Source organism: Doryrhamphus excisus, chromosome 2 (assembly GCF_030265055.1).
Source record: "Doryrhamphus excisus isolate RoL2022-K1 chromosome 2, RoL_Dexc_1.0, whole genome shotgun sequence".
Taxonomy (NCBI): Eukaryota; Metazoa; Chordata; class Actinopteri; order Syngnathiformes; family Syngnathidae; genus Doryrhamphus; species Doryrhamphus excisus.
The window spans coordinates 26,787,797-27,031,589 of record NC_080467.1 but is presented as its reverse complement, the minus strand read 5'-3'; the positions used below and the strand labels follow the sequence as shown (position 1 = coordinate 27,031,589).

General features: G+C 40.3%; 6 protein-coding genes and 2 long non-coding RNA genes across 10 annotated transcripts; 6 read left to right on the top strand and 2 right to left on the bottom strand.

The window, feature by feature from the left end:
* The first annotated feature begins 216 nt into the window (after window positions 1-216).
* Window positions 217-163,392, top strand: fstl5 (follistatin-like 5). 3 transcript variants are annotated; one of them, XM_058049613.1, is made up of 16 exons: window positions 217-540; window positions 21,679-21,820; window positions 30,513-30,543; window positions 54,600-54,848; window positions 90,076-90,272; window positions 96,329-96,449; window positions 110,679-110,845; window positions 124,345-124,465; window positions 130,554-130,715; window positions 132,531-132,665; window positions 143,507-143,533; window positions 143,758-143,876; window positions 146,979-147,128; window positions 152,185-152,292; window positions 152,365-152,489; window positions 161,581-163,392. In XM_058049613.1, exons 2-16 carry the CDS (start codon window positions 21,689-21,691, stop codon window positions 162,281-162,283), a joined length of 2,547 nt encoding a protein of 848 aa, XP_057905596.1. In that variant the 5' UTR covers window positions 217-540; window positions 21,679-21,688; the 3' UTR covers window positions 162,284-163,392. The 3 variants fall into 3 exon arrangements, with proteins under 3 accessions (XP_057905596.1, XP_057905589.1, XP_057905604.1); XM_058049606.1 differs by having other exon boundaries at window positions 21,644-21,820; XM_058049621.1 differs by lacking the exons at window positions 217-540; window positions 21,679-21,820; window positions 30,513-30,543 and adding an exon at window positions 53,726-54,519.
* Window positions 146,056-151,321, bottom strand: LOC131103396 (uncharacterized). Its single transcript, XR_009119603.1, has 3 exons — window positions 151,209-151,321; window positions 150,561-151,002; window positions 146,056-149,844 (listed from the first exon to the last, which is right to left on the bottom strand). It is a non-coding gene; the product is annotated as an uncharacterized LOC131103396 (long non-coding RNA).
* Window positions 163,393-196,717: 33,325 nt separating the features above from the next.
* On the bottom strand, window positions 196,718-198,711 carry LOC131116385 (uncharacterized). The gene is made up of 3 exons (XR_009123640.1): window positions 198,602-198,711; window positions 197,600-197,748; window positions 196,718-197,023 (listed from the first exon to the last, which is right to left on the bottom strand). It is a non-coding gene; the product is annotated as an uncharacterized LOC131116385 (long non-coding RNA).
* Window positions 198,712-200,966: 2,255 nt separating this feature from the next.
* Window positions 200,967-205,177, top strand: LOC131105439 (class I histocompatibility antigen, F10 alpha chain-like). Its single transcript, XM_058053561.1, has 8 exons — window positions 200,967-201,130; window positions 201,782-202,048; window positions 202,245-202,523; window positions 202,696-203,004; window positions 203,268-203,366; window positions 203,440-203,457; window positions 203,609-203,692; window positions 204,195-205,177. Exons 1-7 carry the CDS (start codon window positions 201,076-201,078, stop codon window positions 203,659-203,661), a joined length of 1,080 nt encoding a protein of 359 aa, XP_057909544.1. The 5' UTR covers window positions 200,967-201,075; the 3' UTR covers window positions 203,662-203,692; window positions 204,195-205,177.
* A 4,202-nt stretch (window positions 205,178-209,379) lies between these two features.
* Window positions 209,380-213,771, top strand: LOC131118109 (class I histocompatibility antigen, F10 alpha chain-like). The gene is made up of 8 exons (XM_058064611.1): window positions 209,380-209,546; window positions 210,196-210,462; window positions 210,659-210,937; window positions 211,110-211,418; window positions 211,682-211,780; window positions 211,854-211,871; window positions 212,025-212,108; window positions 212,789-213,771. The coding sequence occupies exons 1-7, from the start codon at window positions 209,492-209,494 to the stop codon at window positions 212,075-212,077; spliced, it is 1,080 nt and encodes a 359-aa protein (XP_057920594.1). The 5' UTR covers window positions 209,380-209,491; the 3' UTR covers window positions 212,078-212,108; window positions 212,789-213,771.
* A 2,007-nt stretch (window positions 213,772-215,778) lies between these two features.
* LOC131118125 (class I histocompatibility antigen, F10 alpha chain-like) lies at window positions 215,779-220,146 on the top strand. The gene is made up of 8 exons (XM_058064612.1): window positions 215,779-215,933; window positions 216,566-216,832; window positions 217,041-217,319; window positions 217,492-217,800; window positions 218,064-218,162; window positions 218,236-218,253; window positions 218,405-218,488; window positions 219,164-220,146. The coding sequence occupies exons 1-7, from the start codon at window positions 215,879-215,881 to the stop codon at window positions 218,455-218,457; spliced, it is 1,080 nt and encodes a 359-aa protein (XP_057920595.1). The 5' UTR covers window positions 215,779-215,878; the 3' UTR covers window positions 218,458-218,488; window positions 219,164-220,146.
* Window positions 220,147-223,894: 3,748 nt separating this feature from the next.
* On the top strand, window positions 223,895-228,286 carry LOC131105636 (class I histocompatibility antigen, F10 alpha chain-like). The gene is made up of 8 exons (XM_058053992.1): window positions 223,895-224,061; window positions 224,711-224,977; window positions 225,174-225,452; window positions 225,625-225,933; window positions 226,197-226,295; window positions 226,369-226,386; window positions 226,540-226,623; window positions 227,304-228,286. The coding sequence occupies exons 1-7, from the start codon at window positions 224,007-224,009 to the stop codon at window positions 226,590-226,592; spliced, it is 1,080 nt and encodes a 359-aa protein (XP_057909975.1). The 5' UTR covers window positions 223,895-224,006; the 3' UTR covers window positions 226,593-226,623; window positions 227,304-228,286.
* A 2,320-nt stretch (window positions 228,287-230,606) lies between these two features.
* On the top strand, window positions 230,607-234,583 carry LOC131104869 (class I histocompatibility antigen, F10 alpha chain-like). Its single transcript, XM_058052483.1, has 8 exons — window positions 230,607-230,769; window positions 231,421-231,687; window positions 231,881-232,159; window positions 232,332-232,640; window positions 232,904-233,002; window positions 233,076-233,093; window positions 233,245-233,328; window positions 234,005-234,583. The coding sequence occupies exons 1-7, from the start codon at window positions 230,715-230,717 to the stop codon at window positions 233,295-233,297; spliced, it is 1,080 nt and encodes a 359-aa protein (XP_057908466.1). The 5' UTR covers window positions 230,607-230,714; the 3' UTR covers window positions 233,298-233,328; window positions 234,005-234,583.
* The last annotated feature ends 9,210 nt before the right edge of the window (window positions 234,584-243,793 follow it).

The following is a 243,793-nucleotide window of genomic DNA, read 5'->3' as shown; positions in this document are numbered from 1 at the left end:
TTGTAGTAGTCATCTTCGTTCAAGTAAAAAGTATTAGTGTTGTTGATATGGGCCGTGTATTTATTTGGTATCGATTGTAGTAACATTGTAGTATCATCCACCTCTTCTGTTTTTCCGATTGGCTCCGCTCTCTGTCGCTCTCTCTCTCTCTCTCTCTCTCGCTCTCGCTCTCTCTCTCGCGACTGTAGGGAAATCTCGCGGGGACGCGCGTGGAGGTGAGTTGTGCGTTCCTCCCTCACAAGCGAGCCGAGCGCGGCCGAGGTGAGATCGCTGCTACTCGGAGGGAGCTGTCCACTCCGCCGTGGTGCTCGACTCCACTTCTTCTTCCTCCTTCTTTTTTTCTCTTCTTCTGTCCTCCACGCGTGACGCTTCCAGCGCGGATTAACCGTCTCCATTTGGCCGCAAACTTCCACTCCCGCGGACGCGCCTCCGTTGTTAAACTAAAAGGGAGATTATCACTCGGATTGCCTTTCTTGCACTTTGCACACAAAACGCGTGTGGATTATTTCTTCTCTGGAACCCCCACGCGTGGACGTAAAGGTACGGAGACAAATGTTTGTTGTTTTTGTTGGCTGTGTGCAAAGTCTGCGGGGAGTTTGGAGCTCAGAAATGATCTTTTAATCTCGGTCGTTAATCCATCTGCTTCCTAGGGAGTGAAATAATCTGGTGATGTTTGTGGCAATTGCGCCACTTGTCTTTGCAGCACGACGCCACCTCAGCCTTAAATTATCAACACTACTTTGTGTGTGTGTGTGTGAGTGTGCGTGTTGCCGTGCACGCTAATCCTTGAGTGACACCGTTTTTTTCTAGTACAGGGATTAGACTTTGGTTTTTATCCTCCTCGTTTTTGTAGGCTTCTGGTCCAAGTGAGGATGTGTTGCACGGTCACTTTAATTGTGTTGTTTTACTGGTGGGATTTATTATTTTTTTTTGGGTGGGTGGGTGGGGGGGTACTTTTAATTTAATAGTTGCAGCAGATGGAGTTGGACCCTGGACCTATAAAGCAGATTAACTTCTGCTAAGGATACGACTCAGGGAGAATATCATCCCCAAGCAAGAGCACGGGAAATAGACCTAAATGCATATTTATGCACTCTGACAGTTTTCAAATTATTATTATTATTATTTAATCATCCCCTGGCAAAAACCAGTGCACACAATCTATTTCCTGTTGCTCTGCCAATGAGAATCCGTTATTCTTCTTCCCGGGCTGCACTCATTAATGGATTTTCCATTTGGAGCAGCAACTAGGCTGGCTGCCGACTGTATGCATTGACTGGCCACTCCATTAGGTACACCTGTGCACTCTAATGAGATCCCGTAGAAAAGAGTTGAGCCCTGTACAATACAACTCAAATAACACACATTCATCAATGAGCATCATATCATATTCAATGGCATTGAAAGATATAAAAAGTGTGCATCAGTGTGAGTGTTTTCTCGTTTTTTTGTCCGCCCTTGTGCATGTTTTTTTAAACACTCTCCCGACCAGATAGACAAGACGACTCCGACAACTTTACTGCAACCCTGACAGCCTCCCTCGCCGCGTTGACAACGATAAGTTGCTTTCAACACGCTCCGCCGCGCAACTTTGCTCAGGGAACTTGACCTGATTCGGAGGTCACACACTCAATGCTGTTGATTTAAAACCATGGATGGAAAGCCAAAGCATTATTGAGCCGCAGGTTGTAGTATGGCCTCCATGGGCCGGTATGCGCTCCCTCTGGCAGCTTTTGCTACAAATGAGACTATAGATTGTATGGATGATGCATTCAGGTGACAGTAAAGTGCTCAGTAACTTATAGTGCAGTGTTGCTCATCCCTTCATACCATAAATAATTATGATATAGTATAGTATAGTATAGTATAGTATAGTCTGGCCCAGTCCATAAGTTCACTTCAAAACTAGGAAGTAACATTTGCAGTAGGTCCTCCATTACAGCATATAAAGGATCTTTGACAAATGTTTTTATAATTGGTTCTTAAAGAACAACATGAACTTCCTGAAGTTGTCTAATGAACATCTCATACACTATCGTCCATTAAACTTGGGCAATTTGGGGCATTTTTGCATGCAGTAGGTCCTTAAAAAGAGCATAAGAAGGATCTTTGACTAGCGTTTTTACAGTAGGTCTTTAAAAAATACCACATGAAAGATCTTTGATTAGCATTTTTGCATGTAGTACGGCCTTAAAAACAGCATATGGAGGATGTTTGACCAACATTTTTGCAGTCGATCCTTAACAATAACAACAACTGGGAGATCTTTGACCAACATTTTTGCAGTAGCTCCTTAAAAGCAGCGTATCGATCTTTGACTAGCGTTTTTGCAGTAGGTCCTTAAAAGCAGCATATGGACAATCTTTCACTACCGCTTGCAGTAGGCCCTTTAAAACAGCATATAGAGGATCTTTGACCCTTACTTTTGCACTAGGTTCTTAAAAACAGCATAAGGAGGATCCTTGACCAGTACTTTTGCAGTATGTTCTTAAAAACAGAATAAGGAGGATCGTTGACTAACATTTTTGCATGCGGTACGTCATTAAAAACAGCATATAGAGGATCTTTGACCAACATTTTTGCAGTAGATCCTTAACAATAACAACTCGGAGTTCTTTGACCAACATTTTTGCTGTAGCTCCTTAAAAACAGTGTATGGAGGATCTTTGACTAGGGTTTTTTGCAGTAGGTCCTTAAAAGCAGCATATTTAGGATCTTTGACCAGTACTTTTGCAGTAGGTTCTTAAAAACAGAATAAGGAGGGTTTTTCACGATCATTTTTGCAGTAGGTCTTTAAAAACAGCATGTGGAGGATCTTTGACAAGCATTTTTGTAGGAGCTCTTTAAAAATAGAATATAGAGGATCTTTGATTTGCGTTTTTGCCTTAACAATAGCAACTGGGAGATCTTTGACCAACATTTTTACTGTAGCTCTTTAAAAACAGCGTATGGAGGATCTTTGACTAGCGTTTTTGCAGTAGGTCCTTAAAAGCAGCATATTGAGGTTCTTTGACCAGTACTTTTGCAGTAGGTTCTTAAAAACAGAACAAGGAGGATCTTTCACAATCATTTTTGCAGTAGGTCTTTAAAAACAGCATGTGGAGGATCTTTGACAAGCATTTTGGTAGTAGCTCTTGAAAAATAGAATATAGAGGATCTTTGATTCGCGTTTATGCAGTTAATCCTTAAACACAGCAGAGCGCTCCTGTAATATAGAGGATCTTTGACTTGTGTTAACATGTGCTTTAATTTATGACTGTGTTTTTGATTGGATTGTGGAAGTTTCTTCTACTTTTGGATCAGATGTTTTAGAAGTTTTAAATGATATTTTCAAGTTCTAGGTGAGAAGTAGGCGACATCTTGCTTGTGGATATTTGTTGGTCCACAGTTTTCTTTACTTTTTCTGCGCACTGCCCGCCTCAGGTGGTTGAAACAAATGTCATCATTCTGACCGACCTCCTGTGGGCTTTCTTGCCCTATAATGGGACATTATACTTTTTTGTCATTGACCCTACATAAATCCTCACCATATTTGCCGGCGCTTCCTGTCTTTGCGGGGCGACGCGCTCGTTACAGCGCAAAAGACTCTAGCGGTGCAACTTGGTGCTGTTTTAATGGGCCCCTCTGTTCCATTTATACACTATTTACTTCTACAAACGTCCCCTGAGAGCTCTTACCTGGCCAGCTTGAGCTCTCCAGCAGCTCAGTGGGGTCACCTGTGAACATTAAATGTGTTTAATTGTCTAATTAGCATGTAAATATGATATAATGTTATGCTACCTCTCTGGGTACCAGAGCCCTATAGCTGAAATATACCTGTGTATTTTTTGGTGGGGTTGGTTTTCTCTCCAGCGGCCTTGATATGATGGAGGGTGACTTCTCTTGTGGTGAGCTGGGCCGCTGCGCTGTGTCGCATTTTACACTTTTTCCCAGTACTGCTGGAGGCAAACAAACAAGGCAGACATTAGCATGTTTAATTTGTGTCTCTCCTTCTGCAATAAAGCAACATTTTAGCTCCCTCTCCGTTTAGCGGATCAGTCCGCTGCCGCAGTCTCAGAGTCTTTGTCTTCAAACGGATTTGTGAAGCATGACCTTCTTCACTCCGCATCAAGATGGAACTCTGAGTGGATTGTCGGACTGTTATTGCCGAAAAGTCGTTTAATAGAGACGAGCTGAACAAGGCACTTTTCAAGTCAAGGCTGGGTGGACTCCAAAGGCGGCTTTTTTTTTTTGGCAGATGGAGGGCGGCCTAAATGGGAGGACGCGGGTCTTCAGTGTTCGCTGTTGGAATGTTAAAACATGTGCCATCAAATTCCAGATGTGTCGGTGAATAGCTGCCAAAATGACCTTTTGTTTTAAGGAAGGAGGAAGAAAGACCAACAACACAAGTCAGACTCAGTCAGCATGAAGGACAAAAACACCGCGGCTGCACCAAAAAATGGGAAGAAAACCTGCAATCATGATTCACGCCGCATGCCATCTAATTTCTAAATAGTGATGATTAAAAAAAAATGGCATAACGAGCTTTCCAGCCAAACCCCCCCCCCTCTCCTTGCCAGCCAGGGCGATTTGGCTCCGTAGGCTTGGCTGGCAAGGCATACTGCTTATCATTCATCAGCTTGTGGGAGAAGTGATTGCTTACCTGAGTTTCCTATTCACTTGTTTTCATTTCATACCATGATGAATATATAGTGGGTTGATTTTGACTTGGTGGATTATTTTTTCACTCATTTATTCATTCCTCCTCCATCAACTGTCTTTCCAGGACCTCCCGTGAAGAATAGCAGGAAGACCTTTACAATTGTCAATCGTTTCATAGCCTTATTTCAATAAAGTTGGGCTGTGGAGAGAGGTGAAAAAGATAGCTTATGTACATTTATGTACTCTGTGGTGGACATAAGGACTACCACATTGCAACCTCAGTTAGCATCCATCCTGGTGATGTTTTTTTTCCATTAACATTGAACATTTACACCACATTTTACCTTGGTTTGCGTTCATTCTCCGGTTAACGTATACGTACAATATGGCGCATATCTAGTGTTTTTAGTACACTGCATGAGTCCAGCTGGGTATTTCCTATCACAAAACATCCCTTCCTTGTTAGCATCCTATTAGCTAGCTCACAATGGCAACCTTAATATATTTGCGATCACAAAATGTCCCCTCCTTGTTAACATTCTACGAGCTAGCTCACAAAATGGCAATCTTAATGTATTTCCGATCACAAAATGTCCCTTCCTTGTTAGAATCCTACGAGCTTGCTCACAAAATCGCAACCTTAATGTATTTCTGATCACAAAATGTCCCTTCCTTGTTAGCATCCTATTAGCTAGCTCACAAATTGGCAACCTTAATGTATTTTCTATCACAAAATGTCCCCTCCTTGTTAGCATCCTATTAGCTAGCTCACAAAATGGCAACCTTAATGTATTTTCTATCACAAAATGTCCCCTCCTTGTTAGCATCCTACTAGCTAGCTCACAAATGGCAACCTTAATGTATTTCCGATCACAAAATGTACCCTCCTTGTTAGCATCCTACTAGCTAGCTCACAAAATGACAACCTTAATGTATTTGCTATCACGAAATGTCCCTTCCTTGTTAGCATCCTACTAAATAGCTCACATAATGGCAACCTTAATGTATTTCTGATCACAAAACATCTCTTCCTTGTTAGCATCCTACTAGCTAGCTCACATAATGTCAACCGTCAATGATTTAACCAGTGGTGGACTTTAAAAATGTTAACTCAAAACTTGGTTTTATAGTTTTACATACATGTAACAATTGTATATGCACTGTTTCCAAAGACACAATGTTGCAGTAAGATCAACCACCTCCCTGTTTCCCGTCACGGCAACAATCACGTCTTCAGTGAAGGTAAAAACAACCAGTTATCCCTTTCATTCATCATTGTATGTATTTATAGGCATTTCATTTTTATAGGCAATTGTTTTCTGCATGTCAAAATTGAATTTTAAAACTATAAAAACATGTTTTGTGTTAACATTTTTGGCTAAATGGATTCATTGGATTTACATACATGGTTTGTGTTGCCTGACACACAAAGATAATAGGTCTGCTTTAATGGATGACTAAGGAAATGAAAACACATTAGATTAATGGAATATCAAAATAGTTGTTTCCTAATTTGATAATGGATTAATTGTGGCAACTCTCCGTACAGGGCTACTAAATGGATGTACAATACTTGAGACAGTGTACAAAATTATACAAAAACTGGGATGTACAAAAACCGCTGCAACAGAACCAATGTTGTAACAACAACAAAAAGCAAAGTGCGCTGATTGGTTCATTGCAAACAACAGTAGGACAGTTTCACACTCACGGTGAGCAGTAACATTTTAAAGTGCATGCAGAGGTAGATAACCATGAAACTTCAATTGCAGCTACCGCCATCTTGTGGGGGGAAGAGGGAGGCTACCTACAGCTGCAGCTGTTCCAGCTGTTTGGACCTGTGTTGACTACTTTGTGGTCTTTTGATATTTAAGGATGGATTGTTGCATTTTCCATTCCGCCAGTGACGCTTTTTAATTAAACCTGCTTCCAGTTTTTCGGGATTATTGTAATTGATATGTGAGCCAATAAGCTGGAGTGGTCCCGTCAGCAATGGACTGGTTTTATTTTCCTCCGTCCTTCATGGAGCCAAGTGCCAGTTTCTTCTAATTAAAACATGTGAAATGTCATTTTCATTTGATGAAATGGCAGTCCAGCGTTTATTTTCGGTGAGGCACAGATCCCGGCGTAGTGGAATTAAAAGCACGGCTGAGATAATAGCGCCGGTATTTGCCATCTGTGTGGCGGGGAACGCAGTGGAAGGTGAGCGTAGAGGCGGTCCGGCCATGCGTTGCATCTTAATGGCGGTGGTGGCGGCCCGGTTGTCGGACACCCTCGTGGCCGAGTGTGACAACATTGTGGAGGGCACAGTGCAGCACATCACATCCGTCACGTTACATAATGATCGTTAGCCTTGTGCCGCTGCCAGGAATTTCCCCCCCCCCCCCTTGCAGAGTGTACTTACAATGCATTTGGAGCGCTCCATAAATTAAAGAGGAAAAGCCAACGCTCCAGCTTGCAGGGAGAGTCGTAAACGGTTGTAGGGTGGACCGTATAGATGCCAACTTGCCTTTGTCACATGTTGACTTATCTTGTTAACACAGCACAAACGTCACAATTCTGCTGTATGGAACAACTAGAAGAATACAGGAAGTCCTTGGATTACCTACAAGTTCCATTCCTATGTCAGTTACTACTTATCCTCACAAGGGTCGCAGGGGTGCTGGAGCCTATCCCAGCTCTCTTCAGGCAAGAGGCTGCGTACTCCTGTTTGTTACTGTGTGTTCTTTGATTTTTCTTTTCTATCCCCTCCTGCTCCGGGAGCCCGGCAGCTCCAAAACAACACAACATTCATTCATTTTCTACCTCTTATCCTCATGAGGGCCGTAGGGGGTGCTGGAGCCTATCCCAGCTGTCTTCGGGTGAGAGGCAGTGTACACCCTGGACTGGTGGCCAGCCAATCACAGGGCACATATAGACAAACAACCATTCACACTCACATTCATACCTATGGACAATTTGGAGTCATCTAAAATCATCTCTGAACACAACTTGCACTCTGGCAACTGTACAAAAAGTTAAGCACTAATAATTCTGCTGCTTTCCCGCAAATCCTGACTGATGGTCCGTGCCAATCTCAAAGCAATCAAACCTAACGGAGTTGTGCTAAATAATGTAAATCAGGGATCTCAAACTCAACTTAACGTAGTCTGGAATGACATTTCAACCATGCGATGACGTCAACGTAACAGCCTCTTATAACCATCATAGACATTTGGGAATGTAATCCTGTTTGTTTTTGTGTGTTCTTTGTTTTTCTTTTCTATCCCCTCCTGCCCCGGGAGCCCAGCAGCTCCAAAACAACAAAACATTCATTCATTTTCCATCATTCATCCTCACGGGCGGTGCTGGAGCCTATCCCAGTTGTCTTCGGGCGAGTGGCGGGGTACACCCTGGACTGGTGGCCAGCCAATCACAGGGCACATATAGACAAACAACCATTCACACTCACATTCATACCTATGGACAATTTGGAGTCATCTAAAATCATCTTTGAACACAACATGCACTCTGCAACTGATTTAGTAGGCAACTGTACAAAAAGTTAAGCACTATTTTGTTGAATAACTGTGCTCCTTTCCCGCAAATCCTGACTGATGGTCCGTGCCAATCTCAAAGCAATCAAACCTAACAGAGTTGTGCTAAATAATGTAAATCAGGGATCTCAAACTCAACTTAACGTAATGTAACGTAGTCTGGAATGACATTTCAACCATGCGATTAACTTGTCAACGTAACAGCCTCTTATAACCATCATAGACATTTGGTAATGTACTCCTGTTTGTTTTTGTGTGTTCTTTGGTTTTTCTTTTCTATCCCCTCCTGCTCCAAAACAACAAAACATTCATTCATTCATTCATTTTCTACCGCTTATCCTCACAAGGGTCGCGGGGGTGCTGGAGCCTATCCCAGCTGTCTTCGGGCGAGAGGCGGGGTACACCCTGGACTGGTGGCCAGCCAATCACAGGGCACATATAGACAAACAACCATTCACACTCACATTCATACCTATGGACAATTTGGAGTCGCTAATTAACCTAGCATGTTTTTGGAATGTGGGAGGAAACCGGAGTACCCGGAGAAAAGAAAATTAGAGGCCTAGCAAACCATGTTGTGAACAAAACACTGCAAGATGTGTTAAGGGTATTCCAGTATTTTGTCCATCTTATGTATCAATAAGAAAATTTTTCATCATTTTTTTTTTTTACCAAGTTGTGTTGCCGTTTCAGGTCGCTGTAGCAGATATGTAGCATTGTTGACACTGTACGTCTTCTACTGTGCAGGTGTACCTAATATTGTGTCCAGTGAGCATCCCGTTGCTGATTTCCTCCTGTAATTATGATTCAGGGTTGCAATTAAAGCTGATTAGTCACAATGTGCTGCTAGTGCATCCGGCATTGTTACGCAATGTCACTCAAATGACGCCCTGAGAAGACCCACGGGCGCTCTACAAGCCCGCTGAAACCACCATGCTTTTTACCATCTGAATTTTAAATGTTAAGAAAAAAAAAATCCCAGCTAAAGACAATTTTCAGGGATCAGAATTCACAGTTCGAATCCCAGCAGGAGCTCTGCGGGCGTTCCTGAGTGAACGCTGACAGTCCAGCATGCACACGCTAATGCCCTGCTGAGAACAAAGCAGCCTGTCCACTCGGAAAATTCATCGGAGGCTCATTAGCGCTCCACTTATTGAGCGCATGAACTCTCCTTACGCAGCCCACGTTCTCATTTACACCAGCAGACTTTTGCTAGTAAAACTCAACCATGACACTTTGGACCCAGGAGGAAGTCTCGGGACACATCATCTTAGTTGTCCCTGCGTCTTCATCTTCATCTTCGCCAGGCACGGCTTATTCGGATTGGAGTGAGGAGTAACATAACAAGCCCCGTCGTGGAGCACCTTTGGGATGCACCGCAACAGCAAATCCACCATCAGTGACCTCGGTTTCACCGCACTCTGACAGATGATGTCACTTCCCCAGCTCGGCAGACGCTTACACGGGCGAGGGGAAAACTCATTTAAGTAGGAAGAAGTGGACTAACTGACGGAGACACGCATGGGGGGCACAAACACGTGCGCAGGAGTCTCGCCCGCTCTGGAACTACGGCACGGTGGATTTAGTTCAAAGCAAAACAAGTCACCAAGTGAGGAAGAGATTTAAAAAAAAAAAAAAAGGATGATAATCAATCAGTTCCCGGCTCCGCTATCGTGTTAGCACAGCGACGCTGCGCTCTGTTGTCCGTGTCCTCCTGTCCAAACATGTCACCGCACATCACAGCCGGATGATGCAACATTTGTACACCTCTGGCTTTTCTCCTCCACTCGGATGAGCAATGAAAGCACTCGGTTAGGAAACTGGCACTTTTGTCACATTAGGTTAAATACAGCACCTGGGATGTCCAAAGTGTGGCCTGGGGGCCATTTGTGGTCTGTAACTCTTTCTTTATTGGCCCCAAAAATACAATTTATAAAAATATATTATTGTTTTGGTCCATCATGGCCAGGGGTGTCCAAAGTGTGGTCTGGGGGCCATTTGTGATCTGTAAGTCTTTCTTTATTGGCCTCAAAAATATTCATTCATTCATTCATTTATTTTCTACCGCTTTTTCCTCACGAGGGTCGCGGGGGGTGCTGGAGCCTATCCCAGCTGTCTTCGGGCGAGAGGCGGGGTACACCTTGGACTGGTCGCCAGCCAATCACAGGGTGCCTCAAAAATATAATTTATATTATTATATAACTGTTTTGGTCCATCTAGGGCAGAGATGTCCAAAGTGTGGCCCGGGGGCTATTTGTGGTCTGTAACTCTGTCTTTAATGGCCCCAAAAATATGAATTTATATTATCATATTACTGTTTTGGTCCATCTAGGGCAGGGGTGTCCAAAGTGTGGTCTGGGGGCCATTTGTGGTCTGTAACTCTGTAATTATTGGCCCCAAAAAATATAATTTATATTATTATATTACTGATTTGGTCCATCTAGGGCAGTGGTGTCCAAAGTGTGGCCTGGGGGCCATTTGTGGTCTGTAACGCTTTCTTTATTGGCCCAACAAATATAATTTATATTATTATATTACTGTTTTGGTCCATCTAGGGCAGGGGTGTCCAAAGTGTGGCCTGTGGGCCATTTGTGGTCTGTAACACTTTCTTCATTGGCCCAACAAATATAATTTATATTATTATATTACTGTTTTGGTCCATCTAGGGCAGGGGTGTCCAAAGTGTGGCCTGGGGGCCATTTGTGGTTTGTAATTCTTTCTTTATTGGCCCCCCAAAAATAATTTATTTTATTATATTACTGTTTTGGTCCATCTCGGGCAAGGGTGTCCAAAGTGTGACGCAGGGGCCTTTTGTGTTTTTTTTTAATTTATTGCCACATTTTAAAAATATAATTAACAAGAACCCCAACAACAACAGCAAAAATGAAAAAATCAGTCGTGTTACAAAAATGAAGTCAAAGAGACAACATTTGTAATCTAACAAGAAAAAGTTGTAATTTTTTTTAGAGGGATTCAAGTCAAAATAGGTGTATCTCAATGACGGTATTGTAAGCTAGCTGAAATAAACAAATTTTCTCATGTTATGATGCACAGAAAAGGGAAAGAAATATGTGTTCATGTTTCACCTCAGGATTTTCAATGATGGGCAAAATTCCCAAGAAGGTCAAGTTCCCCTCTCAGGCACCCCTCTGATAGTTCCCTGCGACCCCCCAGGGGCCCCGCTCCACTATTGGAGAGGCACCAGATTAGAGTCAAAATATTAGAGAGAAAAAGTCATAATATTATGAAAAGAAAATTTACAAAAATTCTATAAGAACATCCTAACAATTTTTTCACAAAGCTGAGATGCAGTAAAAAAAAACTTCCGTTGAATTGAGTACAAAAATACTAGCAAGTTGCAGCCTTATACAGCTCATTTAAATGTTTGGGCCGTTATTGGGTCTATTTTTTCTCCTAATGGCATTCATGTCGTGCTCCATTAATGCTCAACAAGAAGAAATCACAAAACAAAACAATTTACACCCAAAATCGAAGAAGAATAAGCTCCATCACAAATATGGGGCAGGAAATTGCTATTTAGCAGCTCTTGCTAAGTGTTACAGATGTGACAGATCATTGACTATTCCAGGAAGGAAGCCGTGAGTGTCGAACCTCCTTCCCCGCCCGCGTTTGTGACTGGTGGAGCACTGAAAAGCGTCATTATAGTGTCTTTCCTGGGGAGACGGCGCCGCAAGTAGAGAGAGATATCACAAGAAGTCATTTCAAGTGTAAAGTTGCTGGATGGACAAATTCCTCTCATTGTTCTGTTTTAAAACCACATCGTTGTTTCACCGTGACAGCAACTTTTTTTTTTTTTTTTTTGGAGTCTTCACAAAATGATGTGCTGAGTGTTCATTTCCTGCTTCAAAACCCCATCAGACGGTGAGATTCACATCAGAAAGTGCCCCTCACGCCTCGCTATAAAACAATAAAGGGATGTTTTATGTCTCCCAGCCTATCGGTAAAAGAACATAATGATGACAGTGATTTTTTACTTTAAAATACGACATAATCCAATGTGCTATTAGGATATAAAAGAGTAGACTATAATGGCGGTAGTAAACATGGGCTTGGTGAAAGGGACAGTGTGTCATTTCCGCTGATGTCTATGACGTCCAAGGCTTTAAAGCTTTATTACATTACACTTCCCTAATACTGCACTTGGTACAGTCCATGCAGTAGGCTTATCTAGCCGTGGATTTACTGCTCCTATCCTCTGGTTGACCCAGACAGGCCGCTCTTTCCACGGAGTTACGGAAAAATTCATATGCTTGGGAGCCATTCTTCATGGAACACACCAAAAGCAATCCGATTTGTTAATATTTCCGCCACTAAATTGCATTTTTGAGGGTTGAAAAATACCCAAACTTACCAAACCGCAACCCTCCAAAACACATAATGGGTCATGTGATCGTCACCAAAATTTGCAAGACTGTAGGATGCTCAAATCACACCGCTTCAGCCAGAAAAGTGAAGTGAAATTACCACGCTGAGAAAAATGGATAAACATTGGCTATGCCCTGTCCAAGCCGCTCAAATCAAAGGATTAAGATAGTATCCTTGAACATATGAAAGGATCTGCTCCTATGAAATGAACAGTGATAACTCGGCAGTGTAGCAGTCTCGTTATAAGGATCATGGAACATAGTACATAGGAATCACAATGTCACTTTTGTTCTTTTTAGTTAACCTGATCATCATGGAGGGTGCAGATTATATCCTTGAACATATGAAAGGATCTGCTTCTATGAAATGGACTGTGATAAAGCAGTGTAGCTGTCTCGTTATAAGGACCATGGGCCATACATAGTTTAGTGTCGATACACCGAGGAAACACAATGAGCATACCCTTGAACATATGAAAGGATCTGTTCCTATGAAATGAACACTGATAACTAGGCAGTGTAGCTGTCTCGTTATAAGGATCATGGACCATACATAGGAAGCACAATGTCACTTTAGTTCTTTTTAGTTAACTTGACCATCATGGAGGGTGCAGATTATATCCTTGAACATATGAAAGGATCTGCTTCTATGAAATGGACTGTGATAAAGCAGTGTAGCTGTCTCGTTATAAGGATCATGGACCATACATAGTTTAGTGTCGATACACAGAAGAAGCACAATGAACATACCCTTGAACATATGAAAGGATCTGCTCCTATGAAATGAACTAGGCAGTGTAGCTGTCTCGTTATAAGGATCATGGACCATACATAGTCTTATGCCGATACACTTAGGAAGCACAATGTCCCTTTAAGTTAACTTAACCATCATGAAGGGTGTATATTATATCCTTGAACGTATGAAAGGATCTGCTCCTATACAGTGATAACTAGGCAGTGTAGCTGTCTCGTTATAAGGATCATGGACCATACATAGTCTTGTGTCGATACAGTGAGGGAGCACAATGAACATATCCTTGAACATATGAAAGGATCTGCTCCTATGAAATGAACACTGATAACTAGGCAGTGTAGCTGTCTCGTTATAAGGATCATGGACCATACATAGTCCTATGTTGATACACTTGGAAAGCACAATGTCACTTTAGTTCTTTTTAGTTAACTTAACCATCATGGGGGGTGCATATTATATCCTTGAACGTATGAAAAGATCTGCTCCTATGAAATGGACAGTGATAACTAGGCAGTGTACATACAGTGAGGAAGCACAATGACCATACCCTTGAACATATGAAAGGATCTGCGCCTATGAAATGAACAGTGATAACTAGGCACTGTAGCTGTCTCGTTATAAGGACCATACATAGTTTAGTGTCGATACACACAGGAAGCACAATGAACATACCCTTGAACATATGAAAGGATCTGCTCCTATGAAAAGAACAGTGATAACGAGGCACTGTAGCCGTCTCGTTATAAGGATCATGGACCATACATAGTTTAGTGTCGATACACCGAGGAAGCACAATGAACATATCCTTGAACATATGAAAGGATCTGTTCCTATGAAATGAACAGTAATAACTAGGCAGTGTAGCTGTCTCGTTATAAGGATCATGGAACATACATAGTCTTATGTTGATACACTTAGAAAGCACAATGTCACTTTAGTTATTTTTAGTTAACTTAACCATCAAGAAGGGTGCATATTATATCCTTGAACATATTAAAGGATCTGCTTCTATGAAATGGACAGTGATAACTAGGCACTGTAGCCGTCTCGTTATAAGGACCATGGACCATACATAGTTTAGTGTCGATACACCGAGGAAGCACAATGAACATATCCTTGAACATATGAAAGGATCTGTTCCTATGAAATGAACAGTGATAACTAGGCAGTGTAGCCGTCTCGTTACAAGGATCATGGACCATACATAGTCTTCTGTCGATACACTTAGGTAGCACAATGTCATTTTAGTTATTTTTAGTTAACTTAACCATCATGAAGGGTGCATATTATATCCTTGAACGTATGAAAGGATCTGCTCCTATGAAATGGACAGTGATAACTAGGCAGTGTACCTATCTCGTTATAAGGACCATGGACCATACATAGTCTTGTGTTGATACAGTGAGCAAGCACAATGAACATACCCTTGAACATATGAAAGGATCTGCTCCTATGAAATGAACAGTGATAACTCGGCAGTGTAGTGGTCTTATTATGTAGTCATGCGTCGATACACTAAGGAAGCATAGAGTCCCTTTTGTGTTTCTTAGTTAACCTTTTCTCCCTTTGAAATGGACATGATACGTAGCTGGGGATAAGCTTATAGGGTCTTATAGCTTAGCTTAAAGTGTTGTCTTGGCAGGGCTGATGTATACTTTTAGTTATATTGCAATCAATACAAGACTCTTAGAAAATCAAGTGTTTTGGAGGCGGGGATCAATGTGTTTGGACCTCCTCCTTGAGTGCACAGTTAAAAATCAGACTGTGTGAAAAGCTTTACAGCTAATATAAAGTTTAATGCTGTGCCTTAAAGTCCTTATGCAGCACCTACACACTGTAAAAAATCAATCAAATATCAAATATCAGAGTTTTTTTTTTTTTTTGCTAAATATAACTAGACTTGACTTCATGGCCCAAGCAGCACTTTGTGAAGGCGACTTCAAACACCAAAGATGTTCTCTCTAACTCACTTTCACCACCCGAGGCCACGTCTGTGTTGGCTTTTATGATTATTAACTCCAACCTTTATGCAAATCAGCCAACATCCGCCCGCCTTTTTTATTTTTATATTCCTCTTTGACCCTCACGTTTGTGTTTTAAAATCATAACAAAACATTTAAGAGTTTGAATAGTGAGGAAATGAAAAAGGCAAAAGTATGGAAGGAAGTGGCAATTGCTCTCCACGTGAAAAAGGTCATGTGACACGTTTTAAATGTTAGCATTGTCACAATTACGCTGTGAACTTTCCTTCTAAAGGTCACGAGGACCCGCTTGTCTTTCTGACAGATTTTTAAATGGAGTCTTCTTGTGTTTTTCTTGTTTCTTTTTTTTTTTTTAACGGTGCATCCATAAGAATTTCATTTCACGGCAGAGTGAGCAGAAAATGTGCAGAGGAAAAATGTTGCTGTTGGACCATATTTCTTCTCGTGACTCATACGTCTTTCAGCGAGCACTTGCACAGCTTGGAAGTACCAGCCGGAGGTAAACAACATCTTTTGTTTTGGTAATAACATACACACATTAAAAACCTTTGCTGGACTGACAGGGGGGGCAAGCAGGAACTGATGTCCGACGTTAGCAAGCGTAGCTAACTTGGTTAGTAGGTAAACAATCTTCCAGGATCTGCACCTATTCCAGCTGTATTTCCTTGAGTTTACAAAACGGTCTGTTTTAATTTATTCCACGCATGGCCCGCCCCCTACTGACATTAGTCATACTCCCAAGGGCTCCCGAGGACTTCCACACTACTGCCGGAACCCACTTCCTAATTTTGTTAGTATAGGAGTTGATAATAAATGAATAGAGCTACTTGAAAAGAAGGTTAGGAGCTACTGGTGGTCCGTGAACTACTGGTTGGAGACCGCTGATTTACCGGGTATGAACTCAAAAAGCGGTAATGTAGGTCCACATTTGCTGTGTGCAGATAATCTTGGCACAGCATCACTAGCGGTAATGTGATCATTACATGCTTTTTGCGGGACTATCCGTCTTCCAGACATTGGTGAGCTTATAATTTGAATGCATGCAAAATCCAATATGGATATTGATATAGATCAATATTAATATTGATATTCATATTGCTATTGCTAAAAAAAACTATTATGTTTGCCTGCATCTAAAAGATCTCATATCAATATGAATATCAATTTGACTTTTATTCAGAAGTGTGCACATGGAAGCCATTTACTCGGGGTGTCCCCATCCGATATTGATATTGATATCGAGAAATATTAATATAGAGTTTTATATGGGCTATTGGGAAAAAATACAACCTAACCAATAATATCGGCCTACCGGTAAATTCTGTGACATCGATATCCATACAGGACAAATAGCTGATATTAATAGTGATAAATCGCGATTAATATTGCTATCAATATTGAGCAATATTTATCTTGATATTGATATCTGCTATTGGTCTCCGATATCAACACTCCGATACAAGCAGTCCATTCCAAATGCCACATCAACACTTCTATCCCTTCACATGTATGACGATCCCACATATATCCCGATCTGTTGCTGATATCGATACTGATCAATATTAGTATAAAAATTTATTATATCGACCTGCAGGTAGAAAAAAACAAACAAATAATATTGGTCTACCGATAAATTCTTGATATCGATATCCATACAGGATAAATAGCTGATATTAATTGTGATAAATCGTGATTAATATTGCTAATCAATATTGAGCAATATTTATCTTGATATTGATATCTACTATTGGTCTCCGATATCAACAATCCGATACAAGCAATCCATTCCAAATGCCACACCAACACTTCTATCCCACATGTATGCCGATCCCACATATATCCCGATCTGTTGGCTGATATCGATACTGATCAATATTAACATAAAAAACTATTATATGGACCTGCAGGTATTGTCTGCAATATAGATAATAATACTGGACGAGTAACCAATATCAATAGTGATATCAATAGCGATATTAACATCAGTATTGATCTTGATATTGATATCGGCTGTCGGACCAATATTTGGAAAAAATAAAAGAGGATTATCTCCAATATCAGACAGATTGGATACATAGATTTAATAATAACATAGTAACATGGTGGCACAAAACCAGGGAAGTTTAACACCACCAACCCTGTGACGCAGCCAAAAAAACCCCAAAAAAGCGTAAGCATCCTTCAATCTTCAATCTCAACCAGCTCAACTTAAGAGGATCCATTATTTGAGTGTGTGTGTGTGTGTGTGTGTGTGTGTGTTTGTGGTGTGTGTGCGTTGAGCACGGTACACTTGAGGCTCCATTAATAAGTCATTTAACACAAAGAGATTGATTGGGTCGGCGCCAGGAGAAGATAACATAGAAAAGTAATCCAGCTGCTTTATCGCGCACCGACGCTCCAGTGAGGCGGAGAACCAGCAGCTGCTGCTGCCGCATTCCGGGCCGGGATGCACCGGATGTGCCGTGGGATGGGGCACGGCCCCGTTGATAAGGTGCGAGCTAGTCGGCAGCGGTTCATAACCTTTTTGTATAACCAGCACTCCTAGGAAACCTTGGCTTGTACTGTTGCTCCGGCTCATTAATAAATAAAGAAGGCGCTAATTATATAATTATACATCTACTTAAATAATTAATAAGGCCACGGTGCTGTATATATAGTAATTCCAGCATAAAGTAAATCATTAAAATATGATTTAATTCTGCCAAATAAATGAAAATGCACTTGCATGAATTAACATACAGTTTACATACATACATGTTTTGTTTTTAGACATTTTGCTAACGAGGATAAGCAGTTTAGAAAATTAATGAATGATTTTAATATAATTAACAAACAAATAAAATAATACAAATATAAATTATTGGAAAATACATTAATAATATAAATAATAATAAATCATTTATTCATTTTAATGAAATAATTCATATTTGAGTATTATTTTGGCTTTATGATTGTTGTTTTTTTCTCAGTCAAGGATGTATTCGGCCTCACACCCCAGGTCAGCTGGGATAGGCTCCAGCCGTGTGTCTGCTAATGAGGACAAGTAGTTTAGAAAATGAATGAATGATTTTAATATAATTAACAAACATAAAATAATTAAATATATTGGAAAAATACATTAATAATATAAATATTAATAATAAATAAATGATTTTTTTAGGCGGCACGGCGGTCTGGTGGTTAGTGCGCAGACCTCACAGCTAGGAGACCAGGGTTCGGTCCCCGCCCTCGGCCATCTCTGTGTGGAGTTTGCATGTTCTCCCCGTGCATGCGTGGGTTTTCTCCGGGTACTCCGGTTTCCTCCCACATTCCAAAAACATGCTAGGTTAATTGGCCACTCCAAATTGTCCATAGGTATGAATGTGAGTGTGAATGGTTGTTTGTCTATATGTGCCCTGTGATTGGCTGGCGACCAGTCCAGGGTGTACCCCGCCTCTCGCCCGAAGACAGCTGGGATAGGCTCCAGCACCCCCCGCGACCCTCGTGAGGAAAAAAGGGGTAGAAAATGAATGAATGAATGAATGATTTTTTTCATTTTAATGAAATAATTCATGCTTGAGTATTATTTTGGCTTTATAATTGTTGTTTTTTTCTTTGTTTTTTTTCTCAGTCAAGGGTGTATTCCGCCTCACACCCCAGGTCAGCTGGGATAGGCTCCAGCCGTGTGTCTGCTCATGAGGATGAGTAGTTTAGAAAATGAATGAATGATTTTAATATAATTAACAAACAAATAAAATAATAAAAATAATTGGAAAAATACATTAATAATATAAATAATAATAAATCATTTTTTTCATTTTAATGAAATAATTAATATTTGAGTATTATTTTGACTTTATAATTGTTGTTTTTTTCTTTGTTTTTTTTCTCAGTCAAGGATGTATTCCGCCTCAAACCCCAGGTTAGCTGGGATAGGCTCCAGCCGTGTGTCTGCTAATGAGGACAAGTAGTTTAGAAAATTAATGAATGATTTTAATATATTTAACAAACAAATAAAATAATAAAAATAATTGGAAAAATACATGAATCATTATGTATATTAATAATAAATAAATATTTTTTTCATTTGAATGAAATAATTCATATTTGAGTATTATTTTGGCTTAATAATTGTTGTAGTGCTACACTTGGCCTGCAGGGGGTTCTTATTTGTAAGCAAACGTTTTGATTTTTTTTGCATCAGTTGTGTACATTAAAACCATCATCCAGCCACTTTCAACACCCCCCCCCAACCTACCCCCCCACCTCCCCAGAGATGTCCTCATGACTGCGCATTGAAGGCTTCTATGACTCAAAGCAGCAATATTTAGCTAGCATCATTTATTAACTTAATTGCTTTTTTTGAAGTTGTTTCCTTTCCATATTCCGCAGTAATTACCAGAGGAATTTTTGCAAGGATGCAACTCCGCAGTCGGATGGATGACTTGATTGAGGCGCTGGGGGACGTCCAGCGAGGAGGAGATCTAATCTGGCTTGTTTTAAGAGGCTGACGAAGGGCGTAATTGCTTAATTGCTAATGGGAAGTCTGCTAATGAGATGCTTTAATCTGACGGACGATTATCAAGACGTTCAAATGGAAATTGTAATTACGCAAGTGTTAATCTTTGTCGGCTGAAGTGATGACGATAACGTGTTCATCCTCGTTTGGTTTGTGCTGGCGTGAACTTTGACCTCAACTGTGAGCTCAACGGTTAAAGCTGCATTTAGAAATCCCGCAAATTCATTGGAAAGATCGGAATGAAACCCAAGTACAAGTTTTTCATTGATAGAATTTCTACATTAATTAATAAAAATATATGATAATATATTTGGTCAGATACTAAAGTGTTTTTATTGCATTTGGAATATTTCATAAATATTTATATTTTATTATTTTCTTTAATAATGATACAAATAATAATACAAATCCTGAAATATTTTAAAGATGTAAATGAAGACTAAGATGTAATGTTTTATCCTAATTTATATATGAATTATTAAAAATATATTAAAATCTATTCAGTGACACATTTTCATGAATATTTTATGATTTCTTTCTATGTTTGTATATTTTCAATGGCAATATTAATATTTTTAAATATTCACTTTTAAAATAATCAAAAAATATGCCTTAAAATATCTTAAAAAAATACAAGCAATTGATAAAACAATTCCTGAAATATTGTAAAAATATAAGTGAAGAAGAGATAAATATCATTTTCTATTCATATAATTTCTAATTATAATTTTGGCATTACTAAAATCTGGATTTTAATTTTTTATTTATATGATTTTATTATTGGAAATATTATTTTTAAATTTTTTTCCATTTTATTGCTGTTTTTAAATATTAGATCTTTTAAATGGAATTATTCTAATTATAAGAAATACAAATAATTAATAGCATAATTCCTGAATTATTATTAAGACCAAACTGAAGACCAAAGATACGAACAAATTATTAAAAATATATTAAAATAAATTTATTCAGTAAGTAACATTTACTGTATTGTCAATTTTTCGTAAATTAAAATGTTATCATTAGTTTTTATTATTTTTGTCCTATTTTTAACACTAATTTTTAGTTTTTCTGCATAGTACAACTTTTTTCTAAATATTTTGACTATTCTTGTAAAATGAATGTGTTTTTTTATTTACAATTTCTGTTGTTTTGTTTTTAATTTTTTCTTGTAAATTCTAGTATTTTTTTAAATATTGGATCTAAAAAATACAAATACATATAAAATAAATTCCTGAAATATTTTAAAATATTTTAATAATTGTTTAATTAATTACAATTAATTAAATGAATGATAATAAAATAGAGCATAATTTAAGTTGTTTATTGCAAGGTACACTGCAAGTAGCTCGGAGACTAGACATCCTTTTCATTGTTCGACGGTACTAACAAAATGGACGACATTTTGCGTGATGCTTTCCTGTTCTTAGATGCACCCGTAAAGATAAATGTCTCCTGTCACGGTGCATCACATCAGGTTTGTACTGCATGCATGTTTCATCCTGCGTTGTTGCCATTAGGGCTATTTTGTTTGTTTTGTTTGGTTTGCCGTGCGAGGTTATTTTTACTGGCGTAGATGAATAATTGAGTCATCGTGCGAGGACAAGTTGAAAGTGAATTCTGCGACTGCGGGTATGAATAAACATGTTTTGTTGGCGAGATGTCTTGAGCGAGAGCCTAATTAAGTTGTAGGCTTGACTTTAATTGTCTTAATACGCCGTCTCTTTGTCTCCCGGTGACGTCTATCGCCTCTTAATTGATTCCCAAGCAGATCTAATCTTCAGGCTGGATTGATGGCCTCACTTTAAGCTGGCGACGCTAATTACAACTTGATCTACTTTCACCAGATCTATCGTCACCATCGCCGTTTGTGTTTGGACAGGACAGCAGCGATGGCGGCGGGAAGATGGTGTTACGCGGCTTTCCTGCTGGCGGCGGTGACGGCGCTCGGCGCTGACGGGAAGCCCGGCGAGGAGGGAGTGGCGTCGCCGCCCTATCGACCCGTCTTGAGGTTCAGACACAAGGTAATGTTTGCATTTTATGCAGCCATTTATTCGAGAGGAGTCGATCATGAGCTGTGAAATGACTCGCAACAAATTTCCAGACGATTATTACTCGACTCATCACACAGCAACTAACACTCAAACGTTATACATCACAAATAGACAAACGTATCAATACGCGTTTCATTTGGGGGAAAAAAAAACAATATTTTAAATTGTTCCCATACTGCATTTTGCATTTCATTGAAAGATAACATAGGGAAGCTGATGTCATTGCAGCACACAATGAACGAATTGCTCAGATGAATGCCTTTAATTAAAAGAAATATATATATTGGGACATGTTTGTATATTTCTATATAGACCTTTTGAGGGTTAAGTTGCTGTGTGATGACTTTAGTACTTGTTGTGAGTACACTGATAGCTGGTGAGAAAGAAAGCTACCAAAAAAAGTGTTAGTATTCGCTCACTTACTGTTGAGGCATGGCTTAAAATAATAAAAACGTAGCGTCTTATACACTGGAATTAGCGCTAACGTACGATAAAGACTCAATAATGATAAATGAATGAAATCCGGATAAATGATATCAGACAGTAAGAGTATGGTTCTGTCCAGCATTCATACGCTCATATTAGTTTTATTATGATGAGCCCGGCGCTCATTCTTCATGCCACCTGTCAAACCAGACTGAGGGGAAATTACAAGCGTTTGGTGAAAAATGGCCACATTTGACTTTTTTCCATCGCTGAGAGAATTTCCTCCGTGGGCCTGCGGCGGCGTTTCGGTCGCGGCGTCCGTCAGCACAGATGAAGAATGAGAGCAGATGCATCACATCTGAGCATGCTGATCATTTTTAACAATAACTTGGAAGTTTCCTACGAGGCATTGACTGAACGTTGCTGAGAGACAAAGCGTTCGGGCTCGCGCTATTGTGCGCACAAACAAACAACAACTGTTTTTTTTTTTTTCTCCCTCCCCCATCGTGTGTAATAGCGGTGCCATCGCTCATCGGGTTCCAAATCAATCAAAGGCAAAAAGCATCCAGCTTGGAGAAGACGGCCGTGTCATTACTTTTCTCAGCTCAAACAATCTTCACAAGCTAAATATTACACTTCTTTTCTTCTGCAACAGTAAAAGTAGGATCATGGAAGATTTTATTTTAATTATTTATTGTTTTTTATACATTTATGTACTCATTTTCTATTTCTGTTGTGGAAGAAAAAGGTACAATAAATGACGTGCCGTGTTGTTAGTATCGCTTACAGATTGTCTGATATCATGTCTCAGTGTTTGTGATGGACAATGAGGTAAAATATTAATATTTATTATAATGTATTATTATAATATTTATTATAATAATAATAATAAAATATATATAATTATATATAATTATTATATTAATATAAATAGCATGAAATGCTCAGGAAAGTGTGCTTTTTTTGCCTTCAATTCTTTTTTGAATCCAAAGGCTAATTTTTTATTGGTTGGTGGCATATTCTAAAAGTATAATTTCACAAGAAAATGAAGAAAAATCATTTTAGAAGACAAAAATGTAAAAAAAAATAATGTAAAAATTTAAAATATAATATAATATATATAATATAAAAAATGTAATATGAGTAAAAATAATGTGAATTTAAGTTGTGAAGTTGTTATATAATATATATATAATATAAAATAAAATATATAATATTATGGCACACAAAAAAGAAGAGTTGTCATTTTTGTAAAAATACGTTGTGGCAGAAGCTATAATGTAATAAAAAATGGCGGAATAATGTCGGAATATTATGGGAATAATGTCATTATTATGAGAAAAAAGGTTTAGCATAAACATATTAGTGTCTGTGTGCTGCAGTGTTCCATATAGTAGGATCATGGAAGATTTTATTTTAATTATTTATTGTTTTTATACATTTATGTACTCATTTTCTATTTCTGTTGATGCTTGGAGTATTGTGGAGGAAAAAGGCACAATAGATGACGTGCCGTGTTGTTAGTATCGCTTACAGATTGTCTGATATCATATCTCAGTGTTCGTGATGGACAATGAGGTAAAATATTAATATAAATAGCATGAAATGCTCATGAAAGTGTGCTTTTTTTGCACAAACTTTCTTTTTAGACTGAATAATTTAATGCAAAGGCTATTTGCGACCCGTGGCTGATTTTGTATTGGTTGGTGGCATATTCTAAAAGTATAATTTCACAAGAAAATGAAGAAAAAATAATTTTAGAAGACAAAATGTTATATAAGAAGAAAAAATTATGTAAAATGTAATATAATAATATAATATAATAACAAACAAAAAGATTTGAAGTTTTAACAAAATCATCACACAGCAACTTAACACTGAAATGTTGTACCTCAGAAATTTAGAATATGGATCAATATGAGTTTAATACAAGCTGCACGGCGGTCGAGTGGTTAATGCGCAGACCTTGCAGTTAGGAGACCAGGGTTCAATTTCACCCTCGGCCATCTCTATGTGGTGTTTGCATGTTCTCCCTGTGCATCCCACATTCCAAAAACATGCTAGGTTAATTAGCGACTCCAAATTGTCCATAGGTATGAATGTGAGTGTGAATGGTTGTTTGTCTATATGTGCCCTGTGATTGGCTGGCCACCAGTCCAGGGTGTACCCCGCCTCTCGCCCGAAGACAGCTGGGATAGGCAGCACCCCCCGTGACCCTCGTGAGGAAAAAGCGGTAGAAAATGAATGAATGAATAATATAATATAATATAATATAATATAAAATGTAATACGAGTAAAAAATAATGTAATTTTAGAACAATAAAGTTGTTTGTAATATTATGGCACACAAAAAAGAAGAGTTGTCATTTTTGTAAAAATACGTTGTGACAGAAGCTATAATGTAAAAAATAAAAAATGGCGGAATAATGTCAGAATATTATGGGAATAATGTCATTATTATGAGAAAAAAAGTTTAGCATAAACATATTCTGTCTGTGTGGTGCAGTGTTCCATATAGTAGGTGTTATTTTTTTGTTGCACCGTGAGTGGAGGAGGCATTGTTGTGATTATTGATCATTTTGGGGTGATATGATAGAGTATATTTGTAGTTAATGGATAGAGTGAGAAGAATGTTGTGATGGGTGTGCACTGACTCTCTCTGCAGCGGGGAGGGATGCGGTTACGTAAGGAGTCGCGACCTTGAAGTTTTCCCTCAATCACCAGAAGGCACTCAGCCATAAATAGCTTGTCACGTCATCTTGAACCCCTCGTGAAGTCTTGGAAGACGTTCTTAACTCTTTGTGTCACTTTGAAATTAGCCATGATCCCTGTTGACGGACACTGGCAGAGAGGCGTTCGTGTAAACGTGTGTTTATTAGCGTCAATGTAGCATGGTGACACAAAGTGGAGACTTCTAGCAGCCCACCAGTTTATAAATGATGAAAGTCGGTTGCGTAAAAATTGGATTTATGATCAATAATGTTCACTATTTTTGCGTTATTTCGTATTTTTAAGCTTTGTCGACTATCGAAAGCTCGTCATCAACTAGTCAAAGCATGAACAGCCGTTTGGCTGCAGCCGGAGAGGGGGGAATGGTAAGCCAACAGTGCCATCAAGAGGTCAAATGATGCATACACGCACACAGACCCAACTTAAAGGACAAAAAATTACGTAGTTTAGTAGAAAATCTGCAGGGAACAAAACATACTATGACGTCAACACAAACAAAATGGAGGCCAAAGGGGACTGACATCTAAAGCCCCGACCGTCCGACTCGCACTGGGCTGAGCTACATGGCAAATCCAGATTAACGGGGGCTGAGTGGGGAGGGATTGTGATGACATGCAGCGAGAGAAACACGACTGGAATTATAAAATAGTCCAAAAGCTGCACTTCAAACTCCTACTGCCATCCTATCCTTGACGCTTTGCCATCGTATCACTGTTCCACGTTTGCCGTCAACGACATATTTATTATTATTATTATTATTATTTATTACTCACTGTCCGCATCAAGCATACGTAAACAACATTAGACCAAAAAGCAACAAAGTCACAGCAGTTCAGGAAGACCATATTGTGGTTCAAATATCACTATGCTGTTTTTTTAAAACAATAATTAATAAATGATTGCTCACAGCTAGGAGACCAGGGTTCAATTCCATCCTCGGCCATATCTGTGTGGAGTTTGCATGTTCTCCCCGTGCATGCGTGGGTTTTCTCTGGGTGCTCCGGTTTCCTCCCACATTCCAAAAACATGCTAGGTTAATTAGCGACTCTAAATTGTCCATAGGTATGAATGTGAGTGTGAATGGTTACTCAACCAAACAAAAAATTGATCTCTGTGGCTTCGGCATAATATTGGTATCAGCAGTTCGAAATCAGATATTGGGATTAAATGGGAACATTAAAAAAACTTTTTAATCAATCAAACAAACAAAAAGTTTCAACAAAATCATCACACAGCAACTTAACACTCAACTGCTGTACCTCAGAAATTTAGAATATGGATCAATATGAGTTTAATACGAGCTGCATGGCGGTCGAGTGGTTAATGCGATGACCTCACAGCAAGGAGACTCGGGTTCAATTCCACCCTCAACCATCTCTGTGTGGAATTTGCATGTTCTCCCCGTGCATGCGTGGGTTTTCTCCGGGTACTCCGGTTTCCTCCCACATTCCAAAAACATGCTAGGTTAATTAGCGACTCCAAATTGTCCATAGGTATGAATGTGAGTGTGAATGGTTGTTTGTCTATATGTGCCCTGTGATTGGCTGGCCACCAGTCCAGGTTGTACCGCGCCTCTTGCCTGAAGACAGCTGGGATAGGCTCCAGCACCGCCCGTGAGGATAAGTGATAGAAAATGAATGAATGTTTTGTTGTTTTGGAGCTGCCGGGCTCCCGGAGCAGGAGGGGATAGAAAAGAAAAACAAAGAACACACAAAAACAAACAGGAGTACCAAATGTCCAAATTACCAAATGTCTATGATGGTTATAAGAAGCTGTTACGTGAGTGTGAATGGTTGTTTGTCTATATGTGCCCTGTGATTGGCTGGCCACCAGTTAAGGGTGTACTCTGCCTCTCGCCCGAAGACAGCTGGGATAGGCTCCAGCACCCCCGCAACCCTCGTGAGGATAAGCAGTAGAAAATGAATGAATGCTGACTTTGGTCTATTATTGGTCAAAAACATTGAAAGACTAGTTTTATGTCGTGTTCTATTGTTGAGCGTTACCTTCAAAGTTTGTTGCTATGCCACGCCCACACCCTATGGCGAAGGCGAAAATGCTTTGGAATTGATCATGGCACATATGTCTAGTGTCCGTCATCTTAATTTGGGCTAATTAGGTCAAAATCCTTACGAGATGTTTGTTAAAATATGTCCCCTGATTTTGGGCTAAACTGGCCAGTCCAAACCAAAATGGCCAACTTCCTGTTTGTTTGCGAATGCGAGTTCATGACAGATCATTGAAGTTGCTGGCATGGGATAATATTTCAAAATAAAAATAATTGTGGCCACTAGTTTATGGTTCTGTTCAGAAGATACTATCCACAATTAAGCATCTACATGAGCTTTATTTCTCCAACTTGAAGGGCTCTTGGACTTTGAGGATGTGGAGGCTGTGTAATCAGAAGCTGTGGCGTCGACGGAGCGAGTGGGTTTGAAACCGATAAATCCTGAGCGCGCCCAAGAGAGCTGTGGGCCGTCAGCCAAGGGGAGAAGGTTCCGCAGAATGACGCCCCCCTACGACTGGGGGATACTTGCTGCTTCACTCGTCCCCCACAAAGTGTCCCCTGGGGGGGCGGGCGACTCGGGGGAAATCAGTCTGTTCAAACAAATGGGAGTGCGAGTTGTGTGGACATATGCAAATAAGCTCATGGTAATATCTCCCAGCTACCTGTGGCGCTTTGCTAAATGTCAGGCGCGCTACAGGAATAGCACACAGCCACAGGTGGTGGCGGCGGCAGTGGCGGCGGCGATGGCTCTGAGCTTGTTTTTGCGTCGACACGCCGCTTTTCATTTAACTTTACAGTCAAATCTTAGAATCCAAAATGGAACTTGCTCAGAACGATATGAGCAATAGAAGCGTCTTTTTAAGGTCATTCAGAGGTGGACTTCCTGCTGTGTTTTGGATCATTGTCCTGCTGCAGAACCCAAATTGTTTTGGTAGACAGCAGAATTCATGGTTCCATTTATCACAGCAAGTCTTCTGGGTACCGAAGCAGCAAAACAGCCCCAGACCATCACACTACCACCACCATATTTTACTGTTGCTTGAAAGAACTGATGTTCTTAACCTTTGTTAAGTTAACTAATGTTCTTTTGGTTTTCGTCTTAGACTGAACACATGAACACCGACCTTAACTGAGGCAAAGTGAGGCCTGCAGTTTGTTGGGGTCTTGTTCTTGTGGGGTCTTTTGTGACCTCTTGAATGAGTCGTTGCTGTGCTCTTGGGGTAATTGTGGTTGGCCGGCCACTCCTGGGAGGGTTCACTACTGTTCCATGTTTTCACAGATTGTGGATAATGGCTCTCGCTGTGGTTTGCTGGAGTCCTAAAGCTTTAGAAATGACTTTATAACCTTTTGTTATAAAGGGCAATCTATTTTTCACACAAGGCCAACATGCAAAAAAAAAACCTTTTTTTACACCACTATACTGTATACATAATAATATATCAATATATCATATGTATATATCATATATAATAATTATATATTACATATATAATTATTCTATAATTAATATTCAATACAATACAATATAAAATTATTATATATGCATATTGCATTTATTATATTATATTTTTATATTACATATATAATTATTCTATAATATAATGATATATTAATAATTAATAATAATAATAATATAATATATTTAATATATAATTATTATATATGCAATATATTTGTACTTGCAATTGTATTTATTTAGCTCTTATTAATTTTTCTAAATTGCAAAAGTGTATGTACTGTATATATGTTTCAAAAAAGTCATGTTTCCACATATTTAACTTTCATAATGATTTGGATTGCATGAGAAAGTTGAAAGTAAAACATAGCAATCTTTAACCGCATGGTCATCCAAGAACCAATGCTGTAACAGCGGTATGAAGCAAACTGCTTAATCAGCATTAATAGTGTTGCACATAGACAGCCCAGCAGAGCCATTTTAAAGCGCATGCAGAGCTAGATGAACCTGCTGGGTGACGACCACTCACGATGCTTCAAATGTGCTCCATCTATCAACATCAAAAAGTTCCAAAAAGTGCGACATCCAGTGTTTATTTATCAGGTAAAAAATGCTTAATGTTGCTATTTTCAGCAAGCAGCCAGATCGCCTTGTTGCTTATTGACCTGTTGCATAATGCATCATCTTCACAACACCTCCTTGCTGAATCTGGGCGAGAGCAAGGAGAAAGCGTGTGCAGGAACAAGAAGGACTGTGGCGACTCACAGAAATCAAATATTGATGGCAGCATTTTTCATATTCATGCATGGTGGACAGCGGCCATGTTAAAAACACTCTTTTTTCCCGTGCAGCAAATGCACCGCCCTCACCCACTCGTCCGCGTCCTCGTTTGGCTATTTCTTTCTTGGAAAATAATCAGGTGTGCTTTGACACGAAATAGGCACGGGGGTCGGGGGGAAATTACGGCCCGGAGAGTTGTTTAGATGTTCGCACACGGAAAAAAGGAATGATGGACGAAAGGAAGGCGAAGTAGATGAGGAAATGCAAGGCTATGTTCACACACATGCACTTTGTAAAATAACTATACCTTTACTTTTCTATGCAATTGGGAATTTCTACACACACATTAAAAAAAATGTGAATATGAATTTTAAAAATACATTTTTGAATATGACACAGACACATTAAAAAAATAGCTATGGGCTATCCATTGCTTTGAATTTTTTATAAATTGAAAAAAAACCCCAGTAATTTTTACAAAAATAAACTCAAAATATTACAAGAAAAAAGTAATCTAACGAGGAAAAAAAAGTCATAATTTTAGGAGTATAATGAGAAAAATAATATGATTTTCATAGTTAAATATTATCACAAAGAATAAATCAATAAGAACGGGATAAAGAATAAAGTCATAATTTATTAAAGTTAGGCTGTGGAAAACATTATAATGTAATGGAATAAAGTTAGCATATTATGGGAATAAAGTCATAATCAGGAAAAGAATAAATAATCAGTCAAATAATCCAAATATTATGTAAATTACAGTACAAATTGAAATAAAAATACATGTAATTTTTGACAAATTCCAAATGTAATGTAGAAAATGTTATGAGAATGAAGTCGTAAAATATTTTGAGAAGAAAATATACAAGAAATACTAAAAAGAAAACAGCTATAATTGTACGAGAATAAAGTCAAAATATGAAGAAAAAAAAGTCATATTCTAATGAGAAAGAATACATTTGAAATAAGCTTGTGATATGATGATGAAAAATAATGTTGTTTTAGTACTTCTGAGTTGAAGAGTTTCATGAAAAACAACTAAAATAAAATAAAGTTGTTTCAAAAATAAAGTGGTATAATATTGAACATTTTCCACTATGTTGGCTCCCGCTGGTGTAAACATTCCAGGATCATGGAATCAATGGAATATGAGGACCTTAGCATTGCATCAGTGTCGTGTTTATTCCTCTAAAATGGAAAGAAAAAAAGGTTCTCTGTCACCCCAGCTTGGCTTAATTTAACTCTCTCTCTTTATCTCGCAGGATGGAATCCCTGGCAGCTTAAGGATGAAGGGTAAGTTGCTTTTTTTTCCCCATTTCTGATTCCAATGACATGTGTGGGGGGGAACTGTGCATGGACGGCAGAAACATGGCGGCTGTCAGCAGCTTTCATGTCCTTTGGCTTTTAGTGAACATCTAATTAAGACGGTTCTATTTGGGGGGGGGGGGGGGGGGGGCTAAGGAAGCCTTCTCGCATGCAGAAGAAACCTGATTGGAGTCGGATTCAGAGTGTGTGGCAGGTGAAAAATGCCCGTCATTATCACAGTGATGACAAAAATGAATGTGTGATGATAACCCCAGAACGTTGCATACGACAGTGGAACCTCTGTTCTCCTTATTGGTTCCAATAGTCAGATGAGAACTGAAATGTACAAAACCGAGGTAATCCCTCATTTATCACGGTTAGTCGGTGCTAGACCTAACCGTAATTAGTGAATTTTTCCAAAGTAGGATTCTTTATGACCTTCTAAATACATTTTTAACATTATTAGAGCCCTCTATACATAAAATAACAGCCCTATAGTCACTTTTACATTCCTATTCACCAATATAGTCGACATAATAAGAGAAGGCATAACATAGACTCACACATATTAGCATTGGGGGAGTTGTTTTTGTTCTTTAAAAAAAATCCTGTTCGATAAATATCATATCCATCCATTCAGTTTCTATACCGCTTATCCTCACAAGGGTCGCGGGCCAGCCAATCACAGGGCACATATAGACAAACAACCATTCACACTCACATTCATACCTATGGACAATTTGGAGTCGCTAATTAACCTGGCATGTTTTTGGAATGTGGGAGGAAACCGGAGTACCCGGAGAAAACCCACACATGCACGGGGAGAACATGCAAACTCCACACAGAGATGGCCGAGGGTGGAATTGAACTTGAGTCTCCTAGCTGTGAGGTCAGCGTATTAACCACTAGACCGCCGTGCAGCTCATATTAAACTCATATTGATCCATATTCTAAATTTCTGACGTACAACATTTGAGTGTTAAGTTGCTGTGTGATGATTTTGTTAAAACGTCAAATCTTTTTGGTTTTAGGTTTTTTAATGTTCCCATTCAATCCCAATATCTGATTTTGAACTGCTGATACCAATATTATGGCGAAGTCACAGAGATCCATTTTTTGTTTGGTTGAGTAACCATTCACACTCACATTCATACCTATGGACAATTTGGAGTCGCTAATTAACCTAGCATGTTTTTGGAATGTGGGAGGAAACCGGAGTACCCGGAGAAAATGGAATGGAATTCAATAGTGTCCCTCACCTTCTTTATGAATTTGTTGGGACTCGCAACTTTTTTTTTGGCCCCATGGCAGGTTATTTAGCAATTGCACTCAATACAAACGGACTAGCTCGTGTAATATTGTACCAAAATCAAGGCAAAATTGAACAAATCTGACCAATCCAGTGCTAATTTGATGTATCTGTTATCGACTACACAGTTTCTGGTTCAATACCAGTGTGAATGCTAAGCAAACCACAACAGGAATCTTTCTTTCCACTTTTTTGGTCTGCATCCTATTCCCAGTCGTAGCGGAATGTTGTGCACCGGTCAAGGCAAGAGTCAATGCATGTGTTTGTGCACAATGGGAAACAAAACAAAAACATATATAAAACATTTATCTTGGTCCAGAGTGTGGGCCGGGGGTCCGGGGGGTCTGAAAAAGCAGGCGAGAGAGATGACCTCAACATGGTTTTTACATGAAGCCTCCAAGGACGCACACCGAGCTCGAATTTCCTCTCTCCGGCGTTGGCGTTTTTTTTTGTTTTTTTTTTACGCAGACAGGAAGGTTGGAATACTAATGAGCGGGAAGCGCACGGACGTCACGTTATGCGCCTTCACAAGTTATTTCGGAGCTGGCGGTCCCGTCGCTTGGCTAAACGGCGCTGATCAAAGCGGAGGACAGTCCCATCGATGAAGGGAAAATCCCACATTCGTGACGGCGTTGAGCTTAGAAGTGCTTCAATTTATTTTCCTCCAGCAACATTTTTTTTTTTTTTTTAGCTCTTTTATTGTGGACTTCTTTGCTGGCAGCTTGACGGCCGACTCGGCCGGCACAAAAGGCTGGCTTCTGCTTTTTTATTCGTCCTGGTTTCCTTCTCTTTGTGCGCCAATCAAATCAGGTTACACAAGCTAACGGGCGGCAACGTTGCACATTTAGACACATTTAGTTGCAACGTCGGGTTTCAAACTCAAAGACTTGGACGCGGCGGCGGCGGGCGTGGATGCTCATGTAACGAGAGAGCAATTAAAATAGCTGCATTTGGACTCCGCCGCTCTCCGATGCTTTCATGTCAGACTTTTAATTAGCAGAATAATGATATATGCCGGACGCTAATTAGGCGGGGTCAGGGCTATGCTTCCTGGTCAGTGGTGGTTCCTTCGACAGGAAGTCGAAGTCGCAATTCCAAGTTGAGTGACTAATGTGGAGTTTGGTGAGACACCCGACCACCAAAACAACAGCCTTTTATTGCAGGTTTGAATGATCTCACAACAATCCCTAATAATCCCTATTTATGTCTTATATGTCTTATTTTTTGTCATTAAATCTCTTATATTGGGTAATAAGAATTTAAAGATAACTATAGGGGTGTTATTTCATGTCTACAGGGCTCTAATAATGGAAAAAATGTATTCAGAAGGTCATAAAATAGGTTTTCTATGTTCTAACCACAGAAATATTCTATTTGGGTAATAAGAATTTAAAGATGACTATAGGGGTGTTATTTCATGTCGAGAGGGCTCTAATAATGGTAAAGAAAATGTATTCTGAAGGTCATAAAACAGGTTTTCTATGCTCTAACCACAGAAATATTCTATTTGGGTAATAAGAATTTAAAGATGACTATAGGGGTGTTATTTCATGTCTAGAGGGCTCTAATAATGGTAAAACATTATGTATTCAGAAGGTCATAAAACAGGTTTTCTATGTTCTAACCACAGAAATATTCTATTTGGGTAATAAGAATTTAAAGATGACTATAGGGGTGTTATTTCATGTCGAGAGGGCTCTAATAATGGTAAAGAAAATGTATTCAGAAGGTCATAAAACAGGTTTTCTATGCTCTAACCACAGAAATATTCTATTTGGGTAATAAGAATTAAATATGACTATAGGGGTGTTATTTCATGTCGAGAGGGCTCTAATGATGGTAAAAAAAATTTATTGAGAAGGTCATAAAACATGTTTTCTATGCTCTAAGTACAGAAATATTCTATTTGGGTAATAAGAATTTAAAGATGACTATAGGGGTGTTATTTCATGTCTAGAGGGCTCTAATAATGGTAAAGAAAATGTATTGAGAAAGTCATAAAACAGTTTTTCTATGCTCTAACCACAGAAATATTCTATTTGGGTAATAGGAATTTAAAGATGACTATGGGGGGCTATTTCATGTCTAGAGGGCTCTAATCATGGTAAAAAAAATTATACAGAAGGTCATAAAACAGGTTTTCTATGTTCTAACCACAGAAATATTCTATTTGTGTAATAAGAATTTAAAGATGACTATAAAATATATATATATATATATTATATATATATATATATAATATATATATATAAAATAGTCTAAAGGTGACTATAGGGGTGCTATTTCATGTCTAGAGGGCTCTAATAATGATAAAAAATAATGTATTCAGAAGGTCATAAAACATGTTTTCTATGCTTTAACCACAGAAATATTCTATTTACATAGAAGGAATCCGATGTTTACATCGTCCTTTTACACTTTTATGACAGTTACAAACTTTAAAAATGTTATTTATAAGTATTAATTATGTAATTAATACTACAAAAATGTTATGTGATGTAATTTTATCTCAAACCAGACTTTAATAACTCATATGATGAATGCCCCCACCCCCCCGACAATGCAAGATTCACCGCTTATCCTCACAAGGGTCGCAGTAGTGCTGGAGCCTATCCCAGTTTTGTCTGCCCCACATGGGCGACAAAGGCAAGGAACTTCCTCTCTCTGACTGAGTATTGATTGATGTCATCCACCATCATGGCTCATCCTCATTCCACGCTAATGGAGGACACTTCATCAGGTTTATTTATTTTATTTTATCAGGATTGATTAGCCGATTGCTAATTGATTCCTTTGAATATAAGCCACCTTTCGTCATTTCCTAAAAAGTGTAAACGGGCGCTTCAGCTCCTCCAAACAAGAGCCGTTGTCGTGTAAACGAGGCTTTTGTGGCCCCGAGCTAAGCGTCGGAGACCGGACACCACCACGCTTCTCTGCGGTGCGGAAGGTCAAAGCGGTAATTGCGGAGGGGGCATTAGCATAACGAGAGCCCCCCCACCGCAATCTTCCCTCCCTGCGCCTGTCTGCTGCGATTCGCTTCAACGACTTCTTCTTCGTCAATAAATCGAGAGAGGAGGTCTCTCTCTCTCTTTCTCGACTATTTCCAGCGAACCCATTTGACGAGGAGGAGCCGGGGCGGCGTCTCGGAGAAAGTCATAAATAATTCACACGGCGGAGGCTTCCGCTGATGGTTACGCAAGCCAGGTCAATTTAGCCTTAATGCCTCACTTTTACGAGCCACGTCAACCTCCGAGGGATGACGGGATGACACCGCCGCTGCTGATTGGGTGATGGAGTTCATGCGGACGCCAAAAGTAAAAAAAAAAAAAATAGCATTACAAAGTCTACTCCTTAAAAAACTCCAGGATTTAAAAAGTATATATATATAGTGGTACCTCACTTTTTTGTTATTAATTTGTTCCAAAACTGAAACGTACAAAAAAACGTTAGTATTTTCATTGAAAGGGCGGACGGCGTGAAGTGGACATGGACGCCATTTTCATACTTTTTTTTTAAGTTTCATAGTATTTCTCAGATATTTTTAGTGCTGGCCCTCACAACCTTCTTTGGCCCCGTGGTAGGTTGTTTAGCAGTTGCATTAAAAATCAGCAACATGTTTGTGTTGGGTGCTCGATTCCGCAGTACAGTACGGTTTACAATATGATTTGTTCTACCTCTAAAAAAAAAAAAATTGTTGCCCGAGTTCCTTGATTTATTTTAATATACATAGTGAAGTCGCTAAAACGTGTATATAGCATACACTAAATGAACACATTTATATCTTTAGCGAAGAATTGTTGGCAAAATGCGTCGAGGAGTATAGAGGGAGCACGAGAGGGGACGGATTCTCACCTTCCTCACCAAATTGATGGCAGTCTTAATTTCCTTTGGCCCCATGGCGGGTTGTTTTAATAGTAACGCTCAATATGAGGCAACAATCGCCGCGTTTACATGAGAAGTTTTTCTCTTTCCGAATGGAATCTTTCCGAAAGCAATGATATACATGGAAAGGAATATTCCAATTGCGTGTCTACATGCGTTGCTATAATCAACCAGAATAGTCAATGGGGCATGCCCAGTAAAACGTAAACATCAACATCACGTGATACCGACTTCCTCGAGTTTTTCTTTCACTTGTTGGAATAATCTCAGCATTCGCTGAAAGAACGCACCCATGAACAGGAAAAGATAAAGTTCAATCTTGCTAATATTTTATAATTAAGCTCGGTACATGTTTTATATAGATATGTATTTTCTTTTTTAATAAAACTGGACTTGTGAATGGCGTATAGAAGGGTTTAGATTCTGTTCCACAGATGGCGCTAATGCACACCAAAGCTGCTTGCCAACCGCCAATAAACAACAGAAGAAGAAAAACACCACGAAGAAGAACACAGTCTGACAACTTTCCGATTGAGCGGGTACAAGATACCTCAATCGGATTGGGAAAAGGAATATTCCACCCCTGGGAATCCGATTATATGTTCATTCGGATTGGCACTTTTCTTTGGGAATGAGGTGTATACAAAGGTTACATTCTTTCTGTTTGAGCAAATAACCAGAATGGAATTGGAATATTTGGGTCCATGTATACGTGGCTATCGCGTAGGCTGCCGTTATAGGTATGATACACTACAGGCTAATGGGTGGTCTCCTAGCTGTGAGGTCTGCGCGCTAATCACTCGACCACCGTGCCGCCATTCCAAAAACATGCTAGGTTAATTAGCGACTCCAAATTGTCCATAGTTATGAATGTGAGTGTGAATGGTTGTTTGTCTATATGTGCCCTGTGATTGGCTGGCCACCAGTCCAGGGTGTACCCCGCCTCTTGCCTGAAGTCAGCTGGGATAGGCTCCAGCATATTCCCCGCGACCCTAATGAGGATAAGCGGTATATAAAATAGATTTGATGGAGTCTAAAGGTGACTATAGGGGTGCTATTTCATGTCTAGAGGGCTCTAATAATGTTCATTCATTCATTCATTTTCTACCGCTTTTTCCTCACGAGGGTCACGGGGGTGCTGGAGCCTATCCCAGCTTTTGTCGGGCGAGAGGCAAGGTACACCCTGGACTGGTCGCCAGCCAATCACAGGGCACATATAGACAAACAACCATTCACACTCACATTCATACCTATGGACAATTTGGAGTCGCTAATTAACCTAGCATGTTTTTGGAATGTGGGAGGAAACCGGAGTACCCGGAGAAAACCCACGCATGCACGGGGAGAACATGCAAACTCCACACAGAGATGCCTGAGGATGGAATTGAACCCTGGTCTCCTAGCTGTGTAGTCTGCACGCTAACCACTAGACCACCGTGCCGCCACTCTAATAATGTTAATGTTAAAAATGTGAGTTTATGACACGGAATATTGACATGATATGACTTAGTCCTTGTATGAGCACATGCTACCCGTGTAAAACGTCATTACTAAGTCACTTTTACATAAGAGGCAGCCTCTAATAAGACAGATTGCGTTGGTCCTTAGTGGTTCCATTGTGTTTTGGTCTTAATGAAGCAGCCGCCAATCGGAGCTAAAATTGGACGTCGTCTTCAAGCAATGTGCGTTTCAGCTGCAAGCTAGCAAGGAGGTGAAGAAGGCTTTCATAAGCTGGCGTCTGATAGCAAGTCGTCATTTTAAATGAAAGAAACCACAATTACGTGTCACAAAGCGGTCCCTTCGTAATTGGAAATTGCATTCAACGTGAGAATGTTTGTCATCAAATGCAGCCTATTGCACGCTTGAGTGTGGGTATGGGGGGGGGGGGGGGGTCCAATCAATGGCACTGCAACTAATATGTCGCGTGTTCAAAGACACTCGCGAGGCTTAATCACATCTCTTCAAAGCGGGGGGATGCGTCAGATTGTGTCGCTTCATCAAGACCATCTTTGCGCGTGTCAGTCTGGCGACCTCCAGCAACAAGTCTGAACCCCCGTCGGGGGGGCGTCGTCGCACGTCTTTGCGTTTGCGTTTGCGATGCTCTCATCTGTCAGCCTCCATCCCCGTCATACATAACGTAAGATCTTCATCAGTATGCCAGCATCCCCAGGACGCCACCAGGTTCATAAGCAAGAGGTGCATTTGAATAATTTAGCAGCTGCCAGATCTAAAACGACACTACACCCCCCGCCCCCCCACCCTCCCCTTCCTCGGGCCGCCGGGCCACACCTTGAATAAGTCATCCCATCTGCGCGTCGGCGACTCCCTGTTGTTTCAGCGCTGTCACGCCTCAATTTCACGCGCAATGGCTTTCAAAACCGTACGTCTCCATCCAGTTAGAGGAGATCCACCCAGCAGGATCTGTCTTTTTTTTTTGGCAGTGGGGGGGCGGCAATGCTTGCAAGGGCACTGACGGGTTTAGTCGCCTGTGTCGGACTCGCCTTTGGGAATCATACTGGAGCTGTGGTGTTTTCATGTGGAAAAAATGATGGGGCGTACACAGCAGGGGAAAATAAAACAGGGTTTTTTTTTTTTTTTAAAAAGGAGTCGTTCAGCAGCAAATAGACTTTGGACATTTTGGATACTTTTGAATGAGGCTTGGGTGCGATTCGCCCTCCTTTGGGCCGTGTCCAATCACGTCACTTCACATTATTCTGCTGGATTACTGCAATTAGGTGTCAGTAAAGTTACATTAATGAGACAGAAGTACAGGAAGTACTGTGCGGAACAAGGCGTTCATCCTCCCACATTCCAAAAACATGCTAGGTTAATTAGCGACTCCAAATTGTCCATAGGTATAAATGTGAGTGTGAATGGTTGTTTGTCTATATGTGCCCTGTGATTGGCTGGCCACCAGTCCAGGGTGTACCCTGTGCCCGAAGACAGCTGGGATAGGCTCCAGCATACCCCCCGCGACCCTAATGACGATAAGCGGCATATAAATTAGATGGATGGAGTCTAAAGGTGACTATAGGGGTGCTATTTCATGTCCAGAGGGCTCTAATAATTCATTCATTCATTCATTCATTTTCTACCGCTTTTCCTCACGAGGGTCGTGGGGGTGCTGGAGCCTATCCCAACTGTCTTCGGGCGAGAGGCGGGGTACACCCTGGACTGGTGGCCAGCCAATCACAGGGTACATATAGACAAACAACCATTCACACTCACATTCATACCTATGGACAATTTGGAGTCTCCAATTAACCTAGCATGTTTTTGGAATGTGGGAGGAAACCGGAGTACCCGGAGAAAACCCACGCATGCACGGGGAGAACATGCAAACTCCACACAGAGATGGCCGAGGGTGGAATTGAACCCTGGTCTCCTAGCTGTGAGGTCTGCGCGCTAATCACTCGACCGCCGTGCCGCCATTCCAAAAACATGCTAGTTTGTCCATAGGTATGAATGTGAGTGTGAATGGTTGTTTGTCTATATGTGCCCTGTGATTGGCTGGCCACCAGTCCAGGGTGTACCCCGCCTCTCACCTGAAGTCAGCTGGGATAGGCTCCAGCGTACCCCCTGTGACCCTAATGAGGATAAGCAGCATATAAAATGGATGGATGGAGTCAAAAGGTGACATGGGGGTACTATTTCATGTCTAGAGGGCTCTAATAAATATATATAAATAGGTTTTCTATGGACTGCACATTGGTCTAGTGGTTAGTGGCGCAGACCTCACAGCTAGGAGACCCGAGTTCAATTCCACCCTCGGCCATCTCTGTGTGGAGTTTGCATGTTCTCCCCGTGCATGCGTGGGTTTTCCCGGGTACTCCGGTTTCCTCCCACATTCCAAAAAACATGCTATGAATATGAATTGAATATGATTGTTTGTCGATATGTACCCTGTGTGCGAAGTCAGCTGGGATAGGCTCCAACCTGTGACCCCAATGAAGATAAGCGGCATATAAAATGAATGGATGGAGTCAAGAGGTGACATAGGGGTGCTATTTCATGTCTAGAGGATTCTAATAATGTTTAAAAAATGGTCGTAAATATGTTTTCTATGCTCTAAGTATGAAAACATTTCATTTCTACTGTGGATAAGGAATCCTACTCTGTAGAAATTAACTCATCACAGTCAGGTCTGGATGCAGTTAACCGTGATTAACCAGGGATTAGTTTCATATAAAGTTGTAAATGTGCTTTATCGCCACCCTCAGGACTGTCGTGGTACTTCTGCTGCCACAACATAGGAGTGTTAAAAATGTTGAGTACTGCAGTATCCGCTGGCGTTATTGTCTGTCCTTGATTGGAGGGCTGAGAAGTGACAAAGCCAAGGCCAAACGCTATTGTTGTGTTTTGCAGCCAGCATCTAAGCTGAGACCCCGCTAGCAACGAGACAAAAAGCGCGTTGAAGAAGACAAGTGTTCTGTCACTCCTTTTTTTTTCATCACTTGGAATTCACACAGCAGCCACAAAGGATCATCTGGGATCCAACGCTAAGACCTCAGCGTCTTTGGCTTTAAGGCGCCTTAAATTTACTGTCTCAGAATTAGGCTCATTGCCGCGGCTTGCGGGCCCGATCAGTGTCAAGCTACGTCTTCAGCGAGACGTGCGAGAGAAGCTGGAAAAAATGGATGCTCGGCTAAAACGCAACGTTTACGTTCATCGGACGCCACCGTGAACGGACTGACCTTGAGACATAAAAAAAAAATAACACCCGTCGCCAACCTCCCCTCGTTAGACGATTTAAGCACCTCGCTAAATCTCAATAAGATTTTTTTCTAACTCTACTTAATTTGGGGCTGTTATAATGCTAATGTTGCTCTCCGTCTGTCTTGCTAACTTCCTGTGTGTTATTGTTATCATTCCCCCATAAGCCGCTTCACGATTGCGATTCAGCTCAGGAAAATCGATGGCGTGTCATCATAAGAGTGCAGCCTTGGCAAGTCAATCAGTCAACGTTTATTGCGCGTTAATAACTCTCGCTACAAACGATGATGACAAAATGATGGAAAGGCACCGAGAAGGTTTCTTCCTGGAAATACCTACTCATTTTTTACCCGGCTAATAAGGAGCAGGAGCTCACGGGTGACAAAAGAGGAGAACATTGAGGGATTAGCTAGCTCAGCTCGTATTGCTGGTCACGTTTCCAGGAGGTGGAAGCATGCGAGGGGCGGAGTTAAAAGTAGCCATGAAGTATGCAATGTTTATGCCTGAAAAATTTGTGCTGATTGTTTTCTTTAAAAAGTAGCAAAACTACCTTTACAATCGACCGTAAGATCGTGAACGACTTTTGTGTACATTAAAACACCAGAAACAAGTTAATGTGAGCTAGCTAACAATGAACGCCATTGGGACATACCTATTTCGACGACAAAGCCCTCGAAAAAAAAACAACCTAACTTATTTCCTCGCACATTGATTTCACATCGAGCATTTACCTGACGTTACTGCCGTCAATAACGGCATAAAAACAGCGACAACACTTATGATATCCGCTCTCCTTGGGATGGCCGTGTCTTCCAGCACAAGATTTTTGCTGCGGTACTCAGATAAAAAAACGCTGACCAGAAAATTAGAATCTTGTTTAGTCTTCCTAGCGTAATTGACAGCTAGGTATCTGTGAATGACGACGTCACGAATGGCTCGTGAAGCGTCCGCTAGATACATTTTCCGTGTTAGCTGCTACAACGACACTATCGCTGTAGTTAGGTTAATATAAAAATTATATAAATTGTGTTATATAAATGATGTAAATGGAACATTGTTGCCATTTTTGAGGGTTTTTTGTGAGGGCTTTAGCATCACAATAGGTATTTCCCATGATGTTCGTTGTTAGCTAGCTCATATTAAGTCGTGTACTCGCGCTAGAATGCACAGAAAAGTGAATGATGGGCAAAATTTCCCAAAAGGTGCAATTCCCTTTTAATGCTCATGAGCTGTGTTTGTCTCCCGATGTCTCCAAGAAGCGCTATTGCGTACTTTATCCATTTTTAGCACTTGTCCAATATAATAGATGCCATAAATCACATATAACGTAACATTAACTCATTCACTACCAGCCATTTTTCAAAAGACATCCCCTCCAGTTTGACTGATCTTTCAAGGCACACAGAATATTGTGTTCTTCAGCTATATAAACATGGATCATACCAAGAGAAAGATCCGACTCTTGTCTTTCATTAGAAAAAAAAAGTTTGTTTCTACCGTTTTCCGTGCTTTAGTAATCAGCAGTAGAACATAGCTAAGTTTCATCAAAACATCACTTCCAAAAAAAGGGACACTGTTTTATAACGTCTGACCTGAACATTCCAACACGTATACTGTATGTATCACCAACCCACACGTCTCTACTTCCTTCAATAGTTCTGCGGCTGGTGGTGGTGGTGGTGGGAGCGGAACGAGGATGGAAAAAAACAAAAACAAAAAAAAACTAAACTGTGCATATAGGGATAGTTGTGGCAGAATGTACAGCACTTAAATATAGTAAAAATGGTCATATTTCAGACATAGTTTGCGCATGGTGATTAATCTTAATTACTTAAGTCAGCCATGACAGTGAAAAAAATGTATCCTCCAATTCCGTGTGGAAGTGGTAATTTTTTAGATTTGTCTTGAGTCCCTGCAGTGCAAGAGTTCAGCAATGTGTTGTAAACAACGACTAACAGGAGTGTACAGGCGTTTATGTGGGTGTTATTTCATGTCTACGGGGGCTTTGCTATTGTTCGATACTGCATTCAGAAAGTCAAACAGGTTTTGTGTGCTCGAAATACGAATATGTTCCATTTATCAACATTGAATGCTATATCGCAGAAATACATTCATAACTACGATGGACAAGGGACAACTGTAATTAAAAAGTCACATTTGCATAATTTGCATAATCTTGCATAATACATTTGGACGGATAGAGAGGGGTGCCAGGAAAGTCCATATTTGCACTTTTAATGAAAACCATGCCTAGTAAGCTTCACAGTTTTTTTTACAGGTGTTTTATATATATATATATATATATATATATATATATATATATATATATATATATATATATATATATTTGGTGTACCTATAATAATAATAATTATTATTATATATTATTATTATTACTATTATAGAATAATAATAATATCTATAATTATTCAAATATTATGCACACTTGAGAACATCTTAAATTTTGTATTGTCTACGTATTATGTCTTATTTTCTCTTATTATGTCTACTATATTGGGTAATAGATATGTAAAGGTGACTATAGGGGTGTTATTTTAAGGTATGTAGGGCTCTAATAATGTTAAAAAAATGTATTAAGCAGGTCTTCTATGCTTTGACTATTCTATTAATAAATAAGGAATCCTACTATACGGAAATTCACTCATCACTGATCAAGCTAGGAACTGATTAACCTCAATAAAGGAGGGATTACTCCAGTAAAAGCATTTGTTATTATTGCCAATCCTGTTGCTATTATTGATAGCTCTTGGATGGTCTATGTAGAAGTAATATTGGTTCTAGCATAGAGACTTGAGGGACCCCGATTGACCTGAAATAGTTATCATCTTCCAATGTGTTACAAGAATGTAAACTTTATATTGATCAAGCGATGCCTCACTGCTACAACGCTGTCTAAATCCCAAATAAAAGTCCTCCAATCGTGGCACTTTTGTCGAGAAAAACACAACTTCAGCCCACTAAGTTAGCCAAGCATGTGACTGGAATGTGAAGTAGTAATTAGTTGGCACGGTGATAGATGTTTTGATCTCTGCCTCATCCTTTATGAGGACAGAATGAGAAAAGAGGAAGGCTCATGCTCGGTCGTTTGGCGCAGCGATGAAATGAGACGGAAAGTGGCTGCCAGGTGCTCCCATTTTTCTATGGACGTGCACAAACACACACACACACACACACACACACACACACACACACACACACACACACACACACACACACACACACACACACACTGCAACAATACAAATAATATATCTTTGTGTTAATAGAAGCATACTATGCTGCTAGCAATACAAATATTTTCATGGAATGAAATGACCGAACAACTTAATCATGCAAAAAAAAAAAAAGACGCCACCCCATAGGTGGTGCCCCCTATGGGTGGTGGTCAAAATACTTTGCATAGTACAGTAAACCTCGGATATATCGGATTCAATTGTTCCCACTGGTTTTGTCCGATATAAGCGAAATCCGTTATATGCGTATACCGGAAAATGTCCGTTTTACGCATATATCGGATTTATATCCGGTATATGCGTAAATCGGATTTTATCCGTTATAAAAAGGCACTTCCTTGACTATGTTTCCAATGTACCTGGACGCGCAGGCAACGCTGCAAACGCTGCAAATGACGTCGTATAGCGGCCTGTCACGATTCGGCGAATCGGAGCGCCACAATGCGGCCATCCGATATATGCGAGGGAAATTTAATGGAAATGCATTGGAACGGGACTGGAGATTTTGTCCGAAATAGGCGAAATCCGTTATAAAAAATCCGATATATGCAATGAATTTTTATTGGAAATGCATTACAGAAAAATTGGTTCTTTTTTATCTGTCCATTGTGAGCGAATTTCCGATATATCCGAGTCCGATATATCCGAGGTTTACTGTATATATATACTCTGCATAGTTACCCCCAATGTTGCATAATTATTACACATTGCTCTATGACCTTTGGAGAGTTATTTGCCAAGCTATGTCAATACCCTTGCAAATATGGCAGCCATGTCTTTCAACCATTCATTCATTTTCTACCGCTTTTTCCTCATGAGGGTCGCGGGGGGTGCTGGAGCCTATCCCAGCTGTCTTCGGGCCAGAGACGGGGTACACCCTGGACTGGTGACTTGGCCAGCCAATCACAGGGCACATATAGACAAACAACCATTCACACTCACATTCATACCTATGGACAATTTGGAGTCGCTAATTAACCTAGCATGTTTTTGGAATGTGGGAGGAAACCGGAGTACCCGGAGAAAACCCACGCATGCACGGGGAGAACATGCAAACTCCACACAGAGATGGCCGAGGGTGGAATTGAACCCTGGTCTCCTAGCTGTGAGGTCTGCGCGCTAACCACTAACCACTTTCAACCAATGTTCTTCAAATTTGACACAACTTGTCAATAACCTCAAGATGTGTACCAAATTTTGTGGTGACACGGCTAAACACCCTGAATTTATAGAAAATGTTTAATAGCTCACATTTGTCATGCCTTTATTTTGTAGTCACTTCCTTTGTGGTTCTGTTCTACCTTTAGTTTCTGGTTGCTGCTATACAGCTGCAATTATTATAAAAAAATACATTTTTACCTGCATTTGAGTCCTGCTGTCTGCATCCTGGGCTCGCAACGCAACGCCGACAAGCTTGGCCGTGACGGAATGCTCCAGCAAGTAGAGAAGCGCAGCACCTGAATTAAATAAACAGAAGATAAGCGTCAGGTGTGTGTAACCACTAACTAAAAGTCACAAAGCAACAACAAAAGGAAGTGACTATAAAATAAGAGCGTGAAAGGAAACTAAACAAACACTCGCTTCGTGACACCGCTCACCTCTCTTAGACATTTTGAGTCAAACTTTGGGGTTTAGTAACAGCACCACTATGTGATGTATTGGTGCTAAAAATAATAGCGCAAGTAACACCACAGGGGTCCGTGTTCTGACCACACTCTTTTGTGAGAAGAGGTTAAGAAATGGAAGTTGTTGTTGTTGTATTTCTCTGAAAAATAATAGCACGGGTTGCACAGCGCCGGTGAGTGTTTTGACCAATTTTCACTCTTTTATGTGCAGCGGTTCCGGACTAGAAGAGTGAACATAAACACATACTGTTAAGTCTGTGGTGTAACTTAGAGGTTTAATTACGGCGCCACCATGTGGTGTATTTGTCATGAAAACAATAGCACAAGCGACACAGTAGGGGTGCATGTTTTGACAAATTTCCATCCTTTTGTGTGCATCCGTTAAGGAGTAGAAGACTTAGCTTTCACAAATACGTACAATTATGTTGAAGTCCACTTCAGGGGTCAAACTTTGGTGTTTAATAACAGTGCCAGTGTGTTGTGTATTTGTCAGAACAACAGTAGGGGTGCATGTTTTGAGAAATGTTCACCCTTTTGTGTGCAACTGAGAAGGAGAAGCTTATGGTGCATCTTTATGGTGTTGAAATTGGTCTCATCTGAATGATTTGCATTTTAGGCCAGCATGCATATTTGCATGATACAGTATTTTTCAGGATAATCTACTCAAACATTTTTTTTGGGGGGGGGGGGGGGGTATTATTTGAGCCACAAAAGCAATTAGTCTAATTAGAACAAATAGTCATCATGCACGATCAGCATGGGAGAGATAAATGGGGCTGATTGTTGAGTGTTTGCATACATTAAATATTATTTTCTGGCACTAATGGAAAAAACGTGCAAATTGATACTTTTAACTTCAGTGTTAAATATTTTCCCTCCTTGTTGATTTAGCCAGTCTCTCCGAAACTGGATGTTCCATCACGTAAATTTGTCTTTAATAACTTCCTGAGCAGAGAAGAAGTCTAATAATAATAATAATAATACGGCGAGCTGAGCAACTTAGCTCGTCATATTAGCCACGTTTACATGAGGAGTTTTTCCTCTTTTTAATAATCTTTCCAAATGACTTTTCCGAAGACAATGATATACATGGAAAGGAATATTCAATATAATCTACATGTGTTGCAATAATCAAACAGAATATTCAATGGGGCATGTGCAGTAAAACGTAAACATCAACATCACGTGATACCGACTTCCTAGAGTTTTTCTTTCACTTGTTGGAATAACTCCGAGTTTTTGGTTTGTCCAGTTTTGAAATTTAGTTTGGATAAAAAAAAAAAAACTTTCCGCAGCAGTCCAGTGCCGATTGCTCGCCTCCATTTTTAAAACCAAAGAACATCTCGAGTTGCGTGTTACGTCACATCTGAGCATGCGCTGAAAAAAACGCAAATTTAAACTGGAAAAGATCAAATTCAATCTTGCTAATATTTTATCCTTAAACTTGAGACATGTTTTATATAGATTCATTCATTCATTTTCTACCGCTTTTTCCTCACGAGGGTCGCGGGGGTGCTGGAGCCTATCCCAGCTGTCTTCGGGCGAGAGGCAGGGTATACCCTGGACTGGTGGCCAGCCAATCACAGGGCACATACGTATAGTGTTTTATATAGATTCGGATTGGCACTTTTATTTCGGAATGAGGTGTATGCAAAGGTTACATTTTTCCGTTTGAGCAAATAAACCGAATGCAATTGGAATATTTGGGTCCATGGACACGTGGATAATGACTCTTGTCCTGGTTGCTTTGATGCAAATATGCACACCAAGGGTAGTATCAATCATTCATTCATTTTCTACCGCTTTTTCCTCATGGTCACGGGGGGTGCTGGAGCCTATCCCATCTGTCTTCGGGCGAGAGGCGGGGTATACCCTGGACTGGTGGCCAGCCAATCACAGGGCACATATAGACAAACAACCATTCACACTCACATTCATACCTATGGACAATTTGGAGTCGCTAATTAACCTAGCATGTTTTTGGAATGTGGGAGGAAACCGGAGTACCCGGAGAAAACCCACGCATGCACGGGGAGAACATGCAAACTCCACACAGAGATGCCCGAGGGTGGAATCGAACCCTGGTCTCCTACCTGTGAGGTCTGCGCGCTAACCACTAGACCGCCGTGCCGCCATTCCAAAAACATGCTAGGTTAATTGGCCACTCCAAATTTTCCATAGGTATGAATGTGAGTGTGAATGGTTGTTTGTCTATATGTGCCCTGTGATTGGCTGGCCACCAGTCCAGTGTGTACCCCGCCTCTCACCCGAAGTCAGCTGGGATTGGCTCCAACATGCTCTCCGCGACCCTAATGAGGATAAGCGGCATGTAAAATGGATGGATGGAGTCTAAAGGTGACTATAGGGGTGCTATTTCATGTCTCGAGGGCTCTATTAATGTTAAAAATTTTACATAAATAAGTTTTCTAGTTTTCAATGGGCTGCACATCGGTCTAGTGGTTAGTGCGCAGACCACTAGACCGCCGTGCCGCCCAGGGTAGTATCAGTATCACATTATTATTAAAGTAATGAAACTGATATTTTCCAGTTCTTTTCCATGTATTTTTTCACAAATATTTGAGTTTTTGGTTGTGTTGTTCTATTTGATTTTATCCACAAACGATTGATCCGAGCGTCTCTATCAGTATCGGTATTGCCGATACTCGCTCCTTAATTGCTTGGTATCAAATAGATAAGAAAATATGCAGTATCGCCCCACTCTTGCTTAATTAAGAGATGCAAATTAAGATTGACCTGGCTTCACTTGAACATGCTGACTTTTAAATCCAAATATTCTATTTTTCCATATGAAGGCCGAATATCATAGATGAAGACCTTAGACGTGTGCAAGGACAAGATGCATTATGAAAGACGTGTATTCAATTAAAATGTGTCTTTTGTGTGCACAGAATAACAAAACAAGCTAGCTCGGGTGCCAGATTGCTAATTGCTGGAGACAATATTTGCATAGCATGACGGTGCAAACTCCCTAAACTCAACCCAGTGAAGAGTTTTAGCTCTCACTGTGCAAACCTCACAGGAACATGGCTGAAAGCTCGACTTCCCTCGGCGAGCTCTTTGCATCTCCGCCACTCGCAGACTCACTGAGGTGGAAGTCATCAATGTTTTAAAGCCAGCGAGTTAGCAGCGCTCCAAAGGGATGAAAAAGCTCTTATGCCTCAAATAGCTCCTCATAAAATGTTTACCACTTGTTTATGCCAGCAGGAGCTCAAAGTGTTGCCGCCGTGCAGCAATTAGCATAGGTGGGGATGCGTTTCAGCAGGCGATAACGCCGCAACGTGACAGATAAGACCGAGACCCGAGTCAAAAATGGCAACAGGCTTAAGAAGCATCTTCTTTTTGTTCCACGAATCAATGCTCATGCCGAGACGACGCTAATGTTCCCGCTTTGCTTCAGTCACGGCGGCGGGAGAAAAAGATGGCGGCTTTAATGGAATCAGAGCTTTGTACGAGTGAGTGCTTGTCTTTGCGTGGCAACAGGTGGCCTGCAAAAGACGTCATCTGTGGCTTCCTGTTCAACGTCTGCAGCCAAAGCGCCAATGCAAACACGGTATACTGATGACGCCATTTTGTTTTTAGGTTAGAATTAGTTACCTTTTAGACCCCACCTTCCACAACGGGAAGAAATATCGTCATTATGTCAACTCATTCGCTATTTATACGCTTTTTTCACCCCCACGGCTCGTTCCCAAAGATATATAAATATATACGTCTTTTACATAGAGGTGATGATGCAACCACACAATAGACAAGACCATGTTTGGTGCAGTTTTAAGCCAAAAAAATGGCCACAAGGGGGCAGAAGTGCATTTTATAAGAGCTCTGCATGCATGCCTCCCATTGGAAGCCATTGCTCTGCAGCAACCAGGAAGTGAAAAAGCATCTCGGAATAGGAGGTTACGCATTGAAGGCGCCATTGAGCCATTTTTTCATGCACACAAGTGTTTAAAAAAGCTGTACAAATATAAAATATGTTGACTTGATGCCTCTTTCACACAGAAAAATGGCATAAAACTGAACCGTAACAGCAGATGACATGTTTATACCCTTTTATACAGGTACTGTTCTGCCTCTTTTACAGCTCTGATGCCAACTCGGAAGCCAATAGCCCTGTAGCTTTTGTCATTTCAGCGTGAGCGGTTATTTCATGCACACGATTATCTAAAAAGCTGTGACTTTCACACAGAAACGCAGCACATGTGGCAACAATCCAAGCCATAGCAGCAGATCATGCATTTTCTGTTAGAAAGAACCCCAAAAGTGGAATATTGCAGGGATTTCTACACAGCGACATAGTATCCCACAATCAGATAATTACATAATTCGAATTATTACAGGTTTTATGTCACTTCAGAAGCCGAAAAACATGATTGTTGACTTTTTGCATTCTGTGTTGTGTTGCCTTTCATACAGAACAGTGACAAAGCATGGAAAAAGATTCATTCATTCATTTTCTTCCGCTTATCCTCACAAGGGTCGCGGGGGTGCTGGAGCCTATCCCAGCTGTCTTTGGGCAAGAGGCGGGGTACACCCTGGACTGGTAGCCAGCCAATCACAGGGCACATATAGACAAACAACCATTCACACTCACATTCATACCTATGGACAATTTGGAGTCGCTAATTAACCTAGCATGTTTTTGGAATGTGGGAGGAAACCGGAGGAAACCGGAGTACCCGGAGAAAACCCACGCATGCACGGGGAGAACATGCAAACTCCACACAGAGATGGCCGAGGGTGGAATTGAACCCTGGTCTCCTAGCTGTGAGGTATGTGCGCTAACCACTCGACCGCCGTGCTGCTATGAAAGATGAGTACAGAATATTTAGCCTCTTTCACACAGAAACGCAGCACAAGTGGCAACAATCCAAGCCATAGCAGCAGATCATGCATTTTCTGTTAGAAAGAAACCCAAAAGTGGAATATTGCAGGGATTTCTACACAGCGACATAGTATCCCACAATCAGATAATTACATAATTTGAATTATTATGGTTTTAAGTCACTTCAGAAGCCGGAAAACGTGATGACTTTATGCCTGCATTCTGTGTTGTGTTGCCTTTCATACAGAACAGTGACAAAGCCTGGAAAAAGAGGCTATAAAAGATGAGCTTTGTGTTGTTATTACGTTCGCGTACAAGTTAGCGGTCAAAAGTTTGGAGACAGTTCCCCATATTGTTGAATGAGGTAGTGTCTCCGCTATCGGGGGTGCTGGAGCCTATCCCAGCTGTCTTTGGGTGAGAGGCGGGGTACACCCTGCTGGACTGGTGGCCAGCCAATCACAGGGCACATATAGACAAACAACCATTCACACTCACATATAATATATACAGTAAACCTCGGATATATCGGACTCGGATATATCGGAAATTCGCTCACAACGGACAGATAAAAAAGAACCAAATTTTCTGTAATGCATTTCTAATAAAAATTCATTGCATATATCAGATTTTTTATAACGGATTTCGCCTATTTCGGACAAAATCTCCAGTCCCGTTCCAATGCATTTCCATTAAATTTCCCTCGCATATATCGGATGGCCGCATCGTGGCGCTCCGATTCGCCGAATCGTGACAGGCTGCTATACGACGTCATTTGCAGCGTTTGCAGCGTTGCCTGCGCGTCCAGGTACATTGGAAACATAGTCAAGGAAGTGCCTTTTTATAACGGATAAAATCCGATTTACGCATATACCGGATATAAATCCGATATATGCGTAAAACGGACATTTTCCGGTATACGCATATAACGGATTTCGCTTATATCGGACAAAACCAGCGGGAACAATTGAATCCGATATATCCGAGGTTTACTGTAAAATAAAAAAAAAGCTTTGTGTTATTACGTTCGCGTACAAGCTAGCGGTCAAAAGTTTGGAGACAGTTCCCCATATTGTTGAATGAGGTAGTGTCTCCAAACTTTTGACTTGTACACCATGTCCGATTAAACCTCTCAAAGTCTTTCTTTAGGCTACAGGAAATGGAAATATACCATGAGACAGCAATTATTGTTAGCTTTCCCAGGATTGGCGCCCCCGGTGGTCAACGGTCTCCATCCCCGGCCTACCTCCCACCAACTTTGGTTGTTGTTTACCACGGTGCGCTCGCTCCCTCAGGATGGAGAGCCGCTGTAATGGAAAACATCACATGTAGAGCAGACAAACACGCTCGGTTCAGGAGGAAGAAGGAATAAAAAAAAAAAAAAAAAACGAGAACAGGACCCAGTTTTTTTTTTTTAGGAGGGAGAGTGTGGATAGTAACGGTAAAGTGCTTGAAGACATCAGGGCACGTCGCTTGGTGTGGATGTTAGCATTTAGATTCAGTGCAGGCACCCCAAAAGGGCCCGGGGTTTGTTGTGGAGTCTACTTATGCATTACTGCGATATTGAGGCTTAGCTCGGGCCGCTGTCCTCGTACATCTGCAATCCCTTTTGCAGCGTGTGCTACCATATTCCCTTCACACACACACACACACGGAAAGAACACATTACTTAAAAATCTGTTCCAGAATCCGTAATAATAGTTTTCCATGTGAATAAATGACATAGATATGGAAACTCGAGATTAGAATTAGAAAAAAAAATGTTTTTAAAAAACTGAATCCGGTAAGCTAAGCGTCATGACTAAACAAACAACTCCCGACCGGCAAGCGTTGCCTCCTGATAACAAATGAGCGCGCCCTTCAACGACCCCGCCGGTGGCAGAGGATGTTCGCCCCGTGTCGCGGCAATTGGCGGAATAATCATTACCGCTGGGAATGAAAAGACTAGCAAATTGTCTATCTGCGGGTCGCAGCGTGAACCCCCAGTGTGACGTCACACGGCTGAATTAGCTTTAATGTTCTCACTTTGTTTACCCGCCATGCACACGCCGGGGTCGCCTAATCTGCTGGATTGGGCGTCACGAAATGATGCGGCTGCTGGATGCCGACGCCGTGCATCATCATGTATCTCCGACCCGATGACCTCAGGCTATCAGCGTCTAACCCGTCCTTTAATGTTGGATCATGCACATTTATTTTTCTAGCGATAGCCTGCAGGTCCACATGCTACGAAAGCTTTGTGCTTGGCAACAAATATTGATGGATGCTTCCATTGCTGCGACAACACGTCCTTTCACCTCGTTTTGGCTGTAGAAATATGAAAATCTATTAGAAATATCGATTTATTATTCACAGGAAAATATAGGAAACAAATATGAATGCTAAATACATCCTCCGATAAAGGAAACTTAACTGTATATCTTCAGGATTGCGTATAAAACATTACAAATATTCTGAAAAAAAAGTTTAGCAAATAAGATAGATATACAAAAATATGATTACCAATTGATTACAGTTATCGGAAATTGAAAATTGGAAAATCTTGGTTTTCCTCAAAAACATCAGACATCTATATGAATATAACAGCAAAGTCAATTATTTTTACCATTCAAATGTACATAAAAAAGAATAACAATATAATATCAAAAACAAATCAATACAAGAATATAGTATAATATATATAAAATATAATATATAAAATTCATTCATTCATTTTCTATTGCTATCGGGGGTGCTGGAGCCTATCCCAGCTTTCTTTGAGTGAGAGGCAGGGTACACCCTGGACTGGTGGCCAGCCAATCACAGGGCACATATAGTCAAACAACCATTCACACTCACATATAATATATAAAATAAAAATAAATAAATAAATAAATAAAATAAAAATAAAAAAAGCGTGACCTCCCATGCGCTACACAGTGAGATGCCTTTCCACTTCCTGGTTGCTGCAGATCATAGATATCAGTGGGAGAGATGCATGCCAAGCTCTAATAAAATGCACTGCACCAAACATGATCTCCTCTATTGTGTAGTTGCATCATCACCTCATTGTGCCTCAAAAAAAGTTTGTCTTTGGAAGCGAACCGTCAGGTCTTTGGTGTGGCAAATGAGTTCATAAAACGACAATAGGGTTTTTTTTTCGTTGTGGAAGATCTAGGTCTAAAGGGTCTAAGGTCTAAAGAGGCGACTAATGGAGATACTGGTCTGAACAACGAGGCCACAACGTAAACAACACAGCAAAATGGTTGTTGGACATTCATTTTGTACCACTTATCCTCACAAGGGTTGCGGGGGTGCTGGAGCCTATCCCAGCTGTCTTCGAACACAAGGCGGGGTACACCCTGGACTGGTGGCCAGCCAATCACAGGGCACATATAGACAAACAACCATTCACACTCACATTCATACCTATGGACAATTTGGAGTCGCTAATTAACCTAGCATGTTTTTGGAATGGGGGAGGAAAATTCCATGCAAAACGCCACACAGACATGGCCGAGGGTGGAATTAAACTTGGGTCTCCTAGCTGTGAGGCCTGCATGCTAACCACTCATCCACCGTGCAGCCCGTGAAAATAAGCATTTATTTACAAATATAACATCATGTACTATTTCACATTTGGAACTGAACTGTGTATGTGTACTGTATGTGTACGCTACACCCCTCCATGCTTTTCCACTTCCTGTTATTATTACATGGGAAAGATTTTTTCATCTTAAATCTGACCTGAACATGATCTCATCTCTTGTGCACTTGCATCATCACCTCTTTTACTTCTGGCGCCATAAAACGGACGTGGCGTTCGGGTTCGGTAGTAAATGAGTTAAATGGGACCCATCCTGTTTATTTTAATGGCTTTTAAAATGCTAGTTTGTTTGAATGCAGTACTTTATTTCTATCAAAATGGTGGCATTCCTCTGTTGGCCTTGTGTTGCCACTAGTCGGGTTGTTTAGGGTGTGGCTGGACTCCTTCCTGGATCAACAACAACAACTAATTTGGAAACATTCATGATGCTGGTTGCCATGCGGGACTGCACATTTTTCTGCCAGCGCTGATTTGCTATCGTTGAGCTGGACTTATCTGGAACGCTCCTCAAAATAAAAGCACATCTGCCGTGGCTTAAGCAAGGGCGACGCCAAAAAGCGTCAAATTGAGAGAGATGTGCCTTTGAAGAGAGATAAACAATGTATGCTGTGTGATACCGGCCATGAAAGCAGCGACTTTTAAGCACTCCCAGCGAGGACACTTTGTAGCCGGCTTGAATGCGACGGACACTTTGAGCGGCGAGAAGAAACAGCATGCGATGTTGGCGCAGGGGGAGAAAGACGGAACAGGACGAGGTCCAATATATCATCAGCCGGCAAAGATGGCCGTCAGTCAAGCACGTCCCCTCAAAGCGACGTTTCTTTTGTGTTGCCAGGTCTGACGGGCCACAGTGGAAACGCCAACGCCTGCGAGCACAAGTACTGCGGCCTGGGCCGGCGCTGCGCTGTCAACCACGCCACGGGCCGAGGCGAGTGCGGCTGTCTGGAGCGCTGCAAGGACCACTACAAGCCCGTGTGCGGATCGGATGGGAAGCTCTATCCCAACCACTGCGAGCTGCACCGGGCCTCCTGCTTGGAGCGCCGCAGGATCACCATCGTGCACGGCGAGGAGTGCTTCTACAAAGGTAGGCGTCAACATGACCTTTACCTAACGAAGCAGACTCTATGCACGCGTGGAGGAATTGTAACCTTTACCATGCTGATCAGGTCCCTTTGTAGCCTTTAGGACTGGATTATAGCAGGATTTACGCTAATACCGCCAATAAACCCACCATCTCGTGTACATTTCTGGAAAGTTCTACACCGAAATGTCAGTCCTCATCCCATCTAGCGCAGCACCGAAACCACTACTTTACAACTTTTACAAGTCAAAATATTAAGAAAAAAGGCTATAATTTTGCAAGAATAATGTCCGAATATTATGAAAAAAAATAATAAAAAAAGTTTTTACGTTGTAAAATCATGAGGAACATACAAAATATTATTGTTGTTTTTTGTAAATTACCTCAAGGAAAAGTAAAAAAAATAAATATATATATATATATATATATATAAACATTAATTATTAAATATATATTAATATTTTAATATTATGAGTAGAATAGTTAGAAGAAGAAAGTGTAAATAGTTGGGAAACTAAAAAGGAATAACAGCCGCAATAGAAAAATACTGCTATAATTTTACAAGAATTAAATAAAAAAAAGTAATAAAAAAATAATTGTAGCAGCATAAAGTTGAAATATTAAAAAACATATTTTTCAAGATTTGCAATATTTAAGAAAAATTGTGTATCTTTTTTAAGTCGCACAGTTATGAGAAACGTCTTTTAAAAATAGAAAAATACTGCAATAATTTTACAAGAATTAAATAAAAAAAAATAAAAAAAATAATTGTAGCAGCATAAAGTTGAAATATTAAAAAAATGTTTTCAAGATTTGCAATATTTAAGAAAAAGTATGTATCTTTTTAAGTCGCACAGTTATGAGAAACTTCTTTTAAAAACAGAAAAATACTGCAATAATTTTACAAGAATTAAATTTTAAAAAACTAATAAAAAAATAATTTTAGCAGCATAAAGTTGAAATATTTAAAAAAATATTTTTCAAGATTTGCAATATTTAAGAAAAAGTGTGTATCTTTTTTAAGTCGCACAGTTACGAGAAACTTCTTTTAAAAATAAAAAAATACTGCAATTATTTTTACAAGAATTAAATAAAAAAAACAATTAAAAAAGTAATTGTAGCAGCATAAAGTAGAAATATTTAAAAAAATATTTTTCAAGATTTGCAATATTTAAGAAAAAGTGTGCATCTTTTTTAAGGCGCACAGTTATGAGAAACTTCTTTTAAAAATAGAAAAATAGTGCAATAATTTTACAAGAATTAAATAAAAAAACGAATGAAAAAAATAATTGTATCAGCATAAAGTTGAAATATTTAAAAAAATATTTTTCAAGATTTACAATATTTAAGAAAAAGTGTGTATCTTTTTAAGTCGCGCAGTTATGAGAAACTTCTTTTAAAAATAGAAAAATACTGCAATAATTTTACAAGAATTAAATAAAAAAAACTAATAAAAAAAATAATTGTAGCAGTATAAAGTTGAAATATTAAAAAAATATTTTTCAAGATTTGCAATATTTAAAAAAAAGTGTGTATCTTTTTTAAGTCGCACAGTTACGAGAAACTTCTTTTAAAAATAAAAAAAATACTGCAATTATTTTTACAAGAATTAAATAAAAAAAACAATTAAAAAAGTAATTGTAGCAGCATAAAGTAGAAATATTTAAAAAAATATTTTTCAAGATTTGCAATATTTAAGAAAAAGTGTGCATCTTTTTTAAGGCGCACAGTTATGAGAAACTTCTTTTAAAAATAGAAAAATAGTGCAATAATTTTACAAGAATTAAATAAAAAAAAACTAATAAAAAAAATAATTGTAGCAGGATAAAGTTGAAATATTAAAAAAAAAATTCCCTGTTCCCTATCCGAAAAAAGTTCATCAACGAGGGGTGCCGAGCTGTCATCACAGTGGACAAACTCTTTGTTAATGGACAGCTATACCGCGATCGTGAAATTACACCATGGCTGTATTAATCATTCTAACATGGTAACTGAATATGTTTGGTAAGGTAAGGTAACGTCCTACTTTTTCATAGTTACATGATAAAGGTTCGTATATTATAACGCGCTCATCCTCGTTAACGCCTGCACTCTGCCTTCAAATTACTCCCCATTTTTCTCCCTTGCATGTCACCTCATTCCTTTCCTCCCTGTCTTGCACACTTTCTCACTGTCTTTCCCCTCTTTCACTCACTTATATTCCTGTTTGTCACTTGTCTGTTTTCTGTACCAGCATGTCTATACAGTTCACACACACTCACATAATCACAAACCCGCAAATACAAACATTGTACATAAAGACACACATCCATGTACACAGGTGGCTCGTACTGTACATCTGACACATAAACCTACAACACTGCCACTTACACACACGCATATCTCACACATGCATACACCAACATTACACCTTCACTAGTCAGATCAGGAGGACTACATTATAATATGCCCATGTGCACTTTAAGCATATATGTAATAGTATATGCTTACACTACCTACAGGCACATATACTTCACACTTGCACATATATACACACACATATCATCATAAGCTAGTCTAGGATGTCCTCACTGCAATTTGTCACTTGGAATGTCAGGGGAGTCGGGTCTCGAGAAAAAAGACAAAAAATGTTTAACCATCTAAAGAATATCCAAGCAGACATTGTCTTATTGCAAGAGACTCACATCTCCAATGCAGCTGCCCATACATTTCACTCACCACAGTTTCCACACATATACCTAGCAAACTACAACTCCAAACAGAGGGGCGTAGCCATTTTAATTAGCCGGAGGGTCAATTTTACACTGCTCAACAATACTATAGACATAGAAGGTAGATATATAATAATCAACATATTGGTGGACAATGTTAAATTTTGCATTGCCAACATATATGGCCCTAATGTTGATGACCCCTCTTTCTTTCACACCTTTTTTTCTTCTCTCTCTGCACACCTGGATTCAAGCTTGATCTTGGGAGGGGACTTCAACTTGGCATTTAATCCAGATTTAGATAGGTCTAGCCCAGCTGGGGGACATCGTGAGTCTCAAGCAACAACAACACTGAAAAAATATATGTCTGATTTTGGTCTTTGTGATGCTTGGCGCTCTTATCACCCTACTCACAGAGAATATACGTATTTCTCACCAGTGCACCACACGTACTCCCGAATTGACTACTTCTTAACAAGTAGCTCAATCTTATCTGACATATCAAATATTCACATACACCCTATCATTATTAGTGATCACGCACCAGTCTCTCTCTTTCTCACTAACCAAACCACAAGTACACCTACTAAATGCTGGAGATTTAATACATCATTGCTTAAAGACCCAGACTTTTTAAACGACTTTGAGAGAGAGTGGACAATGTTTTTAGATTTTAATGACCAACCGGGAACCTCGGCTTGTGTTCTCTGGGAGACAGCAAAAGTAGTAATGCGCGGGAAAATTATCTCCTACTCATCATATAAGAAAAAGAAAGAAAGATTATTGGAATTGGAATTGGAGGAAAAAATTAAACTCCTTGAAACCGCTTATGCGAATTCACAGGATGAGAATACTCTGAATAATCTTAGAAAATTGAAATTAGATTTAAAAGAAATTACTGATAAGAAAATTCAGTTCCAATTACAAAGACTACGTTTGGAGAAGTTTGAACATGCCAATAAATCTGGAAAATTCTTAGCTAACCAACTAAAACTCAATAAAGAAAAAAACTCTATCTCCTCCATTAGAAACTCAGAAGGTAACATCACTCACCTTCCGGAGGAAATTAATTCAGTCTTTAGGGACTTTTATAAAAGACTATACACACCTCAGATTAACCCTTCTGATCCAGACATTGAAACATTTCTAAGTACCATAGAATTACCAAAATTAGAAAAAAATCAGGTGACAACCCTGGACTTACCCATTTCACTAACAGATCTTTATGATGCTCTACAGGAAATGCCAAATAACAAGGCACCAGGACCGGACGGGTTTCCTGCCGAATTTTATAAAACATTCTGGTCACTGCTAGCCCCAGTTTTTTTTAAAATGGTTCAGGAAATAAAAGAAAATGCACGCCTACCCCCATATATGAATTCTGCTACAATCAGTCTTTTGCTAAAATCAGAAAAGGACCCAACATTACCTTCCAGTTATCGTCCAATTTCACTTATTAATGCGGATCTTAAAATAATATGCAAAGTATTAGCTAGAAGACTGGAAAAAGTTACCCCTCATATAATACATCCCGATCAATCAGGATTTATCAAGGGGAGACACTCAGTTAACAATGTACGCCGCTTAACCAATCTGATTGATCATTCTATCATCCATAATTTGGAAACCACAATCGTCTCACTAGACGCTGAAAAGGCATTCGACAGAGTTAACTGGAAATTTCTCTTTGCAACCCTACAGAAATTTGGCTTTGGCGAGTCATTTAGAACGTGGATCCAAATATTATATAGCACCCCGAAGGCCTCCGTTCGAACCAATAATCTGATCTCTCCAGAATTCACTTTACAAAGAGGTACTAGGCAAGGTTGTCCACTCTCCCCCTCATTGTTTGCTATCTTTATTGAACCTCTTGCAGCTGCTATTCGACAACATGGAAATATTAAAGGGATCCAGACAACAAATGTTCATCATAAGATAAGCCTTTATGCTGATGATGTGTTACTCTTCCTAAAAAACTCACACTTCTCACTTCACCAAGCTATCACACTCATCAATAACTTTAGCACCTTCTCGGACTACTCTATTAACTGGTCTAAATCCATAGTATTGCCCATTAATTTCGTTTTCCAGAGCACCCCCTCTATACCACTGCGTTCAGGGAATATCAGGTATTTGGGCATCAACATTTCCTCCAATCTGTCAGACCTGATCAGCTTGAATTATACCCCACTGTTGAAATCGATTGAGGATGATCTTGAACGTTGGAGAACTTTGCCGATCTCTCTTATGGGCAGAGTGTCCACTGTGAAAATGATGATATTACCAAGGATCAATTATCTGTTCTCTATGATCCCAACCAAACCATCTATAACTTGGTTTAAGTCATTAGACTCATATATAAATAAATTTCTTTGGAAAAATAAGCCAGCACGAATAAGCCTAAAAACATTACAAAAATCTAAAGAATGTGGGGGCTTAGAACTGCCAAATTTCTCCAATTACTTCCTGGCAAATAGGCTACAGTATATCTTAAAATGGATAAAACCTAACCCCTTGGATCAGTTATGGCTAGACATTGAACAATCATTTAGCCAAGAAATCCCCATCTTTAACTTACCTTTCATAAGTCAAATCCTTAGGAAACACGATTGTTTTAAAAGCATAAATATTAAAACCACTCTGACAGCTTGGTGGGAATTTTTAAAAATAACCAGGTCCTCGCTCAATCCTTGCCAGTACACTCCGATCTGGAATAACCCTGATATATTGCTTAAAAAAAAAACCTTGGATTTTACAACATGGCATGACAAAGGAATAAGTTGCTTGGAAAATATCATAAGGGGGGGAAAGTTTGTGTCATTCACTTACCTTGTTACACAGTATGGGTTAAGCCAGAATACATTTCTTGAATACTCACAAATTAAATCCATAATTAGAGCTAGGTTTCGTAACATATCTTGGGAAAGCTATCCCACCATTGACCAATTCTTAAACATATCCGCTCCCCAAACATTATCCAAGTTGTACATTCTTTTGTCAAAGTGTGACAACACCGTTGGGGTCCCAGTCTCCAAATGGAACCTAGATTTATCTACAAGCTGTGACCCTGAGTTCTGGAAGCAAATATGCCTTAATTCGTTCCGTTTAATAAAAAATCCCAACCTACAGTTGGTTCAGTTCAAAACCATTCATAGAGTACACTACACAGGGCAGAGAATGTTTAAAATGGGTCTAACCGACTCCAACATCTGTGTATACTGCCCAGATCATGTAGTAGATGATTATTTACACTCCATGTGGGCATGTGCCCCCATTAGTAATTTCTGGCAAGCAGTGTGCGAGGACCTTTCTTTGGCACTTGGGACCTCTATTCCTTCCTCACCTGTATTATGCTTGTTGGGTGATCTTTCTACAGTCAACGTAGAAACAAATCACACACAACTCCTCATCACAGCGTTAAGCATTGCCAAGAAAACCATTCTTATCAATTGGAAATCCAAAAAAAAACTGAACATAGCCTCTTACAAAAATCTTCTGTTAGATCATATAGCAATTGAGAGAATGTCTGCTGAATCCAAAGAACAACTGTCAGAATTTCAATCTATATGGGCTCCAATAATTAATCTCTTAAATTAATCTCTTTTTGTAATTCTCGAAGGGCTGAGTGTGCCTGTCTCTGCCCCTGGCGGTCTCGTTCCTCTGGCTTGGGGCATGGTCTTGGTCGCCGGGTTGCCCTGGCGTCTGGGGGGTGAGCGGGTGGGTGCCGTGTATCTCTGTCCCTTCCTGCTGGGCTGACCCCCTGGAGGTTCAGGTGGGGGTTGGTGGGGGGCTGTCCGGATCTGGGGATGGGGCGTGGGTGGGGTGGTGGTGGTCGTCCCGGGGGTGGTGCAGGCCGTCCCTCGGGGTGGTGGGTAGACGGGGAGCCGCATCCTGTGGGTGGTGGGCGCCTGCTGCTGCTGGGGGGGGCCTGTGTGCGTCCGGTGGCGCTGGTTCCTCCGCGGCCTCCCTCGCCCCTGGGGGTGGGCCGGGTTTGCCCTGGGTGCTCTGGCCTGGCTACTGTGTGGGACCGTGGGGTGTGGGCATGGGAGGCTTTGGCCCTGCCCTTGGTGTGGGCACGGGTGGTTATACCCCGCTGCCCTTGCAGAACCTTCCCTCTTAGGTATGTACATGGCTATATATGTGTGTGTGTAGGTATGCATGTATATATTTATTATTATCATATCTAAAATAGTTAAAAGATCTAAATTATTGGAAAATATATTTTATATAAATTATTATATATTAAGTATCAATAGTAGTATCATTATTATACATACATAACTATCAATAAATATTATTATTATTACTATTATTGTTATTATTATTATTATTGTTATTATTATTATTATTATTATTACTACTATTATTATTATGGTTACTATTATTATTATTATTATCAATTACTTTACTTTATTTTTATTTATTTATTTATTTATTATTATTTTTTTTTTATTATTTTTATTCTCAATTTTAATTTTTGTGTATGGTAGGTGTATGGCCCCGGGTGGGGCGCCTGGTAAGCTCATACGGGAGGGGGGGTCTCGTTTGTGCAGCTTGGGCTCTGGGTGGGGAGGTGCGGTGCTGGGGTGGGGCATTACCTGCTTCCCTCCCCTCGGTGGAGGGATGGCTGGGTTGTGGTGGATGTGGGGCGGGCGGGTGGGGGGCTGGCTGTGGGTGCGTGGGTAGCGGGGCGGATAGCGGTGGGGGTGGTGCTCTGCGCGGCGTGGGCCGGAATTAGCGGGGGGCTTGCTTGGGGGGCGGGGTGGTGGGCTCTGGGTCGTGGGGGGGGCCTCGACCAAGGGTTGGGGGGTGGGGCTGGCCGGTGGCTCACGGGCGGCCCCTGCTATTTGCCGGTGTCTGGTTGGCCCCTTCTGTCTCCGGTCTGGTGGTGGTCTTCCCGCCTCCGGGGTGTCCTACTTGGCGGGTCCGTGGGTGGATGGGAGATGTGGTGGAGACGGGTCGGCGCTGTGGTGGAGGGTGGGACTGGGGGGGGCATTCACTTTTTGCGGCTGTTGGGGTATCGTCTGCCTGGTGGGCTCTGCTGCCTGGCGTGTGTGTCTCTGTCCCGCCCTGGCACTCTTGGCTCACGAGCCCGGGGGGTGGGGTTGGGCTCTTCCCCATGCGGGTCCCGGTTCTCCTGCGGTCTCTGTGGTGTCACTCCCTGGGCTGCCATGGTGACGGATGTGTTGCCGGGGCGCGGTTCCTGCTGTTCTGGTGGTTGTAGGAGCAGCCTCGGGGCGTGTGGTTTGTCCGCGGCTCCTGGTGGTCCGGGGGTGGCATAGCTGGCTCAATCTCTGGTGGGGCCCTCCGGGGGGGAGCTGGCAGGCCGGACTGGCCGCCACGATGGGCTGGGTGGGGCCCGTGGTTGGTCCTGTGGCCCGGGGCTTGCTCCGGGCGGCTGGCTTGCCCGGCTCGGTTGGCCGGTAGTGCGGGGTGGGCGTGTGTGGGGCCCCGATCCTCCCTGCTGCACTGCACCACCTCACATACATGTAGGACTTTGGGGGGTGGCCTGCAACTGGTTTTGCCGGGGGCGAAGGGTTTCCTTGCGGATGCCCTTTTGTCCTCGGCATTCCTCTGGCTGGTCACCCTTCAATTTTAACCGCACCTTAGACACTCAGTTCTGGGGGGGGGGTCTGGGCAGGCAGGGGACCCACCATTGCTCAGCTTCCTTCCACACACACACACACACATACACATACACCACACACATAGGTCAGCCCTATGGGACAGGCCTATTTTTAATTGCACTATCTACACAATACCATCTTCACACACACAGGTGTAGCGGGCTGGACCGGAGAGCCTACTGCCTACCCCCGCGATTGGCCCGCTGGCTGCTGGGGCTTGGCGGCTCGCTCGGGGTGCCCTGGGCTGCAGGATATTTTGGTCTGGTCTGCCTGGCCTTCCTGGGGGTCCCGCTGGAACCAGCTGACGCCGGGGCTTGCCCTGGTGTCATGGTTGGCGCTACCTCCCTGGATCTGTCCTGGGTCGCGGGCGCCAACGTGCCCTTGGGGGGGCGTTCACCGGCCTCCAGGCAGTGGGGTCCGCGCTGCTGGTGGCCTGAAGTCTACGGTGGTGGCTTGGGGTTGTTGCGCTGTGGTGGCTGCTGCGGGGACCGGGCTGTGTGTTGGGAGGGGACCTGATCCTGCTCGTGGGTACGGGGGCCGGGGTGGCGTGTGGGGATGGGGAGCATGCTCCTCGGGGTGGGGCCTGCTGGGGGGGCGGTGCTCTTTCGGGCGTTTGGGTGTCTGCTGCCACTGGTCCTATGCTCTGCCGCATCGCTGTCCCTGTCTTTGCCCATCCCCAGTCTTGCCTTAGGGCTCGTCGGGGATGGTTCTCCGGTACGTGGGCGGAGCGCTGCTGGTTCTGGGGGCGGGGGGGGGCTGGCCCTCCCGGTGGATGGTGGGGTCCTTCGGGGGCCTTGCGCTGGTCTTAACTCCTCGGCTCTGGTGCGTGGCCTCCCCGTGACTTGGAGCTATGGCTCTCCCTCACGGGGGTGAGCTGCCCGGTGGATGTCGGCCGGCGCAGTGGAGCGCCTCACCACTCGCCTGCTCGCCCCCTCCGCTTGCTCATGTGCGGGCCTCCTCCCCTCGCCCGCTCCTTTGTCTGCCACACTGCAGTAGCCCTGATGCCGTGGTCGAGGGGAGTCTGGGGGTGCTATGCCTTGGCGGTCCGTACCTCCCTGGGCTCGGGGCCTGGTTGTGGGTCTGGGACCCCTGGGTCCCCCACCCTGTGATGCCCCGGACACCCCACCCGGGGACGTCCACAGCATGTGTGTGTATTGAGTGGATGGGGTGTGCATGTGTCTGAGTTTATTTTATGTATTTATTGTTTTAAATACTTAGATAATTAATGATTAGTTTTATTATAATTATATATATATGTATATATATATGTATATGTGTGGATGTGTATGTGGGTATATGGCCATGTAGATATACGGGGGGGGGGGGCTCTGCGGGGGTCTGGCGTAGGGTGTTCCATCTCAACCGCCCGGTCCTCCATGGGGCAGTGTGCCCGGGCCTCTTCTGTCCTGGCCGGGGCGGTCCTATGTCGGTGGTCGGGCCTGGGGTTACCTGGGGCGGGCCGGGTTCTGCTTCCTGGGGGTGTGTGGGGGGCGGGAGGCGGTGCCTCCGGCCGTGGACGGGCTCCCTTCCGGCCGGCAGGGACGCCCCTGTGCCCACGGGTGTGTGGCCTTCGATGCCCTTCTGCCCTAGTAGGGTATGGTCTCCCGCTGGTCTCGGGGGTGCGGCTCTCCTCCGGCCTGCTGGCGCCCTGTTGCCGGTTGGGATTGCTCCTCCATGGCCTCTTGCTGGTCTCTTCGGGGAGTTGCTTCGGGGGCGGGTCTTGGGGAGTCGGCCCTGGCTTTGCCCACACCCACGGGGCCGGAGGATCTCTGGCGGTGGGGGCTTGACCTGGCTGCGCGGGGCGGGGTTTGCTGGGTGGTAGAAGGCAGTCTCTCTCCTTTTGTCATTCTCAGTGACAATTACACATTCACACACTCGCATTCACATACACAACACACCTCCATATGGGCACCCACAGCACATGGGTGCTTCTCTATACAATCTACTCTCTTATCCCTGATGTTTATATAGTATTGGTATGCTATTATTACAGTAATAATGATGCCAAGCAATGAGATTTTAATTACTGTAACTGTATGGTTGCAATTGTGTTTACTGTCATGGGTCATGTCCTCATTGTTACTATTGCTATTGGTAAGTTGGACTGTTTCATTCCACTGATATCATCTCCAGTGTGACCCTTAGCCATCATTGACATTTAACTGTTCTGTTTGTCACTGTTGTTGTTTTGGGAATTCTTGTTGCTGCTGTTTTTGTCTCTCCCTCTACTGCCCCCCCCCCCCCCCCCCCCCGACCCCACCTTTCTCTTCTCTCTTCTTCTTTTCTGTTCTTCTTCTTGCTCCGGTCCGGTCGTCCCAAATGGCATAACAAAGACATCAAATAACGGCAAATAAAATTTCATGGTACAGGGAAGTTGTAGCCAACACCTTTCCTGACACAGAGCAAATCTGTCTAGCATGTAAGGGCATTTAGATCAACAATACTATCTGCCCCAATGGCTGGACGGGACAAAAAAAAAAAAAAAAAAAAAAAAAAATTTCAAGATTTGCAATATTTAAGAAAAAGTGTGTATCGTTTTTAAGTCGCACAGTTATGAGAAACTTCTTTTAAAAATAGAAAAATACTGCAATAATTTTACAAGAATTAAATAAAAAAAACGAATTAAAAAAATAATTGTAGCAGCATAAAGTTGAAATATTTAAAAAAATATTTTTCAAGATTTACAATATTTAAGAAAAAGTGTGTATCTTTTTTAAGTTGCGCAGTTATGAGAAACTTCTTTTAAAAATAGAAAAATACTGCAATAATTTTACAAGAATTAAATAAAAAAACTAATAAAAAAAATAATTGTAGCACGATAAAGTTGAAATATAAAAAAAATATTTGTCAAGATTTGCAATATTTAAGAAAAAGTGTGTATCTTTTTTAAGTTGCACAGTTATGAGAAACTTCTTTTTAAAAATAGAAAAATACTGCAATAATTTTACAAGAATTAAATAAAAAAAACTAATAAAAAAATAATTGTAGCAGCATAAAGTTGAAATATTTAAAAAAATATTTTTCAAGATTTGCAATATTTAAGAAAAAGTGTGTATCTTTTTTTAAGGCGCACAGTTATGAGAAACTTCTTTTAAAAATAGAAAAATAGTGCAATAATTTTACAAGAATTAAATAAAAAAACTAATAAAAAAAATAATTGTAGCACGATAAAGTTGAAATATTAAAAAAAATATTTGTCAAGATTTGCAATATTTAAGAAAAAGTGTGTATCTTTTTTAAGTTGCACAGTTATGAGAAACTTCTTTTAAACAAAATGAAACCTTTTTTCTTCTAAAATGACCTTATTTTTCCTCCTAATATGATGTTATTTTATTAGAAATTCCACTTTTTCTTGTTGTTTTTTCTTAAAATACTAAATACTAGTTATATTTCCTTGCTTTCCCGAGGGAAAATGGTTTCCAAACCTGAGCAAATAATGCGGGAATAGCTGACGTTTGACCTTGGAGGTTCCACCGCAGAGCAACAACGGCGTTCAATGAGCAAAACAAGTTAGCGCATTAAGTTGGCTCGCTCATCGAGTCGTTGGCTCATTGACTCGAGGAGACTTTTCGATCGGGAACGCTAACATCACAGACAACGAGCGGGAAGCACCAGCCAAACTTGGGCCGCTCGGCTCGGCGCCGTCTCTTTGGCGGCCTCCCAAGCGTCATTAAGAGGTTCCCTTCTAATCTTCCCGCGAGTTGGAAGGTGAATGCTGGCAGAAACAGAAAGTGCCTACCCGGGGACTTAGCAACTTATGGAGTGGATAAAATGGCAACGCTCTGATAATGTTGATGATGGGATTTCACACGGCGCCCCCCGCCCGCACAAAGACATTTTGCAGAGGTTGCTGATACAACACATTGTGGGGCCACTTTTAACCACGCTATTAAGATCTACATTTACAGTGTATGAGCACCTTTCAAACAAATACACCATACACTGGAACCATAACCTTAACCAAATAATTTAATTTAAGTAGGAATAATATGTTGGAATATTCAAGAATTTTTTTTTTCTTCTTTAAGTTATGTGAGGACAAACAATCAAAACAATAAAAAAAGCTGTCAGTTTTGGAAAATTAGGTTGCAGAAAAAGTTCTAATGTTACGGCAATAAAGACAAAATATTATGGGATTAAGTCATCATTACCACAAAGAATCAAATAATTAAAATAAATTAAAAAAAACAGCACAAATGGGAAAAAAGATGTAATTAAAAAAAATAAAATCACAATATTAACAGAAAAAGTCATATACTAATGAGAAAAAAATGCAGTTTTACAAGAATAAACCTGTAATATTATAGGGGAAAATAATAATAATATTATAATATTATTAATATAAATAATAATATTATTTTTTTTTACCAAAGAGTGTAAACATTAAAGACGTTGTAACATTATGAGAAACAAAACAAAGTTGTTTTAAAATTAGGAAAAAGTTGTAAAATATGAAAATATTATGGGGATTAAGTCATCATTACCACAAAGAATCAAATAATAAAAATAAATAAAAAAAACAGCACAAATGGGAAAAAAGCTGTAATTAAAAAAAATAAAATCACAATATTAACAGAAAAAAGTCATATACTAATGAGAAAAAGAATGCAGTTTTACAAGAATAAACCTGTAATATTATTGGGAAAAATTATAATATTATTAATATAAATAATAATATAATAATATATTTTTTTTTTTTACCAAAGAGTGGAAACATTAAAGATGTTGTAACATTATGAGAAACAAAACAAAGTTGTTTTAAAATTAGGAAAAAGTTGTAAAATGTGAAAATATTATGGGGATTAAGTCATCATTACCACAAAGAATCAAATAATAAAAATAAATAAAAAAAAACAGCACAAATGGGAAAAAAGCTGTAATTTAAAAAAATAAAATCACAATATTAACAGAAAAAGTCATATACGAATGAGAAAAAAAATGCAGTTTTACAAGAATAAACCGGTAATATTATAGGGAAAATAATAATATTATAATATTATTAATATAAATAATAATATAATAATATTTATTTTTTTACCATAGAGTGGAATTAAAAAAAAAAAGTCGTAACATTATGAAAAACAAAAAAAGTTGAGTAAAGTAAAGTAAAATGATGTGAAAATATTATGGGAATAAAGTCACAATATTAAAAAATTTCAATGTAAAATAAAATGTAAAATGAAATTAATTTTTTTTTTTTTCTAATGTTAACATCATCATTATCGCTAAGCAACATCACTACTACTACTAGTTACACAGCATTAAAAGACGGCGACTTCCTGTTCAGTGCAAAGTAAGTGTCAATAAAGGGTAGTTTTAACCCAAATTAACAAAATTTGTTTTTTTAAGACTTTTAAGAGCGGAAGAAATATTTTCCCATCCGCAAACCCTTTTGTGTCAGTAGTCAGGACTTAGAAGAAAATAAGCGCATCAGGAAACATGGAAATATGGAACCACCATAAGAAGATGCACAGTTCCTTAATTATCACCCATTCTCTTTCGGTTTGTGTTTTCTTACATCTGCGTTGGCATAAACGGCTTCCCGACATTCCACACAAACAAAACACACACATTTATTTGTCAGCTAGCGTTTTTCGCTGTGGAGGAAGTGAATGAGACACGCAAACAAACAAACAACGCCGCCTGTTTTGAGAGTTGACGTTTCTCCCCACAGAGAAGCTTGACTCTTTGCCGCCACTGATTTCATAAAAACACCAATTATTCTTTGTCCCTCGTAACAGGAGACATCGAGGTTGTGTCCCGGGGGGGGGGGGGGGGGGGGGGTATAGTAAGTTGTTTACCAACGCAGTATTCATCAGAGGGTTAGACTAGAGGTGTCCAAACGTTTGCCACTTATTGCCATTTATTGATTGAAATACACATAAAGGAAATCAGTGCATGTTAAAATGTACCCCATAAAATATGAATATAATATGAATATAGTGATGGCACCGTAAGGATGGCCTGATGTGAATGCACCTCCCTGCACCGCATTGTCAAGTAGCTCCATATAGACTGGAAGGAAACATGAATGCAACGTTCCATAGTTATTTCCGTGCACCTCCTGCCTGCCTTTGCCGCTTTCGAAATGTTTGTGCATTCCCGCTGCCTGCACCACTGCTGTCCTCGCATACTTTTAGTATCCTTCGCTCCAACAACAATTGAGAGATTGATCTCGGAACACTTGGAAGTGAACTCCAAGTCCAACGTGAATGATACACAGGACAAAATGACGGCATGCAATTATGACAGATATGTTAGCTGCTCTTGAAAAGTCTATTTTAGAAGCTTTTGATTGCAGAATGTAAATATAACCTATGTGTTCAAGTCAGAATATTTGAGTTAAGTTACGTAACATGCCACAAGTCCTTACCAGTGCTTATCAATCCTTACCAGTCCTTATCAATCCTTACCAGTCCTTACCAGTCCTTACCAGTGCTTATCAGTCCTTACCAGTCCTTACCAGTGCTTACCAGTCTTTACCAGTCTTTACCAGTCCTTACCAGTCCTTACCAGTCTTCACCAGTCTTCACCAGTCCTTACCAGTGCTTCACATGCATTCATTCATTTGTGGCGCCACGACACGATTAAGTTTGTACCGTCACAAACAGATTTAATAATTACCTGTTGGCCCTCACTCATAAACACATTATAATGGGACCCTCTGTGAGTGCATCTTGTCTCTCCAACTCCGTACGGACAAAAGAGCGGATACCTAGCTCTCAATTTCACTACAAAGACTCAACAAGATGCTCGTTTGCCATCTGCAATTTTACCCGAGGACTGTAACAGACATCATGTGCTGGAAGATACAGCCATCCCAAGGAGAGCGGACATTGGAAGTGTTGTCGCTGTATCTATGCTGCTGTTGTTGTTTTTGTTGTTGGAACTAGCATAAGTATGTGTATCAATGAGCCTGGGAAAGAAATTTTGGTAGTGTTTTAAATCATCAAAATACAGCAAGACACTGCAACTATTTCATATTATCATCAGTGTACGTGTTAATGCATGATCACAGCATGGATATCAAACCATGCAATGTTGTTAGAGTGCTTCATAGTCGAAATAGGTACAGTATCCCCCAATGACAGCATTGTTAGCTAGCTCATATTAACTCATTTACTCGTGTTATAATACACAGAAAAGGTAAAGAAATATTAGTTCATGTTTCATATAAGGATTGTGAATGATGGGCAAAATTCCCCCCAAAAATGGGACTTTGGAAATCTCCGGGGGGACCGGATTAAAATGCTTGACAGGCATGATGTGGCCCGCAGTTTGCTCACCACTGCTTCAGTGCCATAATATTTGGACTTTATTCCTGTAATATTACAATATTGTTATTTTTTACAACCTAATTTTCCAAAAATTAAAACTTCATAAAAAGTTATCTTTGTTATAGAGGTGAAATTGTGTATATTTCTTTTTTTTTTTTAACTTTATTCCTGCAATATTTGGCCATATTGTGATAATTGTGATTATTGCATTTCCCCCAAGCTAATTTTCCAAAAATGAAAACTTCATAAAAAGTCATCTTTTTTATAGAGGTGAAATTGTGTATATTTCATTTTTTTTTATTTATTCCTGCAATATTATTGCATTTCCCCCAAGCTAATTTTCCAAAAATTAAAACTTCATAAAATGTTATCTTTGTTATAGAGATGAAACTGCGTATATTTAATTTTTTTTGTTTTATTCCTGCAATATTTGGCCATATTCTCATGATATTATTGCACTTGCCCCAACCTAATTTTCCAAAAATTAAAACTTCATAAAAAGTCATCTTTGTTACAGAGGTAAAATTGTGTATATATATAGTTTTATTATTTATTTATTCCTGCAATATTTGGCCATATTCTCATAATATTATTTGCATTTCCCCCAACCTAATTTTCAAAAACTTAAAAATTCATAAAAAGTTATCTTTGTTATAGAGATGAAACTGTGTATATTTAATTTTTTTACTTTATTCCTGCAATATTTGGCCACATTCTCATAATATTATTAGATTTCCCCCAACCTAATTTTCCAAAAACTAAAACTACATAAAAAGTTATCTTTGTTATAGAGATGAAACTGTGTTTATTTAATTTTTTGTACTTTATTCCTGCGATATTTGGCCATATTCCTGTAATATTACTGCATTTCCCCCAACCTAATTTTCCAAAAATTAAATATAAAACATAAAAACATAAAAAGTTATCTTTGTTATAGAGGTGAAATTGTGTATATTTCTTTTTTTATTTATTTATTCCTGCAATATTTGGCCATATTCTCATAATATTATTGCATTTCCCCCAACCTAATTTTCCAAAAACTAAAACTTCATAAAAAGTTATCTTTGTTATAGAGATGAAACTGCGTATATTTAATTTTTTTTTGTTTTATTCCTGCAATATTTGGCCATATTCTCATAGTATTATTGCATTTCCCCCAACCTAATTTTCCAAAAATTAAAACTTCATAAAAAGTTATCTTTGTTATAGAGATGAAACTGCGTATATTTAATTTTTTTTGTTTTATTCCTGCAATATTTGGCCATATTCTCATAATATTATTTGCATTTCCCCCAACCTAATTTTCAAAAAATTAAACATTCATAAAAAGTTATCTTTGTTATAGAGATGAAACTGTGTATATTTAATTTTTTTACTTTATTCCTGCAATATTTGGCCATATTCTCATAATATTATTAGATTTCCCCCAACCTAATTTTCCAAAAACTAAAACTTCATAAAAAGTTATCTTTGTTATAGAGATGAAACTGTGTTTATTTCATTTTTTGTACTTTATTCCTGCAATATTTGGCCATATTCCTGTAATATTACTGCATTTCCCCCAACCTAATTTTCCAAAAATTAAATATAAAACATAAAAACATAAAAGGTTATCTTTGTTATAGAGGTGAAATAGTGTATATTTCATTTTTTTAATTATTCCTGCAATATTTGGCCATATTCCTGTAATATTACTGCATTTCCCCCAACCTGATTTTCCAAAAAATGCAAACTTTATTCTGTTTTGGTGCTTGTATTTTAAGACATTTTAATTTTAATTTCAGAGCACTTTTAAGCCATTAAATCTGCAGAAGTGAATTTGATGAGCGCTCAACTTTCTCATTAGATTCCTACTTTTTTCCCTCCATATTTTTTACAGTTAATGACTGCAGATCTATCCATGTTTTTTAGTTGTCTTGTTAAATGGTAATTTTAGAACGTGTCACAGAGCAATAACAGCCTCGAGTCGCATTTCAGGCGCCCCTGATTTCAAAGCATTCGCAAGCGGCTCCGTCTTGCTCGTCACATAAAAAAGACAAAAAGAAGCAGGAAAAAAAAAAAGGTCATTTGTATTTCTAATCATTTTAGTTTTGTGCTCACGTTTTCGTTTTCGACACACAAATGCAACACGCCAAAGGATGCACTCCTTCTAATTATAACATTATAACGATATGAGAGCGTCTGGGTGAATAAATGATCACGTAGATGAAGTCTTAATCAACAGTGTGCCCCCCCACCCATCCTCCATCCCTCCCCCCCAGCACCGGCAGCAGCATCCATCCCAAATATTGCCTCTTGAACATAACATATGCAAACAGTACACCAAGTCATTTATATTGAAGTATTTATAGTATTTACATATTCAGTGAAAGAGTCCCCGGCGGTCTTTTATATAGCGAGTAATGAAATGCAATGCATAAATACATATAGATATGCATTTAATGTACACAACAGTATATATATATATGAGATTGCAATGTTTTTTTTTGTGCCTGGATAGATTGGACATACAGATTGTGTTCAGATGTCCCCCCCCCCGAGGCGACGACGGGGGCATTTATCACTTTGAAGTGTTTTATGCAAAGAGGTGCGAGCCATTATCGCTGCCGCCGGACTGCCGATGTCAGTCAAAGCTGCGTTATCCACTGGAGAAGCCATGACAGCCATGTGTTGAGTGAAGGCTCTCATTAGCGTACGGCGAGGGAAGAGGGGGGGGGGGGGGGGGTCGAGCCGCTCCTCTTTAAGCGGGATGGAATATTGATGGGAAAATTAACAGGAGCGCACGGAAGTTGTGCAATAGATTGGGTGATGTCACGCCGTGGCATCAGGATGACATTTGGAACATGTGACGGCGTTTGGTACCACTGGGACCAACGTTAGCGACACGAGCTAAAGTGCTAACATTACGCTGACATTTTAGCTTTTTCATGCTTCGTATTCGTATTTTTGGGCATTTTTGTTACACTTAAATGTTTAAAAACTAATTTAAGTACAGTATTAGTAATAACACAACTAAACCTAGAATACGGTTTTAAATGAAGCTTATGGATGTACGATATTGCCTTTTTTGGACGATATTGGCCGATAAGGTCCAACGACCAATTTCCAATACCATCAAAGTTGAAATGTTCTATCTATCTAATCAATACAGCATTGTTTAAATATAGTTGTCATCGGGAAAAAGCAATTTTTGATGATTTAGAGCGATTTTTATCTTGTGGGGTGATATGGTAATGGTAATGGTTTGATTTCATTTGAACATGCATCAGATTACAATTGAATGCATCCCATAATCAGTTCCCAGTTCCACATGTCCAAAAGGAGTAGGAAGAAGCAAAGCTTATTAAATCCTACCCCTCCATCTGGTACTTTTACAATCAGTAACTGTTACATTTGTTCACTTCCTGCTTTCATAATATAGTTTAATTTTTTTTATTTAAATTTAGCCATATAAGTGTCCAAACAACAATGCCATAACATAAACATCACAAAAAATGGTTGTTTTTAGGGATGTCCGATATTAGCTTTTTTGCCGAAAACCGATATGCCGATATTGTCCAACTCTCAATTTCCGATAACGATATCAGCCGATACCGATATGTGTAACACGACATATCATCAAAGTTGAAATGTTCATCTTTAAATATCGGTTGTCATCGGGAAAAAGTCATTTTTTGATGATTTTGAGCGATTTTTGTCTTGTAGGGGCAATATAGACATGCTATATAGCAAAACAAAAATCTGAAAAAAAGGTTTGTTTCTACCTTTTCCCGTTCTTTAGTAATCATCAGTAGAACATAGGTAAGTTTTAGCAAAATATCACTTCTCAACAACAACAAAAAATGGTGAAAAAGCATAATTTTCATTTTAAATTTAGCCATATTTATTTAGGCAAAATGTCTAAACAATGCCATAACATAAACGTCACAAATTTTTTTTGTTTTTCGGGATGTCGGATATTAGCTTTTTTGCCGAAAACCAATATGCCGATATTATCCAATTCTTAATTTCCGATATCGATATCAGCCGATGACCGATCCCCTGTGGTAGAATGAACACATATACAGTATGTTGTACACAGAATTTTTTAAAATATCGTTTTTCATGATCTGGAAAAAAATCTCATACCGATATCAACCGATATTGCATTTTTATGCCGATATCGGGCCGATTGTTATCGGACATTTTTTGTTGTTTTACATGAAAATAACCATTATTATTATGAACTATTTACAATTTCCACATTTCCAACTGAACTGTGTGTGTGTGCACGCGTTCAAATTTCCCTTCAGTGTGTAACCACCTGTGTACTACACAGTGAGATACATCTTTGGGAGCGTATGAGTTAAGGGAACTTACAGTACAAGTACTGTACTTTATGTACTTCCACAATAATGAGCTCCACTAATTAGCCTATTTTGGAGCAACCGGTTGCTGGAAACTCCCTCGAGCTGCACGACGCCCCCGACAACAACAACCCAAGAACATGCCGAGATCTCTGGAGACCATCCACCCTAACGAGGCGTCTCTACGTCCCACCGGACCTGCTTCTGTCTTCTGTTTTGTCTTGCTTTAACGACTTCAGCGCAAAGAACAAGCTCCTCGTTAAAATGTAGACCTGGCCGTCTTTGCTAGATTGGCAAGGTCATCTTAGGGGCTTTGTCTCCTGACGGGTGGCCTCCAGGCGTCATGGCAACCCCCGAAGGATTAAAGGTGATGCTCTCATCATCAACAACACAATCTGAGATAATCCATCCAGTCACCAGGCCGAGCACGTTTCTTTTTTCAGCGTGTTTTAATCAACAAAAAGGTGAAGAACATCAAATAAGTGGCCCCCGGTGTTCTTTAATTTGGCTTCATGTGGGAGAAATGGGTGTCATTTTCACGCACCTCAAAGCACTTCATCAACAAATTGAAAGCGTGCGTCTCAAGTCTTGGCAAAGTGAAGAATTATTCCAAATATGAAGCACCCGACCCTGAACAACTCAACAGCTCAGATATTTTTCTACTTACACGTTGAAGCGTCAATTGCACGCTACGCGCTTTCACTTTTCCTTTCAGAAAAAGACAGAAAGCAACGTTTCTAATCACAGTCGTCGGGAACTTTGACCGCTGACATGTTTTCATCAATATTTCATGGAAGCTTCCGGGCATTCTATTTCATAGAAAGCAAAATGAATGTGAAAAAAGATTTATCGCTTTATTTTACTAAATAATATATTCAACGGTGAAATGTGATCTTAAATAATTGCATTAAAAATTATTTACTGACACATTTATATAGTTTGTGAATTACTTCTGAAGTATTTCTTGGCATTTAACTTAATTTCTTGACATATTTTATTGAATATTTCATGTAAGCTTCAGGTAAATGGAGGATTTCTGTGTGAAAATTAATTCAATATAAAGCCAAATAAATAGGTAATTAAATTGATACAAATTGGGAAATTATTTTTATTAATTAATATAATTATTAATAATATAATAATACAATAATTAATATAATTATTAATAATATAATTAATTAATCATATAATATAATTATAATATTATTATATAATATAATTATAATATTGTGATATATTATACATTTAATAAAATTAAATTTCAATCAAAATATTTTATAAATATATAAATATTTAATAATCAATAATAATATATTATTATATAATATTATAATATAATTATATTATTATTGATTATTATAATATTATATAATTATATTATTATTGATTATTAAATATTTATATATTTATAAAATATTTTGATTTAAATTTAATTTAATTAAATGTATAATATTATACTAATACTACTATTTAATTAAATTAAATTTAAATCAAAATATTTTATAAATATATAAATATTTAATAATCAATAATAATATAATTATATAATATTATTGTATAATATTATAATAATCAATAATATAATTATATTATATTATATATGATTATATTATTATTGATTATTAAATATTTATATATTTAAAAAATATTTTGATTTAAATTTAATTTAATTAAATGTTTAATTAAATGTTTAAATATTTATTTTGCCACAAAATGTATTAAATTGTTTAAAATAATGATAAATAAATCAATAAAAAATCATTTCCATTATTTCATGACATTTTATATTTAATGGCCATTTCTATTGGAGTTTTCCATTCAATGATATTCTTGATAATAAAATCCATGTATATTATTCTAAACGACATCAGAGTTTGACAAAACAAGCTGCACCGAAACATTTTCTCTCCTTCAGCTTGTCTCGCTTTTCCTGCAGCTTGATGAGCACACGTGCGCGACTGTGTGTGTGTGTGTGTGTGATCAATAGGCTTATTTATAGCATGCTCCGCTTCAGACCTTTTGCGTATTGATCTGCATGTTCATTATGGGCCTGGAATGGAGCATTATTCCTTGCGCTAGTCCCAAACAATCGCATGACAAATTAGCAGAGTAAACAGCTTGGATGTTTTCTCCCCTCCCTGTAGAGCTGAATGAGATGTTGACGCTGCAGACGGAATGCTTTGGCACTCCTGCAGAGAATCCAAATAACATAGAAGCAATGAGGTAAACGTTCCGTGTCCTACTGTATGTCCCGTTAAGTCATTCTCCTATGATCTACTGTCATTTTATGTCCTCTAAAGCTCTCAATAAAGCATCTTTGTAATACTCCTCCTGGACCAATTTGATGATATTACATGATACTATACAGTATCTCACAGAAGCCAGGACATTTTATTATATCTTGTCAGACTGCAGTACTGTAGAAAGTAAACTTACTCTAAGAGTAGTCTGCGGTACTTAATAATAATAATAAAAAAGCAGTCCGTTGCAATTAAATGGTACTCAGGCGTTCACACATTCTGGTGAGGTGAAAGAAAAAAATGACACATAACATATTATTATTATTATTATATGAGCTAAAATATGTGCTTTCCACCGTGCTGTACATGGTTGCACAGCATGAGTTGGAATCACCATGGCGACCATATTTCCATGTAAAGGCCATTGAAGATTCTTTCCTTAGAGTCCAGTAAATAGCGGCTCCAATGGCAGAACACAATCGGCTGTCATTAGCGCCCCCCCCCCCTGAAACATTACTAATATATATATTTTTTTATTTAAGCTTCTGATGTGAAAGTGAAATGTGGTGAAAAAATATTGGATTAAAATATCCCCTTCTCTGCCGACATAATAACTTAGTGTCTTCTGGGAAGACCTTCGACACAACGTTGGTGTGTGTGTGTGTGTAAATAGTGTGAAAGGTGCCTTCACGGCCACACAAATGAGTCGGACATCACACACACTACGACACAATACCTCCGAGCTTGATGTTCTTCACCTTTTTGTCGTTTATTACAACCCTATGTCAAATCAATGCTAATGATGATTTTATTAGTTTGTGTGTGTGTTTGATGATATTCTTCTAGCGACATTTGCTGATATTCTTTTGGCGAGGTTGCAGCTGACAGTAGCTTGTTTTGGCACTCAAAATGAGCTTGGGCATGGCAGGAGTTCAGTATGTATAACAACATAACAGTCACAGATGTCATCGTTCAAAGAACACTAAATTCATCACCCAACAAGTTAACACTCATAGGGCATTTGTGAATATATACAAACATATCTCAATATGAGTTGAAAATAAATAGGAAAAACCTAATTCTAAAGTTTTCCAATAAGGCATTGCATCTGAGCAATGCTTTTTTTGAGGCACTGCAATGACGTCAGCTTCCCACTGGGATTTCCTCTGGATCCCTCTGGTGGACAGAGGAAGCATTGCAGCGCCATTCACTGTTTTCTATGCTTTCTAAGCATTATGGGGTAAACATACCGCTTATACTCACGAGGGTCGCGGGGCATGCTGGAGCCTATCCCAGCTGTCTTCGGGCAAGAGGCGGGGTAACACCTGGACTGGTCGCCAGCCAATCACAGGGCACATATAGACAAACAACCATTCACACTCACATTCATACCTATGGACCATTTGGAGTCGCTAATTAACCTAGCATGTTTTTGGAATGCGGGAGGAAACCGGAGTACCCGGAGAAAACCCACGCATGCACGGGGAGAACATGCAAACTCCACACAGAGATGGCCGAGGGTGGGCTTGAACTGGAGTCTCCTAGCTGTGAGGTCAGCACACTAACCACTCGTCCGCCGTGCAGCCCATATTAAACTCATATTGATCCATATTCAAAATTTCTGAGGTATAACAATTGAGTGTTAAGTTGCTGTGTGAAGATTTTGTTAAAACTTATATTTTTTTGTTTGTTTGATTAATTAAAAAGACCCTGTGATTCAAATATTGCTTTCTTTAATTTTCCCATTCAATCCCAACATCTGATTTTGAACTTTTGAATCCATTTTTTGTTTGGTTGAGTAAATAAAGCACACATTTCTCTCCATAATAAGGATTTTTACAGGAACAACTAAGGACTTAAGTCCTTAGTCAAAGGGTGGTTTGAATATGTTTTTGGATACATTACATGGTCACCTGGGTGAACCCGTGTACTTCGTGCTTCTTGAGAGTCTTATTGTTCCTGGTTTCTATACTTTCCAAACACCTTTTGAGTCTCCAGGCCACGTCTTTAAGGTCTGAACTCCTCCTTTGCTTCTTGTTGATGAATCACTTGTCTTTGTCCCACTTCCATAAACTTTCTTCCTCCCGCTGCCAACTTGGAGGATAAACAAGCGGCGCTAGCTGCCAATAGTGAGGATGACTCCATACATCAGCAAACATTTCGATTTCTGACAATCTACCGGCAAGACAAATGGACGCTCGTGTTTTATGATCCTGCTGACCTGGATACACTTTACTTTCTACTCGACATCAAACCATGCATCCATCCATCCATCCACTCTCGTCCACTAAGCTTCCATCATCGGTGAGATCGATGCAGGCTTCTTGCAAGAGCGAGAACGTGACATCATGCAGAAAGCGGCGGCGTCATGCAGCTTTTATGAGCGCTGTTAGCAAACATAGCAGGCAACGCCGTGATGCTTGCGTGCAGCTGAACGCGGTCGTTGACGTCAATTTGATCAATGAGACTGACACACCAGCACACAACCCGAGACGAAAATAAGAACCGTGTTAGAATTCCATGCAGCAGACCCCCACCCCGTCACGGCAGACCACAGATCGACACCTCCTGCGATGGAATCCCGCATTACACTGCAAAATATGATATCCAAGCAAGATTATACACAGAAATACAGGGGTGTCCAAGATGCGGGGCCACTTTTACTTTTTTAAACCAACCCATGTAGATATGCAAAGATGTTTTATTCATATTTTTAACAGCCTGCATCTTTTCTCTTATCAACGACAAAGCATTACTAGTATGAACTTTTGCTCCTATCAACGTCACGGTGGTTGAGTGGTTAGCATGTTGGCTACACAGTCAGAAGATCGGGAAGACCTGGGTTCGATTCTTCGCTCAAGCATCTCTGTGTGGAGTGTGCATGGTCTCCCCATGTGGGTTTTCTCCGGGTACTCCGGTTTCCTCCCACATTCCAAAAACATGCTAGGTTAATTAGCAACTCCAAATTGTCCATAGGTATGAATGTGAGTGACTCAACCAAACAAAAAATTGATCTATGTGGCTTCCTTAAGAAAACCTTAAGAAAGCAATGTTTGAATCACAGGGTCTTTAAATCTTTTTGTTTGTTTGATTGATTAAAAAGTTTTAACAAAATCATCACACAGCAACTTAACACTCAAATGCTATACCTCAGAATTTTAGAATATGGATCAATATAAGTTTAATACGGGCTGCACGGTGGTCAAGTGGTTAGCGCACAGACCTCACAGCTAGGAGACCAGGGTTCAATTCCACCCTCGGCCATCTCTGTGTGGAGTTTGCATGTTCTCCCCGTGCATGCGTGGGTTTTCTCCGGGTACTCCGGTTTCCTCCCACATTCCAAAAACATGCTAGGTTAATTAGCGACTCCAAATTGTCCATAGGTATGAATGTGAGTGTGAATGGTTGTTTGTCTATATGTGCCCTGTGATTGGCTGGCCACCAGTCCAGGGTGTACACCGCCCGCCTCTCGCCCGAAGACAGCTGGGATAGGCTCCAGCACCCCCCGTGACCCTCGTGAGGATAAGCGGTAGAAAATGAATGAATGAATGCTTTGTTCTTTTGGAGCTGCCGAGCTCCCGGAGCAGGAGGGGATAGAAAAGAAAAAAGAAAAAAACACACAGAAACAAACAGGAGTACATTACCAAATGTCTACGATGGTTATAAAAGAAGGATGTACCCCGCCTCTCGCCCGAAGACAGCTGGGATAGGCTCCAGCACCCCTGCAACCCTCATGAGGATAAGCAGTAGAAAATGAATGAATGAGTTTAAGAATGAAAAGATGCTCTCTGGTGTACCAGAACAACAACCTGCAGTAGAAGAACACAAAAAAAACCCCTCCAAACTTCGTCAGTGAAGGTAGTAAAAAAAACGGAAATAGTGACACTTCCTGTTAGCATCACCTCTTTGTCAAGCCGACGGCTTTAAGGGCCGATCGATGAAAAGCTGGGGAAGACGCCTCATGTGGCGCAGTAGATCTACAGGATTACATCGCTTTATGGGTCCCAGCTAGCGGGGGGCGGCCGGCTGGATGGATGAATGATTTTGGTGATGATGATCACAGTGGTGTGTGTGTGTATATGTGTATGTGTGTGTTTTTTTACCTGCTGCTGACCTCAGAGAGGATTACAGGCAGGTCTCAAGAGGCATGTTGACAATCAGTGTGTTGACTCCAATGATCTACTTTCATACCTTCAGAACGGGCCTACAAGAAGACACTGCATGATGCCGAGAGGCAGATAGAAGAAGCCATTATTTTCAATGATCCCCAATTATCACAGGATGTTAATTTACCTGACACACCTACAGACGACGGGGTGTTAATAGGATAGAGGTACATTTCTAATCGAAGTAGAGAAGTGTCATAGCCCCCGACCATATTGTGATTTATACCAAAATAATAATTATATATTTTTGACATATTTTTCCCCAAGCGACCTGACCATTTATTATGTAGTTATATGCGCAAAAGAATCATTAAAAAAAATTCCTGCATCCAGACAGTGATCCAGATCACCCCCCCCCCCCGAAATTTAAACAGTTCTTTCATATCTCATATCCGACAAGTCCTGATAATTTCATCTAAATTCATTTGGAGTTTTTCAAGTTATTTTGAACATAAACTGATACATAAATACAGTCAAAAACATAACCTCTGCACTGTGCTTGCACTTGGAAAACATCATCACTCAATCTCTCAATATATGAGACTGAGTGGAAATAAAAGTTCTAAAATGAAAGATGACTATATTTTCTCATGTAGACCTGGCAACTGTAGGAGTCTTGGTGGGTAATTGTATGAAGGTCTTAACTGGGGCATTGATGGTCTTTAGCAAACGCTAAATTGCACTCTACTCTTATAGTACAGTAATCCATTGTTTATCGCTATTGATTTCTTCCCGACCCGGGATAAGTGAATTTCCGAGTATAAAAAAAAACTGCTTATAACCTTCTAAATACAGTTTTTAACATGATGAGAACACTCTACACATGGCAACCCATAGTCAACTTTACATTCCTATTACCCAATATAGTAGACATAATAACAGAAAATAAGACATAAATAAGACATAATATATACTAATATATTTTGGGAGAGTTCCTTGTTGTTCTTTTTTTTTTTTAATTTCCTGTCAGTGTCTTATCGGTGCAACATTACCGCCACCTAGTGACCAACCAGTGTAGCATACTATTTCTACGGATTTAGTTCAATTAACCATTTTTTTGGTTTAAAAGTCCTTAATTTAGGTAAAAAAAATTGTACAATTTGCTTAAATGTGAATATTTTATAGCCTGTAGCTAACCATGAAACTGCTTAATTAATGGAGAAAAAATGTGATAGAAGCAACGGAATTTGAAGCGCGAGGGATGACCGTACAGAGGCACCTCAGTTTTTGTAATTAATTTGTTTGAAAAAAACAAAACTTAAAACAAAACTTACAAAAAAAATTTAATTCCCCCAATTAAAATTCAATTAAATTATTAATTAATTAATAATTAAAATTATTTTTAAATTTTAATTTATGGTAATGGTTACCATTACCATAAATTTAAAATTTTAAAATTAAAAAATGAATCCATTCCAGACACCCATAAATATGAACAAAAATACATTTTGTCGAGAATAATTTTACATGCAGAAAACATCCTGGCAAGATGGAATCCAACAGTGTTTTTTTTTTACCTTCTTTACAAAATTGCTGGGACTTAAAACATTTTTTTTTGGCCCCATGGTGGGCTATTTTACGGTCAGTCAAGCAACACTTTGGGTGCTTTGTTCGGGAATGATACAGTAAGGCCAGACAGACTTGTTTCTTACCTTAAATTAGGAATCGGTACAATACAGTTGTAATTGTCCATTTCAAAATTTCACATTTCACATTCCAAAAACATGCTAGGTTAATTAGCGACTCCAAATTGTCCATAGGTATGAATGTGAGTGTGAATGGTTGTTTGTCTATATGTGCCCTGTGATTGGCTGGCCACCAGTCCAGGGTGTACCCCGCCTCTCGCCCGAAGACAGCTGGGATAGGCTCCAGCACCCCCGCGACCCTTGTGAGGAAAAAGCGGTAGAAAATGAATGAATGAATTTAATTTTAATTGGGCGAATTTAATTTTAATTTAAATTTTTTTCTTCAAATTCCGTTGCTTCTATCACGTTTTTTTTTACCTTCTTTACAAAATTGCTGGGACTTAAAACATTTTTTTTTGGCCCCATGGTGGGCTATTTTACGGTCAGTCAAGCAACACTTTGAGTGCTTTGTTCGGGAATGATACAGTAAGGCCAGACAGACTTGTTTCTTACCTTAAATTAGGAATCGGTACAATACAGTTGTAATTGTCCATTTCCTGTTCTATGGCCATCATCACACCTTCCACTTGGCATCATTAAAAAAGCCAAAGAAAAACACAGTTGTGGAGTTTGGCTTTGAACTCAGACTGATTTGATTTAGTTGTGCAGGAAATGGTCACTAAATCGCTTTGCATGTTTTTGCTTCTGCCGCATAGAATTGAACTCCCTTGTCTTTCCAGCGAGCCGGCGACAAACCTTATTAAGTTTTTAAATCAAGCGGTGGCATCCACTCTGCAGCAGTTTATCTGAGGAATGTTCTCCTCTTGGTTGTTATCTCTGCTACAGAAACGCACAGCGGTGCTTTGTTCCTCGTCTTTGTTTAAGTCCTATATCGAGTCCGAGGGAAAGCTCAGTGTCATCAACAAGAAATCCTCTACCATCCTCTTGTATTCCATTCCTGCTGTGAATGGATCAATTTAGCTTCATCTTCAGAACACGATGTAAAGTCAATGTAGACGTCTTAAAGGGAAAGTCATTTATTGTCATCAGTGGTAGCATGGCAGCTTTATGCTATTATGCTGAAATATGATCTTTGTGGAAGTCAAAACTAAAGAGTACAAGTCACCGCCGATCTTGTAGCAGCCGTCATGCGCCATCTCAGCCCCCGCCCCCCAACTCTCCACCCCACCCCGGCGTGTTTGCAGCTCGGCCAGGTGTTGCGGCGGTGGCAACACCTTCGGTCACACTTAAAGATTGCAATCGTTGACCTGCGATTGGGGTAGCTTGCTTGTCAACGAGCTGCGGTGATGGATGACAGGATGCTGCAGTGGCTGCACAGCTCGGGACGCTTGTGCTGCTGAGAAAACGTTTTTTTTTTTTTTTTTGGATGCAAGTTTTGAAGACGGCGGTGAGCCGGCTTCAGGAGTCGAGTTAACAACAAAATTTTTTTGGCACCCCCTATGGGTTGTGGTCAAAATGCAAGCACAGAAGTTGGGTAAAAAACACAGTTGGATTCCATCTTGCCAGGATGTTTTCTGCTTGTAAAATTATTCTCTATAAAATGTATTTTTGTTCATATTTATGGGTGTCTGGAATGGATTCATTTTTTATTTTAATTTAATTTGCAGGGTCTTGAGACACATGCTAACTTGCAAACTAGAGAGCTAGCGACCTAAACGGTAGTCTTCAAGTTATTTCCTTTAAACTTAAATAGCCAAAAACTTACCACTTCCACACGGATAGGGAGGATAACTATTAACAGTTATTTAACCTTTAACATGAACATTAATCAAACGTAATCATTTTTTCTGGGTACATGATACCATACACCATCCATATCAAACTTGCGCGGGCCGCACTAACATTAAACTTTCATATCAAGGCGGGGGCCTCAAACTAGTGTCCTGCGGGCCACATTTGGCCCGCGGGCCGCGTGTTACAGTGCCCTAAAGTTACAGTGGCTGTTTTGTTGAGCTCTTTAAGACATTTTAAGACAATCCGACTTCCAAGGTCAAACTTTGGGGTTTAACAACAGAGTCAAAGTCATCAGAAAACTAATAGCACAAGCAACACTACAGGGGTGTATTATTTGACCGCTTTGACTTATGGGGTCAAACTTTGGGGTTTATTATCATGTGGTGGATTTGTCAGAAAAATAATAGCATAAGCCACACAGCAGCGATGTTTTGACCAATTTTGGTATACGTCGCTCCAGGAGGTTTGCTCACACAAATTGGAAACCAATGGGAGTTAGTTAGCAGATTACATAAAAACTACACAACCAATTTCTTTGTAACTTTGTGGAGGTGTTGCACACGTACACAAATAAATGGTAGAACAACAGCACTTTAATGCCGTAACGTCTTCATATGAGGAACCAGGGAGTTTGAACCACAATAGAAATGTTCATTTGTATGATTCTTCAAGTTAAGCTGTGCATTATTATTATTAACAAGCGTCGGCTCGACTAATGCAACATGTCGTAATAATGAAGACAAGACAGCTGCCTACTGCTGCTCTCCTGACCAAAACGGAGCACATTCCCTGTGGAACGCACACGCAAGACGTTTGTCAGTGACAAGGTCACCGTGCAGTCAAGGCGAGCGCACTTTGACGAGTGTCGCAATAAAAAAACAGACTAGCACAAAAAGGTTTTATTTCTTCTGTGAATAATGTTGTATTACACTAAAGAGATCCGCTGGGAGTCGTACCACGACGTTGAATAGAGAAAAGCCAAGCATTTAAAAAGATGTGTCTGATGTGTCAGACACTGCTAGGAAATACACAATCTATGTATAGTATTCTACGAATGTATCACATGGAGAGAAGTGATTTTACTTCAAGTCACATGGTATGTTTTTATATTTTGGTTTAAGTGAAAACAACAAACATATTTTAAAAAAGCCTAATATTTACATTCAACCATTCTCATTTCAAGCTCCGCTGCTCAACTTATCTTTTCCAACATCAACGTCATCCAAATTCTTGTTTTGTTTCTCCCATGAATATCTTCACATACTATACGTGCATTTGTCTCATTTCCCATCACTATCACTTTTTTATGATTAGCACACAAAGCAAAGATGTTTTAAACAATCCGCCACATAAATATCTGTCCAAGATCCTCTATATGACAGGAGCGCTAATCAAAGAGCTTTGATATGACTGGACCATTCTCACATACTGTACGACAAAATTGCTAGTCAAAGATCCTCTATCTGACAGGAGTACCATGCTGTTTTTAGGAATTGTGTCAAAGAACTTCCACATGATAGGAGTGCTCTGCTGTTTTTAAGGATCTCCCACAAAAAAACACTTGTCAAAGATTCCCTATATGACAGGAGCACCCTGCTGTTTTTAAGGATCTACCACAAAGAAAACACTTGTCAAAGATCCCCTATATGACAGGCATGCTCTGCTGTTTTTAAGGATCTCCCACAAAAAACACTTGTCAAAGATTCCCTATATGACAGGCATGCTCTGCTGTTTTTAAGGATCTCCCACAAAAAACACTTGTCAAAGATCCCCTATACGACAGGCATGTGCTGCTGTTTTTAAGGATCTCCCACAAAAAAACACTTGTCAAAGATCCCCTATACGACAGGCATGCTCTGCTGTTTTTAAGGATCTACCACAAAAAAACACTTGTCAAAGATCCCCTATATGACAGGCATGCTCTGCTGTTTTTAAGGATCTACCAAAAAACAAAACACTTGCCAAAGATCCCCTATATGACAGGCATGCTCTGCTGTTTTTAAGGATCTCCCACAAAGAAACAGTTGTCAAAGATCCCCTATACGACAGGCATGCTCTGCTGTTTTTAAGGATCTCCCACAAAGAAACAGTTGTCAAAGATCCCCTATACGACAGGCATGCTCTGCTGTTTTTAAGGATCTCCCACAAAAAACACTTGTCAAAGATCCCCTATACGACAGGCATGCTCTGCTGTTTTTAAGGATCTACCACATAAAAAAACACTTGTCAAAGATCCCCTATATGACAGGCATGCTCTGCTGTTTTTAAGGATCTACCACAAAAAAAACACTTGTCAAAGATCCCCTATACGACAGGCATGCTCTGCTGTTTTTAAGGATCTACCACAAAAAAACACTTGTCAAAGATCCCCTATATGACAGGTATACTCTGCTGTTTTTAAGGATCTACTAAAAAATCACTAGTCATTGATCCTGTATGCCATAGGACCACATGCAAGTCAAAGATCCTCTATATGCCAGTAGCACACTGCTGTTTTTAAGGACTTACTACAAAAACCCTAGTCAGTGATCCTGTACGCCATAGGACCAGATCAAGTCAAAGATCCTCTATATGCCAGGAACACGCTGCTGTTTTTAAGGACCTACTACAACAACACTAGTCAGTGATCCTGTATGCCATAGGACCACATGCAAGTCAAAGATCATCTATATGCCAGGAGCATCCTGCTGTTTTTAAGGACCTGCTGCAAAAATATGAATCATAGATCCTCTATATGAAAGGAGTCCTCTGCTGTTTTTAAGCAAATACTTCCAAAATAATTATCAAAGATCTGTTATATGACAGGAGTGGTGTGCCGTTTTTGAGGATCTACTACAAAAACACTTAAATATATTCTTTATGAGAGGAGCTCCTAGTGAGTCAAAGATCCTCTCTATGACAATGAGTGTTCCATCCATCCATTTTCGAAACTGCTTTCTATCCTCACTGCTGGAGCCTATCCCAGTTGTCTGCTGTTTTTTAGCACATACACCAAAAATGCTAGTCAAACATCATTCATATGACAAGGGTGCTCCACTGTTTTTAAGCACATACAGCAAAAATGCAGTCAAATATCCTCTACATGACAGAAGCATTCTGCAGTTTTTTAGGGTTTACCCCGAAAACACTCATCAAATATCATCTTGCTGTTTTTAAGCACATATTAGCGCAAAACGCTTGTCAAATACTGTACTTTGGTTGATTTGCTGTTTTTAAGAACCTGCAAAAATATACAAGTCAAGGTCATCAAAGATGCTGTATAAGACAGAAGTGCTGTTTTTTTAGAACCGACTGCAAAAGCCTCATCAAGAACCTTTTTTGTGACAGGAGCCCTTTGCTGTTTTTAAGAACCTGCAAAAAATGGATGAAAGATCCTCTATATGACATAATCAACTTCCTCCTTAAGTACTCTTTTAAATGACTGTGTACTGTGTCACCCCCATGCTGTAGGTGGCGGTACTGCGCAGTACAAGCAAACAAGACATGGCAGCTATTTGTATGCGCAATAAGAACGTAGATCACAGTCACATTTCCTGCTACAAAACGACGTGTGTATTGGCAGGTTCAAAAAGTCATGTGATTATAGCTACTGTACTTCGCAGCATGTGTGTGTATGTGTGTATGTGTGGCGTGCTTTGACCTTCACGTCCCGCGGGTCTGCTGGCAGCCATTTATCTTTTATTCATTGTGCCATTTGCGAGCACGCAGCCGGCTTGTCTGGCTGGCATTGACGCTTGTCAAAACTGTGGCGTAATGTGCCGAGCGTGCCGCTCCCACGACCACAATCCAATCAAAACGTCTCTCTTTTACCACCAAATCAGCCATGGCGGGTATCGGTCACGTGACCGCCGCCTCTCTGATTAGCAGCACTGAAAAGTCACATGAAGTATGTCATTCATTCATTTTATATGCCATGTCATGCCAATCCATGGTACAGTACATATGTGAAGATGTGTAGCGAAGCCTGCTATGTAGTTTTGTTTTCAAAATCGTCAGCTGTCATTGTCAACATGTTACTATGGTACACATAATGTCATTGCATGGTCATATCACCTCGTACTTCAGTACGCGGTACACTATTTAAAAAAAACTATTATAGAAAGCAGGAAGTGAACAAATGTAACAGTTATTGATTGTAAAAGTAAACCGTATTGTGGAAAGCAGGAAGTGAACAAATGTAACAGTTACTGATTGTAAAAGTAAACCGTATTGTGGAAAGCAGGAAGTGAACAAATGTAACAGTTACCGATTGTAAAAGTAAACTGTATTGTGGAAAGCAGGAAGTGAACAAATGTAACAGTTACCGATTGTAAAAGTAAACTGTATTGTGGAAAGCAGGAAGTGAACAAATGTAACAGTTACTGATTGTAAAAGTAAACTGTATTGTGGAAAGCAGGAAGTGAACAAATGTAACAGTTACTGATTGTAAAAGTGAACTGTATTGTGGAAAGCAGGAAGTGAACAAATGTAACAGTTACTGATTTAATAGGGGTAGGATTTAATAAGCTTTGCTTCTTCCTACTCCTTTTGGACATGTGGAACTGGGAACTGATTATGGGATGCATTCAATTGTTATCTGATGCATGTTCAAATGAAAAATAACCATTACCATTTTCGGTACGTGACAATTTTTTTTTTTAATTAAACTATATTAGGAAAGCAGGAAGTGAACAAATGTAACAGTTACTGATTGTAAAAGTACCAGATGGAGGGGTAGGATTTAATAAGCTTTGCTTCTTCCTACTCCTTTTGGACATGTGGAACTGGGAACTGATTATGGGATGCATTCAATTGTAATCTGATGCATGTTCAAATGAAATAAAACCATTACCATTGTTAAGACATCATAAAAATGCACTTATGCATAATATGGGACCTTTGGGTTTATATATATTTATATTTTGGCTGCTAAATCTGCCTAGCAACTGACGTTTGACTGCCTAAAAGTGGTGCAGCAGGGATAATTTATTCTTCTTTCTAACAAATAGCTGCACACAAAGAAACCCACTCATTGCTTCTCTGCTGGATCTTCCTGAGATAAGAGCCAACAGCATCTTGATGGAACGTTGTGACAGCAGATGTTAGTAACATTGTCAGAGGAGACGTCACCTCCGTGTCCAACAATAGCAGCACTTTGACTCCTGACCTCAGCCTTATGCTGGGATCCATGGGAAGGTGTCTTGTAAGGCGTAAACCTCGCTGTCTTCCGTGGGAATGACACCTGTGTGATGTTCTCGTCCACCACGTCCTATTAAAGCCACCTCAGCGGGGGAAGGATTCCCAGTCAGTGCCGTGGAGACGTTCAAAGACCACGGCACCGATTTGGTGTTTTTTTTGGGGGTTTTTTCTCCCATGATGCAATTCTCCATGAGTGTTTGCAAGCGTTGCATGCAGTTGTATAAACCATGCTTCCTTCGACATTTCAACGCTCATAAGATGTTTGGCTTTAACGTCTAAATCTGCGGCTTTCTTCTTCTTTGCAGATGACAACTGCAGGCTGAGCGACTACCGAAGGCTCAAAGCCAAGATGCTGGACCTCTACGACAAAAGATACATGGGTTCCAAGGTTCACGGGGTCCACAGGGACAACATGGCTGTCAGGAAGCAACTGGTCGATAAAATGTTCAAAGGCTTCGATGCAGACGGGAACGCGCACATCTCGACAGGAGAGCTTTCACAGGTAAAGCAGATACTGCATTCACGTCTGAGTCCATTTCCTCTTTACACCAAATGGATCCAAATGATTCTATCAAGTGGATTAGCGGTTTTGGAATCAGTCCGGTTTTGCAATCAGGCCCTAAAAACGGCACAGTGCTCCAGCCATGTAAAGGATCTTTGACTAATATGTATTTGTTTTAGATTTTATGACTAAAAGTGACTGTCGGAAATGTGCATTTTTAGCCTTAAACACAACAGAACACATCTTACTAATAAAGGATCTTTGATGAGCATTTTTGGGGATCTTTGACAGTCATTTGTGCAGTAGGTGCTTTAAAAACAGAAGAGTACTCCTGTCATATGGAGGATTATTGACTAGCATTTTTGCAGTAAGTCCTTAAAAACAGTAGAGTGGAGAGGTCTTGTCTGATAGAGGATCTTTGACTAGTTTTTTTTTGCAACAGGTCCTTGACTCATTCGCTACCAAAGACTTTTTTTTTTTAGACGTTCATTCATTCATTCATTTTCTACCGCTTATCCTCGCGGGGGGTGCTGGAGCCTATCCCAGCTGTCTTCGGGCGAGAGGCGGGGTACACCCTGGACTGGTCGCCAGCCAATCACAGGGCACATATAGACAAACAACCATTCACACTCACATTCATACCTATGGACAATTTGGAGTCGCTAATTAACCTAGCATTCAACCTGGAATGAAAACCCACACATGCACGCACACAGATATGGCCGAGGGGGGGATTGAACCCTGGTCTCCTAGCTGTGAGGTCTGTGTTCTAACCACTCAACCACCGTGCAGCCGGTTTTTAGACTTTTTTTTTTTCAACTCGACTTTCAATATATATGGATTAATTTGTGTCTTTTTTGTAGGAATGTCGCCTTTTTTGTTGAGAAATTATATTTTGCTGAAACTTACCAATGTTCTACTGCTGATTACTAAGGAACAGGAAAGGGGAGCTTCATGAAAGATGAGAGTTTAACCTTTATTTTGGTATACGCCATGTCTAGATTGCACCAGAACACAATATTTTGTGTGCCAGTCCAAATCATCAATGAGTTAAAAACAACTTAGTTCTCCTGCCATAATTAGGATCTTTGACTAGGGTGTGTTAGTTTTGTTTTTTATGACAAAAATTATCGGTACTGATAATTATCTGCCCGATATCAGCATAAAAATGCGATATCGGTTGATATCGGTATCTGATTTTTTTCCAGGTCAGGAAACCGATTTTGTATTTTCCTGCTGATATCGGGCAGATGATTATCGGAACCAATAATTATCAGACATCTCTAATTTTTTTGTCATAAAAACCAAAACTAACATACACTAGTCAAAGATTCTTTAATCGGGTATCGGAAATTGAGAGTTGGACAACATCGGTTTTCAGCAAAAAAAGCCAATATCGAACATCTCTACTAAAAATAACTATTGGAGATGTGAGCAAGTGCTATTATTATTGCTATTATTGTTAATATATGATATGAATATATACAGTATCATTACAGTTTAATTTGCCGTGAGCTGAGTCCATCTCAGGCCTCTTAAACCTTCCCTCTGGTTGTTGCTGTTACATCTTTAGAAAAGCAATAGGCGGGGGTCAAAAGATCCCGGTTGTCATCGGGGGCGGCGGCCTTTTAACGTTGCTTCCCGCCACGCAGGTGAAAGGAGCAGCCATTGAAGTCGTGCATCTCCTGGTAGGTGAGGAGACCATGACGTTTCTCATGGGGTTTGCCTTTTGTTTCGCTTTGTCAGGGCCCTCTTCTTTCTTTTTGGAAATCAATTTTCATCTACTGCAGCTTTGCTTTAAAGCGCTCAAATAACTGTGCAAGTAAAATGGCATCTTTTCATAATATTTACATATTTTTACATGTTTTTACATTTTACACCCTGCTTGTGTCAGCCTGACAGGAATCAGCGCCTGCTGAGCCAAACGCTAAGTCAATAAAAGAGGATGTGCTGTGTTGTTTTTTTTTTTTTATTTGATAGGATTTGGGAGACATGTTTCCCGAATGTGACTTTGGACGTGCCCTTTACGAGCCTGCTTGCTGCATTTTCATCTCAATTTGCTACAAAAAGAAAATTAAAAGCGATTCGTGTGTCGTGTCTGTGCTAGGACATCACTTATTAGCAGTAAGAGTATCTCTTAAAGGTCGCCCATTATGCAAAAGTGACTTTTTCATCATATGCTAACAGTAATTCCTGTCCCTAGAGCCTGTTGATGAGCACCAAACGTGGGAAAAATTATCATCTTCCTCACTTGGCCATTTCAGGCGTCGCTACACATCTTAAAATGCAGCCTGAAACTATCCAGTCAGTCAGCTACAGACAATGGGAGCTTTTTTTTTGTCAGTGAATAGGCTAACCTAGCATGATGTTGCTGTTAGCACTGTAGCATACATAGTATAACATGTTTGCTGTTTTTAAGAATTTCCTGCAAAAATGTGCTGCTTTTAAAAAAAAAAGCAAGAAAAGAAAAGAAAAGCAGGCTTCACTACACAACTTAAAATAAATACCAGAGTTCATCCATTTTTTCTTTGATGAACCTAGCATGATTTTGCTGTTAAAATGTGTAATGTTAGCACTTTAGCTCACATAGCTGTGCTAGTGTTGCTGACATCCTGTCCCACTTTGTATTTCTTTAGGAAAAATGCTAGTCAAAGATCCTCTATGTGACAGGAGTGCTCTGTTGTATCTATGATTTTGACTGCAAAAACGCAAGTACAAGATCATCTATACACTAGGAATGCTCAGCACAATATAAATCAAGGTGTGCTGGAGCCAATCCCAGCTGTCTTCGTACACCCTGGACTGGTGACCAGCCAATCACAGGGCACATATAGACAAACAACCATTCACACTCACATTCATACCTATGGACAATTTGGAGTCGCTAATTAACCTAGCATGTTTTTGGAATGTGGGAGGAAACCGGAGTACCCGGAGAAAACCCACGCATGCACGGGGAGAACATGCAAACTCCACACAGAGATGGCCGAGGGTGGAATCAAACTCGGGTCTCCTAGCTGTGAGGTCTGTGCGCTAACCACACGACCGCTGTGCAGCAAACACTAGTCAAAGATACTTTATTTATGCTGTTTTTATGGACCAATTGCAAAAATGGTTGTCTTAGATTCTATAATCTGCCAGGAGTCCAAAACCACAATTAAAAAGCAGGCTTTGCTACACGTCTTAAAATACAGCATGACAGTTTGCCAACTATCCGTCAGTGAACTACATTTGTGGGAGCTTGATGTTTTTCTTAAATGACTCATATAACCTAGCATGATGCTGCTGTTAAAATGTTAGCATTTTAGCTGTAGCAATGCTAGTGTTGCTAACATTTGTTTTCATGTTTAATGTTTGTTGTATGTGATATGTACTGTAAGTCCAAATACTATGAGACTGAAATTGGACCAAAAATAGATTTGAAAATTAATCTGCAAATGAGGTGAGGTGACATCAGCCTGAAAAGTTTGACGAAAGTTTTGCTGTCTATGAAGTGACAAAACAGAAAAGTTGCTACGGTGTCTTCATGGGTGTGATAAATCACGTAATGAGCGTCTTTAGGGGAGATAGTCTTCATGGCTTCGTTTTTTTTTTTTTTTTTTTTTCCTTTTTGAGAGCAATTACTGAAAGTCTCTGGGAGGAAGAAGAAGAGTTTGCCTTTTTCTCAGCACAAAGGAAGCAGACTTGGGCTAACAAGCTCATTGCACATCTGTTGAGGCGCCGTGTGATCCAACCTCCGCGTCTTCACATACAATTACACTTTCTGGGTTATTTGCTGGCAGGATACGCCAGAAACCATGTACACTTACAGTAAAAGCACTAGACTGGGGCTGTCAAATGATTACACATTTTAAAGCAGATTAATCACGGTTTTCAAATTAATTAATCATGATTAATGACAAATTATAGGGCAAATCAAATGAATAGATGGTACACATGTCTGAAAATCTATTTACCTAATACTGCTTTATTTAATTATCGCCTGGAGTCAGCTGGGATAGGCTCCAGCATACCCCCCACGACACTAGTGAGGTTACACGGCACAGAAGATGGATGGATGGTTCCTAATAGCAGATTATTTGAATCAGACATGAACTGTTGCCTTCAAAAACACCACGTCATTTAAGATTAATTAACATGTTTTTAGTTAATTGTATGGGATTTCCCGGCATCATTAAATGCAATCTAATGTTGTAACTAAAAAATGCATTCCTGAACATTTATTACTATCTGTTTTTTTTCAGTTTAGTACCGTATTTTCTGGCCTATAAGTCGCTCCGGAGTATAAGTCGCACAAGGCCAAAAATGCATAATTAGGTAGAAAAAAAACATATATAAGTCGCTCCGGAGTATAAGTCGCACAAGACCAAAAATGCATAATTAGGTAGAAAAAAACATACATAAGTCGCACAAGGCCAAATTTGCATAATTAGGTACAAAAAAACCATACATAAGTCACACCGGAGTATAAGTCGCACAAGGCCAAAAATGCATAATTAGGTAGAAAAAAAAACATACATAAGTCGCACCGGACTATAAGTCGCACAAGGTCAAAAATGCATAATTAGGTAGAAAAAAACATACATAAGTCGCACTGGAGTATAAGTCGCACAAGGCCAAAAATGCATAATTAGGTAGAAAAAAACATACATAAGTCGCACAAGGTAAAAAAAATGCATAATTAGGTAGAAAAAAACATACATAAGTCGCACAAGGTAAAAAAAAATGCATAATTAGGTAGAAAAAAACATACATAAGTCGCCCCGGAGTATAAGTCACACAAGGCTAAAAATGCATAATTAGGTAGAAAAAAAACATACATAAGTCGCTCCGGAGTATAAGTCGCACAAGGCCAAAAATGCATAATTAGGTAGAAAAAAAACATACATAAGTCGCTCCGAAGTATAAGTCGCACAAGGCCAAAAATGCATAATTAGGTAGAAAAAAAACATACATAAGTCGCTACAGAATATAAGTCGCACAAGGCCAAAAATGCATAATTAGGTACAAAAAAACATACATAAGTCGCTCCGGAGTATAAGTCGCACAAGGCCAAAAATGCATAATTAGGTGGAAAAAAACATATATAAGTCGCACAAGGCCAAAAATGCATAAGAGGTGTAAGATATGCTAACACAATGCTTATTCAGCTACACTAAAAATAAACATGAACAGAAAAGGTGTCCAGTGTTTATGTTACATAAAGTTTTTTCATTTCTAAGTCGCTCTGGAGTATAAGTCGCAGGAGCAGCATACATAGTATAACATGTTTGCTGTTTTTAGGAATTTCCTGCAAAAATGTGCTGCTGTTTTTTTTAAAGCAAGAAAAGAAAAGCAGGCTTCACTACACAACTTAAAATAAATACCAGAGTTTATCCATTTTTTCTTTGATGAACCTAGCATGATTTTGCTGTTAAAATGTGTAATGTTAGCACTTTAGCTCACATAGCTATGCTAGTGTTGCTGACATCTGTGTCCACCTGTCCATCTTTGTATTTATTTTTTGTTTAGGAAAAATGCTAGTCAAAGATCCTCTATGTGACAGGAGTTCTCTGTTGTATTTATGGTTTGACTGCAAAAACGCAAGTCCAAGATCAAGATCTTTTTTCGTTTATAAGTCGTTCTGGAGTATAAGTCGCAGGAACAGCCAACCTATGAAAAAAATGTGACTTATAGTCCGGAAAATTATTTATTATTTATTATTATTTGGCAAATAAATAATAAAATTTCTGTTTCGGTATGCTTTCTCTTTGCATAACGGGTGGGCTAATCGATTTTTAAGCTGGATATTTTTCAACATATTTCATATATTGTATGGGCATTAAATGAAAGGTTGAATTGAACAATGATCCCTCTGACATTGACTAGAACGTATAATATTTTCTAGTTTTTCACAAAGGAAGAAACCATGGCATTTTTCATCCTTGATGTTTTTGTCCCAAGGCAGCATTGAACACAATCCGATTGGGACACAAAGCCACCTTGTTAACTTTGGGATGTTTGTGAAACTTTTGGTCTCTGATCTTATGTCTGATTGTGAATGCGACTCTCTGAAGGTCATCAAGCACGAGGGTCTATCCAAGGACGTGGGCAAGTGCTCGTTGTTCGATCTGCTCAAGTACAGCGACGTGGACGATGATGAGCTGCTGACAAAGGAGGAGTTCTACACCGCCTTCGGTAGGTTTTGCATTGTGGCGCGCTTCCATGGATACCGATAATGGAATCATAACCCGGAAAGGGAACAATGGGAATAAGATGCTGATGTCTTTATATCAGGAGCAGTGAGGACGTACGTATTTCAGTACCCTGCTCATTTTGTATGTTTACCCCCTTTCAAAGATACAGTAATTTTACACATATTCAATAGGGCTGTCAAATAATTTAAAAAGATTAATCAGATTAATCAGTTCTTTAATAGATTAATCATGATTAATCACCATAAGCACAGCATTGTCAAGCATCAAAATAAAGCCCAATACAGAATTGAAGGCATTCAGAAGACGCATGCAAAGATGTGACGATATGCAGCATTCTACACCGGTCACTAGGTGTCAGTGTTGTTGCTGTAATGTTGGGTGACACACACAAGCAACACTTTTATTGTAGGTTTTAATGAGCTCACAGCAGGTCCAATAATCCATGCCGGTTCTGAACCCCCAACATCACTTCCCATCCGCCCCCCCACTCTTCTTACAGCAACGCACACGAGCATTTCTTATTTATATCTTATTTTATATTGGGTAATAGTCATGTAGAGGTGACTCTAGGGGTGTTATTTCATGTCTGGAGAGCTCTAATGATGTTGAAAACTATTTAGAAGTTGGTAAACAGGTTTTTTTATACTGTAGCTATAAACATATTCGTTCATTCATTTTGTACCGCTTTTTCTCACGAGGGTCGCGGGGGTGCTGGAGCCTATCCCAGCTGTCTTCGGGCAAGAGGCGGGGTAATAATAATAATAATACATTTTATTTGTATAGTGCTTTTCAATATACTCAAAGACACTTTACAGAAAAATGGAGTACATTTTCCAGGTACACCCTGGACTGGCCGCCAGCCAATCACAGGGCACATATAGACAAACAACCATTCACACTCACATTCATACCTATGGACAATTTGGAGTCGCTAATTAACCTAGCATGTTTTTGGAATGTGGGAGGAAACCGGAGTACCCGGAGAAAACCCACGCATGCACATGGAGAACATGCAAACTCCACACAGAGATGGCCGAAAGTGGAATTGAACCCTGGTCTCCTAGCTGTGAGGTCTCTGTGCTAACCACTCAATCGCCGTGCAGCCCGTATTGAACTTATATTGATCCATATCGATCCATATTCTAAATTTCTGAGGTATAACATTTGAGTGTTAAGTTGCTGTGTGACGATTTTGTTAAAACTTTAAATATGTTTGTTTGTTTGATAGATTAAAAAGACCCTGTGATTCAAAGATTGCTTTCTTAAGGGTTTTTTAATTTGCCACATATATCCATTTTTGATTTGGTTGAGTAACCATTCACACTCATATTCATACCTATGGACAATTTGGAGTCGCTAATTAACCTAGCATGTTTTGGGAATGTGGGAGTGTGGGAATGTGCACGACCAACGTGCAGCCCCACTATAAAAATAGGAATCACACTTTACAGAAATTGGCTTGTCTGGAACCAATAAACCGCAATAAACGAGGGATTACTGTATATTTTAACAGCAAATGGATTTAAATTTCCATTAGAACGTGAACTTGATGAAGTGGTTCCGAAAGTTGCGTTATCCAAAAGTGTGAAGCTTATGTTTGGTCCACCGGGGTGTTCTGATGAATGTGTTGCCAAAGCAAGCAGGTCACAACAACTCATTAGGCATTATGGCGCCAGATGCTCCACAAAAGGCAAACATGTGTGCACCAGATTCCTCCTTTTGTTCCTGCATGTATCTTTCATGATTCCTTCCTGTCTGACATTTGCAGCGGGATCAGTATCTTCATACGGGATCTCCTGTGACATTTGGCGGGAGTGACACATTTAGCAGGAGCGCGAAGGGTGCGGGGGGGTGGTGGTGGTGGGGGGGGGGCTCACAAGGCATCGTCTTCATCTCATCACCTCGGTGGAGAGTCGACCCAGCAGGCGACACGGAGTTGCAGCAGCAAATAGCAACATGAAGGAGGGCGAGTGCGTAGGTGCAAAGCTCTTCAAGCTCTTCAAACTCCAACCAATCTGGGGACCGTCGTGCCGCCTTGAAGGGGCCACTTCTCCCCTTTTCATCTTCGACTTCCAGCTCAGCTTCTCACAAAGAAGACGCAACACCCTTAATGAGATCACGGTGCCATACTTGCTTTTTAACATTTTTTATTTAGCTCCGCCCACGCTAGCTGTAACGATGCGTTAATCATCTGCAAAGAAGTTCAAGCACCTGCTTGGACTTTTTTTTCCTCCAAAACTCATTTTGGAGTGGCCAATTAACCTAGCATGTTTTTGGAACATGGTAGTTTGGGTGAAGAGGCGCTCACAGTGAAGTTGACACCTTTGGCCACTTCAGGCTTCGCTACACATCTTAAAATGCAGCCTGAAACTATCAAGTCAGTCAGCTACTTTTTTGTTGTTTTTTGCTGTTTTTAGGAATTTCCCTCAAAAATGTGCTGCTTTTTTATTAAAAAAAAAAAGCAAGACAAGAAAAGCAGGCTTCACTACACAACTTAAAATAAATACCAGAGGTCATCTGTTTTTTTCTTTGATAGCATGATTTTGCTGTTAAAATGTGTAATGTTAGCACTTGTGCTGGAGCCTATCCCAGCTGTCTTTGTACACCCTGGACTAGTGGCCAGCCAATCACAGGGCACATATAGGCAAACAACCATTCACACTCACATTCATACCTATGGACAATTTGGAGTCGGCAATTAACCTAGCATGTTTTTGGAACATGGTAGTTTGGGTGAAGAGGCGCTCATAGTGAAGTTGACACCTTTGGCCACTTCAGGCTTCGCTACACATCTTAAAATGCAGCCTGAAACTATCAAGTCAGTCAGCTACAGACATGGGAGCTTTTTTTGTTGTTGTTTTTTGCTGTTTTTAAGAATTTCCTGCAAAAATGTGCTGCTTTTCTATTTGAAAAAAAAAGCAAGAAAAGAAAAGCAGGCTTCACTACACAACTTAAAATAAATACCAGTGTTCATCTGTTTTTTCTTTGATGAACATAGCATGATTTTGCTGTTAAAATGTGTAATGTTAGCACTTGTGCTGGAGCCTATCCCAGCTGTCTTCGTACACCCTGGACTGGTGGCCAGCCAATCACAGGGCACATATAGACAAACAACCATTCACACTCACATTCATACCTATGGACAATTTGGAGTCGCTAATTAACCTAGCATGTTTTTGGAATGTGGGAGGAAACCGGAGTACCCGGAAAAAAACCCACGCATGCACGGGGAGAACATGCAAACTCCACACAGAGATGGCCGAGGGCGGAATTGAACTCAGGTTTCCTAGCTGTGAGGCCTGCGCGCTAACCACTCATCCACCGTGCAGCACAACAACCAATATTCATCCATTCATTCATTTTCTGCCACTTATCCTCACAAGGGTTGCGGGGGTGCTGGAGCCTATCCCAGCTGTCTTCGGGCGAGAGGCGGGATACACCCTGGACTGGTGGCCAGCCAATCACAGGGCACATATAGACAAACAACCATTCACACTCACATTCATACCTATGGACAATTTGGAGTCTCTAATTAACCTAGCATGTTTTTGGAAGGTGGGAGGAAACCGGAGTACCCGGAGAAAACAAGCTCCACACAGAGATGGCAGAGGGTGGAATTGAACCCCGGTCTCCTAGCTGTGAGGTCTACGCGCTAACCACTCGTCCACCGTGCAGCCCTCAGTGTCAACATCGTCAAAAAAATGATCCGACTATGCAAAATATCGTCAGCGCCGCCGCTAAACTGAGTCACTCGTTGTGTCCGGAGCAGCTGTGGGATTTCAACGTTCCGGCATGAGAGCGGCACCTGTTAATAAGGAAGCGCACCTTTGTAGAGCCAGCATGGTGTGGCAACATTGTTTGTCATGGCGAGAGATAGTGCCTTAAAGCCCATGCATTATTCAAAGGCTCCTAGAAGGCGCTCCGCAATCAATTTGCCTCAGCTTGCGGCAAAGGAAGCCGTCTGGCACAAGCGATGTCTTTTAATTAGATGATGCCACTGATAGGAATGCTGATAGGCGGCCTCTTGCCACCGTCAAATAACTCGCTGAATGACGGCCGTGGCGGCGTCGTGGCTAAGGAGATAAAGTCTCATCTATCACAAAGCGTTGTTAGTTTTGAGTCGTGTGACGGTCGGTCTGTACCGGCGACACAAAATGCATAGAGGTCTTGCAGCATTAGCGGCGGCGCCGTCTCGCAATGGGGGGGGTCATGAGTTCATATCGCAAATGAGCGTCAATTTGTACAGCCAACTCTCAGCAGCATGCAGCTGTAATCACGTGTAAACATGGATCTCTTATACTCGTTCCTACTTTGAATGCAGGAGTAATGCTGGGTGATATATTACTGATTGTCGCTGATGATAATCATTATTACATCATAAACAGTCCCTTACATAATTACATCACATTACATTATCACCAATGAGGCATTTATTAAGGGTGCCGTTAACACGCTGCAGGGTGTTCCTCAGTTTTAAAAGGAAAACTGCACTTTTGGGGGACTTGAACACGCGTTTTTCTCTTTTCTGTGTGTGCTGTAAAGGTTTAAAAACAGATGAAACAGCTCATTACTGCGAGTAATGGGAAACATATTAAGCCTTCTGAAAAAGACTCCAAAAAGCAGCAAAAATTCTCCATTTATTTAGAATGTGACTTACATATTAACCAAGCTACAGTGACTATTATTATTATTTTGGTATGTGACAAAAATAAAATATTTTTTGTTTTTTTTACAATATTAGGAAAGCAGGAAGTGAACAAATGTAGCAGTTACTGATTGTAAAAGTACCAGATGGAGGGGTAGGATTTAATAAGCTTTGCTTCTTCCTACTCCTTTTGGACATGTTAACTGTGAACGGATTATGGGATGCATTCAATTGTAATCTGATGCATGTTCAAATGAAATAAAACCATTACCATTACCATTTTCGGTACGTGACAAAAAAAATAACTATATTAGGAAAGCAGGAAGTGAACAAATGTAACAGTTACTGATTGTAAAAGTACCAGATGGAGGGGTAGGATTTAATAAGCTTTGCTTCTTCCTACTCCTTTTGGACATGTGGAACTGGGAACTGATTATGTGATGCATTCAATTGTAATCTGATGCATGTTCAAATGAAATATAACCATTACCATTATCGGTACGTGACAAAATTATTATTTTTTTTAATTAAACTATATTATGAAAGCAGGATGTGAACAAATGTAACAATTACTGATTGTAAAAGTACCAGATGGAGGGGTAGGATTTAATAAGCTTTGCTTCTTCCTACTCCTTTTGGACATGTGGAACTGTGAACTGATTATGGGATGCATTCAATTGTAATCTGATGCATGTTCAAATGAAATTAAATCATTATTATGATTATTAACACATTCAATCCCAGCATATCTCATTTATAATGAGTATCCGGCTCATCCCTATCATTTAGTATTCTTTGTGATTGATTCATGACGGGCCTGCCCACGGAGCAATAGCAGCCATTCCCTAGTGTCAGCCAAGGTCGTGGGCCCATTGAAAATTTCCTCTGGAATTTTTCTTTCAGTCGGAATGTTACTGCATTAGTTACATTTTAAAAGATGTTGTTGTTTATTCATAGTCTGCCAGTCTTTAGAATGGAGACTGGTTACAGCGCCCCTGCAGGTTGTAGCCAAGTAGTGCAATGCATTTCAATTGCCTAAATTTACCTTTAGTTATTCTTAGCAATCAATAATTGATGGTCCTGCCTGTGGAGCAATAACAGCCACTCACTGCTGCCTCTTCCTTCCTCTAGTTGACTATTATATCCATTCCATAACGCAACTACGGTCGCATTTTAGGCTGAATGAGTCAGTTAGAGGTCAAATGAATGAAGTTAAATGCTAGTGTATTAATGATTTGTTCATAGTTTGCCGGTTATTCATCATATTTGTAGTAGTGTTACTGAAAAGCATTTCTTACGATTGGAGACAGCAAATTATAACCAGGAAGCAATCCTGGTATTCCGACAGTAAGAAAAAAACACAACTATGACAGTTTAAGCTCATGGAAAGTGTCACCAAACTAAAAGGAAGGTCACAGAGATGGATGAGAGGACTGAGTACTGCAGGACTGCAGTTGTGTTATTTTTTTTTTTTTTGGTATGTGTTTGCTTGTCTTTCCCCCAGCGTCGAGCTGTGAAATGCTTGCAAACAAAGATAGCTGCAGTGAGCACGGAGAGGAAGGTCCGCCGTGTGCAGCCCACCAGGCACAAGCTGCCAAACAAAGCGGAAAGAAAAAGGTCACACTACAGTTTTTCACCAGCATGGAAAACTCCACTGGAATAGCAAAGTAAACCTTTGTCAGCTTGACAACGTCACACCTAGAAAAAAGCTGCAGTGACAGTGCCTTTTTTTTTTTTTACGTCACTTACACTCTGGAAGGTTTTAATCCATTAAAGAGACGGCGGCGTTATAAAACACCAATTAATGGATACTCAGGGTTTTTCGCTGTCAAAAAAACCCTGCTGGGAATTCATTCCGCTCGCTGCGAGGAGCACGGCAAAATGGTAATTCACGCTTCGTTATCCCAAATGTGCCTTTTCACTCGCTCCCTTAAGGCGGAAGGCATTAGAGAGATTTGAAATTAATTACGAGTCCTTCCTTTTTATGTTGTCATGTGATCTTCCAGGTCAACACGAGTCACAATTTCTTAACGAATGCTTACAAAAGTATCATTGCTTCATCATTTATTTGATGTTTATTTGATGTGGACATGACAGACCACATGCGTTGTTTGACTCTTTTAGCATGTGTGCTAATTAGCACCAGATACTGTATCCACGGGAGGCTTTTTCTGTACCATAGAACTTCCTGGTTACTGTTATTAAAGATCCGAAAGGAGGTAAAATATGTTGAAGAAACTGACTCAAGATAGCCAAGCATTGGCTTCGACTTTTAACACAAGAATTAACCTCTCGTTTGTACTTGGTATGCATGCCCATAAATTATGAATACCGTATAAACAAAAGTTAAGTGCAGGAAGAATATTACATTGTTACACCGAGGAAGGTCAACATCCTTTTTGTTTTTTCTTAGTTAAATTTTTTCATTATGTCTCTAAAGCTTCTGATGGCACTGTGTCAAAGAAAAGGAAAGCAAAAGTGAAAATTACACATCAAAAATGCTGAAGGAACGCCAACCATCAATTTAAAAAATAATGTTTTTTTTTTACCAAAATCTGCAAATTTGAGGAGACACAAAAATACTCATAAAGTGGAGAAACTTTTTCTGCATATTTTCATTAAAAAATAACTAATGAAATTTTAAAAATAAATATATGAATTTTAAATGTCATAGTCTAACAATGTATTTACATATGTATGATTTATTTTTTTTTATGATTTGGATATGTAAAAAAAAATCACATATTTTAGTTACAAAAAATGTGCTTTTTGTTAAAAAAATACTACTTATTTAATTTATTTAATTACACATCAAAAATGCTGAAGGAACGCCAACCATCAATTTCAAGAAGAATGTTTTTTTTTTTTTACTAAGATCTACAAATTTGAGGAGAGACAAAAAATACTCATAAAGTGGAGAAATTTTTTCTGCATATTTTCATTAAAAAAATAATTACATTTTAAAAATAAATATATGAATTTTAAATGTCATAGTCTAACAATATATTTACATATGTATGATTTATTTTATTTTTTAATGATTTTGATACGTTTAAAAAAATCACATATTTTAGTTACAAAAAATGTGCTTTTTGTTAAAAAAATACAATTTATTAAATTTATTTAATTTAATAAAAAAACAATTTTTACTTAATTAAAACATTTTTGTTAACCAAAAATCTGCCAATTAGCGTTTGACGGTCCAAGCCAGTCAAACCCAGTGACCGTCATGATGGGTAAAGGTGCTCTACTCCTATTTCATATTCCTATGAAATGAACAGTGATAACTAAGCGGTGCAGTGATGTCAGATTAGCAACTAACTGTCCATAAGCCAATAATTATATCATTATATTTTGTTTTAGAATATCTGTTGGACCATGACAAATAGCCACCAATGTCATTTTGAATTTTCTGCTTCCAACTTTGTAGAAAGTCTTTCCATAAGAGTGGAAAGTGCTGCAGCTGCAAAAGACAGACCAAATGTAAACGTAAGCTAAAACGCCCTGAGCATTGTCAGGTGATCCACGGCCGCGTCAGCCAACGTGCTGCCTCGGACTTGGTCGCACACACGGCACACCAGTGGACATCTGTTATTTGAAGTGTGCTTTCAGGAGGCAATCGGGCCTGGCTGTGCTGTATCTTAACATCTCTGCTCCCAGTGAAAACAGATAACCCTTCAATAGCCCAATAACACCCCCCCCCCCCCCCCGTCCTTCCCTAAGTGGACGCGGAAACGAGGCTGCAATCGAATAGAATGGGGATCGAACGCTTTGGCGTACACTTTGGAATACAAGCGTATGGGACAAAGTAAACAAAGTTGATGGCGCTTTTGTGGCGCCGCCATCTTGGACACTTACGATGAGAGAGATGTTTTTTTTCTGCAGTAAAGCAGCCTATTTTCAAATAAAATAAATATTAAAATGTAAAAATTAATATCATTTAATTTTAAAAAGAAATTAAATTAATGTAATATTTAAAAATATTTTGTACAAATCAATTAAATTAAAATTAATTTCAATGTATTAAAAATTTTTTTATATTGCTTTAAATATTGCTAACACAAGAATTAACCTCTCGTTTGTACTGGGTATGCACTCCCATAAATTATGAATACCGTATAAACAAAAGTTATGTGCAGGAAGAATATTACATTGCTACACCGAGGAAGCTCAACATCCTTTTTTTCAGTAAAATTTTCTCAGTAAAATTTTTCCCTTTTATTATGTCTCTAAAGCTTCTGATGGCACTGTGTCAAAGAAAAGGAAAGCAAAAGTGAAAATGACATATAAAAAATGCTGAAGGAACGCCAACCATCAATTTCACAAATAATGTTTTTTTTTTACCAAAATCTGCAAATTTGAGGAGACACAAAAAAAATACTCATAAAGTGGAGAAACTTTCTCCATATTTTAGCATATCTTCATAAAAAATTTTTTATTAAATTTTCAAAAATATATGAATTTTAAATGTCATAGTCTAACAATGTATTTACATATGTATGATTTATTTTATTTTTTTAATGATTTTGATATGTTAAAAAAATCACATATTTTAGTTACAAAAATGTGCTTTTTGTTAAAAAAAATACTACTTATTTAATTTATTTAATTACACATCAAAAATGCTGAAGGAACGCCAACCATCAATTTCAAAAAGAATGTTGTTTTTTTTTTTTTTACCAAAATCTGCAAATTTGAGGAGACACAAAAAATACTCATAAAGTGGAGAAACTTTTTCTCCATATTTCAGCATATTTTCATTAAAAAATAATTAATTAAATTTTTTAAATAAATATATTAATTTTAAATGTAATAGTCTAACAATGTATTTACATATATATAATTTATTTTATTTTTTTATGATTTTGATACGTTAAAAAAAATCACATATTTTAGTTACAAAAATGTGCTTTTTGTTAAAAAAAATACTATTTATTTAATTGATTTAATTACAAAATCAAAAATGCTTAAGGAACGCCAACCATCAATTTCAAAAAGAATGTTTTTTTTTTTTTAACCAAAATCTGCAAATTTGAGGAGACACAAAAAATACTCATAAAGTGGAGAAACCTTTTCTCCATATTTCAGCATATTTTCATTAAAAAATAATTAATTAAATTTTTTTAATAAATATATGAATTTTAAATGCCAGTCTAACAATGTATTTACATATGTATGATTTATTTTATTTTTTCATGATTTTGATATGTTAAAAAAATCACATATTTTAGTTACAAAAAATGTGCTTTTTGTTAAAAAAAAATACTACGTATTTAATTTATTTAATTACACATCAAAAATGCTGAAGGAACGCCAACCATCAATTTCAAAAATAATTTTTTTTTTTTACCAAAATCTGCAAATTTGAGGAGACACAAAAAATACTCATAAAGTGGGGAAACTTTTTCTCCATATTTCAGCATATATTGCTAATTTGCCCTGACACAAATTAGACACCGGGACCATTACAGGAGCCACTGTGGTTCGTTAGATAGAGGTGTTAATTACAGCATGAATCTGTGATTTTGCATTCTCCATTTTAATTTTAACAGCATTCCTTACGGCACAATAGCCATGGTAAAATTAGTCCAATTTGATCAGATTCTGCAGTACTCGTCACCCTTCGGGATTTTGCCACCACAGCTGCTCGGACACAAAAAAAAAAACTAAAAAAAAAAACTGGCATGATGTTGCAGCAGCGTTTCATTTGTAATCACATTAGAGGCGTTATTATGCTGCTAGCGTTTGTGGGTAGACGAAAGACAAATTGGTCGGTAAGTACGTGTCCTTTTTGCATTATAATGACATCCCACACAAACCAGTGAGGTACAGAGATACAGTCCCGGTTTCATTGTTTTCATGCTTGTAAAGTTGATGGTTCAATATCCCAACAAGGTTGCTGGCAATTTTGAGTGTTATCATGAATGTACTACATGCTTACAGGATGTATATAAAACCACTAAACTTTTTGATGTGTGTCTCATTACATGCAGTAATGAGCTGTCTCTTTTTAAATATGTTTTTATATCTTCAGAAGGCAAAAAAAAGGGCAAAATTCCAACAAAAGTGCAGTTTTCCTTTAAAGGTGTCCTTTTGTCTACAAAAGCAGCCTCTCTTATAAAGTGAGTTTAGTTTCAGGCCTGGAAGACAAACATAAGGGGAATTGAAGATCCACGTTGATGTTGTGCAGAGACTCCCTTTGTTTGGTTGCGGCGCTCGAGCAGCAGCAGCGGCGGCGGCGGCGGCAACTCAACATCAAAGACGAAAAAAAAAAAAAAAGAGTTTTCCTTAGGAAGACAAAAGGGACTTGTTTGTGTTTCATCGCTCAAACTATTTTCGATCTCTGTCAGAGATTTGGATGCGTTGGAGTCGTTCGTGTGCGGTATCAAAAACTGCAACCCGTCCTTGTTGTTCTTCTTTTGGGAAAGAGTGAATGAACGCAGCCATCCAAGATCAGAGAACGTTCGCTTGAATGTCTTTTCTGATGTTGATCTTTTTTTTTGACTTGATGCCCATGTGGCAGCGTGATGGAAAATACTTTTATCTGCACTCCAAAATGTTCAGTTTCCGCCATACGGACCCGAAGATTAGGCGAGCGCTTGAGAAGCAGCGCGTGATTGAGGGCTGAGTCAAAAGAGGTTGGCTAAGCAACCTCTCCGCAATTTGTCTTCATGTAGTCCACCCTTCGCCGTAGTCCTGCTGGCTCTTTTCCCTGACTAACTCCAATTTAAAACGAGACCGTGCCACCGCATCCCATTCTCGGAGTAAATCTAACACCTGAGCCTCGTCCTTTAACGCTAATTACAGCTCAACCGATGGAAGCTTGACCCCTTCCCGGGGGGGCGTTCAGTCATTCGAGCCTTAAAATCAGATGTAAAAGACAAGCTTCCTGCTTTGATAAGTCGCACACGGAATCTTCCATTCCGATCCAAGAGCATCTATCCTGGGACTTTCACTTTCCACCTTGCAGCCGAAGCGGCGGCGGAGAAGTTCACCAGGCTCCATCCTCCCCGGGGATCAGCGGCAAATCGAGTTTGTGGCTTGTAGCATATCCCGCGGGAGCGTTCGGCTACAAGGTGTCCGTGATTGAATGGTTAGGGACGACATTACTGGAATGAGATTTGGGATCCGCTGATCCAGCAGCCACCACCCGGACAAGGGGGACGCGTCGTGGCGAGCTGATCTGACGGCTTTGCTGGGATTCGGGATCCGAGGAGCGGGATGGACTGGATATCCGTGTCACATGAGGCCTAATTCCCACAAATCCAGGCTGGCATGAAGGGTGAACGTTTCAGTTAGGCAAACTTTTTTTTTTTTTTTAATATTGAATTACATTTCTCAGAGCATTGAATCCTGAGTCTGAAGGACTTGAGCCGTCCTACCTAGTCAGACTAGGATTGTCCCACGTAGTCGTTGAGCCTGCCTGGAAATGTAACTTTGTCAAAAGTTTTTAGAAGCGAAACAAATGAGAAGAATAAACTATTATTGCTGTTGCATATTACTACTGCAAATAATTCATATTACTGAAGAAAACAACAACAACACGCATCGGGAAGTTGCCTACAGCCACAGCTGTTAATATAATAACCTTTGACATTTTTTCCAAGACCTATGAAGCACAAATTCTTGTCTCACGATCAAGGTTGACATGCAGGGAAGAAACTTTCTCCGAGTTTTCCAAAGAGAAACAAATGAAACTTTTTCTTTAGCTTATTCATTCATTCATTTTCTACCGCTTTTTCCTGACGAGGGTTCACGGGGGGTGCTGGAGCCTATCCCAGCTGTCTTCGGGCAAAAAATGTGCTGCATTTTTATAAAAAAAAAAAAAAGCAAGAAAAGAAAAGCAGGCTTCACTACACAACTTAAAATAAATACCAGAGGTCATCCATTTTTTCTTTGATAGCATGATTTTGCTGTTAAAATGTGTAATGTTAGCACTTGTGCTGGAGCCTATCCCAGCTGTCTTATTACACCCTGGACTGGTGGCCAGCCAATCACAGGGCACATATAGTCAAACAACCATTCACACTCACATTCATACCTATGGACAATTTGGAGTCGCTAATTAACCTAGCATGTTTTTGGAATGTGGGAGGAAACCGGAGTACCCGGAGAAAACCCACGCATGCACAGGGAGAACATGCAAACTCCACACAGAGATGGCCGAGGGTGGAATTGAACCCTGGTTTTCTAGCTGTGAGGTCTGCACGCTAACCACTCGACCACTGTGCCGCCTTGTTTAGCTTATTCTTAATAAAATACCATAAGGACAGAAGATTACTGTTGCACATTTCTATCGCAAGGGCTCTATCGCAGGGCGGCACGGCGGTCTAGTGGTTAGCGCGCAGACCTCACAGCTAGGAGACCAGGGTTCAATTCCACCCTGTGTGAAGTTTGCATGTTCTCCCCGTGCATGCGTGGGTTTTCTCCGGGTACTCCGGTTTCCTCCCACATTCCAAAAACATGCTAGGTTAATTAGCGACTCCAAATTGTCCATAGGTATGAATGTGAGTGTGAATGGTTGTTTGTCTATATGTGCCCTGTGATTGGCTGGAGACCAGTCCAGGGTGTACCCCGCCTCTTGCCCAAAGACAGCTGGGATAGGCTCCAGCATCCCTGTGACCCTCGTGAGGAAAAGCGGTAGAAAATGAATGAATGATTTCTATCGCAAATAATTGCTATTAATGAATCAAACATGACATGGGAGTGACACAGGAGACAAACTTATAGAGTTAAAACAATCAGGAGGTTGCCTACAGCCACAGCTGGAAGTTACAATGTGGTTATGTAGATGCAGGTCAGACTTGGTGGTTAATTGTAGCATTTATGTTATGCTGATTTATTAATTTGGCATATCAGGTGTGAATTTGAAAGAGAAACAAATAAGAATTTGAGGTTTTTTGGTTTTTAACATTTGCCTTTTCCTGTTGCAAGTCATCACTTTTGCTGACTGAAACGGCACATGAGCGCAAAAGAAGAAGAAAACTTACACTAACAGAATAATAAAATAGAAGGTTGAAGGTGTCGGCGACTCGCCGGGCGTACACGATCTTAATCCTCTAATTTTGTTGTGATCCAGGCGTCAATTTACTGGGCCAACTGAGAGATTACCAGTCCTGACTCTGAGCCTCGCCAGTCTGTCAGCGCTGCGCTCTGATTGGACCGGTTGGGCTCTCGCAAGTTCACCCGGGTCGTCGGTCGCCGAACACGCCGAGCGGACCAAACCTCCAATTGGCTGAAAAGGTTATGAAAAAAACGACTTCCACAGGTCGCTGGAGGGTCGACGCTCGCTCTATCTTCAGCTGTTGCATTTCATGCCTCCAGGAGCAGAAACTAATGGAGTCTGTTTTACTCTGGTGTCACCGCTCGCGGCTGCAGAGAATGATTAGAATGCATTCTCTAACAAGCTGCGTTACATAACACAACTCAGTGATTTTACTCAGCTCTCTGGACACCCTGCCATCTTCTCAGATACGTTATTTTTTTCATTTTAGCCACCTTAAAGTGAAACAAGAAGCACATACGACCCGACTAACAGCATTACCCCTCTTCTGTCCTCAACAGACGTGTATCTGCTTGACCTCCCGGACCACCAGAAGGTTCTGGTGAAAACCGTAACCGTCGGCCAGAGCGCCGTGCTGACATGCGCCATCACCGGCGAGCACCGGCCGCCGATACTTTGGAGGAGGAACCGTCAGTATCTCAACTCCCTGAACCTCGAGGACATCAACGTAAGTCTAACACACAAAGCACAGACTGCCGGACATCCTGGAGTGACGCAGCAGAAACAAAATTGTACTTTATAGTTAATACAGAGTAGACTCCACCCATTATTAGTCAACAAATATGCATATTTGCCTACATTTACTGTAATATTCAATGAGACACACAAGCACCCGACTTGTTCACTGGAACAAAGATCCAAAATTGTACTTTATAGTTAATACAGAGTAGAGTCCACACATTATTAGTCAACAAATATGCATATTTGCCTAAATTTACTGTAATATTTGATGAGACACACAAGCACCCAACTTGTTCAATGGAACAAAGATCCAAAATTGTACTTTATAGTTAATACAGAGTAGAGTCCACCCATTATTAGTCAACAAATATGCATATTTGCCTAAATTTACTGTGATATTCGATGAGACACACAAGCACCCGGAACAACAACAACTGTTGTAGGATCTCAGAACAGACACAATAATCCCTAACCCTAACCATTACATCACTTCCTGTCCACCACCAACTCAGCTCCCCTAGCATCAGAACACATTTACAGCAACACAAACAAGCACAAGTCTTATTTATGTTTAATATATCTTATTTTCTCATATTATGTCAACTGCATTAGTTAATATGGGTGTAAAGGTGACTATAGGGGTGTTATTTTGTGTCTGCAAGGCTCTAATAATGAAAAACAGTATTTAAAAGGTTGGACGTTTTCTCTTCTTTTGAAAATATTTCATTTTTACTTGGCGGAAATTCACTTATCACGGTCAAACTAGTCAGAGCTTTTTTTCTTGTCACTCACACACACTTACAAGTGACTAGGAACAGACAGTAAGAGTTGTTAGCAAGCTAGCAACCAAGTCAGAAGTTATGATGCTTTTTTTGTAAGATAATAGTGGCCATTTATGCAATGAGTTTAAAAAATAGTGTTTAGTTTTACATTTTATTTATCAAGCAGTTGTTAAAAATATGATTCAATATGTGTCTTTCATAAAAGCAGCTAGTAAAACGACATCAGGAGGTTGCAAATTTGTAATTTTCCCCCAGCGACTCCATTGGGTATTCTGTAATTAATTAAGTAGCAGCTTTAATTGGAGCATTTCTGGTATGCCGATTCCGCCTCTTAACAAGGAATCAAACGGCTGCCCTTCCTGGTAGCTAAAAGTGTTGTGAAGTTGTTCTAATCACACGGACGTCGGTGATCTTTAGAGCTTTGGAGTCGGAAAAAGACATTTTAAAGGAAAGTATAGTTCTTGTTTCCACTCTCCGTCTGAGAGAGTTCCGAGTAGATGCTTGGCTGTTGTGACTTTTAGTACTTTGTGTTGAGACTCTGACAATAATCCAGGATGTCAGATGGTCTTCTGTGCTCACAGAGTGCTGGGAGGGACTGAGGTGGGATTTAAGGGCCGGGAAAAGAAAATGAAGGCGGATACCAAAGGGGTTCAAAGCCGACTTCTACAACAACGCTGTGGCGGACTGTGTGAATGTGTGTGTGTGTGTGTCAGCAGTAGTCCTGTGTATCAAGGGGAGATACCACAATGGACGTTTCCACTGTGTGTGTGTGCGTGTGGACGTGGGCGCCCGGTGATGCTGCAGTGCATAATGAAGTAAACACTGTCGCAGCAGATAAAGGGAGACACAGCCAATGTAACATTAAATGTTGATGACCCTTAAAATGAGAAGCGAGGAGCCCAGCTGTCCCCCGTCTTCTTCCTCGACACCGTCCTCTGACTGGAAAGCACGTCTGGACGAGGCCCCCGCTCACATTTAAATCCTTGATTGCCCCCTTCTCTTGCTCTCTCTGTCTCTCTCCATCATACATTGGAAGTGTCCTTGTGGGTAAAAAGATGTTTGCAAGGAGGCTCCACACGTCGAGTCAGATTATTTCTTCACACTTTGGCAGGATGAATGTGAGAGGAGTAAAATCAAAAAGGAAGGCTGTCGGAAGGTTGTCGCCGATTTTAAAAGTAGGTTTTTGTTTTCGTTTCTCAGCTTCTCTTTTGGGTGTAAAAGTCAGACGGAAAATTAGAGTACAGTGATTCCTTACTTGGAATTTTGCAGCTTCACTTTAAAATATTTCAATGAATAACTCATCGCTGTGGCTGCACGGTGGATGAGTGGGTAAAATGCTGGCCTCGCAGCTAAGAGACCCAAGTTCAATTCCACCCTCTGTGTGTGGAGTTTGCATGTTCTCCCCGGTTTACATAGGTATGAATGTGAGTGTGAATTGTTGTTTGTCTATATGTGCCCTGTGATTGGCTGGACACCATTCCAGGGTGTACCCCGCCTCTCGTCCGAAGACAGCTGGGATAGGCTCCAGCACCCCCGCAACCCTCGTGAGGAAAAAGCGTTAGAAAATGAATGAATGAATGATTCCTTACTTGGAATTTTGCAGCTTCACTTTAACAGAGTTTTTTTTTAATATATATCAATGAATAATTCATCGCTGTTGATGCACGGTGGATGAGTGGGTAAAATGCTGGCCTCGCAGCCAAGAGACCCGAGTTCAATTCCACCCTCTCTGTGTGGAGTTTGCATGTTCTCTCCAGTTTACATAAGTATGAATGTGAGTGTGAATGGTTGTTTGTCTATATGTGCCCTGTGATTGGCTGGCCACCAGTCCAGGGTGTACCCCACCTCTTGCCAGACAGCTGGGATAGGCTCCAGCACCCCCTCATGAGGATAAGCGGTAGAAAAAGAATGAATGAACTCATCGCTGTTTTGTGGTTGACTACGGCCTATTAGTAGTCTAAAATTGAAATATTTAAGCACACTGACCCCTTTGGGGTGATGCCATTGGAGGGGGGGTCCCGGTGTTGTCTCTTTGGACTGTGCACGGTCGGGCCCCGTAGGTACAAGCCCGGCTACCAGGCACTCGCCATCGATCCCCAACCGCCGGATTCCAAGCAACGGAAAACTAAGTCCAATGTTTTGTCTCTCCATTGGGTCACTAGCCACTCCTCTTCTTGGACGTGGGTGTCATGGGTGCCTCTACCAAGGGCATGGATCCCCCGACTGGATCACACAAACCCATAAGGTGGTAGCCCCAAAGATCGACTGGTTTGGTCCGTCCCAGTGAAGAGGCAGCCGAGCCCAAAGGCAAAGCTCTAAATTTACCTCTCGATCGGCATTCCCGCTCCCACCTATCTATGGTCATGAGCTTTGGGTAGTGACTCAAAGGAGAAGATCACAAAATAACGTGAGAAGTTCTGCTATCTGGAACGAGCTCGGAGTAAAGCCACTAGTCCTCCATCTTGGAGAAACCAGATAGTCATTGGTATATGTCAAGGAAACATCATAACAAAAATAAACAAATGCTTTCTGCATCTGCCGTCATCGTCGTCATTAGAAATTCCTTCACTGATTCTTCCTGTTGAGTGATATCTCGAATTATTTGTCACCAGTCTCATCAGCACGGGTGGTTCAATCAGCCCTCCAGCCACGCAGAATGAGCCAATGTTAGAACCCGTCAACATTTAACGGTAATGAACGCCTCTCTAATCCCACAGCGTGCACCCGTGTACCCGAGAGTTCATCTTAGCCTCTCGACATTTTCACGAAAGCGGCTTACGGCGTAATTCCAGTGGGTTGCCGGCTGTTGCCTGGTTGTTGCATCATCACTCAAAGCTGTCAGCGTTACGGAGCTCCTGGATTGGTTGTTGGTGTTATTAAATGGGTGCCATTGTACAGGATGGGGATGCAGACTTTTAGTGGCCGTTTGGTTGGGAGGAACCGAGTCGCCAAATGTGAAGGTTGCTGGTTCGATCCAAAGTCGTTACATAACCATGTTCAGGTATCTTTGGGCAAGTCCATTATTTGAATGTCTATCGCAGGGGTCTCAAACTCAATTTACTTGGGGGCCACTGGAGCTCGGGTCTGGGTGAGACTGGGTTTTCCAAAAAAAAAACAAAAAAATGCATTTATTAAAAACAAAAAAATTAAAAAAAAACTTCGCTTTGGTTCCAATTTTCTACAAGAAAAGCTCTGATAAAACATTCCACTGTTCTCAAATATCTTACTTTTTATTTTTCTCCCCAAAATAAGATGAAAAATAAATAAACAAATCAAGAATAAAGAAAATCAATCACAGTAATAAATAAATAAATATAATAATAATAAAACGGCAAATAATAAAAACTTAAGAAACCACATATAGTTGGTGGGTAGACAAATTATTTTTTTCAGATTAAAATGAACAAAGCATTATTAGAGCCCTGTAGACATGACAAAACACGACTATAGTCACATTTATACTTTTTTATTTACAACATATTGCGCAACTGCAGGGTCTTGAGACACATGCTAACTCGCAAACTAGAGAGCTAGCGACCTAAACGGTAGCCTTCAAGTTATTTCCTTTAAACTTAAATAGCCAAAAACTTACCACTTCCACACGGATAGGGAGGATAACTATTAACAGTTATTTAACCTTTAACATGAACATTAATCAAACGTAATCATTTTTTCTGGGTACATGATACCATACAGCATCCATATCAAACTTGCGCGGGCCGCACTAACATTAAACTTTCATATCAAGGCGGGGGCCTAAAACTAGTGTCCTGTGGGCCACATTTGGCCGGCGGGCCGTGTGTTTGAGACCCCTGGTCGATCGAATATCGAATTTATATGCATTGTTAATCTGTGAATAATGAGAAAATGCATGCCTCAGTAGGAGCATTGGAGTTTTTGTTGTAAAGTTCCCAGTTTGTCAGCGCTTTAGCGGTAAAACAATAACAGGATATGATTATTCTTCAAATCTCTGCCTGAGGCTTTGATCGGTGAGCTTCACCTCCTGTGCAGTTCCTTGCTCTCTTCCTGCTCCATTTCACAGGCTAACAAACTCAATCTTTTCTCTTTTTCCCCGACTGTCAAAGTGTTTTTTGTCAAACAAGCTCAACACACCCCGATGATGCATTCGGATCAGGAAATACCCGATATATACCAAGTATGTCATTAGGTGTCAGCGCAGGGAAGACACTCCTTTTTTTTTTCCATTCTCTTACGCTCCAATTCTCTACGTTTGACCTCTGTTTCCCCCCCTCTGACAGATCCCGTCTCAGGTAGGAAGTTTATTGTGTTTCACATTCGTCTCCCCGTTGCGCCGTTGTCGCTCCTTCCCTCTCTCTCTTCCACACGCACAAAGCTGCCAAGTCATTCTGGATACGAATGCATGCTTGCTGTTGTTGCATCAAAACACAAAGAATGTGTTGTTGCTTTTTTTTTTCGTTAGAATAATGAAATATATAGATATTAATAAATAAATAAATAAAGAGACAGCTACTCCCGCCCCCCCCGGCCATCAGACTGCTGAATGCCAAATAAGCCCCTCTACCTGCCCACGCAAACAATTTAATTATTATTATTCATTCTAAATTATTGAAATTATTTGTACAAATTACTGTTTACGCTGTACATTGTTCATATTTGATGTCATCTATTAATTGTCCACATTATTTATTATTTATTTATTTATTATTATTTTATTATTATTATTTATTATTATTATTTTATTATTATTTTATTATTATTTATTATTATTTTATTATTATTATTTATTATTATTTTATTATTATTATTCATTATTTTATCATTCATCTAATTATTTATTATTTATTATTTATTATTTATTATTTATTATTTATTATACAGGAGCCAGGTAACGACATTTCGTTGGGAATTTCACTGCTGTGTTATTGTGCAATGACAATAAAGGAAGTCTATCTATCTATCTATCTATCTATTAAATACAAACGTGCAGATAAGTGTATTCTTAAGGCACGGTATTGATCACAACTGGACTGTTCAGGTTGTACGTTTCACCTCTCAACCGGTCAATCAGTTCATGCTAAAACACTAGATAGGACAGCTCTACTCTGAGATGCTGGTCCAGGATCCAAGTGTTTATTCAAACAAGAACGGTTTCAATCTTTTGTGGTCCAAAACAGCAGTCATAAAGTTACAATGGTGTGTTAGCATCCCCTTCCTAAAACAGCCCCTTTGGTTCCAGGTCCGTTCATGACCATTGTTACAAATTAATGTTATGCTAGCAAGAGTGATTGCACTAAAATGACTCCTTTTATTATATATCTTATCATTTTTGTACCACAAAAGGAGTGAATAATAAATACTATAGATTCTGTACCATTCCCTCAGATGAGAGTCGTCTTATCTTGTCTGAATGATGGAAGCCTGCTCGGATGACAGCTGAAACGTCTTCTAAGACAAGCTAAACTGTCCATTTGTGATTGATTTAATGGCTTGATAATTGCCCTGCAATTTTAACTTCCATTTTTTTGGAAATATAATGAGAGGAAAAACGTGAAGTAGAAAAAGGTAGCAAATTGTCCAGTCTAAGTATTCTTTCCTTTATGTATTTTAGGTCTCTCCATGATTATTGTTACAACTAGAGGTGTTCTTGTTTGGGGGGGGCGTGCTGCTACATGGGAGGATAAACCACACCCTCAGACTAGAGCTGTCCTATCTGGTCTTTAATCATAAACTAATGATGAGAGCCGTAATATCCTGTATGAAAACCTAAACAGTCCAGTTACGATCGATTCATTCATTTTCTATCGTTGATCCTCATGAGGGTTGTGGGTGGTGCTGGAGCCTATCCCAGCTGTCTTCGGGCGAGAGGCGGGGTACACCGTGGACTGGTGGCCAGCCAATCACAGGACACATTTAAACAAACAACCATTCACACTCACATTCATACTTTTGGACAATTTGGAGTCGCCAATTAACCTAGCACGAAAGTACTAATTTCACTTTCCTTTTCTTTGACACATCGCAACAGTCTACCTCACGCTAGTGAGTCATAATGATGGGAAAACGATAATATAAACGATATATATAATGCCCAACTGCATATTCATCCGCCTGTGTATTCATCCCAGTACATCATATTAAAGGTGAAAATTGTGTTGATATTCCCATACATTAAAAAGTGTGCGTGAGCGTAATGTCGCTAGCTGAGGTCCACTTTTGAGCTGCTTGATTCAGGGTGACCCTCCTGTGACGGCTATATTAATTACAGCCTCCTGGGGGCCATGGCCTATTTGTAAATCCACCTACACCTGCCCTTGTCTACCTATACCCAACCCCCCCCCCCCAACCTACCACAGTGTACGCTTTGTCAGCACTGAGCCGGGCACCGCCGATAGCCACAGCTATCGTCCCCCCTCGACAGCCTGCTCGCTTCCATCGCTCTGGCTTTCATTGGTGCACCCTGTTCATTTTTCATTTCAGAAGGTGACACGGTGGATGCTTGGGGGTCTCAAGGGGCCAAAACGTGCCATCGATTTGCTTTCATAGTCGCAGGCTAGATGAGCACACTTAGTGAAGAACTGATAAACACAACCTTGCTTGTCATTCCGGGAATTTTCGGCTAAAATGTGAAGCTGTCATTTAGCTATTTGGAATAAGGGCATCAGGCTCTTTTGAAAGCTAACAAGCGGAATTATATCCTCGGAAATGAGAATCCGTCTAAGTGCTGCTGACATTTCAGAAGATGAGTTTGAATATGCAGAGACAAAAAAAAAAATTTGTAAGTTCACCTTAAAAATAACTAAAGCTTGAGTCCTTGCCTATCTTAAATGCTACAAAATACGACAAAAGTTGAGTATTTTACACAGGTTCGGTGTCCGAGTGGTTAACATGTTGGCCACACAGTCAGGAGATCGGGAAGACCTGGGTTAGAATCTGCATGGTTTTTCCCCGGGTACTCCGGTTTCCTCCCACATTCCAAAAACATGCTAGGTTAATTAGCGACTCCAAATTGTCCATAGGTATGAATGTGAGTGTGAATGGTTGTTTGTCTATATGTGCCCTGTGATTGGCTGTGATTGGCTGGCAACCAGTCCAGGGTGTACGCCGCCTCTCAGCTGGGATTTCATGGGCTGCACGGTGTACGATTGGTTAGCATGCAGGCCCCGCAGCTAGGAGACCCGAGTTCAATTCCACCCTTGGCCATTTCTGTGTGGAGTTTTGCATGGAATTTCCTCCCCCGTTCCAAAAACATGCTAGGTTAATTAGCGACACCAAATTGTCCATAGGTATGAATGTGAGTGTGAATGGTTGTTTGTCTATATGTGCCCTGTGATTGGCTGTGATTGGCTGGCAACCAGTCCAGGGTGTACGCCGCCTCTCAGCTGGGATTTCATGGGCTGCACAGTGTCCGAGTGGTTAGCATGTAGGCCCCACAGCTAGGAGACCCGAGTTCAATTCCACCCTCGGCCATCTCTGTGTGGAGTTTTGCATGGAATTTCCTCCCACATTCCAAAAACATGCTAGGTTAATTAGCGACTGCAAATTGTCCATAGGTATGAATGTGAGTGTGAATGGTTGTTTGTCTATATGTGCCCTGTGATTGGCTGGCAACCAGTCCAGGGTGTACCCCGCCTCTCAGCTGGGATTTCATGGGGTGCACGGTGTACGAGTGGTTAGCATGCAGGCCCCACAGCTAGGAGACCCGAGTTCAATTTCACCCTCGGCCATTTCTGTGTGGAGTTTTGCATGGAATTTCCTCCCACATTCCAAAAACTGCTAGGTTAATTAGCGACTGCAAATTGTCCATAGGTATGAATGTGAGTGTGAATGGTTGTTTGTCTATATGTCCCCTGTGATTGGCTGGCGACCCTGGTGAGGATAAGCGGTATAGAAAATGGATGGATGGAAACAGCTCCATGGATTCTAGACAGTTTGTCATTATTTTTTTGCACAATAAGAAGAACAAAAACATAAGCACACACTGGAAATATGATCATTCATGCAGGTTATTGTATTCTTGTAGCATTGAATGGATCGCAACTGGATTGTCTTAGAAAACCTTTTGCCTCCACTTCATGCTCAATGACTAGATAGGACAGTAGTCAACGTCAAATGCACAGGAAGCGCAATTTCCTCACCCGTTTTCACATTTTTATTGGCTATTCAGTCAGTCATCACATAGTATGGAAGTTGATAGTCGACTGGCAAAAAAAGTGCTTTATTTTGTTAGAATGAGTCCAATTTACACTCGGTAATATGTGTAAAATATGTACAGCTGACTAAAATGATGCCGCAGCGGTTAGTGTACCTTTAAGAAATAAAGGCTTGATGTGAACCTACTCTCTTACCGCAGTACATTTACTGGCTCATTGTCAACATAATAGGATCATTCTGGCGGGAGATATATTTGCAGTTGGAATACCGAGTTTTCAAAGCATTTAGGTTTATGTGTTGTTGCTTGAATGTTGTATATTAGTCAAATCCCAGCGAAATAAGCTTGCCAATTATACGCAGCACCCCCCCCCCCCCCCCCCAATTGGTACACAAATAGAAAGCGGTGTAAATCCTCGGTTTTGTCACTACAATGGAACGTGGTCAGAATGGTCAGTCGGTCAGAATGTTAAGGGTTAGGGTTTCATCCAGATGAGTTACGAGTTATTTAATGAGAAGCGACAAAGAAACCAAAAAGGGGGGGTGGGCAGAATTACATGTCCCTAAAAGCCGAAGGTCGCATGCTGAATGATGCGTGTATGAATGTTTAATGCGCAGCGGCAATTCCACAGCAACACGTTTTCGCCTCCTGGCCTCCGTCAGACTAATAGACGCAGGAAGAAGCCGTCATGATGGATGGTCTCAGCGTGTCACTTCCGCCCCCTTTGACACGTTATGTCGTGATTGTTAAAATGTTTCAGACAGTGAGGCCACCATGGACAGCGACAGTGGATTTCTTGCATATTTGCAGATTTTTGGTTAAAAAAAAAAAAAAAAAAAATATATATATATATATATATAGACAATTTTAATATACAATAGAATTCCATCAGGCAAGCAGTGTGGATTATGTAGATGCGGCTTCTCAGCCAGCCAGGGACGAGCCAACGGTTTTTCGGGGAGACGGATGTCAACAGACGGAAGCGTGGTTGCAGCGCTAACCTAATGACCTGACTGCAAATGTAGGGGTTCGTCGGCTATCGGGTATATTTCCGTTGTACATTGTCTGGGAGGACTTAAAGCAGCGGTGCCCATGATTCTGCTGAGCGCGAGCGACCGCTCGATCACAAAGGTATAGTATGGGTCGATTGCATAAAGGTCACTTTGTAGCTGTCATTTGACATCAGTCAGCTGACATTCAGCGCCCCCTCCTGACTAGCTGTGCCCCGCCATGGCAATGATTAAGTGATGACCAGTCATCTCAAGGTACACACGGAGATGTGACTTTCATCTTTAGTATTCTGATTACAGATAAACTAACTCAGCGGTAAGTTATCCATTTTTTATTGCCTAGTTCTGCAGAAAAAATACATTTGATGGCTTTGCGTCACGTCCTGTACTCCATTGTAGTAATGTGTGTTTTGGACTTTTTCCATTTGTAAAACTACTATTTCATGATTAACTGGAAAATGTGCTCATTGCTGAAACCTTGTAAATAAGTTGCCTTGACTTGGGCTGCATTGTTTGATGGCAAATGTTAATAATAATGTGACTGTGAATGAAAAATACTAAGCATTAGTATTTAGTAGAGATAGTACATATCTTTACCGATGGTGATAGTTCTATTACTATGAGGAGAACCAGTATAGAGTGGAGGGATCCACCTGCTGTGGCCAGAAAGGTGTACTGTATTCGGATATATGCTCCGAGCAGCCAGTGTGCTGCTACGGAGGTCAGGAGCACCAGGAGGAGTCACCCGGCGTGGCCCAGCAAAGTGCACTGTATTTGGGCACACGCTTAGAGCAGCCGGTGTGATGCCACAGAGATGGGATCAAACCTTTTGCACTTTTCAAACGCAGTGATAGTGGCTTTTCATGTAGATGATAAGGGTTTTGTGTGTGTTTGATGGGCTTTGTTGCCCTCAACGCGGAGCATTTGGTACAACGAGGACGCAAAAAGTCTTCCTCGGAACGGGAAATGTTTGTTTACAAGTGAGCTCAGGGGAAATTTTGATGTCATAGGCAGGAGAAAAAAGGAGCGCTTGATTTGCTCACACCCAGGAAGTATGGGTAATTTTGCATTAGAGTGTTTTTTTTTAAATTGTAGGTTATTGTCATTATAATACCCTCATACTGATCAGAAGTAATTATGGCGCACACCTTTTCTTGAGGTTAGTCGTTTTGAAGTTTATGAGTAGACTTCTAAATATTTTATTTCTAGGTATGTTTTCTATGTTTATACTAGGAGGTGGATATTTTTGGTTATTTTAAAAGTACTTCATAGGCACCCCCTGACTTAAAGAATCACATTCAGGCCTCATACTTCAAGCCGGTGTTCTTGCTTCTACATTTGTTATAAAAAAATAAAATGAGATCATCAGTTTTTACTGGTGGAAAAAAAAAATCAGCGTTCAATTGCTGCGTCAAGCTGTGTGAGATACCTCCAGAGCCTGAACAGCAGCTTTATAATAAATCACTATACTGCAGGGGTCTCCACCTTTCATGACTATTAGAGCTCCTTTGGAGAGGTTGGCTACTTGTCTTGCATTTATATGATTGGCATCGATGAAGTTGGACTAAATCTACAACGTATTTGAGAAAAGTGCAGCATGAAAAAAAAAATACGGAAAATACGGAACACTCCCTTTTCACAAAAGCAAAATTTTCCTTTTGAATATCATGAATAATCCCTAAGATCCTCTTTCAAGAGATTGCCATGTGGTTGGAACAAATGTTCCTCTTTTCCGGGCGACCTCCACGCGTGCCGCACGCCGCCAATGAGCTCATTAGCTTGGAAGGGATGTGGGGTGGGGGGGTTGGTCTGTGTTAGCGCCGCAAATATTTGTTTTTCCGTTAGCATCTTTTTCCACGTCGGCCAGCGGCGTTGTTTACGTGTTTGCTGTCTGACAAAGGCAGCATGAATTAATCATGGCTTGGGCCACACGCTCAAGTCACGGGCCGCCTAATAGGCCATGTGAGAATTAGCGCGTCTTAGTGTGCATGTTAACCAGCGTTTGGATGGTAATGATGCAAAAGAGCATGAGCTTTGATTGACACCACAAAACAAAGCGTGTGGCATGTCTAGCCAAGAGATGCGGCCATATTGGCTTTCCTAGCGATGTCCTGGCTGCAATTGAGCTTTTCAATAAGTTTTGTGTTCACGGACGGAGGCGTTTAAGTTCTGTTTTATTTGGTTTAAGTTCTCCTGTTTCCTGAACTAGATAGTCTTTGAAATTATTCATTCATTCATTTTCTACCGCTTTTCCTCACAAGGGTCACGGGGGGTGCTGGAGCCTATCCCAGCTGTCTTCGGGCAAGAGGCGGTGCACACCCCGGACTGGTGGCCAGCCAATCACAGGGCACATATAGACAAACAACCATTCATACTCACATTCATACCTTAATATTACTGAAGAAAACATCACTTGAGAGTGACAACACGCATCAGGAGGTTGCCTACAGCCACAGCTGTTCATATCAAAGCTTTTTGACCTGTGGCATTTTTTTCCCGAGGCCTATGAAGCACAAATTCTTGTCTCACGATCAAGGTTGACATGCAGGGGAGAAACTTTCTCAGAGTTTTCCAAAGAGAAACAAATGAAACTTTTTCTTTAGCTTATTCATTCATTCATTCATTCATTTTCTACCGTTTTTTCCTTATGAGGGTCGCGGGGGTGCTGGAGCCCATCCCAAATGTCTTCGGGCGAGAGGCGGGGCACACCCCGGACTGGTCGCCAGCCAATCACAGGGCACATATAGACAAACAACCATTCACACTCACATTCATACCTATGGACAATTTGGAGTCGCTAATTAACCTAGCATGTTTTTGGAATGTGGGAGGAAACCGGAGTACCCGGAGAAAACCCACGCATGCACGGGGAGAACATGCAAACTCCACACAGAGATAGCTGAGGGTGGAATTGGACCCTGATCTCCTAGCTGCGAGTTCTGCGCGCTAACCACTAGACCACCGTGCCGCCTGTCTTTAAAATTATCTAACAAGTCAAACAGCTCAACACTTATGAAAAGCGCTACTCAGTAGCGTTAAAAGTTGACACCAGTATGGGATCGAATACAAAGTCAGTGTTGTTGCACTTGACTAACTCTAAGGCAACCCAACCGGATGACATCCTTACTCACAGTGCAACACAAATAACACCACAAGTAATCCACACAATGTAACTGCACCACATATCCGATGTCGGTATGGAGATAAGGGCTTACACACTGATATACGTGCAAAAAAATTATATTTTATACAAATGTATAACCCGTAAATCACGGGTAACTGGGTAACTTCCTGTTGGGGAAATGTATTAATGGGCTTCCCAAGAAAAAAATGTATTTTTTTGCATGTATGTTAGTGTGGAAGTGGTTATTTACCAGAAAATGTGTTCTGATGCAGGAATTCTGTCCATACGTGTTATGTCATACGACCTAGACTTTGATGCCGCGTCCTCCTTGGAATGACGTTGCATATTTCATTTGCCCTGCCCATGAAACATGGAAATATTTGTCCTGAATTCCAAAATCCAGCAGCTTTTAACCGACTGTTTATCTCTCTGAATCAGGACTTTGGCGACGACGGCTCATTGTACTTCACCAAGGTGACCACCGCCCACATGGGCAATTACACCTGCCACGCCGACGGCTACGATGCACTCTTTCAGACGCACGTTCTACAAGTGGACGGTAAGAGGCTGCGGTCATAAATTCCATGATTTCCTTTGTTTTTTCCGGAGCTCCTGAATCACTTTGTTGTTACGGCACATGTAGCAGATGCTCAATTTCTAATCATTCTTGCCACCTTAAAAGACGGATTGACTCGGCGAGACAAATGAGCTCTGCTGATCGTGGTAGTCTCTTGACATTTATCACAGAGGGATTTCTCCTATGGGATTCCCAAACATCTGTTGGAGTAAATCCTGCTTCATTATTGTCAGCACCGATAAGAAGCTTCACTGTTGGCGGAATATTGGATCATTTTTATTGACCACGTGAGAGCAGTCACCTTTTCCTCAAGTTGACGCCCAAACTTGACTCTATTCCGATTTTATTCCGAAGTATTGCGTTGTTTGTACTTGTTTACTGGTATGTTAGCATACCAGTAAACAAGTATCACATATATACTGTACAATAATGGGGCTTTCCAAAGTGGAAGTGTAACCTGCCCGGTCCCTGGTCCTAAAGTCCTACTTTTAGCCTATGGGACGCCTCCCTGGAAGTGTTCAGGGCTCGGTGGGAGGTGTTCGGGAAGACCCAGGACACATTGGAGAGACACTGTCTCTCAAGTGGCCTGGGAATGCCATGGACTTCCATGCTTTAGCTGCTGATCCCATGACCCAACCTCGGATTAACGGAAGAAGATGGCCCCTTTCTCACAGACGCCCCTTGCTAAATGACTCTGTTGGCTTCAGTCTTTAGGCTTTGCTACACATCTTAAAATGCAGCCTCTAGCGCTCTTAATTAGTTTTTTTCAGCGAATAGGCTAACCTTGTTAAAATAGTATAATTGCTATGCTAGTGTCGCTAACAAAGAACACAATATGGGACGTCTAAATCATAAAAGTCCAATACTTCAAAAGTTATTGTTTGCCTCAAGTCAGCAACAAGAGTTGAAGGCGGAGCAAACATGGCTGACAATAACGGCGCCGATAGTTTAAATGCAAAGGACGGAGGACGGAGGGGCATCAGAAAGTTACACAATCGATTTTTTGAAATCAATCTCAAGTGTTGCTTCGAAACTTTACATCCTTTACATTGTATAAACATCAGCTCTCTGCCAGCCAAAGCAAAAACTTTCCTCTGCCTCAAGTGCGTCTCTCCTTCTGATTAAAAGTCAATTCCGTCGGTGATGAACAGCATCGCCAATCCACTCACTCATCGGCCCGTTTCCTAATTGAGTTTTAGAAAATGGCAGTCGCCTCCGCAGCGTGATAGCGGCTCCTCCAGGGACCGGGGGCCTAGACGAGAAACGTGGAATCCATAGTCTGTGCTGAAAAGGTCCGCTTTGCAATCAATTACGAGTGAGAGAGTCGCCGCTCTCTCAGGCTTTCACTCCTTTTCATAAACAGAACAATGGCCGTAATAAGGCTGGCGGTCCCGCCATTGCGTGTCAGTTAACCTCCTGCTTTAAATGAAAGGAGAATGAAGCAGACGTCTGTCAAACATACGACGATGAAGATGTCACAACCCGCCGTGCAGGTTTTCAGTCTGTATGTTATTGGGGGAGGCCATGGTCGCCATGTTTTTCTGTAAACATGGGGAGGGCGTGGCAAGAGCAGGAAGTACATGGAAGTACAAGTTCATGTCCCTCACACCACGCCTGGTAGTGAACAGCATGCATACTTTTATTTAACTCCTTACAATTAGCCGTTTCTATGTAATCTCCAAAGTACTGCTGTTGGGAAGTATGCACTACATAAATGGAGTCCAATAATGGATCTATATCTATATTTGGTATATTTGGTCCACTTGGAAAGTGGAAACCACACTGTTACTGTTACTTAATTGTACAATCTAGACGTGAGAAACTCAATAAAACCAACTCACTCGCAACCTTTCCATTTCAATCATAAGACCGCTAACACTGCTTTATTATTACCGGCGCTGACAGAGGATCAACCACCATTACAAGCGTGAAAAATAAAGCATAAGTTGTGATTATTTGCATGAATTAAATGTTTAATCTGTTTTTATATGTTAAACATCTTGGACTAGAGCTGTTAGGGTTGGAAAAACAATAGTCATTCATACCCTGAGGGCAAGGTGAGGAGCGGTGAGTTGAGGAAAGGAGACTGGAGAATGGAAGTGCATGTGAAAGATTTTAGTTTTATTTAGTCATTCATTCATTTTCTACCGTTTATCGTCACAAAGAGTTGCAGGGGGTGCTGGAGCCTATCCCAGCTGTCTTCTTCGGGCGAGAGGCAGGGTACACCCTGGACTGGTGGCCATCCAATCACAGGGCACATATAGACAAACAACCATTCACACTCACATTCATACCTATGGACAATTTGGAGTCGCTAATTAACCTAGCATGTTTTTGGAATGTGGGAGGAAACCGGAGTACCCGGAGAAAACCCACGCATGCACGGGGAGAACATGGAAACTCGAGGGTGGAATTGAACTCGGGTCTTCTAGCTGTGAGGCCTGTGCGCTAACCACTCGCCCACTGTGCAGTTTTTAGTTTTATTTTCTAATTATTTAGAGATTGACTAAAGAACACAGTAATATTCCCTCCTTGTGTTTAAAACTAAAGGTTGCATCAGCACGTGGGACTGTTAAAAACAATAAATTAAGTTTATTTTTTTCTTTTTTTGAAAAGGGAAAAAAATAAATAAATAAGTAAAAAATAAATAAATGAAGTCTTTAATATTAGTATATAAATTTATGATAATGGAACCTTAAACTAGGCATGACTGTACCTCATGGTGAGGGCCTTTTGAAGCAATTTTTAGGTGAGATTAAAAAAAAAAGATTAATACATACATTAATTAGGTCATAACTAATTAATGCTTTTTTTTGTCTTTATCTTTTGAACAATTGAAACAAGTCCTTAATCAAGTCTTATAATGAACCCAAAAACAAAAATTATTGATCCATTTGTAAAATGGTATTTTGACATGAAAACCAAGAAGACACCCAACCGGACACCTCCCTCACTCACGGTGCAACCACAAGCGTCCATCTCCAGTGCGACGTTTATCCGTATCGTGTCGCCGCTCTCGCAAATTATTTTGTTGCAGATGGCGAGGATGGATGTTTAATCAGCGGCAGCACAGATGTTGGCATCATAATGGAAAGAGTGAGTGATTATTACATAAATACTGCAAGCTGCAGGGTGTCTTTGTGCTGATAGTTTGGAATGTGTTTGTGTTTTCCGCCCGCAGCTCATTTTTATTCGCCATATTCTAAAAATAAAAATGAACAGAGATTCATTTTTAAATGTAACTTTAATTTCTCGGCTAAGATGTTTTGTTCTGATAGCTTAGCATATCGTGACCTACAGTAGATTGGTTTTACTCTCTTTAAAGCACAAAAGTATCATTTCATTATTCTGCATGCGGGCCCCAGTGGAAAAAGTGTAAAGTTGATATGAGTTTTATAGAACAGTCGGCTTTATAAGCAACCTTGGAGAAAACGCTATAACGTTATTTGGCTTGTTTTAGTCTCAAGGCCTGTCGCCAGTGTGCTCATTTCTGTTGGAATGCGCCCTTTTTTTGTGTGAATTGGACCCATATAAAAGAATCCTTCTCGTATGAGGTGCATGTTATAAAAGTTCCAAGAGTTTAGCAGTAAGACAGAAACTTTTCGATTTTTTAAAGGGTCTTATTTTAGTACTTTTTCTACCTTTTCTACCTGCTCTGAATTGAATTGGGAAGTGCCATCTCATCTTGGTGGGAGGTGCTAGTGGGGAAGATGTTTGCATGTACATATTAGTCTCACTGTGTAAGCACGTGTGCGTAATGGGGGGGAGGGGCGGGGTGCATATCTGCAAAAGATACCTGGTCATCTCAAACCGGCGGTTACGACCCCATCTTTTTAGCAGCCGCCTCCAGCTCGACGTGATTGAAGCGTCTGGGTGCACTTTGTTGGAATTTCACAGTCGGAGAGCAAAACAGCCTGCTGCGTGCGTGCGTGCGTGCGTGCGTGTGTGGATTTCTGGAGGAAGGTGCTGCAGACGGCGGCCTTGCTGAGTGATTGACGACCGGCTGGGGATCAGCATGAGGGGGGCTGTCAGCGCTGCTGTGCCGCAGTCTGCCTGCAGTGGTTCTACGGACAATCTTATATGGACCGACAGCTGTAGGCATCGTCATGTAAATTACTCAGAATGGGAGCGGCTTGTTAAAGAAAAGTCGAACCATCTACTTGCACATGAGGACCATTTTCCACTGCACGGTACCTACTAGTTCTAGTACTATTTGAGGATGCATGACCAGAAATTATAGAATTAAATGCAGAAAATTAACACAAAGACGTACGAAATTCCAGCTGGAGACCAGGATTTGCCCCTCCACGATCAGAAGATCTATAGGTGCTCATGCAGGCTTCTCAAGGCACCCTGGAAAGAGAATGAATTTATGACGTAGCGGCTGTTGCTGCTGCTGATGCTGATGCTGCACGGCCCTCGACAGCACTTCACACCTCCAAGCACAGATGGGGAATGCTGCTCTGCATTCATCTGCTGATGGCCGCGTGTTGCATTCAATGTTCTGTTTGAAATGCAATATATGATGTTTAACACACACAGTGTTCGCATGTACAGTGATCCCTCGCCACTTTACCCGTTGGATTTCATGTTTTTTCGTTGGCTCGCTGTTCTAATATGAGGAAAAATTTGCATCATTTAATAATAAAACATTTAAAGAAAACAGCAGAAGTGGGAAAACAATTGGATTTTTATGAAAATAATGTGCAAAAAATTGCATATTCCGATGAGAGAAAAAATTTTCTGGGAATCAAGTCAAATTATTATGTGGGGAAAAAAATCGTACATTTACTCGAAAAAAAAAATGCTAAAGAAATACTAATCGTATACAATCAAAAATATAGTAATTCATTGCTTTTCCATTTTTCAGTATGTGTCTCTCGCTGGAAAAATTTGGGGCGCTCTTGCATTAATTAATAATCACACTGATTGAATAATGTCTCTTATTAGTCAAATATATTCATGTTTTTTTGCCTAAATTAAGCATTTTCGAACATGGAAATGTCTAAATGAAGTAAAGTACAAATGTAAGGCATTCAGCAGACGCATTCAAAGACGTGATGATATGACCACGTGGTGCCACTAATATTAGTGTATTGTTCGGCAAGACACACAAGCACCAGACTTGAATGCGGGAACAAGAGTCTGTTATTGTCGGTTTGAATTATGCCCCCTTAACACGTTTTACTGTTGTGACCGTAACCCACGTTATTATGTCCACTATATTGGGTAATAGGAGTGTAATGGTGACTATAGGGGTATTATTTCATGCCTACAAGAATAAACAAACAGGTTTTCTGTGGTGTATCTATTATTCAATTCCTAAATAAGGAACCCTACTCCATGGAAATTCACTTATCACACCAATGAACTGTGATAAACAAGAGATTACCGTACTTCCATGTTTTTTCCAAACACAAAGATGTCCAAAATGTGTTATGTGTACTTGTTTTCAACGCAAACTCCCATTCATTGATATTCACTCAACATGTTGAATGTGTACTGCAAGATTAACAAGACCTAATCCCCCGTGGGTGCTCAATGCATAAATACATATGATTATTATTATTCTTCTTATAATCTCCGTTATTGATTTATCTTACGCCGCTTGCAAGTACAGAGTGTGTTTTAGTGATTTGCTATGGCTTCGGGGTAAAGACAAGAAACTGCGGCAGCAGCGTGTGCAGAAATGTGTCAAGTCAGCTCGAGCGACGCTCCGCTTTTTGTTCCGTCTCGTCTCCTTGCTGACAAAAAAAAGTGACATAAAATCAATAGGAACCAAGGAAGAAATCAATGACCTGGTAATGGTTCTCTCCCTCACTTATGTTTGATTTGTATATGCCACCGTGGAGCTTACTGTACTGTTTTTGATGATATTGTATACTGAACACTCAAGATGACATGAAAGATGATAATATTATTATTGTGTATCCTTAAAATGAATAGTTGGGCGGTGGCACAATTTGGGATTTGAGCTACTACTGTACCTGAAATAGGTTCATAATCATAAGCAGTCATTTCAAGCCTACTTCCTCACTGCCCCCCCCCCCCCCCCCCCCCCGCCCCCCAGTTCCCCCCGTCATCCGCGTGTACCCAGAGAGCCAAGCCAGGGAGCCGGGCGTCACCGCTAGCCTACGCTGCCACGCCGAGGGCATCCCCCACCCCCAGCTGACCTGGCTGAAGAACGGAATGGACATCACACCCAAGCTGTCCAAGCAACTGACCCTGCAAGGTACGCTCTTTAACTTGTGTTGCCAGCTATTCAGACAATAATGGCTGACTAATGTTGACTCCTTTTCAATAGATAGTGAATATAGACTGATATACAGGCTGTACACCGACTACTCCAAAGTACAGTATACTTTGTATAGAATTGCGGAATAGATCTACTGAGAGAATGGGAGTGTGCGCAGCTTTAAATGTCATATACATGCTGGAATTCATGTATCACTCAATGAACCGTAGCTCCCCACACTCATGCAGCTTTAACGCAGTGAGACCTTTACTTTTACTAGTCAAGCATCTACAATGTTTTTTTTTTCCTTTTGGTTGGCTTGGTTAGTGATTGGATTTAGTTTTGTTAATTGTTAAGTTAATTGCTGCTTTAACCACTGCTATCCCCACTTCCACTAAATAAGAGAACTAGGGTAGGAGAGACATGGGTCTGGGAGGGTGGGGTCTACCCATCCCAACAGACTCAGTCCCGCCTTTTTAATACAACACACAGCATAGGACAACCACTAATTAACTCAAGTTAAGTAGATAGGGCAGCCGGGTGAGGGCTTAAAATAAAAATAAAATTAAAATGATGTACTGGACGATGTACAATAGGATGACTAGTAATGAACTGGAACTTTATGGTTGGTTTGTTGTGCTTTGGATTATTTTCACGTTTGAAAATAAAGAAGAAAAAATGAAAATGAAAATTTTGTACTGGACGATGTACAATAGGATGACTAGTAATGAACTGGTTGCTCTTCATGTTCGAAATAAAGAAGAAAAAAAAACACTAGCGGCACCTTCCTTAACTCGTTTTGCCAGCTAATTAGACAATAATGTTCCGTTAAAGTGCATATATTTCTGCCTTAATAATAATAATAATAATACAGTAAACCTCGGATATATCAGACTCGGATATATCGGAAATTTGCTCACAACGGACAGATAAAAAAGAACCAATTTTTCTGTAATGCATTTCCAATAAAAATTCATTGCATATATCGGATTTTTTATAACGGATTTCACCTATTTCGGACAAAATCTCTAGTCCCGTTCCAATGCATTTCCATTAAATTTCCCTCGCATATATCGGATGGCCGCATCGTGGCGCTCCGAAGCTAGCTGACATTCTGAGATGTTTTAAAGCAGAGGACATTTTTAATGCCGACGAAACTGGGTTATTCTGGCAAATGCTGCCAGAAAACACCCTGGGATTTATTGAATGAGATCTTAACCTCACTATTGGAAATAACGTAGGCCTGACGGACGTAACAGGGCCTAGCTTAATTAACAATTTGTTATGCTCAGAGTCCAATAAAGTTAAATTCTCATTACCTTACGTCTCTTTTCATTGGCCAGTCCAGGTACATTGGAAACATAGTCAAGGAAGTGCCTTTTTATAACGGATAAAATCTGATTTACGCATATACCGGATATAAATCCGATATATGCGTAAAACGGACATTTTCCGATATACGCATATACCGGATTTCGCTTATATCGGACAAAACCAGTGGGAACAATTGAATCCGATATATCCGAGGTTTACTGTAATAATAATAATAATAACAATAATAATAATAATAACAGATCCACAACCTGCTTTCGAGCAAGTTTCTTTACTGGAAATGTGACCAGTGTAGATTTTTGGAAACCAATAAAGCCTCATTTTCCAGGAAAAGGAGAAGAGACAAATGCCCCCCCCCCAAAAAAAATAAAAACAAAACTACCAGGCTCCTGCAGCACTTGAGAGACAAAAACACTGGTTACACAGAATTGCCCCTCACAAGTGTCACCTGGTTCTTATCGCCGTGTGCGATTCCCACAGCGAACGGGAGCGAGGTGCACATCAGCAACGTGCACTTTGAGGACACCGGCGCTTACACCTGCATCGCCAAAAACGAGGCGGGCGTTGACGAGGACATCACTTCGCTGTTTGTGGAAGACTCGGCACGCAAAACCCGTGAGTAGATGTCGGATCTTTGAGTTGGCGGTGCGTCAAGGTGTCGGTCCTTGCATCCTTGTTGTGTGCAGCAATGAGAGAGCCTCTGCAAGGGCAGTAAATGTCATGATGGTACTTTCCTCTAGTAGGTTTCTTCTTTAGTCATTATTCTTCATATCATTATGATTCCAAAGCACATTATGACTTTCAGGGACGATTCATGCATCTATTGATTTCCAAGCCAGCCAACCTAACTGGGATCAAAGTTCAGATCCTTGCAAAAACTTTACAATAAAATCTTCAAACTTCTATTTGGAGGCACTTTCATTCTTCACTTTCTTCAAAGTGTTTGGCCTTATTTTCTCCGCATGCGATCATGGACTATATTGATTATGAGTGATATTCAGTGCAAGATGCTTGAGGCAGTTCGGTCAAAGTAGATATTGGGAAACACTTTAATATACAACTTAATAGATATCTCGCTCGTAAAAAAAATCATTTTTCCTGCTCTTTATATGTCACAAGAAACTACGACTACACTGAAGGAAAAGTTATGATTATAGTTTCACTTTAAATACAAATAAAGTCACTTTGTATGAAGTTAGCAAAGTGGGTTTTAAGGTTTTTGTGTTTTTCATTCAAACTATGTATTTCATTCAAACTACGTAGTGTTCATTATAACCACAGTTCATACACACACACGAGGTCAAGGCTACACACTTAAGCCTTAAGAGGATTTTTTTTCCAATTCAAAATCAAATAATAGCAACAATAAGAAGTACTTGTAGAAAAATGCGTTGGAGTTCAGGGCGGAACCGGCACAATGGACTTTTTTTTTTTAAGGTTTTGCACGGAACTAGCCGCTACAAATTCAAGGAGGATTTTTATTGTATGTATGGTAATGGTTTTATTTCATTTGAACATGCATCAGATTACAATTGAATGCATCACATAATCAGTTCACAGTTCCACGTGTCCAAAAGGAGTAGGAAGAAGCAGAGCTTATTAAATCCTACCCCTCTATCTGGTACTTTTACAATCAGTAACTGTTACATTTGTCACTTCCTGCTTTCCAAAAAAATAATTTTTTTTTAATTTTATTTTTCTTGTCCCGTACCGCAGTACGAGGTGATATGACCATCCAATGACGTAATGGGTACCATAGTAAGTGTCAATATAGTGATATTTATAGCACATCATGACTGGTTCAAGACTCTTCATCCTTGTATTTAGCAAACATCAACTGCTTGTATTGTTTCTTGAATTGGCTCATCGTTGTGCATTGTTTGATTTCCTTACTCAATCCATTCCATAGTTTGATTCCACATACTGAAATGCTATGGCTTTTGAACGTAGTCCTAGCATATAAGTGTTTCAAATGTAGTTCTACTCTGAGATCATATTTCTCCTCTCCTGTAGAGAAGTATTGGATGACATTTTTAGATAATTGGTTATTTTTAGCCTTATGCATTTTTTTAGCGGTTTGAAGATTAACTATATCAGCAAGTTGAAGTATTTGTGATTTTAGAAATAAGGAGTTAGTATGGTCTCTGTAGGCGGCATTATGAATTATCCTTACTGACCTTTTTTGCAGTACATTTAGCGAGTGAAGATTGCTTTTATAGTTATTAGCCCATATTTCCACACAATAAGTAAGATATGGTAGAACCAGAGCGCAATAAAGAGTGTGGAGTGATTTTTGTTTAAGAACAAACTTTGTTCAATCGATCTTTGACACACTGCAGACCATGCTGCTTTAATACAATGTTTTTTTATAGGTGTCTTATTTTATCAGAAATGTGGATAATAAAGATGGAAAATGCAAAACGGTGACTAAAACACTAAATTCCAGCAGTCCTGAGAGACTTACTTAAAACTACTGAACAATACGGTCATTTAGGACCTCTCATCAATAACTTTTCCATTCTGTGGTTGTGATTGCGTAAGTGTGTTTAGCCCCTATTGAGCGTGTCGCTATGCGTTGTAATACAGTGTTAAATGCCAGCAGTTATTTGGTAAAAATACGTCAATATGTCAACACAACATTATTCCGAGAGACAAGTAACTGCTTTCAAATTGTGACTTGCCAAGTCACACACACACACACACACACACACACACACAGGCGATAATTAACTGTGACCTTTTATGAAATGTCAGAAGTGGTGTTTGGGGATGGAATAGCGTAATCAGCGGCAGCATGGGGGTAATTAAGCTGCCCAAAGCACACATACGGTCACGTCACACGTCTTCCGTGCTGCATGTTTAACGCCTTCCTTGCACCTCAGCATCAGAGATCACACTCCGGGAGGTCAGAAGTCACTGCTTTAAAAGCTAGAACAGCATTAAACTCAAACTCGAGGGGGGTTATATTTTGTAGTCAGTACTGCATGTTTAGATCTTTAACACACTGGAGACCATGCTGATTTAGGAAGGCCCGAACAAAGTACAAACCAGCTGAACACGACACCATTGGCTCACCTCTGAAGGTCAGAGCCTCTTCTTATTTACAAGCGCTGTACTGTCAAATTCCGTGCAATAAATTGTTTGAGGAATGCTGGAGCCATCACATTTTAAGAGCTCTTCAACGGTCTTGTCACCAGCAGGCAGGGAAAGCATCCATCTCTGACTGTCACAAAAATCTGCCCTTCACAATGTGAACAATTATTACAGCTTCTGTTCCGTTTGTTAGTCTGCTGGTTAATGGTGACGATCATGGCTGTGCTACGGTGACGTTTGTCATGTTTAGCAGTGTATGAAGTCACGTAACCAGGCATTGCCATATACTAGGCGTGTCCCTGTCCAATATTAATATCAGTTTAATTCAGTGCTTCCCAAATAAGCATGAATTAAAGCATTAAATTAATCAAGTAATCGGATAAAACATATTTTTTCTTCTTTCAAGAGAAATAATAAATCTACAAGAAAAAATAAAACATTTGACTAAGTAATGAAGGAGCAATTGATTGAATTATTTAGATAAAGATGAAGTTTAAATAAAATGCTATATTAGAAATGTTTTGGAAAAAGGTGGATGTGGAAGATAATATAACAATTAAACAGCCAGTTAAAAAAAAGATTTAACAAACACAAAATCACAGCTTTTACTTAAGTTGTTGAGTGTTTTGGGGGGGGGGGGGGGGGGGGGGTTAGAGTTGGGGGAGAAAACAATACTTTGCTGGAGGTTAAGCGCTCCCTGAGTCATGTTGGTAAAATACCATCCATTAGCAACCATTAAAGATACAACAAAGAGACAATTATTTTAAAAAAAACAACACAGCCGAAATGAAGCAAACACAATAAAAACTCAAGCCAATGACACCACTAGTCAGTCAGTCACGCAATAATAAATTAATTAAGAAGTCCATGAAAAAAGACATTATCACAATGGCGTTCAGGGCACGAAGGCCCAACCAAACAAGTCACATGTCACAACATAGCGTCTTCAAATACGACGAGTGCCAATTATGAAAGGTGTGTTCATCTTACCGCTGAGTTGTTTCATCCACCAGCAACACCAGTAAACGCTGCGGTTTCTTTAGCCACGTTGACATGAGGAGTTTTTCCAAAAACAATGTTATACGTGCAAAGGAATATTCCAATCTCAAGTCTGCATGCGTTACTGCAATCAAACAGAATAGTCAACGGGGCATGCGCAGTAAAATGTAAACATCAACATCACGTGATTCCGACTTGAGTTTTTCTTTCACTTGTTGGAATAACTCCGTATTGCGAGTTTTTCGTTCGTCCAGTCTTGAAATTTAGTTTGGTTAAAAAAATAAAACTTTCCGCAGCAGTCCAGTGCCGATTGCTCGCCTCCATTTTTAAAGCTGAAGAACGTCTCGAGTTGTGTGTTACGTCATATCTGAGCATGCGCTGAAAGAACGCACCCGGGATAAATTTAAACAGGAAAATATAAAATTCATTCTTGTTAATATTTTATAATTAAACTCGGGACATGTTTTATATAGATATATATTTAATTTTTAAATAAAAACCGGACTTGTGAATGGAGTATATAAGTGTTTAGATTATGTTCCACAGTTAGCATAATGCACACTTAAAAGCTGCTTGCCAACCGCCAATAAACAACAGAAGAAGAAAAACACAACGAAGAAGAACACACCCTGACAACTTTCCATTTGAGTTGGTACAAGATACCTCAATCGGATTGGGGAAAAGAATATTCCACCCCTGGGAATCAGATTATATGTTCATTCGGATTGGCACTTTTCTTTTGGAGTGTATGGGGACACACCCTTATATACCGTGAACAACATCAACATTAAATATGGTGACTTCCTGGTGACTTCGATGCAAAATAAAAACACTGCAGTATTCCAACAAAATTAACCCATATTCATTTTTTGTAGATTCTTAGCCACAAAGAAAGATTAGATGTACAAGACGTACAACAAAATAACCACAGCACCTCTGTTACATAAGAGAATAAAACATCATGTGGAACTTATTGTTGATGCCGACATCCTGTACAACCTTTCCTTGGTCCCATGGTGGGTTATTTAGCTCTCAGCATCAATAAGAATGCACAGCATGTGAGTCAGCATTCCGTGGAATGATACTATACAGGAAAAGCTGACTAGTGTGTAATGTGTTGGTGTTATTATTATTATTATTATTATTATTATATATTACAAACAAGTGTGATTTTTAGCTGTTATGTTAAAGTAAAGCTGAGCTGACAAGATGAGTCCTGATTAAACAGTTTCCTTCGTAAGTAATACTGGTGTTCTTCATATACAATATATAATTATGGAAATCACCAAGACAAGGCCCAGAAGCTATTTGCATCCCCCAGCTCATTTTGGTTTGCCTAAGGCATATTAAAAAAAAAAAAGAGGGCTTGCATGAGAACATTGCTAAGGATGATTAGGGCCAGGCTGAAATGAAAAAGGCATGATAAAATAGTTTTTTAAGTGTTGGCCTTCATTTTGATATTCAAGAATAATTCATTCATTCATTCAGTAGTAAGTCATTGTCTCTGTTACTGTATTGATATTTGTAATTTTATATTACGTTGTTCTTATTTTCAGCACTCCGCTCTCCCATCAAAGTGCTTTTGCTCTTTGTTCAGGCTGCATTTGTAAATAAGAATTTGTTCTTAAATTGCTTGCCTGGGTAAATAAAGGTAAAAATAAATAAATAAAATAAATAAATAGTCTCCTATATTATTCATTCATTCATTCATTTTCTACCGCTTTTTCCTCACGAGGGTCGCAGGGGTGCTGGAGCCTATCCCAGCTGTCTTTGGGCGAGAGGCGGGGTACACCCTGGACTGGTCTCCAGCCAATTACAGGGCACATATAGACAAACAACCATTCACACTCACATTCATACCTATGGACAATTTGGAGTCACCAATTATTTTTTTTGGAATGTGGGAGGAAACCGGAGTACCCGGAGAAAATCCACGCATGCACGGGGAGAACATGCAAACTCCACACAGAGATGGCCGAGGGTGGAATTGAACCCTGGTCTCCTGGCTGTGAGGTCTGCGCACTAACCACTCGACCGCCGTGCCGCCCTCCTATATTAATATTCATTTTAATTTTTTTAGTTTTTACGATTATAGTTGACTTTGTTAAAAAAAAACGGATAAAAAATCATTAAAAAAAATATTGGTTTATATAATATTTAAATAATTAGGAAATGTATTAATTCATTATAATTTTACAATAAAAAAATTTATTGGTCTACTATATTTAACTGCTTACCTTATCTTGACCCACATTGGCTTGGTCTTAGCATTTTTCAGAAAGCCGATCAAAGTGCCCCCCCCCCCACATCATTTCGTTTTTCTGTGTGGGTAAATATAGCAGCATAGCGCTCATCCAAACATCAGAACATTCCTGCGTTGGATCTCAGCGTGGTCTCACGACTCCACTAAATCCTCCTCATCAAACTTTATGACTCACAGTAAAGGTCTATTAGATAATAAATGACCTCAGCAGGAACTCACAGTCTTCAGAGGAACACTGGTGGGCTGAATGGTTGGGCGTTGCACAGCCAGAAATATATTTGCTGCTCAGTACTGCTGCATCTCATTGTGTGGAACAAAAGAAGGGGAAATGTGAAAATGGCGTTTAATCAGTTTTCTGTTGGCCCGGTTATGTGGTGAAGGTCGATAATGGCACTTCTTTAGAGACGTATCATCAGGAACTAACAGGATTATTGGCCTTCTGCTGTCAAAACACAGCTCTCTGTCTCTCACCGCGGCTTTTGTTTGGAAACGCACTTTTATTTTTGGCTGCTTGGTTGGTTCAAACGCTCCCCAGAAACGGTCTCGGATGCTTCCCTTCAGGGACCAATTCTTCTCAGTGCTGTTTTCCTTTCACACGCGTGAATCCAAATGTACTTGTTGCTCTTATTTTGAAGTAAGCGCTGCCAGCTGCATTGTGCAGCTGGTCAAAGACGAGCTGTGTGTTCTGTGACGGGCGGATGCACGACGAGAGAAGTGAAAGTGATACAATATCACCTTTAAGCAGTTGTCGCAGGTGGCTGAGGCTTTGTCTTGTCACGTGAAGTGTGACCACACTTTCCTGAATTTCACTTCATCCTGTTATACCTCTTTGCTGGGGTCTGACCACGTGACTTGCAAAACCCGAGGGGCTGCTTTTCCCGAGCATCACGTTGACTACACTGTATATGTTTTTTTCATAATCCTAATGAGAGTCACGCGGGTGCTGGAGCCTACCCCAGCTGTCGTCAGGCGAGACGACCCTGGAGTGGTCGCCAGCCAATCACAGGGCACATATAAACATCAACCAGAGATGGCCGAGGGTGGAAGTGAACTTGGGTCTCCTAGCTGTGAGACCTACGCGCTAACCACTCATCCAGACAGGAAGCCAGTGAAGCCTCTCCATGTTTGGGTAATCCCTATAAAAACATTCATTCATTAATTTTCTACCGCTTACCCTCACAAGGGTCATGAGGGGTGCTGGAGCCTATCCCAGCTGTCTTTGGGCGAGAGGCGGGGTACACCCTGGAGTGGTCGCCAGCCAATCACAGGGCACATATAGACAAACAACCATTCACACTCACATTCATACCTATGGACAATTTGGAGTCGCTAATTAACCTAGCATGTTTTTGGAATGTGGGAGGAAACCGGAGTACCCGGAGAAAACCCACGCATGCACGGGGAGAACATGCAAACTCCACATAAAGATGGCCGAGGGTGGAATTGAACCCTGGTCTCCTAGCTGTGAGGTCTGCGCGCTAACCACTCGACTCAGTAGCATTAAAACCCACGCATGCACGGGGAGAACATGCAAACTCCACACAGAGATGGCCGAGGGTGGAATTGAACCCTGGTCTCCGTGAGGTCTGTGCGCTAACCACTCAACTGCCGTGCAGCCCCTTATAAAAACATTCATTCATTTTCTACCGCTTCTCCTCACACGGGTCGTGGGGGTGCTGGAGCCTATCCCAGCTGTCTTCGGACGAGAGGCGGGGTACACCCTGGACTGGTGGCCAGCCAATCACAGGGCACATATAGACAAACAACCATTCACACTCACATTCATACCTAGCGTGTTTTTGGAATGTGGGAGGAAACCGGAGTACCCGGAGAAAACCCACGCATGCACGGGCATAACATGGAAACTCCACATAAAGATGGCCTAGGGTGTAATTGAACCCTGGTCTCCTCGCTGTGAGGTCTGCGCGCTAACCACTCGGCCACCATGCAGCACAACAACCAATATTAACAAACAACCATTCACACTCACATTCATACCTATGAACAATTTGGAGTCGCTAATTAACCTAGCATGTTTTTGGAATGTGGGAGGAAACTGGAATACACGGAGAAAACCCACACATGCATGGCCGAGGGTGGAATTGAACCCTGGTCTCCTAGCTGTGAGGTCTGCGCGCTAACCACTCGACCACCGTGCAGCCCCCTATAAAAAAGTACTTTCTTTTATTGCAGCCTCACTTTTCATTAGCCAACAGCCAAGTACCTCCAGCGTCTCATGGATTCTCAGTCCTGGGATGCGATGGAAAGCACCTCAGGCTGCTTGGCCCACCGTCAGTTACTATGTGTGTGTGTGTGTGTGTGTGTGTGTTGTGTGTGCGGACGGAGCCAACTTGTGTAACCTTGCCGTCAGGGCCGGCCAAGCGTGACGTCCCCGAGCTTTGGCGTCCAGTGCAAACAGTTATTAGGAGCAGAAAGAGTGAAGCAGGCGGCAACAGCGGCGAGCGCCGTGGTGTGTGTTGTACGGGTGATGAAGTTGATGTATGGGCCCCTCGCACGAGCACTACAGCCGCAGTCTTTCCGCCAAGTGATGAATAGCATCAAAACGGTGGCCGTGCAGCAAGCGGCAGCAGATCTCATCTCCACTCTTTTATATTTTCCATTCTTGGCACATCTCAAATAAATGCTATCGTTTCTTTTTGATTTCCGGGCCTCGTCTGCTTCCCCCGTTCCCTTTTCCAATCGTCGCTCCTTTTGTGGAACTTTTAATGAGCTCAAAAGGTATGCAAGAGTGCACAAGGAACACTCGACAAAGCACTTTTGGAAAGATTACGCTACACTGACGGTGCTGTGGCGTCCTGTCGGCTTTTGTCTCTTTCTTTCTCAGCACCCGGCAAAAGGCGGGAGGAATGAGCGTGGTGGCGGTGGCGAGATTAACATCGCCGTGAATTGGCCTGCAGATTGGTTTGTGGGCTGGAAATGAAAGCTGGAGCAGAGCAGGAACAATGTGGAGGGAAGGTCACCATTAAGGAGGACGCCATGTGATATTTGCATGGAAACAAACGACATATAACGCCATTGCAATCTCCTCCTTGCCAATTGTGGAGCTTCTCCAGGAAAGGATGGTTGGAAGGGGGGGGGGGGGGGGGCTTTTTTACTTTGTCCATTAAAGCACTCAGGGTTCTTATGTGGCTTCCATTCCTCTTGGAGTGCCATTAGCCACCTTTAATGAGAAATGTCTGCTCAGAAGAGCCAAAGATGGCTGGGCCGTTAATCCCACCTAATCACATATCAGAGTCATCTTAGACCGAAAGATGATCTACTTGAGGGTGCCTTCGGGGGGGCGGGGAGGGGGGGGGGTCATGAATATCTGCAGCTTCACACCTCACAAGGCAATTGGGATGTTTAATTTGCATACTTTTATTATTTGCATTTTAAATCATTTAATTTTATTATTAATTTTAACATAAATTCATTATTTTATTTGTAAATATATAGTATAGTATTTATGGATTTTTGTAAAAAATTTCATTAAGTTTTTTTTTTTTTTCGCTTTGGGCTCCAGAGGAAAATATAATTGACTTGTCTAATATACAAGCAACTGAATACACAGGCTTAATGCTAACAAGCTGATATAGAACATCAATATATAATTTTAAACAGCAATTTTAATAACATTATTTCCAAACAAGGTGTCCTGGCTGGTCCACAAATGTCAACAATTGACTTTTTTACAACAGGATTAACCCTAAAGTTATAAAGTGTAATTAGCCTGACTAAACTATACTGTGGTATACACAAGCAGGTAAATATACATGCTAAATGCTAACAAGTTGTCCTATTACATTTAGATACAACCCGAAACAGCAACTTTGGTAGAATTAATACACAACAACAATGTGTCCTGGCTGGTCCATGAATGTCAACAGTTGACTTTTTTTGCTACAGGACCCCCACTCGTGTTGTTCAATGTAATTAGCTTGACTTAACTATACTGTGACATATATCAGCAAACAAACAAACATGCTAAATGCTAACTGTCTTACAGCATGACTATACAGTACAAATTTAAGCAGCAATTTTGATGACGTTATAGCAAACCCGGTGTCCTGGCTGGTCCACAACAATGGACATTTTTATGCCACAGGACTTCACTTAAAGTTGAAAAGTGTAATTAACTTGACTAAACGACACTGCAATGCTACAATGTGCATGCTAAATGCTAACTGTCGCTCTCATACAATGTGTGTGCAACTCTAAATCACAACTTTGCTAGAATTAATACATAAGAAGGTGTCCTGGCTGGTCCACAAATGTCAACAATGGACATTTTTATGCCACAGGACTTCACTTAGAGTTGAAAAGTGTAATTAACCTGACTAAACGACACTGCGGTGCTACAATGTACATGCTAACATACAAGGTATGTATATGCAACTCTAAACAACCACAACTTTGCTAGAATTAATACATAAGAAGGTGTCCTGGCTGGTCCACCAATGTCAACAATGGACATTTTTATGCCACAGGACTCCTCTTAGAGTTGAAAAGTGTAATTAACTGTTGCTACAATGTGCATGCTAAATGCTAACTGTCGCTCTCATATGATGTGTGTGCAACTCCAAACAACCACAACTTTGCTAGAATTAATACATAAGAAGGTGTCCTGGCTGGTCAACAAATGTCAACAATGGGCATTTTTTGGGACAGGTTCACCCAAATTACACTGTGGTTATATGCAGAATACAGTACAAGCGAGTAAATGTACATGCTAAATGCTAAAAATCTGTTATATAACACGTAAACACCAACTTTGACAGCATTAATACACAAGAGGGTGGTCCTGGCTGGTCCATTATTTTCCCTAATATAAGCCTAGTACCATAAAGCTGTTATTCTCAACTGAAAGGCCAAGTATTGTGGCTGTGAAAAGGATTTGTGCCGCCTAAACACAGGTCACAACCTCTAAAAATCCAAAGCATGGACTTTATTCTCCAAGCAGAGAGCTTTCTTATTTGTTGGACTCGATCGCAGTGAGACAATTCCTATAAAATTCCCTGTTCTATCACAAATGTGACGTTATTGATTGTGGCGTTTTATGTTCAACCCTTTCTTTCCTTCTCTCTCTCTCTCTCCCCGGCAGTGGCCAACATTTTGTGGCGGGAAGAAGGTACGTGCTCCTGCTCCATTGCTGAATTCATTAAAGCGCCTTAATTGAATTCCTGTAATGGGGTTAGTGAACTGTGACGAGCGGGATTAAATGATTGGATGCTTTGGAAGCAGATAATGTTGCCTTATTTACTTTGCAAACTGCAATATCATGTGCACTGTTTCAACACAGTAAAATAAGCTTTTTTTTTGTTGTTTGTTTTATTTTGGGTTTTTTTTTTGCAGGTCTGGGTATCGGCAATATGTTCTACGTGTTCTACGAGGACGGCATTAAAGTCATGGAGCCAGTGGCGTGCGAGATCCAGCGCCATATCAAGCCCAGCGAGAAGCTGCTGGCTCTGCAGGTGAGAAACGTATAACTCACTCAGGTTTGAATATTGGAACTTAACGAGCAAGAACGCCATTACATATTTTTATAACTGTAACTGTACAGCAAAAGAGTTGCTGACAATGGAGAAAAAGGCTTTTATTTATTTTTAGTTGCTAAGCTCGGCCTGTACTGCACAGCCGGAGCTTTATTTACACACTGACATCAACAATCATATTGTAGCTCTACTCCTGGTCTCCTATAGTCGCAGGGTGTGTGGGCTACTAAAGCAAATAAACGTCGGGGTTGCTAGTTAGCGTTGGATCCAAAAAATAATAATAATAATAATCAACTTTCTGGTGTCATTTCTTATGAACTTATAACTCAAGGGTGTCTAAGCTTTTTTCCAGCGAATGCCACAAAAATGTCTTCTAGTAAATGTTCTTTTCTGAATTATAACTTTATTTTAAGGCTGCCAATTGATTAAAATATTTAATCGTGATTAATCGCAGGCGGCACGGCGGTCGAGTGGTTAGCGCGCAGACCTCCCCGCTCGTGAGGAAAAAGCGGTAGAAAATGAATGAATGAATGATTAATCGCACAATGTAGTTAACTCATAATTAATCACAGCCAGAAAGAAAAAAATAAAAATGAAATCAGGAAAGCAGGAAGTGAACAAATGTAACAGTTACTGATTGTAAAAGTACCAGATGGAGGGGTAGGATTTAATAAGCTTTGCTTCTTCCTACTCCTTTTGGACATGTGGAACTGTGAACTGATTATGGGATGCATTCAATTGTAATCTGATGCATGTTCAAATGAAATAAAACCATTACCATTACCAAAGAAAGGAAATAATAGAATGAATGCTGAAATATCCAAGAAACGTGTCTGTAAACAGAAGATGTGACATTCCCAAAGATGGTGGGATGTTTTGGAAATAGCTTCTCTGCATTCACAGGGTGTGTTTTCACCTTTCACACGCCGGGCTTTCTTAATTAGCGGCGGGTCACAATACTTAACATTAACAGCTGTGGGTGAAGGTAACTTCCTGATGTTTTTTAATGAAGACTCCAAGAGCTGCATTCAAAGTATCACGGGTGGTCGGCATTCAGCAGCTTTATAAAATAAAAATAAAAAAATAAATTCAAATTAAAATAGCAGCTTTATCTACCTCTGCATGCGCTTTCAAATGGTGCCACTCAAATATTCACAAAATAATGCCCTGTCCTTTTAAGTTGTTGTACTTTAGGTGAATAAAAATGTACAATTACAGCATTTATGGTAGTTTATTTTTATTGCAACAATCCAAAATGTATATATAACAAACATAAGGGGGTTGTTGGATTGTTGTCAATGTATTAAATGCAGATTTCATTTCCATGTGTTCTATCTCCATGTGTTGTTGAATGGCCATGTCCCCCCCCTGAGAGTGTGCACTGATTGGATCCTTGTCAAACATAAAGCGCTCCACAATGAATGCAAGACAAGGAGCCGTCCTCGGAGAGCGCTAGTACGAGTGTATCAATCAGTGGTGGCTGCTGTGATCACACACGGGCATCTTGGGTGATAGACATCAGAGAGGCGCTGACGTTTCCTCCCGTCTCATAGCAGCGCTGACATATTTGTTTACCATAATCATTCAGCCGAGCTATTGTGCTCAACTACTGTACCAGGGAGTCTTTTACTGCAATATATATGCACTGTGCTTGTAAACAAAAAACCCTCCAGGAAGCCTCTTTATGTTGCTTCTCTCGACAGACAGACTATTTACAAGTTTTTACTCCCTACTGAGATACCTGGAAGGATAATTGGATTATTCTTTTTTTTTTTTTCAATGTAGGTACCACTACACTGTTTAGTTTGGTACCTGCGAACGTCACATGTGATATAAATGTGTATTCATGTAATTCTATCACAAGGTCTGCACAATTATTAGGTAGGCTTTTTTTCATGCAAAAAGAACCTGCATGTTAAATACGTATTGAAAAAAAAGTTGTGAAATTTTTGGAATATGAAAAATGCTTGTGCTTAAGTTTTAAAAATGCTTATGCTTAATCTTTTAAGTCATGATGAAGTTTTTTAATGTTTGAAATCAACTAAAGTAAAAAAAAAAAAAACACGTGTAGGCTGCACGGCGGATGAGTGATTAGCATGCAGGCCTCACACCTAGGAGATCCGAGTTCAATTCCACCCTCGGCCATCTTTATGTGGAGTTTCAATGTTCTCCCTGTGCATGTGCGGGTTTTCTCCGGGTACTCCAGTTTCCTCCCACATTCCAAAAAAACATGCTAGGTTAATTAGCGACTCCAAATTGTCCATAGGTATGAATGTGAGTGTGAATGGTTGTTTATCTAAAAAAGAAAAATTGAAGTATAAAAAATTCTCACATTCAAAGGGAATTTCTGTTACAGAAACTAAGGAATTACAGGAGAATTGAAATGGGAGTGTCCTAAATGAGATGAATGTTTTCACTGGCTAGGAAATGCGGAACTATAAAAAAATTCCTGTATATGGCATGGATGTTGATATTTGAAAGAATAACGAGGAAAGTGGGAAATTTTTGAAGTTTTCATTGGGAAAAATGTGTTTTCAAAACAGTACCCCCCTCAGTCTTGAGTCAGCTCTTTGAGGTTCTAATGCTTTAAAAGGGTTAAAATGATGTAAAAATATGAACTATAATGACTTTCAGTATGGTTATGACAGCAAGAAAGCTTGTGTACAAATAATATTCTTCAGTCTGTCTCCTGCATGGTGTGTTTAACACAGATTAAATATCTTAATTCATTCATGAGAAGAAAAATACTGGTCGGTGTCAGGAGAATTCCATATGGAACGAGAACAAACATCTTTGCCGCCTTCTTTATATTCTCTGTTCTGTTGATGCTACTCCCCCACGCACAGTACAAGTACAGCACAGTATGCATTGTACAACACCTTCACACCCTCAGCTGCAACACACATTCAATTTCCACCACACGACATGAAGAAGTCGTTGGCTCACAAACTGAGTAAATTTAAATGCCCGGAAACCTGCAGGCTTTGTTGTGTGGATTGGAGTGACACAGGAAGAACATTGATAAGTCAGTGAAAAAGTGGAGATAACCACTCTATATCTTTGGTGTGTTTTCTTTTCCAGGAAGAGGTGTGTCCCGCTTTGGAAGATGACACGGTACAGAAGTGTGTGTGGTCCTCAGCGGTCAACGTGAAGGATAAATTTATTTACGCAGCGCAGCCGACCTTGGATCGAGTGCTCATAGTGGACATCCAGTCTCAGAAAGCTGTCCAGGTAACGTTCAGGATCCTCACTTCATTTTTGGAATCGAGCTAAAATGCAAGTTTGAATAAAAAAACATGAGGAATGCACCATCACCCTCACCAAAAAGGTTTTCATTAAAAACTATAAGACTCGACGTGACTTCACTTGTTAACACGTTAACACGTTTTTTACACTTATGTGACAGTCATTGTACTCTAAGGGCATTGAATCCATCACGGTTGAATACTCCAGTTGGGGAGTGCGACAGATGAAAATGTAAAAAAAAGAGCCGTATCACCTTCAAATTATGTCTTCATGTTGAAAGGTCCCTCGTTATTATTTATTCTTTTTTACCAATTCTAAATGAATGTCAGAGCTCCAAAATCTAAAAGTGCTTTTAGTGAGTCTGAAAGGGAACACGCTGTTTTGTGTGTGTCGAGCTTCATTCACCTTTTACTTCTACATTGTAACGCTGTCCAATGTAGTGGATGTCATATATCACGTACAACGACGTAACCTTAACTCATTCACTACCAAAGATGTTACATTTTTTCAACCCAGACATATTTATACGTCTTTTTTGTGAAAGAGTCGGTGTTGCAGAGAGAAAGAGAGCACGTTTGGTTCAATTTTAAGCCAAAGAAACATCCACAAGAGCACGGCCTGCATCTTTACCGTCTATGCAGCAACCAGGAAGTAGAAAGGCTGGGATCCGTGTTGCACAAGGGAGGTCACGCATTGAAAGAAAACTTTTAACGCAAACGCGTACACACAAGGTTCGCTTTCAAATGTGAAAATTATAAATAGTTATTAAATATTATTGCAGAAAACTGAATTGGATATATTGTAATGGTGCAATGAACACATATGTGCTGTACACAGCATTGGTTTAATATTGTTTTTTATGATCGGGAAAAAAATACCAATATCAATCGATATTGGGCTGATAATTATTGGTACAGATAATTCTCGGACATCTCTTGTTATTTTCAACCATTTTTTGTGTTGTTTATGTCATGGCATTGTTGTTTAAACATTTTGGTGAAATATGTATGGCTAAATTTTTCACAAAAGCCTTTTTTTTGTTGAGAACTGATATTTTGCTGAAACGCACCAAAGTAAATTTTTTGACTCGTGGGCCACATTGAGTTAACAAAATTTTCCGGGGGGCCCAGAACATATATTTAACACACATACTATATTATTTTTATTTATTTGTGTAATTTTATCTGTAAAAGTGTTATACTATCAGCTATATGTTCTCATGTCAATTTTTTCAGGACCACATCAAATTATGTCATTTAATTTGACAGTTTTGTTGTTTTTTTTTTTTACTAAATAAGACATCCGACTTGCAAGTCATGTTGCCAGTTTGCTAAAAGTGGCGGGCCGGATTCAAACGCTTGGTGGGCCGCATGTGGCCCCCGGGCCGTAATTTGCCCACCCCTGTTCTACTGCTGGTTACTAAACAAACCTCTTTCGGACGTCTTTTGAAAGATGGCTGGGATTTAATGAGTTAGCAACACATGCTAACATTACACTTCCGTTTTAACAGCAATGCCATGCTAGTTTAGCCTTTTCGCTAAAGGAAAACATCATCAAAGTTACAGCTCCCGCATCTGTAACTGACTAGTTGATAGAGCTTTATGTTAAGATGTGTAGCGAAGCCTGGGAAATAATTTTGGTGCAAACTCCTGGCACATATTACTGTTGGAACACCATTTATATCCCTTTTGCTTAATGAGGACCTTTCAAGTTAATAAATGCTTGGCAATGCTTGGCTGAGTAGCCTTGAAATGGTAACTAAGCAACCCATTGCAGATGTGTTAACATGGTGGGGAGAAGAGGGGTTTGATTTCGCCGGGTGCCTCTTAAAGTGACAGTTATTGTTGTTTTTTTTCCAACAACTAAGTGCCTGCGAGTTCAGTCGCCTGTGTCATTGCCTTTGTGGGCGTGTCATCCAGGGCGGCTCACGTAGTACGTCCTCTGCAGATGGCAGTTTACAGCTCACAAGCCTCACGGGGAGACGCCGCTAAGCAGCCTGCATTTCCCCCCTAAAAACTGTCACTGGCTCATTATTCAGGTCGCCTGGAGGTTTGGCTTCACCGCATTGTATTAGCAGCCGTTAATTAACCACCTGAACCGCCTGCCTCCAGCTGCGGGAAAACACGTGCACTCTTGCTTTCAGTTTCACTTTTAACGCTTTAAAGTAGCGATGTGATGACACAAGCAGTGAGGATCAATGAAGCGGTAAAATCGTGTCATAGTAGGTTCCTCCCGTCCTTGCTTAGCGGCCATTGCAATGGGATTTAATGGAGCAGGAAACAGCATAGTGGATGGAATACTGCCTTGTGTAAATTGTTTTTCTGTAAATAAGGCTTACTGTTACGGAGGATGCTTTTTCCTCTGCAGTAATGAACATAACAATAAGTGGTTGAGCAACTGGATGAAGACCATCGCGGGTATGCTGGAGCCTATCCCAGCTGTTTTTGGGCGAGAGGCGGGGTATACCCTGGACTGGTCGCCAGCCAATCACAGGGCACATATAGACAAACAACCACCAGCTTCACACAATCACCCGCACAGAAAGCTTTCTAGCTCTTCCAGATTCTGCACCTCTTGGACTTCCTGCTTCTGATGACTCTTTAATTTACTCCACCCCCACTCCGCTGTCATTGGTCACACTTCAAAGCACTCCAGAGGACTTCAGGATACATCGGGTTACTGAGTGGAGGCCATCTGCAGCCTATAAAAGGAAACATCGCATTGATGTCAGTAGATCTCAGTGTGAGAAAAAAAAATACACAAACCTCATTATCTGACATTTGGCATCGTTTTACACAAAAATACAACATTGTAAAAGCAGTTATATGTCAGAAAAGTGGAAAACAAGGCAACAAATATGTTACTATCCAAAACAAGTGTATGAGATGATCTCCATTCTGGTCAGTTTTCCTAAAGATCCTAAATCGGCACGGCAAAACGTGCATTCTCAGCTAGATTCAATACCTGAAAAAATACTATGTACTAAATACAAGTATACTAAGTACTTTTCTTGTTGTTTTTTTCTTATATTATGTAGATATTAGATTAATTATTATTATTTTTTGCATGTAAAACTACCGCTTATCCACACGAGGGTCATGGGGTGTGCTGGAGCCTATCACAGCTGTCTTCGAGCGAGAGGTGGGGTACATCCTGGACTGGTCACCAGCCAATCACAGGGCACCTATAGACAAACAACCATTCACACTCACATTCATACCTATGGACAATTTGGAGTCGCTAACCTAGCAAAACCGGAGTACCCGGAGAAAACCCACACATGCACGGGGAGAACATGCAAACTCCACACAGAAGACTGGACTGGATGTTTCATATTATTTCATTTTGTTATTGCGTTTTATGTTACAATGTTTGGTGGTTATGAACGCACTTGCATAAATTATTCGTACTGCCGACCTTGAAGAAATTTCACGAGTCGTCCCCCATGCATCGTACGCCTCCTGCCCCTTTTCCAGTGTCTTCCCTTGGCTTCGACTTTACACGACACAGAGGCTCTCCGGAACATCCCACAGCCGCAAACGTAGCAACAACACCTGTTTCCTCCAGTGGCTCCATGCCCAGAGATTATAGTGTGAATCCACAGCAACACACTGCGGGGGTTCTCTCATCCATCCGACATGTAAACACTAGCATTAGCAATCTGCAGCCAGAACGTGTTTATTAAAAATAAGATGTGGGATTGTAGTCATTTTTCATCCGTGCTTCTACTTGCCGTCACTGCCTGAACAAGCCCGTGTCTGAATGCCGCTAGACAGCCAGCCAACCAATGAAGAAAACTCCGTACACAAGGCTTGCTTTTCTTGCTTTATGAAGCTTTCTTGTAAAAAATAAGTGGTAACTGAAACATACAGAAAAAAATTAAATAAAATTCCAATACTGCTCGTGTTGCAGGCTAAACACACATCAGCTAACAGTTAGCTAACACACGAACACCAACTGCAAATGCAAACTAGCATTAGCATGACGTTAGCGAACTTGACAAAAGTACAACTTTTGAAATACAAAATGCATCTATGTAAGTGTTTTATACAACAATATACTTACAAAGACAATAATTTCCCAAGAAACAAGCGTTTAGAGCAACTTTCAGCATGTTTATGTGGTTTTCTTGTTTCGTTTCTGCCGTGAGGCTAGCCTGCTTCTCACCGAGAGAAAACGTCAAAGCTTGTCTATTTACGAGAGCACTCACTCCCTAGTGGCCCGAAACGATACTTTCTAGAGAAGATGTCTCACTCTGTAAATTTTTTAACCTTAGCGTTTTTAACAATATTTATTAGAACTTTTAGCTATTTATTACTAACTTATGAAACGTATGAATTATTAATGTATTTGACCCAAAGACATGACAAGATAAGATAATATATGCCTTTATTCGTCCCTCAGTATAAAAAATATAAAAAAATAAACAATATAAACAACCCAAGTATTAACAAATCAACAATTTCAGTTGTTATTTTATATACAAATACAGTTTGCAGATATGAAATGAGATGAAATATATGACCAGTCTATACACAATGAGATCTTGCGAGTGGGTTAATATGAGCCCACTAAAAATACAAGTGAGTGTACCCCATAAGCGAAGTCCAAATTGTATCTATTGCTGCCTTAATCCTCCTGGGTATGGAATTGTTAGTGGGATCCTGGAATCCCCCCCCTCTCCATGACCAGACCTTGTCCGTCTGCTTGAGGATGCCCCTCAGGTACACAATTGTTTTCAGGTGTGGGGGAGTCAGGATGCGTGGCCACGCACACATCCACTTCAGCTTTAGCTTCTTCAGCATGGTAAGCGTCTTGTAGCTGGATTTGGACTCCTTATGTACAAAATCTGTTTCCCAAAGGAAGGGGGGGGCATGATCTGGTTCACAATGTTGGAATTCATCTTTCCGCTTAATGAACCGCGGTTCTCCGGCACTGGCGGCACTCGCTTGTGTTGCAAGTCATTGAGACAATCATGGCTGCGTGATAACATTCGGAAGAACCAACAAACTGAACATCGGGTTTGTGTGTGGCCTTCCAGACGGTCAGTACCGACCCGTACCCTGTGAAGCTGCACTACGACAAGTCCCGCGACCAGGTGTGGCTTCTCAGCTGGGGAGACAGACAGAAGAACTTCCCAACGCTTCAGGTTTGGACTTTCGGGAAAAGTGTAGAGAAGCCTGCTCGGTATAGGATGCTAACACGTCTCCCGATCCATCAGGTGATCAATCAGGCAAGTGGAAGAGTCTCCCATCACACAGTCCACACGCAGCCGGTGGGAAGGCGCATCGACCGAGTGGACGACTTCTTCATTCCTTCGTCCAGCCTCATCGACAACCACATCAGGTACGTGAGTCAACATCGCTCTCCACGGAATGACCTTCAACCCACATGTTCTCCAAAAATACCATCTTAATACTCACCGAATTGGACCTGCGCTCCTTCTGTGGAGTGTTCTAAAAGTAGAAAAGCAGATAGTTTGATTCCCGGAGGACCCCTGGAGCGTTGTCCGTGCAGGGATGTTGAGAAGGTGCTGCCACTTGTCTATCAAAGGAGGGGAGGCGGCGTAATTACAGTGCCAAGCGTCCAGGGCAGAGAGTCAAGGCTGATGACCGCCATCAGCCAGGGAGGCAGTCTTAATTTAGCTCAGCCTTATTTTCCAATACCATGAAGGGTGTGTGTGTGTGTGTGTGTGTGTGTGTGTGCGAGTGCACTGTTGGAAAAAGAGCAAAAAGAGAATTAACAAATCAGACATTCAAACCATAAGCTATGACAACTTTGTTTTAGCGTAATAACAAGAATATTCACATATTTAAGCCTTTCCCACTGAAAATTACATATTAACAAAAAAAAAAACAATCTGGAAGGAAGGAAAGGAAAATAATTTTCTGGGGATCACAATAGATGAAAATATACAACATAAAATGGCCAGAAATATTTCAATATTGAACAAAGCAAAATTTGTTCTCAATCAGAAATCACTCCACACTCTTTATTGCTCTCTGGTTCTACCATGTCTTACTTATTGTGTGGAAATATGGGCTAATAACTATAAAAGCAATCTTCACTCGCCAAATGTACTGCAAAAAAGGTCACTTATATGCTAGGACTACGTTAAAAAAACCATAGCATTTCAGTATGTGGAATCAAACTATGGAATGGATTGAGTAAGACCCTCAAACAATGCACAACGATGAGCCAATTCAAGAAACAATACAAGCAGTTGATGTTTGCTAAATACAAGGATGAAGAGTCTTGAACCAGTCATGATGTGCTATACATATCACTATATTGACACTTACTATGGTACCCATTATGTCATTGGATGGTCATATCACCTCGTACTGCGGTACGGGACAAAAAAAAAAAAAAAAATTTGGAAAGCAGGAAGTGAACAAATGTAACAGTTACTGATTGTAAAAGTACCAGATGGAGGGGTAGGATTTAATAAGCTTTGCTTCTTCCTACTCCTTTTGGACATGTGGAACTGTGAACTGATTATGTGATGCATTCAATTGTAATCTGATGCATGTTCAAATGAAATCTCTGTCCACTTAAAGACACATTCAGAGTCTGACACATGAAACATCAGGTTTCATCAGGTACCTCTTCTACTCCTGAATGGCTCCACACAAAAGTGTGCAATTTCCTCCAAACCTGCAACCCTACTGTCTTGCCCGTGCTATTATTTGTCTGACAAATGCACCACATGGTGGCACCATGACTAAACTACAAAGTTTCACTCCATAAGTCAGATTGGCATGATATTTCCTTCCACATCCACAAGCGGTCTACACAACACCCCACTGTAGGTTTAGGATGTTTCGCTGACTCGTGAAATTTGGTGCAGACCTTTATACCAGTGATAAGCACTTGTGTTTAAAATTTCAGCAAGATTGTTGGAAAAACATGGCCACCATCAAGCAGGGGCACCGGCAGTAGGATTGCACTAGGAATTGTCCATAAGTCATTGAACATTTGTCTAATAATTACAATACTAGTAGGATATTTGTATTTATGAATGCCAGCATGTGGTTCAAAGTGTTTTGACCACAACCCAAGTGGGTGCCATGAATGTTATTCACATGGCACAAAACACCCGTGTCCTCCTTTTCATGTGACTGGAAATGATAAAGCATGAAATTAAATGGACACCCATCAAAGGGGACCTGTTGTGCTCATTTTCGGTGCTTTGTATCGAATTGTGGACTCCCATAGAGCAGCTTCACACAATAACCCGCACAGAAAGCTTTCTAGCTCTTCCAGATTCAGAACATCTTGGACTTCCTGCTTCTGATGGCTCTGTTTAATTTACTCCACCCCCACTCCGCTGTGATTTGTCACACTCCAGAGGACTTCAGGATACGTAGGGTTACTGAGTGGAGGCCATCTGCAGCCCGTAAAAAGAAGCATTGCATTGATGTCAGTAGATCTCAGTGCAATGCACAAACCTCATTAACTGATATTTGGCATCGTTTTACACGAAAATACAAAATACAACAATTTTCCTAAAGATCCTAAATCGGCATGGCAAAAAGTAGTTCAATACCTGAAAAAATACTATGTACAAAATACAATTCTACTAAGTACTTTTCTTGTTGTTTTTTTTCTTATATTATGTAAATCTTAGATTAATTATTAATTATAATTATTTTTTGCATGTAAAACTATCATTCATTTTCTACCGCTTATCCTCACGAGGGTCACGAGGGGTGCTGGAGCCTATCCCAGCTGTCTTCGAGCGAGAGGCGGGGTACACCCTGGACTGGTGGCCAGCCAATCACAGGCCACATATAGACAAACAACCATTCACACTCACATTCATACCTATGGACAATTTGGAGTGGCCAATTAACCTAGCATGTTTTTGGAATGTGGGAGGAAACCGGAGTACCCGGAGAAAACCCACGCATGCACGGGGAGAACATGCAAACTCCACACAGAGATGGCCGAGGGTGGGATTGAACCCGGGTCTCCTAGCTGTGAGGCCTGTGCGCTAACCACTTGACCACTGTGCGGGAATTTTGTAGACATAATAACAGGAAATAAGTCTTGTGAGTATGTTTTGCTGTAAATGTGTGTGTGTGTGTGGTGAACAGGAAGTGATGTCGCCAATTAACCTAGCATGTTTTTGGAATGTGGGAGGAAACCAGAGTACCCGGAGAAAACCCACGCATGCACGGGGAGAACATGCAAACTCCACACAGAGATGGCCGAGGGTGGGATTGAACCCGGGTCTCCTAGCTGTGAGGTCTGCGCGCTAACCACACGACCGCCTATAATTCATCTCAATAAAATGTATTTTCTTGTGTATTATTATATACTGTGTGTGTCCGCGACCGATGGACTGGATTTATATTATTCCCTGTGGGAAAATTTGCTCGACTTTTCTTACTTTTTGATTTTTGTTGATAAATTAATGATGGAAACCAAATTTCCTTTATAATTAATCTGGCTGGGATTTAACTTTCATTCAGTGTGCATTGAAAAATGGTCATGGCAGCACATCCTGCACTAATTACTGTATGCTTCACACAAGGGACCAATTCCGTATTTGCATTCATTTTCTGTATACAGTATATTGACCACCTGTGTATACTTTTATCCATACTCTGGGTACTGCGTTTAGATAATGACACTTTTTGGTTCATATTTTTAAATGCGTATAAAAGCAAATAAACAACACTTACAGGTGACTGCTATGACCGAATCTAAAAATACAATGTGGAGACGAACACGACCACACTTGACCGACGTCACCAAGAGGTCAACAACAAGCGGGAGGTCGGAAACATTTCGAGGGGACGTGTGTGTGTGTGTGTGTGTGTCACAGTCAAGGTTGGGTGGTATGTTAGCGCTGTTGTAATTAGATCCACTGGGACTTTGAGGAAAGATTCTACTTTTCTGTTTGGATGCCCTTTTTTAGAAAAATAAAAATATATATGTGACTCTTCAGTATGGAAAATAATATTTTGAAGCTAATATTTGCCAAGTACAATTACATTACTAACTATATCGTCAAGTGAGCATCATTATCTTTCTTCGGGCACAACCTTTGCATCAGATTTTATCCATTATTCGTCCTTATTGTTTATCAAGACACATACAATACATACTGTATACTGTAGAGCAGGGGTCTCAAACATGCGGCCCGTGGGCCAAATGTGGCCCGCAGGACACTAGTTTGAGGCCCCCGCCTTGATATGAAAGTTTAATGTTTAAGTGCGGCCCGCGCAAGTTTGATATGGATGCTGTATGGTATCATGTACCCAGAAAAAATGATTACGTTTGATTAATGTTCATGTTAAAGGTTAAATAACTGTTAATAGTTATCCTCCCTATCCGTGTGGAAGTGGTAAGTTTTTGGCTATTTAAGTTTAAAGGAAATAATTGAAGGCTACCGTTTAGGTCGCTAGCTGTCTAGTTTGCGAGTTAGCATGTGTCTCAAGACCCTGCAGTTGCGCAATATGTTGTAAATAAAAAGAGTATAAATGTGACTATAGTCATGTTTTGTCATGTCTACAGGGCTCTAATAATGCTTTGTTCATTTTAATCTGAAAACCCACCAACTATATGTGGTTTCTTAAGTTTTTATTATTTGCCATTTTATTATTATTATTATTATTATTATTATTATTATTATTATTATTATTATTATTATTATTATTATTATTATTATTATTATTATTATTATTTATTACTGATTGATTGATTTTCTTTATTCTTGATTTGTTTATTTATTTTTCATCTTATTTTGTGTAGAAAAATAAAAAGTAAGATATTTGAGAACAGTGGAATGTTTTATCAGAGCTTTTCTTGTAGAAAATTGGAACAAAAGCGAAGTTTTTTTTTTTTTTTTGGAAAACCTGATGCGGCCCAGTCTCACCCAGACCCGAGCTCCAGTGGCCCCCAAGTAAATTGAGTTTGAGACCCCTGCTGTAGAGTATATAGTAATGACTGTATTGTTTTGAATCTCTTATACTCTTGAACCAATGCACACAGATGGGTGAAATTTGGTCAAAACATGCAGCCCAACAATGTTTTTTTTTTGTTTTTTGTTTTTGTTTTTTTCAAAAAGTACATATAATGCCATTCTTTTTCATCATGTTTTAAAAATTAAATCAGTTCTGACGGTGCGAGGTCGGCCGGTTGATTTTGGTTTCAATGCCACCAAGTGCTATCAAGTGCAAACGTAACGCTTGCAGTTACAGATTTGTTTTGATAAACGTTTCCACAATAAAAGCGCGATGTTCACCAGTCCAATTCATGGCAGCAACTGAAAAAGAAACAAAAAAAAATGGCATTAGATGTTTTTGAAAAAAAAAAAAAAAAAGTTTTGTTCTTTACTTTATTTTTCTTTTATTTAACCTACCAATATGTCAGATCATTTTGTGGACAAAACGGCCAACAAGTCCAGTTTCCTTCTTCCAAGAGTTGTTTTGTTACCAGGATGCCCTTCAACTCAAATGTGAGCAACAACTCCGCGGGCTTTCATCCAGCGAGGGAATACATTCAAACAACTCAGGGCTACTTGTTATTTTTAGCAGAGACAGCCCCTATCACTTTGTCAACAATATCCAATCATTGCTCCGAGCAAGATGTTGATTCATTCTTATATATTTTTTTTTTTTTTTTTTAATGCAAGGATTCTGGATAGCTTTGCAAAGTGTGGAAGCTCTATGCCCTCAGGCTCTTCAAATCAAACCACTCAAAAATCACATCAGGATGAGCGAAGACGCTGATACTAAAAATGCAAATAGGCCTTGTTTGAACGCTTCACTGTTCTGACAGCGTGCTGAAATATGTTTCAATAAATCAACCATGGAAGGGAATGACAAGCAGCAGCTGTCAGTTTGGCAGTGAAGAAACTCCATGTGTTCAACACAACACAAAACAAACACGCATAAAATCGGACAAAACACACGATTAATGCTAATCCGCATTCGGCTTTTATTTATTCAAAAATCACTTTCAGCAAACAAACATCTAACCAGGTTTTAATTCTTGCACCATATTTTCATTTACTGAAAACTACCAGGGTACATGAGGGGTGTAATGGTCCTACTATTGGTACACAGTTTTCAGCTTATCAAGTTAACCACCAAGTTACTGATACTGGAGCGATAGTGCCAAGGAGAAATCCCCTTTCATCTGAAGTCTCTTCATACTCTATGTTGCACTTCGTATAAATGGAATATAAATATAACAGTAATGATAAATTACATATTATCAATGGAAAATCTGCTGCAGGATCCAATATTGATTTGAAACGAGACACGTTATTTGAGAAAAATAGGAGGTACAATTGAATAAAACAAGGAGACAAATCAATACAACCTAAGAAGACGTCTTGAATCAGGTGATAAGCATGTGGAGGACTTCTTTTGGACTTCCTGTGTACTAATATTAGTGTCATAGTAATGGTTTTATTTCATTTGAACATGCATCAGATTACAATTGAATGCATCACATAATCAGTTCACAGTTCCACATGTCCAAAAGGAGTAGGAAGAAGCAAAGCTTATTAAATCCTACCCCTCCATCTGGTACTTTTACAATCAGTAACCGTTACATTTGTTCACTTCCTGCTTTCTGTAATAATATCAAATGGAAGAATGGACGCAAAACATTTTTGTAGTGCAATAAAAAACACATTTTCTTGATACGTTTTCAAAATAAAATAAATAATAATTATAACACCAATCAAATTATTTTTGTATTTTTATTTGATTGCTTATTTTTCGCAGTTTTATGTTGTGCATTTGATCCCGTCCTCTACTCTAGTGGTTCTCAATTATTTTATGTCAATATTTTCGAATATATGTTACGAAATGGGCGGCAGGGCGGTCTAGTGGTTAGCACGCAGACCTCACAGCTAGGAGACCAGGGTTCAATTCCACCCTCGGCCATCTCTGTGTGGAGTTTGCATGTTCTCCCCGTGCATGCGTGGGTTTTCTCCGGATACTCCGGTTTCCTCCCACATTCCAAAAACATGCTAGGTTAATTAGCCACTCCAAATTGTCCATAGGTATGATGAATGAATGTTACGAAATGCAAGAAAATGGAGGGCAGTGAAGGATACAAGCGTTCAAGAGTCAAATTGCATGCTGGGTACGACACGTTCATACATGTTGGTAGGTCTTCACAAATATTGAATGTGGTCCTGGTCTCTCCAGCACTGCTCTACCTGAAAACGGAACCGTGATTATGGCATACAACAACTCAGCAGTTGTTGCTACACAAGCTCCAGACTTTATCTCGGAAAAGGGAATAAAAATGGCAAAACATATTTATTTGGATGGAGGACACGATAAAGTTATTATCTAGGCATCACAACACTTCCAGGAGTTCCTCGCTATTGTGATAGCAGCATCTCAATATCTCCATTTATTCACCCTGCTGCAGAGTTCACTTTTATTTATTTTTTACAGTGGAGCTATCGCTAAACTGACAATGGTGACTGAAACGCAGTCGTTCTCGGAATGGAATTATGGATATGTAAAAGATTGTTTACCGTTCTCTAAAGCCAAGCGCTTCAATCAATGTCTTATCTTCTGAGTGACGTGTATAAAAAAAAAAATAAGCGTTGTGACGGCCAGTGTGAGCCAGAGAGGCCGCCTGCAGAAAACACAATCTGTGGATCGATGATTGCCTCGACGGGACCGATAATGTGCTTCGTGTCTCAAGAGCTGCCTGCTTTGTGTTCAAACGGCATAAAAGATGACGAACGATGTCGAGATTGAGCCGCCCGTCAACCAGCGTCGGTCTTCTCGTTTAGTTGTGGCCCGTCAGGAGCAGGCTTACCTTGTGCTGCTGTCAAAGTGTAATGCTCCATTAACACATTCTCCGCAGTCTTTTCAGTGATCCATGTACATTTTTTATGAGGGCACGGGCGCTAAGATGGTGCTCCAAAGACAAGACTCCGCTCAGGTGTCAGGGGCCAGAATGTGTTATTGAAGCACTTGAATGCATCTTTCACCAACACTAACTTAGCAATTGACTGTACCAAATCAGAAGGGGGTCTTGTCATGGAAATATGGTTTGTTATTGCACTTTTTGGTATTTTGTTTTCATTCATTCTACCGCTTATCCTCACGAGGGTCCACAAGCTTTCTTGCTGTCATAACCATACTGAAAGTCATTATAGTTCATATTTTTACATCAGTTGAACCCTTTTAAAGCATTCAAACCTCAAAGAGCTGACTCGAGACTGAGGGGGGTACTGTTTTGAAAACATGCTTTTTCATAAGCCTAACCCAGTTGTCTTTGGGCAAGAGGCGGGGTACGCCCTGGACTGGTGGTCAGCCAATCACAGGGCACATATAGACAAACAACCATTCACACTCACATTCATACCTATGGACAATTTGGAGTCGCTAATTAACCTAGCATGTTTTTGGAATGTGGGAGGAAACCGGAGTACCCACACAGAGATGGCCGAGGGTGGAATTGAACTTGGGTCTCCTAGCTGCGAGGCATGCGCACTAACCACTCTTTCGCCGTGCATTTTGTGTCCAATAATCAATTTGATTATACTATTCATTCATTCATTCACTACCGCTTATCCTCACGAGGGTCGCAGCGGTGCTGGAGCCTATCCCAGCTGTCTTCCGGCGATAGGTGGGGTACACCCTGGACTGGTGGCCAGCCAATCACAGGGCACATATAGACAAACAACCATTCACACTCACATTCATACCTATGGACAATTTGGAGTCGCTAATTAACCTAGCATGTTTTTGGAATGTGGGAGGAAACCGGAGTACCCGGAGAAAACCCACGCATGCACGGGGAGAACATGCAAACTCCACAAAGAGATAGCCGAGGAGGGAATTGAACTCGGGTCTCCTAGCTGTGAGGCCTGTGAGCTAACCACTTCCACCGTGCATTCTGTGTCCAATAATCAATTTAATTACACTAATATTACTTATAATTATGGACTACTGTTGGTAGTAAACAAGTCCTCCACATGCTTGTCACCTGATTTAAACAGTGTTTTGTCTAGGCATGTGAGTCTGCCCTTCATCTGAGATAGATCATCCTAAACTTTCCTAAAATAACTAAGTGTAATTTGTTTCTTGACTTGTACGTGAGAAGTCGAAAATTTTTTTATCGAGCATTCATAGAAGAACACCGTTTTTCGGGGAATCAATAACATGGCGATTCCGAAAAAGCTAGTACAGAGCAAAGCAGGTGATACATTTTCCGTACGAGTCAGCAGATATGACAGATATTGAGTGTGTAGTACGTGCGTACACTCATGAAGGGACAATGCCTAGAAGCTAAAGCCATTGTGGCACCAAAGTCTGTCGGGTTTTGTCTTGTGGAGAAACATCAAGAGTTGATGCTTTTGGACCAAAGATGGACCAAGTCCAGAAATATCCTTATTGGTTATTGATTCCATCTTCTGTGTTGTTTCTCTTGAAATTGCCAACAGATTTGGTCTCATCTTTCACCGAAATGAGCCTGTCCTCCACAAGATCGACTTGGAGACGCTGGCCTACGTGAAAAACATCAGCCTGCGGGATTCCAACTGCGTCCCCAAGTCTGTGGCCTACACCCACCTGGGTGGTTACTACTTTGTCAACTGCCGGCCCGACTCCACCGGCGCCACACGCCCTCAAATTATCGTAGACAGCGTGACGGATAGCGTAGTTGCACAGAACCGGGATGTCGTCGGAACGCCTTACGTGTCTCCGGACGGCCGCTACTTGGTCACCGTTGATGACGGCGACGGCCTGATGAGGATCCAGACCATCTCAGAGCGAGGGCAGATCAGGGAACCGTACGACATCCACACCAACCTTCACATCTCGGATCTGGCTTTCCAGCGTTCCTTCACAGAGACTCATCAGTACAACGTGTTCGGAAGCTCCGGTCGCCAAACGGACGTTCTTTTTGTGGAGCTGAGCAGCGGCAAAGTGAAGATGATCAAGAGCTTGAAAGAGGCCATCAAGGCGTACGAGTGGCCGTGGAGCGGTAAGAACAGGGTCATGGTGGGCGGCGGTGTTTTCGGTCAGTACCTTATGACCCCGTCTCGGGAGTCGCTCTTCATCCTGGACGGGCGGCTTAACAAGCTCAACTGTGAGATCACCGACGTCGTCAAGGGCAACGTGCTGGCGTGGGTGGGCGAGTCTTAGTCCGTTACGCCGATCGAGTTTTTCCTCAGAAGGTACTGTTGCACTGAATTCCTGTCGTTTCTAGAATTTTGTGGGCGTGGAAGAGCGAGCGTCACGTAATTGAAAAACCAAATTGATCCCGTGGAGTTCTACAGATGACCGATCGGAAAACGATACCATTCCAGTTAATCACCGAGCTCTATCAAATGATGCAAATACCTTCTAAGATCGGAACTGGTTAGATCAGGATTGTCTCTTTTAACTTCAACCATCCCAAACTTTTCTTCCCGTGCCTTCAAATAAAAACCCCCGTCCTTCAGAGGAATTCATGTAATTATTCCCGGCGCGCCTGCAGACTATGCTGCTTTCATCGACCCGTCCGTTCACGTGGTGGCAGATCCGCTTGCTCTTTTCTATGCGCCTGATTAAACGAAGCCTGCGCTGTGATCCCATCCAGTTTGAAGTGGCGCCCGAGAGCTTCATTACGACCGGGCGCTCTCTAACCTTTAATCCCCAATTAGAACCAGCGTTTGGGAAGTTTTCATTTCAGCCCGAAGTGCGGAAAATCAAAGTGTATCGTTATGCTACTTTATGGAAATTTAAATATGAATCGGAATTTTTTTTTTTAAACTTTAAAACTCCTGACCAAGCATACAAAACGGGAATGATGTGACAACAGGAAGTGGATATTTGTGGTGTAGTATGTATCCACGCCTTGAGGCAAGTGGATCAAGTGGGTACCTTTCTATGCATTAACAACCTTAGAACCCCCAACGAGCAACTGAATGGCACATTCCGAGTGGACTTCTGACGTGAACATTGTACATACATCAAGTCAATCTGTCTTTTCCGGACTTCCATCCGTACATCCCGTTGCATCCCTTTCTCTTTCCGTCCAAACAGCGGCTGGTCCAGTGACTTCATTACGCCTGTACAGATTTAAAGCTAGCCATTTTCTAAGCAAAATACCCTGGTTAAGATAAGACTCGCGTCTTCATCCACGTGCTGTAGAAGCTTTCACGTCCGTGTAGTCATGTCTTGTGTGCGTGTCCCCTTTGGTGCGATTGCTATTTATATAGAAACGCTTGTCATTTTACTTCACCAATAAAAAAAAATCTGTACAAATGAAACCAGAGTGTGATATCTGCTCCTTCAATCACTAACACAATCTTGTTCCACAAGATCAATGTCGGCGTTGTTGGTAATCATCGCAGCAGGACTCGCCGACACACTGGGTAGACATTTCAAGATCATAATAATAATAATAATAAAGAAATATTGTAGCTATTCCATTGAGCAATGATGGATGAATAAAGCGGACAATTGTTTAGATCAGGGGTCACCAACCTTTTTGAGGCTGAGGGCTACTTTACTGTTACTCACAAAGTACTCATATCATATACTACAGTATTAATTGTCCTTGTACCCTAGAAAGCGCCCATGAATGATACGGGAAAAGGCCCGAAATGATACTGTGTCAAAGCCCAGGGCAGTGATACTGATAAAATATAGAGTTTAACCATGTCCAGTATCAGCCCCCGTAGCTGTCCACTCAGAGCGCGCTGCTCTGGTATCGTGCCCGTGAAACAACCAATCAGAGAACAGCGCACGAGCGTGAACACACAGCGTTTGTTTTGCTGCCGTCTGTGCTCTGTCAACATGTCAGCGGTGGACACTCCCGGCGAAAAAGACAAATAGGGAAAATAGCAAACAGAATATTAGAAATGGAACGTTTTATCACCATTAATGAGGAGGACACTCTTGAAATGATCGAAAAAACTAAAAATACAAATACAAGTCGGAAAACCAAGGGCGACCTCAAGCTTTTTTCTGAATGGCTCATCAACTACAAGAACAGACGAAGACTGGTAGAAAGTATTGAGTTAGAGTTAGACAAATACGTGTCTATGTTTATTTTATCAATCAGAAAAGAAAATGGGGATGAATACGAGCCTGATTCTCCCAAATCAAAATTCAACTCTCTGGCACGTTACATGATGGAAAAACCAAAGCTAAACTTCCTGTGTTTACACTGTTTAGATATAATACATGTAATAAACTGAACATTTTCTGGAAACAAAATGGTCTTTTGATGAAATAGTACGTGATAATAAGCTCATGATTAAATAGTATGTGATAATTATAGGTTATCACATGGTTTGTCTGGTATCAGGCCAGGTATCATGCCCCCCAAGTGTCAGTATCAGCCCGAGACCGAAGGTTGAATAATCATGAGCTTATTATCACGTACTATTTAATCAAAAGACCATTTTTATATTTTATTTATTAACACAATAATTGCAAAAATATTTCAACAATAATATTTTAACAGTCTTATCTTATCAATGTTTGACAATTAAAGTTCCATTAATCAAGTTTGGGTGAGCTGTTCTCTGATTGGTTGTTTCACGGGCACGATACCAGAGCAGCGCGCTCTGAGTGGACAGCTACAGGGGCTGATACTGGACATGGTTAAACTCTATATTTTATCAGTATCACTTGCCCTGGGCTTTGACACAGTATCATTTCGGCCTTTTCCCGTATCATTCATGGGCGCTTTCTAGGGTACAGGGACAATTAATACTGTAGTATGTGATAATAAGATCATCACATGGTTTGACTGGTATCAGGCCCAGTATCATGCCCCCAAGTGTCAGTATCAGCCCGAGACCTATAAGTATGAAGGGCTACATGACCTGTTTGCGGTGAACTTCCAAAATGACAAAACTGCACGGATCACTTTTTAGTAATCAGAACAAAAGGAATAGTAGTAGTAACACTATGTGAAGCGACTGCTCACATATCAATGTTAATTAAGTTTTCGTGACAAATTTTGAAGTGTCTCTCTACATTGTGGCACTTTGGTATTGCAACAGTCGTCCTGCAAATAAGACACATACATTTTTTTTAAAATACGTCCCAATCACTGTGGAAAATGTAAGTCCTTCGCTTTTCTGCCATGTTTTTGGGGCCTAAAATGCACGAGTAAGCGAACATCTCATCACCGCTGCACTATATCAGAAAAGCGGTGAGCGGACGCGTGCGAACACATGAACTTTGACTTGAGGTAAGAGTTTGTTATAAAATATTTTTGTTTGAATTTTTGATGTTATAAGATGATTTAAAAAATACATTAATGCAATTCTGATTCAAAATTTAAAGCACAAAATAAAAATGATAATTTGTGACCAGTGCTATTTTTTAGAAGATGCCTCGCGGGCGCCTTAAGTGGTCCACGTGGGCGCATGGGAGCCCGCGGGTACAGCGTTGGTGACCCCTGGTTTAGATGCAGAGTAGATGAGGTTGCTAACTCCCGGAAAAAAAAAAAAAATAGGGCACCACCCGACTGTTATTAATCTTTTTCACACAGCTCCTATGTGTAAAAAAGTACATTAGAATACCTCATAAACGTGATAGAATTTGGAATGTTATCGTTTTTGCTTGTTTTTTTCTTGTTAAACTGCATTTTTAGTAGCTACACTCGACACTCATGATGCGGTCAAGGAGATCTTGCCTGCCCTTTGAACTTTCCAGGTCATTCCAACTTATTATTACAGTTAAAAAGTTCTATCAGACTCCCTGCTTCCAATTAATGCCTCATCTTCTTTGTGCTTTTGGTAAATAAACACCCTCGGCTGTAATTACAGTATTTAATGCAGTGATCTTTGTTATGCACTGCAGTGAGCATATAAAATATAGTATGAAAATCATATTCTGGATATTTTTTTCCCCCTACTTCAATGTGAAAGTCAGCACGGATATGATTAAGCGTATGACCGCCCGAGGCAAAATGGAAGGTATCCGACTAGATTAAAGGCATATCCTCCATTTTTAATCTGGAATTCATTCGACTGCGAGCACACGTACAGGATGGATGGTGGCTAGCACTACGGTCTATATAAATCACATTCAGAAATATTTTTACACCACTCTCGGTCCTCACGTTACTAGAGTCGCTGGAAGGGTGTTTTTTCGTATCAAATTCAGTCGTTCCTTGTTGTTCCCACTTTTGCTGTTGTTTTTTTCTTTCTTTTTAAATAAAATAATTTTTTATACTAATATTATGACGTTACTTGCAGAATATTTTCACGGTATTCCCATAATATTGTAAAATTTTTCCCAATGTAATTTTCAGCTTGATAACTTTTACATTTATTTTTATTAGTTTTTTATATTATAAATATATTTAAATATAGTCATTGTTCAAAATAGTTTTAGTTCATCTTTCAACTCTGTGTTGTTAAAATGACATTAAATTAATTCTCATTCTCACTTTTCATGTCATTATTATTTTTTGTCATAATATTTGGACATTATTCTCATAAAATTTCAGCAGTTTTTTTTTCAATTTTTGATATATTGTTTACGTTGTTTTTCATTTAAATTTTCCCATAATATTTGGACTTAATTCTTGTAACATTGGAATATTTTCTGCTACCTCATGTTTTGTTTCTCATGTTATGACTTTTAAAAAAATTATATTCCAACTTCATGCTACTAAAGTAACATTATTTTTGCTAATAATAGAACACCTTTATTCTTTTAAAATGTATATATATTTTTGTTATATTTTTCTCATTAGATGACAATTTTTTCTCTTAATATTTTGACTTTATTACAACAAATTTTTTTTTTCATTTTTGCTGTTGTTTTTTTTTTATTTTCTTGTTAAATTATATTTTGTGTTATTCTGCCAGAAATATAGTATTTCATGTTAGCTGCTACAATAACAATATCGTTGTAGCTCGGTTAATATACAGGTCACTTCTGGAAATTGAAATTTTTTTCAATAGCTAATAGCTAATGACGTGCATTGTTAGCTAGCTCATATTAACTCAATTTCTGGCGTTATAATGCACAGAAAAGAGAAAGCATTTATATGACTCTAAAGGTCATAAACTAGGACTATGAGTTAGCAGAAAACATAACTATCCACATAATGCCGCAAGGTATGCTGGGCATCACAACTGCGACTCATGTCGGTGTAAATGTTAGCTTGGCAGTGCCGTTAGTGATCGACAGCATCGAAGAATGCACTCTTTCTTCATGCTTTCCATGCCCACTCGTCTCCATTTATATTCCGTCATGGCCACACAGGCTGGTGGCTTATAATAAGATCCTTCCTTTAATAAAACAGCCATGTGCAGAGAAATGAGGTCCTGGCGCTTTCTTAATTATCTATTGTCAGTGCTTTATCTTCTCTAGGTCACATGGGCGGACTGGCCCCTCCCTCTTCCATTAACGCCGGACTCTGACGCCGGCTATTACTTCATTCATACGACGTGCGGCGTAATCAGGCCGCTATCCCTTCCATCATTTTCCACCCGACGGCTGATTGAGGCCTCAGGTGCCGTCTGATGGCTCGTGGGCCCTAATCCCGTTTTCTCCCGTCTTTGGCAGTAATTTACAGCCGTGCGGCGGGAATAGTCAGAAAAGTGATTCCCTTTCAGGAGCGCGTGAATGGATTTGTCACGGCGGGTCAGTCGGCGGTTGAATGAGACCAGCGCCGCCACAATTAGAACATCAGGGTGGGCTCGTTCCTTTCCATTACTGACCTTGACCACAACACAACCAGCATCACGCTCTTCAAAGTCATTCAGAGGAGCTTAAGAGATCCTCAAAATGACAGGAACGTCCTGCTGTTGTGAAGGATCAACTGCAAAAACGTCACTCAAAAATCCTGGATATGAGAGGAGCGCTCTGCTGTTTTTGAGCCTGCACTGCATACACGTCAAAGATTGTTCATATCACAGGAGCGCTATGGCTAAAGAGCTAATCAACGATTCTCTTTGACGGTAGAGCTCTGCTGTTTTTAAGGACCAACTGCAAAAAATGGCAGACAGAGAACCTCGAAATGACAGAAATGTCCTGCTGCTTTTAAGGACCATCATCAAAAACGCTACTCAAAAATCCTGTATATGAGAGGAGTGTTCTGCTGTTTTTGAGAACCTACTGCAAAAACGCAAGTAAAAGATCGTCTGTATGATACTATTTTTTAGGATATATTGCAAAAACGACAGGGGCACCACTGCTGCTAACACTAGACAAAGATTGTTCATGACAAGAACATGCTGTTTTTAAAAACTTTGACAGGAGAGTTCTGCTATTTTTGAGAACCTGCAAAAATGTTGTTTCTTAGGATGTCCTGCCAAAGGTCCTCCATATAAGAGGGCAAAGTTGCTGTTTTTAAGGGGCGCTAGTGTGAAAGCCGGTAAAAGATTCTCTATGACAGTAGAGCACTGCTGTTTTTAAGTACCAACTGCAAAAATGCTCTTCCTCCCTGTGATAGGAGAACTGTCAACGTTTTTAAGAATGTCCTGCAAAATTGTGACTCAATAATACTGTATATGATAGGAGAGCTGGGTTGTTTTTGGCATCATACTAAAAATGCAAGTCAGAGATCCTCAAAATGACATGAATGCTCTGCTGTTTTTGAGAATCGACTGCAAAAATGCTAGTCAGAGATCTTCTATATCTGACAGGGGCACTATGCTGTTTTTAAGGACATCCAACAAAAAATGAGACAAAAAAGCTATACGACAGGAATGCTTTGCTGTTTTTGAGAATCTCCAGCTAAAATGCCAGTCAGAGATCTTCTATACCTGACAGGGGCTCTATGCTGTTTTTAAAGACCTCCAGCAATAAATAAAAAATTCTATACAACAGGAGTGTTTGAAACCATACTGCAAAAAGGGTGGTAAAAGGACTTCTACACTGTATATACAGTAAGAGGAGTGTCCTGCTGTTTTTGAGAACCTACAGCTAAAATGCTAGTCAGAAATCTCCTGTATCTGACCGGTACACTATGCTGTTTTTAAGGATATCCAGCAAAAAAAACTGACACAAAAATTTGATATGGCAGGAGTGCTCTGCTATTTTTGATAACCTACAGCTAAATGCTAGTCAGAGATCTTGTATATCTGACCGGGGCACTATGCTGTTTTTAAGGATATCCAGCAAAATAGACACAAAAATCCTATACAACAGGAGTGTTCTGCTGTTTTTGATAACCTACAGCTAAATGCTAGTCAGAGATCTTCTATATCTGACTGGGGCACTGTGCTGTTTTTAAGGATATCCAGCAAAATAGACACAAAAATCCTATATGGCAGGAGTGCTCTGCTATTTTTGATAACCTACAACTAAATGCTAGTCAGAGATCTTCTCTATCTGACCGGGGCACTATGCTGTTTTTAAGAACCTCCAGCAATGAATCAAAAATCCTATACAACAGGAGTGTCCTGCTGTTTTTGATAACCTACAGCTAAATGCTAGTCAGACATCTTTTACATCTGACCGGGGCACTATGCTGTTTTTAAGGCGATCCAGCAAACTAAACACAAAAATCCTATACGGCAGGAGTGCTCTGCTATTTTTGATAACCTACAGCTAAATGCTAGTCAGAGATCTTCTACATCTGACCGGGGCACTATGCTGTTTTTGAGGATATCCAGAAAAAAAATGACACAAAAATCCTATATGGCAGGAGTGCTCTGCTATTTTTGATAACCTACAGCTAACTGCTAGTCAGAGATCTTCTATATCTGTCAGGAGCAATATGCTGTTTTTGAGGACATCCAGCAAAAAAAGACACAAAAATCCTATATGGCAGGAGTGCTCTACTATTTTTGATAACCTACAGCTAACTGCTAGTCAGAGATCTTCTATATCTGACAGGGGCACTATGCCGTTTTTAAGAACCTCCAGCAATGAATCAAAAATCCTATACAACAGGAGTGTCCTGCTGTTTTTGATAACCTACAGCTAAATGCCAGTCAGAGATCTTCTATATCTGACTGGGGCAATATGCTGTTTTTAAGGATATCCAGCAAAATAGACACAAAAATCATATACAGCAGGTGTGCTCTGCTATATAGTCAAAGATCCTCTATAGAAGAGGAGCTGTTTTTGTAAAGTTCCTCTATGTAACAGGCCGTGAGTCATTTTTGCATATTTTGGTGGCACAATTATCCACATCCTCCCTTGGGTGTTAAAGATCTCCGTCATTGGCACAACCATGCTTCAATTTGACTAGAAGTTGTCACAGTCTCCAAAGAGAGCTTCCGACCCTGCCGGTGAGGCCACTAATTGCACACTGGAGATTGTTTATAATTTCATATTTGAACACCATTCTGCTCCAATTACGCAGCTTGCTTCTGCTTAAGCATACATTTTTCTGCATAATTATTATTCTACTAAACTGTCTTCTGCAAAGACAGAATGATTGATGCCGATTGATGATAGGTTGACTTATTTTGATTCATCAAATGAGCGATATCATTTATTCAAATAAAACAGCACAATCAGTCCATAATAATTATTTGTCACCATAAACTTAATAGGCCTCCTCTTGGGGTTTAACTGGATGACAATTTTTTACCACCTCTGCTTCATTAAGTCTTATTTCATTATTGCTGTCACAGTCGTCAAAGTTCAAGGTATTCTAACAAGTTTGGCGTTAATTAATCACGAGCTGCAGGCTTTGCGCATTAAAAATTATACTCTTCATTACTCTTTAAAATAAGATACAAATGTCTTTTCTATGCAGGGGCTTCACCATTGGGCGGTTGAGGATAAAAACATTTTATGTACCAATTATATGTTCATGTTGACTGATTTTGGTTATTATATCACAACACATTACACTAATCCCTGCTTTATCGCAGTTTATCGGTTCCAGGCCCAACTCCTAATGAGTGAATTTCTGCAAAGTAGGATTCCTTATTTATAAATAGAACATTTATTTATATATTTATATATATACAGTATTTTCTGGACTATAAGTCGCTCCGGAATATAAGTTGCACAAGGCCAAAAATGCATAATTAGGTAAAAAAAAAATTATTTCACCAACTACTTGACCAAAACAGACATTACGTCATCTTGGAAGGCAAGTTCTAACAATAAAAGAATAAAGAACAGGCTGAATTGGTGTAAGATATGCTAACGCAATGGTTATTCAGCGACACAAAAAATAAACATAAACAGAAAAGATGTCCAGTGTTTATGTAACATAAACACTTTTTTTTTAAGATTTATAAGTCGCTCTGGAGTATAAGTCGCAGGAATAGCCAACCTATGGAAAAAAGTGCCACTTATAGTCCGGGAAAATACGGTATATTAACCTGTTCACAACCTTGTAAATATGATTTTTAACATTATTAGAACCCTCTTATAGTCACCTTTGCACTCCTATTACCCAAAATAGTAGAGATAAAAATAGAAATAAGACATATTAGACATAAATAAGACATAGCATAGTGTTATTTTCCATGCAGTACTTCCTGCAGTGGCTATTATGTCATCAATTAAAATTACTGAAACTTAGTGACCAATGCAGAATATGACATATCATCACAATGCATTTTCTGAACGCCGTATATTTGCATATTCAATAATTTAACCATTTTTATGCCCTAAAAATGCTTAGTTTAGGCCAGGAATATGTAAATGACACAACGGTAATTTATTCATTCACTTATTTTGAAACACTGTGATCGAGTGAATCCACAAAATTTGAACTAAATGTCACGTTTAGGCATGGTTGCGACCCCAGGATGCAAATATAGGAGCATAGTGCAGGTAAAAAGTATTTATTTGAATAATATTTGATTGCAGATAAGCAGAAAAAACAGCAACTGGCCAAACAAAGCAAACAAATGAACCAACAAAGAGGGAGCACACACCTGAACTAAATAGAAGGGAGTGAAATTAGAAACAGGTGTGGGGGGTAGAAACCGGAAACAAGGCAAGACAGGAAGTGAATACAAAAATAAGAGCATCCAAAAAGAAACTAAACTAAAAAGGGAACATAAACACAGTCAGTCTTCCAATTCACCTCTCTCAAATTTGACTTAAGTGGGTTTTATCAGGAATTGGGTGCTCAAACGCTCGCTTTTGAAGATGCTTTTCATCATCTGTGACCCACTCCTAGCTACATGTGTCCTCACCTTTTTGTAAAAATAAACAAATAAAAAAACAGGCTTTGCTACACATCTTAAAATAAAGCCCTTCCAACCACCCATCAGTCTGCTACAGGTGTGGGAGCTGTAAGTTTGTTCATGTTGTTTTTAGCACTGTCAAAATCAATGAAGATTAATTAATTAGCATGATTAATTAGATTAAATAGTTTAATGCCGTTTTTGCCGTTTTTGCTTTCACTGAATCACTTCCTGCCACAATTAATAATGACTTGGTATTAATTAATTAATCCAAATTAAGCTACTGTGATTAATCTAATTAAAAATTAATATCGGTTAACAACTCAAGACACTTGCCTTCAGCACATAAAGCTAACCGAGCGTGATGTCGCTTTGTGTGTGTGTGTGCCACGTTAGCCTCTTAGCATCACATTGTTATGCTAGCATTGCTAACGTTTTTTTTCCTTCCGTCCCGTTCATTCGTGTTATGTGATATATGGAATATATTACTTTGGACGGAGTTACAGTGTATATGTAAAAGGTTGGGACTTGGTGTTGGACACTCGCAGCTCATAACAATAAAATATATACACACACACACACACACACACACACAGTAGGATCTGCTTAGGCGACCATACTGACTGTCATGTTTTATTCCCATATTCTTCACGATGATTCTACCGTACATGGAGCTCAATATAAATGTGTTCCTGTTACATGTGGCACAAATAATAAACAGTTATTACCTCCAGGACCGGATGAGGCACAGGTGAATTGGAGGCAATTCCAAAGCAATGGAGCAAGCAAGCTTATATCCCGCCCCCCAAACCCCCCCCACCCAAAAACAATAAAGAGGCAGCCAATACTTGGGATGCTTCTCCATAGATTGCTTGGGAGCTTTTCTGTGGGAATATATTGGCCGGAGAAGATATGTCTTTCACCTGGCTGCATGCTCATTATCAGCCCTGATAGTATGTAGTGTGTGTGTGTGTGTGTGTGTGTGTGTGTGTGTGTGTGTGTGTACTTTGCAGGTGTGCTGTTGAGATTAAAATAAGGAAGTGGGAAACGAGGTTGAGAGGAAATCTTCTGGCATCCCCGCTGATGAAATCCAACATGGCGCTGATGTCATTTACTGCACTTTCTGCCCCACTGACCACTTCCATGTATCCCAATGTTTCCATTCATCCATTCAGCGCCACGCAACCTAAACAATCATGGACAGATTCCCCGCCTGATGCGTCCGACTGAGAGATCAAGACATCTAGTTCCCCTCCACTCCTATAGGTGGCAGTAACGCACATAAAGTGGGTCCCAAATGCAACATCTGCAACAGTTGGATAATATGTCCTTGATTAGAGCTGCAGCAATTAATCGCTGATTAATCGATTATACAGTCAATCGGCAACTACTTTGGTATTAGATTTTTTCATTTCTACTTTCTGATTTCATTTTTTTAGTCATAACATAGAAAACAAAGAATAATGTTATTTTAAAATAACGATTAAAGGTATATCTAATCTAATCCAACAAAATAATAAGCTTTGCTTCTTCCTACTCCTTTTGGACATGTGGAACTGTGAACTGATTATGGGATGCATTCAATTGCAATCTGATGCATGTTCAAATGAAATAAAACCATTACCATTACAAATCTGCATTTAAATTATTTATTTTATTTTTTTTATTTTATTTATTTTTTACTTTTTTTATTTTTATTTTTTTGCATTTGCATTTAAATTAAACATACATTTTTATAACAAAGGTCAAAATACGGGATTTTGTCCGGGTTGACGGGTATGGTGAAATATTGTTTGTTTGGCTGCATAACTGTTAAAGTAAATTAAGTAAAAAGGTGAAGCATATGCATCTGATGTAAAATAAATATAATCAATTATTTCTTCCCCAAACCATCGGAACCATCGGGTACTGGTATCAGCAAAACCGAGCCAAAATGTCAGGTCCAGCCCATGACTACTCTTAGGCCCAACTATGTAGTGCGGAAAACTGACCAACAAGTGAGAATGAAAACCTTTTTATGCTTGCCGGAGGTAACGAAGCGTTCATAATGAATACAGCTCACCATCATGTTAATAACGTACTTTTGAAGGCCTCATTTCCTCAATGGAAACTTAATTGCCGCATGCTTTGCACCACAGTCATACCATAATTAAACATCTGGACTTATGATGCAGGAGACGACGACACTGAATCATAACTGGGACATTAAGGACCAAATAAAACCTAACCAGACCTAAATAGAGGAAAGGGACCCGGAAAGTCACTGAGTGGCGATATCTACAGCCCCTAGTCGTCCATTTCTGGTTGTAAAAAGCAGAAAAGCTCCTCCCGACTATAATGTTTATCTCGTGCAACAACAGCACAAAAGCGGACATTGTGGTTTAGCGTCTTTGTGTCTCACCGCCGTTAACGTAAATACATGTATGTAAATATTCAACATGTTTGTTCCCAGCATTTAACCAGGCTTCCTTTGGGAATAGAATAAATTCCCGTTGCCGCTGCTTTCCTTTGTGATGATTTTGTTGACTTAATTGTCCGTCCAACCTTCCTCAAAGTCACCACGCTGCTGCTATAAAGTGAAAGTCAAGTCTACTTTTAGGGAATGCAAAATGAGTTATTTGTGACCAGCGTGTTGCGTTGGCCTCGGGCTGCTGGGTACGTTTTTTTCCAAAGTTCTTTGGAAGAATTAAAGTCGAGTGGCGCTCACACACACACATGCACGGATCCCATTTGCAGCCATTTTCTGGCAACCGGAATCCGCTGGAGGATCTCCTGCAGCTGCTGTCAAGTGTCAGAGGAACATGCTATTTGCTAATTGAATTGAAAGTCAGCTTTGTGAATGAAAAGGGGACTCATCAACTGGAAATCCTCCATTCACTCAAACACCTCACGCGTGAAATCCATTTCCGTGTTTATTTCCTTTCAAGTCATGGCGCCTGATCGCGTTAAAGCGTATGACGGCAGATGCCGGATGGAGATGAAACTGGCAGATAAAAGGAGCGTGTTTTGAAAATGCATTCAGGCACACAGGAAGTACACTACACATGATGTGCTGTAGTGGTGAGTCGGTCATGAACGAACGGGTCAAAAGAACTAGTTCTTTTTTGTGAACGGAATGAACGAGGTCACGGTTCAGTTCGTTCAGTTGGAAATGCTTTTTTTTTTGATTGGCTGGAGAGTCAGTTCACCGTTTCCTTTTGCAGGGCGGGACTATCTGTCTTATCCAATCATTGCGCCTCGCTCTGTGGGTGGGTGGGGTTAGCTGACTGGAAGCCCGAGACCGAGAGATTGATCACGACCAATTGACCGAAATGAACAAAATGAACAAAATGAACAAAATGAACAAAATGAACAAAATGAACAAAATGAACAAAATGAACAAAATGAACAAAATGAACAAAATGAACAAAATGAACAAAATGAACAAAATGAACAAAATGAACAAAATGAACAAAATGAACAAAATGAACGGATCTTTTTACTGACTGAACCGGAATGATCCGGTTCACTGAAATGAACGGTTTTGCCCACCACTAATGTGCTGTGCTACACATACAAGCAGAGTGGTTAGCGTGCAGACCTCACAGCTAGGAGACCAGCGTTCAATTCCACCCTTGGCCATCTCTGTGTGAAGTTTACGTGGGTTTTCTCCGGGTACTCCGGTTTCCTCCCACATTCCAAAAACATGCTAGGTTAATTAGCAACTCCAAATTTTTCATAGGTATGAATGTGAGTGTGAATGGTTATTCAACCAAACAAAAAATTGATCTATGTGGCTTCCTTAAGAAAACCTTAAGAAAGCAATGTTTGAATCACAGGGTCTTTTTAATCAATCACACAAACAAAAAGATTTGAAGTTTTAACAAAATCATCACACAGCAACTTAACACTCAAATGTTATACCTCAGAAATTTAGAATATGGATCAATATGAGTTTAATACGGGCTGCACGGCGGGCGAGTGGTTTGCGCGCTGACCTCACAGCTAGGAGATTCAAGTTCAATCCCACCCTCGGCCATTTCCATGTTCTCCCCGTGCATGCGTGGGTTTTCTCCGGGTACTCCGGTTTCCTCCCACATTCCAAAAACATGCTAGGTTAATTAGCGACTCCAAATTGTCCATAGGTATGAATGTGAGTGTGAATGGTTGTTTGTCTATATGTGCCCTGTGATTGGCTGGCCACCAGTCCAGGGTGTACCCCGCCTGTCGCCCAAAGACAGCTGGGATAGGCTCCAGCACCCCCGCAACCATTGTGAGGATAAGCGGTAGAAAATGAATGATAGTTTTACATGCAAAATTCATTATAATTAATAAAGATCTACATAATATAAGAAAAAAACAACAAGAAAAAGTACTTGTATTGTATACTTGTATTTAGTACATAGTATTTTTTCAGCCAAATGTCAGATAATGAGGTTTGTGCATTTTTTTTTCTAACACTGAGATCTACTGACATCAATGCGATGCTTCCTTTTATGGGCGGCAGATGGCCTCCACTCAGATTTCCATAAAGTGGACCATGCAGTTTTCAGTATGTGTCCCCCGGTGGAAAGAGTTTGGACCCCCTTGACAAATCCCGATAGATTCGGAGTTTAGTTGCTGGGGTACAAAAAAAAAAACAAAAAAAACACAGCAATCCAAGAGCGTATTCTGGACTTTTGCCGATTGAGCATCTCTCCAACGAGCCTGGGGATCTGGAAACTTCACAAAGTCCACTTTCCGCCTCCTTTCAAGCTGGTGACTATCCACGGCATCTGAAGAAAGAGGAATACGCCGGCCGCTGTCGACCCTGCGGCTCTTTCTTTTGTCTCTTTGCAATTGGCGAGAGAGCATCATCTGGCAGATATATTTCTCTCTTTCTCGGTTACGGTCAAACGCTGACAGGGGGGGGAAGAAAAAAAAAAAAAAAAAAAACGAAGAAGAAGAAGTTGGCAGACAAATCCGGTCAAGCAGAACACTGGGCTGAGATGTAAGACCTTTTGTCTTTGCAGAAGCAAGTCTGGGAAGTCGTCTTTTCCTTTTTCCGCCTTGCTGATAAATGTTGTATGGGCTGTGGAGGTAATAGCTGCATCAGCGTGATGGGTAGAGATGTTAGAAGGTGGAGGGGGGGGTGATTTGTGCTGCTGGGAAAAGTGCACACACCGAGCGGGACCTCTAAAAATCAAAATGGAAAGTACTTCCATGAAACCATGCCTCTTTTGAAATATTCAGGATTGTTTTCGAGTGCTTTGCCCCTTCAGTCGTCTCCGAGCGAGATGCAAATCCCGCAGATGATGAGTACCTTAACGGCTTATCTTGTATTGCAAAGAGGTACATCATCAAGCCAGGTGTGGCCGCCGCCGTAGGGCCGAGTGGAACATTATTCCCAACTTTGAAGACCTAATCACAGTGACGGTCGGACCGTTGGGTAATTGCTGTTGTCATTTTTGCACTCCTGATATCAACCTTTGACGACACGGGTGTGATAAATTGAAATTGCAGGCGGGTTGTCGGCTTACATAACAAAAAAAAAAAAAAAAACGCAAATGTCAGCGGCGAGTCTCCCGACTGTGTGAGCTCTTTCATTTGCTGCCTTCGCAAGGACTCATTGTAATCACGTCTAAAGGCTCCTTCGTCCTGATTGCCGCAATCCTTTAATCAAGCAAGTGGAGGACACATCAGCGTCTGGCTGATTGTGTCTTCTAAGTATTTCTGATAAATGGGAAAATATTGATGCTTTATACAGTAGGTGTCCCGGTAGGCATGACGGCTAGGGAGAAGTAGCTAAAGTTAAGGTATACTCTCATACCATCCATGTACGTATACACCATGACCAGCGCTAGGGTGCCATCTGGTGTAGCTGGTTGAGAATACCTTGGTATAAAACCTCACTGAATCACTCGCTTTAAGGCTCACAGCGGACATCCAGTTAACTGCTCGGACATTTGGCTCAATGGCTAGCGCTTTTGACCTCTCATTGTTGGCGCTTTGGGCGTGTGCAAAAGCAGACCAGATGGGTTACATAAAGTTTATATACCATGACACGGCTGCACGGTGGTTAGTGCGCAGGCCTCACAGCTAGGAGACCAGGGTTCAATTCCAACATCTCTGTGTGGAGTTTGCATGTTCTCCCCGTGCATGCGTGGGTTTTCTCCGGGTACTCCGGTTTCCTCCCACATTCCAAAAAACATGCTAGGTTAATTAGCGACTCCAAATTGTCCATAGGTATGAATGTGAGTGTGAATGGTTGTTTGTCTATATGTGCCCTGTGATTGGCTGGCTACAAGTCCAGGGTGTACCCCGCCTCTCGCCCAAAGACGGCTGCGATAGGCTCCTGCATACCCCCGTGACCCTCGTGAGGATAAGCGGTAGAAAATAGATGGATGGATGGATATGTTACATATATTTTCATAATATAGGTTTGCAATTAGGCTGCATGGTGTCAAGTGGTTAGCGCGCATACCTCACAGCTAGAAAACCAGAGTTCAATCCCACCCTCAGCCATCTCTGTGTGGAGTTTGCATGTTCTCCCCGTGCATGCGTGGGTTTTCTTCCGGGTACTCCGGTTTCCTCCCACATTCCAAAAACATGCTAGGTTAATTAGCAACTCCAAATTGTCCATAGGTATGAATGTGAGTGTGAATGGTTACTCAACCAAACAAAAAAATTGATCTATGTGGCTTCCTTAAGAAAACCTTAAGAAAGCAATGTTTGAATCACAGGGTCTTTTTAATCAATCAAACAAACAAAAAGATTTGAAGTTTTAACAAAATCATCACACAGCGACTTAACACTCAAATGTTATACCTCAGAAATTTAGAATATGGATCAATATGAGTTTAATACAGGCTGCACGGCGGTCGAGTGGTTAGTGCGCTGACCTCACAGCTAGGAGACTCGAGTTCAATCCCACCCTCGGCCATCTCTGTGTGGAGTTTGCATGTTCTCCCCGTGCATGCGTGGATTTTCTTCCGGGTACTCCGGTTTCCTCCCACATTCCAAAAAACATGCTAGGTTAATTAGCGACTCCAAATTGTCCATAGGTATGAGTGTGAGTGTGAATGGTTATTCAACCAAAGAAAAAAAATATCTATGTGGCTTCCTTAAGAAAACCTTAAGAAAGCAATGTTTGAATCACAGGGTCTTTTTAACCAATTAAACAAACAAAAAGTTTTAATTTAAAATTTAATTTTAATTTAAATTTGAAGTTTTAACAAAATCATCACACAGCAACTTAACACCTCAGAAATTTAGAATATGGATCAATATGAGTTTAATACGGGCTGCAGTATATTCTAACATCAACAGATTATACATCGGGACAGGGTTAGGGTATATTCTGACATAATACGGATTACATACAGCGACAAGGATTAGGGTATATTCTAATGTCAACAGATTATACGCAACAAAGTTTCCGGAATATTGTGACATAATCAATTTTATATACCATGACAAGGATTAGGGTATATTCTAATCAATTGTATATACCATGATAAGGATTACGGTATATTCTAATGTGAACAGATTATACCCGACAAAGTTTCCGGAATATTGTGGCATAATCAATTTTATATACCATGACAAGGGTTAGGGTATATTCTGACATAATATGGTTTACATACGGCGACAAGGATTAGGGTATATTCTAATGTCAACAGATTATACCCAACAAGGTTTCCGGTATATTGTGGCATAAACAATTTTATATACCATGACAAGGATTATATATTCTGACATAATCCGGTTTTCGTTATATACTGTGACTAGTTTTAGGATATATTCTAACGTCACGTTAATATACTGTTGGGATATATTCTGTGCTACTCCAATGTATACATAATCCAGCATATAGACAGTGAAAGAGGTAATCATACGCAGTGCATTTATATGCTGTGATAAAATTCGGGCTAATCTCGTGATTTGGGTGGTTATGCCATTGAAGGTATAATCTGGAATAGTCAGTTTATGACACTCAAGCCTTGGTATGGTCTTGGCTGGAGGTATATAGCATATTATAGGATGTCACATTGCATGAAAATGAATGCCAACCCAATTGTGAGCACAGCCTGAGCTCGCAAACCCTTTTGAATTTCCTTCCCATGCGGCTGTGTCATTTTCATGCGAGTGCATTTTATGCTACACCGTAGCATCGAAGAGGCCGGCCGTGAAAAGGACGCCACTTCTCCCCAACCAAATTACAGATAATAGACTTGATTTAATCACAGACTTCATCAGACACAAAGTTTTATGAGGTGGAGTCGGGTCATTGTCATGCAAATGTCTATCGGGGGAGTTCTACGAGCTGAATAGACAGCCGTCCATGCAGGACCATTTTGGAGTACAGACTCCAATTGAGCGTTTCTCCCAACCTGCTTGACAAACTGTCAGCCTGTGAACATGCGGTGGGGAGGGCAGTGCCCCGCCCGGAAGGATTTTTTTTGCCCTTGTCTCTTTGAAGAGTTGCCTCAGTCTCCCTAATTGTCCGGCCTTTGCGGACTAATTGCTTGTCTGCTGCTGCCCAGCGGCTTCCTGCAATTTCTGAAAGGCGGAATCACCAAAAAAAAAAAAAGAAAAAATCACGCGGAAGCTGCCTTGAAGGTCCTTGTTTAGAATGGAAATTTCCTGAAATAGCTTGTATCAGCTGCGCTTCTCAGTGAGTCCCTGACGGCAAACAGGTCTTGTTTCTCCAGCGTTTAATGAAAACCATCTGTCTTACTCCGACGCAAACAGCTTGATTAACGTGAAGGCTTTTGCTGCCGCATGTTGCTTCACACGCTGTCGTCCAAGTCACGGTGCTATTACGCAGAGTAAGAGTTTGTCTCTCAGCATCTCAACAGTCGAAAAACAATTACTATTTCCCTGATGCAGCGAGGCTAAAATAGTTTAAACCATAAAATACCCTAAAATAAGATATGCTAGAATCACCATTCTGTACGTACAGCGGTCTGAAGGTCAGGGTTCGGTTCTTTTGGGTTAAAGTCCACCCATCCATGTTCTATGCCGCATACAGTATCCTCACATGCAGAAAAAGTTTTAATGTGATGAGGATAAAGTCAAAATATTATGGGAATAAAGTTAGAATAATGAGAAGAAATTGTCAAGAAGAAAGTTGAATTAGCTGGAAAAAAAATGACAACAAGAAAAATGTCACAATTTAACAAGAATAAATGTGTGATATTATGGAAAAAAATAATTTTAGTTGAAAATATTTTTTATATATTTTTTTAAATTGTAATATGAGAAACAATAAAATAAAGTTGTAATTTTTGGAAAATGAGGTTGGGGAAAATGATAATGTTAAGGGAATAAAGTTAGAATAATGACAAGAAATTTGACAAGAAAGTTGAAATAGCTGGAAAAAATTTAAAAAATGTGTAATATTATGGAAAAAATTTATTTTAGCTGAAAATATTTAATACATTTTTAATATATTGTTTAAATTGTAATATAAGAAATAAGTTGTAATTTTTGGAAAATGAGGTTGGGGAAAATGATAATATTATGGGAGTTAGAATAATGAGAAGAAAATTTACAAGAAGAAAGTTGAAATAGCTGAAAAAATAGCAAAAATGTGTAATATTATGGAAAAAGTTGTAAGTTTGGGAAAATGAGGTTGGGGAAAATGATAATATTACGGGAATAAAGTCAAAATATTATGGGAATAAAGTTAGAATAATGAGAAGAAAATTGACAAGAAGAAAGTTGAAATAGCTGGAAAAAATAAAAAAAATGTAATATTATGGAAAAAAATTAATTTTTGTTGAAAATATTTAATACATTTTTAATTTTTTATCGTAATATGAGAAACAAAATAAAATAAAGTTGTAATTTTGGAAAATGAGGTTGGGGGAAATGATAATATTATGGGAATAAAGTAAGAATAATGAGAAGAAAATTGACAAGAAGAAAGTTGAAATCGCTGGTGAAAAAAATTACAAAAATGTGTATTATGAAAAATATTAATTTTAGTTGAAAATATTTTTAATATATTTTTTTAATCATAATATGAGAAACAACATGAAATAAAGTTGTAAGTTTTGGAAAATGAGGTTGGGGAAAATTATAATATTATGGGAAAAAAGTCAAAATATTATGGGATTTAAGTAAAATATTACAAAAAATAAATTTACATGATTATTCTACATTTATGAAAGTGGCCTTGGCATTCTTTCTGCTTTATGCGTTCCATGTGGGAACCTGATGCACCAAAAAAATCTGATTAGAAATCCATGTGGTGTTCCGCTCTTAGCATTGCTGGATTAGCGCAAACAGCACGTTAGCACCGAGAGGTTAATGGGACATGAAAGGAGCCAACACATCCCATTTTCAACACTCGGTTAAAGACAACCGTTGACGTGCCGGAGAGTGATTCCCAGTCAGGTTGCATGACTGTCCAGATGGCGGCTGCTAAAACAGAGGTCTCATTGAAAGCTTTCCGAGCGACAGGCTTACTTCCCAGAAGGAATGGGAAAGTGCCAGGGGAGGAGACTAATGGACCAAACAGGACCTGATAGTGGCTCTCTTTGATGGACTGCGGCTTTTGCCACCTAAAGCGGAGGCTGAAAGGTCAAATCCACATCAGATTGGTCTCTGTGATGGTTTAAATGCCAAGCCATGCTGCTCACATCGCCAAAAAGACAGACTGTTCCTGGTGGGAACTGTCCAGGAAATGTTGGAGCGCCACCGCCGTGACAAACGCTTGGCCCGACTCGCACTGGAAAAGCGATTGGAGGTGCGTGGAGGTCGTTGTTGCACCCCCAGGGTTTACCAGCAACGTCTCCTAGTGACAAATGTTACCACATTGGGTCTCTCGCATGCTAGCATGCAAGGATGGATGGTCTTTTATGCATCTTCACCAGCGCTGCTAGTGAACTATGGAAGGAACCAAGGGCCACTTTGAGGATTTAGATATGCTAAGAAGTATAACATTGTACTTCCAAAAAAATGTAACTTTCATGTCATGGTTAGATTTGTCCAAACAACTAGTCACGATGCGGCACAGCGGCGTTGCGTTGCAACCCCAGTGTGCAGCGAGCAGGACCAAAATGCAGATGAAAAGTATTTTCTTTGCAGCATCAGGATAACAGCAAATCAAACAAACGATAACGAACCATCAAAGGAAGAAGCACACACCTGAACTAAATAGATGGGAGTGAAATTAGAAACAGGTGTGGGCGATAGGAAAAGCAGGAAAATGGAAACAAGGCAAGACAGGAAGTGAATAGAAAAATAAGAGCATCCAAGGAGAAACTAAACTAAAAATGGAACATAAACACAATGTCACACAAAGACCAACACAAGGTGTGACACAACTCTACCTTTAGTTGTACCAATCATTAAAATGAACAAGAAACTGAAGAAACAAAAAAAATAACTTTAACTTTCTTCTTGATGATCTTTGTAAATTTACTTCTCGTAATATTAGTACTTTAATCTGATAATATTTTGATTTTATTTCCATAAATAATCAAATCCCCCCCCCAAAAAAATACAACATTATTTGGTTTTATTGCAATCTTTTAAAAACATATTTTTAAAAAATATTTTCCACGAAAATTACATTTTTACAATTTTATTCTGAAAAAGTTTTGATTTCTTTTCCTTGTGACAATAAGATTTTTTTCTTAATATTTTCATTTTAGTCTAATAATATGTTGTTGTTTTTACATTTACATTTTTAACAATTGTAATGTTTTTATTTATGTATTCCCATATTTTGTATTTATTTATTTACTATAATAATAATAATAAAAAATATATAGTATTATTATATTTATTATTTCAATTTATTCATATTTTTATTTTTATTATTAAATAAGTAAAGTAATAATAAATTGAAAAATAAATTATATTAATAATAATTGGAATTTTATTAGTTTTATTTATTATTTTAATGTATTTTTATTATTATTTTAAAGTAAGTTTTATATTATTGTAGTTGTATATTATATTCTACCTTTTTCCGCAGCTGAAGACTTAAAAAATAACATACTTCTGTACTTCTTTTTCTTATTCTTTTTTCTTATAATTATGTCATTAATTATGACATTATTGTCATAAAATTCCAACTCTTTCTCATTGGATTACAACTTTTTCTTTTTCATATTTTCACTTTATTCTGCTGATTTTTCAATTTCTGCTGTTTTAAATTTGTTTATTTAGCATGTTACATTTTTAGAATGTGCTGCAGGCTAAAAAACAAATTATTTTAATTAATCAATTAAATGGGACCAATCATCTACTATCACCCTCAGTATTTCTTGTAGTATTTTGGTGGTCATACAGTAGTTGCTTAAAGTTGCTCCCTTCTCAGCAGTGGCAGTGGAAGACGGTATTGCCACGCTTCCTGTTCCTATATCTGTCCTTCTCCGTGTCCATCCCCAAATAAGAGAGTCGAGCGGTGACACTAAACATCCCTGCCTGTTCAAGTCCACCACTCCCGTTGCGGAGCCTTGAACTTCCCGGATGATAATAACCTTCTCGCATTTCATCCCGATGCTGAAAGAGCGCGCTATCAGATGCATTGCAAGGTTTGTTTTGGTGCATCTCACTCGCTTCCTGCATCATCGTCTCCACTCACATGAAGACTGGAACACTGTCACCTTCCTTTCGGGATGCTGAGCCAGGATGATAAATCAAGCAACGTCAACCTTATCACACTGACGACAGAACCAGCAGAACCAAAAGAAAACAATGATGACTTGATAGAAGACAATTACACAAACAGATGAACTGCAGCCCATCAGAGTGGGATCCATTATTTACTTCCAGATGCCCGGATAGGGACGTGCGAGTGGAACGTTTTTATCTGCTTTCACTTCAAAGCGCTTTCATTTTGGTTGTTTTGGAGCCAAACATTTTCCAGAAGCGGGTGGCCGATTCACCAAAAGCAGCTTTTCCTGCACATGAATCACGAATCCACAGACACAAGGAGATTGGGCGAAATCACAAGGCCGTTACTCTTCCTATCCATCACTTCATGTGCTTTGTGTAGGTTTTAACATTATTAGACATGAAATAACACCCCTATAGTTACACTTCATCCATTTCCTACCGCTGGAGCCTATCCCAGCTGTCTTTGGTCAAGAGGTGGGGTAAACCCTGGACATTTGGACTCGCTAGTTAACCTAACATGCATGTTTGTGGAATGTGGGAGGAAACCGGAGTACCCGGAATAAAAATGTGGAAAAAAAACATGCTGGAGCCTATCCCAGCTGTCTTTGGCCAAGAGGCAGAGTACACCCTGGACATTTGGAGTCGCTAGTTAACCTAACATGCATGTTTGTGGAATGTGAAAGGAAACCGGAGTACCCGGAAAAAACATGAAAAAAAACATGCTGGAGCCTATCCCAGCTGTCTTTGGTTGAGAGGCGGGGTACACCCTGGACATTTGGAGTCGCAATTAACCTCACATGCATGTTTGTGGAATGTGGGGGAAAACCGGAGTACCCGGAAAAAAACATGCTGGGGCCTATCCCAGCTATCTTTGGCCGAGAGGCGGGGTACACCCTGGACATTTGGAGTCGCTAGTTAACCTAACATGCATGTTTGTGGAATGTGGGAGGAAAATTGAGTATCCAGAAAAAAACATGAAAAAAACATGCTGGAGCCTATCCCAGCTGTCTTTGGCCGAGAGGCGGGGTAAACCCTGGACATTTGAGTCGCTAGTTAACCTAACATGCATGTTTGTGGAATGTGGCAGGAAACCGGAGTACCCGGAAAAAAACATGCTGGAGCCTATCCCAGCTGTCTTTGGCCAAAAGGCGGGGTACACCCTGGACATTTTGGAGTCGCGAGTTAACCTAACATGCATGTTTGTGGAATGTGGGAGGAAACTGGAGTACCCGGAAAAAAAACATGAAAAAAACATGCTGGAGCCTATCCCAGCTGTCTTTGGTTGAGAGGCGGGGTACACCCTGCACATTTGGAGTCGCTAGTTAACCTCACATGCATGTTTGTGGAATGTGAGAGGAAACCGCAGTACCCGGAAAAAAACATGCTGGAGCCTATCCCAGCTGTCTTCGGGCGGGAGGCGGGGTACACCCTGGACTGGTGGCCAGCCAATCACAGGGCACATATAGACAAACAACCATTCACACTCACATTCATACCTATGGACAATTTGGAGTCGCCAATTAACCTAGCATGTTTTTGGAATGTGGGAGGAAACCGGAGTACCCGGAGAAAACCCACGCATGCACGGGGAGAACATGCAAACTCCACACAGAGATGGCCGAGGGTGGGACTGAACTCGAGTTTCCTAGCCGTGAGGTCAGCGCGCTAACCACTCGACCGCCGTGCAGCCTGTATTAAACTCATATTGATCCATATTCTGAGGTATAACATTTGAGTGTTAAGTTGCTGTGTGATGATTTTGTTAAAACTTCAAATCTTTACACACACAGAGATGACCGAGGGTGGAATTGAACTCAGGTCTCCTAGCTGTCTTTACACTTGTGTTACACAATATAATACATATAATAATAATAAAATAATAATAAAACATAGTGTACATAAGGCTCGGGGAGCTGAGTGGGGATGCGTTCGTAAATTCTGGTGTTAGTGAATGCACCACGGCATTTGGTGTGTGATTGGTGGATCACAAATTTTTACATCATGTGTGGAATGAGAGTCGGGAGCGCTAGCCATTGAGTAAAAAGCCCCAAATGTATTGAAAAATCTAATCAGGAATCCACGTAGCATTACCGCAGACTACTCATGCCAAGCACCGAAAACGACTTCAGCTTGTTTGTGTCTTTTTTTTTTTAAGGCTTTAATGTGTTTATGATACTCTTATCTCTTATTTATACATGCAGGTACGTATAAGGAGGACACACACCCCCGTGAGGACAAACGCCGCCATAAGTGCTAATGCATCAGCGGCGTCATTAAAGCTAACGACTGCTGCAGAGCCGCATCAGCATCTTAATGACCTGCACTACTAGTGAACTTGCTAAAATGTATTGTTTACACATGAAGCAAAACACTCTGCACGTAATTAATTTTTACCCCCCCTCCTCCCATTCTGCTTTGAGGTCACATTATAATGGTGAGATATGAACGCTTTCTCCTCCCAGTGCTACAAATGAGCTTGCATATTTATTTGCATGAAAAATAACCACACAAATAATGAATTATGAGCTCAATAAAAAGAAGCAAATTTCAGCAAATGACTACATTGCTACCACCGAAAAAACAAAAACTAAATCCACTTTGTGGCTTAATGAGACAAAACTTCATCAACATGGTGCAGAAACGCTTTAATAAATGACTCCGCTTGTGGCAACTTCATTACTGCGAGCCGATTGGAGCGTGTGTAGATGTGGGTGTATACAGTCAAATATACACTCCTGTGTTGCTGCAGTCATATTGCCGTCGACATAAAACACATAAACGTGTGTGCAGCCACTTCCAAATCCATTTAGTCTTGCCAGGCAATATCGCTTGGTGGGATTCTTCTCTCACAAAACGCGGCGTGGAAATGAGATTTGTGCCTTTTGATGAGATGAAAATGCCTTTTAGTCCGAATGAAGCCGTGGGGCTCAAGGTTACCAACCGCTGTCAAGGTCATAAGAGGGGGTGCCAACACAATTTCAAAAGTTTGTTGCCAGGCTGGAAGGTTCGAGTATTGTGTTTTAGTGAGCTAAAGACAAACTTAAAGCTAAGCTAAAGCTAAAGACAAACAAAGCACAACGATGATCCAATTCAAGAAACAATACAAGCAGTTGATGTTTGCTAAATACACAGTACATGACAAAATATTTTAAAAAATTTTAAAAAATTAAAAATTTAAAAATTGTAAAAAAAATTTAAACATTTTTAAGAAATGTAAAAATAAAAAAATATTTTACAAAATTTTAAAAATTAAAAAAAATTTAAATAAACTTAAACTATATTAGGAAAGCAGGAAGTGACCAAATGTAACAGTTACTGATTGTAAAAGTACCAGATGGAGGGGTAGGATTTAATAAGCTTTGCTTCTTCCTACTCCTTTTGGACATGTGGAACTGTGAACTGATTATGTGATGCATTCAATTGTAATCTGATGCTTGTTCAAATGAAATAAAACCATTACCATTACCAAAGACAGCAGTGTTTAAAGTGTGACCCTGGGGCCCATTTATGGCCCACAACGCATTTTTATGCGGACCACACATCTTTCACAGCCTCATAAATATGCATATTTTTGGTAAATATGTATTTTTTTTTAGTAATAATTGATAAAGACATGATACTGATATCAGCAAATACCGATATGTGTAACACGATATATGTCCTGTGGTGGAATGAACACGTGTGTTGTATACGGCATTTTTTAATATTGGTTTTCATAATCGGGAAAAAATTCTGATATCGATATCACCCGATATTGCATTTTTATGCTGATATCAGGCCGATAATTATCGATACAGATGATCCCTATTGTTAGCGTCTATCATTAGTGAGAAGCTAATCCATCCATTTTCTATACCGCTTATCCTCATTAGGGTCATGGGGCAACGCTGGAGCCTATCCCAGCTGATTTTGGGTGAGAGGCAAGGTACACCCAGGACTGGTCGGCCTTTAGCATCTGTAATGTACAAAATGTATGAAAGTACCCCCCCCCCCCCCCCCCCCTCGCTTGTAGTGTTCAGTTTTTCTTTTTTATGCGGCCCTCGCTGGAAAAGAGACACATAAAATATATTTACATCAAACGTCAAACACTCCAATCATAAAAAAAAAATGTCGTTAATCTTAATCCTCTCCGCCTGCGTGGGTTTGTTCTTGGCCGCCGTCTGCAGATTTACTGTTTGAGCGTCTGCCATCGACACGAGACTGCTTTGTTTTTCCAAAAAGGCTGCTCTTTAATTAGCCTCGCTGGTTCTAACGCTTTGATTAGCGCTCTCCTCCAGCTATCAGACATGGTAATATCGTGACGTTTTCGCCCGCAATCATTGACCTTATGAACAGGTATGTATTGCAATCTTTTTACATTTTGATGTATATCGTCAATGAATAACTTATCAGATTTCTGTACCTTGCTTGTTTGGTTTGAGGCGGAATTCGTGGAGACGCCATCGTTTCGCCACACAAGCCCACCGTATCATTTTGAAACATCACAAGGGGAAGTAACGAAGTTAATAACGGTCGAATGCTATTTTGTTTTTTCATAGCATTCATAGAAAACTTTTATATATCAATGCAGGAATCCCTCATTTAACGCGGTTAATTGGGTCCGTTATATTTGATTTTAATAGGATTCCTTCTTTCTAAAAAATATATTTTACTTTTAAAGCCTTCTAGACATTAAATAACAACCCTACAGTCACCTTTACACTTCTGTTACCCAACATAGTCGATAATAAGACTAATTAAGACATGCTCGTGTGTGTTGCTGTAAATGTGTTCCGGTGCAAGAGGGGCTGAGTGGAGGAGGACAGGAAGTGACATCACATTACATTACAGTGATATTACAGCCGCAACAGTAGCGGTTTGAATGTGAGATCATTCACAAGTCTGGTTCTTGTGTGTCTCACCAAACATTACAGTGACCAGTACGGAATATGACATATCAAAATGTCTTTGAATGCATCTTCTGAATGCCTTATATTTGTATTTTACTTCATTTAGATATTTTGATGCTTGAAAATGTTCACAAAAATAAGTCCAATTTGCGTCAATGTGCATATTATTTACTAATAATAGTGTTCAAACAATTATTTTGGAAAACCGTGATGGAGTGAAGATGTGAAATTTGTGATGTAGATTGCAAAAAACAGTGAAGGACGCAATGGTTGATGCTTTGTGGCCATTAATGTGCAGTAAACATTACATCTACTCAGCATCCTACAGTATCGTTTTCATAGCACTCCTTCCCACCTGCGTTTGATCTGATGCATGTCAAATCGGAGCGTGAACTCAATTTTCCCCTCCAGGGCCAATAATGTTTCTTCTTGTCATAAAAGCAGACGTAACCTGGCATGAAAAGGCAGGTTGCGCCTCATGCTAGCATAGCGATTGGAGAAATTTCATATCCGAATGTGAGCATTCTCGCTATTTCTCAGCGCCATCTGTCCTCGCAGGAAGTAGGGCTTTGTCAGCGCGCAAACATCCAAAGAAGACAATTCTTGAGAGGCCAAAGCAGGCAAGAGTTAAGAGTTAGAGGCATATGAGGCCTTCAAAGACGCACAGAGTCGTCATGCAGCGCTACGGCAGACCAAACCTGAACAGATGGAAGGGAGCGCCATGAGGATTAAAGCAAACATTAAAAGGTTTCTTCTGCATGCTAAAAACGTTGTGTTAATGTGCGACTGTTAATTAGTACAACTTTGCATTACTTTTGTTTAGGGCGAGAAAAAAATGTAGAGAAAAAAATTGGTTTATGCCTCACTATGTCGAGCTTCAAATTTCACTTTTCACTTTATCATGGTTTTTCAAAAATATTATAAATTATACTGTAATACAGCCATAAATGAAGCATTTCCAAGCATACAAATGCCTAAATGAACTCAAATACAAGGCATTCAGAATATGTGATATGTAGTAGTCTACATTGGTCACTAGGTGTCAGTAATGTTACAATTTATTGTTTATTACAGATCCCCATTAGTCCTCACTGCAGTGAAGACTATTCTTCCTGGGGTCCAAAAAATCACTTCATCACTGCCTGAGGTGACGATACATGCTTATAGCTCGACGGCTAGCGGTGCCATTTTCTTGGTGACACACTTGTCTGATCCCTGTGGTACGGATGTCAGCCAGTATGTTGCTAAACTTCACTCTGTGACCGCGCTTAAAGCGGCACTTAAAATCAATTTGACAGCTCAGGATTTTAGCTCGATGGCTAGCGCTGCCATTTCCTTTGTGACACGCTTGTGTTTCCCAGTGTGACAGATGCCAGACGGTGCAAAAGTATTTTGGTAAACCTTACTTCCTGACACCTTAAAAGTCATGCTTAACATCAGCTAGACAGTGCAAGCTTTTAGCTCGATGGCTAGAGTTACCATTTTCTTAGTGGCATGTCTGTTCCCTGTGTGACGGATGTGAGCCGGGGCAAAAATCCATTGGTAAACCTGACTTCCGAACACCTTGAGAATCACACTGGATATTAAAATGACAGCGAGGGTTTTTAGCTCGATGGCTAGCGCTGCCATTTCTTTGGTGACACACTTGTCTGTTTCCCTGTGTGAGAGACACAGGCTACGTGGTATTCGGTTTGTTGACAAAAAGCTAACAGGTAAGTACGTGAGAAGTTGCAATAGCTCGGACAAAACGTCTAGCCTGAATGAGGGAACCAGGGAACCGGTTTAAAAACCCCCCACAAATTACAAACATCTACTTAGATCTACTAAGCATATTGTTATGACGACGACCTCTCTGACACCATCTGTCAAAACTGGGTACGATTTGGGATCCGGCTCCGGATGTCATTATATCGTGCAGGAAGTGTCCCACTCTAAGTGCGTTGAAATGCGTCACAGCGAGTGAGCAGATGCCGCAGGTTCAACGACACAGCCTTCAGGCAGAAGGGACAGCTACAAGGCGTTTCCATAGCAACAAAGCCAATTGGCTGTGAACCCCACTTTGCTCCTCTCTATCAGTCGGCGGGCACAGAGGCTCACCGCTGACCCTCCTCACCCTCAGAGCTTTGAAATGCAGGACGACGTCTCTTCAGGTGAAGTTGGTTCCAAAGCTCTGTGCATCATGCGGCATATATTGTTTTGTGCGCTTGCTCTAATTGACTTTTGAGGCATTTATGCCACCGCATGCACACGTTGGGGCTGCTGGTCACCCATTACAGGCCGGCTTGTGGCCCGCCGGAGTACCTTTAATTCCCTAAATGGCCGTGACTCACTCAAACTCCATGGCATGCTGGCTAATTCCAGCAGAGTGCAGCACAGTAGCAGACCATGACGCTGTCAGGGACCCACAAGGGGGTGCAAGCTGCAAATCAAAAGCCATCTGTTCTCGTGTGGAGGGTCCACCGGTGCATGGGAGGGTCCCCACTGACAGAGGAGATAAAAACAATGTGGGGCACACCTGTAGACCAGGGGTCTCAAACTCAACTGACCCGGAAGACACTGGAGAGACAATCTAGCTGAGGCATCATCCTCTTCTTAACTCCAATGACAATCAAGCTTTACTACAATATTACTGCAAATATTTAAGAATATTTTTCATAATATTCTGAAGCTTACTTTGCACTGACCAGGAATGGGCTTTTTTTTTTGTTTGTTTGTTTTTTCCATTCTAAAAATATATAAGCTAACAACAAAACTTGAAAAAAGATCAGCAAAAATAAAAAACAGCATTAATTTTCCAAGAATAAAGTCAAAATATTAAAGATATTAAACAAAAAAAATTGTAATCTAACAAGAAAACCTAACATTGTAATGATGAGGGAAAATAATGTCACTTTGGTAGCATAAAGTTGAAATATTAAATCATTAAAGCCCTCTAGACATTAAATAACAACCCTACAGTCAGTCAATCACCCTACAAACATGTCATTTACGAGCATAAGAGTTAAAATAAAACATTTGAAATATATATTCATTTAAGTTGTAATATTATGAGAAACAAACTAAACAAAATCAAATTGTAATTTGGGGGAAAAGTCATATAATGGGAATAAAATCACAATATTACCAGAAGAAAATTAATGAAGATTATTTAAGAAGAAAGATTTGCAAAAATGCAGGAAACAAAAAAAAAGACTACAGTCTATCGTATTAATACACTTTTTTCACCTACGTATATCACAAAGCCGAGATGGAGGCCACTCTCGCTTTGGAGCGTGCGTCGTTCACGCTGTGCTAATGGACGCTGTCAGCCGTACGCTTCGCTGACACCGCGTTAAAAGCCGAGCGGCCCTGCGGGCGTCAGGGTCTTTCCCGACCTTTTCTCAGGAAACCAGCGTCTCATTTGCTGATGTGTGCTTTGATGCCGACTCTAGCCTTTGGAAAATGTCACCTCTAATTGCTTGGGAAATCCATCTCCACCACACCCCCACCCCGGATCCTCTGAAGCCGCCACCTGCAGGGACTCCCCGCGTCTGTCAAGTCCCTTTCTTGACTATCAGAGCGCACGTCAAAGATGAAACTCTGCTAATTGCTCACATTCTACTTGAGACAACTTTTAAGGCTGATGGAAAGGTGTTAGCAAGTAAGGAAACACAGCGTCACTTCATCACTGCCTGAGTTGACAATACATGCTTATAGCTCGACGGCTAGTGGTGCCATTTTCTTGGTGACACACTTGTCTGATCCCTGTGGTACGGATGTCAGCCAGTATGTTGCTAAACTCCACTCCGTGACGGCGCTTAAAGTGGCACTTAAAATCAATTTGACAGCTCAGGATTTTAGCTCGATGGCTAGAGCTGCCATTTCCTTTGTGACACGCTTGTGTTTCCCTGTGTGACAGATGCCAGACGGTGCAAAAGTAATTTGGCTAAAGCTTACTTCCTGACACCTTAAAAGTCATGCTTAACATCAGCTAGACAGTGCAAGCTTTTAGCTCGATGGCTAGAGTTACCATTTTCTTAGTGACATACTTGTCTGATCCCTGTGGTACGGATGTCAGCCAGTACGTTGCTAAACTCCACTCTGTGACGGCTTAAGAGGGGCACTTAAAATCAATTTGACAACTCTGGATTTTAGCTCGATGGCTAGCGCTGCCATTTCCTTTGTGACACGCTTGTGTTTCCCTGTGTGACAGATGCCAGACGGTGCAAAAGTATTTTGGTAAACCTTACTTCCTGACACCTTAAAAGTCATGCTTAACATCAGCTAGACAGTGCAAGCTTTGAGCTCGATGGCTAGAGTTACCATTTTCTTAGTGACATGTCTGTTCCCTGTGTGACGGATGCCAGCCGGGGCAAAAATACGTTGGTAAACCTGACTTCCGAACACCTTGAGAATCACACTGGATATTAAAATGACAGCTTGGGTTTTTAGCTCGATGGCTAGCACTGCCATTTCTTTGGTGACAGGCTTGTCTGTTTCCCTGTGTGACTAATGCCAGATGGTGCAAAAATATGTTGGTAAAACTCAACTCACCAGCTACCTTAAAAGTCATGCTTAACATCAACTAGACAGCGCAGGCTTTTAGCTCGATGGCTAGAGTTACCATTTTCTTAGTGACACGTCTGTTCCCTGTGTGACGGATGCCAGCCGGGGCAAAAATCCATTGGTAAGCATGACTCCTTAACACCTTGAGAATCACACTGGATATTAAAATGACAGCGCGGGTTTTTAGCTTGATGGCTAGCGCTCTCGGCTCTAATTCTCCAGCCTGCCGGGAAACGCTGGGCTGTCTTGACTACTGGGCTACACCAGTGACTGGAATGATATATTACCCTTATAGAACAGTTCGTTCAATATCAATATGTAATAGATCCAGGATATTTATGGCCAACTCATGGATCATATGCCTTTTAATTTTGCTGTTCAGTTCCTTGTTAGAGAAGCAGAGCAAGAAATGACACCGCTGCTCTAACTTATAGCTAAACCTGCTTTCCCTCACCACCCCCATCTCGTATTCAAACTTAAAGACAATCCTTGGCAAAGGAACAGCCGTCATTTTGAGCAATGAAGAACAAGCCTTCAAGTTGACATTTTCACATAATGAAAGTAATAAAAAGTTCCTGAGACGCGAGATAAGCCGAATATATTTGACTGGCTTCCATTTTCAAGCCTTTGCATTAAACATGTTGATTTAAATACAGATATGTGACAACTAATTAGCATTTAATAAAACGAGATAAGCCGTGAAGCCTCTCTTCATAATTAAAGGCAATTTCAAAAATTAAAAAAAATGAATAACTACACACTACAAAGCCTGAATTACATCAAGGGAATTTAGCACAGAGAATATTGCAATCGGACTACTACACACAACAAGTGAAGTGTGCTTCAACTTTTACACTCGTTTACTTGAGAGCATCTGCATTACCTTGCTGTGTTTGCCTGTGTGTGTGTGTGTTTGTGTTTGTGTAGTTATGCTGAGAAGTTCATGTAAATTTCAAGAAGAAACTGCATCACAGATTTGTAATTATAGGTGAAAAAAGCCATTTTTAGTAACTTCTTTTCCATTTTTGCTGTTGTTTGTTCCAAATATTACAGCTTTCCTGTTGAATAATCTCTGTAAAGTTTTTTTTTCTCATAACATTATGACTTTATTCCATAATAAGAAAATTCCCATATAGTTTTTCCAAAGTAATTTTGCAAAAAATACAGCTTCATTGTGTTTTCTATGAGTCTCATAATATATATATTTTTTTGGTATTTCAACTCTGCTCCTAAAATTATTCTCAGACATGTTTTCTTGTTAAAATACTTCTTTCTGTTAAATTGTTAACATTGTAAAACTTTGTAAAAAGCTGACTTTTTCCCAACTATTTAAACTTTCCTGTTCATTTTGTCACGTCTCGGCTTCGGCATTGTGGCGCTACCGAAGTGCAGATAAAAAGTTCACTTTTAATTATAATTATGGATACGCAGTAGCAGGACACCAGCTAAGACGGACGGTTGCAATAGTGGCAAGCTACAACAAACAATACAACGACAAACGAGGGTGCACACACCTGAACTAAATAGAACAAATAGCAACACGTGTGAGTGAATGGGGAAAAGCAAAGCATGCGGACACAACCCAGGGCAAACAGGAAACACTACCAAAATAAGAGCATACAACAGGAACTAAGGCATAGAAGCAGAAATAAACTAAACTGTCACACAGGCTAGCTTGAGGATCGTGACACATTTCCATCTGGTAATTATGACGTTGTTCCCATAATGTTTGGTGTTTTTACTTTGTTGTCACTTTTCCCGCAACTGAATTTTCCAAAAATTACAACTTTATTGGTCTCTTTAATATTTCCACTATGTTCTACTAATATTACACTATTTTCCTTATAACATGACATCATTTTTGTAAAGTTACAACTTTTTTTCTTAATATTTTGGCTTCTTGTAAAGGTACTGGTGTTTTCTTGTTTTTATTTTATTGTGGAGCAGTGAAAGAGCAAGTTTGATGGGTCATGCATTTCCGAGAGCTGTTTGTAGTACATATTTTAGCCAACAGAGGGCGCCATGGGTCCAAGACGTGCACTTTTAATGCCGCTAGACAGCTGACCTTTATTTGACAGCTGAAATAAGCCCCTGAAGCATCTTTCCCTCTGTCGTTTTAAGCTTGGCGTTACTGACCAGAGATCTCCGTTCAAACACAACAAGCAGGACTCCTCATTTTGAAAGTGGAAGCAGGCAAACACTATATTACATTTCAAACAACAAAAACTCAAGTTGAGCAACGTCTGCGACTCTTGGTAGTCGACCATGTCGTGTGAGGTATTGTTTTAAACCTAACATGCAAAGCTTTGAAAAGATAGTTAGATAGAGTTGGGATGGTCTGCGCTCTGTGAGTGCTTTACTAGTTTATAAATGGAATATTTTCGTAGGTAAACTTCACTTGCAGCTTTATTGTCATTTCAGGGACCCGTGTAAAAGGCACTGAAATTACTTTTTCTTGCATCCGACTCATATATAGCTGTTAAAAGTATGACAAAGACAAGAAAGCAATGAAAGTGCTTAATTTATAGCAATAAAGTGCTTCTGTGTGTATGTAATTAATAAGCCATCAATAAATATGTTGTAAAAAGCAAACGAATAGATAAACAAATCAGCCTAGCAGCTGTTCTTTGTCATTTCACTGGCCGGTGTGGCTTTTAGGGATAATGTCTTACTCAGAATCTTGCTGTACAGCTCCTCACACATGCAGTTCATGGTGCGGAAGTGTTGGGTTTCTGACGATGCTCTTTAAGCGTGAGAGCCAGGGAGGACTTTCAATGTTTGTTGCAGACCTGCCAACATGTACACATTTATCTTACTCAGCAATATGCTTGTATGCTACACACTCAAAGAAATAATTTATTGGGTGAACATAAAAATTATCTAATTAAAATGCTGTCATTTAATGAGGTACAATTTTGTTGAACCAACTAATTGCAAATATGTTGAGTGAACATGTCTGTATTAAGTATTGGTGTTACCATTACAATCTTTAAATCCAATTTAATTTGTATAGGTTGTTTTAACATATTTACTAACGTAGAAGCTGACTTATTTTCATTTGGTTACATTAACTTCTATATGATTATGGGTATCTTAATTTTACAGGTCAGTTACAGCTACAATTTTAAAAGGTAAAATAACATTGACAAAACGTACAGTTCAGTCAACAAAAAGTTAAACTGAGACAAAAAAAATTTAAATGAAAATAAACTCTAAAATAGTACTTTTTTGGAAAAAGACTACAAAACAGACTTGATTTGTAAAATGACTGTATTCTTCAAAACAGGCAAACAATGATGCACAAAAATTCATATCTTGACTTGATTGCCACTACATTTATGAACTTAAAGTACTCTGTCATGAACCTGAGACTGGCTGATGATGCTCTCTTTGCAGTATCTCTTTGGTTTGATTAAGCTGGAGTCCCTTTCACACGTGGATGGCAGATGTAGGTGAACTTGAACAGGAGACCCTTTTAGTTCGTGTCACAGGACATCTTCATAGTATCAAATTCCTGGGATAAATTGAGACAAGGGTGAGGACAGATCAGCTTAGTTTAGTGACTAAACTAGTCAAAGGTTAATAAAAAGCTTAAATCATACATAATAATTCGGTTTTCATTAGTAAGGAACTTTTCCTCACAGTTTGACATGTTTCTTAAATACAAAATTAATGCTGTTCTATAGAAATTAAAATGTAAAATTTAAGTAACTTGAAAAATTAGCTTTACTGCTTTGTAAAAACATTTCATATTTGTTGCAATAATTGGGATTATACAAATAACTGCCTCAAGAAACATCACCATAAAAATATTTGTTCAGAAAATACATAAAGGGACACACCATTAATACACCTGCACAAATTAACATTAAAATTTGATTATACATATCTGGGGTTAAAAAAAACCTTACAAGGAGCTGTGATTGTCTTCATTCTGTATAATATGAATGTATAATCTGTCTTGCTGCGCTATCAAGAAGCTTGTGATTTATGTCCCTTTGTGAAATAATGTCAATAAATACGTCAATAAAGTACTATTTTATACATACATTTGGGAGGACAAAATGGTCGTGCACTTCAGCCAAACATGACCACTTTAGCTTCAGCCGTTTTTAACCTTATCTGTAATTCACAAGTGAATTTTCACAGGCATGTGAACAGCACATTGTCTTACAATTGTTAATATTCCACCTACCAATAAAGTTATTTTAACTGGTCTAGTATGTGTTGTCTACGTGGTGTTTAACAATGGGCAGCAATTTAGTTTTAGCTAAAAGGTAACAACACAAAAACTAGCATTCATAAGTATGTAAAATACATAAAAAACGAAAGAAAGATCATAGAATTAAAAGGGAAAGTGAACTTACCAATTGAGATCTTTCACCACCAGGGATGATTTAACTTTAACTTTTTTTTAACTTTTGATGGATGCAAGAAGATTGGCGTGAGGCAGTATAAGCTAGCTCCCCAATTCACTGCTATGGCGCTTCTTCACCGGAAGCTACCTTAGTTGATGAACAGGGCCTGTCACGTGTTTACTGCCACCTTCTGCTCTGGAGAGGTATTGCAAATGGGAGTCCAATCTGAACCCATTAGGTTGTGCTGATATTAAGCGATCAAGTAGTTTTAAGGATTTTGATTGTCATGTTAAAACTACATGATTGAAAAATGTCTAACCACTAAACATGAATAAATACAGCAGAAATTACATGTTACACTTTTGTTGATAAAGCAGACATCCATGTTGCTTTTTTGAGTGCACAGATTTGTTGCATTTCATGTGTTCATTTGTTTCAAATCGCATGACAGAAAATAAGTGCAAACCACCAGGTGAGTGCTAACCTTGACGCTCCAGTCGTCTTTATGTGGAATTAGTTGAATAACAAAAAAAAAGGGTATGTCCATGCTCCGTGCACTTCGCCTCGGGGACCTGTTATGGAGCAGCATTCGAAGAATACTGCCGCCCCAATGCAAAACTAGCAGGGTGTATTTTTAGCTATTAAAATGTATTTTTTCCTCCTCTCGCTCGGCAAGCTCCATTAACTTTTTACATGCAACGCTCCGAGCACAGAGGATTTCTATCTGATACATACCGTGTAATTTCCACACATGCTAGTAAATATTTCACACAGCTACAGGATTACAAATATACGACTTTTACATTCAAAACAACCAGACAAGGTCGGGGTTTGCACTTTATTGGCACGCTTTCCTCAAGCAGACACCATCAAGTCAGGTGGTGACAAGTTTACAGGTTTAAGCTGGCCAAAGTTCGCCTCTTTTATTGCAGGAGCTTTTGACTCTCTGACTTTTTAACCTGCGAAGGCAGCAGCCTGCTGAATTGACAATCAATGCACATTGGCTAATGTGGTGGAAAACTGGGGGTTATGTTGAAATTGGTATTAACTAGCTAGATTAGCTGGTTAGCATGTTGGCCACACAGTCATTTCCCCCCACATAGTATAGCTTCATGGCGACTCCATAGGAATGAATGCGAGTGTGAATGGTTGTTTGTCCAAATTAATTCAAGTATTAATAGCGATAATCTGAGTGTAAAGGTGACTATAGGGGTGTTATTCCATGCGTAGAGGGCTCAAATAATGTTAAAAACCGCAGAAGAAGGTCATAAACAGGTTTCCCAAAAATATTCCAGGAGACCCACTGGGGTCTGGAACCAGTTAACCATGATAAATGAGGGAGTACCGTATTCTACACTGGTCACAAGGTGCCAGTAGTGTTACATTGAAAAGACAACAGCCACCATGGCAAGTTCTGTGTAGAAAAAAAGTAAAAAGTAAGTAAAAAAAAAAAAAAAAGGAACAACAAGAAAATCCATTCATTTTCTGTGCCGCTTATCCTCACTCGGTTTGCAGGGGTATGCTGGAGCCTATCCCAGCTGATTTCAGGCAAGAGGAGGGGTACACCCTGGACTGGTTGCAAGTCAATCGCAGACAACAAAGGAACTCTCCCAATACATTTTTAAAGTCTATATTTGTCTTATTTTCTCTTATTATGTTGACTATATTGTGTAATACGAGTGTAAAGGTACCACTACAAATTGCTATTTCATGTTTAGATGGCGATAATAATGTCAAAAAACAGATTTAGAAGGTTGTTTTTTTATGTTCTAAATGCAAAAGGATTTTTCAATGTCGATATGAAGCAAAGCACATATACACACATATACAGCATTACTGTATTGTTATTATTATTAAGGGACAAAACAAGCTGCTCAGAGTTTTACCTCCAAAGTTATTTATTCCAGTTTTATTTTGTTGTCTTTTACTGAATTATTGGTCGTTGTTATGACGATAGGACTTTTCTACATAATATTTGGTTGAGTGTCAGCTGCAGTGAAGGAATTGTGTTGTTGTAAATGAACCTTTAGAGCACAAAAGAGAAAGAGAGCTAGAGAGAAGTCACGTGATTTCCCAGAAATTCCACATCTCCATTGTGACACTTCCTGGTTGTTGATCAAGGAAGAAGAAAGTTGCTGCGTCACCACCAGCTTCACACTGCTGCTACTTTTCATCTGCTACATAATCTACACACACTTCACTCCATTTTATCACCACAAACAACAACAAAACACACGCTACACCTGACAAACACTCTTTTATTATGTTCAAATCAACCGTATCGAACATTCTGAAATAATACATTATAGAGGAGACGCTTACCCAACGACTAATGACGTCAGAGGTAGGATTTATTCTCATTGGCTCAGGTGGAAACTAGTGAACGCTCGTCTCAAGTTCAGCGTCCATTTCATGTTTGCTAGTCAAGCTGGTTTTCGTCACTTTATCTTCCTCTGAGGAAGTAAAACATCTTTTTTAAAAACATGAACTTGCTTTTCTTCTTTCTCCTGGCTGTGGAAATACACAGCGTGGCGCCTGGTAAGTCTACTTTCTTCATTCCAAAATCCTCATTTATGCCACTTTATCCCAAATATTTACACCTTTTTGACAGTCTGACGTTTTTCAGATCATCAAACAAATGGAATCGTTAGTCAATGACAACACAACTGTACACAAAAGGCAGTTTTTAAAAGGAACTTTTTATGATTCGGTAGAAAAGAAATCCAAAGCTACATGGCCCTGTGTGAAAAAGTGATCGCCCCTAAAGCTAATAACTGGTTGGGCCACCCTGAGCAGCAACAACTGTTGGCGATAACTTGCAATGAGTCTCTTCCAGCGCTTTCCTGGCCCTAATCATTGTTTCAAATAAAGACAACGACATCCAAACTATTCCTTGACTACTTTTACCACTCTGGTAGCAATAATGTGGTATATTTCTATGCTAATTACAGTTGTACAATGAAGTGAAAGTCAAGTTAGTAGTGTCTGTTGTCTTCAAGTAAGGTCGAAATATAAAATGCATCAAATGTCCATAAAAGACAAACGTTGTTATTGTCTCCTAGAACAGGATGTGACTTTTTACTGTGACGACTCTTCAAGTTGAAATGAAGACGCCATCATTTCACATATGAATTGTTGAACATGAAACTAAATCATAAAATGTTCTTTTTCTGTGTTTTTGTCTTTCAGTCATTCATTCGCTAAAGTATTTTCAAACTGGATCCTCTCAAGTTCCAAACTTCCCAGAGTTTGTGGACGTTGGTTATGTTGATGAAGTTGAGATTGTTCACTATGACAGCAACAGCAGGAAAGTAGAACCCAAACAGGACTGGATGAACAAAATCACAGCAGAGGATCCACACTACTGGCAGACACAGACAGAGATCATTGTTGGTAATGAAGAGATCAGCAAACACAACATGGAAATTTATAAGAAGCGCTTCAACCAAACTGGAGGTTTGTTATGTTGAACGTTCTACTATTGAAATATATTTGATATACACTTTTTATACTGTAGTATACACACATTACTGCACTGATACCTTCTCTATCCATCCCATAATGACCTCAAAAGAAACACCACTGACACAAAGAGAGTTGTGTTTGATGATGATGATGATGATGATGAGGTTTCACTCTGTCATTCTCTCAGGTGTTCACATTGACCAGAGGATGGTAGGCTGTGAATGGAATGATGAGACTGATGAGGTTGATGGATGGGAGCAGTACAGTTATGATGGAGAAGACTTCATATCATTGGACATGAAGACATGGACATGGACCGCAGCAAAACCACAAGCTGTCCCCACCAAACACTACTGGGACCATAACATAGCTTGGATGGATTATAAGAAGTATTACTTCACTGAGCTTTGTCCTTCTTACCTGAAGAAGCATGTGAACAATGGGAGGGAGGTCCTAATGAGAACAGGTAGAACCACATGATGTACTTTCACCTTTGTAACCATGTTAGCACGCCCCCTATAGGAAGATTACTAGCATTCCAAGCTTTCTCTTTCTCTCCTTTTCTCTCCATCTTTACTCGTCTCCCACCTTCTATCCACCTCGTCCCGCGTTCACACGTCATGTCACTTCCTGTGCAGAGCTCCCAGAGGTGTCTCTCCTCCAGAAGACGCCGTCCTCTCCGGTCAGCTGCTTCGCCACAGGTTTCTACCCCGACGGAGCCATGATGTTTTGGAGGAAAGACGGCGAGGAGCTCCACGAGGACGTGGAGCACGGAGAGCTCCTCCCCAACCACGACGGAACCTTCCAGATGGCGGTGGACCTGAAAGTGGAGGTGACGGCCGACGTGGAGGGCAAGTACGAATGTGTGTTTCAGCTGTCTGGCGTCAAGGAGGACATGGTCACCAAGCTGGAGAGAAGAAGCATCCTGAGCAACGCGAGCCGTGAAGGTGAGAAAGGTTGGAGATGCAGCTTGAATATAATAACAGCGCTCTACAATAATAACATAGATGATGCCAAATTCAAGCATATCAACAATACATTCCATTCATTGATTGATTCATTCCTATACAGAAATGACTCCAGTATTGATATATTTATTCTCAATGTCTTTGCTTTACTTATTCTAACTTAGTTCTTTTCTATTCATCAACCACCTGATGTTCCTTCATGTAACGTATTCTGAAACAAATAAAGCATACCATACCAACAGGCAACTTGAGCGTCGCCGTGGCTGTCACGCTGGCGCTCCTCGCTGTGGTCGCCGTCGTGGCAGCCATCTTAATCGTCAGGCGTAATAAAAAGAGACAAGGTGAGGGACACAAATGTTTCCTCTTTGCAGTTTGCCCTGATGTGAGTTTCACTTTGTTTCTCTTTCATTTCAGCCGAATACGATCCAGCTCGTAAGTAAAACATCTTCGCATCACTCATACGCTTGACTCCCATATAAACACCGCACCATTTTTACGCTAGCTTTATGTGAACCGAGAGTGAAAGTAAAAGTAGTAACATGTAACCTCCTGTAAGCGCACGCTATGTTTTGTGGTCCGCCAGCTCGTGACGGTGGTTCCGAGCTCTCGGAGAAGTCTGAAGGCAGTGGGGGCTGAAGGCTGAGTGAGACACAGCAGCCGGCACACAGTGAGTTAGCTGACATGGACACCTCCAAATGTTCTTCTGGCTTTGTGTGAAGATGATGTTTGTCTAACGCAGGGGTGTCCATACTACACTTTTTTACTCCTGTTTACATTTTTGATGTTTCTAGGTTTTTTGTTTTTTTTTTACAAATATTTCAACTTTTCCTCATATTTTGGATGTTCATTCATTTTCTACCGCTTTTTCCTCACGACGGTCGCGGGGGTGCTGGAGCCTATCCCAGCTGTCTTCGGGCAAGAGGCGGGGTACACCCTGGACCGGTCACCAGCCAATCACAGGGCACATAGTATTTGTCATAATATTTGGACTATTCATTTAGTTTATTTTTGTATTATTTAAAAAAAAATCTCTTTAGAATGTGCTAAAGGCCAATAAAAATACAGCCATGGACAGTTAAAGGCCTCGGGCCGCACTTTGGACACCCCTGATGTAACATCTCCACTTGGATTCATGAGCTTCTGTTGTTGCTGTCATCTTCTTCCTCCAGGATGGTTTGTGTACCGGAACCCAGAGAGATGTCTCCATCACTGAGGGACATCATCAACGTTGGCTATCACATGGAGATGTGATTTATTTTTTCTCCTTATGTTATATGATGTCTTCTTTGGGTGTTTATGGCTTGGAAAACACGTTTTATCAAATCTTTTGTCCGGATCGGTGGATGATATTTTGTCAGTGAGTCAGGTTATCACATGTCTTCATGGCCTTTCAATACATTTTATTCCAAGGTGTTTACACGCCAAAAATATTTTTTTGTGGGTAACGAGAGGCTCAGGTGGAGACAAATTTGTTTTCTTAGTTTATTTGCATTATTGTGTAATTGTCATGGATTAACAAACCTTTTAATATCAAAGCTATAGCGGGTGAAAAGATGTGCTATGCTACTTTTAAATTACCGTAAGTCTCCAACTATGAAAATAATAATTGCAATGACGGCGTTTTTCCAGTGACGGGTTATTACGGTAATCACAGGGACTGTGGAAGACGAGGCTTTGATACAAAGCAGTGTGACGGAGAAGGACAGAAGAAGGCTTTCTATGACAAAGTGCTGCAAAAATGATAATTTATCAGACATTTGGTTTTGTTTTTACCGTTAGTTTTTGGATCGTCCTGTATTGTCGCGTGTTTGCTGTGTTTTTTCTTGATTAAGAAACATGTCAAGGAGGTGGTCTGTGAAGTAACCAGGGCAGGACGTTCACATACTTTTAATATTCAATGTTTTATCATTCATAGTTCATATTGTACATCCCAAATCCTTTGTTCATATACATTGTGGGTGTCTTTGTCAGTCAATACCTGTCAAATGAAATAGTCTTTTTTTCAGATGGTCTGTCTTTATACACGTTATATAAGAGTTTTGGCATGCAGTAATGCCAACCAGATCTCTAAAGTGGATGTGAAAAAGAGACACAAGCACATACAGCAGATTGGAGGACACTTTAACAGCAAAATAAACTGTCTAAATGATCATTTATGGAGGTCCCCCACCTTTGGTGAAATGAGGAGAAAATGTGTGAGGATGATGAAGAAATAAGTGCAACGAAAGAGGAAAGATGTGTGTGTTAAGAGTAGAATAGTGGAATTAGTAATGAGCCATCTAAATAACGATACAGGAATGAGAAGGAGAGGGCCCGAAATCTTCTCTACTCTAAATCAGACCAAAGTCCAGCTGTGAAGTCTAATACTTTGGGATGTCCGATATCGTCCGATTCTCAATTTCCGATACCGATATGTGTAACATGACATATCTCCCGTGGTGGAATGAACACATATGTGTTGTACATAGCATTTTTTAAATGTCAGTTTTCATTATCTGGGAAAAAAAAACCCGATATCAAGCGATATTGCATTTTACGCTGATACCGTCCGGTACCGATCATTTTCCGACATCCCTAGTAATATCGTATAGTCGTAGAATAGCTACAGTCCAATTGGTGTGGGAAATCTGACCAGGTTGAAAATATTCCATAAGAGAAGAAGTGACATGAAAGAGTAAAGAAGAAATAAAAGTTGAAAATGCTCCTGGTCTGCCAAGCCAGGCCATTCAGCGTTAGTCTGGAAAAACAGGTTAGATCCCCGACCAGTGCCAGATTACCACCTTACTGTAATTGTTGTAAGACTGAGTGTGGCTGTGTTCTTAAATGGTAAAAACGTAACGTGCTGAGAATGCGATACAAGTGCATGCCATGCGGTGAAAAAGTGTCCTGAAGAGAGGACATGGTGGTCAGAGAAGTTCAAATATGCCTTACAAGGCAGCCAAGGACACCTACAAATATATATTTACACATTCATATCAGTTCAATGAAATCATCATATCCTGACAGTCAGTTTAGACAAAGTCAGTGCCGATGATGCGTGCCACGTTGTTTTATTCAAACAAATACTTGACATGAGCTTGTTTTTGGACATTTTAAAGCTTCAGGCAAAATGCAAAAACTTTAAAAAACTAAAACAAAAGTAAAATATAATCTGTAATATTCTTTATGACAAACCTTCAGCTATGCTCAAATCCTCAGCTCATAACAAAAGAACCACATTTAGCTCAGTTATGTCATGTTTAGATGGCGCTAATAATGTTGAAAAAACATTTAGAAGGCCGTAAACAGGTTTTTTATGTTGTAACTAAATCATTCAACTTAGGGTCGTCCCACGTTCATTGCCCAGAAATAAACAAGAAAGCAATAATTAATAAAATGCAATAATTGTGATACAGCAGTTCAAATGAAGTGTTCCCAGCGACGCGACAATATATTCATTTTATCAAGTGTTTGTGTGTGCTAGCGAGGGTATGTGAATTTAGCATGCTAATATATAACTAATCATATAAACTAATCATTTATCCTTTCACTTCCTGTCAAGAAAGCCCACACGTGTGTGAATTATTCACGTAATTTCAGTGTTATTGCAATTCCACTTATATCTTGATTTGGTTGTTGTAATGATGATAGGACTTTACTTCATAATATTCATTTACATTCCAAAAACATGCTAGGTTAATTGGCTACTCCAAATTGTCCATAGGTATGAATGTGAGTGTGAATGGTTGTTTGTCTATATGATTAGATTAGATTAGATTAGATTAGATTAGATTAGATTCAACTTTATTGTTATTGCTCATGTCACTTGTACAGGGCAACAAAATGCAGTTAGCATCCAACCAGAAGTGCAATTTTTATAAGTACATTAGTATGGACAGATCTATGTAAATAAAACTATACAGGCTATGACTATAATACAGTGAGGATATGTACAGGGATATAAATGACTATAATATGGCTATTGTAGATTATACAGATTATAAACAGTATGGGTATGACAATATATAATAAAAGTAATATATACAGTATTGCAATGGGGTGACTAGGGTATGGAAATGACTATAATATGGCTATTGTAGATTATACAGATTATAAACAGTATGGATATGACAATATATAATAGCAGTAATACGTACAGTATTGCAGTGAAGTGACTAGAGTAGAGTATGGTTATTGCAGATTATATAAATTATAAACAGTATGATCAATGAATCAACAGATAGTATATGTACAATAGTGCAATAGTACAATAGTGCAATGAAGTGATGGGGAGGGCATAGGTCAGCGGGGGGATGTACGTAGTGGAATGGGTGGGCAATGGGGGGCAGAGTTCAGCAAGGAGACAGCTGTTGGGAAAAAGCTGTTCCTGAACCTGGTGGTTCGTGTCCGTAAACTCCTATAGCGCCTCCCTGAGGGTAGGAGGGCAAACAGTCTGTGTGCTGGGTGGTGTGAGTCTTTGGCAATTTGTGATGCCCTCCTGAGACAACGCTTCCTGTAGATGTCCCGGATGGCAGGAAGTGGGGCTCCGGCAATGCGTTGGGCAGATTTGACTACTCTCTGCAATGCCTTCCGACAGAGCAGTTCCCATACCAGGCTGTGATGCAACTGGTTAGGATGCTCTCGATTGTGCATCTGTAGAAGTTCACCAGGATGTCTGAAGAGAAGTGGTTCTTCTTCAGGGTCCTCAGGAAGAAGAGGCGCTGGTGAGCCTTCTTGACCAGGCTGGAGCAGTTGGTAGTCCAGGAGAGGTCCTGTGAGATGTGGATCCCCAAGAATTTGAAGCTGGCCACACGCTCCACTGTCTCACCGTTGATGGAGATTGGTGGATGCATGGCGGCATTCTTCCTGAAGTCCACAATGAGTTCTTTTGTTTTTGTTGTGTTGAGTAGTAAATTGTTGTCCTTGCACCACGCAGTCAGGTAGTCCACCTCCTTCCTATAGGCAGACTCATCGTTGTTGTTGATGAGGCCAATCACTGTAGTGTCGGCTGCAAACTTAATGATGGTATTGGAGCCATGTTTGGGTTTGCAGTCGTGGGTGAAGAGAGAGTAGAGGAATGGGCTTAACACACAGCCTTGTGGTACTCCGGTGTTTATGGTGAGGGTGGAGGAGCAGTGGTGGTCCAGCCGGACATGTTGCGGCTTGGGCCTGTGATGCCCAGGTCTGTGAGTTTGGCTACTAGCTTGGAGGGGATGACTGTATTGAATGCTGAACTGAAGTCTATGAAGAGCATTCTGGCATATGTGTCCTTATTGTCCAAGTGTGAGAGGACAGAGTGCAGTGCTGTGGAGACAGCCTCCTCTGTACTCCTGTTCTTACGGTCGGCAAATTGGTGGGGGTCCAGGGTGGGGGGAAGGCAGGATTTGAGATGTGCCAGGACTAGCTGCTCCAAGCACTTGGAGATGATGGGGGTGAGCGCCACTGGACGGTAGTCATTTAGGCACGTTGGGGCGGAGTGTTTTGGTATTGGCACGATGGTAGTGGTTTTAAAGCAGGTTGGGACAGTCGCCTGGGCCAAGGAAAGGTTGAATAAGTCCGTCAGGACCCCCGCCAGCTCACCAGCACATGCTCTGAGAACACGACCAGGGATGCCATCAGGTCCTGCAGCTTTGTGTCCGTTGATCTCGCGTAACACTGCTTCAACGTCAGTAGTGGAGCGTGTTAGTGGTTGGTGATCAGCTGTCCATTTTGCCTTTATTGCAGATGTGTGGTTGTCCTTCTCAAAGCGAGCGTAGAAGTTGTTGAGCTCATCGAGGAAGGATGTGTCAGAGGGGGGGGGGGGGGGTTGGTGGGTTTATGGTCCGTGATGACTCGGATGCCTTGCCTTGGATTGGAGTTGGAGAAGTGCTCCTCAACCCTCAGCTTGTAGCAGTGCTTTGCCTGCTTGATGCCCCGTTTCAGGTTAGCCCTTGCTGTACTGTAGGCTTGTGCGTCTCCAGATCTGAAGGCGGAGATGTGCCCTGTGATTGGCTGGCCACCAGTCCAGGGTGTACCCAGCCTCTCGCCTGAAGACAGCTGGGATAGGCTCCAGCATGCAGTGGAGGAATTGTGTTGTTGTAAATGAACCTTTACAGCACAAAAGAGAAAGAGAGCGCGAGAGAAGTCACGTGATTTCCCAGAAATTCCACATCTCCATTGTGACACTTCCTGGTTGTTGATCAGGAAGAAGAAAGTTTTTTCTTTTCGTTTTTTTTATCACCACAAACAACACAACACACGCTACACCTGACAAACATTCTTTTATTATGTTCAAATCAACCGTATCGAACTTTCTGAAATAATACATTATAGGGGAGACGCTTACCCAACGACTAGTGACGTCAGAGGTAGGATTTATTCTCATTGGCTCAGGTGGAGACTTATCAACGCTCGTCTCAAGTTCAGCGTCCATTTCATGTTTGCTAGTCAAGCTGGTTTTCGTCACTTTATCTTCCTCTGAGGAAGTAAAACATCTTTTTTTTAAAACATGAACTTGCTTTTCTTCTTTCTCCTGGCTGTGGAAATACACAGCGTGGCGCCTGGTAAGTCTACTTTCTTCATTCCAAAATCCTCATTTATGCCACTTTATCCCAAATATTTACACCTTTTTGACAGTCTGACGTTTCAGATCATCAAACAAATGGAAGTGTTAGTCAATGACAACACAACTGTACACAAAAGGCAGTTTTTAAAAGGAACTTTTTATGATTCGGTAGAAAAGAAATCCAAAGCTACATGGCCCTGTGTGAAAAAGTGATCGCCCCTAAAGCTAATAACTGGTTGGGCCACCCTGAGCAGCAACAACTGTTGGCGATAACTTGCAATGAGTCTCTTCCAGCGCTTTCCTGGCCCTAATCATTGTTTCAAATAAAGACAACGACATCCAAACTATTCCTTGACTACTTTTACCACTCTGGTAGCAATAATGTGGTATATTTCTATGCTAATTACAGTTGTACAATGAAGTGAAAGTCAAGTTAGTAGTGTCTGTTGTCTTCAAGTAAGGTCGAAATATAAAATGCATCAAATGTCCATAAAAGACAAACGTTGTTATTGTCTCCTAGAACAGGATGTGACTTTTTACTGTGACGACTCTTCAAGTTGAAATGAAGACGCCATCATTTCACATATGAATTGTTGAACATGAAACTAAATCATAAAATGTTCTTTTTCTGTGTTTTTGTCTTTCAGTCATTCATTCGCTAAAGTATTTTCAAACTGGATCCTCTCAAGTTCCAAACTTCCCAGAGTTTGTGGACGTTGGTTATGTTGATGAAGTTGAGATTGTTCACTATGACAGCAACAGCAGGAAAGTAGAACCCAAACAGGACTGGATGAACAAAATCACAGCAGAGGATCCACACTACTGGCAGACACAGACAGAGATCATTGTTGGTAATGAAGAGTTCAGCAAACACAACATGGAAATTTATAAGAAGCTCTTCAACCAAACTGGAGGTTTGTTATGTTGAACGTTCTACTATTGAAATATATTTGATATACACTTTTTATACTGTAGTATACACACATTACTGCACTGATACCTTCTCTATCCATCCCATAATGACCTCAAAAGAAACACCATTGACACTAAGAGAGCTGTGTGTGATGATGATGATGATGATGATGAGGTTTCACTCTGTCATTCTCTCAGGTGTTCACATTGACCAGAGGATGTTAGGCTGTGAATGGAATGATGAGACTGATGAGGTTGATGGATGGTACCAGTACAGTTATGATGGAGAAGACTTCATATCATTGGACATGAAGACATGGACATGGACCGCAGCAAAACCACAAGCTGTCCCCACCAAACACAAGTGGGACCATAACATAGCTAGGATGGATTATCAGAAGTATTACTTCACTGAGCTTTGTCCTTCTTACCTGAAGAAGCATGTGAACAATGGGAGGGAGGTCCTAATGAGAACAGGTAGAACCACATGATGTACTTTCACCTTTGTAACCATGTTAGCACGCCCCCTATAGGAAGATTACTAGCATTACAAGCTTTCTCTTTCTCTCCTTTTCTCTCCATCTTTACTCGTCTCGCACCTTCTGTCCACCTCGTCCCGCGTTCACACGTCATGTCACTTCCTGTGCAGAGCTCCCAGAGGTGTCTCTCCTCCAGAAGACGCCGTCCTCTCCGGTCAGCTGCTTCGCCACAGGTTTCTACCCCGACAGAGCCATGATGTTTTGGAGGAAAGACGGCGAGGAGCTCCACGAGGACGTGGAGCACGGAGAGCTCCTCCCCAACCACGACGGAACCTTCCAGATGGCGGTGGACCTGAAAGTGGAGGTGACGGCCGACGTGGAGGGCAAGTACGAATGTGTGTTTCAGCTGTCTGGCGTCAAGGAGGACATGGTCACCAAGCTGGAGAGAAGAAGCATCCTGAGCAACGCGAGCCGTGAAGGTGAGAAAGGTTGGAGATGCAGCTTGAATATAATAACAGCGCTCTACAATAATAACATAGATGATGCCAAATTCAAGCATATCAACAATACATTCCATTCATTGATTGATTCATTCCTATACAGAAATGACTCCAGTATTGATATATTTATTCTCAATGTCTTTGCTTTACTTATTCTAACTTAGTTCTTTTCTATTCATCAACCACCTGATGTTCCTTCATGTAACGTATTCTGAAACAAATAAAGCATACCATACCAACAGGCAACTTGAGCGTCGCCGTGGCTGTCACGCTGGCGCTCCTCGCTGTGGTCGCCGTCGTGGCAGCCATCTTAATCGTCAGGCGTAATAAAAAGAGACAAGGTGAGGGACACAAATGTTTCCTCTTTGCAGTTTGCCCTGATGTGAGTTTCACTTTGTTTCTCTTTCATTTCAGCCGAATACGATCCAGCTCGTAAGTAAAACATCTTCGCATCACTCATACGCTTGACTCCCATATAAACACCGCACCATTTTTATACTAGCTTTATGTGAACCGAGAGAGTGAAAGTAAAAGTAGTAACATGTAACCTCCTGTAAGCGCACGCTATGTTTTGTGGTCCGCCAGCTCGTGACGGTGGTTCCGAGCTCTCGGAGAAGTCTGAAGGCAGTGGGGGCTGAAGGCTGAGTGAGACACAGCAGCCGGCACACAGTGAGTTAGCTGACATGGACACCTCCAAATGTTCTTCTGGCTTTGTGTGAAGATGATGTTTGTCTAACGCAGGGGTGTCCAAACTATTTCCAGCGACGGCCACGTACACAAAAACCACGTTGACATGTTTTAAACCAACCCATGTGGATATACTGAGACTTGATCAATTATATTTCAAGAAAAAACAGCCTGTGTCTCAGCTTTGTGTTATCGTGACAAGCATATTATTAGTATGAATCAACTTTCCCTACATGACACTTTTTTTACTCCTGTTTTTATTTTTGATGTTTCTATGTTTTGGGTTTTTTTTTTTTTACAAATATTTCAACTTTTCCTAATATTTTGGATGTTCATTCATTTTCTACCGCTTTTTCCTCACGAGGGTCGCGGGGGGTGCTGGAGCCTATCCCAGCTGTCTTCGGGCAAGAAGCGGGGTACACCCTGGACCGGTCGCCAGCCAATCACAGGGCACATAGTATTTGTCATAATATTTGGACTATTCATTTAGTTTATTTTTGTATTATGTAAATAAAAAGAAATCTCTTTAGAATGTGCTGAAGGCCAATAAAAATACAGCCATGGACCGTTAAAGGCCTCGGGCCGCACTTTGGACACCCCTGATGTAACATCTCCACTTGGATTCATGAGCTTCTGTTGTTGCTGTCATCTTCTTTCTCCAGGATGGTTTGTGTACCGGAACCCAGAGAGATGTCTCCATCACTGAGGGACATCATCAACGTTGGCTATCACATGGAGATGTGATTTATTTTTTCTCCTTATGTTATATGATGTCTTCTTTGGGTGTTTATGGCTTGGAAAACACGTTTTATCAAATCTTTTGTCCAGATCGGTGGATGATATTTTGTCAGTGAGTCAGGTTATCACATGTCTTCATGGCCTTTCAATACATTTTATTCCAAGGTGTTTACACGTCAAACATATTTTTTTGTGGGTAACGAGAGGCTCAGGTGGAGACAAATTAGTTTTCTTAGTTTATTTGCATTATTGTGTAATTGTCATGGATTAACAAACCTTTTAATATCAAAGCTATAGCGGGTGAAAAGATGTGCTATGCTACTTTTAAATTACCGTAAGTCTCCAACTATGAAAATAATAATTGCAATGACGGCGTTTTTCCAGTGACGGGTTATTACGGTAATCACAGGGACTGTGGAAGACGAGGCTTTGATACAAAGCAGTGTGACGGAGAAGGACAGAAGAAGGCTTTCTATGACAAAGTGCTGCAAAAATGATAATTTATCAGACATTTGTTTTTGTTTTTACCGTTAGTTTTTGGATCGTCCTGTATTGTCGCGTGTTTGCTGTGTTTTTTCTTGATTAAGAAACATGTCAAGGAGGTGGTCTGTGAAGTAACCAGGGCAGGACGTTCACATACTTTTGATATTCAATGTTTTATCATTCATAGTTCATATTGTACATCCCAAATCCTTTGTTCATATACATTGTGGGTGTCTTTGTCAGTCAATACCTGTCAAATGAAATAGTCTTTTTTTCAGATGGTCTGTCTTTATACACGTTATATAAGAGTTTTGGCATGCAGTAATGCCAACCAGATCTCTAAAGTGGATGTGAAAAAGAGACACAAGCACATACAGCAGATTGGAGGACACTTTAACAGCAAAATAAACTGTCTAAATGATCATTTATGGAGGTCCCCCACCTTTGGTGAAATGAGGAGAAAATGTGTGAGGATGATGAAGAAATAAGTGCAACGAAAGAGGAAAGATGTGTGTGTTAAGAGTAGAATAGTGGAATTAGTAATGAGCCATCTACGTAAATAACGATACAGGAATGAGAAGGAGAGGGCCCGAAATCTACTCTACTCTAAATCAGACCAAAGTCCAGCTGTGAAGTCTAATACTTTGGGATGTCCGATATCGTCCGATTCTCAATTTCCGATACCGATATGTGTAACATGACATATCTCCCGTGGTGGAATGAACACATATGTGTTGTACATAGCATTTTTTAAATGTCAGTTTTCATTATCTGGGAAAAAAAAACCCGATATCAAGCGATATTGCATTTTACGCTGATACCGTCCGGTACCGATCATTTTCCGACATCCCTAGTAATATCGTATAGTCGTAGAATAGCTACAGTCCAATTGGTGTGGGAAATCTGACCAGGTTGAAAATATTCCATAAGAGAAGAAGTGACATGAAAGAGTAAAGAAGAAATAAAAGTTGAAAATGCTCCTGGTCTGCCAAGCCAGGCCATTCAGCGTTAGTCTGGAAAAACAGGTTAGATCCCCGACCAGTGCCAGATTACCACCTTACTGTAATTGTTGTAAGACTGAGTGTGGCTGTGTTCTTAAATGGTAAAAACGTAACGTGCTGAGAATGCGATACAAGTGCATGCCATGCGGTGAAAAAGTGTCCTGAAGAGAGGACATGGTGGTCAGAGAAGTTCAAATATGCCTTACAAGGCAGCCAAGGACACCTACAAATATATATTTACACATTCATATCAGTTCAATGAAATCATCATATCCTGACAGTCAGTTTAGACAAAGTCAGTGCCGATGATGCGTGCCACGTTGTTTTATTCAAACAAATACTTGACATGAGCTTGTTTTTGGACATTTTAAAGCTTCAGGCGAGATGCAAAAACCTTAAAAAACTAAACAAAAAGAGTCAAATATAATCTGTAATATTCTTTATGACAAACCTTCAGCTATGCTCAAATCCTCAGTTCATAACAAAAGAACCACATTTAGCTCAGTTAAGTCATGTTTAGATGGCGCTAATAATGTTGAAAAAACATTTAGAAGGCCGTAAACAGGTTTTTTATGTTGTAACTAAATCATTCAACTTAGGGTCGTCCCACGTTCATTGCCCAGAAATAAACAAGAAAGCAATAATTAATAAAATGCAATAAATGTGATACAGCACTTCAAATGAAGTGTTCCCAGCGACGCGACAATATATTCATTTTATCAAGTGTTTGTGTGTGCTAGCCAGGGTATGTGAATTTAGCATGCTAATATATAACTAATCATATAAACTAATATTTTATCCTTTCACTTCCTGTCAAGAAAGCCCACACGTGTGTGAATTATTCACGTAATTTCAGTGTTATTGCAATTCCACTTATATCTTGATTTGGTTGTTGTAATGATGATAGGACTTTACTTCATAATATTCATTTACATTCCAAAAACATGCTAGGTTAATTGGCTACTCCAAATTGTCCATAGGTATGAATGTGAGTGTGAATGGTTGTTTGTCTATATGTGCCCTGTGATTGACTGATCACCAGTCCAGGGTGTACCCAGCCTCTCACCTGAAGACAGCTGGGATAGGCTCCAGCATGCAGTGGAGGAATTGTGTTGTTGTAAATGAACCTTTACAGCACAAAAGAGAAAGAGAGCGAGAGAGAAGTCACGTGATTTCCCAGAAATTCCACATCTCCATTGTGACACTTCCTGGTTGTTGATCAGGAAGAAGAAAGTTTTTTCTTTTAGTTTTTTTTTTTTATCACCACAAACAACACAACACACGCTACACCTGAAAAACATTATTTTGTTATGTTCAAATCAACCGGATCGAACTTTCTGAAATAATACATTATAGGGGAGACGCTTACCCAACGACTAATGACGTCAGAGTTAGGATTTATTCTCATTGGCTCAGGTGGAGACTTATCAACGCTCGTCTCAAGTTCAGCGTCCATTTCATGTTTGCTAGTCAAGCTGGTTTTCGTCACTTTATCTTCCTCTGAGGAAGTAAAACATCTTTTTTAAAAACATGAACTTGCTTTTCTTCTTTCTCCTGGCTGTGGAAATACACAGCGTGGCGCCTGGTAAGTCTACTTTCTTCATTCCAAAATCCTCATTTATGCCACTTTATCCCAAATATTTACACCTTTTTGACAGTCTGACGTTTTTCAGATCGTCAAACAAATGGAAGTGTTAGTCAATGACAACACAACTGTACACAAAAGGCAGTTTTTAAAAGGAACTTTTTATGATTCGGTAGAGAAGAAATCCAAAGCTACATGGCCCTGTGTGAAAAAGTGATCGCCCCTAAAGCTAATAACTGGTTGGGCCACCCTGAGCAGCAACAACTGTTGGCGATAACTTGCAATGAGTCTCTTCCAGCGCTTTCCTGGCCCTAATCATTGTTTCAAATAAAGACAACGACATCCAAACTATTCCTTGACTACTTTTACCACTCTGGTAGCAATAATGTGGTATATTTCTATGCTAATTACAGTCAAGTTAGTAGTGTCTGTTGTCTTCAAGTAAGGTCGAAATATAAAATGCATCAAATGTCCATAAAAGACAAACGTTGTTATTGTCTCCTAGAACAGGATGTGACTTTTTACTGTGACGACTCTTCAAGTTGAAATGAAGACGCCATCATTTCACATATGAATTGTTGAACATGAAACTAAATCATAAAATATTCTTTTTCTGTGTTTTTGTCTTTCAGTCATTCATTCGCTAAAGTATTTCTACACTGCATCCTCTCAAGTTCCAAACTTCCCAGAGTTTGTGGAGGTTGGTTATGTTGATGAAGTTGAGATTGTTCACTATGACAGCAACAGCAGGAAAGTAGAACCCAAACAGGACTGGATGAACAAAATCACAGCAGAGGATCCACACTACTGGCAGACACAGACAGAGATCAGTGTTGGTAATGAAGAGATCAGCAAACACAACATGGAAATTAATAAGAAGCTCTTCAACCAAACTGGAGGTTTGTTATGTTGAACGTTCTACTATTGAAATATATTTGATATACACTTTTTATACTGTAGTATACACACATTACTGCACTGATACCTTCTCTATCCATCCCATAATGACCTCAAAAGAAACACCATTGACACTAAGAGAGCTGTGTGTGATGATGATGATGATGATGATGATGATGATGATGAGGTTTCACTCTGTCATTCTCTCAGGTGTTCACATTGACCAGAGGATGGTAGGCTGTGAATGGAATGATGAGACTGATGAGGTTGATGGATGGGAGCAGTACAGTTATGATGGAGAAGACTTCATATCATTGGACATGAAGACATGGACATGGACCGCAGCAAAACCACAAGCTGTCCCCACCAAACACAACTGGGACCATAACATAGCTTGGATGGATCATAAGAAGTATTACTTCACTGAGCGTTGTCCTTCTTACCTGAAGAAGTATGTGAACAATGGGAGGGAGGTCCTAATGAGAACAGGTAGAACCACATGATGTACTTTCACCTTTGTAACCATGTTAGCACGCCCCCTATAGGAAGATTACTAGCATTACAAGCTTTCTCTTTCTCTCCTTTTCTCTCCATCTTTACTCGTCTCGCACCTTCTGTCCACCTCGTCCCGCGTTCACACGTCATGTCACTTCCTGTGCAGAGCTCCCAGAGGTGTCTCTCCTCCAGAAGACGCCGTCCTCTCCGGTCAGCTGCTTCGCCACAGGTTTCTACCCCGACAGAGCCATGATGTTTTGGAGGAAAGACGGCGAGGAGCTCCACGAGGACGTGGAGCACGGAGAGCTCCTCCCCAACCACGACGGAACCTTCCAGATGGCGGTGGACCTGAAAGTGGAGGTGACGGCGGACGTGGAGGGCAAGTACGAATGTGTGTTTCAGCTGTCTGGCGTCAAGGAGGACATGGTCACCAAGCTGGAGAGAAGAAGCATCCTGAGCAACGCGAGCCGTGAAGGTGAGAAAGGTTGGAGATGCAGCTTGAATATAATAACAGCGCTCTACAATAATAACATAGATGATGCCAAATTCAAGCATATCAACAATACATTCCATTCATTGATTGATTCATTCCTATACAGAAATGACTCCAGTATTGATATATTTATTCTCAATGTCTTTGCTTTACTTATTCTAACTTAGTTCTTTTCTATTCATCAACCACCTGATGTTCCTTCATGTAACGTATTCTGAAACAAATAAAGCATACCATACCAACAGGCAACTTGAGCGTCGCCGTGGCTGTCACGCTGGCGCTCCTCGCTGTGGTCGCCGTCGTGGCAGCCATCTTAATCGTCAGGCGTAATAAAAAGAGACAAGGTGAGGGACACAAATGTTTCCTCTTTGCAGTTTGCCCTGATGTGAGTTTCACTTTGTTTCTCTTTCATTTCAGCCAAATACGATCCAGCTCGTAAGTAAAACATCTTCGCATCACTCATACGCTTGACTCCCATATAAACACCGCACCATTTTTACGCTAGCTTTATGTGAACCGAGAGTGAAAGTAAAAGTAGTAACATGTAACCTCCTGTAAGCGCACGCTATGTTTTGTGGTCCGCCAGCTTGTGACGGTGGTTCCGAGCTCTCGGAGAAGTCTGAAGGCAGTGGGGGCTGAAGGCTGAGTGAGACACAGCAGCCGGCACACAGTGAGTTAGCTGACATGGACACCTCCAAATGTTCTTCTGGCTTTGTGTGAAGATGATGTTTGTCTAACGCAGGGGTGTCCAAACTATTTCCAGCGACGGCCACGTACACAAAAACCAGGTTGACATGTTTTAAACCAACCCATGTGGATATACTGAGACTTGATCAATTATATTTCAAGAAAAAACAGCCTGTGTCTCAGCTTTGTGTTATCGTGACAAGCATATTATTAGTATGAATCAACTTTCCCTACATGACACTTTTTTTTACTCCTGTTTTTATTTTTGATGTTTCTAGGTTTGTTTTTTTTTTTACAAATATTTCAACTTTTCCTCATATTTTGGATGTTCATTCATTTTCTACCGCTTTTTCTTCACGAGGGTCGCGGGGGTGCTGGAGCCTATCCCAGCTGTCTTTGGGCAAGAGGCGGGGTACACCCTGGACCGGTCACCAGCCAATCACAGGGCACATAGTATTTGTCATAATTTTTGGACTATTCATTTAGTTTATTTTTGTATTATGTAAATAAAAAAAACTCTCTTTAGAATGTGCTGAAGGCCAATAAAAATACAGCCATGGACAGTTAAAGGCCTCGGGCCGCACTTTGGACACCCCTGATGTAACATCTCCACTTGGATTCATGAGCTTCTGTTGTTGCTGTCATCTTCTTCCTCCAGGATGGTTTGTGTACCGGAACCCAGAGAGATGTCTCCATCACTGAGGGACATCATCAACGTTGGCTATCACATGGAGATGTGATTTATTTTTTCTCCTTATGTTATATGATGTCTTCTTTGGGTGTTTATGGCTTGGAAAACACGTTTTATCAAATCTTTTGTCCGGATCGGTGGATGATATTTTGTCAGTGAGTCAGGTTATCACATGTCTTCATGGCCTTTCAATACATTTTATTCCAAGGTGTTTACACGTCAAACATATTTTTTTGTGGGTAACGAGAGGCTCAGGTGGAGACAAATTTGTATTCTTAGTTTATTTGCATTATTGTGTAATTGTCATGGATTAACAAACCTTTTAATATCAAAGCTATAGCGGGTGAAAAGATGTGCTATGCTACTTTTAAATTACTGTAAGTCTCCAACTATGAAAATAATAATTGCAATGACGGCGTTTTTCCAGTGACGGGTTATTACGGTAATCACAGGGACTGTGGAAGACGAGGCTTTGATACAAAGCAGTGTGACGGAGAAGGACAGAAGAAGGCTTTCTATGACAAAGTGCTGCAAAAATGATAATTTATCAGACATTTGGTTTTGTTTTTACCGTTAGTTTTTGGATCGTCCTGTATTGTCGCGTGTTTGCTGTGTTTTTTCTTGATTAAGAAACATGTCAAGGAGGTGGTCTGTGAAGTAACCAGGGCAGGACGTTCACATACTTTTAATATTCAATGTTTTATCATTCATAGTTCATATTGTACATCCCAAATCCTTTGTTCATATACATTGTGGGTGTCTTTGTCAGTCAATACCTGTCAAATGAAATAGTCTTTTTTTCAGATGGTCTGTCTTTATACACGTTATATAAGAGTTTTGGCATGCAGTAATGCCAACCAGATCTCTAAAGTGGATGTGAAAAAGAGACACAAGCACATACAGCAGATTGGAGGACACTTTAACAGCAAAATAAACTGTCTAAATGATCATTTATGGAGGTCCCCCACCTTTGGTGAAATGAGGAGAAAATGTGTGAGGATGATGAAGAAATAAGTGCAACGAAAGAGGAAAGATGTGTGTGTTAAGAGTAGAATAGTGGAATTAGTAATGAGCCATCTAAATAACGATACAGGAATGAGAAGGAGAGGGCCCGAAATCTTCTCTACTCTAAATCAGACCAAAGTCCAGCTGTGAAGTCTAATACTTTGGGATGTCCGATATCGTCCGATTCTCAATTTCCGATACCGATATGTGTAACATGACATATCTCCCGTGGTGGAATGAACACATATGTGTTGTACATAGCATTTTTTAAATGTCAGTTTTCATTATCTGGGAAAAAAAAACCCGATATCAAGCGATATTGCATTTTACGCTGATACCGTCCGGTACCGATCATTTTCCGACATCCCTAGTAATATCGTATAGTCGTAGAATAGCTACAGTCCAATTGGTGTGGGAAATCTGACCAGGTTGAAAATATTCCATAAGAGAAGAAGTGACATGAAAGAGTAAAGAAGAAATAAAAGTTGAAAATGCTCCTGGTCTGCCAAGCCAGGCCATTCAGCGTTAGTCTGGAAAAACAGGTTAGATCCCCGACCAGTGCCAGATTACCACCTTACTGTAATTGTTGTAAGACTGAGTGTGGCTGTGTTCTTAAATGGTAAAAACGTAACGTGCTGAGAATGCGATACAAGTGCATGCCATGCGGTGAAAAAGTGTCCTGAAGAGAGGACATGGTGGTCAGAGAAGTTCAAATATGCCTTACAAGGCAGCCAAGGACACCTACAAATATATATTTACACATTCATATCAGTTCAATGAAATCATCATATCCTGACAGTCAGTTTAGACAAAGTCAGTGCCGATGATGCGTGCCACGTTGTTTTATTCAAACAAATACTTGACATGAGCTTGTTTTTGGACATTTTAAAGCTTCAGGCGAGATGCAAAATCTTAAAAAACTAAACAAAAAGAGTCAAATATAATCTGTAATATTCTTTATGACAAACCTTCAGCTGTGCTCAAATCCTCAGCTCATAACAAAAGAACCACATTTAGCTCAGTTATGTCATGTTTAGTTGGCGCTAATAATGTTGAAAAAACATTTAGAAGGCCGTAAACAGGTTTTTTATGTTGTAACTAAATAATTCAACTTAGGGTGGTCCCACGTTCATTGCCCAGAAATAAACAAGAAAGCAATAATTAATAAAATGCAATAAGAAGAAGTGCAATTTTTATAAGTACATTAGTATGGACAGATCTATGTAAATAAAACTATACAGGCTATGACTATAATACAGTGAGGATATGTACAGGGATATAAATGACTATAATATGGCTATTGTAGATTATACAGATTATAAACAGTATGGGTATGACAATATATAATAAAAGTAATATATACAGTATTGCAATGGGGTGACTAGGGTATGGAAATGACTATAATATGGCTATTGTAGATTATACAGATTATAAACAGTATGGATATGACAATATATAATAGCAGTAATACGTACAGTATTGCAGTGAAGTGACTAGAGTAGAGTATGGTTATTGCAGATTATATAAATTATAAACAGTATGATCAATGAATCAACAGATAGTATATGTACAATAGTGCAATAGTACAATAGTGCAATGAAGTGATGGGGAGGGCATAGGTCAGCGGGGGGATGTACGTAGTGGAATGGGTGGGCAATGGGGGGCAGAGTTCAGCAAGGAGACAGCTGTTGGGAAAAAGCTGTTCCTGAACCTGGTGGTTCGTGTCCGTAAACTCCTATAGCGCCTCCCTGAGGGTAGGAGGGCAAACAGTCTGTGTGCTGGGTGGTGTGAGTCTTTGGCAATTTGTGATGCCCTCCTGAGACAACGCTTCCTGTAGATGTCCCGGATGGCAGGAAGTGGGGCTCCGGCAATGCGTTGGGCAGATTTGACTACTCTCTGCAATGCCTTCCGACAGAGCAGTTCCCATACCAGGCTGTGATGCAACTGGTTAGGATGCTCTCGATTGTGCATCTGTAGAAGTTCACCAGGATGTCTGAAGAGAAGTGGTTCTTCTTCAGGGTCCTCAGGAAGAAGAGGCGCTGGTGAGCCTTCTTGACCAGGCTGGAGCAGTTGGTAGTCCAGGAGAGGTCCTGTGAGATGTGGATCCCCAAGAATTTGAAGCTGGCCACACGCTCCACTGTCTCACCGTTGATGGAGATTGGTGGATGCATGGCGGCATTCTTCCTGAAGTCCACAATGAGTTCTTTTGTTTTTGTTGTGTTGAGTAGTAAATTGTTGTCCTTGCACCACGCAGTCAGGTAGTCCACCTCCTTCCTATAGGCAGACTCATCGTTGTTGTTGATGAGGCCAATCACTGTAGTGTCGGCTGCAAACTTAATGATGGTATTGGAGCCATGTTTGGGTTTGCAGTCGTGGGTGAAGAGAGAGTAGAGGAATGGGCTTAACACACAGCCTTGTGGTACTCCGGTGTTTATGGTGAGGGTGGAGGAGCAGTGGTGGTCCAGCCGGACATGTTGCGGCTTGGGCCTGTGATGCCCAGGTCTGTGAGTTTGGCTACTAGCTTGGAGGGGATGACTGTATTGAATGCTGAACTGAAGTCTATGAAGAGCATTCTGGCATATGTGTCCTTATTGTCCAAGTGTGAGAGGACAGAGTGCAGTGCTGTGGAGACAGCCTCCTCTGTACTCCTGTTCTTACGGTCGGCAAATTGGTGGGGGTCCAGGGTGGGGGGAAGGCAGGATTTGAGATGTGCCAGGACTAGCTGCTCCAAGCACTTGGAGATGATGGGGGTGAGCGCCACTGGACGGTAGTCATTTAGGCACGTTGGGGCGGAGTGTTTTGGTATTGGCACGATGGTAGTGGTTTTAAAGCAGGTTGGGACAGTCGCCTGGGCCAAGGAAAGGTTGAATAAGTCCGTCAGGACCCCCGCCAGCTCACCAGCACATGCTCTGAGAACACGACCAGGGATGCCATCAGGTCCTGCAGCTTTGTGTCCGTTGATCTCGCGTAACACTGCTTCAACGTCAGTAGTGGAGCGTGTTAGTGGTTGGTGATCAGCTGTCCATTTTGCCTTTATTGCAGATGTGTGGTTGTCCTTCTCAAAGCGAGCGTAGAAGTTGTTGAGCTCATCGAGGAAGGATGTGTCAGAGGGGGGGGGGGGGGGTTGGTGGGTTTATGGTCCGTGATGACTCGGATGCCTTGCCTTGGATTGGAGTTGGAGAAGTGCTCCTCAACCCTCAGCTTGTAGCAGTGCTTTGCCTGCTTGATGCCCCGTTTCAGGTTAGCCCTTGCTGTACTGTAGGCTTGTGCGTCTCCAGATCTGAAGGCGGAGATGTGCCCTGTGATTGGCTGGCCACCAGTCCAGGGTGTACCCAGCCTCTCGCCTGAAGACAGCTGGGATAGGCTCCAGCATGCAGTGGAGGAATTGTGTTGTTGTAAATGAACCTTTACAGCACAAAAGAGAAAGAGAGCGCGAGAGAAGTCACGTGATTTCCCAGAAATTCCACATCTCCATTGTGACACTTCCTGGTTGTTGATCAGGAAGAAGAAAGTTTTTTCTTTTCGTTTTTTTTATCACCACAAACAACACAACACACGCTACACCTGACAAACATTCTTTTATTATGTTCAAATCAACCGTATCGAACTTTCTGAAATAATACATTATAGGGGAGACGCTTACCCAACGACTAGTGACGTCAGAGGTAGGATTTATTCTCATTGGCTCAGGTGGAGACTTATCAACGCTCGTCTCAAGTTCAGCGTCCATTTCATGTTTGCTAGTCAAGCTGGTTTTCGTCACTTTATCTTCCTCTGAGGAAGTAAAACATCTTTTTTTTAAAACATGAACTTGCTTTTCTTCTTTCTCCTGGCTGTGGAAATACACAGCGTGGCGCCTGGTAAGTCTACTTTCTTCATTCCAAAATCCTCATTTATGCCACTTTATCCCAAATATTTACACCTTTTTGACAGTCTGACGTTTCAGATCATCAAACAAATGGAAGTGTTAGTCAATGACAACACAACTGTACACAAAAGGCAGTTTTTAAAAGGAACTTTTTATGATTCGGTAGAAAAGAAATCCAAAGCTACATGGCCCTGTGTGAAAAAGTGATCGCCCCTAAAGCTAATAACTGGTTGGGCCACCCTGAGCAGCAACAACTGTTGGCGATAACTTGCAATGAGTCTCTTCCAGCGCTTTCCTGGCCCTAATCATTGTTTCAAATAAAGACAACGACATCCAAACTATTCCTTGACTACTTTTACCACTCTGGTAGCAATAATGTGGTATATTTCTATGCTAATTACAGTTGTACAATGAAGTGAAAGTCAAGTTAGTAGTGTCTGTTGTCTTCAAGTAAGGTCGAAATATAAAATGCATCAAATGTCCATAAAAGACAAACGTTGTTATTGTCTCCTAGAACAGGATGTGACTTTTTACTGTGACGACTCTTCAAGTTGAAATGAAGACGCCATCATTTCACATATGAATTGTTGAACATGAAACTAAATCATAAAATGTTCTTTTTCTGTGTTTTTGTCTTTCAGTCATTCATTCGCTAAAGTATTTTCAAACTGGATCCTCTCAAGTTCCAAACTTCCCAGAGTTTGTGGACGTTGGTTATGTTGATGAAGTTGAGATTGTTCACTATGACAGCAACAGCAGGAAAGTAGAACCCAAACAGGACTGGATGAACAAAATCACAGCAGAGGATCCACACTACTGGCAGACACAGACAGAGATCATTGTTGGTAATGAAGAGTTCAGCAAACACAACATGGAAATTTATAAGAAGCTCTTCAACCAAACTGGAGGTTTGTTATGTTGAACGTTCTACTATTGAAATATATTTGATATACACTTTTTATACTGTAGTATACACACATTACTGCACTGATACCTTCTCTATCCATCCCATAATGACCTCAAAAGAAACACCATTGACACTAAGAGAGCTGTGTGTGATGATGATGATGATGATGATGAGGTTTCACTCTGTCATTCTCTCAGGTGTTCACATTGACCAGAGGATGTTAGGCTGTGAATGGAATGATGAGACTGATGAGGTTGATGGATGGTACCAGTACAGTTATGATGGAGAAGACTTCATATCATTGGACATGAAGACATGGACATGGACCGCAGCAAAACCACAAGCTGTCCCCACCAAACACAAGTGGGACCATAACATAGCTAGGATGGATTATCAGAAGTATTACTTCACTGAGCTTTGTCCTTCTTACCTGAAGAAGCATGTGAACAATGGGAGGGAGGTCCTAATGAGAACAGGTAGAACCACATGATGTACTTTCACCTTTGTAACCATGTTAGCACGCCCCCTATAGGAAGATTACTAGCATTACAAGCTTTCTCTTTCTCTCCTTTTCTCTCCATCTTTACTCGTCTCGCACCTTCTGTCCACCTCGTCCCGCGTTCACACGTCATGTCACTTCCTGTGCAGAGCTCCCAGAGGTGTCTCTCCTCCAGAAGACGCCGTCCTCTCCGGTCAGCTGCTTCGCCACAGGTTTCTACCCCGACAGAGCCATGATGTTTTGGAGGAAAGACGGCGAGGAGCTCCACGAGGACGTGGAGCACGGAGAGCTCCTCCCCAACCACGACGGAACCTTCCAGATGGCGGTGGACCTGAAAGTGGAGGTGACGGCCGACGTGGAGGGCAAGTACGAATGTGTGTTTCAGCTGTCTGGCGTCAAGGAGGACATGGTCACCAAGCTGGAGAGAAGAAGCATCCTGAGCAACGCGAGCCGTGAAGGTGAGAAAGGTTGGAGATGCAGCTTGAATATAATAACAGCGCTCTACAATAATAACATAGATGATGCCAAATTCAAGCATATCAACAATACATTCCATTCATTGATTGATTCATTCCTATACAGAAATGACTCCAGTATTGATATATTTATTCTCAATGTCTTTGCTTTACTTATTCTAACTTAGTTCTTTTCTATTCATCAACCACCTGATGTTCCTTCATGTAACGTATTCTGAAACAAATAAAGCATACCATACCAACAGGCAACTTGAGCGTCGCCGTGGCTGTCACGCTGGCGCTCCTCGCTGTGGTCGCCGTCGTGGCAGCCATCTTAATCGTCAGGCGTAATAAAAAGAGACAAGGTGAGGGACACAAATGTTTCCTCTTTGCAGTTTGCCCTGATGTGAGTTTCACTTTGTTTCTCTTTCATTTCAGCCGAATACGATCCAGCTCGTAAGTAAAACATCTTCGCATCACTCATACGCTTGACTCCCATATAAACACCGCACCATTTTTATACTAGCTTTATGTGAACCGAGAGAGTGAAAGTAAAAGTAGTAACATGTAACCTCCTGTAAGCGCACGCTATGTTTTGTGGTCCGCCAGCTCGTGACGGTGGTTCCGAGCTCTCGGAGAAGTCTGAAGGCAGTGGGGGCTGAAGGCTGAGTGAGACACAGCAGCCGGCACACAGTGAGTTAGCTGACATGGACACCTCCAAATGTTCTTCTGGCTTTGTGTGAAGATGATGTTTGTCTAACGCAGGGGTGTCCAAACTATTTCCAGCGACGGCCACGTACACAAAAACCACGTTGACATGTTTTAAACCAACCCATGTGGATATACTGAGACTTGATCAATTATATTTCAAGAAAAAACAGCCTGTGTCTCAGCTTTGTGTTATCGTGACAAGCATATTATTAGTATGAATCAACTTTCCCTACATGACACTTTTTTTACTCCTGTTTTTATTTTTGATGTTTCTATGTTTTGGGTTTTTTTTTTTTTACAAATATTTCAACTTTTCCTAATATTTTGGATGTTCATTCATTTTCTACCGCTTTTTCCTCACGAGGGTCGCGGGGGGTGCTGGAGCCTATCCCAGCTGTCTTCGGGCAAGAAGCGGGGTACACCCTGGACCGGTCGCCAGCCAATCACAGGGCACATAGTATTTGTCATAATATTTGGACTATTCATTTAGTTTATTTTTGTATTATGTAAATAAAAAGAAATCTCTTTAGAATGTGCTGAAGGCCAATAAAAATACAGCCATGGACCGTTAAAGGCCTCGGGCCGCACTTTGGACACCCCTGATGTAACATCTCCACTTGGATTCATGAGCTTCTGTTGTTGCTGTCATCTTCTTTCTCCAGGATGGTTTGTGTACCGGAACCCAGAGAGATGTCTCCATCACTGAGGGACATCATCAACGTTGGCTATCACATGGAGATGTGATTTATTTTTTCTCCTTATGTTATATGATGTCTTCTTTGGGTGTTTATGGCTTGGAAAACACGTTTTATCAAATCTTTTGTCCAGATCGGTGGATGATATTTTGTCAGTGAGTCAGGTTATCACATGTCTTCATGGCCTTTCAATACATTTTATTCCAAGGTGTTTACACGTCAAACATATTTTTTTGTGGGTAACGAGAGGCTCAGGTGGAGACAAATTAGTTTTCTTAGTTTATTTGCATTATTGTGTAATTGTCATGGATTAACAAACCTTTTAATATCAAAGCTATAGCGGGTGAAAAGATGTGCTATGCTACTTTTAAATTACCGTAAGTCTCCAACTATCAAAATAATAATTGCAATGACGGCGTTTTTCCAGTGACGGGTTATTACGGTAATCACAGGGACTGTGGAAGACGAGGCTTTGATACAAAGCAGTGTGACGGAGAAGGACAGAAGAAGGCTTTCTATGACAAAGTGCTGCAAAAATGATAATTTATCAGACATTTGTTTTTGTTTTTACCGTTAGTTTTTGGATCGTCCTGTATTGTCGCGTGTTTGCTGTGTTTTTTCTTGATTAAGAAACATGTCAAGGAGGTGGTCTGTGAAGTAACCAGGGCAGGACGTTCACATACTTTTGATATTCAATGTTTTATCATTCATAGTTCATATTGTACATCCCAAATCCTTTGTTCATATACATTGTGGGTGTCTTTGTCAGTCAATACCTGTCAAATGAAATAGTCTTTTTTTCAGATGGTCTGTCTTTATACACGTTATATAAGAGTTTTGGCATGCAGTAATGCCAACCAGATCTCTAAAGTGGATGTGAAAAAGAGACACAAGCACATACAGCAGATTGGAGGACACTTTAACAGCAAAATAAACTGTCTAAATGATCATTTATGGAGGTCCCCCACCTTTGGTGAAATGAGGAGAAAATGTGTGAGGATGATGAAGAAATAAGTGCAACGAAAGAGGAAAGATGTGTGTGTTAAGAGTAGAATAGTGGAATTAGTAATGAGCCATCTACGTAAATAACGATACAGGAATGAGAAGGAGAGGGCCCGAAATCTTTTCTGCTCTAAATCAGACTAAAGTCCAGCTGTGAAGTCTAATACTTTGGGATGTCCGATATCGTCCAACTCTCAATTTCCGATACCGATATGTGTAACATGACATATCTCCCGTGGTGGAATGAACACATATGTGTTGTATATAGCATTTTTTTAATATCGGTTTTCATTATCTGGGAAAAAAAAAACCTGATATCAAGCGATATTGCATTTTACGCTGATACCGTCCGGTACCGATCATTTTCCGACATCCCGAGTAATATCGTATAGTCGTAGAATAGCTACAGTCCAATTGGTGTGGGAAATCTGACCAGGTTGAAAATATTCCATAAGAGAAGAAGTGACATGAAAGAGTAAAGAAGAAATAAAAGTTGAAAATGCTCCTGGTCTGCCAAGCCAGGCCATTCAGCGTTAGTCTGGAAAAACAGGTTAGATCCCCGACCAGTGCCAGATTACCACCTTACTGTAATTGTTGTAAGACTGAGTGTGGCTGTGTTCTTAAATGGTAAAAACGTAACGTGCTGAGAATGCGATACAAGTGCATGCCATGCGGTGAAAAAGTGTCCTGAAGAGAGGACATGGTGGTCAGAGAAGTTCAAATATGCCTTACAAGGCAGCCAAGGACACCTACAAATATATATTTACACATTCATATCAGTTCAATGAAATCATCATATCCTGACAGTCAGTTTAGACAAAGTCAGTGCCGATGATGCGTGCCACGTTGTTTTATTCAAACAAATACTTGACATGAGCTTGTTTTTGGACATTTTAAAGCTTCAGGCGAGATGCAAAAATCTTAAAAAACTAAACAAAAAGAGTAAAATATAATCTGTAATATTCTTTATGACAAACCTTCAGCTGTGCTCAAATCCTCAGCTCATAACAAAAGAACCACATTTAGCTCAGTTATGTCATGTTTAGATGGCGCTAATAATGTTGAAAATACATTTAGAAGGCCGTAAACAGGTTTTTTATGTTGTAACTAAATCATTCAACTTAGGGTCGTCCCACGTTCATTGCCCAGAAATAAACAAGAAAGCAATAATTAATAAAATGCAATAAATGTGATACAGCAGTTCGAAAGTACGGTGGTAAATTATCAATATTATGGTGCTCAAGGGTCTCGTAACAGAGTCGGGCAGACGAAGAAAGCTTGCATTGAACACAACACACAGCCCATCAGATTCCACGGGGGACCGCTCGGCAAAACACTTTCAGTCCTGGTGTGACAACAAGAAAAGCCCAAAACATCACAAAACAACGCAACACACAAATAAAAACAGACAAGACACTCTCACTGGTTGAGCAGAACAACAATGAACAACTATGCGACTTCAAACTACAAACTGAAGCTCTATTTACATCGACGGTGCCGCAAAGCACGCTGGGAACCAGGAAGTGTTCCCAGGAAGTGTTCCCAGCGACGCGACAATATATTCATTTTATCAAGTGTTTGTGTGTGCTAGCCAGGGTGTGTGAATTTAGCATGCTAATATATAACTAATCATATAAACTAATCATTTATCCTTTCACTTCCTGTCAAGAAAGCCCACACGTGTGTGAATTATTCACGTAATTCCAGTGTTATTGCAATTCCACTTATATCTTGATTTGGTTGTTGTAATGATGATAGGACTTTACTTCATAATATTCATTTACATTCCAAAAACATGCTAGGTTAATTGGCGACTCCAAATTGTCCATAGGTATGAATGTGAGTGTGAATGGTTGTTTGTCTATATGTGCCCTGTGATTGACTGATCACCAGTCCAGGGTGTACCCAGCCTCTCGCCTGAAGACAGCTGGGATAGGCTCCAGCATGCAGTGGAGGAATTGTGTTGTTGTAAATGAACCTTTACAGCACAAAAGAGAAAGAGAGCGAGAGAGAAGTCACGTGATTTCCCAGAAATTCCACATCTCCATTGTGACACTTCCTGGTTGTTGATCAGGAAGAAGACGTTTTTTTCTTTTCGTTTTTTTAACACAACAAACAACACAAAACACGCTACACCTGAAAAACATTCTTTTGTTATGTTCAAATCAACCGGATCGAACATTCTGAAATAATACATTATAGGGGAGACGCTTACCCAACGACTAGTGACGTCAGAGGTAGGATTTATTCTCATTGGCTCAGGTGGAGACTTATCAACGCTCGTCTCAAGTTCAGCGTCCATTTCATGTTTGCTAGTCAAGCTGGTTTTCGTCACTTTATCTTCCTCTGAGGAAGTAAAACATCTTTTTTCAAAACATGAACTTGCTTTTCTTCTTTCTCCTGGCTGTGGAAATACACAGCGTGGCGCCTGGTAAGTCTACTTTCTTCATTCCAAAATCCTCATTTATGCCACTTTATCCCAAATATTTACACCTTTTTGACAGTCTGACGTTTTTCAGATCGTCAAACAAATGGAAGTGTTATTCAATGACAACACAACTGTACACAAAAGGCAGTTTTTAAAAGGAACTTTTTATGATTCGGTAGAAAAGAAATCCAAAGCTACATGGCCCTGTGTGAAAAAGTGATCGCCCCTAAAGCTAATAACTGGTTGGGCCACCCTGAGCAGCAACAACTGTTGGCGATAACTTGCAATGAGTCTCTTCCAGCGCTTTCCTGGCCCTAATCATTGTTTCAAATAAAGACAACGACATCCAAACTATTCCTTGACTACTTTTACCACTCTGGTAGCAATAATGTGGTATATTTCTATGCTAATTACAGTTGTACAATGAAGTGAAAGTCAAGTTAGTAGTGTCTGTTGTCTTCAAGTAAGGTCGAAATATAAAATGCATCAAATGTCCATAAAAGACAAACGTTGTTATTGTCTCCTAGAACAGGATGTGACTTTTTACTGTGACGACTCTTCAAGTTGAAATGAAGACGCCATCATTTCACATATGAATTGTTGAACATGAAACTAAATCATAAAATGTTCTTTTTCTGTGTTTTTGTCTTTCAGTCATTCATTCGCTAAAGTATTTCCTAACTGCATCCTCTCAAGTTCCAAACTTCCCAGAGTTTGTAAACGTTGGTTATGTTGATGAAGTTGAGATTGTTCACTATGACAGCAACAGCAGGAAAGTAGAACCCAAACAGGACTGGATGAACAAAATCACAGCAGAGGATCCACACTACTGGCAGAGACAGACAGAGATCAGTGTTGGTAATGAAGAGATCAGCAAACACAACATGGAAATTTATAAGAAGCGCTTCAACCAAACTGGAGGTTTGTTATGTTGAACGTTCTACTATTGAAATATATTTGATATACACTTTTTATACTGTAGTACACACACATTACTGCACTGATACCTTCTCTATCCATCCCATAATGACCTCAAAAGAAACACCATTGACACTAAGAGAGCTGTCTGTGATGATGATGATGATGATGAGGTTTCACTCTGTCATTCTCTCAGGTGTTCACATTTACCAGAGGATGTTAGGCTGTGAATGGAATGATGAGACTGATGAGGTTAATGGATGGCACCAGTGCAGTTATGATGGAGAAGACTTCATATCATTGGACATGAAGACATGGACATGGACCGCAGCAAAACCACAAGCTGTCCCCACCAAACACAACTGGGACCATAACATAGCTTTGATGGATTATAATAAGTATTACTTCACTGAGCTTTGTCCTTCTTACCTGAAGAAGTATGTGAACAATGGGAGGGAGGTCCTAATGAGAACAGGTAGAACCACATGATGTACTTTCACCTTTGTAACCATGTTAGCACGCCCCCTATAGGAAGATTACTAGCATTACAAGCTTTCTCTTTCTCTCCTTTTCTCTCCATCTCTACTCGTCTCGCACCTTCTGTCCACCTCGTCCCGCGTTCACACGTCATGTCACTTCCTGTGCAGAGCTCCCAGAGGTGTCTCTCCTCCAGAAGACGCCGTCCTCTCCGGTCAGCTGCTTCGCCACAGGTTTCTACCCCGACGGAGCCATGATGTTTTGGAGGAAAGACGGCGAGGAGCTCCACGAGGACGTGGAGCACGGAGAGCTCCTCCCCAACCACGACGGAACCTTCCAGATGGCGGTGGACCTGAAAGTGGAGGTGACGGCCGACGTGGAGGGCAAGTACGAATGTGTGTTTCAGCTGGCTGGCGTCAAGGAGGACATGGTCACCAAGCTGGAGAGAAGAAGCATCCTGAGCAACGCGAGCCGTGAAGGTGAGAAAGGTTGGAGATGCAGCTTGAATATAATAACAGCGCTCTACAATAATAACATAGATGATGCCAAATTCAAGCATATCAACAATACATTCCATTCATTGATTGATTCATTCCTATACAGAAATGACTCCAGTATTGATATATTTATTCTCAATGTCTTTGCTTTACTTATTCTAACTTAGTTCTTTTCTATTCATCAACCACCTGATGTTCCTTCATGTAACGTATTCTGAAACAAATAAAGCATACCATACCAACAGGCAACTTGAGCGTCGCCGTGGCTGTCACGCTGGCGCTCCTCGCTGTGGTCGCCGTCGTGGCAGCCATCTTAATCGTCAGTCGTAATAAAAAGAGACAAGGTGAGGGACACAAATGTTTCCTCTTTGCAGTTTGCCCTGATGTGAGTTTCACTTTGTTTCTCTTTCGTTTCAGCCAAATACGATCCAGCTCGTAAGTAAAACATCTTCGCATCACTCATACGCTTGACTCCCATATAAACACCGCACCATTTTTACGCTAGCTTTATGTGAACCGAGAGTGAAAGTAAAAGTAGTAACATGTAACCTCCTGTAAGCGCACGCTATGTTTTGTGGTCCGCCAGCTCGTGACGGTGGTTCCGAGCTCTCGGAGAAGTCTGAAGGTAGTGGGGGCTGAAGGCTGAGTGAGACACAGCAGCCGGCACACAGTGAGTTAGCTGACATGGACACCTCCAAATGTTCTTCTGGCTTTGTGTGAAGATGATGTTTGTCTAACGCAGGGGTGTCCAAACTATTTCCAGCGACGGCCACGTACACAAAAACCACGTTGACATGTTTTAAACCAACCCATGTGGATATACTGAGACTTGATCAATTATATTTCAAGAAAAAACAGCCTGTGTCTCAGCTTTGTGTTATCGTGACAAGCATATTATTAGTATGAATCAACTTTCCCTACATGACACTTTTTTACTCCTGTTTTCATTTTTGATGTTTCTAGGTTTTGGGTTTTTTTTGTTTTTTTTTTACAAATATTTCAACTTTTCCTCATATTTTGGATGTTCATTCATTTTCTACCGCTTTTTCTTCACGAGGGTCGCGGGGGTGCTGGAGCCTATCCCAGCTGTCTTCGGGCGAGAGGCGGGGTACACCCTGGACCGGTCGCCAGCCAATCACAGGGCACATAGTATTTGTCATAATATTTGGACTATTCATTTTGTTTATTTTTGTATTTAAAAAAAATCTCTTTAGAATGTGCTAAAGGCCAATTAAAAAACAGCCATGGACCGTTAAAGGCCTCGGGCCGCACTTTGGACACCCCTGATGTAACATCTCCACTTGGATTCATGAGCTTCTGTTGTTGCTGTCATCTTCTTCCTCCAGGATGGTTTGTGTACCGGAACCCAGAGAGATGTCTCCATCACTGAGGGACATCATCAACGTTGGCTATCACATGGAGATGTGATTTATTTTTTCTCCTTATGTTATATGATGTCTTCTTTGGGTGTTTATGGCTTGGAAAACACTTTCTATGAGTCAGGCTATGTTATCTTTTGGGGTTCACGTGTCATCGCACCGTCATGGATTATCAGATCAAAGCTATGGTAAATTACCATAAGTCTCCAACAATCAAAAATAATTGCAATGGTAGCGATACCCGGCTTTTCCAGTGACGGGTTATTACGGTAATCACAGGGACTAATCATAGGGGGTCTTTGATACAGGGCATTGTGACGGAGAGGGACAGAACTGACAAAATTATATTTTATGAGACATTTCTAACCGTTAGTTTTTGGATTTTTGATTTATTGAACAATGTTTTTTTTTTTGTGAAACGTGGAGGTGGTGGTCTGGGAAATAACGCTTACATATTTTTGATATTCAGTGTTTTATAATTCATAGTCTTTGTTCATATACACTCTGGGTGTGTTCAATTCCTTTCAAATAAAATTCTTTTTTGGGGGGGATGGTCTGTCCTTATACACGTAATAATGGTTTAGCAGGAAGTCATGCAAAACCGATCTAAGTAGTTGCGAAAAAAAAGGGACATAAGCACAGATTGTTAGGACACTTAACAGGACAAATAATTCCAACTGGAATGTTACAGGTACAATTTTAGGTGGGACAGATGTGACCCGTGAGTCACCCCCGAGCTATTACACAATAGTATAACTTGGGGGTTGAAAGCGATCCAGTTACCGTTTTATCAAATTCACCAAGTTCCCGATCTCATTCCACATCACTGTTGTGATTTTCAATGGTCAATTTCACTCATTGATTCATGTCAGTCAGTATGAATTAACATTAAAAAACACATTCAATGAAATATACATTTGGATATATGCCGTTAATAAGTCACATGACTAGCTAAGCTTTGGAAAAAAAAATATGGTGGATTTTGGACAACATACTTTTGGTGCCCTAGTGTGGGGCCTTTAAAGTAGGAATTACAAAAGAAAATACTACAAACTGTTTACCAAGCTAAGCAAACTGATCTGTTCATGAACATGAAGAACCGATGCTAATGCTAATCCAACACGACTAAAATGTTTAGCGATTACACACAAACGTGAGTAATCCAGGTGGATCACATTCCATGGTTGTGCATCACAACACGGTTTGCCAAAAACAAAGAAAGAAACCTGTATTTAGACACCCCGACGGTGAATTATTCCTCAGCTTTGGTGTTGGTGTTTCCAATGATGCTTATCTTTACCAGCTCATTACTGCAGCGTGCAGGCATCTGTGGCATTTATCTGGCCTGGAAGAAACAGCCAATTATCCAACGCTTATCTGCTGCTGCTATAAGAAGTGAAATGGCACCATCAATTTCAGACGCGGATGCAAATGAGATGACGGATGCGGACAGTACGTATGCCCGAAACCTCACAGAAATGGCTTTGTTTTGAAATGTGGGCTTTTTTGTGTTTTTATTTTTATTTTTTTACACTTAAATGCACAACTATTGTGCACTAATAATAGTACTAATGCTAAGGAACTGTGATAAACATAATGATTTTCAGTGTGGCATGTTAGCGCCTTTTTCTTAACGTGGAAATAATAAGACGTTTGTATGGTCCTAGGTTGGAACAACAACACCAGCCTCATCTCAGACTGTAATTTTAATTTAATTTTAAACAGTACTTTCAGTCCAAAAACACACAAAAAGGACCTACCACACAGCTAGAATTGTTATTAAATTCTGTATCAGATCTGATCTGATCTCATGTATATTCATTCATTATTTTCTATGCCGCTTATCCTCACGAGGGTAGCAGGGGGTGCTGGAGCCTATCCCTGATGTCTTCGGGCGAGAGGCGGGGTACACCCTGGACTGGTGGCCAGCCAATCACAGGGCACATATAGACAAACAACCATTCACACTCACATTCATACCTATGGACAATTTGGAGTCGCCAATTAACCTAGCATGTTTTTGGAATGTGGGAGGAAACTGGAGTACCCGGAGAAAACATGCAAACTCATGCAAACATGGCCGAGGGTGGAATCGAACTCTGGTTTTCCAAGCTGTGTGGCCTGCGCGTTAACCACTCGTTCACCGTGCAGCCCTCATTCAATCATGCATTTATAAAATTATAGTATAACATCATTAAGCTTTATATTAAATATAATTATGTATTTACAAATGTAAATGATTTGCTTTTGTTGTGTATCATAATTAAATTTTTAATTATATGGAGTTCACGTACCACCAATGATGCTTCTACCATAAATAGAATTAATTAGATCATATATTTTTACATTTTAATGATATAGTTATTCATTCATTCAATATATACATTTCATATATTTTTTAAATTTCTGGTGCGTCTGGGTACCACGACATTGGACGCCACTAGATACACGTACCATGTATTATAATTAAATATTAAGTATGATATCATGCATTTTTAAAATGTAATAAATTCATTCAATATGTTTCAATTTAAAATGATTTTTAAAAACCTCTGCGGTAAGAATTCTTGTAAGGTCAAATATTACTCTACAAATGAATGTTTACGCATTATGCAAACATTGATGATGTATTGTTTATCCTCGCACTGGCAGCCATTTAAGAAATGAGTGGCACCTGGGAAGAAACTAATGAGAGCTGGACAAAAAGGATGTTACCAGCGTGGAATGCAAATGATGCTCGTACGTGGAGTTGGTGCCATGTGGAAATAAATCTCACTCGATGCAAATGTTTCCGAGGAGCGGATTGTTGTTTGTTGCGGAATAAGCCCCGCAGTGGAAGTGATTGTTTTTTTATTTTTCAGGCAATTTGACTAAATGAAAGTAATGATGATAAAAAAAAATGTAAAGTCAGTGACCGGATGGCACCTTTAACGTTTCACAGCAACAAACCATTTCTAATTACTGCTTTAAACACTTTTAAATGGCGCTGACATTTGCTTTGTTCACGGCTAAACATGAATTTTTTTACAACACATTTACGCCAACTTTAACACTTTCGACTCTGCTCTGACAGGAAGTTCAATTGCGGTGACCGTTACGGGCTGATTTCCTTGAAAAATCACAAAACTAATATCGGAATATGTTGAATTTCAGCCTGCAGCGATGGCTGGCATGGAGTGTAGTGCCTCCCACTTTCCTTCAGAGTACCTTAAAAAACTTTCATTTAATACAACGTTTAAAGGGGTATGGCGAGGCTAACGCAGCCACGAGGAAAATATTTAGAGATATATTTATAAGTCTGTTTTTTACTCAAGACGTTCAAAGAGGTAATGATGCAACCCCACAGTAAAGGAGATCATGTTTGGGGCAGTTTTAAGCCAGAAAAGCCCCAAAAGTCATTTTTGTGCTTTGAAATCAACTGGATTCTTGGCGTGATGTAGAAAAACAAAGATGGTTGAATCCAGCCCTGATCTGCTACCACTTTGATTAAAAAAGGCTTTGCTACACGTTACAAATGAAATAATACAGCCCATGGCTCTGACAATTATCCATCAGTCACCTACAGACGTAGTAGCTACGCGTTTGGCCATTTTGAGATTTTTCAGCTGGCTAACCGATGTGCCAGACTGATCTGCAGCAACAGGAAGCGTCTGGTTCATAAGTTCATAAAATAATAAATGTGATGGTTCAGTTATTGTTTGCATGCTATCCTCATTCAAATATGAAAACCTATAAATGTTTGGGTGGTTTTAGTTAAAGCAAACTGTTTTTTTCATCTGTGTGATTTTGACAAAGATCAGATCCAAAATTTGATGGTGATTTTATGCAGAAATGTGAGAAATTCCAAAAGGTTCAGATATTTTTTCATATCACTGTCAAACACAAACTGGTGAAATAAAAGGTTGCTAATGAGGAAACTAACCTAAACGGCATTCATTCATTCATTCATTCATTTTCTACCGCTTTTCCTCACAAGGGTCGCGGTCTTCGGGTGAGAGGCGAGGTACACCCTAGACTGGTCGCCAGCAAATCACAGGGCACATATAGACAAACAACCATTCACACTCACATTCATACCTATGGACAATTTGGAGTCGCTAATTAACCTAGCATGTTTTTGGAATGTATGAGGAAACCGAAAGAAAACCCACGCATGCACAAGGAGAACATGGCCGAGAGTGGAATTGAACACTTGCTGTCCTAGCTGTGAGGTCTGCACACAAACCACTCAACCCCCGTGCAGCCAACCTAAATAGCATGTAAATCAAAACTGGGTCTTGGGTTCTAAAAGGTGGCATTAATTAATGATGGATTCTTCCTGTCACCCGCTAAGTCTATCAAAATGATACAACAAAAGAAAACCCAGTTAAAGAGTGGAAATCAGTGGAAGAGCAAAACACAAAATCCCACACAGAACAGTTTATACACTAAATACCAAGGGAGTCAACTGAGAGTGTTGACTCTCAAACACTCCCAAAGAGAAAGCAAATGTTCCTTATATACCCGCCCAGCCCTGCTGATTACTCCGACCTTCAGCTGGGTGGACACCAAAGGTGCTTCCACTTACTCCTAACGAACAAAGTGATTCTTGTGGGGAAAAAAAACTAAACAAAACTCACAAAACCTCCATGCAGTATCTCAAAAATAATTAGAACAGTACGTTATGCTGTATCACAAACTTTCCTTTGTAAACATTTGGATGAATAAACCTTTAACATACAGCTTTAAATTTACAAACAAAAAACATAAAAACAAATCAATTAAATGATATCTCAACATCCTGCTCAAATGTTCACATTCTATTAGCTGTGAAAAAATAGTATAGAGTATACAGTCCCTGACTTATCCACCATCAGAATAGTATTTTTGTGGAACAAAGTAACTAACATTAGTAAAAAAGTCCTTTTAGGATGCTTGAAATAAGCATTATTTAACAAAATAGTGATATCAATTTGAAAAACAAAATACCTGCAATATCACAGTACTACTTTTGTAGTATACAAAAGGACCTTGGCATTGCTTGCTAGTGGCAGGTACTCATGGTGAATAAAGTATTCGGGAAACACAACACATTTTACAAACAGCATAGGTTTTGTCAATTTCTGCATACCCTACTTAGTGTAGAAATCCAAAATGTGTCCACACTTCAGTCTTGTACGCCGCAGGGGCTGCTGTTATGTGCTCGAATTCCACCATGTTGAACTGGACGTTTCACTCGTGAATCTCGTTTAACTCCTAATTGCCTAATTGACTATGTAAGTGCCGCCACCTAACGATCGGAGATTTAAATTCAAATCAGAAATAAACCTTTGCCGTGTCTGCACATGAATAAATACCATATACAGTCTATGATAAATGCCTAAAAATATCCATATCATACTTTTTAATATCGATACAGTATCGCGATATATCGCCGAAACGATATTTTCTTACACCCCTCGTCTTTAATGTCATTCTTCTGTGATGCCATACTCAACAGCAAATTTTCAACAAATCTGCCCAATCTGAACTCCATTGTACGTGCAGTGTTCCATTTTCATCCCGGACGAGCTTCCAACTGTTATGTTTCCAAGTAGAACACAAACTGGTTGCTAATAAAGGTTGCTAAAGGGGAAACTAAACTAAACTGCATGTAAATCAAAACTGGGTCTCGGGTTCTAAAAGGTGGCAAAGGAATATTAATTTTTGCTGCCACCCACTAAGTCCATCAAAGTGATAGAACCAAAAAAAAAAAAACAGTTAAAGAAAAGAGTGGAAATCAGTGGACCAAACAAAAACAAAAGTGCATTCGTCATCTGCTCACCTCATGGGCGGAGGCGCCGCTGGAAGTCGCCATGTGAATACGATGCGGCGGCATGCTGGGCAGCCGCGGGGGTGAGAGTTCCCCGGCATTATATCTGAACCAGGAAGCCCAAAAGCTGTGCGTCTAATCCACGGTGATCCGTGTTAGCTACACTTTCATCACACGGCTTTCTCACAAGGCTCTGGGAAGAGAGTCCACCTCGATAAAGAACAAGGAAGCCAGATGAAGTCCTTTTCCACTTTTCCGACCTACAAATGTAGTTGCCAATGATGCCAAAGTTTCAGATAATGACGTTCCCGCATTTGGAAGTGAGCCTTGAAAAAAGTTAGGGATGGCTCAAAATGCTTGGTTCCAGAAGGCGTGGTAAAACTGCTCCTTTGTGATGTCACAGAGGAGCACACTTCCTTATATGGGCATGTCTGTAAGCCAGATAAGCTCTCTGCTTCTGTGTTTTTTTCTTTTTTTCTTCTTTCTCTCTCTTTTTCTCTTTCTATTCTGCTTTTCCTAACTATGTATGTTAGCTTCTATATACTATACCGTGTTCACTGGCTAGATGCTAACTATGTATGTTAGCTGCTATATACTATACCGTGTTCACTGGCTAGATGCTAACTATGTATGTTAGCTTCTATATACTATACCGTGTTCACTGGCTAGATGCTAACTATGTATGTTAGCTGCTATATACTATACCGTGTTCACTGGCTAGATGCTAACTATGTATGTTAGCTGCTATATACTATACCGTGTTCACTGGCTAGATGCAAACTTTGTCTGTTAGCTGCTATATGCTGCACTGTGTTCACTGGCTAGATGCTAACTATGTATGTTAGCTGCTATATTCTATACCGTGTTCACTGGCTAGATGCTAACTATGTATGTTAGCTGATATATACTACACGGTGTTCACTTGCTAGATGCTAACTATGTTTGTTAGCTGCTATATGCTACAATGTGTTCACTGGCTAGATGCTAACTATGTATGTTAGCTGCTATATACTATACCGTGTTCACTGGCTAGATGCTAACTATGTATGTTAGCTGCTATATACTATACCGTGTTCACTGGCTAGATGCTAACTTTGTCTGTCAGCTGCTATATGCTACACTGTGTTCACTGGCTAGATGCTAACTATGTTTGTTAGCCGCTATATGCTACAATGTGTTCACTGGCTAGATGCTAACTATGTATGTTAACTGCTATATAATATACCGTGTTCACTGGCTAGATGCTAACTATGTATGTTAGCTATATGCTACACCGTGTTTACTTATCACATGAAAACACATTTATTCTTTAGCTGCTTTAACACTTGGGTATACACAGACAAGTGGGAAAGTACTAGCAGTGAACGTTAACGTTAAAATGCTAAAGCTACTTACCATTGAGAGACATTTTGGACTAACCTCTTTTCTTGAGAAGCTTTGGACTGTCCAGTCTCTACTTCCAGATCGGATTCAGGATCCAACACATATGGCTGCATGTTAAAAGCGGACATTTTAATAAGATACATTTATGCCGTTTATTATCAACAAGTTGGCTTCACAGCTAGCGGCACAATACCAGAAGTCCTTCTAAGCTCTCGGGAGTGTGACCAACCACAGCGGAGTGGGCGTGCCTGGTGACACGCCCACCAGAAACAGAACTTTTTCTCAGGAAGCACGAAATCCAAAGAAATACAGATGATTAGGTGCAGATTCTGGTGGCTCTAGACAGCTTTCTGTGCTGGTTATTGTGTGTAGCTGCTCTATAGGAGTCCACAACTCAATACAAAGGGCTGAAAAAGGAGCACCTGCTGGGCTCCGCAGGAATGTAAAAGCAAATGAGAAAGCGTGGAGGCAATAGAAGAGACAAACATATCCAGCCAGCCTAATTAGCTTCCAAATGGGAAAAAGACGGGATTCAAAGAGGGTAATTAGTGTGGCTCCAGCATGTGCAGACAATCCCAACGAGATAAGAGGATGCATTTAAATGCACACGTAAAGCAAAAACCTTCTATTTATAGCCTGAAACTCATCTTGGTTTTCATTCCAAATCAACAAAATGTGCTGAGTCGTGATATTTTGCTCAATACCAAAATCCCAACACTCTGATCCCCATGTTGGGGATCCTAACGGGACTTCCCACATAGTGATATCAATATTTATGCGCATTTAACATGACCACAGGAGATATGTCATGTTACACACATCAGTATCGGTATCTGTTGATATCGGGTGCTGATTTTTTTCCAATCATGAAAAACGCTATTAAGAAAATACTGTATACAACACATATGTGTTCATTCCACTACAGGAGATATGGCATGTTACAGATATCGGTATCTGTATCGGCTGATATCAGTATCAGATTTTTTCCCCAATCATGAAAACCGATATTAAGAAAAATGCTGTATACAACACATACGACATGTGTTCATTCCACCAAAGGAGATATGTCATGTTACAGATATCGGTATCTGTATCAGCTGATATCAGTATCAGATTTTTCCCCCCAAATCATGAAAACCGATATTAAGAAAAATGTTGTATACAACACATACTGTATGTGTTGATTCCACCGCAGGAGATATGTCATGTTTCAGATATCGATATCTGTATTGGCTGATATCAGTATCAGATTTTTTTTCCAAATCATGAAAACCAATATATTAAAAAAATGCATATATGTGTTCATTCCAACACTGGAGATATGTCATGTTACACATATTGATCGATATCTGTATCGACTGATATCAGTATCAGATATTTTTCTCCAATCATGAAAACCGATATAAAAAAGCTGCTGTATAGTATGTGTTCATTCCACCACAGGAGATATGTCATGTTACACATATCAATATCTGTATCGGCTGATATCAGTATCAGATTTTTTTCCCCCACTCATAAAAACCGATAATAAGAAAAATTGCTGTATACAACAAATACGGTATGTGTTCATTGCAACACAGGGGATATGTCATGTTACACATATCGGTATCTGTATCGGCTGATATCAATATCAGATATTTTTCCCCAATAATGAAAACCGATATGAAAAAGCTGCTGTATACAACACATACTGTATGTGTTCATTCCACCACAGGAGATATGTCATGTTACACATATCGATATCTGTATCGACTGATATCAGTATGAGATATTTTTCCCCAATCGTGAAAAAGCTGCTTTATACAACACATACTGTATGTGTTCATTGCACCACAGGAGATATGTCATGTTACAGATATCGGTATCTGTATCGGCTGATATTGGTAGCGGAAATTGAGAGTTTGACAATCGTTTTTTGGCAAAAAAGTCAATATCGGACATTCCTAATTAATATTATTTTTGCTTGGTATCGGTAATTGTGTATCATCACACGTCATGAGTCTTGAGTATCGATTCTAACATGTCATGTGCACTCCAGTCCTGTGGGTGGCGCTATTACAAAGTGGGTGCTCCTCAGTTATAACAGTTATTTTTGCCATAATTACTGTCATTGAGCCAAGAAAAAGCAGGTAACAAGATTATTAGGTTCTTCGTGCGGGCGTTTTACTACGCACCATGTGACGTTGCGGTCAGCCGAACCGTCGCCATTCAAGCAGTGGCACAAGGTCATGGTCCAAGGTCACGCCCTCTCTTCATCCATCACCGTCTCCATGCTCTTGTTGTCTCTTACGTGGCGTGAGAGGAGGACGCGTCAATGTTATCAGCACGCCACAGACGGCGGCGGCGGCCTGGAGGGAGACTTTCGCCGTTATCTAATTACACATGGACACACACACACACACACACACACACACAGTTAGTTTCAAAGTTGGCAAGGCTTTAACGAATTGAAATATCCCAAAAGGAACAATTCAGTTCAAATGGCCAGAATGGATTAAAAAAAAAAAAAAGTACTGACATATAAGACAACAAACAGCATCCCATTTATAGAAGATTTTGCATGACACTAAAAATGTGAAGCA

Coding starts and splice junctions, on each gene's coding strand:
- fstl5 (XM_058049613.1), top strand. CDS start 21,689: ATGGCGGCGGGAAGATGGTGTTACGCGGCTTTCCTGCTGGCGGCGGTG. Junction 54,849..90,075: donor CGAGGAGTGCTTCTACAAAG/GTAGGCGTCAAC, acceptor TCTTCTTTGCAG/ATGACAACTGCAGGCTGAGC. Junction 132,666..143,506: donor AGACTCGGCACGCAAAACCC/GTGAGTAGATGT, acceptor TCTCCCCGGCAG/TGGCCAACATTTTGTGGCGG.
- LOC131105636 (XM_058053992.1), top strand. CDS start 224,007: ATGAACTTGCTTTTCTTCTTTCTCCTGGCTGTGGAAATACACAGCGTG. Junction 224,062..224,710: donor AATACACAGCGTGGCGCCTG/GTAAGTCTACTT, acceptor TTTGTCTTTCAG/TCATTCATTCGCTAAAGTAT. Junction 224,978..225,173: donor GCTCTTCAACCAAACTGGAG/GTTTGTTATGTT, acceptor TCATTCTCTCAG/GTGTTCACATTGACCAGAGG.
- LOC131118125 (XM_058064612.1), top strand. CDS start 215,879: ATGAACTTGCTTTTCTTCTTTCTCCTGGCTGTGGAAATACACAGCGTG. Junction 215,934..216,565: donor AATACACAGCGTGGCGCCTG/GTAAGTCTACTT, acceptor TTTGTCTTTCAG/TCATTCATTCGCTAAAGTAT. Junction 217,801..218,063: donor GAGCAACGCGAGCCGTGAAG/GTGAGAAAGGTT, acceptor CCATACCAACAG/GCAACTTGAGCGTCGCCGTG.
- LOC131105439 (XM_058053561.1), top strand. CDS start 201,076: ATGAACTTGCTTTTCTTCTTTCTCCTGGCTGTGGAAATACACAGCGTG. Junction 201,131..201,781: donor AATACACAGCGTGGCGCCTG/GTAAGTCTACTT, acceptor TTTGTCTTTCAG/TCATTCATTCGCTAAAGTAT. Junction 203,005..203,267: donor GAGCAACGCGAGCCGTGAAG/GTGAGAAAGGTT, acceptor CCATACCAACAG/GCAACTTGAGCGTCGCCGTG.
- LOC131104869 (XM_058052483.1), top strand. CDS start 230,715: ATGAACTTGCTTTTCTTCTTTCTCCTGGCTGTGGAAATACACAGCGTG. Junction 231,688..231,880: donor GCGCTTCAACCAAACTGGAG/GTTTGTTATGTT, acceptor TCATTCTCTCAG/GTGTTCACATTTACCAGAGG. Junction 232,641..232,903: donor GAGCAACGCGAGCCGTGAAG/GTGAGAAAGGTT, acceptor CCATACCAACAG/GCAACTTGAGCGTCGCCGTG.
- LOC131118109 (XM_058064611.1), top strand. CDS start 209,492: ATGAACTTGCTTTTCTTCTTTCTCCTGGCTGTGGAAATACACAGCGTG. Junction 210,463..210,658: donor GCTCTTCAACCAAACTGGAG/GTTTGTTATGTT, acceptor TCATTCTCTCAG/GTGTTCACATTGACCAGAGG. Junction 211,419..211,681: donor GAGCAACGCGAGCCGTGAAG/GTGAGAAAGGTT, acceptor CCATACCAACAG/GCAACTTGAGCGTCGCCGTG.